Consider the following 264,389-nt stretch of genomic DNA (forward strand, 5'->3'; position numbering starts at 1 on the left):
TTTTAAATGCACACTTTAGAAATACATATAGCCAGGATAAATTTGTATACATAAATATTAAAGGCCCAAAATTCAGATTGTATGATTATAGATGTCTTTTCTTGGGTAGAGAAAGAAAGCGCATGAAGACATGTGTTGACCAGTCCTAGAAGACAGCCATGGACCTAGATCATGACTAACGGGAACTTAGGTCTTCCTCTAACAAGCACGAGTGAGATACACAGTCAGATGTCTGCCACGAGTGTCCTTTGAAGTCTGAGCGGGATGAGTTAGTGTGAGAGCAATGACAGGGACAGCAATCTTACATCAGATAGCCGGGCTGACATAGAGCCTGGACAGCTGCTTTAGAGATGGGTTTTTCCTTTACAGAAAGGGGGATGATGATTTCTGCACTCCTTTATTGGAAGGCAATGAGGAGAAGGTGAAAACACGCGCAGGCCTTACAATGGTACTTGGCTCACAGTGAGCACTCAGAATCAGACATTTTTGTTGCTGGGTACACACACTCGGATGTGGGATATCACCGATGTCCCCAATGGCCACTACCTGTTAACTTCCCTTCCCATACCCACAAATCCATCTTGTAAATTAATCGAAAATTAGTCATTAATTTGCAATTAATTAGCAATTACCAAGTTAGTTTGATGAATGCTAAGAATCATTGAAATGAAAGGCATGGTTTTGACAGTGATGGAGGGAAGAAGAAGGTGTCCTGCCTGAGTCAACGGCTCCTGCTATCCCCGCTATACCAGACTGTCCCACCGGGGCTCCTGCTGTCCCCGCTGCAGCTGACTGTCACTGACTGTCCCACAGGGGCTCCTGATGTCCCCGCTGCAGCTGACTGTCCCACCAAGTTTCTTCTCTCTTCACGGAGATTAAAAAGTGAAACACTTCTGCACAGCTTTTGCTGGTAGAACAAACCACCAGAGACCGAATAACTGATCAAGAAAAAAGATTTGCTTAGTAGACAATTGTGGAGGGCGTGGCACCGGCATCAGCTCAGCTCTGGTGACGACGGCTCCTGGTGAATGGCATCACAACAGGTGAAAGTGGGTGAGAGACAGAAGAGTTATAAGATGAGGCAAGAAGTCAAGGATGAGCACAATGTCAATCTTCCACTAGGCCCCACCTCTTAAAGATCCTACCTGCTAGTACCTTTTAACTTAGCCATCCAGGAAACCAAACTTCCAGACCATGCACCAATGTCACTATAGCAACCAAAAATCCATAATGACACCTACGATAGTGAACTTAAAAGTTATGCTAAAACCCTCATTTGCGAATGAAGAAACCAAGGCCTGAAGAGACAAAATGCTTGGCACTGCCCACATTGACTTAGTGGCTCTGCCACGGGCTGGATCCAGGGCTTGACTCCATGTTCTGTGTTTTTCACAGAACAGCCAAGCCCTTTTGGCCAGTCTCTCCGCTCCTCTCTTTCTCCTCCCTCTTTTTAAAAGAACCTGCAGCTGGAGGTGGCCCTCTTCATTTCCGGCTGCTTCTAGAACAGCGGGCTTCTCAGGAAGCAGAGAACCTGTGCTGGCCGCCTTTGCATCTTATGCTCTCAACTTCAACCGCCGCGCGGGTGCGGGCTTTGAAGATGCTCTTCTTTCATCTTTGCTCAAAATAGCACCTGCCGTCCCGTTAGCCAGGGAAACTTCAGAGGCTCCAACCGAATGGGCAAATTTATCACCCGGTGAACTGACCTACATTCTGTCTAATTGTTTCTGGCCTGACCGTGACCCCAGGCATCAGAGCCAAAAGGAAGAAAAAGTTGGCTAGATCTTAACACGGTGAGACTCTGAGGCCCGGGTTGGGCCACAAAATTAATAACTGTCAGGGAGAAATATACAGATGAGAGAGTCTTAGCATAGGATTAATTTTACAAAGGACACACTTCCACTGATCTTTCAAAAAAGGAATTCTCAGAGCAATGATGTGAAGTTTCTCGGAGCCAGAGCGGCTCACGCCATTCAGCTTTTTAATTTATGTTGGGCCCGGTTTTCTTTACTTACAAAAAGAGTCTACTTAGAAGTTATCTCAAGTGTGCACACATGCATAAGTATGTGTGTGTGTTTGCAAGTGACATAGGTTTGTCTCCAAATTCCAAAGGATGTCACCTTGTCACCTTGCCACTAGTAGCGTAAGAAGCAAAAGAGTTTGCTGTTGTTCTGAAAACCTGAACAGAAGCTGCTGTGCGAAGTGATTCAAGATGTTGCCAAACTCATTGTGAAATCCATAATACTGCTCTGGTTTTATTTTTTAATGCTTTGGTTGTGAAATCCCATTAGAAGACTTCAAAGCTGCTTATTCCATCCTGATCTTATAGCTCAGTCCTGATCTTATAGCTTTCTTAGTCTGCGGCTGTTGTGTTTCACCTCCCCGTACATCTCAATGTGGACACAGGCAGTGTGGCGTATTGAATATAATATTGTTGTTCTCGTGTTAGTCCTTGTAGCTTTATCTGCCTTGATATGCAAAAAGAAGCTGGGTCATTACCTGTATGTGATTTCTTTTTCTTTAAAGTTTTTTTTTAATTGCCCTGACTTTAGCATTTGCACATTTCAGCAAAAAGGATGAGACTTCTTCCGATGTCTTCAGCCTCTAGCAGTGAATACAAGCTAAGGAAAAGATCACCATGATGAAGGCGTCCAGTGCAGCGTCTATGACCAGAAGCCGTTTGCATGACCAGTCGTGCAGAGTTGAGAAATGGAGCTGCTGGTTTTTCTGCAGGGTTTTTTTTTTACAGACTTTTCTCCAGTTCCTTGGCTAGCTGCAGGGCCAGACATAAGCTCATCACTCTATCATCCTCCAGCCTTCTCCCTCGGGTTCCCACCTCAGTGCTCGGCACCACCATCCACCCAGCTGTGCGGTCCCATATCCAGCCACCAACCCATCGTTATCGCCTAAGAACTTCTTGAGTCCATCTGTGTCTCTTCAATGCTGCCTGTGTGGCCAGAGCCAGGTGTTGACTTCTGTAGTCCCCAGGCACTTTTGTCTCCCTGGATCTCTTCCACCATTAAAACAAAACACTTAACATTGGGCTTTATGGCTGTTGGTATAAAGATTAGCACTGGATATCTGACTATATATTCATTTGCAATTCTGATTTTAAGATAAACTAAAAATTAAATCGTTTTTATGGCCCTGAGAATGTGCTGCGGAGCCTGGTGCTGTGCCTGCTGGGCCTGGCAGTTCTGTTGAGTTTGTTCATGCTACTGGCCCACACCTGGATGCTCACATGACTAGTTGTTTGATCTCTGCATAGCCGCTGTAGGTAATCCAGCTGCAGACAGAGGGTTTAAGTATTCAAATTTGCCTATAACCCACCAAGACTATGATTTTAAACAAACATTTTTTTAATTAAAATGAAATTCCTATAACACAAAATGCACCATTTTAGCCCTTTAAAAGTGTGTGGTGGGATTTAGGATATTTAAAATCTTGTCTAAGCACCAGCACTGTGTGATTTTTGGAACAAGTCTTACCTTCAAAATCCTTCCTCCCCAAATCCCTGAAAGTGGTAGGAATACAGTTTCTTTCTCTGCCATGTCTTTACCTTTTCTTGAGGTTTTCTTTGAGCCCTGTAACTATAGCCTTTCATTCTGCCTTTTAGTGTGTCTCAGAAGTTTGCCCATGCCCGTACTTTTCCTTTAATAGCTAATTGGAACTCACTATAGGGCCAGAGCGATGACGCAGCGGTTAAGAGCCCATTCCTCCACAGACTACAAATTCAGTTCCCAGGACCCACTGCCAGTGGTTCACAACTACCTTTAACTCCCAGGCTAGGGGATCTGATGGCCTCTTCTTTCCTCTGTTGGTGCCTACACATGTGTGCACACTCACACTCACACACACATAGAGGCACACAATTAAGAAATAAAATCAATATTTTAAGAAAGAGTCATTGTTAGATATATCATAGTCTGCTTATGCAGTCATCCACTGAAGGACATTTGGGTCGTTACTCTATGATGTTTGCATATTCACATACGATTTTCCTGACAAACAATCCCAGGCCTCTCAGGTGTATACCTAGTAATGAGGTTGCTGGATCACAAGGGGGTTGTTTAAGTTCTGAGGAACTGTAGGCCTGACCACTGGCAGCTATGTGGCTGTGGCTTACCAGCTAAAGTTTTGGTGTCTGTTTCCGGTGGGGGCTACATGGCTTCTCCTTGACTCCACCCTTCTTTTTCCCAACCTTTAGCCTAGCATTCCCTACCTAAGTTCTGCCTTGCTATAGGTCCAAAACAGTTTCTTTATTAATCAATGGTACAGAGAGAAATCCCACACCAACAAAGAACCCTACATTTATTCTTTTTCAACATTGTTCTTATTGTTCTGAACCCATTGCCTTTCCACATGGATTTTCATATCAGCTTGTTGGTTTCTGAAAACAGCAGCAACAAGATAGCTGGAGTTTTGACAGGAAGTATAAAGGACAGGCAAATCATGCTTTGTTTCTCACTTAGGGTATCCTTCCTGTGATGACATTGCCTAGGTATCCTCACTGAGAGTCAGCATCAAGTAACTAGCTGGAGGCTTTCTGTGGATGCCTCCCATCAGTGAAGGGATGCCCTTCAGTTCTTGCTTTCTAAGTGTTTCTGTTACATTTTTGTTTTTATGAAGAGAGGGTTAGAATTTTTCAAATGCCTTTTCTGACTTGACTAGATTTTTCTTGGTTTACTGTATTGATTTGTTGTATTGTAGTCCATTGACTGATTCTCATCTGTCTTATCCTTTCAATATTCTGCCAAAGTCAATTTGCTAGTATTTTGATGAGGATTTTTTCTATCTGTATTCATAAGAGACATTTTGTATGCAGGACTCTTTTGTTGCCTTTGGCTTGGTGCTGTGCTCACACTAGCCTCATACTAAGTTAAGTAGTTTTTCTTACATATATTTTATTTTTGGAAACATTTAGAATGAGTAATGTTAATTCTTTTAAGTCTTTGGTAAAACTCAATGAGTGCATGATTTTCTTTTTATCTCCTCTTTTTGGTTTGAAGCTCTGTTTCTATTTCTTCTTTAATCAATTGACTAGTTGTGTCTTTTAAAAAAAAATGCACATGCTAAAATCCTGAATTGGCACAGCTCTGCGATCCTGTCTATGTTGCTGGGACCACAGTTACATCTTTACATCCCATCAGTATAAACTTGGGCAACTTGTTTCATACAATTATGGCATGCCAGGTTGGGAACAATCGCGATAACCAAATGACACGCTAACTTGCACTGCAGTTTCCTGTGTAGCTATTTGATAGTCTAGGTTCCTGCATGCAGACTTTACTAAGGAGCCGATAACTTTTTCCTTTAGACTAAGACGTCTTTTTAGCATTTCTCATAGGGTGGTCTGTAGTAACAAATTATGTCAAAAATGTTATGTGGGGATAGCTCCAATTATCCCATGTGGGTTTTTAAGATTTATTTTTGCCATTTTAAATTCTGTGTACATACATATTCTGTCTCTGTGTTGGTATATGCACATGAATTTATGTGTCCACAGAGGCCAGAGGAGTCAGACCCTTGTGGATCTTGAGTTATAGGGGCTATAATAGAGCAATACCTGCTCCTAACCCTGGCGCAGTCTCTCCAGCCCCTTCTCCCATGTTTCAAGAATTTTATTGAATATAAGTAATTGCTTCTTTCCTTCTTGCTTTGGGATTTCAAAAGACACAACTACTCCTAGTGCCCTCTCTTCTCCTCCTACTGATGCTTTAGGATGTGGGAGCTCAGTTGTTCCTGCTGCCATGTCTTTATTCCACCATCATAGACACTAGCCTCTGAAACTGTAAGCCTAATTAAACACTTTTTAAAATATAATCAGTTTGGTCATGGTGTTTTTCACAGCAGTAGAAAAGTAACTAAGACACAGACTCAAGACTTTACCCTGTATCTACTTTCTATTCTGCTATAGGAGTATTAACATTATAGGTCTTAGGGATTCAAACTTAGGTCCTTACGCTTGCATAGCAAGGACTTTATCCACTGAGCAATCTCCACAGCCTTACATAGATTTTTTTAGTTAGCAGTTTTTGTTATTTAGAACTTTGAATATGTGCCCCCCCAAAGAGAGCTTTCTGTTTTCATGTTTGTTGTTTTAAATAGAAAATCAGCTACAAATTCTATGGAAAACTGGTCTCATATTTTTTTTACCCCTAAAATTGTATGCTTTGGCTTAGGCTCATGTATGTGAGACAAAGCAAATATCTGTGACCATCTTCTGTGAAGACAGATATCATCCTCAGATCTGCCTCCTGCTCTAGGGCAGTTTGGTGCCCTAGAGCCCACTAACACTTCCCTGCCAGAGAGGACCAAGTACTGCACAGCTTATATATGCCCAGGTCAAAGGTCCTCATGGACTTTTGCCCTCTGAGTTGTCCCTCTTTCGTTCTATGGCACCTAGCTACTACCTCCCAACCCCTTAGTCTTGTTGAGACAGTTAAAATTTTATGATCACCTCTAATCAGCAGCTTACATTTCCTGAGTGTTCCATGTTGTTCCTTTATCTTCCCTACTGGCACGATGGGTATCCATGGGAGATTTTCCCCCTGTGGTTCCTGAGCATCATCCAGGAAGGAGTGTGAGAATCTCATAAGCGGGGAGTCTCTCTGGTGATCTTCCAATTCAATACTAATCAGCTAGTCCCTGGGGCTGTTTACTCATAAATTGTGTACATGTGGCCCAGCCCCCTGCAGCATTGTCCTTCAGTCACGTAAAAACTCTTGGGTAGGTGACTTAGAGAGCCAAGCTGTTATTGTTTCTTTTCATTCTCAGGCATTTCATCCTAGAATTGCCTATAACTTTATGACTGGTTTTTCTATTATTTCTTCACAATTTATCTTAGCAAACACCTTAGAATTATAAATTTCTCCAAATGGAAACCCAAGTGCTCTCTCTCAATCTCTCTCCCTCTCTCTCTCTCTCTCTACACACACACACACACACACACACACACACACACACACCCCTCTCTGTTGTTATGGGATATCTGAACACCGTGTGGAGGTGTATGGCTCTGAGAAAGCATGAGGTACAGGAAGGATTTCTGAGGAGAGAAAGGAAGTGGAACAGAATCCAAGTGTGCAGAAGAAAGCAGGAGACATGGAGAGGAAACAGGAGGTGGACAAGCGTGAGAGCAAATGTGGGAGTGAGCGTGGGTGTGTGTGTAAAGAGATACATAGCAGTGTGTAAAAAGATACAACTAAATGTAGACATTTCTAACTGAGCAGGAGAGAGGTGTATGTATGGAAAGAGATTGTCAAGATAGAGAGATTATTTAAGTTGAAGTAAAAGAGAAAGCTACCATCAGAAAAGCATGTTCCTTTTTCTTAGGTTACCAGCAGAAAGTGTGTGTTTCCTTATTTATTCCTCAGACAGAAAAGTCTAGCCCCCCCCCACCTTCGTGAATTTTCTTATTCACCCAGGTGCTGATCCCTCCAAAGTCAACTACTTCTGTCCACAGCTATAGTGCACCAGTTATATGGAATATTTTCACGAGATTAAACACACAAGCAGTGGGGACACACCCAAAGCCGAGCAGCTCTCAGCAAGAATGCAGCTCATGGACACTAAAGCTGATGGCTGAGCAAGGAGGCTTCTGAGCTCAGAGGAGGCTCAAACTGAAATGAGAAGAAATGGTGCCACGACGCATGGGAAAGTGTGGCGCAACACCGACGTGTGTTCTCCATGCAAGAGGAGATGAGAGTGTTCAAGGCTGACTGTTGTCGCCCGTGCAGCTGACATAAAACGTTGCTAATGCTAATGGAAACTGATGGAGGAAGGTCATTGGCTAATAAAGGCACTGCCCTGGCCCATTTTATTGGTTAGAGGATAGGTGGGAGGAGAAAACAGGACAGAACACTGGGAGGAAGAGGAAGTGAGGTCAGAGACTCCACAGCTCTCTCGGGAGCAGACGCCTGAGAGAGAGATGCCATGCCCCGCTCCCGGGATGAAGCTCCGACCCAGGATGGACTAGACTAGAATCTCCCCGGTAAGCGCACCTTGGGGTGCCATACACAGATGATTAGAAATGGGTTAAATTAATATGTGAGAATTAGCCTAGAAGATAAAGGGCCAAGCCGTGTTTAAAAGAATACAGTGTCCGTGTAATTATTTCGGGGCATAAGCTAGCTGAGCAGGCAGCCGGGGTGCTGGGGACGCAGCCCCGCCGCTCTTATTACTTCATATGGCGCCCACGTGGACAACTGCTTCCACATAAAGCCTGAGACAGCTTGGGAAGTAATTCTAGAACAAAATGAAAGCATTGTGCCTGGTTTCTTGGTAGCCGCAATTTCTCGGTTCTACTCTGCTTGCTAGAGGCAAGCAAGCGCCTCATCTAAGAGAGGCTTCCTGACTCAGCTTTAGCTGCAAAGCCTGTAGCTCATTAAGAGGTCCTGCCACGAAACACTTAAATGGTGTTGATGAAAAGCTGAACGCATGCTTTTCGGTTTTCAGCAGCAGCAGGAAAAAACCTGTGTTGTTTAAAAATGCCAGCTTTCTGGGCCATCCTGCCAGGGCAAACTCTGACTGTTTGAGGCAGGAGGGCCAGCTACCGAGAGAGGACTTGAGTGTTGTCTGTTGTAGCTCACTTGCTGGCAGGGACCTTGAAATGCCATAGAGTTGTCGCAGTAAACGTGGCTACAGCCAGTACCTCAGCCATGAGGCTGGAAAGCTAAGGAATGGACTGGATCTAGCTGGCAAAGCCACGCCTTTAATCCTACCCATATTGCTCAGTAATTTAAAGATTCATGTGGTCAGAAAAAGAGAGATATACAGTAAAGAGAGATTCAAAGACAAAGAAAATTTTTAAATGGTTTACAGTGTGTTAAAAATATATGCAGACTAAAAGTTGAAGTTCTTAAAGTAACAAAAAAAGGAAAAGAGTTGTTGTGTGTGGTACACACCTTTAATCCCAACACTTGGTAGGCAGAGGGAGATAGACCTCTGTGACTTCAAGGTGTGGTAGCACATGCCTTTAATCCCAGTGCCTAGAAGGCAGAGACAAACAGATCTCTGTGAGTTCAAGGTGTAGTAGTGTACACCTTTAATCCCAAATGCCTGGGAGGCAGAGACAGGCGGATCTCTGAGAGTTCAAAGACAGCCTGATCTACAGAGTTACTTCAGGTCAAAGATACAGAGAACCTGTCTCAAAAAGCAAAAAGTTAAAAGTAAAAATAAACGAAATAGAGGTTAAAACAAAGCTGCACAAAGATGGAAAATACACAGAGAATTTTGATACTGTATGCTATTATGCTCTCTTTAAATTATTTAAATGCTGAGGAAGGAGCAACAGATGCTAAAAGATATTTATTTATAAATGCTGCTAAACTAATCCAACATAGATATTATAAATTTGGATATAAGGATATGATACTTTGGAAAGGAGTTTCTTATTTTGTTTTCACAGAGGATGAGACGCTGTTCATTTCTTCTATTCCGATTTGGTATGATGGACCACGTCCTCCTGAATGGTTCCTGTGCACGCCTTCAAAAAATTGCTTCGCTCAACTGCCAACTGAGATGAAACTAGCACACAGGTTATACCATGAAAGACCTAATTAACGACGCCCCCATTCAGCAGGAAGCAGTTTGGAGAGAAATAACTGCGCCCATGTTCCCAAATATGGTTTATAAACGTTCTTTTACATTTAAAGGGGGATATGATATAGATATGAATAATTTGCATTAGTATAGATTTTGCTTTATTGTTAGAGATTTAAGGTCAGTTTTGTTATATGTATAAGTGTTTCTGATTTTGATTAAGGTATTGTGATTGTGTAGTTCATTTAAATATGTACTGTATAATTAAGAAATATAGGTTGTTAATGGATAATCATCGATAATAGTAAAGCTTGTAAATATGTTAGATTTTCTAGATATATAGAGATATATTTTAGATAGACATTCTTCATGTCTTTCAAAGATTACAGAATAGGACATTTAATGTTTTAATAACTTAGGACTTTTCATGACAATGAGACACTCTGCTCCTGGCAGCACCAATCTACTTCAAGAGGAAGATGGGCATCGAAGAGGATCCTTATGGAGTTTGATAGCCATTTGGGCAAGAAACTGCTCTTGCCTGGACTATTGCATAAACTGGACACAGAGAACCCACAGAAAGAGGACTACTGAACTTGTCTAAGGTGAGATGATCTTTCGGGGTTCCTGATTCATGAAAGAGTCCGCGAGACATTCTGCAGGACACAACAGATAGTGACTGAACTGACTTTGAATTTTCCTGCTTTATGGAAATGTCTGCTGGATACCATGGGCCTGAAGGCTGAAGATGGATGCCCCAACGGTACAGAGGAACTTTGGGTGACTGTCCAGGCAGCGAGATGTCTCTGTCATTTCTAGAGTTTTAAAAGTTGCTTTTTTCTTGTTTGCTTAGGTAGTAGTGTATCTTTCTGGAGTCTTTGATGGAGTTAAGAATAGTTAGTTATAGTTATAGTTTTCCTTAGTTATGATAAAGATTATTGTAACTTTTACTTGATAACTGTTTTGTAACTTTTACTTGATAACTGTTTTGTTATATGTAATTTTGCTATGTTAAAGCCTTTTTTTTGTTTAAACCGAAAAAGGGGAAATGATGGAGGAAGGTCATTGGCTAATAAAGGCACTGCCCTGGCCCATTTTATTGGTTAGAGGATAGGTGGGAGGAGAAAACAGGACAGAACACTGGGAGGAAGAGGAAGTGAGGTCAGAGACTCCACAGCTCTCTCGGGAGCAGACGCCTGAGAGAGAGATGCCATGCCCCGCTCCCGGGATGAAGCTCCGACCCAGGATGGACTAGACTAGAATCTCCCCGGTAAGCGCACCTTGGGGTGCCATACACAGATGATTAGAAATGGGTTAAATTAATATGTGAGAATTAGCCTAGAAGATAAAGGGCCAAGCCGTGTTTAAAAGAATACAGTGTCCGTGTAATTATTTCGGGGCATAAGCTAGCTGAGCAGGCAGCCGGGGTGCTGGGGACGCAGCCCCGCCGCTCTTATTACTTCAGGAAACGGACCGGACCAGCGCGATTTACCAAAGCCATTTGCAGCTGTTGAGCTGGCGTGAACTAGAAAGCAATTGCAGGAGGAACCCACAAGGCCTCATACTCCTGTGTGTGAGAAAATACATATTTTAAAACTTCTAGAGATGTACCATTTCCCTCTAATGTGGCAATTTTTACTTTTCTTTCAAGTTGTTTCAGATGTGAGGAAACTATGGGAAATCCTATCATTCCAGAAGCCAATCTGGAAGTCTGCTTTCTCCATTCTGAGGAGGTACTGGCTTTTATCTCTAACATGTACACCTCTTAGGAAACCACATCATTTCATCCTTCCTCCCAGTGCTGAAATAGGACATTTTATCTCTGTGGTCATAGGAGTCGTACAGTGTTCTGGAATGTCCAAGGCCTTGCTTTTAGGCCAGGAGTGGCAATGTCCCAGGCATCCATCCTATGCAAAGAGCACCCGAAGCTGGCCATGAAGGGTACAAGCCACAGCTTCTGCAGCCAGTGTTTAGAAAGCAAGCCGAAGAGTTGGTGGCACATGAGAATATCTCCCTGGCAGAAGCGTCTCCTACTGTGGAGATGATAATGAGCCACCTTCCACTTGGGGACTTCTCCCTGGAATATCACCTTCTACTGGTGACCAAGTGTTCAAATACATGAGCCTATGAAGGGACATTTGTCATACAGACCACCATAAATAGCCCAAGTATCACAGTAGTGATGGAGGAAGGTCATTGGCCAATAAAGAAACTGCTTGGCCCTGTGGGTGGAGTAAACAGAACAGGATACTGGGAGGAAGAGGAAGTGAGCTCAGAGACGCCACAGCTCTCCTCTCAGGAGCAGACGCCTGAGAGAGACGCCATGCCCCGCTCCCAGCATGAAGCTCCGACCCAGGATGGACATAGGCTAGAATCTCCCCGGTAAGCGCACCTTGGGGTGCTACACACAGATGATTAGAAATGGGCTAAATTAATATGTGAGAATTAGCCTAGAAGAGAATGGGCCAAGAGGTGTTTCAAAGAATACAGTGTCCGTGTAATTATTTCGGGACATAAGCTAGCCGGGCAGGCGGCTGGGGTGTTGGGGACGCAGCCCCGCCGCCGCTGCCCTTATTACTTCAAATGTTGCCCACGTGGACAACTGCTTCCACATAAAGCCTGAGACAGCTTGGGAAGTAATTCTAGAACAAAATGAAAGCATTGTGCCTGGTTTCTTGGTAGCAGCAATTTCTCGGTTCTACTCTGCTTGCTAGAGGCAAGCAAGCGCCTCATCTAAGAGAGGCTTCCTGACTCAGCTTTAGCTGCAAAGCCTGTAGCTCATTAAGAGGTCCTGCCACGAAACACTTAAACAGGTGTTGACAAAAAGCTAAACACATGCTTTTCGGTTTTCAGCCATAGCAGGAAAAAAGCTGCGCCGTTTAAAAGTGCCGGCTTTCTGGGCTGTCCTGCCAGGGCAAACTCTGACTCTTTTACGCAGGCGGTTTGTGCGGTTTGCTAGCACAGGCTGCTGAAGCTCGCTTGCTGGCTACAGCCAGTACCTCAGCCGTGAGGCTGGAAAGCTAAGGAATGGACTGGATCTAGCTGGCAAAGCCACGCCTTTAATCCTACTGACATTGCTTGGTAAATTAAAGACTCATGTGGTCAAAAAAAGAGAGATATACAGTAAAGAGAGATTCAAAGACAAAGAAAATTTTTAAATGGTTTACAGTGTGTTAAAAATATATGCAGACTAAAAGTTGAAGTTCTTAAAGTAAAAAACAAAAAAAGGAAGAGAGTTGTGTGTGGTAGCACACGCCTTTAATCCCAGTGCCTAGAAGGCAGAGACAAACAGATCTCTGTGAGTTCAAGGTGTAGTAGTGTACACCTTTAATCCCGAATGCCTGGGAGGCAGAGACAGGCGGATCTCTGAGAGTTCAAAGACAGCCTGGTCTACAGAGTTACTTCAGGTCAAAGATACAGAGAACCTGTCTCAAAAAGCAAAGAGTTAAAAGTAAAAATAAATAAAATAGAGGTTAAAACAAAGCTGTACAAAGATGGAAAATAGACAGAAAATTTTGACACTGTATGCTATTATGCTCTCTTTAAATTATTTGAATGCTGAGGAAGGAGCAACAGCTGCTAAAAGATATTTGTTTATAAATGCTGCTAAACTAATCCAACATTGATATTTTAAATTTGTATCTAAGGATATGATACTTTGGAAAAGAGATTCTTATTTTGTTTTCACAGAGGATGAGACGCTGTTCATTTCTTCTATTCCGATTTGGTATGATGGACCACGCCCTCCTGAAGGGTTGTTGTGAACATCTTCAGAAAATTGCTTCGCTCAACTGCCAACTGAGATGAAACTAGCACACGGGTTATACCATGAAAGACCTAATTAACGACGCCCCCATTCAGCAGAAAGCAGTTTGGAGAGAAAAAACTGCGCCCATGTTCCCAAATATGGTTTATAAACGTTCTTTTACATTTAAAGGGGGATATGATATAGATATAAATAATTTGCATTAGTATAGATTTTGCTTTATTGATAAAGATTTAAGGTCAATTTTGTTATATGTATAAGTGTTTCTGATATTGATTAAGGTATTGTGATTGTGTAGTTCATTATTAAAATGTAATGTATAATTAGGAAATATAAGTTGTTAATAGATAATCATAAATAATAGTCAAGTTTGTAGTCATGTTAGTTAATATTTTCTAGATGTGCGTAGATATATTTTAGATAGACATTCTTCATGTCTTTCAAAGATTACAGAATAGGACATTTAATGTTTTAATAAATGAGGACTTTTCATGACAATGAGACACTCTGCTCCTGGCAGCACCAATCTACTTCAAGAGGAAGATGGGCATCAAAGAGGATCCTTATGGAGTTTGATAGCCATTTGGGCAAGAAACTGCTCTTGCCTGGACTATTGCATAAACTGGACACAGAGAACCTGCAGAGAGAGGACTACTGAACTTGCCTAAGGTGAGATGATCTTTCGGGGTTCCTGATTCATTTTGAAAGAGTCTGCGAGACATTCTGCAGGACAAAACAGATAGTGACTGAACTGACTTTAAATTTTCCTGCTTCATGAAAATGTCAGCTGGATACTATGGGCCTAAAGGCTAAAGATGGATGCCCCAACGGTACAGAGGAACTTTGGGTGACTGTCCAGGCAGCGAGATGTCTCTGTCATTTCTCAAGTTTTAAAAGTTGCTTTTTTCTTGTTTGCTTAGGTAGTAGTGTATCTTTCTGGAGTCTTTGATGGAGTTAAGAATAGTTAGTTATAGTTATAGTTTTCCTTAGTTATGATAAAGATTATTGTAACTTTTACTTGATAACTGTTTTGTTATATGTAATTTTGCTATGTTAAAGTTAAAGTCTTTTTTTGTGTTTAAACCGAAAAAGGGGAAATGATGGAGGAAGGTCATTGGCCAATAAAGAAACTGCTTGGCCCTGTGGGTGGAGTAAACATAACAAGATACTGGGAGGAAGAGGAAGTGAGCTCAGAGACACCACAGCTCTCCTCTCAGGAGCAGACGCCTGAGAGAGACGCCATGCCCCGCTCCCAGCATGAAGCTCCGACCCAGGATGGACATAGGCTAGAATCTCCCCGGTAAGCGCACCTTGGGGTGCTACACACAGATGATTAGAAATGGGCTAAATTAATATGTGAGAATTAGCCTAGAAGAGAATGGGCCAAGCAGTGTTTCAAAGAAAACAATGTCCATGTAATTATTTCGGGGCATAAGCTAGCCGGGCAGGCGGCTGGGGTGTTGGGGACGCAGCCCCGCCGCCGCTGCCCTTATTACTTCACAGTAGTTTGTAGGGCAAATGTCCGGGCCAAATCTACAAAATGGTAAAGCTCATACTCAGCCTAAAACCCAAGAGGCAGCCAAGGACCCATAGAGAATCCAGGGATAGTCCTGGTGAGCCCAGAACTCACTGGTTCACCAGGGCGGATTTTATTACCACATTACTTTGGTTTGTTGTGGATTCCTCTCTCTCTCTCTCTCTCTCTCTCTCTCTCTCTCTCTCTCTGTGTGTGTGTGTGTGTGTGTGTGTGTGTGTGTGTGTGTGAAAATCTGGAGGTGGAAGTTGGGATATCAACATAATATCAACACACTATCAACACAGTCTATCTAATCTATAGGCAACTAAAACTACTTTCTATTCCTGGAAAAAATGAGACTCATTGTGATTAGAAGGGCAACATGCACACACACACACACACACACACACACACACACACAAACACACACCAGATACATTTCATTCTCTGAACTTACAACAACCATCAAGCTTACTTGACTCAAGATGGAATACACAATATCCACATAAGAAGTGAACTAAAGTTTGGAGCAGAAGTAGAATTTTCAGTCTTTTTCAACTCAAAGTCATGACCTTGAAAGTAAAGAAGCCCTTAAGGAGTGGACTAGGGGGTGGGAGAGGAGGGCTAAACAGATAATAACTCAGTGGTTAAGACAGCTTACAGCTCTTTCAAAGGACCAATGGCAGCTAACGTGTGTCTGTAATTCCACTTTCAGGGAATCTGATGCCCCTTTGTGTTCTCTGCAGGCAATGCACGTGCATTGTACAGATATACTCATTGTCTGAGCTAGGGTTTCTATTGCTGTGACGAAACACCATGACCAAGCAACTTGGGGAGGAAAGAATTTATTTTGCGAACACTCCCACATCACTCTTCATCACTTATGAAAGTCTAGACAAAAACTCAAATAGGGCAGGAACCTGGAGGCAGGAACCATGAGGAGTGCTGCTTACTGGCTTGCTCCCATGACTTTCTTAGCTTGCTTTCTTATAGAAACCGGAACCACCAGCCCAGGGGTGGCCCCACTTACAATGGGCTGGGCCCCGCCCCATCAATCACTGAGAAAATGCCCTACAGGCTTACGTATAGCCCAATCTTATAGAGACATCTTAATTGAAGTTCTCTCCTCTCAGATGACATTAGCTTGTGTCAAGTTGACAAAACTATAGAGCACACTCGTGCAGGATCCCACACATGAAAGAGGAGCAGATAGCACAAGCTAAGTGTCTGTAGGATACCCAAGGTTTTTCATCTGGGGAGGGAACTGTTTTCATGTGGGGAAGGAGAAGTCTTTGGGTAGACCAGAAGTGCAGACTTGCCCATCCACCTAATGCCAACGATCACCTCTGCCTCACATTACAACAGCAGAAAGATGCCCCAACACAGTTCCAATGGTCTTCCTGGGGAGTACTGCATGGTCCAGCAGCACTGAATGCCATTGCCTCCAGCCAGCTGAAGTCAGTCTTCTGAGCTAGATTGCAAGCAAGGCTAAAGCGAATAAGCCACGGGAAAAGATGGAGTTTGTCTTATAAATGCAAGATTGTCATGCTTGACAAGCCTTGACAATGGGTTCAGGACAAAACTGAGTGGTACATGCATGTAGAATAGAAGAAGAACATACAAGGTGATATTGCACAGTCTCCCTGTGCCTTCAAACATGTCCCCACAGTAGACAACCCCTGGATGATCAGAGTTGAGCCCCTTTGTTTCCCCTGCTTGCTCCCTGCAGCAGAATGATAACACCCCAATTTCAATCTTGCCTGCCCATGGTTTCCCTCTGGCTTGCTCTTCTACTTCCATCTACGGAGCAGCTCATTTCTCCCTCTGGCCATGTCTCCACCCCTGGGCACTGATGTTTGTCCCACTCCTTCATCATTGGCGCCCAGATTACGTTATTGCTCAGTTCAGCCTTTTTGCTCAATTCAACCGTCAGAGCAGCCATGCCTGGACAGTAGCCTTCCAAGGGGTCCTGATCCAATCCTGCTTCAGCCTCAGAGACAGAACTGAAACTGAGATGACCTACAAGAGCAGGTCCACACTTCCAATGTGGATGGCCCCTCAGTCTTACACTTGAATTCCCAGAGTGGGACTAATATGCCCAGCGAAGTTGATTTTGGAGTTCTAAGAACAGGCTGCAAAGCGATCCTCTGGGTTTAACTGAGAGACCTGGTGGCTACAATGTCTAAGATTTAGTTTTAAGCATGCGCAAATCTAATAAGTGCAAGTGGCCGTGGGAAACCATAAATGAGATTTGGTCATTCTTTCTTCTGTGTTATGCTCATTGCAGGAAATTTTCTAGCAAGGCCTAGTGGCTTAGGCCGTTAATTCCAGACACTCTAGAGACTGAGGCAAGAAAATAGCAAACTCAAGTCTGGTCTGGGCTACAGAGTGAGTTCAAAGCCAGGTTCTGTATCAAAATAAAGAGTAAAAGGAGAATTAGGGGAGTAGCATGATTACAGAGTAGTTCACCAGCTTGTGAGAGATTCTCAGCTCAATTCCCAATACTGCCACAATAATATAGTAATAATAACAATAATAATAATAAACATTTGGAATAATAATAATAAACATATGGAAAACTTACTTGCTGGGTAGTTTAATGTCCATGTGACTCAAGCTAAAGTCATCTGAGAGAAAACCTCATTAAGAAAATTCCTCCGGTCGGGCGGTGGTGGCGCATGCCTTTAATCCCAGCACTTGGGAGGCAGAGGCAGGTGGATCTCTGTGAGTTCGAAGCCAGCCTGGTCTACAATAGCTAGTTCCAGGACAGGAACCAAAAGCTGCGGAGAAACACTGTCTCGAAAAATCCGAAAAAAAAAAAAGAAAAGAAAGAAAGAAAATTCCTTCATAAGATCAGATTGTAGGCAAGTCTGTAAGACATTTTCTTAACTAGTGATTGATGGGAGAAGGCCCAGCCCATTGTGGGTGGTGCTATCCCTGGTCTGGTAGTGTCAGGTTCTATAAGAAAGCAGTTGAGTAAGCCTCTGGGGAGGCAGCCAGTAAGCAGCTCCCCTCCATGGCCTCTGCAACAGCTCCTGCCTCCAGGTCCCTGCCCTTCTTAAGTTCCTGTCCTGATTTCCTTCAGTGATGGACTGTGATGTGGAAGTGGAAGCTAAATAAACCCTTTCTTCCATCACTTTGGTCATGGTTTTCCATCAGAGCAATAGAAACCTAAGCCACTCACACTTAGGGATGTTGGCAGGATCAGTTGGTAGAACCTGAGACCCGCACTTGATTATGATTGACAGAGACCTTAAAAAGCACCCTTTGTCATCTTCTTCCAGCCTGGTAATCTAACGAGCTCTTTTGTTCTATTACTCAAAAACAGCAGAGTCCTGGGCTCTCCTGGCTTAATAAAACGTACCCCGTAGTCATTGCAAAAGGCAAAGGAAACTGTGAACCCTGGGCTCCCTTCTGACACCAGTGAAACCTGATTCCCCAGAGGGAGCCAGAGAGCTGCTGTCTAAAGGAGAGGGACACAGAGCTGAACAGCCAGGACCTGCCAAGCCTATGCTGCTGGCCTGCAGAGGGGTGGTGAAGTCTTGAATGAATGTGTGTTGTTGACATGGGCACAGCCATCCCAAAGCCCCGGTGCCTAAAACCCGTGAGAAATGGCGGAGCTCCCTAACTCCACTCCCCCCCACCTCCCCGCCCCACGGAGCAATGTTTAGAGAGACGGAAAAACCTTCCCCAGGGCTGAGAATGAATGTTGGCCCTGTGTGCAAGCAAGAGTCTTCCTGAGAGCCAGCGACTGCAGCTTCCTCCCCCTGGATGCAGACAGCCAGAGACTGCTGGCTCCAGGCTCCTCCTACTAAGGCTGGCTAACTCCTTCCCTGTGCTGAGGTTCTGGATTCTGGCTCTCCATCAGAGTGCCCGCAGCCCACCTGACCTCAGCCTTTCTGTACATGTGTCTGTGTGTCTGTCCTTCCCTCATTTCCTACCACGCCAGTCAGGTTTCCAAGATCTCCCCCACACTGGCCTCTTAAGCATTTGGCAACGGGAAACTATAGCATCTAAGGCTCATTTGTACAGTAGAATGGCTGTGGAATGACTTCCAACTGTGGCATAAGATTGAGAAGCCACGAAAGAAGATAAAACAGGAAAAGAAAGCTCTTGGTGCCAAGAATACCACAGACAAAGAAAGACAGTCAGAAAAACACACACACACACACACACACACACACACACACACACAACAAACAAAACACCATCATACAAACCGAATTTCTCTGATGCATTTCTTTTCCTGCAAATTAATTTTTTAAAGACCATCGATCCACTTCAAAAATTGGCAAAGGATATAAACAATTCATAGTAAAATAAATATAAATGTTTAAGATGAGAAAAAAAAAAATCACTCGTTTACAAAATACAGGTCAAACCTGCACTGATCCCTTTTTCCCTCTTCTCAGATTCGCAGCGACCCAGAAGTCCAGTGTGATACCCAGCGAAGTGCAGAGTAAAGGGGACTGTTTGTCACCCTGGGGGATAATCTGGGGGCCTTCAAAGGTCAGCATAGTCATATCTACTAAAACTAACAATGTGCCTACCCTCTGACCCAACAGTTTCATTTCCCAGTCTGGGTCCTACGGGCACCCCACACATTTGCAAAATGATGTCTGTGCAGACATCTTATTGCCATGTGTAAGAGTGAAAGATTGGAGACTGTCCACGTGGCCCTGCGAAGAAGGCACCGACAAGAAAATATTAGTCAGCTGTTAAAGAGGGTGAAAGAGCTCCACCATCTACTGATAGGAAAAAAAAAAGAAATAAAAAATCGAGATCTGTAAAAAAAGTCCAAAAAGGAGAAGAAGGAAAATGTTGCCTTGAAATCCTCCTTCTTCATGTCATCAGCGTTATGTCCCCTGGCCTCGGAACCTCAGCGTCCCCACACCCCTCTTCTGTGCTCAGAATGAACGCCAGACTGACTGGCTCACGTTCTGTTTGCACTTTGACACCAGCTTTCATTTTGACTTGATGACCCTGCTCCAAGAACTCTCTGAGATAAACGCAGATAGCTTAGGTTACTGCCTGACAAGCACAAGGCCTGTGACCCCGGCTGGTATAGCTTTTCAGGTAAGCTCGCACATAATACGACAAACCCACACACCGCCAGTGATCTTCCAGGGCCCCTGAGCCCAGCTGTGGGTGTCGAGAAATCAGCATGCTTGTTTCCACATGGGATGAAAAGGTAGCCGTGGCAGAAGCCGGGCTAACTGCATAGGTGAGAGCTGTTCACGGATCAGACAGAACCCTCTGAGAATACAAGCTTGTCACGAAGGGGGCCGTGATGGAAGAGGAAACTGCAGCTGTGGTCATTCGTTATTTTCTAGTTTGGATGGTGCAGCGGGGAAGTGGGGGTGGGGTGGGCAGAAGGGAGCTGGTAGAGCCACAGAAGGAGCAGAATGGCACCAGCAGGGCCAAATTCTTGTAGACGTGATGCCCGCGTCTTCCCCTGATGAGGACACCAAACAGGGGCATCGGGTTCCTGGCAGAGACCCAGCCAACTCAGTACTCCATAGACTCCGTGAAACAGAAGGCTGTTCTTAGGCAGACCCTATGAGCTGAATAACTGATGTCTTTCTAGAAACCTCCTAGCGAGGCCACGTGCAGACATCCAGGCTAATGACCCAGAGGATGCCAAACTAAACTTCGTTTTCTGTTTCAAAGATTTTTGTCCCCCCACTTGGGGGCCATGTGAAAGTCTTGGCACTTCACCCAGGAGTTCTTTCAAGCAGTAATAACAACTGTGTGCTTTGGGGTGTCAGAGTCCCATAGAATGTGCAAATGAGTCCCAAGGTAGACCAAGGAGCCAGGCATGGAACATATCTGCTGGCTTCCTTCTCCCAAACCACCAGGGCACTGTGATTCCTTCCCCCATCCCCCACCCAACATACACCATGCTTGCCAAGGAAGCACTGCCCTGGTCGTTGCCAGCAGGGGCCCACACATGGCTCCCTAAGCAACTAAGGATGACCTCGTACGCGCAAAGACCAGTTCCACGCATTGACAGGAATGGAGGTCAGACCTCTGTGGTTTGTGTGTGGTTAAATAAAAATTACAGCCTACTCTTGAAAGGCACAAATGAAATTGTAGGATTTGTTTTTTGGACTCTTAACTGTTTAATTGGCCCAATTACATCTATCCTGAACCTTGAGCCATTACCCGTCAAGTCACAGAGGGACCACAGGCTATGTGGTTCCTGCCTCTGCCAGAACATGACATCACTCACACCTCTCTAAGAAGATCCCGCAAGTCTGTCCCAGCTCCATTCCCTCACAAAGTCGCTTACCCAACAACAAACTCAAGATTCAGCTCACCAAAATGGCTGCGGACATGGAGAATCACTATAAAAACTGCATGCATACAGTGAACATTTGGCTTTACCCTAAAAGCAAATGTCAATTAATTTGTCACTTGTCCTGGGCCACCAAATCCTGACCACCACCCCGACCAAGCACTCACAGCTAAGAAGAAGAGAGAAATGGAATAGCACTTCCCTGTGACCGTCATCATCAGATCAGTTTTTGTCAAACCCTAACAAGAAACAATAGAAAGTGAAGCCAGGGGAGCAGGGTGGTGGCATGTGCCTGAAAGCTCAGCACTTGAGCGGCCGAGGTAGGAGGACTGTGAGTTTGAGGTCAGCCGGGTCTACATAATGAAATCCTGTCTCCAAAGTCTATAAATTGGGGCAGGGGAGATGGTTCAGGGGTTAAGATGCTCCCTGCTCTCCCAGAAGAGTTGAGTCCATGCTACAGGACCCATGTCAGATGGCTCACAACTGCCTGTAACTACAGCTCCAGGGGATCCAATGACCTCTTTTTGCCTCGGTGGGCACAGATATACGCATGACATACACAAATTTTAAAAATAAAAATAGCAAACCCCACTGATTTGTAAATAAACTAACAAATTAAAGCCGGGAGATTATGATGGACAGGAAGTCATGACTGCATGTCTGATGGCAAGGACCTTTCGCAAAGGAGTCCGGCAGACCCACAACTTCATGCGATAGCCATTGCCACATGGTGTAAAATTCCTCTTACAAGGGCATCCTCCAATAGCCATTTGTTTAATCTTGGACTGGTGTCACTCTTGCTATTGATCCTGTCTCCAAGAATTATTGATCTGAGCATCGTCTGTCATTCTCTTCATTTGCTTATAAAAGCTCTACCCTTGCATCCACCTCCACGGTCACATGGTTGCCAGGGCACATGCATCCCCACTACAAGGCTCTGCTACTTCCGGCTGAGTTAACGAAGAGTCTTTGGAGATTATTCCTCTATGTTATCTAGGTGGCATCCACCAATTCCCTGGCTAATTATAAGGACTTCCAGAGCCTAGCTGCAACCCAAGAGACTACTAGTTTATTCTACCTCTCGGATGAATTAAAAAATGAAGTCAGAACAAGCATCAAGAAAAACTGAGAGCGTGTATCTTAAGTGTCCCCAAAAGGGGATGCCAGTGAGAACTAAACTCGCCTGCTCTCTAAACCCTAATAAAGACTCCAAAATATGAAACCCCCAGTGTCACTGCATTGATGTGGAGACACTTGAGTACAAGATGGTTGAGCTGACATCATGGGAAGCAAGAAGCTCTCCCGGTCTGCTTGTCTAGCCAGGCAACTGTCCTCATGCGCCGTCACCAAGAGATGCAGGGATCTCACTGAAGTGAAATGTGAATCGGAGTAGCTCTGCAGGTATGTCAGAGAATGGAACACGGCACCCAGAGCAATGACTAAGAGTCCTCATGCTGGCCTTGAGACTTTGTCCCCACCCAGCTCTTGGCGGCTGTCCTCAGGCAGGAAATTGGACCATAACAGGGAAGAGATGTGAACCAATGCCCAACATTTGAGATGGGCCCAAGTGGAGAGCGCACTTAGTTGTGAACACACAAAGGTGGACAGAGGCGAAAAGAAGACTCCATATGTCCCCCACCTTCTGCGCTAGGGATTGAGCAGGACTCTGGAAAAGCACATTGCAGAATAGTGTCAGCATTTGAAAAGAGTCACCTTGGTGGCCAGAGAGGCTCCACAGGATTGAGGAGGCCTGCCTGGGGAGGTTTGGTTGAGCTTTCAGACGTGGGATGAATTCCAGGAGGCCAGCATACATGAGGAAGACAAGCAAGTGAAAGATGAGAAAGGATGCACAGGAAAAGCTAAAGCCAGAGCGTGCAGCTGAGCAGTCTCTCACTGACTTCTTCCACATCAGACTCCGGGCGCCTGAGTCACCCTGTGACTTTGCTGTTAATAGACCCAGAAAGACCTAAATGACTGACCACAGAGGCACAGCCCAAGTGGGGCAGAGAGTCGACTATGATATTTTCAACCCTTGGCCCATCTCTCACCAGGAAATGTCATTTTGCTTTGAATCAGATGGGGTTTCCAGGAACTACTCTGGTATGCAGGGGAGCTGTGGAATAGAGGTCAATTTCGCAATTAGAAAACAGCTAACTCTTTGGAAAGAACCAGAAGCCATCAGACATATCCTCAAAGAACAGCTCAAATCAAAATGATGCCTGCGCTCCTGTCACCGGGGACCACATGGGTGCTTGATATGTATATGGGAGGTGCTTTGGGGAGTTGAGCTCAACTGTGCAACAACCCTAGACAAGTAGGAGAGAAAAAGAGGGGTCTTCTACCAACCCATCAACACAGAAGGCTGGACATCAATGAACCAGAGCGTCTATGGTGGCCCTCAGTGGATCCTCTTGTGACATGGACAGTTCTTAGAATGTCTATAGTATGGACAGAACGGCACTAACCTCAAGAAAAGGAATTCCACTTCATTCGTTCTGCTTGCTGCTATGGCTTGAATAAAATTTGTCTCCTAAAGGTTCGTGGACTATTGGCATGGTGTCTGATGCAATGGTGCTAAGAGACAGTAAGAACCTGTAAAAGATAAGACCCATGGGGATAAGACCCATGGGGGTGAATCACTGGGGTACTCAAAAAGAAGTAAGGGTTTGAATCCCAAATATCACCCAATGGCTCAAATATCAGAGATGTGGTCACCAGCCTGTGATGCTATTTGAAGTCATGGAATATAAAGAGTAGGGACCTGGCAGAAGGAGGTCATTGCCAGGAGATGCCTAAGGGAAATATCCAGAGTCCCATCTCTTCCCATCTGTTTCCCACTACCAGGAGATGAGCGCATTGTTCAACCAGGATCTCATGCCTTGCTACACAGTCCAAAAGCAACACCCGCCCACAGACTGAAACCTCTGAAACTGTGAGCTACAATAACCCTTTCCTCTTTGAAAGTTATCTCAGGTATTTTTGTCCCCTGGGTGGAAAGCTAACAGGTACCATGAAAGTGAGTTTGACTTTCTGGGGTATTTCTTGCTTCCTCTCTCACAGTGTGGCCTCTCTCATGTGGGTTCCTGACATGTGGTGCAATCCACTATAAGTCCTCCCTGGAACTTGAGGCTGTGGCTGGGTTCTTGGACCTCAGGACTTTGAGCTAATGTAACCTCCTTTACAAAGAGCCCAGTCAGTCAAAGATACTTTGCTTCAGCAGCCTGAATGAACAAAGCATTCGGAAGGACTGTAGTCGTAATAGACTAGTGAGCAGATATGGATATTGTCCAGGATTTTAGAGACTATGAACCAGAAGAACAGCTGAACAGGTCCTTTTCTGTTCAGTGACTGGAAACAAATACTAGCTGGTGTCTTTAGACCATCCAAACAGCCCTGTGCTCAACTCATGCAATGGCCGGAAGGGGCACAGATTGAGAGGTTATCTGCCTGAGAGGCAAAGCGTAGGAAGGCCCATAAGCTCAGTCACAGTGACCAATGGTACCCTTCCAGAACATCCCAAACAGCAAAACACATAAACAAAACACAAAGAAGGGAACATTGTGTTGCCTACTGGAACCTGAAGCAAAAAAAAAAAAAAAAAAAAAAAAAAAAAGCAAACATTATCTTCATCATTATAATGCTGGTCGTTTTTTAATTTATAGTTTTAGTATTTTATCCATCATGAATTTTTGGCATTCATTTTTATTTTTTTAAAAATATGACAGTATAGCTGGTGAGATGGCTCCGTGGGCAAGAGCAGTTGAGTTGTGGCCAAACCTGATGACCTGAGTACATCCCAGGTCCCATATGACGGAAGAAGAAAGAGAGTCAATCCACAGCTGTCTTCTGACACATATCTCGCCTCACACACTCGTACACATAGAAACACACAGAGAAGTAAATTTAATTAAAAATACAGCATTAAAACGTCTTTCCCTCAAGTAGTGACTCTTTGGAATTTGGACAGATTCGCATATATTCACTGGAAACTTGAAGTGCCCCACCCCATCCTAATACACACATGCACTCACACGTACCCAAAAATGGCAGGGAAAAATTAAAAGCTACTCTGCTACCCTGGAGACTGAAGCACGCTTCTTGTCCATTTGCAGAGGTTATCGGGGGGCATCCGTGAAATAACTTCCCTCATTTATCTTCTCAAGGGTCACACCGTTCACCTTTAAACACACACCTGAGATGGGCATTTGTAACAGGGCTGTGCGCTCCAGTCGTACTTACATATAGACAGGAGAAAAATCAATTCCAATCCCTGGAGGACAGAATTACTGGTGCAGAAGGTCACTAAATGTGAGCGCGTGCTCAATGGCCTCGGAACAAGATTCTTGTCCGCATTGCTTCGCTGCATTTCCAGAGAACGGAGGGGGAGGTATAGAGACAAGCTCCCACTAGGGAAGAGAAAGATGTGGACAATCACACTAAACAGCACAGGGACCAAGGCAAACACGTGCGCGTGTACTGTGGAGCCACGGACTTGCGTTCGCACCTAGCACCCTGGAGAAATCGGCCAAGACTGGCTCCAACCAGCTGAAAATATTACTAGTGTAATTCTCTCAAGGTCATTTGTTAGAGCAGGTTAGGACTCCCCAAGGGCTTGCTGCATGGATCATTTTTACCAAAGAGACATAACTCAGGCAGTCTCATAGGAAGCCTCTGGGCCTGGCAGCCATTTTGCTCATGTCCTTCCTTGCCAAGGGCATTCAGTTCAGGCCGTCTGCCATCTACAGCGGGTACGTGCTGAGCCTGGGGCTCCCGCTTGTAGTTACTGCAGCCCCACCTCCCCTCTGGACCATAGGCGGACTCATGCCATTCCTCTTACCTTGGGGATTGTTGTCAATATTTGACTGGAAACCACATGAACGGGAACAAGAAATAAGGCATGGAGGACAGCCTGGTTTGTTCTACAGAAGACATGTGAGTTCCCTCCTCCTAAGAGGGTCTTGAAGGAAATGTCAGGATCCAGGAGTCACAGGGAGCTGCAGACCTGAGTCTGGATCCTGGCTCTGCATTTTGGCTATGGACCGCGTCACACTCTTTAACCTCTCTGCGGTCCAGTTACGCAAACTTTACAATGAGGAAAGGTTACCAGATACAGAGAACCTGGCACAAAGCCTGCCCTGCTCCGGTGTTGTTCACATCATGCCTCCCCAAGCAAAGACCTGCTCATAGTAGGGCCTTTTCTCTCATAGTCTCTTCGTGGAATCATTTTGGGCTGCTTTGGCTTCCGGTCATCACACCAGAGGCTTCTCCTGCTCTTCTCTGTAGTATGCTGCGGAAGGTGAAAGGTTTCCGTGCCCAATGTTAAGTCTCCACCAATGCAACAAACCAAACCAAATTAAGAATTAAAAGCTCAGGTTTAATGAGTAAAAAGCTCCCAGGTGGTCTTCCGGCCCCCTATAGAGGAGCCAGGTAGAAGGAACCTGGAAAACCCCAAGGCCTTTCCCTAGGGGGCGATTTAAATACCACGTAGGCTGTAGGCGTGATCTTGAGCATCTCCAGGGAGGAGCCACTTTTTCAGTAGGCTTTCTGAGGGATGGGGTTTGGAGAGAGAGGAGGGGGAGGACGGACTGAGGTGGAACTTCCATCTGAAAGTTGGCTTAGGGTACTAGAGACAACAGGATTCCCATAAGACTACAAAGAGGACCTTAAGAGAAACATACATGGATCTACACAGGAAGGAGAAAAAGACGAGATCTCCTGAGTAAATTGGGAGCATGGGTGTCGTGGGAGAGGGTAAAACGGGAAAGGGGGAGAAAGAGAGGGGAGTGGACAAAAATGTATGCTTAATAAAGAACAATTAAAAAGAAAGAATAAAAAAGCCGGATAATAGCATTGTATCCTACCAGCATGGCATTTAGCAGGGAGGCAATGAGAGGAAGCAGACCAATGAGATTCTCTCCTTCTCCTCCATCCTCCCGACCACAACTAGCCCCAGGGCTGGCCTTGAAGCCAGTCATACCTGATCAGTCAACTGCAACCCTAAACCACACAAAGGAAATGAGCGCCCAAAGTTGAAGGAAGCTAAGCCCAGCTGGTCCCATGACTTCTCAAGAAAGGTGGCAGGAGCCTGAGGGAGTGTACACATGGCTCCGCGCTGAGGTCATCTGGAGTGCTAGTGTGCCTGAGCAAAAACACGGTGGTATTTTGTATCTTGGTGGTGGTGGTGGTGGTCAGTTGACTGATATTTGGTTTTGGTTTGAGCAAAGCCCAGGACTCACTTGCTGGCACTAGGAAAGAAGCGTAGGGAATGTAAGAGACGGCTACCGATCTCGGCAGCATTTTGCCAACCTAAATAATAATCGGAGTAACATTCTTCAAAGAATAATGATATTAATTTGGAACAAGATAAACACTGCTGTGAGAAGATAGAAGCCAGAGTAAACCATAGATTTTTTTTTTTTTAATTGAGACGAAAGGAAAAGTTTAAGGACAGGAGAGACATTGAAATAAGTTGCTTGAATAGAAAGTTCAATGGCTGTGTGGACCACAAGCAGGAGCTGACGTCTGTTGGCACTGTCCTCCCTGGGCATGTGTTCTGCCAAAAGCATCTTGTCTGAATTATAGTCTTAATGAGCATTAAAGACAAGCTTTGCTGCCCAGCTCTGTGCGTATGTGTGTGCTGTGGGACCCACAGGACGTTTGTAGCACGAGGGGAATTTCCTAAGTACCTCAAGAGCATCCTGGACTTTCGTGGCCTCTAACAGGAAAGCAAGAGTCCCTCTCACGTCAGCATTTGCTGGCTCTTTGTATGGCTTTGTCTGACTGCACCTGACAAGAATAATAGCATCTTGCTCTTCCACCTTTCACACTTCCTAGGAGACGTCATTGAGAGACTGAATCTGGAATTGGTTCCTTCCTGGAATTAACAGTCTGGGAGCATAGGCTTCTGAGGTCCAGCTATTCAGCAGACTGAGGCAGGAGGTTTAAGCAGGCCCGTCTGGCCTACAAAATGAGTTAAAGGCCAGCCTGAGCCTTTACTGAGATCCCGTCTCAAAACAAAATGTATAAAGAGGGCCGCAGATGTAGCTCAGTGGTAGAGTGCTTACCTAGCATGTGTGAGGCCCTGAAAACAAACAAAAACCCTACTGAAGATTCTAGACCAGTGATTCTCAATCTTCTTTACGCCATGACCCATTAATAAAATGTCTCATGTTGTGGTGATCCCCCAACCATAAAATTATTTTGTTTCTAATTCATAAATGTAATTTTGCTACCATTATGAATCAATGTAAATAATCTTATATGCAGGATATCTGATAGGTACCCCTGTGAAAGGATCATTCCACCCCCAAAGGGGTCATGACCCACAAGTTGAGAAGGGCTAATCTAGAAGATGAGAAAGAAAAGTCCTTCTGCCTATGAAACCTGCACGAGCAGGGCAGCTTCCTGGAGCAACAAGAGCCTGGCTGGGCACCACCATGGATTATAGCTCATTGTTGAGGAACAAGGTATTTCTGAAAACAGGGCTGGGGTATCAGAAAGTGGTTCCATTCTCAGAATTCTCCAGAAATTAATTTATTACTGGGAATGTCCTTTGGCAAGACCCTCAGACTCAGGAGCGACCAGAGCAGTGATGATGATCTTTGGGTGGCCCATGCAGAGACTGGGGAGTAACACGAGGCAACTCTTCCAAAGCAGAGATGAAAAGGACATGCAGGGGCAGTCAGGAGTGGGAAAGACCCCACTAAGCATTAGGCAGATATTTGGCATCCAGCTTTAATTGAGGGTGAGAGACAGTGTTGTATAAAGGGTGTTTTTAACCAAGGTGGCTGCCCAAACTCTCTGGCCATGGAGAGCCTAGAGAGAGAAAGCCACTCTGGAGACTGGGTAGTATCTGGCCAGGGTCTGAAAAGTTGGCCAGGTTGTTCATAAAGATTGTTTGGATTTGGGTAAACCAGAGTTGATGGGTTTAACTAGGATTTGGTGACCATGTCTGAAGGTGAGATCATTGAGTTGTTCTTCCCCTGGTTCGGTTTAGGTCTAGGATGGACATATATATCTCAGAGGCAGAGAACTTACCTGGTGTGTGTGAAACCTCCCCATTCAGTTGCAGACACACAAACAAACAAAACTGACCCGTGCTGGTTAGGAACATGAGCTGCCTAGTCCAGTGCCTGGAGCAACGTCAGCTTCCTTCCTGTGTGCCAATTGGCTCACTGCCTGCCAAGGGCTCCTCTGGCAACGTGGGCTGCCGTTTGCTGCTCCGCACAGTGGATTCCTCTGTTTCTCTATAATGTGCCCACCCTTACACCACTTTAGAAAGGAAAGGTAGAGAAAGATTTTACTCCATTGCCCACTGCCGGCCAGACACTAGGGAGCTGGGACTCTCAGTCCCAGCAGCTCTGGGGACTCTGGGAGGAAAGGAAGGAAGTTCTTAGGAGTGGGGAGTCACTGAAACCACATGGAGAAGGAAACAGCTTCTCTGTAGTCTGTAGTGCAACAGCAGATCCATTCTGAAACCTCTTCCATTGGACCACCTCCAGGCATCCCTCTGTTGCCACTCGAGTCCTTGACCTATGGCCAGCATCTCCCAGGCTCCAAGTGAAGGGACCACATGCAGAAGAAAATGAGGTTGATAATTTAAATTGCTTTTTATACCAGACTTTTACTTAAAATTCAGGAGCTGGTCCTAACACCCATCTAACAAAGAAGTAAATCGAGACACCAAGAGGAATGGCTATCTGTTTAATATGATTGGACTGGTGAATGATGGAGCCCAGATTCTAGTTCACGTCTGTCTGACTCCAGCGCAATTTCTTTTTCAGACAGTAATGCATCCTGCCCATGGTGTATTGATTTATGTGTTACCCCTGCTGGGATTGCTTGTGCTTCTAAAAGCAGGAGTCTGAAGAAAGGATGATGGAAGATGAATACAACAGATGACTTCCTGTCCTGACTGTCTTCATCTTCACCCACGACAGAATAATGACATTCCCAGAGTTGGGGTCTTCCTTGCAACAGATTGCTTTTCCCCTTTGCTACCCTTGATCCAGCAGCAATGGCTTCTGGGTACATATTTTGAATTTTTTAAACAAAGTCAACTTTAGGGATGAAGAAATGGACTATATTGAAGGCATTTACACAACTGCAAGTCAACATACCAAAATAAGATTAACAAAACAAAACACACACACACAAAAAAAAAAAAAAACAAGGGCTGGAGAGATTTCTCAGTGAGTAAGAATACTTGCTGCTCTTTCAGAGAATGTTAGTTCTATTCCTAAAACCCATTTCTGATGGCTCACAATCTCCTGTAATTCCAGATCCAGGGAATCTAATACCTTCTGACATCTTCATAGACATCTAAGTACACAGACACACAGACATACAAGATGCGGGATTCCTCCCTATATACCGTGACTATGTTTTATTACCATTGGCTAATAGAGAAACTGCTTTGGCCTATGTCAGGACAGAATATAGAAAGGCAGAAACTCCAAGTGGAGATAGAGGAGGAAAGAAAGCAAGGTTAGGGAGTCGCCATGTAGCTACTGAAGGAGAAAGACGCCAGAACCTTAACGGTAAACCACAGCCTCATAGTGATACACAGGCTAATAGAAATGGGTTAATTTAAGATATAAGAGCTAGCTAGGAATATGCCTGAGCTGCTAGCCAAACAGTATTGTAATAAATATAGTTTTGTGTGATTATTCAGGTCTGGGTAGCCGTGAAATGAAAGCATAGTCTCCATTTACAAGTGCGCACACATAAATAAAATTAAATCTTAAAAAAGAAGGTTAAAACATCTGTGCAAGAACCAATACCTGCTATGCCAGAGGACCACTGTACTGTCTCAGACACCATTTTGCATTATTACACTCCAGCACATTCCACCCGCCTGTCCTCCTCATCAGCTGAAGCATCATGATTGAAACAACCATCCATTTAACAACACATTTTAGCCTGGTCCCCTTAGGAAAACTTTCCCTGGTTATCAGATAGTTTTCACATGCTTGATGTTTTAATCACCCTAGATCTGAAAGCCTCCTTATTTAAGCCTCTCCTTTCTGGAGTTGCCACAACAATGTACCACATGCTAGCCTGCTTTTAACAACCACAACAAAAGACCATCCGGGATCTAGAGCCAGAAGTCTGATACAAGGTGTGGCAGAGCCATGCTCCCTCTGGGGGCACCTGGGTAAGACCACCTCTAGGCTTTGCTCCTGCTTCTGGTGCTGCCAGCAATCCTTGGCATTCCTTGGCTTTGTGGATGAATCACTGCCAATGCTACCTCTGACTTCACCAGGCCTTCTTTTTTACCTGCGTGTCTATCTGAGCCTGTATCCAAATTCCCCTCTTCTTATATGGACAGCAACCTAAGCCCCAGCATCCCATGATAACTACATTTGTGAAGACTTTACTTCCAGAGTAGGTTGTATTCCTAGGCACCAGAGCTTAAGACTTCAATAGATCTTTTTGGAGAGCATAGTTAGATGCAACAACATATAAGACTGAATACCAGTGTTCCGTATGGCAGTTATGACCATATCTACAAGCAATCAAAGCAGCTGTTGTACAGCTGTTTCCTCTGAATTTGAACAGTATTTCCTGGTATTGGGGTGGAGGGTTTATAAGACACAGGAAACAAATTGACAGGAAGTTCATGGAAGTTACAAAATGCAAAAGCCCCTCCCCCAAATTATAACAACAGGAAACTATTTCTGAGAGAGAGGACTCTCCAGTGAAGCTGACTGCAAATCGTGAGTCATTACCCACAATGTAATGGGTTTCTCTGTAATGGAGGTGCCTGCCGGTCAGCCATGCTACTGTCAGTAACCAAAATAAATTCATTAGGGGGACAAGCCAGATTTGCGTGGGGTCGTGTCTTTAGTCTGTGGTGTGAGCCTATCAAGGGCGAACAGATAGCTTGTCTCTTCTTCCTAGGACATGCCACATGACAGTCACTGTGTTTGCTATCATGTCACTACTAAAAGCAGTTTGTAGTGACTGTCGCCTTGGTTGGTGGTGATGAGACTCTGGAAGACCATGACAGCATCCTTCAAGCCCTGGTGTGGGTGGCTCCCTTACTGATGTATAAGCTGACTCCTGTTGGGAAATCACCAGCCCATTCCCTTGACCCAGCAGGGGACTGTCCCCCTGACCACGATCTTGGGCTCACAGGGAAATGGTCCCACTACTTCTGAGTCCACAATCCACAGGCATGTAACATGGCCTGTTTCCAGCCTCGCTCCATGCCCACACTTCTCCTCCCATCACCCCCTGCCAGTTAGAAATAGGGATACACAGGCATCTTGCAGGGCTGCCGGGCGATTTAATTAATGTTTGTAAAGCACTCCGAGGTCCTCAGATAAAAACTGCTGCGTAAGTGCAAAATTATTATTAGTTCTCAGCCTCCTGTCCCTTGACTTCTGACATGAGCCTTTGTTGTTCCTGAATGGGAGACACTGACGGGCTGTCCAGCTGGCTTTGGGGGAGACTTGGGCAAGCACATACACATTTACAGATGGCTTTTCCCCCTTGGAAAGAAAGCATTCCAACTCTGTGGGGCGTCGCAAAGCTCTCGAGTGAGTGGAATTTCTCCCTCTTGCCTCTGGTAAGTACTATAATCTGCCAGTCGATTGTAAACAGGCTACTTTGGCAAAGCATTAGGGGGAAAATGGTCAATTGGAAGAAGTAGTCCCTCTTACAAAGAAGCAAAAACAATATCCCTTTCACATGCAGAATCTAAATGAGCCAGTGAGTGAGGTCCAGTTCCTCTGCCCAGAGGGATGCTGTAAGTGTATACATATTGAGAGGAGAAAAGAATGGAAGACTTGCTTTGGTACCTGACTTCCACCTTCTTCCCTCGCGCGAACTTCTCAGGAACCATGGAAGCAGATCTACCCAGCCTAGATGTTGTTTTCCTGGTAGTCCCACGTGACCTAGCTGTGTTCTGCCTGAAATCTCATGGGGAGAAAGACATAAAGGAGAGGCAAGGAGAAGAGAGGTGCACAAGCGAAATGTGTGGACAGTGATGGACAGAGGGGCTACGTGTGATGTATGACATTCTGAGCAGTGAGCGATGCTGGATGCCATGCGGCTGCACTGTATTTTCCTTTCCCCATCACACATTCGTACTCATTCCCCAGCACAACCCATCACACAGCCCAGAAGGTGTCACTGGGTTTATCATCATACTTAGTTAGTGTGTTCACTCTGATTGAGCTACTTTTAAAAAATAAAGAGGAATTGCACAACACGGAATCAGCTAAGCAGAAACGAAAAGGCAGAGAACCAAGAAGGAATCTGGTATTAGTTATATGATTGAAAACACACACACACACACACACACACACACACACACACACACATAAGCCAAAAGAACTCAGATGATACATGCTGTCTTCTAGAAGACAGCTGGTCAGGCATAATAAATAACATGTTATATAAGGAGAATGGACACCAGGCATATTTTTCTAGGACAGAAAAATTGAAGTGGGAGTAATGAGGGCTAAAGCCAGCTTGAAGCATATCATCAATGACAGGCTTAGTAGCGTGAAGAACTGCTGGGAAACATAGCATGTTCTGTGCCCTCAGATGATTCAGCAATGTACAGGTAAAAATGGAAAGACTGACCACTTTCCCAGTCTATTTTGTCTTAAAAGGGAAGGGAGACTTTAATTTAAAAACACACAGAGATAGACAGATACAACACACACACACACACACACACACACACACACACACAGTTGCAACACCTAGGTCTCATATCAACACTGAGAACCTAGGCCAGAGATGTGGCTCAGTGGATAAAGGCCTGTAGTATTAGGGGCGGCGGGGCCGCGTCCCCAGCACCCCAGCTCCCCAGCCGCCCGCTAGGCTAGCTTATGCCCGAAATAACAACACACAAACTGTATTCATTTAAACACGGCTTGGCCCATTCTCTTCTAGGCTAATTCTCACATATTAATTTAGCCCATTCCTAATCATCTGTGTGTAGCACCCCAAGGTGCGCTTACCGGGGAGATTCTCTAGCCTATGTCCATCCTGGGTCGGAGCTTCATCCCGGGAGCGGGGCCTGGCGTCTCTCTGAGGCGTCTGCTCCGGAGAGCAGAGCTGTGGAGTCTGAGCTCACTTCCTCTTCCTCCCAGCGTCCTGATCTGCCTACTCCTCCCACCTATCTTTCAACCAATAAAATGGGCCAGGGCCGTGCCTTTATTAGCCAATGACCTTCCTCCATCATTTCCCCTTTTTCGGTTTAAACAAAAAAAAAAAAGGCTTTAACATAGCAAAATTACATATAACAAAACAGTTATCAAATAAAAGTTACAATAATCTTTATCATAACTAAGGAAAACTATAACTATAACTAACTATTCTTAACTCCATCAAACACTCCAGAAAGATATATTACCTAAGTAAACAAGAACTAAGAAACTTCAAAGTCTAGAAATGACAAAAACATCTCGCTGCCTGGACAGTCACCCAAAGTTCTTTTGTACCGTTGGGGCATCCATCTTCAGCCTTCAGGCCCATAGTTTCCAGCAGACATTTCCACAAAGCAGGAAATTTCAAAGTCAATTCATTCACTATCTGTTGTGTCCTGCAGAATGTCTCGCAGACTCTTTCATGAATCAGGAACCCCGAAAGATCATCTCACCTTAGGCAAGTTCAGTAGTCCTCTCTCTGCGGGTTCTCTGTGTCCAGTTTATGCAATAGTCCAGGCAAGAGCAGTTTCTTGCCCAAATGGCTATCCAACTTCATAAGGTGCCTCTTCGATGCCCATCTTCCTCTTGAAGTACATTGGTGCTGCCAGGAGCAGAGTGTCTCATTGTCATGAAAATTCCTAAGTTATTAAAACATTAAATGTCCTATTCTGTAATCTTTGAAAGACATGAAGAATGTCTATCTAAAATATATCTCTATATATCTAGAAAATCTAACTAACATGACTACAAGCTTTACTATTATCGATGATTATCCATTAACAACCTATATTTCTTAATTATACAGTACATATTTAAATGAACTACACAATCACAATACCTTAATCAAAATCAGAAACACTTATACATATAACAAAATTGACCTTAAATCTCTATCAATAAAGCAAAATCTATACTAATGTAAATTATTCATATCTATATCATATCCCCCTTTAAATGTAAAAGAACATTTATAAACATATTTTGGGAATATGGGCGCAGTTATTTCTCTCCAAACTGCTTCCTGCTGAATGGGGGCGTCGTTAATTAGGTCTTTCATGGTATAACCTGTGTGTTAGCTTCATCTCAGTTGGCAGTTGAGCGAAGCAATTTTTTGAAGGCATTCACACCAACCCTTCAGGAGGGCGTGGTCCATCATACCAAATCGGAATAGAAGAAATGAACAGCGTCTCATCCTCTGTGAAAACAAAATAAGAAACTCCTTTCCAAAGTATCATGTCCTTATATCCAAATTCAAAATATCTATGTTGGATTAGTTCAGCAGCATTCATAAATAAATATCTTTTAGCAGCTGTTGCTCCTTCCTCAGCATTCAAACAATTTAAAGAGAGCATAATAGCATACAGTATCAAAATTCTCTGTTTATTTTCCATCTTTGTACAGCTTTGTTTTAACCTCTATTTCGTTTATTTTTACTTTTAACTTTTTGCTTTTTGAGACAGGTTCTCTGTATCTTTGACCTGAAGTAACTCTGTAGACCAGGCTGTCTTTGAACTCTTTGAGATCCGCCTGTGTCTGCCTCCCAGGCATTCGGGATTAAAGGTGTACACTACTACACCTTGAACTCACAGAGATCTATTTGTCTCTGCCTTCTAGGCACTGGGATTAAAGGCGTGTGTTACCACACACAACAACTCTCTTCCTTTTTTTGTTTTTTACTTTAAGAACTTCAACTTTTAGTCTGCATATATTTTTAACACACTTTAAACCATTTAAAAATTTTCTTTGTCTTTGAATCTCTCTTTACTGTATATCTCTCTTTTTCTGACCACACGAGTCTTTAATTTACCAAGCAGTATCAGTAGGATTAAAGGCGTGGCTTTGCCAGCTAGATCCAGTCCATTCCTTAGCTTTCCAGCCTCAGGGCAGATATACAGGCTGTAGCCCTGTTTACTGCAACAACTGTATGGCATTTCAAGGTCCCTGCCATCAAGCGAGCTTCAGAAGCCTGTGCTTGCATACCGCACAAACCGCCTGTGTAAAAGAGTCAGAGTTTGTCCTGGCAGGACAGCCCAGAAAGCCGGCATTTTTAAACGGCGCAGCTTTTTTCCTGCTACGGCTGAAAATTGAAAAGCATGCGTTCAGCTTTTCGTCAACACCATTTAAGTGTTTCGTGGCAGGACCTCTTAATGAGCTGCAGGCTTTGCAGCTAAAGCTGAGTCAGGAAGCCTCTCTTAGATGAGGCGCTTGCTTGCCTCTAGCAAGCAGAGTAGAACCGAGAAATTGCTGCTACCAAGAAACCAGGCACAATGCTTTCATTTTGTTCTAGAATTACTTTCCAAGCTGTCTCAGGCTTTATGTGGAAGCAGTTGTCCACGTGGGCGCCATATGTAGTATTAGGGGCGGCGGGGCCGCGTCCCCAGCACCCCAGCTCCCCAGCCGCCCGCTAGGCTAGCTTATGCCCGAAATAACAACACACAAACTGTATTCATTTAAACACGGCTTGGCCCATTCTCTTCTAGGCTAATTCTCACATATTAATTTAGCCCATTCCTAATCATCTGTGTGTAGCACCCCAAGGTGCGCTTACCGGGGAGATTCTCTAGCCTATGTCCATCCTGGGTCGGAGCTTCATCCCGGGAGCGGGGCCTGGCGTCTCTCTGAGGCGTCTGCTCCGGAGAGCAGAGCTGTGGAGTCTGAGCTCACTTCCTCTTCCTCCCAGCGTCCTGATCTGCCTACTCCTCCCACCTATCTTTCAACCAATAAAATGGGCCAGGGCCGTGCCTTTATTAGCCAATGACCTTCCTCCATCAAAGGCCCTTGTCACCAAGCCTTACAACATGAGTTCAAACCCCATTTGGTGGGAGGAAAGAACTACCTCCTGCAACTGACCTCTGACATCTGATTTCCACATGTACATGCAAGCATACATATACAATGAATGAATAATCTTTTTAAAAGGTCCCCATCTTTCCTGTCCTTTCTACTGGCGCTGTGCCGCTCTGAGCTTGCAGCCTGCCGGGTGGTTTTGATACCACACATCTCCTCCAGCTCCTTTGTTTACTCCTCACCTTGTTTTCCTGGCTATTATCCCCAAATGATCCGATAATGTGGCCCCACAAACTGATGTGGATCCATCAGTGCTGAGCCGTAGCTCTGACCACCCGAGATAATGTGCTTGCCACTCACCTCTGCTTTTAACTTGCTCCATCTGGGATTGCCTGCATAAGTCTCCACCTCCATACCGCTTCCTGCCCTCTCCTTTTGTCTTTACCTCTGTGTGTCTGTGTGTCTGTCTCTCTCTCTCTGTCTGTCTGTCTCTCTCTGTCTGTCCCTCTCTCTCTCTCTGTCTCTCTCTCTCTATCTATCTATCTCTGTCTCTCTCTCTCTCTTTCTCTCTCTCTCTCTCTCTCTCTCTCCCTCACACACACACACACACACACACACACACACACACAATTTTTAACACTAAACATTAGGCATGAAACACTGGAGCCAACCTGCTATCAAATTTTAATAATGTTTCTAGTTAGGTCTATCTAAAGCAACAAGGGCAACCCTCCTCTCTGGTCTCCACACAACAGCTCTCATGACTATGGAGAGTTTATTTCACTGTGTGTTAATTCTCAGAAGGCAGCATGCAACAGCCAGCAAGACAATTTACTCCTTTTAATAAAACGAGCTTGCCATAAATTTGTGGGCACTGGCCTTTCTTCTCCTCCCCTTTCCTCCTTTCTTGTTTTCCTATCATCTGAACATTGCTAGACACCGAGCCCCTCCATGGACACCTCGCTCAGTCCTCAGAACAATAACAGTTCTAAATCTCCTGATTGAGGTGGCATAGCTTTAGGTGGATGAGAGGCCTGAGTCTCTTGATGTGATACAAAGTTGCCTTGTGCTTTTGGAAAGCACTGGACAACAGACCTGAATCCATTCCAAGTGGTTCTACAACTTTGACAGATACTTAGTATGTATTCATCTGGACAAAGAGCCTCTCCCCATGATGCATTTACAGCCACCACCAGCACTTTGTATAACTCTTTCCTGACAGCTTAGGGCTAGGTGTCTATTTGAAAACCTCAGATAAAACCCAAAGAATCCCAAGATGAGGGCCCCCAGTTTCACACATCATTTAGAAGATCCTCCCTTCCGGTCCCTCCCTCCACCATGGCCACATAGGTGGGTAAGCTAACCTTGTATTAGCTGGTAGGGATGCAGCTCCAGGATGGATAGGTAGACTTTGGAAGAAGGAATGCCAGGTCACAGAGGTCTGCCAGCCATATGCCTCTGTCCCCCATTGCTGCCCCAGACTCAGGAAATCAGCCTGACCTTTTCCAGTACCATTTCCACATTCTTATTCCCCAATCAGCATTCAAGCACACATCCCAAAGTCTGCATCATTATAAAGACAGAAGAGAACACTCTTCTCACATGCACGCCTTTAATAGCATGAAAGTGGCGAGGAAGAGGCAAACACTGGGTCAGCTCAACACTGCTTTTCACTCTCATGTTAGTGTGGGTGATGCGCACATTACCAAAGGGACAACATTTCTTTGGGGAGGCAAGTGAGGAAGGGGACAAGTTCATTAAAGAAACGCGACAATGTCACATCAGTGCAACATCTGAGAACTCCCTCCTGCCATGGCCCAGTGGGTCCCGTAGGTCCATATCTTCAAGGACTTGTGATTGGTCCTTCAAGAACAAAACGCAGAGCCGGTCTCCACATTCTCAGGAAGAGTTCACACGGAAGACATGGTAACGTTCCATCCTCTTTATAGCTTCCTTTGGATTTGATGGGAAAGGTGAGACACGATCAGCGTTCTCTACCTCCCGAACTCTAGGATATCAACAAGAATAACAGCCCAGTGGGGTTGCCACTGCGTACAGTATCTTGAGCTTTCCTGATGCATTTCTGCACCCATTTTAGTCAACCCAGACAAAAACCATCTGGTTTACAAGCCAGAAAGTGAAAGCCACAAGTGATTCATCCAGGATCATACAGGCAGGCTTGGACAATTGTGACCAGACTTTGGGTAGCACAGTCCATGGTCCACACTTTGCAGCAGGACACTGTACGGTGCTTCTAACTTGTTGTCCCTACTCTGAGGGACACTCTGCATATTCACTCAGACTGCTTGCCAGCTAGCAATGCTGTCCAACTAGACAATCATTTTTTTTTAAAGAAAAGTAACTTCTTTGAAAAACATGAAAATTCTTCTCTTACAAGTACATGTAGATTAAAAAAAATAAATGTGGCTTCCCTCTGTATCGCCACTTTATGGATGTCTTTCCCAGATGAAAAGGCCCTGCTGAGGAACAGTTCACTGACCTCTCACTTTTATGTACACATAATTCTCCTTACTAATAGCAAGACCTTCGCACTGGGAAATTATTTGCTAAATCTTTCCCGCTGGCTCACAGTTTGGCCTGTCAACTTCTGCCAGATATGAGACATCTGGACTGGTGCAACCAAACAGGACAAATTCAAAGAGCTGTATCCCAGATGTGGACGAGGACAGCTGTCCTTGGGAGTCTGTCACAAGACTAGCTCAGAGTGTTCAAATTTCCCATGTCCTTGCTCCACCTGCGTCTCACCATAGCTTTTACATGACTGGAAAAGCATAGAAGAGGTTGACCAGATAGCTGCATGAAACACTAAGCTGACAGCCATAGAGAAGCAGTGATGGCCCCATGCTTCATGATCATGTGATGGTGCTCAAGACCCCGTGGCAGGAAGTAGTGTGGAACCCACTGTCAGGTTAAGGACTTCGGAGGAAGGTTGCCATCTGAGGGTGGGGCTCATTCTTCTCTTGTCCAGGCAGCATTCAGGCACACTGATCTGGTATGTGCTTGGCTTTGTAAAAACCAGCAAAGACCCTACTCATACTGTTTCTGTCTTGGGAAGGGTCACTGGCCCCGAATGCTTGCTTGGGGAGGTGACTGGAAGAAAAGCTTGTTCCGAACCAGGTTTAGAAATATCTGGAAAGATACTCTGTAGTCGTGCAAACTTCTGTAAAAAGCAAAATGAAAAGATTTTGAGAAATAGTTATTGGGAAAACTTGGCAGTTGTCACACCACCCCCCAAGAGCTATCTGGACACCTCATTTTGGAAGCACTTATTATACTCACCACCCCTCATTCTTTACAACCTATAAGTACCACTTCCCTGATGTTTCCAAATCTCACCAGGAGGCTCACGGATTTCCAAGTGCAGTGCTCTCTAGCTCCTGCTGCCCCAAATGTGGAAAGCCAGTTCCTGTGGAAGCAGATAGCTGCCAGCAAGAAACCAGAGGCAGCCATCTTGAATGTACTGTCTGACCATCCTGGTTATCTTCTTATGAACAGACAGCACTACTGACCAAACTGCAAGCTCTAGGAGGCCGGGGACGTATCCACCACGTCTATCCCATGCAGTGGTTGGCTGGATGCTTTGTACACAGTGGGTTCTCATGGAAGTCTTTTGCTTTATTGTATATGTTTGCTTTTTATTGGAAAAGTATTTAAAATAAAGCCTCTATTTTATTTAAATCACATTTATGAAAAGTTCTACATTTATTGATAGCACCACCAAAAATACATATACCTTAAGAACCCTCTTCAGATTAACTAATGTAATCATTCTTGGAGAAATTGATAACATCCAGGAAAAAAAATCTTAGTATATTCCTCAACAATTCATTTCAAAGTCATGATATTGCAAAAATACACTTTTTCACCTTTGACTGATTATGAAACACCAGTATTTCATTTTGTTCTGGTTTTTTAAATAAGCTTCTGACAGAAATCTTTATTCACTTATAATAATTTTATATAGTTATGGGATATGATGCGATGATTTTGATTGATTTTTAGAATAGAAATCAGAAACAGGAAAAGGGACAAGCAGCTGGATACAAGGACATGGTAGATGAGAGGACAATAACCATCCCTGCAATGGCTCCAAGATGAGTCTATCCTGCTCCCCGTGCAGCTAGTCCTGGTGGCCTTGAGACATATGGAGACGGTTGTTTCCCATTTGGGCAGAGTCCCAGATGGCCCTGTTCCATGAGTTCCATAGTCAGTCCATGTGAATAGCTAGGCAAAAATGGGCTTAAGGGACTTCCCGCTGGAGCCTATGACCAATAAATAGCTAAAGGGCATGCCAGGAATGCCCCAGTACTGCCAGGCACCCCCCACTCCAGAGGGGACCTTTTGGGTACCCCAGTGTTCTGACTTCTTAGGATCAAGTCCTAAAAAGGATGCAAAGTATTGAAAACGTAAGCAGACCCACTAAGAGAAAACAAACCCAGAGCAGTGTGATCAAAGCTGCAAGAGAAAGGCCTCTGCCCCAAGGTGGTGGATGAAGACATTGTGATCACAAATCCTTCAGGCCTCCATGGGATGCTTCAGACTTTCCTCCACAACCCCACCTAGGTTACACAGGCTTGACACAACGTTCCACGTGTCTCACTAAACCAAAAGCAAGCTGGAGGGATCCCAGAGCACTTCCCAGCGTGGAGGCCTCAAATGTCCAGCCTTTAGTGAGTGAGCGTTCAACGATTCACACGGCCTACAAGACCTACAGGAATCAGTCAGACCCCAGGGACCGCGTCACAGCCACAGGTGTTTTGAACAGGTACTTACACAAGTGAAAATGATGAGCGTCAGGTAGAAAATGACCAGAGAGAAGAGCAGCACAGCTTCAGCCCTGTACTTCCGGAAAAGAGATTCTGCAGCTTCCTTGGGGCATCCTTAAGAAAGAAAAGGAACCTATAAAGACACTGGAGAACTCATCTACCCTGCTCCACTCCTGCTTCCTCTAGTCCTAATGTGTCCATCCCTGCCCTCAGTTCAGGGAAGACCGGCTGTGGTGGCATTGACTGAAGTCTTGAGTGATTGCTCTCACATGGCTCTGGCTGTACGCCCACGGGATGAGTAGGATGTTTGCTGAGCTTCCAGGGTCATGAACTACCTTAACTTCCTGTGACTAGGTGAACTCTTGGGTGAATGACCACAATTTGAGGGCACTCAAACTAGAAAATGAAACTGGGAATCTGCCTGTTCTTGTACAAGAAATCCAGAGCTTTGTTTTATCTGTCTTCTTGAGACAGGGTATCATGTAGCCCAAGTTGGCCTTGAACTCACCATGCAACAGAGGTGACTCAGAGCTCCTTGATCTTTCTGCCTCTACCTTCTTAGTGCCCAGATTATAGGCATGTGCTCCCATCCCTGGGTTTTATTGGCACTTCAAACTGAACCTAGGGTTTCCTGCATGCACACTGAGCATTCTACTGCTCCCCAGTCCCTCAACTGAGGTTCTTAGAGCAGGCCAGCAGCATGTGGTGGAAGGACGAACTCTCTCAGGATGTTTGAGGCCATGGCTATGACACTAGAGGAGGGCAGAAGGGAGGCCCCAATCAGGAACAGTAGTAGAGAAGGGCCGTGTCTCATTCAGACAGTAGCTGATGCTTGGCTTGCGCTGCAGTGAGGTTGCCAATGGGCTTGGCTCACCGCCTGGGCAGGGACAGGCAGCGGGCAGACGATTCCAAGAAATTGTTCCCTTGAGTCTTATGGAGCTGAGATTAGATTCCAAAATGTAATGCATGGTCTAGGAAAAGATTCTCATGAGGGTCTATAACTCAATGGAAAAGGTTGAGAGACGTTATCTTAGGGAACCCTAACAACGACTGAGTATTCTATCTACCTCAGGCACCGTAATATTAAATTACATAATATTAAATTAAATAGTAAATTACCTAGTGTAATATCTCATTAAACTCAACAACAAACTCAACATACAGATGTTACAGGCCCCATTTGAGAGATAAGGCTTAGATTAAAACAGTAGCAAAAACAGCCACGCACTAGTGAGTGTCAGCGTTAACATCTGAGCTAGATCAGAGCAATTCATTCCATCTGGCCCTTAACTTGGAGGCAACACTGCGTTTGAAGAGAAGATGGAAGGCAATCTGCTATGCTCTTCACTTCCTCTCTGTCCCCCAGAACTCTCCCTCACCGGGCTATTCTCATTTCTTATCCATTTGAATATTTGTTGAGGGCCTACTGCGTACCGAGAAACACAGAACAGAGACTAGCTTGTCCCTGGGGAAGATGTATATTTAGCTACTCCATTCATTTCATGGCAAGTGGACAAAGACAAGCAAACCACAGCAGAGTGCTGGGTGTTAAAAAGGGTGTGAGGTCTTTGTGTCTGGCGGGGGCGGCAGTGAGCAGAGTACAAATGCTGGCTGGCTCTTTAAAGAGTGCTCATGGGCTTGGGATGTGAAGATTATTAACTTAGTTCTAAGATGTGGGACATGAGGAAAGTCTAACTGTAGTGCAAAACCAGGGCCTGAGTGACAATATGTTTGTCATTTCTGGCCTTAGTGCCTGCAAATGTCGGGCAAAAGTCAATGCATAGATTAAGCCACATAGAGAAAAAAAAAAAATCATGCTGTCCTTCAGAGGAATTGGTTTCCAACCAACATGTTTTCCTAAGCTGCAGGGTCAGATTCTGGAAGAGGAGAGACTTTGGGGCACACAGAAAGCACACCCCCAGTCTGTGGGAAGAAAAGCCAAGTGAGCTCACCTGTCACTTTCAAAGCCACAGTGCCACTGAAGTTGCGCTGCCCTCCCAGCTCCTGCAGGGCACACCTGTAGATACCAGAGCTGCAGACAGTAGTGTTCTGGATCGTCAGGGAGTAAGACCTTGTCCTGGGATCCTCGAAGGAGTCGTTTTGCCTGCTCTGGGGGAGCTCCAGCCTCTCGTTGCCACCCTCTGAGAGCTGTGAAGAAGCAACAGGGAGTCACACTTACTGACAGACTCACAGGAAGGTCTCACAACTTGTTTTCACGAATCCCCAAGAGTGCTTGCATCAAGGGGAGAGGAGAATCTGCAAAAACCTCTCTCAGGCTCGGGTCACTTTGAAACAAGATCAGAATGTGATCTGTGATTGGGGCATCAGTGATCCAACCTCTACCTTGCAGGGGTGGGCAAGTCACCTGGGGACCATGGCGCAGTATGCATCACCCTGGGTTGGATTTTATTCTTGTTGTTTCCTTTTAAATTTTCTTTTCTTTTTCTTTCTTTCTTTCTTTTTTTTTTTTTGCTTTGTTTTGTTTGTCTGTTTCAGATGCCAAATCATCCACTCACAGGTTCTTAATTTTGGATGCCAGTCTGTTTCTTGGACAACTTCCTAAATCTCTTTAAAAAACAAACAAAACAAAAACACTGCCAGGCTACTCAACCAAACCCCAGGTACAGATGAGCAAAGACCTCTGTTAGCCAGCACCTTCAGTGTTCAAGGTCACAAACAACGTATAACTGACCATGTTTGTCTCTCTTCTAAGGCAGGAAGATGCTAAGGAGAACGGCGTGAGGAGGTTTTAGGAGTCATATAAAACTATGGAGGGAAGGACAGTGACAGGACATCCTGATGGTCTAGATGCTAAGCCAGCCAAGTAATTTTTTTTAATTTATTGCTAAATTATATATTTTTAATTTCTCTTGGGCTATCTTGGAGATGCAGTTGTGGGTTGTTTTCAGTATCTTCTTCTTCTTAAAGATGTGACATACACCACATTCAATATCTACTCTCGTTCCCATACATCTTTTATAGTGTGTACGTGTTTGGGCATGCATGCATGTGCATGTTCATGTGTGCAGGTGTCTGTGTGTGTGCAAGTGCACACACACATACGCATTCATGTGTAGAAACTTGGGGACAATCTCAGGGGCATTCCTCAGGTGAGATCCACTTTGTTCTTTGAGACAGGGTCTCTCACGGGCCTGAAGCTTTGTGTGTAAGCTAGCCTGACTGGTTTGTGATCCCCAGATCTGACGATAGCCCTGAGACTACAAGAGTGCACCTCTCTATCTGGCTGTACTGTGGGTTCTTGCGGCTCGAACTCAGGCCTTCATGCTTGCAAGGCCTGAATGCGTTTCTAATGGGCTCTCACCAGTTGGTTCCTTCACCTAAACGGCTTTAGGTCCATCTAACCTTTTGACACCACAGCACACTGTTTACAAAGTCCACGCTCAGAGAAATGTGCAGTTAATTTAAAAAAAATGCCTCATAATATTTTAAATAAATTTACAATTTTGTGTTGGGCCACATTTATAGCTATTCTGAGCCACATGTGTCCTCCGGGCAATAGGTTGGCCACACCTTAATTAAAAGCTTCTAAAACAGCTTTTCAGTAACAGTAAAGCAGAATATTGCTTTCAGTGCTGGCAGGGAGTCAGCATCCCCAAACAACCTGGAACTGCCCTTTTCTGCTTGGCTGGAGACCAGTAGGAAGGCTTGGAACAAATGACAACCCCTACCTATCTCTACTGTCATAACAGCGCCCAAGAGTCACCTCAGAGGAGTGGACAAATTACCAGACTTCTCTATGCCAGCAGCTGAAATAGTGAACGGGGAGTGTGCTGCAGTTCCTCGGCATTCAAAGAGGACTCTGGCAAGGAAATAGATAGCCAAGGGGTTGGGGACTCACTCTACAATAAAGGTGTACACACTCACTTAAGTGTGTCTGTATGAACACACACGCACACACTCAGGGTCAGTGGAAGCCAAGCAAAGCACAGCAAGGTCACCCAGTTCGGTCCCAGCTTTGAGAGTGCTGACATTCCTGTGAGTGGGCGACAGAGACATCTGCTGGTAGATTTATGCGCACTCCCAGAACTCCGCTGGAAAGAATGGCTCTTCTCAGTCTGTCTTTGAACATAAATCCCATTTCTTGGCAGTCCTTCCCATTTTAAGAAGTTTCTTACTAAATAATCAAGACTCTCCAGGGGAAAGCTAAAATCTGGGGCCTTTGGAGGTTCAAGACTGGCACCGAGGCCTTGGTTTAGCAGCAAAGTGCTTGCTGTACAAGCATAAGTTCCTGAGTTCAATCCCCACCCCTGATATAAAACAACTTGGTGCGGTAGGCACATGTTGGGCCATGTAACATGTAATCCCCATGCTGGGCCAGTAACAGGGGGATCCATGGGGCTTGAGAGCCAGTCAGTCTAGTCAAACTGAGGAGCCCTGGGTTCAATGGAAGAACCTGTCTCAAAAAAAATAAGGCAGGAAGTGATTGAGTGACAGCCAACAATGACTTCCAGTCTCCACACTCATGCATATGCATGCACACATACATGGGAGCATGCGTAAACACAAAGCAACCAAAGGAGGTGGCTGAAGAGCCATCAGAGGAATAAAGAGCATCCAAATGACTCTAGGACAAGTAGAGGCAGTGCCTCGTGGCTTATGACTTTCCCCAGCCATGACTGTCCAGCAGCACCAACCTAGGTCAGCTACCACATGAGACCAGTCTGAGCCGATTAACCCACTTCAGTCTCTGTGCAGTCCTGACCAATGCTCCAGCCATCTCTTTTTTGCTAAATCAACCCTCAATGGCAAATATGCTGCAACAGGCACTTAGCGGCGACCCACCCCCGCTTTCCTCCCGGGAAGCACTTTTCCATCAAGAGGGCCCTCTCTCAGTTCAGAAAAGTCCATAAGAAAGTCAAGATCAAAACCAACAGTACTCCTGGAGCTGCCATATAACCGACCATGCCTGTTTCGATAAAGCTAGCTGCTGGGACTTGAGAAGCTGGCTGATGGCAGAGACCAGAGCTGCTTGGCAATAGCCTTCTATTCATCTGCAAAGGAATTCATTTTGTAACAAGGCAGCTCCAACGGCAAGGAGTACACTTTGTGGTCAGATTTCTATGGGCTTCCAGAACAATTCTAGCGATTCGATTCCAGTTGCTAGCAGCAACGCCAAAGCCAGGTGAGGCGATGAGGACAGAAGGAAGAAACGATGGGAGATGCGGAACAAGGTTATGGGCCCAATCGCCTGCCAGATTCTGCCTTGCTGAGTCATCCCACCTATCAGTGGAGTGACAGTCAAATACTTCCTCTGCTCTCACAGGTCTCCTCCAAAGACCCTTTCTCCCCGGTGCCACAGAGAACCAGTACCCGAGAGCTAGCATAACCAAGAACTCCTGCTCAATGACCAACAGCATTCTGCTTGATAAGTAACCACAGCGGTGTCACATCTTATCCATGGGAATCTATCCAAGACCTTTAGTGGGCTTCTGAAATCACAGGTAGAACTGAGGCTATCTTTGGAAAAGCACAGTGGTTTCTTTCCTATACATACTCACTCGGACAGGGTGGTTTTTAAACCAGGTGGAGGCTTTCTATGCACATTTTCTGCCCACAAAATTAATACCTTTTCTATCTCACTCAAGCTTTGACGACACACTATGATCATGACTTCACAGTGCAAGGCAGGACAACAGAACAAGGAAGCATTTCTCTTCCCTTCTGCAAAATATCAGGATAAAGGATTCAATCTTCCCATCGACCTCAGCAGGGAGCTTGCATTCTCTTTTCTCGGTAACTCCTCTGTTCCCTTAAAGGAAGCACTTTGTGGTTTTTCTTGGGCATATCCAAATCGCTAGCATCACTACTCTTGTGCATTGAACCCATTATTAAGCAAAATATGGGAGACATGAATGTAAGCAAGTATATCTGATACTAAGCGTATCTGACAGCCATGAAGACTGCTCGTGGCGGAAGGCAGCTATACTGTGTAGCTAAGCTGAACGGAAGGGAGATTCGCATCCCAGACAGGACAAGGTGTGAGGCTTTTATCACACTACTTGGAACAGCAAACAGCGTAAACCCTGCAAATTGTTTATTTCTGCAATGTTTCATTTAAAATGTTTAGACTACAGTTGGCCACAGGTCCTTGAGATGGAAAAAGGCAAAGTCATGGGTAAGAGGACACAACAGCCAGTGTCATACAGCGCACCTGGGAGTATTTCCTAGCCCCCTCCTCATTCATGTTTGAGGTATTGCAATGTCTGTTGCCCTTTGTTTTGTCGTTTTAAGATATAACTATCCAAAGGATGGGGGGGGGGGGGGGAGAAAGACCTTTTTTTTTCCTGTGACTCTACCTGAGAAATACAAGATCTCTCCACTACTGTAAAAGGAGCAACCAGTTTTGTTTTTGTTAGGTGCTCAAAACCAGAGTGTAGCACTGTGGTTGCCCTGGAAACCCCTTATGTAAAACTCCAAATGATTCTCAAAAGACCCGTGGCCAGGCTCATGTCATCTTGCCATGTCAAATGAACCAGCAGTGACCAAAACAGCCCTGGGCGGTGAGGCAGCAGGAACGCAGACTCACGAATGGACCGGTCCCCTCTTTGCCTTATTCTCTGAGTCCCTGTACTTATGAGCATTGGAACTGGCTCAAAATCAGTCACTGGCAAGAGCAGCTTTTTAAACATTCCAAGTCTAAAAGTGTTTCATTGCTTCTCTGCAAAAGCAGTTTAGGAAATAGTAATTTCTAACAAAAGGAACCCTCCGCTTCATTCAGAGCCCAGCATAATTGACGGGAACTGTTTAATGCGCGCTCTGCGATGCTGATATTGCTGTACAGCACGTGAAAGCACAACATAATTTGGGCAAATTAATTCCTCAAAACGCTCATTCCAACGCTCTTTTAAATATCCACACTCTGCGGATTAACTTTTATGCTGACAACTGAGCTTTTTTATTGAATTATGAAAAAACAATATGCGACATCCTGTTTTGAGAAAACCCAAGGACTTTGGTTTGTCTTACAGCCTCCAATTTGCATAAAGGCCTAAATATCATATTCTTTCTCTGAGACAGACATTTGACCTTAAAGAAACCACAAGACCTAAATTAAACCGAGTTTTCCCTTTAATTCGCCAAACATAACATCAAGCAAACACAAAGTATTGATTTTAAAGAGCATGTGAATTAAAAAGCTTTTTAAAAAATAAATGATAGATAAATTTGAATAAGCACAAACTAAATCAATAATACTGGGATGGAACCCGTATTTCAACTAAGAATTATTGCGGCAAATGTTTTTTTTAAAAAAAAAAAACAAATTTATGTAGTTTTATTCAAATACACGACAATTAATCAGATTTGGCAGGGAAGCCTGTGACCCCAGCTACTCAGAAGGCTGAGACAGGAGGATTGAAAGTTCAAGGCCATCTTAGCCAACTCAGAGAAACCTTGTCTCAAAATAAAAAGCATACGGAGGGTTTGGAAACTTGGGAAAGGGCACAGAGGGCAAAGTCCTTGCTGTGCAAGTGTGAAGCTATGAGTTCGAGTCCCCTACCCACCTAAAAGTCCAGGCGTGTCTGGAACCCCAATACTAAGAGTGCAGAGATGGGTGAGCGAGCCCAAGTGACTCAGTGGTCAGTCGGTCTAACTCAAAGAGTGAGATTCAACCAAGAAATCTTGTCACAAGAAAATAAAGGTGGGGAGTAATCAAGGCATCCTCACTTCAGGTTCTAGCCTCTGCAAGCACAGGCACAGGCACACAACACGTACACACACACCATACACACACAATACACATGCACACAACACATACACACACACCATACACACACAAACTAGAGGCCTGAGATCATCAGATATCAGATTTGATAAAATTTTGGTAAAGCATGGTAGGAAAAGAAAGGTTTCTTTTGGAAGAAAAAATAGCACAGAAGTTGAATATTTCATTTACCAATTTGATAAACCGCAGTGAAAGAGGGAGACGCCAAATGTTCAAAGGTGTCAACGCATTAATCTGATGTATCCCAAGCACGCTGGAGCAGCTTTGTGTTAACTGCATTTCCTGTGCACTAACATTCTTGTACTTTGGTTTTAACTCAATTAAAGTGCTAATATAATCCCCATTCATCATTAAAAAACAGCTCTTTATAATGTGCAAAATAGTTTGGCTCTGAGTTTGATGTCATAATGTGGATAAAATGTATGAGCATTAATGTCGGGTCTTTTTTTTCTGAGTGTAGTTTTATTAGGAAAATGATTTTCTACTTTGAAATGTACTGGGTCTAACAGACAGAGTTAGATTTATGGCTGTTAACAAGAGTAATGAGTACGGCAGAGGTGGCTTAATTAAGAGCGTTGGCTTTGGAGTGAGGTAGAGTGGGAACCATTCCCAGCCCTACCACCAATTCTTCTGTTCTCGTCCAACTGGCGGAGCAGCTCGTTTGTACCCACTGGGCCCAGGACTGAGTGACCACATCTTAGAAAAGTGGCGTGAAGATATTTATGGTGTTGCATGCCTACCCTAAGTCTGGTGGTAATCATAAGCAAAGCCCTAAAGATGTTAATTTTTGAAAATACATAGCCAAGGCTTAATTCAGCATGCTGAATAGTTCATTGCACACAGGAAGGATGCATTCTGAATAAATGAATGAATTTGAGAAATAATGAAAACGTGACGAGCACATCGGCTTCCAAATCAGATGGACTGAAGTCAAGTTCGAGCTTCTCCGTTAGCTAATCGGGTCATTTTCAGTCAGTCGCTTCATCCCTGCATTTCCTTCCCTTGTCTAGAAGGAATCTGTTACAAGATATTTTCTCAAACAAGAAACACTCCTGGGCACTGTGGAGTTGGGAGAGTGGGGGAGAAGTTGTCGCCATAACTGGTTGTTTTCCCCTCCATCTACAGACGCTCCTTCCTTCCAGCTCATCCTTCTTGGCTGATTTTTCGGTAAAACTGTCCTAGAAATCTCAGTCCATTGCTCTAGGGAGAAATCTAATGTTCAGGTGGCGCGTGTGTGAGCGTGTGTATGGTGTGTGTGTGTGTGTTGTGTGTGTGTGTGTATAATGTGTGTGTGTGGTGTGTATGACATATGTGTGGGAGGTATGAGGTGTATGGGGTATGTATGTGTGTGGTGTGTGTGCATGTGTGTATTGTGTGTGTGTGTATGATGTGTGTGTGGTGTGGGGTGTACGGGGTATGTGTGTGTGGTGTGTGTGTGCATGTGTGTGGTGTGTGAGTGTGTGTGTATTGTGTGTGTATGATGTGTGTGTGTGGTGTGGGGTGTACGGGGTATGTGTGTGTGGTGTGTGTGTGCATGTGTGTGGTGTGTGAGTGTGTGTGTATTGTGTGCGTGTGTATGATGTGTGTGGGAGGGAGGTGTAGGGTGTATGGGTTATGTATGTGTGGTGTGTCTGTGCATGTGTGTAGTGTGTGGGTGTGTGTTTGTGTGTATGCATGTGTGTGTGTGTTCATGTGGGCGCGTGTGCATGTGAGGACCAGAAGACAGCCTCAGTTGCCCCTTTAGGCACCAACTAATCTTGTTTCTGTTTGTCTTTCCAGATAGAATCTCTTACTGGCCAGGAGCTCTTTTGATTGGCTAGGCTAGCTAGCCAGTGAGCTCCAGGGATCTACACCACCACACCCTACTTTTTCTCGCTGGTCCTGGAGATCAGATGCACTCCCTTCCACAGCAAGGACTTCACCGTCTAAAGCATCCCTCCAGCCCATGCTGGCTGACCATTATGTCTCTAAAACACCACAGCATTCTGATTCTCTGAAGCATCTTTTTAATAAAGCAGAAAAGCCTTTTGAGGCTGGGATCATAGATAGCAATGCTGAACCTTTCATTATTCTCAGCAACCATCCTGAGATTGCCATCATGGGTTACCTATTGGACTCTGAGTTCATGTCCTTCACAGAACCACAAGAACCCCTTGAGTCTAGCGGAGGTCTATTTAACTCTGGCCTGACATCCCACGGCCTCAGGGACTAGTTGGGACGGGCACACAATGCAATCATAGCCACTTAAGAATAGTCGGAAACTTGTCCTATTAAAAGAAAAACCCAACCAGAAAGATATTGTTTGGGGGGTGGGGAATATGCAAGCGTGTGTGTCAGCTACTATTTCCCTGCCAGGAGGAAGCTAGCAATAACATCAATACAAAGGTTGGGAAAGAGGAGAGATGAAATATCAGCAAGCCTGAGGGATGTTCACATACCTCTAAGCCCAGCTTTTCTTACAGAAAAGGAACTATTTTGACGTATATATAATGGGAATGTTAAAAAATAAAATAAAATAAATAATACATCATGGAAAAACCAACATAGTTCCATTTCTTTAAGATAGAATTGCAATTCCTTGTAACAGGAAGTCTTAACTAATGGGGACACACATAGACCACTACATAAGGGTGGCGTTTAGGGAACTCTGCCCATGTGGCCCCAGCTTCTGAATCAGTCCTACTTATGTGCCATCTTTCATCAAAGAATGACACCCCAGAACTGACCCAGAAAGTCTGGTCCACGGTGACTGCAGATGCAGCAACTAACATCTTCCTTTTCCAGAAGTCCTTCTTCACCTGGACCTACGATCCTCTCCAGCCACCAGCTCTTCTGGGATCTATCCTCTTTAGAGAACTCAGATTAGTGCACCCAAGTGACTCCCTAGTGCTCCAAGAAACTGTCACGTGATGTTACCATAGCCTGGTCTTCCAGTCAGTACTAGTTCCACCTAGCGCACCCAGGAACTTGATCCAGTGCACCTCCATGAAAACACAAAACCACCACCAATAAGGCACACACAAATCAAGATTCCAAAAGATTCCATATACACTCAGGAGTATTACCAGGGCAAGATTTTCAGCCCTGCTCTGATTTGGACTCAGGAGTGTTGGTACAAAACTTAGGAAAGCGAGGGAGAGTTCAGTCAGTCCAAGCATGAGAATCAAGTTGCTTCCCCGGCACCCATGTTTTAAAAAAAAAAGAAAGAACTGGGTAAGGGAGTAGAGGTCTGTGGTCCCAGCCCTGGGGGAGGTGGTACAGGAGGATGTCTGAGCTTGCTGGCTCCAGGATCAGTAAGAGAGCCTGTCTAAAAACATGTGGTGGAGAATAATCGAAGAAGATGCGCAAGGTTACCATTCCCATACATACACACAGTCTTGTGCACACGCACACACACACACACACACACACACACACACACACATGCACATACATTTAGAATCATTGCTGAAGTCGCTAGAAAGATTATGGAAGCAGTTTTAGTCAGAGGACCATTTTCTAGGTAATGAATTTGATTTTTAAGCCTGCCTTACATAAATGCCTACGTCACCGAGGCCTCCTGGAAACTTCTCCTTTCTCCACACCGTGACACAACTAAGAATAACCCCAGGAAACCCGGGCCTCATGTGATCCAGGTTCCCCTTTGTATTTGTGGAAAGCACATGTTTTTCTTTGTTGGTGTTTCTCTTCAGCTCTCAGCCGCCCTCTTCCTATCCCCCAAAGAACATGAACAATGCCATGTTCGGTCATGTTCAGCCATGTCCCAAACCTCAATGAGCCACCATTCTCGTCTGGCGGAGGCTTCCTCCATTCTTTCTGAGGTAGACTCATCTTTCCTTGACCACGCAGACAGAAATGGTGATGAAGCAAATCCAAGGGAAAAAGATGTGCTCTGGCCTCCGCTGAGCTAAGCTGATGGGAATTTCAGTGGAGGAAAAGAATACAGGCTCCCAAACATTTGTCTTCTCAGACGAGCTCCATTCTCCCCGTCACCATGAGAAATGTGCTCTTCCTTAGATTTGTATGACATCATTCTCTGTGCTGAAACTCTTTCAATGGTTCACTACTGCTGAGATGGTATGCCTTGGACTCACTATTGACATTTGAGTCCTTCCCACTTTGCCTCCATCCTATCACCTCCAGCTTTACCTGCTGCACCATTTTCCTTTCTGGATCACCAGTGACCTCACTTACACCAAGATGCTTCATGGTTCACTTCTCTGCCCTTGCTTAAGATGCTACTCTAGAATGTTTGCTTTGTCTCTGAGTGTGGGTGTGTACACATGTCTGTTATGTGTGTAGACACCAGATGTCTTCCTCCATCACCCTCTATCTTGTCTATCAAGACAGGTTCTTTCAAAGAACTCCCAGATTTGACTAGGTTGACTGGCTAATGAACTTTAGAGATCCCCCCATCTCTGGCCATCTGCACTGGTGTCAAAGATCCTAGCCATTGAAGCTTCTTTTTTCACATGGTTGCTGGGGCTCCAAAGAAGCCATCTTCTCCATGGTGATTTTAGGATAGCTATCACCAGGCCCAGGAGGCAGCTACATTAGCTGTGTAAATATGAAAGACATCCAAAAACCAACTTCATGTCTTTTGTAGCTAGAGCTAAAAGTGATTTCTCCAAGGCAAGGAGGGCACATGCCTATGGGGACTGCAGTATTTTTCTCTGATTCTAATATACATACAGTTCTCACATTTCAAATTTTCAGTCCTTCTAAATTTAATATGGAAATGTTTCTTTTTCTCCCAAATAAACATGTTCTTAGATTGCCTCTGAGAATCAAGGAAACGCAACAAGTGATACCTATTAGCTCACAGGTAGTGCCCCGGGGATGACTTCAACCCCTCGGCTCTTTTCAGAGGCCTTGCCCTCAGAGCTCAGCATCACACACTGGTAGAGACAGGAAATATTCACTAAGAGTGACCAGAATCCAGGGCAGACTGCACCCTACTGAGTCAAGGCCAACACACTGGTGTGGTGCCTAGCCTCGAGCTGTCAGAGGGCCTGCTTTCCAGTACAGAAATGGAACACAGCACTGGACCAAACTGTCCATACTCTACCCTTGCCAAGGCTTTTCTAAGCCCTAAAGTCAAGTGTGGCCAATTCTCTGAAATCACGGTCTTACTTCCCCTTTCTCCCTTTCTTTGACAATCATCTAAAAAGAATATGTCTTGTGACGCATGGCTGTCCCCACCCCCGCAGTATCACCCAGAGGCCACACGGATATCCCCTTTCACTTTGCCTCACCGGAGGTTGTCAGGGCTCCTAGCATGATCCAGGATGGAGCTGGATCGGCAGAGTAAATGACTCCTCCTTGTTAGCAGAGAAGGACACCAACCATGCCCAGAGCTGTCTATCTGGAGCTGGGCTCTCTCTTCAAACCTACTGTAGCTTTTTGGAAGCAAGCACAGACACGATGATGTTCCGTGAAACACAGTCACAGCCCCTCGTGCAGAGCCTTATACTCAACTCTGTCCTCTGAAACCCAATGTAAACAAATATCATGGTCAACAGCCAAAGAATGACGGATCAAAGCATATTTGCCCGTGTTCTCAAACTACCTCCTCGTACCCAAGCTGCAACCTATTAGAACTTTAAAGACTAAACTGAGTTACAATCTCAATGGATACAACTTATTGATTCTCCTATTTCTCCTCCATCATCCACTCTACTTTAAAAGGTAGGAAGAGAAGGCGTCTTCAGGGGTTCCAGTTATGAGGGCACCGGGCCACAGAAGGAAACGCTGTCCTAGAGGACACTGGGTTGGTGCCATCTGTATTTGGCCTTTGATCTTCTGTGCTTGTCTCTACTGAATTCCTCTGGCCTCCCCATCACTACATCTTAGACACAAAGAATGGAGTCAGACATGGCCCGATCCATCAATGTTTATACAGACACTAACGGAATTCCATCTGCCTTGAGTTTTTGGTAAAAGGTATGAGTTGACTTGCAGAAGTCCTTTCTTAAGCACAGGCCATCAGTGCCAACTGGCTAATGGCAGAATGTTCTATGGGACCCAAGGACGAAATGGCAAACAGAATTTTAAGCCATGTGTCATTGTGACCACTGTTGTGACTGGCAGGAGACCTGCAAGAGTGTGATTCAGGGTGGCACAAGGTGAAACTTCACTTCAAGGGGCTCTCCTTGCACTATTCCCACACACAGGAAACAGGTTTTACATATCAGAACAGAGACGGGGAAGGGAGGTGAGAAGAACTGGACTCGTCTTCGGTTCTGAGTTTAAATCCCATACCTCACAGTTCCCCTAGAACATTTTCCAAGGAAACCATAAAGAAAACCCCCAGATGCTTCATCCATAAAACAAGGCCTTTCGGTATCTTGCCACAGCCTTATTTCTAGAATTCTCTGTCCATTTTTTTTTTCCCAAACAAACAACAACGCCAATCTATTCATTTGGGACCTGGAAAAATACCAAATATGATGGGACTCATCCAAAAGTCCAAGAAGAAAGAATTCATATCGATTTCAAGGTGCTTGGTTAGTGGGCTAGCATTGTAATGCTCCTCTAGCCACAAGCCCATGGAGAGGGGATGAGAACAGACATCGCCTTTTTCTTTAGCATCACAGCTTAATTCAAAGCAAGCACTCTACCACCACCCCCTGCCCTCCGCCTTGGTTTTTTTTTTTTAGAAAGAAGTTTTAAGGGACCTTCAGGCCAGACCTTGCAAGAACCATGTCCAATAAACAAGCACATACATTACAGTGTTACATCATCTGCCGACATCCAAGGAAAGGTCAAAGGCTAATTGCTAGGATTTACTGAACCATTCCAAACGACCCCGTGCGAGAAGATTTAACTTGACAACTGTTTGAACTTCACAGTCTGAAATTTCATCTGCTTGTTTCGTGAGTACTTTTTAATTACTCCCCTGGGGATATTAATGATGCTTTCTTTTTTTAATTACAGTCTGGGAAAGAACATGGTTTCATGTTTGCGCCCTCCTTGAGATGATGATGGCTAAGCCTACTGTCTGGCTGGCTCAGGGACACTTTGTTTTTCTTTACCCAAAGTAATTAAAGTAGAACATCGAGATATCAAGATAGTCTAACAGCCCAAGATCTGGAATCTGGCAGCTTGGGTCAAAGCCCGTGTATTTTGCTCCCCCCCCCCCCCCCCAGGGCTCTGTCTCTTCATCAGGAAGTAGGAGCAGGCATAGTTCTGGACTCCTAAGGCCACACTGTTCCAGAAGACAGAGGAAGATAATATATGTAAATATTTGTCCCCATAGTCTGGCATATGGTGAGTCCTCAAATACTGTTTTTGTAATATGTTTAAAGCGTTATTGTTTTGACTACTCAAAAGATTTGGACTCCTGTCCTCTGAGCTCACAGTGTAAAAAGGAGAAATGAGAAGAAATAGCGCCCCCCCCCATTCCCTCTACACCCTGTCCTATAATATTCTACCCAGCAGTGTCCTGTGGTCTCCATGGGGCCACCTCCCTCATGCTGTCAGCTTAGATTCAGTAAGAAGGTAGACCCTGGATGCTGGGCAGAACTCAGAAAGAACTGGTGCCATCGCTGTCTTTCGGGGACTGACAACCCATTTGGTTAACTACTTTGGGTTTTGGTTTGATGCTCGGGGTTTCAGCATGCTTTTGCCTGTTAAGTAAATACTGTACCACTAAGATACTAGCCTCCAGCCCAGACAAATCGGCTTAAGTGGTCAAATACCGCGTGCGCGCGCACCTACATATGCACGCGCTAGCGCGCTTACACACACACACACACACACACACACACACACACACACACACACATGCGTCGCCTTGCATGTTTAAACACCAATACAAACTACCCGCTCCCGCAGCATCTTTCACAGCGGTAAGAAGGAAGCCCTGCGTTTTTGTGGAAACTGAGATCAGACAGAGACTTCCTCAGAGGTAAACCAGCAAATCAGAAAGCCACCCCTGGGGATTGAATTCATTTGCCTTAAAATGGAGCTGGCCTGCCTCAGAAGCTCACTTAAAGAAGGGGTGCAAAGGCCGGCTCTATTAAATTATAGCTGCTTGGCTTTAGCATACAACAGGAATTAAAACTGTGAAGTCTTAAGATGTCGCTGAAAGGAAACCTTTCAAGTGTTGTGCCTTGTGAAATTTCCCACCACAGGGGCAGAGTCCTCACTCATGGCGGGACCCCTCAGGGGCTGCCTTGGCTGAAATGAAATGGACACTCCTAACTAACTCCTGTGGCCAATCTAAGTCATTTGAGACCCTTTTTGAGACCTTCCTCTCAAATGTTCCTCTCCCTTCTGTATTTTGAAGGTGTCATGGTCACAAGGCACCAGATATCAGGAGTATGGGGACATGCTTCCTGTCTCATGTCCAAAATCTAGGCCCACGTTGCTTTCTCTGTAGCCTCCTGGCTGTGCCCACAGGTGCCCTGCGGCACGGATCCATTCCTTTGCAAACCTCTGGTGGGATCACTCACATCAAGACGCCTTTGATCATGATTTGCCAGGAACTAAAACGTGAGAGTTCTGGATGAGGATGCAGATGAAGCCCAGTGGGAGAAGGTCGAGTATCAGAATAGCTAGAGTATCCAACCGGGGCCCCGGGAGACCCAGTCCCTAGTCTGTCTGTCTGCTTCCTCTGTCCCAGCAAAAAACCCACTCAGACCCGGGTCTCGCTTACCTTGGCCCAGGATACCTCGTAAGAGAGCTGCGGGTCCCAAGGCGCTGGGCACGGCAGGTCAGCCGTCTCGGAGCAAGCCACCGTCACCTCCCGCATCGCCATCGCTGGCGCCAGGCTGCAGGCTGCAAGAGAAAGGGTAGAGACAGAGAGGCGTAAGCCAGGCCACCGAGGCAGGTCGCAGGCAGCGTAGGGCGACAGGCTGGGGGCCGTACCGTAGCCGAGGAGCAGGAACTGGAGGCCTCGCGACATGGCTGGAGCGCTGCGACACCGTCCAGGCTACTCTCCTGGGCGCGCGCCGCGTTCTTGTACCCCTGCTCGGGACTTCCCCGTGATCCGGCCCCGGGGACTCCCCAGCCGGAGGAGGCGGGTGGCCTGGTCCCCGCCCCGCGCACGCGTCCCCAAATCCGCGTCGCTGCTGCGGCTGGCCAGCGGTGACAAGCAGCTCCGCGGAACGGCCCCGCTCCCTGTGGCTTTAGAAGCCGCGATGGCACGCGTGACACCGGCTCGATGACCCTCAAGCCCAACCTGGGAACCAGGCCATCGAGCCGTACTTGCAGGTTGAGGGAGGGAGGGTGGGCAGCTTCCTCCGAAGCCCAGGGCTGTGGCGACGTTGTTCCTCTCCAGATTTTGTGATAGGGGCAGATACACTAGACTTCCAGCAAAGTGGCATACGCCTGCAGTTCTTGGCTCCCTGCCTTCTCTCTGGGTTATCATCTGGCCTTGTTTACATTGTTTGAACAAAAGACATCTTTTTATACTAAAGCATTAATTACATGCATGCTCATAAGTATTTTAGAAAACAATGTCTAAAAGAAGATTCAGTCCATCTGCTTCGCACCCGCTCTCCAAGGCTCAGAGACCATGGGAAAGGGGAGGGGGGACAGAAAGATTTTAAGAGCCAGAGGTCTGGAAGGATCAGAATGACACAGTGTCTTTGGAACATGACGCCAGGTCTTCTTGAATTCTAGGCATCAATGATGATCTGCCTAAGACCAAGGTAATTAACCTTTCAACATAGAGGGGGTGGGGAGTCACAAGCTCCCACCCCTAACTGAGGCTTCTGGGGAAGGGAGACTCCCTTTTCTTTAAGGTAGCCACCTTCTCCCTGTAAGTCAACTACTCTTGGGGGGGGGGCAGGGACGGACTCACATCCAGAAGTGTGTGAACACCACAAGTTAGGTTATTAAAGAAAAAGCCACTTCTAATCTATACAGAAACAACCCCCTTAACCTTTGGTGTACTGACTTCCATGCCTATGTACATGTTTTAATGGCTTACCCTTCTTACTCTTCCTACTTTCTTTCCGTCCTGTGTTAGCTTAGGTTAGCAGTTTATGAGCAGGTTCACAATACTAAGAATAATTTCAGCAACTGCTTAGTGGCTGTGCCATATTCCATTGGGTCACAGTTTAGACCCCACTAGGTAGCATTGAGTGCTTGGTAGCGTTTCTATTTTACTATTATTTTTCCTTCATATATGAATGCATTTTGTTTTTGTAAAGTCCACCTCCTACTCCCCAATTCCAGCTCCTCCCAGGTCCCTCCCTCCATTCCCCTGCTGCCAATTTCATGTTCTCTCTAGATCTCTCCTCACTGTCTCCCACTCAGTTTCAATTCCACACTCATCTCACGCTCCACATATATGTGTATATATAAATAGGCACTATCCATATATTCATATATGAATACTTACACTCTCCATATATAGTGAGTATGTGTATACATACATAATACATACACACACATATATATGCACACGTATATGTGTGTGTATATATATTACCTACTGAGTCCAATTAGTGCTGCCCACATGCATATGGCTGTGAGTCTGTGCGCTGTAGCATGGCAACCTCCCAGGAGCCCCACTTCTACTATAGGGCTTGCCCACTTGTACACAGGTATAGGTAGTCAAAGGGGGATTCTCCCTAAAAGTTTGCTTCGAAGACACAGTTTGCCTACTGGACATGCAACCAAACCAGTGTAGGCAGGATCAGCTCCCTATGCTCCTACTGGACTTAAGTAGTGAACAAAATATAAGCTTGGACCTTAAAGGAAGATACACTTACTGCACAGCTCTGAGTTGGGCGTGTGTGCAGTTTGATGCGGGGTCCTAGGCTGCCATCAGGTTGTTGGGGGGAAGGGGTGTGCACAGTTGTGTGTGTAAGGATCTCAGACTTCCAGGTACATTATTAGGAGAGCAGTGGGTGTATAGCCCAAAGCAAGTAGAGCCAAGGCTGCGAACCTAGTCCCTCTGCTTGCCTGCCACATGGAACTGTGGATCTGAGCACACCCGTGAACAATTAATTCCGAGGATTAAAACATTCCTGATATGTATGAGATCCTCTGTGTACCATCCACTAGAACCCACGTCCAGCTATGAGTTCTGCCTTCTCATCCTTACTCATTGCACACAGGGCTGCAGAGAGCGGAGGATGTTACAGGCCTGTGGCTGAGCAGTGGCTGTGCTCTCAGATATTAGAGGTTGACGGACCCTTTCACAGGGGTTGCCTAAGTAGAAAACACATCAAAAAACACAGATATTTACACTACACTTTTATAGAGCCAAATGACAGTTATGAAGTAGCAATGAAAATAACTTTTTGGTCGGAGGTCCCCACAGCATGAGGAACCGTGTTAAAGGGTTGCAGCACTAGGAAGCCTGAGAACCTCTGCTCCATGTGGTTCTTAGCAAGGCCCCCTTTTGCTGACTTTTTCTACCTAGTGAGCGTGAGCTCCTGATTTCCCTCTGCTTGACTTTGCCACCTTGTTCCTGTGTATTGTGAAGCTGTTCCATGTCATCTTTCAGGAGTGCCTAGCCTTGGGGCTTTAGTTAAAGCTGTTTACTATAAATTCTGGGCTATCCTTTCCTGGTTAGATACACACCAAATTCCTTCTTCACGTTTAAGATCTATGTTTCTTCTTTATGACATCTTTTATGTAGGAAGAGGTTTTGAAAATGCTTTAATGTACCATCTTTATGGTTTGGTTTTGGTGTGGGGTTTAGCCACCCGTTTCTTACTCTGAGATCTAAGAGCATTCTCCTCCTTTTCTTCTGACACTTTTCAGGATATGTGCTTTTCTATTTAGCTCTTTAACCCGTTTTAACCCAATTTGATATGGATGGCTAGCTGATTTTTTCCCCCTCACTAACAGTGGGACAGTAGCTTCTTCCAATGCTGCTCCCCCTGCCCGACCCTGACCCTGTTCTATTTTTTGAGACCAGAGCTTACCAAGTAAACATGCTGGCCTTGAACTCACAACCCTTCCCAGAGCTGGCATTACAGAAGACCTACGCTGCCATTGCCCCACCCCTGCTCCAATGTTGTTCTAAAATCCCCTTTTCCTTCTCTGATTTGAAATGATGTCTCTGCTCCACACATGTTTTCATAAATGAGTGAACCTGCTTCTGGAGTCTTCTCTGTTTCTCCCTGGACTAATATCACACATGCTTCTGACTGGAGATTATTGAGCCCTTCACTTGGTGCAGAAGTTGAGCCCCAGACATTAAACTACTCCTCCGAAGCTGTCCCGGGGTTATTGGTTCCTTGAATTTAGGCAGATTAGAATCTGCCTAACATTACTAGGATGATCTAGCTTACATTTTAATAACATTTCAAACCATACACTGCACAATTAAGAGATTTAGAACTCAGATCCACAAATCCACCAGAACTATGAGGCTCTCTGTTAATTGAGGTCTCCAGGAAGGTTTTAAGTTTCACACAGAGACATTTCTCACATCTTCAGATAAATGTATTTCAAAGCACCTTCACATTTTTGGGTGGTTATTTTAATGTGTGTTTCCTAAGCCATATTTTTCCAAGAGTCCTTAACCAGTGAATAGAGCTTTACATACGTGTGTCTTCTCAGAATGGCATTTAAACAATTCCCACGATGGCATTTCTTGACTCATCGGTTGTTTAAAAAGTTTGCTATTTTCACTGTCACTACAGGTGTCTAACAGTGGGGGATGCTCCAGAACACTGCTGCTAGAATCTTTGCAGTACCTTGAGAATTGTTTTGTGGGCTGCGGTGTGATCTGCTGGCGAGAGCCAGCATACTCTGGGGAGCCCTGCCTCTGCCCTCCAGTGTTGCAATTACAGACATCACCACACCCACCTGGCATTTATGTGGGTTCTAGGGATCAGATCTCTGGTTCTGGCTGTGTAGGTGAGTACTTAACCACTGAGCCATCTCCTAAGCCCTGAAACATATTCTTTACAGAGGTCAGAGGTGTTTTATTTTTTTAAAGTCATGTTTGCTTGTTGTGATGATCAGGGCTTTTATGTCCTTTCTTTTTGTTACTAGCACTCTCAAATTACTGAAAGAGATGTGCTAAATTCTTGCTCTGTATTTGCCTCTGCCTCCTAAGTGCTGGGAGCATACAGACACACACACATATACATACATACATACACACACATGTACATACACACATGCATATACACATACATACATACACACACATATACATACATACACACATGTACATACACACATGCATATACACATACATACATATACACATACACACATACATATACACATGTGCACAAAGGCATTACATATCCCCAGGTTAGCCTTGAACTCACACTGCACCTGCGAATAAACCTTGAAAGACTGACCGCCCTGCCTCCACCTCCCCCAAGAACAGAGATGACAGGAGCACATTCCAGTGCAAGGTTATTATTGCTTTTAAATGATTGCCTTCATCACGTGTTCTAATAAGCAGGGCTGCTTTCATACATTCTAAAACCAACTGTTGCTGCCATTCCAACCTGTACTGCCCCTGAGTATCTGCACTCTGCCCCGTCTCACACACTGTGTGCCAGCAATGGCTGGCTGTTCTTCTGGATGCCCAAGACTCTTGTGTCTCTGCTGGTTATGGAAGCTGAGGCTCCCTGGTCCTCTCTCTCCCATCTCACTCCTGCAGCCCAAAGTCAGCTCAGACCAGAACCTAATCCTTCACTCATTGGCAGCCCTCACATGTCTCTTTCATCAGCAAGCACTGTGGTTATAGGGCCACTGCCAAGCACAAATGCTCCTTAACCGTGGGCAGAACCCCAAACTAGCCTGTCCCTTCACTGCCTAGGCTGAAACCTTGGGGTTCTCGTCTGTTTCCTTGTTTTGTTTTTCTCTCAGAAAGCAAGCACACCAAAGAGGCATGTTTAAAATCTTAAAATTTTTAAATGCTGCCGTTTCAGGATCTGGTCATTTTGGAGATCAGGAGAGAAAGTTCTAGAACAGAAGGAATGCCCATAGTGCTAAGGGGACAATGTTGTAGTTCACTGTTTAAGTCACTGTTAAAGGCTTGCACAGCATCACAGAGAGAGCCCCGGGGCACAGTAGAAGCTCTCCAGGGCGAACGTGGCTTGTTGCCAAAATTCATAGTTTCTCTCTTGGGGGCTGAAGAAGGGAGCTGGTGGGCAGCTCTACAAAGAAAGAAAATAAGTAAGCCGTGGTTTGGGGGAGTATGGGAAAGATCAGGAAAAAAAGGAAATGAAAGTAAGGTTTGCCCTTTAAGCAAAAGTCCAGTGGGAGGGGAAAGAGTGGGTGGTCCTAGGATGCTGAGCTCATCACAAATATGCCGCTGGGTTTGTGGCTGCCAACGAATAGCTTCTGGGGGCTGCTGGTCCACTGCTGGGGGTGGAGTGGGGGGAACCCCGAGGGTTAATCCCCTGAGCTCTTGGACCCTCATCTCCTTAGCCTCAAGGATGAAGAAGACTTACAAAAGGGCGGTTCCCTTTTGCCCCAAGTTTGCCGGCCACCTGAGGCTTCTCCTCTGAGATAGGAAGAACACTTAAATCAGCCAACAAAACTACCAGAGCAGCTTCTACAGGGCAAGGATCTCCACAAAGAACACTCTGCAGCTCACACTTCTCCATTGGCACTAGCACCCGATGTCCACAGGCCATGAGAGCAAGAGGCTGAAAGGGAAGCCAGAGTGTGGGCATGTAAGCCATGGTTTTTAGACAAATTTCCCCACTAGGTTTTCCCCCTCAGGGCTAATTATTAGTCACCCTGTACTTTCCAACAAAAGGCTCATTTATTAACTGATTGGGCCAAATAAATAAGTAGGACTAACTTTTAGTTCCAGAACTTTCTTTTTTCCTAAGAAAGGGATAACATTTAGAAACACTGTTGCCTGTTGTCTGAGGAGAAAAGTAGCACTGGGATGATTCCAGGGTCTGCTATGTGGTCGTCTTCCTCATCCCACCCGGCCAGTCACACACAAACTCAAGGCAGAGAAACTGGTCCCAGGCCTGACTCGAGACCTGAGGGATGGAAGGCTTCCCCCTATCCGGCTTCTACCAGCTCCCATAACCCTCTAAAGATCAGGGAAAGAAACCCTTCACTGGGTGAGTGTTTTTGAATGCTTAACCCTGTTCTAGGGCCCCTTGCTCACATGCTCATTGGGCTTGCTTGCCCCTATTTTTTTAGAATTTTCTGGGCCAGAATCACAGCCCCAGCTTCCTCTTTCACTTGTCTGTCCAAATGTCACCTTCCCAGAAGTGTCTTTAAAAAAGAAAAAAGATTTATTTTCGTGTGTGTGTGTGTGTGTATGTGTGTGTGTGTGTGTGTGTGTGTGTGTGTGTGTGTGTCGGGGAGCGGGGGGGTGATCTTCAGAGGTTTCAGAAGGAGGAGTCAGATTGACTCCCTGGAGCTAGAGTTTCAGGCAGTTGTGCACCCCGTGGTATGGGTCCCCTGGAAGCAGGAAGCACTCTTTACCACTGAGCCATCTCCCCAGCCTCAGAGGTGACTTCCATAAGTAGATGTGAAGAGTAGATTTCTGCTGTCCCCTTTTGGTGCATGTGACCTCTCGGTTCTCATCAGTCATACGTTAGTCTGCGTGTGTGTGAGTGCATGTATGTGTACATGTGTATGTGTGCATGTGTGTACATGTGTATGTGTGTACATGTGTGTGCGTGTGTGTACATGTGTATGTGTGTATGTGTGTACATGTGTGTGTTTGCATGTGTGTGCTTGTGTGTGTGTGCTTCGTCACCACTAGATCCCACAGCTGTGTCCTCATCACTTCATCCAGTCTCAGACCCTAGAACTGCACCAGGCACACAGAGGATGCTCAAACGATGGGTAGAAAGCGAGCAAAGGAGTCCTTGAGATGTTGCTGCAGCAATTGACAGTACCATATCCATCCTTCCGTGTTCCACACTGTTAATGTCACCTGAGAAGTTAGAGAGCAGCGGACAGAACATCGAGCCGCACTTGAGAAGGTCCTTCAAACCCAGCCCCGCACTTGCTCACTCGCTGAAAGGACCCCTAGAAGGCACCCAGAAAGCTGTTCTATTTATGACTCCAGTTTCTCAGGGTGAAGGCTACAGAGTAAACAGTGCTTGCAATGAAGGTTGCATGGTGCAGAGCCCAGGGGAGGAACACACGGACTTCACATGTCCTTTACCTGTGGAGCCATGGGTGGCACTGCGCCTCCTAGCCATGAGGTGTGACTATGTCTATAATACCATCAACCAAGGAAACACGCAAGCCTTGGAATTGCACATTTTGATGGGGCTGAAGCCATATCCTATCCATATGATTGACCTTAGATTCGAGTCCTTCAAAAATGTAACTGATATTGCCACCCCACCAAAATCTTTCATCCAAAACAATTTGTTACTCTGTCCAGTGGCTGGATCCTCAGAAAGACACTTCTACCAGGCCACAAGCGAGACTCAAGGATTCCCTAATCACCATCAGGTAGTCAAAGGCCAAGGCGAGCCCTTCTTCACTGTACACATGCCTTCTAATTTCTCAGTGTCCAACAGTTGTGGGCGGAAATGTCCTCCCAGTGTCTGACCTTGGGTTTGGCCATAGGACTTGTTGACCATAGAAGAGGGCAGAAATCAAAGTGTGCTGATTCTGTTTTTTCTCTAGGACTGCTGCCATGGTCATGAGAAGTCTATTCCTTGTCTCTCTTCCTAGTCCAGGAAGAACATGAGAAACCTGGAGAGAGGGGCTGGAGAGATGGCTCAGTGGTTAAGAGAAACCTGGAGAGACAGTCACTCAGCCCTACCCCAAGCTCAGCCCAGTCCATAGCTGACCTTCAGCTGTGAACTGAGTGCTTGAGTTAAACATCTGCCTTCCGTCGAGTGCTAATATCTGTGAATGGTTGCTAAGTTGCATTACTGTAGGGACAATTAACTAGTAAAGGTAGCGGCCTAACCTCTTACATAGCAGAAATCATCTTCTCTGCACTTGTACCTTCAGTCAGAATAGGTTGAAGAAATGAACACAAATTGACAAGGTTGGTTGGTCGGAAGTGGGTGCTACGGTTTAAGCATGGGCCGAGTGTGGTGTGTCCCAGAACGTTCACGTGTTCACAGCATGGTCCCCGGTATGGTGATGATATAGTGGGACCTGGTAGGAAGCGATTGACTGACTGAAGACAACTTACCCAAAGAGAAACCAATGTGCTGCTGCTGGGACCCTAAGCAATTCTCAGAAGAGTTGTAAAGAAACAGGCCTAGAGCAGGGCATGCTAGCTCATGCCTCTAAACCCCAGTACTTGGGAGACTGAGGCAAGAGTTCAAGGCCAAGCTGGGCTACAGAGCGAGTTATAGGCCTTACTGGGTTCTGAGTAAGATCTTGTTTCCAAACAAACAAACAGTAAAAAAGACAATAAAGAAGAAATTGCACAGGCCCCCGCATCACGCTCTTGTCTTGCTTCGTGATTTCTTGCTTTCACAAGTGCCTCTGCCAGGATGTCACCTGTCATGTGGCAACCAAGCCAGGGAAGCCCAGACTAGAGACCAAATCTAGGGGATTTCCCTAATCTTGGACTTTCTTGGTCTACAAAATGGTGAGTTTACTAAACCTTTCCCCCACTTACTGAACCTCAGATATTTCATTACAGCAATGGAAATGTGCCTACAAGACCAAGAAGATATTATGAGTAAATAGTGGAATTCAGCTGACAATGAAGGTGGTCTTCGTAAGAAGAGAGCAATAGAGAGGATAGGGGACTATGGGAAACTGAGAAGCCGGAGTCGCCTGGAAGGAGCTGAGCTCTAGTCAAGTGCAGATAGAATCTTCATTAGTGTCACCTGAATTAAAATGAAGACTAGATCGCTCCTAGGTATGGTTGAGGAGATGTGAGGGACAGTACAGCCAGAGACATCTAGGTGGGTCCAGACTGAAATGGGCCATGAGAGGAGAAAAAGCGGGGAGAGGGAGAGAGGAAGAGGGGATGAGCAGACCAAGGGAGTAAGCTGTGGACCAAGAGACCAAGAGCAAGCAAAGAGATCAAGAGGGCGCATAGCCAAAATGACTGAGGTATATAGGGATCCAAAGCTAGGGGAAGAGAAGCCAAGCCCTGGGCTGGAGAGGTTTAGGGTGAGGAGTTCTGGGGGGTGAGTGATGCTGAGGGAATTTCTGGGAGTGAGAGGTACCAAGTGATGCTGAGAGAGCTGGCCAGCATTTGCTTTGATATATTAGTAGGCACTTCTGCTAGCCATTTGTCCCAGGTTTCTTAGAAATCTACCATTTGCCAAATCTTCCAAAGGTTGTTAGGAACAGCTGAAAATATAGCTATTTCTATGCAGTACCTTAAACACCGCACTAGACAAACACCCAAACCTGTCAACGCGCGACCTTTTCCTTCATGCCACAGAGGCTTCTGTGGGATGTGAAGAGAAGCATCCTCAGGGGCTCAGGACAGCACAGGCTGACCCACGACCTCATGTGGGGCTTTGCAATGAGTTTCGTTTGAAAGTGAAAATTAGACTCTGAGGAAACGGACCATAATAAATGCAGGCCAAAGAGATGTCCGCAGCTCTTGGCACATGGCCATCTCTGTCATGGCTTCACTGAGACACTTAAGGATTAGGAAATGACTCACTACCATTTTCCTTCTTTGAAATGTAGCATTCATGAGAATCCGACACAACACAAAGCCCCTGTTGTCATCATTTGCAGAGATAACTCTCAGTGGGATGAGGATGCTCCTGGAATGCCACTGTCTCCCAAGAACCACATGGCAGGATGGTACTTAGCTAGGGCAAGGTGAGACGTGCTTCCACTGTCCCCAGATTTCTCCTCACTAGAACAGCACCTCAGAGGCTGACCCTCTTCAGGTTTTTATGGTAACAGAGCTGGGTCTTGGTTTGTGTGCACAGGTGTGTGTGTATGTACGTGTGTATGTGTGTATAGGGTTATGGTGTGCAGGGGTGTGTGTGTGTATTCAGGTGTGTATGCCTACATGTGTGTGTGAGTGTGCATGTGTGTGTGGAATCCAGAGGTCTATGTCAGGTATCTTCTTTAATATCTCTCCACATTATTATTATTATTATTATTATTATTGTCATCATCTCCACCACCACTATCATTATCATTAGTATTATTAATTATTTGAGACCAGACCCCTTACCAGTCTCACTGGTTCAGTCAGACTTCCTGGCTAGGGAGACATGGGAATCTTGCTGTCTCTACCTTCCCAGCACTACGTAACAGGTACACACTGCCACACCTAACTGCTTACCTGAATGCTGGGGGTCCAAATTCAGGTCCTCAAGGTGGGTGCTCTACTGATTGAGGCATCTCCCCAGCCCCCAGAACCTGGTCTTTTAAACAGCAGTGACACTAGCTTCTTGTCTGCAGGTCCCTAAGAGACTCGTTGCACATCAGCACCTTCTCCGGCTCCCCTGAGGAGGCACAGCAGAGCTGGCAGTGAGTCCAAGGACCACCTTTCGGGTGTGTGCTTTCAGTGTCTGGTCCTGAGGTTGACGCTCCTCTCCATGTGCCAGAGTCCTTATGAGAATGGGGTCTGTTCAATGCCAGATGTCGTTTCTGTTCCTTCCTTTTTTTTTTCTGCATATAGCCCTGAAGATGCCATGTGTGTGATTATGCAGAGAAAAGGCAAGAAAGGCCTCCTCCATCCTAGCATATCTGGGAGAACCAGTTGCCAGGAGGGACCATGAGCAGAGAGGCTTTGTCACTGATTCCATTAGCAGCGAGACTGCCTTGTGCACAAAAGTGCTTAAAGTTACTTAAGAGTTTCTTTTCAGGAATGTTTCAGCAGCGCCAAGGACAGCACATTCTTCCAGGGCCAGAAAGAGGAGAGAAATCAGCATCTCCTGAGGCTCAGCGGACATGCACATCACCCCATCTAATCCTTAGGATGCTTCCAGGGGGGTGTGCTAGGATGTCCACTTCCAAGTGCAAAGGCATTAATGCTCAGATGTGCCTGACCTGGGAGAACACATTAGATAAGGGTAACAAGTCTTGGTGAGTGAGTTCCCTCGTGGGACCTCACTTGATCGCTACACCAACAAGAAGATCCATGTCCCTCAACTGGTGGGAGCATAGCACGAAGGTCCTTGTGCCCACAAATCTCCAGAGAAACCAGGAATGTTAAGCACATAGGATTGTCTTTCCAATGGGAAAGATGAAAAACCTGTTTTTCCATCCAGAAAGCTGAGAACTGGAGACTGGCAACCTGTTAATCTGCATTATCTGTTGGTCCAGGCCAAATCAAGCTACTTCAACCAAAATTGGAGGTGGTTAGTCGTCTAAATGTCTATTATAGCCAGAGGCTCCCCCAAGATTCCACACCCAGGACCAGAGGTGGCTAATAGCCAAAATGACCTCAATGCCAAATGAACAAGACCAGGCCAGACCCTTAGGCCCTTAAGCTAGTATTGGTACCACATACTATCTTCTTGGAAGAAATGACGTGGACCCTGAGTTAAGTTTCAATGTAATTACACTTCTTTGTGTACCAGGGATTGTATTATACCCAGAGACTTTTTTCCAAATAATACTGGGCTTAAATACACTAGGAATAAACTGCCTAGCATTAGACTCCCTCAAGTGTGACCCAGTTTGATGAAGCCAATGTGTACCAGGTTTGCATTCTTACCTCTTCATTCAGTTCAACTCCCTGTGTGACAGACAGTTGCAGGGACCCCGACCCTCACCTTCCTTAATTCCTCACACTGTTTCCTCTGGTGTGCATGTACTCACACGTGTTCATGGGAGGAGTCCTCAAGGTGAATGCGTGTATGGGGGACAACTTCAGGTATCAGTTTCTCGGGTACTGTTCACCTTTTGTTTGACACAGGATCTCTCCTTGGCTTCGGTCTCTGCTAAGTAGGCTAGAATGGACCATCAATGAGCTTTTAGGGACCCATCTTTCTCTGCCCCCCACCTCACAGGCACTGGGATTACAAGGTCACACCACTACACCTGGTTTTGTACATACGCTCTCGGGTTCAAACTCAGGCCATCGTGCATGTAAGGCAAGTGCTTTACCGCCTGAGACATCTCATCAGTGCCTACAAAACTTCTGTAGGACATGCTACAGAGGCTCTTTAGGTAACACAAGTGAAAATCAACCAAAAGAAAAGAAAGCCTTCAGCTTTCTTTTTTGCCTATGGCCACTCACACAATAAACTAAGAAACCTTGTTGAGAAGATAAGCCCTGTCACTAAGTTCAAGTTTGCCTTTCTGCTGACCTGAGTTTGATGTAACAGACTGTCCCTGAAGATCCAAACCCCATAGTGCAGTCAAGTGTCTCAAGGTGGATTGTGCAGGGACCGAGTCTAGAAAGTTTATCTGTGGTAGCAGCCGGACAGCTAGGAAAAAGAGACAGTAATCTGGAAATGAAGCCAAGGTCACAGTAGAGCAAGCACTGTCACTTGGTCCAAGTCGGAATGGGTCAGCCAGGAAGTGGGTGAAAGGGGACTGGGACGCTAATGACTGGCCTCTGAGGTTGTGCCAGTTTCTAAGACTTGGGTAGAGCAGCCAGTGTATTAGACGGTTTCCCTTTACTGGAGTAAATACCCCCAAACAATCAACTTACAAAGAGAAAAGGTTCATTTGGACTCAGAGTCTTAGATGATTTAACTCATGACTTGTTGAGTTCAATTCTTGGAGTAATACATCATCACAGGAACACATGTCAGAAAAAAAAGCAGCGGTGTACTTCATGGACAGGAAGTAAGAGCAATGCAACAGGGTCCCATATTTTCCTTCAGTCTCCAACAAGGGCATGTACCCAATGGCCTGAAGACCTACTGCTTACTGGGACCCATCTCTTAAAGGTTCCACCATCACCCAAGCTACAGACCAAACCTCCAACACACAGGCTGTTGAAAGACTCTGGGTACAAACTGTAGAAGTCATGCTGTGAAAGGAAGCAAGGTCTTTCTCTGGGAGGAGCCCTCTGGGAAACCAGATCATGGTCCTGCAGGACTTGACTGGCCTAGCAGTGTCAGAGGCCTGCCCACTGGCATTCTCTGGGTCTCCCCTGTGTCCAGACTCGCCTCCTGAGACTCTTGAGGTGGTTGAGAGGTCTTATGTGTCACAGAGACCCCTCAGTGACCTATAATTTCTTAGCTAACTTTGGTGTGGGTTTAAAACACGTGCTTTCTGTGACATGCTCCTTCCCATTCGGAACCTCACGTTATCATGAAATCCCCCAGCCGCTGCCTGTGTCTGGATGGAGACAAACTACGTGGCCAGTGTTTTGCACCAGAGGACCAACCCAGATGGTAGTGAGTATGCATGGATGAGTAGCCTGTGATGAGTGTGTCTGTATCTGTATGTTGCTAGGAGACCTGGGTGTCTCTTGTGGATAGGGATTCAGAGCTGGTGAGCCCCAAGCATCATCTCACTTTCTTCATTAGAGGATGAATGCTTTCTATCTCGGCCTGTTTGTCCATCTTGGAAACCAGTCTTACAAGTAAAAGCTGGTAGCATCCTGCTCCTTCTCCACAGAATAGTCTCTTGGAACATTATCTGGAACCAAGGAGAGCTTCCCTGTTCCCCACTCTCAATGGTCAGAGTGAGGACGGTTGATGTACCCTAAAAGGATGGATGTTACCTTCTGAATTCTGGTGCTGCTGAGACTAACTAGCTTACCTGACCAAAGACTACAATCTTGAATTAATGACTAAAGTTCTTTTTGAGACAGGGTCTTACCATGTGGCTCAGGCTGGCTTTGAAGCCACCATCCTCCTGCTGCCCCTTCATACTTTTGGAGTTACAGACACGCATCACCGAGCCCAGTCGTAATCTCCATTTCTTAACAAAGACTTTATGTTCCATGAAGGACACCTGTCACTGCACACTGGGCCCAATCACAAATCCATTCACTATTCCCACTCCCAGGATGCTCCATTTCTTTGAGAACTGTCTTGTTTTCCCTTGGGGTGAGTTTTATTCCTTCCTGCCTACAGTGCCCCTGGGGAGGTTGGACTCAATTCAGAACCAAAGCCCTATTGGAATCACTGATTCAGCCAAGTCCCATTCATTTGGTGTCAGAGAGGCTTCAGCCTTTCACGGAGCAGTCCACACAGTGGACTGGACCACATGGAGTAAATCACATGATATAAAGAATCTGAAGCATATAGCAGAGACAGTGCCCCTATTGCTGTAACCCACCAAGGAACTTGAAAAGTGGCCTTATGACTTTCTTTGTCTGTTACTGTAAAAAAACTAATGAAACTGCTATCACCTTGGAAAACAAAATTTGGGGTAAATGGAATTCATGTTTCCCAGGCCAATGTCGCTCACATTCAGCTCTTGAATAAACTCCTTTTTCCTTCGAGGTATGAGCAATGCTTTCAACTGACAGAAGTTACTCACAGGATCAAGACCCAAGGAGTCTCAGACAAGAGTATAATCCTGACTCCCACACAGTGCCGTGAATGATGACAGCATTCCCAGGACTCAGACATGTGACACCTGGGAAAGGTTTCCAAGAGTCGGGGTCTTCCCATCAGAGCAGACCATTGTGCTGGACCCAGAACTAGGCTCTTCTGACTGCCCAGGGCTTTGTTAAACAGGTTAGATAGTGTTCACTGTTGGCACACATAGAGATCCAGACTCCTGTTTCAAAACGAAATTGGGGAACATCTGGCTGCCTCCCTTGACACCTCTGTCTGCTTTGTCCAGGTGTAGTCGGCTAATATGCCCAGCAGCACAGCTGGAACCTGGCCATGGGTCCCAGGGGCCAATGGCATCTCACATATACAATGTCCTAGTTGTGCACCCTGTGTCTTCCAAAGCAGGCAGCTTGAGGACAGTTAGCTGAGATGCTCTGTCATACCTGTCCCTACTACCGGTATTGTCAGGGTCAAAGCAAGGTAGGCTGGGCCACCTCTCCCCAATATACCAATTATAGTGATAGGATAGTGCAAAGCAGAGGCAGGAGATTTATTCAGTGTGGCTACAGTGGGACAAGGAAATAGAGGGTTGGTTGGTTTTTATTTATTTATTCTGGGGCAGCGGGTAGACTCTCACTACATAGCTCTGGCTGGTCTGGAACTCACTATGTAGACCAGGCTGCCTTTGAACTCACAGAGATTTGCCTGGCTCCAGCTGATTCCCAAGTGCTAGCACTAAAGGTGTGCACCAGCATGCCCACCTTGGGATGACTTTACTCATGCCAGGGTGGTTGTGACCCGCCCTTCCCATGCTGGCTTCAGCTCACTCAGGGCAGATGGCCCTCTGGAGCCTTTGGGTCTATAGACACATCCTTAAAGAGAAATCCTACATGAACGCATGGATTAGAAAGAGGAAATGCATGCCAGGACCAGAAAAGCATTCCACCGATGGAGGGTGGCCCTCTCCAGAAGCATAAAGCCTGTGAGCCAAGGGAGCTAAAGGAGGGTTGCTCGAACAAGGGGTAAAACGAGACAATTGCAGAGACAAAAATCCCACCTGCTGGGCATTGTGGGAGAACTGCTGACCCTGGTGGCTTCAGTCCAAGTTCAGGGTCAACTGAGCTTCCTGGTGCTGCGCAGACTGGCTATTTCAGGACAGGAAAAGAGGCAGACCTTTACAACAGCTGGTGACGTCCTGGTGAATTTCCATGTAGAACCCACAAGAGGCCAGGTTTTGTCTTAAAATACTATGGGGAAGTTCCCTCGAACAGAGGAAATACAAGTTCTCAGTAAATCTAGCAAAAAAAAAAAAAAAAAAAAAAAGGCTATCAAGCATAAGCAAATCACACACACATGCACGCACGTACGCACACGGGCACACAAACACACCTGGGTCATTCCATGTTACTCGTTACTCGGCCAATGTGCAGGTCGTATAAAGCATAACACCTCTGCACCATAACTTACAGTCATCCTCCTTACGTTCACTGTTTGCCCGTGACTGGGAAGTCAGTGGCTTGCCTGAGTTGATGTGAGCAGTGGATATGCCCCAAGAACAGAGATTGACTTTAGATCTATTCATTATTCCTTTATTGAAGATAGACAGCTTACAAATCATTATGCTGAACACCATGGGATTCAAGCAGTGACTAACACTTCCTTCTCCCTGGAGCAAGCATCTGGCCAGATGGGGCTGGGGTAGTTCTGTGGTGAGGCCTGGGGAGTGGTGACAGAGGTAGGAATACCTGTCCACCTTGAGCAGGGAGTTAGACATTCCTAACATGAAATGTTTTTGTAAGGATTGTGTAAGAAGACTTCCTCGGATGGGAGCATTCAAGGAATTTGTGTCTTTTAAATCAGGTCCCAGTCTGTTCCTGGCAGCACTGTCTGAGGCTAGCAGTGTCTATAGAATAGGAAACTGAGTTTTAAAAAGAAAGCAGAGCTTAGGGCACAACCTAGTCAGTACAGTGCTTACTATGTAAGGGTAAGGGACTGAATTTGGTCCCCAGAGCCCGTATGTTAAGACAAAACATATGAAAAGGCTAGTGGACTATACCTGTAATTCCAGAAAGCCCGGATCCCAGTGAGAGGCGCTGTCTCAAAACACAAGGTAAATGGCTCCTAGGAAAATAACACCATGGTTGAGCGCAGTCTCCACATACCTGTGTACTATGCACATGGACCTGCACACACGTGCACCCACACACAACACGCACACACAAGTAACTATACCAGAACTTTATGATGTGGGGGCATTTGTTTTCTTCAAACTGTCACTCATTAAATGATGCCTGCTGGCTATTGTGGTAGTTATGGTTTGGTAGGTGGGTAGTTTTTTGTTTTGTTCTTTTTGAGTTGTTATTTTATTATTACAAAGCAGAACATAGAAGGAAAAAATAAATTTGAAGAAGAATACCATTTACTTTGGCCAAACAGTAAATTCTACTGAGTGTTAGTGGAATGAAAATACAATCTGATGCTTGTGGTTGCATTCTATTCCATTCATTCATTCATTTGTTCATTCATTTATTCTTTGTGTCTTTCACGTCATGCTTCTCAATCCCACCCATCTCCTGTCCCATCCCAAAATAAAACAAAATAAAATTTAAGAGGAAGGGAGGGGTAAGAAGGAGAAAATCTCATCATAGAAGCTGCACATATACTTCCCTACCCCGCCCTGTGCTCCAGCAGATCAGCAGATCACACGGGGTGGATGTTGGGGTGAGCCAACACATGACCCTGCTTCTGGGACTGGGTAGTTGCAGGGTTGGTCAGCCCACCAGCTCTCAACTGTCTTTCCCACCAGTGTTGGTGGGTTCTCCAGCATTGCCCTGGCTGGTTCACCCCTTGCAGCAGTGAGCAAGGGGTGGGGCCAGTTCTTGGGCTTTCACATCCTCAGGATTGATTCTCTCACACCTACATCTTCAGGGCCAGCTCTACTGCATTTCCCAGGTGAGGTGCAGGGCCTGCTCTCCCGACTGCCACAGCTAATGAAGGGCAGCGCCCCTTCTCCGACTATTATGACTTCAGGGCCTCCCACCTGCCTCAGACATTGATAGGGGAGGGGCATCTCTCCCCAGCCCAAGGCATCACAAGACAGCTCTTCCATGCTCGCATCAGGGCTGGCTCACCCATACCTGCATTAACAGGATCAGTTCTACTGTGCTGCCCAGGTGTGGTGCAGGGCCTGCTCTCCTGAGTGTTGTAACTGGTGGGACACAGGGCCAGCCCTCCCACCTGCCTCAGGTGTTGATGGGGACAGGGAGTGTTGATCTCTCTCCCTCCCATGCCCCACAAGACAGATGAGTAGTGGGAGCAGCTTTCTATGTTCACAGCCTCAGCAGTGGTAGTGGGTAGTTTTTCGAGACAAGGGCTATGTAGCCAAGGTTACTTCTAACACATGATTTTCCTGCCTCAGCCTTCCAAGTGCTAGGATTACAGAGTTGTGCTACCCTACCTGGATTATGTGTTTGTGTGTGTGTGTTTTTTCTCAGTATATTTGTATAGTAAATTATCTGGTATCTTTCTCACTGTATGTGGAAGAGGCTGGGTTTAGTTGATGCACCTAGGTAACTTCTGACAGTGCTGTGATCTGTTTGGTCTTGTTTGTTTATTTTGGAGTCAGGGTTTCACAATGTATGAAGTGCTGGCTGTCCTGGAACTCACTGTGTAGAAAAGGCTGGCCTCAAAAACTTGGAGCTCTGCCTACCACTGTGTGATGATGAAGGGCCTGTACCACCAGACATGAGGTATCTGCTGTTTCCTGACATAGCACGATGCAGCCCAGACATGCCGCCAGGTATTGTGGACCAAGCTTCCATGGCTGGTCTTAGTGATGACAACCCCAACTCAGGCTGAGTTCCAGCCTCCCTTCACTCATCAGTCACCTGCCAGAGGGACCAGAAGAACTTTCCGAGGCCGTCACAGATCATCGCACGCAGCACTGTGATGCTTAGCCACTGAGGAGGTTTTGGGGAAGGAAGTAGCCCTGACATCATAGAAACATAGAAGTGAGAAAGACATCGACTTGGGGTGTTCCTCTTGACCAGGCACCTCAGAGGGGTTGGAGCCTGTTCTGTCCTTCTTGGTCTCACTCACTGCCGATCCAGAGACGGATGCACCCACCTACCACTTACCTAGTTGTTGGCCAAGGCTCTGCCTTCCGAATAAAACCTTTTTCCAGTGTATGATCTCATCAGTCTATCAGCATCGCCTTCAGACAGGCCAGCTAGTGCTAGTCCTCTCAGACTTTCTAACTCTTGGAGAACATCACATGACTTTTAATCATTTAGCTTCAGCTCAACAACAAAAATGCCCAGCTAGCCACATCTGCATTCTCCCACTTTGGTTCACATACTAGAAGTGTTTCTAATATATACTGCTTGCATCATCATTACCATAATTATTATTATATGCAGGTTCCTTATAGCTTCCATTGGTCTGCAATTCACTACAGTAGATGAATATAACCTAACCCTCTTCTCTTCCCCAATGCTAGGAATGCAGGTGTATACTGCCACATCCGGTTTATTTGACACTGGGGAGCAAACTCAATGTTTTGTGTATGCTAGGCAAGGGCTCTATCAACTAAACTACATCCACAGCCCTTTCCTGCCACCCTCATTACCAATCACATAACTGTGGTCACCTGCATCATTTCCTATTCTTTACCCCCCTTTTTGCTTCAGAATGACCCATCCACAGCTCTCATCACGGGACGTTGCAAAAGCTCTCAACGAGTCCATGTTTCCCTTCAGACCACTGATGTTTGGCTTGCCCAGAGAACTCACTCTGAAAGACAGATGTGAAAGTAATATAACTGAAGTTTTAAATGCACTTCCATGGCAAGACTTAGCCTCTTGTGTTTCTGCCATCACCGCAAGTAGATGTGCCCCAGGTGGTGCTAATTCCTGGAGGAAATCTATGAAGCAAGCCCAAAGTAGACTTGTAGCTGGGAGCCATGCCCAGAGGAGCTGAGCCAAGAGCAGCTGAATCCCAGCCAATCCTCAGATATATGAATAAGAAAAGTAAATGTTTGTGATGTAAGCCACTGGGATTGAAGAAGTTTGTGTTGTACAACATTATTGGAGTAATAGATGACTAGTAAAATTGCCAAAATACAGCCCGATCCAGGCAGTAGTCAGATTAATAGTGGGTCTTATACTTCTTCGGGTCCTCGCATGAAAACGTCCTTCCTTTGTCTCTCAGAACAGGGACCATACAAGTTCAGGATGAGCAAGAATTACAAATATTCTTTCACTCTCTTGTCAGAATGCAACTTCCAACCCTCAGGTGGATACAGTGTCCCCACATCCTACACAAGGTGGATACAGTGTCCCCACATCCTACACAAGGTGGATACAGTGTCACCACATCCTACACAAGGTGGATACAGTGTCACCACATCCTACACAAGGTGGATACAGTGTCACCACATCCTACACAAGGTGGATACAGTGTCACCACATCCTACACAAGGTGGATACAGTGTCACCACATCCTACACAAGGTGGAAAGAGTGTCACTGCATCCTACACAAGGTGGACAGAGTTTCACCGCATCCTACATAAGCACAGGCTCACAGTAGGCGTAAGATGTCGTTGGGCGGAATGTTTGTCTAATATCCACTAGAAAGGCAAATTTTGGGGAGCTGGAGAGATGACTCCGTGGGTAAAGCATTTGCCTCATAAACCTGATGGCCTGGGATTGGGTCCCCAGAAGTTGGGTAAAACCTAAACACATCTGCCATCTCAGCATCCTTCTGCAGGGAGATAGGTAGAGACTAGAGAAACCACAGGAGTCTGTGAGACAGTGAGCATCCCCATCCGAGCTTGTCCTCACCCCACCGCATGTAGCGATGACATGTGCGGCCTACACTCCCGCACACACACCAAAGGCAAATTTTACTGATTTTTGCCCATCATGTAATAGTGGCTATATTTAATTTCATACACTCTATGTCTTTTTTTATTAAGATAATGTTGAATTATCAATTCCATTAGCTAGTAAACATGAAAATTTTCTTTTTCTATACTAACTCTATCAATACAATAGGTAAGTGGTAGACAGCGCATTATTGGAAAGGTCTGTGAGAAAATGCCTTGTGTACACAAATTTGCACTCCCAATTTGATAGTTTTGTGCCCTTTCTTTTTTTATTAATAAAACACACCATTGTGTCTGACAGCCAATCGTCTTCGAGTTTCCTGGGCTCTAGTTACACCTGAGGGAAATTCTTCAGAATCGCATTTCTTTTTCCTCCCAGTCTAGTTTCCAACGCAGCACAGTTCCTCTTTTTATTTTTGTAAGCTGAAAAGTTGTTTTATATTAAAGGACTCAATGAACTGTGTTTTTTTTTCCCCAGACACACTTACTTTTCATATACGGGAACTTTCCAGGTGGCTGGTCAAATCACTGCATCCACATGGTACACCGACCTGTAGTTTAAAAGGAAAAAAAAAAACACATTAGAAAAGGCCAGGCTTGCCTCTATTTACAGACAAAACACCGAACCACCCACTTAATTTTCTGAGTGGCTGGCATCTCTGCACCCGAAAACATCTATTATCCAACAAGACACTTATCCGTTCACTCCAAGGAACTGCTGGCACAGCACAGAAGCTGGTTTCTGTGCATTTGTTTTGGTTTTGTTTCTCAAGACAAGATCTTTCTATGCAGGCTAGAGAGATGTATCCGTGGTTAAGAGTGTTTACTGCTCTTGCAGAGGTTAGGATTCCAGCACCTACATGGGGTCTCTCACAGCAGCCTGTGACTCCAGCTCCAGGCTATCTGCTGCCCCCCTCTGGCCTCCACAGGCACATACATCCATGTCCACATACCCATTCACAGCTACACATGCATACACATGGCTAAGACCCATACAAGTAAATCATTTCTAAAAATAACTTTCTCTGTAGCCATAGTTGGCCTGGTATTTGCTACGTGTGTGTGTGTGTGTGTGTGTGTGTGTGTGTGTGTGTGTGTGTGTGTGTGTACACACGTGAGCTCGCATACATGTGCATGGCTTTCATTATGCATCATGAGACTTGATTTTCCAATGCTCAACAGTAAGGTAGGAGCTCCAGAACTGGAAGAAGCATAGTCTAGAGCAGGATGAATAGAGAAGAAATGAAGATGTTTACACTTTGCAGTTCTTTGCCAAACAACGAGGATTATGCTATGTTTGGTCATGTCCTCACAACACACACAGACTGAAGTTCTCAATGCTCCAAATCTGAGCATCAGAGAAATCTTGGATAGCCAGGTTGGTTCTAGAATGTGCCCTAGAGGCCGATAGGCTAATCAGGGATTGGCTGTCAGCTCATGGTCCTGATGGGAGATGGTGAAACTATTAAGGAGTTTATGGGTGTCAGGGGTAACTCAGTGGCAGAGCGCCTACCTTATATCCACAGTGCCCTCTCCTCTCCAGCATGTCAATCAAAAGAACACAGGAAGAGGCGGAGCTAGTGGAAGGAAGTTAGGTCACCCAGGCCACGCATGTTGCGTGTGCCTTCCTTCTGCCTCCTGCTGTACTTGCCAGACACTCGGGGCTGAACAGGGTGCTACACATCCTGGAAGCATGCACTTTGCTCTTCGGTCCCAGAGAAATGGGGGGACAAGTGACTAGGAAGTCTATGGAACTGATCTGAGGCAAAGATTTTCTCCTTCTGAGCTGATTATTTCAAGCGTTTTGTCACAGCTATGGAGAGCTGACCTTGTGGCTCTAGTTCCAAGAGGAGGGGATGGTTGCCCTTCCTCTGAGTCTTTCCTCCTGCTGAGGAAGGAAAGCAGTAACATTTCTCCTGAAGAAGAGAACAATGGTATCTCTTAAGATCAGTGGCCCAACTAAACAAATACTTATTGAGCCTCAAAACTTCTAAAACTGCGTTTTGTTCTATAGACAAAGAAATAAGAGCTGGAAATCCCCAATCACTTCCTTGCTTCAACAACCAAAGCCACCTCTCCACTATCTACCAGGAAATCCCGAGTTAGAAATCCAGGGTGTTTTGGTTCCACCCAACTTTTCTTCATGCTGTCCTTAAGATGCCAAGAGGTCCCTATCACAAACTGAAAGCTCGTGCGTGCCTCTACCTCTACCCTGGATTATTATACTGATGCTTATTAGTGAGGAGAGCCTTGGGTGGAGCCCTCAGGTGTGGGATTAGTATCCAGTATGAGAGGGGCCCAGAGAGCTCTCCTGCCGCCTACTCTCTGTGAGGACACACTAAGAGAGCAAACTTGGAAGCAGGAAGTAGTCCTCGCTGAAGAGAAAATCCAGGACAGTGTGAATTAAATGTTTATAAGATGCATAGTCTGTGGAGCTTTTGTTATATAGCAGGCCAAAGGACTGAGAGAGCACCCTCTGACTGAGAGAACACCCTCTGACTAAGAGAGCGCCCTTTGACTGAGAGAGCACCCTCTGACTGAGAGAGCACCCTTTGACTGAGAGAGAACCCTCTGACTGAGAGAGAGCACCCTCTGACTGAGAGAGCACCCTCTGACTGAGAGAGAGAACCCTCTGACTGAGAGAGAGCACCCTCTGACTGAGAGAGAGCACCCTCTGACTGAGAGAGAGCACCCTCTGACTGAGAGAGCACCCTCTGACTGAGAGAACACCCTCTGACTGAGAGAGCACCCTCTGACTGAGAGAGCACCCTCTGACTGAGAGAGCACCCTCTGACTGAGAGAGAGCACCCTCTGACTGAGAGAGAGCACCCTCTGACTGAGAGAGAACATCCTCTGACTGAGAGAGCACCCTCTGACTGAGAGAGCACCCTCTGATGGAGAGAGCACCCTCTGACTAAGAAAGAGCACCCTCTGACTGAGAGAGAACCCTCTGACTGAGAAGAGAGGACAAGTTATAGGGACTTTGGTGCGGCTGTGGCAGGACAAGATAAAATGCAGTACAGCCAGCAACACAAAGAGCCAGGGAGGAAATAGAAAGTTCTAGAGATGTTTGGAAGCCTTAAATCCTCTGGAGAGGGTGATGTTAAGGAAACAAGGTTTCTCCCACTTTCCAACTCTTGGCTCTAGTTCTCTGTAGAAAGCCACACTGCCTCCGGGTGGCAGAGCTTAACTCCTCTGAGCTTTGCAGTTGGTGGTGAACGCCCACCACAGTGCCCCTCCTTCTATTCAAGATGCAATGGGATGTGCATTGGCTATTGATCCGGGCATACACTCTGAATTGTTCTCATGTAGCTCCTTGTTACAGAACAGATGTTTTCTCCCTGTGTCATTTGAGATGGGCTGAGAATGCCTGGGAGGGTTTGCCTGGTAGAGGCGGCTCTCACCGAGCAGGCTGCTTGGTTATAAATCGCTCCATGATTTCTCCTAACCCTGTAATGACGAAAGTCAAACTCAGCAACTGAGCAGTTAGCCCGTTTTATTTGATTTGATTTTGACTTCCACGAAGCTCTCATGATTTATTTAAAGGTTCTGAAATAGCAAATTGAAATGTGACGTGTTAGGCAGAAAGGGGGATTAAGAACCAAAATATGAGGAGAATAAAATCCATTTTGCAAATCTCCAGACTTGTCCAATAAATTGCTCAGGGAACCTAGAGAGAATTAGCCCTGGAGTGGCTATGAGTATCAGCGTTGACATCTGTGTTTCATAAAACACAAGCTTCAAGGGACCACTTGCTTCTTCCTTAGGTTTGTATTTCAAGTATTCCATGTGAGAGCGGCAAGCGGGAATCATAACAACAGCAAGGGCCTTAGTTTCCCCTTTACTCCAGAGGCAAAGTGTCTACTCAGTTACTCAGAAACAGATTCCTCCAAAATTCACTGTGGTACAAACCTAATTCTGTCAAATCCCCCATTCTAAGCCTGGTATTTGATGGGGAACATAAATTACCTGTATCATTCATGAAGAAAGAACAAATACAATGTGTGCATTCATGCCGTTTTTTCTACCTGAGGGTGTACTCTTCCCAGCAAAATGGAGAATTTGGATCGCTTAATCTTTAAGTTACATGTCAGCATCTCGGTCTCCTTATTCCTCAGCATCTCTAACATACTCTCTACCAGCTCAGAGAGAATTAAGAGGATGCACAGTTTAGGATAGAAAAGATGTCTAAAACCAAGACAGCTAGCAAGTTTCCCTTGAAATCCATGGTCTTATGCAGCTCTGGGGCCTACACACTGTGGCACCAGTCTGCCAGGCAAGATAATGGCACAGCTGTTTTGGGAACAGTCTACTCGCCGACTGGATCTGGGGCCTGCTCCACAGGTGGGAATTTCATGACTGGTACTATCATCCTGGCCAAAAAACCAAAACCACGACTGGGGAAGCCACAGACCCTGGGTAAAAACCTGCTATTCTTATTTTTCTAAGTGGTCATGGTTTTAAATATTTGTGCTTAAACCCACAGACCCAGACTGCTGTCTACCTTGATCAGAGTAGCTCCTTTTGGCAATGGCAGCCACCAATGCAGTGATGCATAACTGGTCAGTGTGTTGCAAATAAGAGACTGGGGGCTCAGCCCACAATAGGACATTTGAACAAGCCTCCCACCCCAACCAAGGCTTGGAGAACATCACAGAAAAGGTGGTGAAACTCACAGGAGAGCCAAGTGATGGAAGGAGGAGCTGCGAAAGGCTGTCTCCTGGACCCACGGTGGCCATCACACTCAGGAAGCCACAGCAGCTATGGTTATCTACGCAAGATCCTGCCAGCCAAATTCTGGCACAGAAAGGAGTCCACCCTGAAACCTAAAAAAACTGATATTCAGAGATACAATGGCATGGTCAAAGACACAAAACAGCCTAAGTGTGCTTGACCAGTATGGTGTTTCAGAGCCTGAGCCATGTTTCCTATCTTTGACACCATCAGTGGCTGATCAGAGTAGGCTACATCACTTCGTGGAACGCTTATGGAAACTGGAATTTAGAACCAAATGGCTGGGGAGGCTGGCTGCTTTAGCGTCCATGGAATTTTCAATGGACAGTAATAAAAATGTCTATTATGTTCATATCAATGCTGTCAACTTAAATTCAGTGTCACAGATTTCCCACAGGTTATTCTGTTTCATATTTACATCTTTTTTTTTAAGCAGGCAAACTTCCTTCCTAGTAACTGGCGTAATTATCTATCTGTACATATATAGATGTGTATATTTCAGATAGATCACATCAACATTATCGACAATAAACATGGCTCACAAATACTAATAAATACAACTTTGAATTTGCTTATAGCTGCCTGACCCCTTGAGTTGCAGCCTCTAGGGATAAGTAATTGAATCACTGCTCTGAAGGCCATGAAAAAGTCCTTCCGCATGGCTGGCCTGTCTACACAACTCCTAACAAGCGGACCTATTTTACTTTGCCTTTTATTTCTTTTCAGCTCCCAAGGAACAAGATAAAACTTTTCTATATTCAAAGATTTATCTCTGCTTTGATTTGCTTTCATGTTGTAATCCTATAAAGAATTTCCCCAGGTCCAAAGCAATGCAACAAAATGAAAACTCGCAAAATCTGGCTTCTGTCGTCAGCTCTCCCACCTGTCCCCCAACCCAAAGAAACCATTTTTACTGTTGCTTTTTCCCCACCATATGCAAACTAGGCAAACAGGATTTTGCTTGTTCCAACTTCCTTATATTAGTGTGCTACCATGAAACCTTCCTTTCTACTTACTATGATCCTCTACAGAAAACTGAAAGGAAAGGTGCTGCCTTTGATAACAGCCCTCATCATCAAACATGAAAATGTCATCCCATCACAGCATCTCCAAGGTCAGCAGGAAGATGGGTTGCCCCATCAATGTCAGAGGTTTCTCATAAACAAAGAAACCTCCAGATCCAATGACATCAGGCATCTTCCTAAAGTTGTCTGGGCTTTCCAATGTGTTATGTGGGTGACTTTCTGAACTCAAAGAATGTTGGCGGTGATCGCAGCTCCTTGTTTGGCCCTGGAGTGCAGGATTGACACAACAGGATCTGTGGGAAGGTGCTGCCGGGAGAGGTGGGGCTGTCCTCTGGCCTAGCATCATGACTTCTGAGCAGGGTGACCTTCAAGAAGGGGTGAGTCAATTCCCTCCACAAAGGGCTCAGGTGAGAAGAAAATGAAACAAAGTTTGCTTAGTGCCAGGATGGAGTCTGCAGACAGCTGGCACCTCCACTGTGACAGTTACCATTGTCACTGATGAACACACACATCACAGACAGCAGCAACAGCACCAACAACAGCAGCATCTTTTGGTAGAAGTGTCATAGCTTACGTCATTTAGTTTTAGGTTTGAACTATGACCCAGAAAAGCGTATGCTTTCACACTACACTCAGGTAATGGAAATTGAGGTGCCTCTTGTGGGGTGATCATGCCTTTAATCTCAGTGTTTGGGAGGCAGAGAGAGCAGGATTCATGAAGCAGGGCCAGCCTGGTCTAATAATGAGTTCCAGGCCACATAGGACTGCATGGAGGCCCTGTCTCAAAAAAAAAAAAAAGAAAAAGAAAACAAACAAAGAAACAAACATAATTCTTGTTGTATAATCCACATGCCCAGTGAGTTGTGTCTCTGTTCAAAACTTGACTACAGTTTTGTGATACAAAATAAGGAGACATTAGCCAGAGACTAGCTGCTATTCTGACAGCCAGCGATTTGTACCTCCGATTAATTTATGTCCCATTCGGTCCTTAATCTAGAGTCAACCAACAATCCGAGGAGGATCCCATAGGAATGTCCAGTGCCATTGGTGGCAATCCGTCATGCGATTTAAATTGCAGCCCAGGAACTGTGGGGGAAGTGGAGCCCAGAGCTCATTTATAAACTAGACCTGGACTTTTCCCTCCAGTCATTCTTCTTCACCGGATCAGCCCAGGACTTTGAAGACATTCTCTTTTGAGATATTCTCCCCATAACGTTTTACCCTTTTACAAAATAAGAGATAAATCATCAAATGGTATTTTTTATTGAACAAGCCCATATCAAGAAATTAAATCCAGTGTGCACATATGTTTATGGATGTGTATATGTGTGTGTGTGCACTTACACACTTGCATTCCTTTTCCCAATGTATTCCTTCAGCCTGGAGGGTCTCAAACTCATCTGCACATGAGACACCTAGAGGAAAGAGCATTTAAAGACTGATGTCCATGCTCTGTTTCTGACCAATGAAATGAGACACCTGGGGGAGGGGGGGCAATCTGGACATGAACTTTTTTTTGGCTCCATCTTGATAAATTCAACTGTTTAAGTAGACTTAAGAATTTACTGAAAAAAGGAAGACAGACAGGGAAAGTACCACAGAGAAGTGACTATGAGCCAGGACTGTATGGTTAGACGTTGCCCCAGCACCCCCAGCACCTCTCCCATAGCAAATAAACCCTGGAGAACAGCATCAAGAACACTCAGTGACTGGGTGGTGGTGGTGCATGCCTTTAATCCCAGCTTTCAGGAGGCAGAGGCAGGCAGATCTCTGGGAGTTCCCAGACAGCCTGGTCTACATAGTGAATTAATTATAGACCAGTCAGAACTACATAACAAGACAAAAACAAAACAGACAGACCAAACAAACAATCAAAAAAGCAAACAACAAAACAAAACAAAACAAAAACAAAACACCTCTCTAGACTATCTGATCTTTCTTGGAGTTCTCAGTTGCAGACTTGGTTGTCAAGAATTGGGAATACAAGACTGTCTAAGATTTAAAGCCCTGGTTCTCTCTGTGTGAAATAATGTAAAATTCTATTATTTGGCCTTAAGCCATATGAGAACAAGGGCACAGGGAACTATATATAGCCTAACTTAATATGTAAATCTGCGACCTAACTTGAGAGGGTACCTTGTGTGAGTACTAGGGTCTCAGCCCGACACAGGCTGAAGGCTGCCAAACCATGTCTACACACAGCACATGGCCAGACTGGTTGGGGTTCCCCAGGTTCATGAGCTATTTTTCTTTTTTTTCTGTTTGACTAACCTCTGTTAATATTATCTTGTCTACGGTTTTTCCCTTAACGGATGTCTGGCCCCGTGGTTCTTCCTTGACCTCTATTTTCAATGTCATACAAGACAGTTTGGGAGTTTGCAAAGAGAAGCCAAGGAGACACCTCCCAGTTGGAATCAGTCATTGTTGGTGCACCCATATCCCAGGGAAGACCCCAATGATCTGCATTAGCCCATCTTATACCAGTTACGTCCTCACAATAGAAGAGATCTCAAAGATGCCCCCACCCCACCTGCCCCCGCCTCCCTCTGAAGCAAGGAAGAAGTAGTTTTCTTAGGATTACAGGTATGAATCACTATGCCCAATGGTATTTGTTTTTTAAATTTATGTTTATATATATATATTATATAATATTTATATACATACATTTATTTATTTTGTGCATGCTAGTGTGCGTGAATGTGCTCCTGCCATAGTATGTCTAGGGAGGTCAGAGTACAACTTGCAGGAGTCTATCCTTCTGGTCTATCATGTGGGTTCCATGTATCCAACTCAGGTCCACAGGCCTTTAAAGACTTTATAGGCTAAACCATCTCATCAGCCCTGAGCTGTGCATTTTGCTGTTGTTACAGCACACAGTTTAGAAGTAAGAACCAAATCCTGCCTTTCGGGTACTCGCACCCACAATGGCCCAGACCCACGGATAACACACTATTCTGTTGAGTGAATGAATGATGAGAAGGGTCTCCACCATTGCCATAGCCTTTAACCCTGCTGGGAGCTATTTCGAGTGACCAGGCCTCTCGGTAGCCTGCAAGGATGATGAGCATCTTCATTGCAGAACTGAAGACGGAAAAGAGCGAGGTGGTAAATAGCTTTTCTTGGGTCACCTACTTGGGAATTGACTTACATACTTTTGGGCTAGCTGTGGGATTAATGGGAGGGTCATAATTCTTGCTCAATGAGAGCAGAAGTGAGGCTGAACACAGTCCACTTCTAGCCAGAGAGAAAGAGTCCAGCAGGGCATATCCTTTTGGCTGGTGCAGGGTCAATTGAAAAGAATACTTTTCTCTGTTTCCTGTGTGTGTGCTCACTCTCAATAGAACCCATGCTTGGCAAATGGACCCTTGAAAAGAATTCAGTTTGAAGATTTAGTTTGGTACATTCAGAGTTTTCCTATTAACTCCAAAACATCTACATCACACCCAAAAGAAACACATAGCCAATCACAGTAATGTTCCACTCCCCTTCCCCCAGCAACCAGTTCTATTTACAGAGATAGAAAGGTATTGAATGGGGTAGACAAGCCTTACTCTCTGCCTTTTCTAAACGCTTCATAGGTCTCCTGCTTCTTCTCAGGCCACTTTGCCATAGTGAATCAAACACGGTGACAACGTACTAACCTGAAATATTTTCATAGGATGTACTCATGGAAATGGCTCCTCTGCTTGACACGGTCTTTCCCAGCCCAAGGCTTTAGCATCTGAGCTCAGGTCGAAGGTTGAAACTCAGCCAAGAAAAGCAAAAGCTCTGAATCACAGATGGCGGAATCCCCAGGTAGGGCTCTGGGGACAGAGCTGGGAAAGCCTGCCTTAGATGGAGGGCAGGCTGGAAGCTATCCTGGAGACAGGAAAATGACCTCCATTCAGGCTGGGTGCCTACTAGGTTTTATCCATCATTCCCTTCCCACTGATCTCTGAGTCAGAAGTCTTAATGCTCTAAATCCAAAGTCAAGCTCTAAGGCACAGATGGGAGAAATCAGAACCATTCACTGAAATGTACGAGAAGAGATGCCCCCATGACAAGCAAGTGTCCACCCCAGCATCAGCTCAGATTTACCTCCAGGCCTCCCACCAAAATCAATCATGGAGGAATGTGGACTAAAAAAAAAAAAAAAAAAAAAAAAAAGATGTTAAATTTTCACCTATAGGCGTGTGTGTGTGTGTGTGTGTGTGTGTGTTGTTGGAGACAGAGTGCAGGAGAGTGAGCTCTGGCGATTCAACCCAGGGTGTATTTTATCCCAGAATTACAATCCTGGTCTGGAGACAACCTGAATTATTTACACGGGGGTCTTCATATACCCAGGCAACCTTCAGATGTGTACCACTGCACCCAACCTCAATGCCTTTTTAATGTGTGTGCTAGGACTGTGTCTAGAACCTGTGGGTGACTAGCACTCCACTATTGGGCTTTATCCCCAGGCCTTTTAATTCTTTCTTCTTCCACCTCCCCCCACCGCCTGCTCACTTGCTTGCTTGTTTGAATTTAGACAGTGTCTCACAAAGTTGCTCAGACTTGCCATCTTCCTGCCCCAGTGCCCTGGTAACTGGGATTCCACATGCGCCACATACACATTGAGATGCCTTTTTTAGAAATAAACCTATTTGAGGATAATTTCAGATTTACGGGAGAGCCGTAAAGATAACGTAGATGCCTCTGGCAAAGCCCTCACCTCTGGCTTCCCCCAAGGTTTTTTCCATGACGCTTTCTCAAAACAAAGAAATTCCCATTGAAGCAGTGCTACCCTCAGCGGAACTCACAGTATCCAGATGTCACCAGCTTTTCCATGAATGTTTGCTATGGTTTGACTCATCTATTTGACAGTGAGTACAGCGGGTGACACTATTTTGAGAGGTTGTGAAATCTTTGGGACTAGAGCCTAGCTGACTGGAGGAGGACACTAGAGGCTGGAGTTACCTCTGACCAGCATCAGGTGAGAATCCACCCGTGAACATTCCTGAGGCCATAGGCACAATGTCTTCTCCACCATGATGGACTTCTCCACCACCACACATACACAGGAATACGCAAACACACACATACACACACATACACACATACAAACACACACCCACATGCATGCACACACAGAGATACACATACATACACACATGCACACACCTAAGCATGCACATACACACACATACAAACACACATACACATGCATGCACACAGATACACATACATACACACATGCACACACATAGAAGCACACACACATGCACACATATAAACACACACATATTTACACATACACACACAAACACACACATAAACATATATACACACATACATGGACACACACACAATCAAGACCCCACGTTAGCCCTTTCTCCCTTCAATAGCTCCCTTAAGTAGGTATTTCGCCATAGCAACAAAACATTCCTATGGTAGCCCTAGTGAAGTAGGAACACAAGAAACACATGCTTAGGTAAGTTAGGGGAGATATGGACAGAAATCACCCCTCCCCAAGTAAAAATACAAATATAAAACAGAGTCGAGGAAATGTGCTGCATCATCCATCTTTAGATGTGAATTATAATAAAACATCGTGCACCTTCTAAGTCACCAGAGTCTTCTTACTGCAAGTCCGCAGGAGGTGAAGTTACAAGCGTTCACCCCATGAGGTCCTGTAGTAAGTAAAACACATGGAGAGTGTCCTTCCCCGTCAGTGCTGACACTGTCAGTTTCTAAAGCACTCTGGTAATATGTGCTCATTTAAATAAAGCATTTAGAGCCCGCACTTCAGGCATGGAATTCTAAAAAGCTCATCCTTGATTCGAATATGAAGGAAATACTTCAAGTTAGCAAGAAAGTACATGAAATAATATCTTGAAAGAACATAAAGGAGAGTAAAGGCACAATGTATTCATAATTGCATGGCAATATTTATGCGTGTATGGAAACTGAGAACGAGTTTGCCAAGCTGAAATGCTTGCGGTTTAACTTTCCTCTGAGCTAGTCTTCATTTATTCCGTCCATGTTTATTTTGGCATCTATTATCTTAAAAAATAAATATTCTAATAAAATGCAGAGGTCTGTCCGTCAAGCCACAGACCCTCTTGCTGCAGGAATTCAATGGCTTGTATTAATATACAGGCATGAGCCTCAGTGAGCAAATGTCCAATTTTTTAATTCAATGAGGCTGTGTGCTTTAGAAACAGCATTGTTTTTGCTTTCCTGTGTAACCAAGATGTAAAAGGAATGTCTAAATCATATTGGGAATTCTTCTCCCAAATAATCATTGGGGTAACTGGCTTCCTAAAATCCCAAATGAGGGCTGGAGAGATGTTGCAGTGGTTAAGAGCACTGGCTACTCTTCCAAAGTCTCAGGTTCAAGTATCAACACCGCATGGTGGCTCGCAAGAAGGAACTGTAACTCCAGTTCCTGGGGATCTGACTCCCTCTTCTGGCCACCTTACATAAGTACAGTATACAGACTTGCATGTGGGCAAAACACCCCTATACATCTATACAAAAATTACATTAAAAATAATTTAAAATTTTAAAGTATTTTGACAGGCCACGCCTTCCAGAAAACAGATAAGCTGCCCACAGATTTCTCCTCTCTCACTCTCTGTTCCTCCAGACCCAATCTCCCAGTCCCATCCTTAGTGCTGCAATAGAACACCAGCTATAGCCTTCCCTCTTCCTGCCCACATCTCCTGTGGATCCCACAAAGTATCCCTTCCCAACCTCCCTCCCCCAGCTTGTTGCTTTGTCCCAGACTTGAACTCCAGCAGGCACCCCCTGCTAACCAAAGGGCAGCTCTCCCAGAGCAGCAGGCAGACTGAAGGGAGACCCACACCTCTTCTACTGTTCCTGAGACCCAGTGCCTCCAGTCTCATCCCCAGCTCTGTAGCTGGAAACCTGCTGATGTCTGCCTTTCTTCTCTGACCCCCACCCAGTGGACCACAAAGGCCTTCTCCTCCAGCCTTCTTTCCCCAACTCATCCCAGTATCCCAGCCTCCAACACCAGCAGCACTCCTGTGAACACACATCTGAGCAGGCCAGGAAAATAGTGTCCTTCCTCATCTCTTTTGATTAATTTTGGTTTGCAGTCTATTTTGTTAGATATTAAAATGGCTACACCAGCTTGCTTCTTAAGTCCAATTGATTGGAATATCTTTTTCTAATGCTTTATTCTGAGGTAATGTCTATCCTTAATGCTGAGGTGTGTTTCTTGAATGTTGCAGAATGATGGATCCTTTTTTTTTTTTTTGTATCTATTCTGTTGGTCTGTGTCTTTTTAGTGGGGACTTGAATCCATTGATATTAAGAGATATCAATCACCAATGATTGTTGATTTCTGTTATTTTGTTGTTGTTGGTGGTGGTGTTAGTGGTAGTGGGGTGTGTGCATGTTTCCCTTTTTTTGATTTTGCTGGTATGAGATTATTTATTTCTTGTTTTCATGCTTGTAATTAACCTCTTTAGGTTGGAAGTTTTCTTCTAGTACTTTCTGTAGGGCTAGATATGGATATAGATACTGTTTAAATTCAACTTTATCATAGAATATCTTAATTCTTCCACTTATGGATTGAAGTTTTGCTAAGTATAGCGGTCTGGGCTGGCATCTGTGGTCTCTTAGAGTCTGCAGCACATCTGTCCAGGTCCTCTGGCTTTTAGACTCTCCATTGAGAAGCCAGGTGTAATTCTAATAGGTCTGTCTTTATAAGTTACTTGCTTTTTTTCCAATGCAGCTTTTAATTTTCTTTGTTCTGTAAGTGTAATGTTTTGATGATAATGTGAGTATTAGTATGACTGTTATATGGGAATTTCTTTTCTGGGTCAGTTTATTTGTTGTTCTATATGCTTCTTGTACCTCGAGAGACATCAGATACTATTGGTCAAAAATATCAATAAAATAATGATTTTCTGCTATATTCATACTTATACTTATCCAGACATCACCAAAGAGGCTTCCTCCAGCAGCAGATGGAAACAGTTGTAGAGGCCCAACAGACATTAGGAGGAGAGCGAGCCTACCTTGGATGTCTCCATCAAATCCCTCCCCTCAGAGCTCAGGGAATTGCGAGGAAGAGGAGGCAGGAAGAATGAAGAGCTAGAGGGCAGGAGGACACCAGGAAGACAAGGCCCTCTGAATCAACTAAACAAGGCCCACATGAGCTCATAGAGACTGAAGCAGCAAGCACAGGGCCTGTACGGGTCTGCACCAGGTCCTCTGTGTATAGATTACAGCCGTTTGCTTAGTGTATTTATGGGACTCCCGAGTGTGTAAAGGAGTGGGTGTCTGACTCTGGTGCCTTGGGACTCCTCCTCCTCTTGGGTTGCTGTGTCCACTTCAGTGTGATAGCTTTTGTTTCACCTTATACTATCTTATTTTGTCATCTTGGTTATCTCCTAGAAACCTATTTTTTTGTATGAGAGAAAGAAAGGATGTGGATCCAGGGATGGCAGTGGGGGGATATAGTCAGGACATATGAGAAAAGAATCTATTTTCAATAAAAGAAAAAAATTAAAGTATTTAAAAGAACTTCTAAATGAGGGTCTGTAGAGATGGCTCAGCAGTTAGGAGCACTTGTTCTTTCAGAGGACGAGAGATCAGGTGCCAGCACCTACATGGTGGCTCATAACTGACTCTAACATTAGTCCCAGGGAATCCAGTGTCCTCTTCTGGCTTTCATGGGTACTCCGTGTACATGGTGTATCCAAAACATACTTGCCGCAAGCATGACACACAGAAACTAAAAGAAACAGGTGTTCACCCCCCCCCCCCCCCATCATCATCTGCTAACTACCGTAAGTCTTGCCTTACAGCCCCACTTCGTTACAACTAGATCTGACTTTAGAAGGTGGAAGAAAGGGGGCAGTTTCCTGAGCTGGCTTGCAGCAGAAGGAGGCTGCCTTCCTCCTCCTGTTGGCTCTCACCTCAGTGTCTAACAACATGGCAGCCTGTTATGTAAAAGCTCCTGGACATCAGTCCCCAGGGGACACCAGATCTACGTGTATGAGTGATCTTCCATGAGCCCAAATTCTTACATGTTGAAGACATGCCAAGAACACTATTAACTAAGAGGCAGGGAAGCATCTAAACACAGTAACCTGGGACATTTTATTTTTATGATTAGAATGTGTAATTAAAGCATCTCCTGGATGCTGTGATTGCACACAGGCTCAGAGGAGCAGCATGAAAATATTCCCTCCAAAATTGCTGACTTGACTGGGTTTCCTTAACAAGGTGAAGGGATATTTTTGAGCTCTCATCCCTTAGCTTAGACACTGGAAATGTTCAAGAATTTGCATTCCTCATTTACTAAGGTATTTCTAATAAGATTTAACAACCTTCCAACTACCTCCTCCTCCCTTTTAGCTTTTACTCTGCTTGTGAAAGAATCCATTTGGCTTTGAACAGGAGAAATCCATTGCTTCCTACTATACACAGATCACTGGGCTTAGGGTTAGCAGGAACCAAAGAAAGTAAAGCCGAGCTCCATGTGGGATGGCTCAGCAGCTTCTGGCCAAGGAGCTGGCTTGCCTGTGTAATGCTTGTCCTCACCCTTTCACCCAAGGTCACAGGGTGAGAACGGGATGTGCAGCTCAATCAGGTGCACAGCTAACCCAGGTCACCCACTCCAAACTCAAGAGGAGGCTGGAAAGCACCAATATGAGTCTATGAGTGGCTTTAGGACTCCTGCTTATACAACCAGGGTTGTTTCTCTGAGTATTTTCTAAGGGATCATTCAACTCACTTGCCTAAAAGATTTAGTTCAGGGACTATAAACGAGTGAATTTTCTGAGAGTCCCTGAGACAGAGATTCTTTAAATCGAGGTCCCCAGACAGGACATCCAGAACCTAGAACACATTTTCATTGGCTGAGATTCACGTCACCACCCTCCCACCATGCCAGGAAGGTGGCTCTCCCCAGGAAGGTGGCTCTCCACAAGAAAGGAATCTGTTGGCACTTGACCTTAGACTTCAGCCTCAGGAACTGTGAGAACTCATTACTACACACTCACCACCAACTCTGTGGGGTTTGTTTTTCAGTCAGAACTAAATACACATACAACATGTGTGGGAGTTTGAAAGTCATTGGCCCCCATAAGCTCTTTGGGTGGCACAATTAGGAGTGTGGCCTTGTTGGAGGAAGTCTGTCACTGTGGGGGTGGACTTTGAGGTTTCCTATGCTGGAGATACAGCTCAGTGTCTGAGACCATTTCCTCTTGCCTTCTGATTAAGATGTAGCCAGCACTGTTTCTGCCTGCACACTGCCAGACTCCCTACCGTGATGATAACAGACTGAACCTCTGAACTGTAAGCTACCACCTCAATTAAATGTTTTCCTTTATAAGAGTTGCTGTGGTCACAGTGTCTCTTCACAGCAATAGAAACCCTAAGACAATATATGGTATATTTTAAAGAATTTGCTAACTTTATTTGCATGTAATTACTTTCCCTTATAATGCTATATCCTTTTTTTATTAATTATTTCATATCAAAAGAATGGGAGAAAGGCTCCTTCTTCCCTCTGTCCTGGTTTCATTTCTACTTCATGAGATTAGTTCCCTTCCATCTCCCTGAGTGAGGAACAGTTAGTTCTCAGGGAGGCTACAGTTGGTCTGTATGCATGGGTGACTCATCCCTGACACGGATCTCTCCCTCTGGTCTCAGCCGCCATGACAGGCATGTGCTGTTTGGAGAAGAGAGTATGCATGAACGAGAGCAGAGCTGGCACTGTTCCTGGGAACTTAGCGCCAAGTCCTCCAGATCTAACAATGGGGTGATTGATGGCTTAAGGCCAGAGGGAAAGATCCACTTCAGGTTTGAAACTCATCTGGTTTACAGAGTGATTTCTAAGCCAGTCAGGGGCATGTGTGTGTGTATGTGTGTGTGTGTGTGTGTGTGTGTGTGTGTGTGTGTGTACATGCATTTATGTGTAAACATATATACATGTATGTATTGTGACTATGCATATAATGTATATATCAAATAGATATTTTTAAATGTCCCAGGTCTAATCAGCAGCGACCTTTGTAAGAACTATCACAATGATCTTGCCTTTCCAGGATCCTCCTCCCAGCTGACAGCTGAAAAAAGTGAGGGTCAATACTGACGGTCACCAAACCCCTGGGCCAATTTGTGAGGGAAAGTCTGTTTGGCTAATTGAAGTGGGAAAACCCGCTGTAAGTACAGGCTGTCCCATTACATGAGCCAGGGTCTCAGACAGAGTTTGGACAAAGTGAGCTGAGGACCGGCCTTCGTCCCTCTCCGGTTCCGCACGGCACAGGCGGCATGAGCAGCTGCCTCATTCTCCGGTTGCCATGTCTTCCCTGCCGTGGTGGACCTTGAGCCAAAATAAACCCCTCCTCTCCTTCAAGCTGCTCTTCTCAGGGAGAGAAGAAATGAGCCCTTATCCCAACCTTGCCAACAGAACTCACTGTTGATTTGAACCCGAACATCTGTCACCGCCTTGATCTTCAGTTCCCGCAACTGTCACGGGATTAAGCCTGATTATAAAGGCTCCTTTCCAGAGCATTTCCACCCTCCTTCCCCTTCTCACTGTGAGAGCTGCCAGACTGGAACTTTTCCATTGTAATAACACCGGATGACAACCCGCTTTCACAATGGGGACCTGGGTATCTAGAAGAAAGAAATACAAATTTGGAATACGTCCTTTAATTCTGACCTAAACTGCTCAGACTAACGCAGCTTGCCTCGGGACAGGTTGGGCATAGTGTTTGCTTAGGTAGTTGACTTGATCGGCCATCTGTGTCCCCACACACTACCTCTAGGTGGCAGGAACGTACCACACAGCTCCGGGATCTACAGTTTAACCAGCTGCTACTAAGTCTTGAAGCTGACAGACTTTAAGAACAGTTCTTTTGTGGTTACTAGATACTGAGACGGGGGTGGGGCTTGGCATTTTATCGGTGATCAAATAACTGTTGTATAAAGGGAGAAAAGGCCATACATGGGGAGTGGGTACATTGCAGAAAGGCTACAGCGGAATGAACTATAGGTTGGAGAACCTGTGTAAGCTTCTTTATATATTGTCTCTCTCTCTCTCTCTCTCTCTCTCTCTCTCTCACACACACACACACACACACACATTCACAGACACTTCCCAGAATATATGTACCATGGACAAAAATGAATAAGTAAAAATTAATAAGAACATCAAAAGTAATTCAAAGGTGAGGAAAGGGAAGAACAATGGGCAAGTATGGGAAATTCTTAGCTGGTTTCCGGAGCAATCAACTGATAGCAACAGCAAACTGATTTTCTTTAAAGTATGGCTCAGCCATTTCTCTTTCACCAGAATGAGAGGCCGCGTAGAACGTGTTGTATGTTGTATGACATGTTGTGTAATGGCACAGCCAAACACAGTCACAGTGGCCTGTCTTTCAGGAAAGTTGTGTCGTGAGTGGAGATGGCACACGATGCAAGACAACAGATTCATTTCTCATGGAAACCCTGCTCCATATCCCCATTTTGCTCCCGTGACTGTGTGTTGATTTTATACCTCTGACCCTGGAGACAACCAACTGTATGGAAATTCAAATTTAAATATCAAAAGAAAATGGCAGAATCTTCTAATAAGAAAAAAAATCTACAGTTTGCAAAGCACCTGGCTATAAGTTTCCCTTAGTCACAGTGACTATATTAATGGGTGTTTGGGGACTGCAGGATGAGGATCCTGTGTCTGTGTCTTTTCTTTAGTAGTTCATCAGAGAGCAAAGAGGTTTGCAGAAGCATTGCTTTCAGGAAGATTAGCCAGTTGCTATGATGCATGTAGATGCTTAGAATCAAGTGCGTGTGCAGTTGCCCAGCAGTTTCATCAGTTCCCTCTTTTCTTTCCCATTTATTATTGTTGTTAATAACCCCAGTTCTGGCAGATCTGATGCCCTCTCTTGGCCTCCATGGGCATCTGTACTCATTTGGCACACACATGCACACATACACACACATACTCTCACACATAATGAATGCATACATACATAAAAATAAACATTTTTAAAGAGAAAATTCCAGGGGAGAGTGGGGATGCTATTATCCCATGATTGCCAAGCACTTTGTTGGCCAAGACGTGTTTATTTTTTGCTCTTTAGATAATATAGGGGCAAATTGCCTTCTGTGTGTTTTGCATTCCTTACTGGTTCTAACTGCTATTAAATGCTTGTTAATTCAATCTGCTGCAAGTCTAGAGAATCTTTGAGATGGGACAATGTTATGCTGGAGAGAGCACCAGACAAAGTTTAAAGATCTAAGCCTCTTCCAAGACCTGCAGCCTTGCAATATTACTCTATGGACTACTTCATCTCCACCAGGTGTTGGGGCACATGCCTGCATTCCCAAGCACTGGGAGGCAGAGGTGAGTCTGAGGACTGCCTAGGCTACACAGTGACATCCTCTGTCAAAAGAATAAATGAGTCCCTTTAGCTCTCTAAATCTCAAATATCCTGATGGTGAAAAAATAATGCTGAAATATATGTCTTCCCTGATTTCATGAAGAAGGCATAAACGCATTTACATAATAAAGCTACAGCATTTTATCTTGGTACAACGGCTTACAATGCACAGCCTTGCATAGTGTATGTGACCAACACAACGTATCCTGAGGACCACCCTATAAGGCAAAGGCATGGCATATCCATAGTGCAGTGTGGCTAGCTTAGCATTTGCTAAATCTTCAAATTCTGACTTCTTTTTTAACAAGTCCTTCTTTGACTTGGCTTTATGCTCTTACATTCATTATGTGTGGTACAATGGACAGTTTTTTGTTTTGTTTGTGTTTGTTGCTATTGTTGACACAAGTTAGAGGTACCTGGGAAGAAGAACCTCAGTTGAGAAAATGCCTCCATCAGATTGACTTGTGGGCAATCCTGTGGACCATTTTCTTGTTTGATCATGGATGTGGAAGAGACCAGCCCACCATGGGCAGGGCCAAGTCTGAGATGTATAAGAGAGCAGGGTGAAAAGATATGAAGAACAAACCCAAAGGCAGCACTCACTCCTCCACTGTCATTGCTTCAGTTCCTGCCTCCAAGTTCCTGCCTTGAGTTCTTCCCTGACTCCCTTCGATGATAGACCATGCTGTGGAACTCTAGGCTGAAATAAACCCTTTCCTGCCCAAGCTGCTTTTGGTCCTGGTATTTTATCAAAGCAATAGAAAGTAAGACATGAGCTAAAATGAAACCAGACCAAACCTTCAACCCTTTGCTTAGAAATGTCCCCAGCTAAATTCCCAAGCTTACAGCTCAGAAGTTTTGTCTTTCACAAGCTCCTAGAACACAATTCAGCCTAGTTCTTGATCACCTTACAATAAAAATTATCATGCCTCTGCTGGCTAATACCATGTCTCTCATTTCCATCCAAGGCTTCGCCTGAGGTATGTGCAATGGCCATGTTTCTATCTACAAGATCTCTTTAAGGTCACCTATGGTTTCTACCATATTTCCCAAAACCCATTTAACTTTTACCAGTTCGGTAGATCTAATGCCACTTTTCTTGAGGGTTTTTTTTTTTTAATTAAACGACCCTATTTCCAGAACCCAAATCTCTAGTATCTGATGGAGCCACTATATTCATTACCATTCTCATCGCTGTAAACACCTGTCAAGAAGCAACTGAAGGGGGCTGGAGAGATGGCTCAGCGGTTAAGAGCGTTGCCTTAACCAAAGGTCCTGAGTTCAATTCCCAGCAACCACATGGTGGCTCACAACCATCTGTAATGAGGTCTGGTGCCCTCTTCTGGCCTTCAGGCATACACGCAGAAAGAATATTGTATACATAATAAATAAATAAATAAGTTTAAAAAAAAAAGAAGCAACTGAAGGGCAAAAAGATTCCTCTGGGCTCAGTTAAAAGGGTTTGCCCATGAACCCAGAGGGCATGGCGGAGTCAGTGACAGCAAGAGCCTGGAGCTGCAACTCTTCCACATCTGAGAAGACCATAAAACAGAGAACAAGGCCTGCAGACACAACAGAGAACAAGGCCTTGCGGACACATATCCATTTTTACCCATCCTAGGATCCCAGCCAAGCAGGTGGCGCTGCTCATGTTCTGGGTGTGTCTTTCCTCTCCGGTTAAATCTTTCTGGAAACATCCTCACAGATACTCCCAGAGGTGTGTCTCCCAGGTGATTCCAAACCCATTCAAGTAGACAGGAGAAATGAGCCAACACAGCTGCCATGACAAAGTCTGCACACGGGGTGGCTAGGACAACAGAAACACATCTGCCTTCAGTCTGGAGCTTAATATGCAAGATTAGGACATTGATGGGGTTACTTCATTCTGAGGCCTCTCTCTATGGCCTGTGCATGGATGGCATCCTCTCCTCCTGCCCTTGCGTGGGCTCTCTTCCATGCACTCACACGCCCTTCTCCAGGTTTTCCAGGTTTTCTCTTATCATAAGGATGCTAGTCACGTGGAATTTGGGTCAACTCTGTCTTACTTCATCTTAGTTTTTTCCTTACTCCTGTTTGTCTCATGACAACATTAGTATGCATAAAACAAAGTCCTATGGCTTAGTCTACTCAAGACCCCAATACCCCGAATTTCTTTGTTTATTCCACTAAAGTACCAAAAATGTGCCGGAAGCATATGCCAAGCGTAGATCCATAGTCAGGAAACAAGACAAAAGATAATCTCAGGCAAGATAAATGCCAACAGTTTGTCGGGAAAATTCAGTTTGACAGACCAGAACCATGAAGCATGCCTGTCTTAGCCCACCTGTGCTGCTCTAACAATAGTGATCAGGAAATTAACACGCAGACTGGGCTTCTTACAGCTCTGGAGGCTTGGGAGTCCAAGTTCAAGGTGCTTGGCATCTGTTGGGGGCTTTCTCACTGCATTCTCAAAGGGCAGGAATGAAAATACAAACAGGATGAGATGGAAAGGAGAAGGGGAAATAGCTCCAGGCCATTTCTTAAGCCCTTTCTTTCTGTCTTTCTTCTTGAGACAGGGTCTTGCTATCCAAGCTACCATTCTACCTCAGTCTCCCATTCTGGAACTTCAGGCATAGGCCGCCATTCCCAGACTTCAAGCACTTTTCAAGCAAGCACTAATCTATTGTTGTGGGGAGTCCTCAGAACAACTGCCTCCTAAAGGCCTCACCCCTTAATACCATCACATTGGTGACTAAGTTTTAATGTAAGAATTTTGGAGCCTATACTTGGACCAGAGCAATGCCCAAAAGCTCTTGTAAATTATTTGAAAGATCAAATTTATGTCAGTATCACCAACTTCAGGCTTAAATAATTTTGTTGCATTATAAAGTCACATAATAAAAATGATACTTTGAGAAATCATTTTAGGAGTCAAACACTGCACCATTGGTGGCAAAATTGTAAAAGTAAAGGAAAATCAGTCATATTTATATCTTGACTTTTAAATGGTAGAAATATCTTCAAACAAAATTTGAAACTATGCCGCCCTAACCCTGAAAATAACAAGCACTGTGGTTTACAATAAGGGGGTCAGTTCGGAAATCATCAAGTCAACGGAATGAACAGAATTCGCAGTAAGGATTCTGTTTGGTCATGCATTGTCTGAATGCTGACCTAGAAAACACTTAGCTCTGCTGAGAGCTTCCCTGCCAAGGTCACTGACTTTGTCTTCGACTACAAGCAAATAACCCCCCAGTCAGGACTCTAGTTTGCTGCTTTGTAAACTGTGGTTAACCGTCTCAAGAGCTTAGACTCACAGCTGAAACATGCTTTAGGCCTAGGGCTATAGCTCTGTGGTAGTGCACTTGCCTAGCCCAAGTGAGGCCTTGGGTTCTCTTCCTGGTACTCCAAGAAAAAAATGCACTTTAAAATAAATGTGCATGTATCGAAGGTAAAGGAAAGATCGCAAGTGCTGTTCTTCCAATGGAAGTCTGCCCTCGGGTTCTAAAATCGCGCATCTTACATATATAATACTGTGTGGATGTTTATGCTTGGAAAGTACCACACAGAAGAGTGAGACGGCATCATTGGCCAAATACTAACAGGACATTCGCTTTTCTTTTAGTTGATATGCCCTTAAGATCTGTGGGTGAATCAAAGAGGAGGGGAATATGCAGTGAACACAATACCAGCTCCTATATCCACTGGGACTTTTTCTTTGTTTCTTTTTTTTTTCAGTTTTTCAAAACAGGGTTTCTCTGTGTAGCACTGGCTGTCTTGGAACTCACTTTGTAGACCAGGCTGGCCTCAAACTCACAGAGATCCACCTGCTTCTGCCTCCTGAGTACTGGGATTAAAGGCACATGTCACCACCACCCTGCCATCTGCTGGGACCTTTTAACTGATGAGGATAATTTTGGTGGTATTACAGACTAGTTATTCACCTGATGAGTCTAGATACAGAGGGAGTGTATTAATTCCTCACCCAAGTCCCACTGGGCCCAAACTTCTAGAGTTAAGGCACAGATTCCTTAGTTAAGTGGGGCCAGGGTTTAAATGTGCCTCCCACCCAAATGATGTGTTAGAAATCCAATTCACAGGGCAGCAATGTTGAGTGAGGGCTAATGTGAGATATTTCGATCACAAGGCTCCCTGTTTCATGAATACTTAAGTGTCTGTTATAAAAAGACTTCAGAGTTGAGATGACGGCTCAGTTGGCGATGTGCTTGCTATATACGCATGAGGACCTGAGTTCAGATCTCCAGAACACCATAAGGAAGCTGAGCCCGCTTGTGGAGATGGAGCCAGAAGTTTCCCTGGAGCTTTCTGGCCAGCCAGTCTAACCAACCAGTGACTCTAAGCTGTATGATAGAGCTGGGAAGAGACACCATGATCACGGCAACTCTTGTAAAGGAAAGCATTTCACTGGAGCTGACTTACAGTTCAGAGGTTTAGCACACTGCTGCCATGGCAGGGAATGTGGCAGCAAGCAGGCAGACATGCTACTGGAGAAGTAGTTGAGAGTTCTACATCCGGATCCACAGATAGTAGGGAGAGAGGGACACTAGGATTGGCTTGGGCTTTTGAAACAACCAAAGCCCACCCCCAGTGGCACACTTCCTCCAATAAGGCAATTACTCCAACAAGGCCACACCTCCCAATTCCTCCCCATCAGGTTCCCTAATGATCAAGCATTCAAATATATGAGCCCTTGCCCGGGGGGTACTCATTCAAAACACAAAAAAAAAAAAAAAAAACCTGATGTCAACCTCCGGTATATGTACATGCGTGAGCACACACATGTACACATGCACACATACACACACACTAGCATGAGCACAAACACACAATAAAAGGGCTTGAGGATGAACTTTAATCTCACTCCATCTTCCTATCCTTCTCCTGGCTGATATTTCTCTATAAACTTGTCTTTGGTTGTATGAGAGTTAATTTAAAACATCACTTTAACACTGGTGCCAAATAAGGGGGAAATTAGATTTAAAATGCAAGCATCTGGCTATTCAGCCCTCCCAGCACATCATGATCAGAAGTGAAGTGCCCTTTGGCAAACATCATCAGTGCCAGACATGCCTTGGCAGGTCTCCAAAGGCAACCAGCATGGAATCCCGGTGCAGTCAGATGGCATTCCTGTGCCTGGGCTGAGCTCTGTCAGGATGCTGTTCTCGTGGGCTGACTGACCTTGTGAGAGGTCTCTGCAGCCTGGTTATCCATAGAGAAAAAAAATGCCCTACGGACCCTCAGCCAGCCTCCTTGCATCCTCCCCCATCACTCTCTCCCTCCCCACTACTCTTCCCTTCCCCATCACTCTCCCCCTCCCCATCACTCTCCCCCTTCCCATCACTCTCTCCCTCCCCATAATTCTCCCCCTCCCCATAACTCTCCCCTTTCCCATCACTCTCTCCCTCCCCATCACTCCCCCTCCCCATCACTCTCTCCCTCTCCATCACTCCCCCTCCCCATCACTTCTCTTTCTTGTTTGAAACAATCTCAAAGTTAATGAAAAGTTGTTTTTAAAAAGCACAACAGCCATTTTTACTGAACTATTTGGTGGGAAGCTGCCAATATAATGGTGCAGAGGGCTGTGGGACTGTCCAGCAGTGCCAGCTAGTGTTTAACAAGCCTACGCACTTCGGAAGCCCCACTGAGGCAAGTCATGTGATTATTGACTGGATGGCCAATTGTTTCTGTAACTTTTTTGGGTGCCACTGCAATGCCTCCCTAGTACAAACAGCTGTGGGGTCTTTCCATGGACCTTTGGTGGTGCATTTTATACTTGTTGGGTACACATATCTGTGGATGGTTAGAAAGATGATTTCTGCCTATATTTTACATTACTCAGACTGACATAGGATTCTCAGTCACAAAGACAGCCTTTTACACAGACAGCTAACTGAGGACTTTGGAGCAGACTCAAAACAGGCTGGTTGCCCTAGGGACAAATATCTGGTTGCCTCTAGAGACAAATATACAACATCATTTTCCCAGATGCTGTTTTAGTGATTCAAGGCCAGAGCTTGAAGCAACTTCCGACATAACTCCCTGTTGTAACAGGCCTGTCTGCAATACTCCCCAACCTCAAGGTTCAGCCAATTGTTTACTGTCTGGAAACCCTCACAAACTTAGCTTGGGTCAATGTGACATTTCTAGCCTAGGGAAAAAAAACACATGATTTATCTTGGGTTCTGAGTATGAGTTGGGCCTGAAAATGGACCTTATATTTGTCCAGTTTGGTTGTGGCATAGTGAGAGAGCAGAGGGCAGCAATGTAGGGAAGCAGAGAGCAAAGGGCAGAGGCAGCAGGATAGCAGCGGAGGTGGAGCACAAAGGAGCAGCAATGCAAGGGCGGCTGCAGCAACAGCAGCAGGGCAGAGAGGGGAGAGAGCAAGAGAGATTTTTTTCAGAGAGGATATTTTCAAGATGAAGTAAAGAGATTGTTGCCATCAGAATGCATTAGTCTTCTTTTTTCCCCCCTCAGATAGAAAAAAAAAATCTAACCTTTGGATAGACAAGAATTTTTCCTAAGTTATCACCGCATTTGTGGGTTTTCTTATTTACACTGGTGCTCACTGGAGGCTGCCCCCGCCAAGTCAGCAACATAATGGCCCCATCATTCCTAAATATTTAAGACTGAAAGATGTACAAACAATAGCATCCTTCTATACAAGCAATATGTACCCATCAGGATGGGAAAATTAATAATTAACACTGACATTATTGCCATCTAATCTTTGGAACCCATTCAAGGTTCACCGGCTGTCATACTGATGCCTTCTGTAGCCAGGACTGTTTACCTTGTTACTGGTCCTGTCTCTTCGGTCTCCTTCAACACAACACAGCTTCTGGGGCTCCTGATGACTCTCTTGACCTTGACTGTTAAAAAATATTGTCAGATGGGGATGGAGAAATGACTCAGTACTTAAGAGCATTGGCTGCTCTTTTAGAGGCCCTGAGTTCAGTTCCCAGCACCTACATGGGGGCTCACAATCCAGGAGATTTTATGTTCTCTTCGGGCCTCCATGAGTTCTTCATCAGGTGATACATAGACATACATGCATGCAAAACACCCATACGCATAAAATTTAAGAAAGAAAATGATACAGCCAACTAATATTGTAGAATGTCCAGCCATTAACGTGGTCCGATGTTTCATCATGATCAAATGCAGCTTGTATAACGTATACAACTGTCACAGAAGCCATGTGGTATTCAGGACCACCCAAGTCACAGGCAAGAACTGATGCAAAAGAAAGTGCACATTTTCATGTAGATACTGTGCTTTAAAAATGACTGAAAATTTCAGGAATGTGGCAACAGAGTGAGAGACCAACCATGGGGCATCCAAACCTGGGACCCCTCGGGGTATGTAACTTTTGCTGGTCTGTGGAACTGGTCATCTGCCATCTCTGCATCTCAGCAGATGGAAAGTGATTCCACTTGGGACATGACTGGTCATGTCAAGAGTGAGCACTCCGTTAATGCAGATGTATTAGTTACATTTAAGTTACCGTGACAGATACCTGACAAGAAAGGGCTCATGGGAGGCAGGGTTTATTACAGCTTACGCTTCACGGGCATGCATGGCAGGGAAGGCATGGCAGTGGGAACATGAGGCAGCTGGTGGCAATGCATCCAGTCAGCAAGCAGAAAAAGGACAGGAAGTGAGGCTGAACTATAAAACCTCAAAGCCTGTTCCCGGTGACCCACTTTTTCTAACAAGGCTCTGCTTCTAGAAGATTCCACGACATCCCATAACAATGCCACCAGCTGAGGACCAAGTATTCAGACAGCATGAGTCTGTGGGGGGCATTTAACACTTCAGCCACAGCGGGGGTCTTCCCGGCTTTTCTGCTCATCTCCTGGTGTATACTTGTATCAACAGGAACTTACAGTTCTGGTGTCTAGCCATGGTCTGTGCCTTGTTTTTGTTGTTGTAGTTTTTGTGTGTGTGCCCACTTGGCCTTCTGGGTGTGCATTTCTGTGAGCTTAGCATGTGTATAAACAAGTGTATTGGCCCTAAGGAGGAAGACACAGGGCACCGCCGGCTCACTCAGAATTTTTGGTGGTGTCCTTTTGTGAGCAACTCCTCCTCCTTCTCAGCACCAAACAGCCAATGAAATCCATCCCTCTGGTTCTGTCCCCTCCCAGGCATCATACTTGTACAGCTGTGGCTCCTGTGGCTGGTTGCTTGAGACCTGCCTATATTTCTCAGCGTAATGGCTTTGTGAGCCATTCATGCTGTTTCCTGAATAGCTTTCCATTGCACGACTGGAGACAATTTATTTCTCCAGTCACCCATTTGTCATATTCAATTTTCTTTATTCAAACTAATGAGCCTTTCCATCTTCAAGCTAGACTTTGACTGCTAGTGAACATGAGGCCTATGAATTCTCATTTCTGACAAGCTCCCTGCCAGCTCTAATGCGACTGGTCTGTGGACCATGCTCGGAGGCACAGGGTTGCAGACGGATCCGTGGGAGAATGGTGACTGGAAGTTGCAGGCTGAGGCAGGGTCTCGTGTGCACAGGAGACCACTGTCACAATGCAGGTGAGAAATAGTGAGAGTCTAAGCCAAGCCAAGAGTGAGACACCGGACACAGTATAGGTAATTGAATAGAGCCAACCAATGGCAGTTGAATCTACAGCTCAATCATCAAAATAAAAGTGATATATCCTGAGAAAAAAAAAATCTTTAAGTTTTCACAGCAATGGACAATGGCTGTAGTCAAAAAGGGCTCTGGTGGCTCACAGTGGAGTGGCTTAAGCCAGACATCGTGAAGCCTTCTAAATGAGTAGGGTTTGAAAGAAAATGGCCCTTTGCTCTCAGAATGGCCTCTTCCACTCCTACCAGTCATACTTCCGGAATCTGCACTCTTTCCACTGCCAAAGTCTCACGTCGCTACACATCTAGTGACAACACGCGTGCTGGTGCACAAAAATGCCCCCAAGATGCTCGTGCGGTGCGTTGGAGCGTTCGGACCCTGCTGGTGCCCTCCAGACGCTCAGGTGTTGAAGCGCTAGGACCCTGGTGGTGGCGCTGTGTCAGAGGGCGGAACCTTTAGAAGGTGGAGCCAGTCTCATTGCAGGAAATCAATCACTATAAAGAACCTTGAGCTTCTATCATCTGACCCTACTTCCTGTCCACTCTCTGCTTCCTGGGTGTGGATACAAGGTGACCTGCAGCCTCCGGCCCCTGCTGCCCTGCCTTCCTCACCATGGTGGGCAGTATCCCCTTGAATGATGAGCCACGTGAGCCCTGGCTCCCTTGAGTCGCGACTTGTCAAGGATTGGATCCCAGCCTGGAGAAAGTAACTCGTACTTGTGTTGGTGTTAGCATTTTTGCCAACAGAAGCAGCTGAGCTAACTGGGGAATGCTGAGAAAGAAGCAGAAAGGTGTGTTCTCTGTTTGGTGGTATAGTTTCAGGGTGGGAAAACGGATTTCACGCAAGGTGCCGTACTAGCTCACTAACCAGTTCCATGGTCATACCAAGTGTGATACTTAGTTTCGAATGCCAGTATGATTAGATAAAGAAATGCCTGGGGCATTACTGAAGCACACCTTCTTCGGGGGTGTCCACGAGAGTATTTTCATAGAATACTAACTGCCGGGGAAAGCCTTGAATGTGGGCAGCACCATCCCTTTGGCTGGCATTCCAGACTGAACGCATAGGGAAACAGGAAGAGGCCAACTGAGAACCAGCAGACCTCTTCCTCTGCTGCCTGAGGCACTGGGTTGTGAAGAAGTGTTCCCTGGTCCCACGGCTTCTACCCTGTGATGTTTGTGCTCCCTGCACTGTGAGCCAAAACAAACCTTTTCTCCCAGTCAAGCTGCTTCTTGGTCACAGCAATGAGAAAAACCATGAAGCCACCAAGGGAGGACAGCCGACCCACTATAGAAGGCAAGGTACACACAGCAGAACCTGGTTTATTCACAGTTCTCTGAGTCGAGAGTGGGGCCAGTACAGAATATGTGTTTAATGCAAGCTAAATACCTTGCATGATAATACAGTTTTTACCTTTCATAGATGCTGTGAGGACTGAATCTTTTGAATGTACACATTGTTTTGCAAACTCAAGGTTTATTTTTAAATTATCATCTTATTAATTATACCCATTCAAGCATATATTGTTTGGAAATCATCTTCTCATTCCTCTTTCAATTTTCTGTTTCTAACTAGGAGCATCTCTGCAGACATGACCCATCTACACTCCCAATACAGCAGGAGCAGGCCCTGACCATATGCCCTGCGTTGTTTCAGAAGATCTGACTCACTTGGCTGAGCTGCAGGCCCCCTGGTCTATGCATCTCCATATCCTCGCCTAAAAACACAGTGGCTGGTGACTGGGACAGGATGTATCCTCAGAGAATACAAAAGGACATATGATCATTTAATTCATCTCCAACTACGTGTGCCAGACCAGCAGGACCAGGTCAGCTGAGCCACCACCATCCTTGAAGTTCAGAAGCAAACAGAGAATGTGGCTGTGTTTCTGGTGGATCAGTGAACCCACTCTGTGGTGCAACATTGGGCAGGAAAAACAGAAAGGAAGAATGAAAGAATGAAAGAGAGAGGGAGGGAGGGAGGGAGGGAGAGAGAGAGAGAGAGAGAGAGAGAGAGAAAGAGGGAGGCAGCAGGCAGCCATGTGGGATAATCTAGGAAAATAACAGCTGTTTTCAATGGTTTCTTCAAGTATTTTAAAGCAACTCAGGAGGAGGATGCTACCTGTTCTATCTTAAGACAAAATCAAAGATTGACTTCTAATCCTAGCTTTTGGGAAGCTGAAACAGAAATGTTACTACATGTCCCAGGCCAGTCTGGGATACATAGCAAAACCTGACTCAAAACAAAGAAGGAAGGGAGGGAAGAAGGAAGGGAGGGAAGGAAGGAAGGAAGGAAGGTCTATTATCTAGGTCCAAATACGTCATCTATGCCATTGTCAATACTGTAGCCTTCAGTGGTTCAAATCCTGCACTGCTTGTCCACTTTTGCTTCCCACTGTGCTGAGGTCTGTGTTGAGTGGATGAAAGAATATCACAACATAAAAAACTCATTTTGAGTCCAGTGAAATAAGGTCCCTGTCACCAGCCGCGTGCCTGTTAACAAACACGCTCCTCGGCTCTTCCTGCTTCTCCAGGCAGGAAGGCTGCAGGAGTGTTCCAAGTGGCCCGGCCAGGAGGCCATGTGCTGTTTCCTCCAGGCAGAGTGCCACCCTCTGCTTCTCCCCATTCCTGTGCTGGCAGTTTCCCATGCTCTCTCCCACTGAAGTATCCTCTCTGTGTTGAAGACATTCTTGGCAGAGACTCCAAACAGAGGAAAGGTGGCCTTTGTGAAATATCTATATTAACTTTCCAGAGCAACAGAGATGTCTGCCCGATGGGGAGACCACAGAGACCGAGCAGCAATTAACCTTAGCAGAACTCCTTGGCGAGCCGCATGAGCTGGCATTCTGCTCGCATGTTGACATGACTCTCTGGTTGCTCCACACGTTGGATAAAAGGCAGATGACCCTAAGGTGAGAGCAATTAGCACACTCTACGGCTTGGATCTGCAGGATCCCGAGCACAAGGCTGCAAAGGCCCCAGGTTCCCCGGAGCAGGTGCTGAACAGCAGGAAGGAGAGAACCTGAGCAGGCCTAGGAATGTCTCTTTAATCCAGTGGCAGAGCCATCCCCCGGCTGACTGTGTAGGGAAAGAGCTGTGCTTGGCTTCAGCGTAATAAAGTCCCTTCACTTCTGTCCTGTGTAGTCTTTTTTTTTTTAAGATTTATTTATTTATTATGTATACAGCATTCTGTCCGCATGCCAGAAGAGGGCACCAGATCTCATTACAGATGGTTGTGAGCCACCATGTGGTTGCTGGGAATTGAACTCAGGACCTTTGGAAGAGCAGCCAGTGCTCTTAACCTCTGAGCCATCTTTCCAGCCCCTGTCCTGTGTAGTCTTGTGCGGGGAAGGCAGCCCATGACCAGAGTTCACGTCCACTTCCTTAACTCCATTCCCCCTTCCAAAGTCCGGAAACAGCACTGACAGGAGGCAGGGCATCTAATTGTTACAGATGATCATCCTCTCCTAGGCGGACATGCAAGCGAAATACTTCACAGTAGAAGAGTCCAGTGGTGATCCCTCAGAGAATGGGAGGGAGATTGTGATCCAGAACCCGTGTGCAGGTAGACTGAGTTCCTGAGCCATTGCTCTCCCTTCCTAACTTCTAGGCCCTGCCTCCTAAGAGCCCCGCCATCTCCGGCAGTACCAAAGGCTGGTGAGCAAGCCCTGGGCACACAGGCCTTTGGGGAACATTCAGGATTCAAACTACAGGGTCAGGATTACAGACAAAGGTAAACACGGTCAGAACGGATAAGTATGAAGAAGAATGAGGCAGGCTATGGGGAGGTAAGGAATAAAGAGAACTCATCTTGCTTGATGTGTAGGTGCATGGCTGTAATCTCAGCACTCAAGAATCAGAGGCAGGAGGACCGTCTTTTGTCCAAGGTAATCTTGGTCAATATAGTGTATCCCAGGCTATCCAGGACTCTATAAGTGAGACGCTGGTTTTGTTTTGGTTTTTGCTGTGGTTGTTATTGTTGTTGTCTAAGCCTATGACTTTATTCAGATGGCTCAGCAGATAAAAGCATTTGCCACCAAGTCTGCTGATTTTAGTTCTATCCCCAGAACTCACAAAGTGGAAGAAGAGGAGAACTAACTCACAAATGTGTTCTCTGACCTCCATACCTGCACTGGGGCATGAGCAAACCAAACACATACACATATACACTAAATAAATAAAACAAAAGGAAGGCTGATAAATCCAACATTCCTTCAAAACAGAGCTGCATGCAATAATATTTTCTAGTATGAAGTCTATATAAGCTACTAGACTCAGGAAAGGATCATGTATTCACGATTATTTAGGAATTGGGTCATTGTTTTGTTCTTCATGTGTGTGTTTTTGTTTTTGTGTTTTTGGTTTTTTTTTGTTTTTTGTTTTTTTGTTTTGTGTTTTTGTTTTTGTGTTTTTGTTTTTGTGTGTGTGTGTGTGTGTTTTGTTCTTCATTTGTTCTTCAAGTGTGGTTGGGGAAGTGCAGTCTGTGTTCTGACCACCAGGGGGCAGCTGAGAGAAGACAGCATTCTGAGATGCCCGAATAACAGCCAAGCCACAGGGGAAACAGCCCTGGTATTGTCAGGTGAATGGGTCACTCTGGTCTCCAACCAAACACTTCTGAGTAACTTTTTATTACCGAGCTGACATTGTGCCATGAGACCCCTGTAAGAATACTATGTGAGGATAGAATCAGTGCTGAGACTTAGTACTTAGTTGAGCTTAATAGAAGACAAAGATCAGTATTGAAACAGGACTAAAAACAAAAAAATTATCAGGACTTATCTGTGAGGTCAAATAAAACCATTTCCCTACAGAAATCAGAATCCAGTTGCTTCTCACAGCCTGCAGAGAGTCCATTTTGAGTGTTTGCCTGGCTGGCCCATCTTGCTAAACCAACTTGACTTGATACATGAAGTTGCCAATTGTTCTACATGTGATATGGGTTCATCCATAGAGCAGTTGAAAACGCAGATTTTTTCAAGGGAGGAGGGGAGTTTGGTTATTTGTGTTTTGGTTTTTGGTTTTTTGCCACCTCCAATCTCCGTGCAGCACTGATCCTAAGTTAGTCATTTTTACATTGCTATCATACATGCCCCATAAAAAGCAGCTTAAAAAGAGGGAAGGTATGTTTTGGAACAGGGGTTCAGAGTGCAATCTATGATGAAGGTCAATCCTGTTGACCTTTGGGCTAGCAGTGAGATGGGGTACAGAGGAAAACACATGCTAGGGAGCAAGAAAGAGGGGCAGAGAGTGAGAACCCCAGTGTCTGCTTCCATGTGCAAAACTAAAACCTCCTGTCTCTTTAGGGTTCCACCAGATCTCCTCAGCAAGGCTTCTACTAAACAGGCCAAAATGCTCACAGCTGGGTCTGAACTATGGCAAACCCTAAGACTAGAAAACTGTGAAACTTAGAGCAGACACCTTGTGGCATCTGCTTGGATAGACATTGACAATGGCACTGGTCACACTGGGAGGACAAAAGAGAGAGCAGCACCGCCCGCAAGTGTGTCTGCCCTGCTCACATGGTAAAATCTTAGAACCTATTTTCTTTCTGCCAGGAAGGTGAGGTGAACATCTGCAGGGCATCTTAACTGGCCTGCCCTTTTCCTGAGGCAGACTGGATGAATTCCTCGGTGGCTGTCACCACCAACTGACTCCCAGAGTTTCTACCAGGGCTTAAGCAGACTTTGGAGGTTGAATAAAAATAAAAGAAACAACAGCAGTGAAAGCCGCAAGCCCCGCAAGCCCCGCAAGCCCCGCATATCCTACATCCACACCAACAATAATTTCAAGTATTTGAGTCCTCTTTATTGTCCCAGAACAAAGCTGCAACACTGGAATTTAAGCATCTTAATTAGGCTCTGGGTTTAATTTCAGAATCAAAAAATAGGATGGGTGGTACAATAGCCCGGGAAGAGGTTGGCTTCATAGACAGGAACAAAGAACAAGAAAAAAAAGCCGATCGTTTCAAAGTCTCTCTCCTTTGTAAGGTGGGGACAGAACAACACAGCCAAGCTACTGGCTAATAGGGTTACTCCAGGCCACTTCTTTGTGTATGGATTAAAATTAAAACCAAGGAAACTTCATCAGCATTCAGGTTGAAACTGACCTGTTTGGGGCATTTGGCTCTTATCTCTCATTTTTCCAGGTTTCTTGAGAGATTAGCTAAACAGCTTTGTTTCAGCTTGATGCTGAGGGCCTCGGGCATGAGTAACTCCATTTTAATTTATGATCTGCCTTGTGGGGGCCTAGGGAAGGGGTTCAGCTCAAAACAGTGGCCTCCTGTGATTTCTAATCAGTTCCTTGTGCTATGTTCTAGTATCTGCACGTTACATTGTTTAATCTCCCGCCTCCACACCCTAATTTACAACATGGATATTCATACCCATTTTAATATGATAGAGACCCAGAGAGTGAAAGCAAGATAAAAACTTGGGCCGGGAAAAAGAGCTCAAACAGCAAAACCCTTGCCATGAAGGATTGATGACCTGTGTTAGTCCTTCAGAATTGACATTAAAAAGCTGGATGTGACGATATACGCTTGTCATCCCAACTTTAGGAGGCAGAGACAGGAAGATCCCTGGGACTTGCTGGCCAGCCTAGCCTACGTGGTGAGCTTCAGACTAGCGGAGACTCTGCCTCTAAAAACAAGATGACTGGTTCCTGAGAAACTTCTGGTCTCCATACATGCCACACACATACACACACACACACCATACACACACATACACCACACACACACACACCATACACACACATACACCACACACACACACACACACCATACACACACATACACCACACACACACACACACCATACACACACACACCACACACACACCATACACACACATACACCACACACACACACACACCATACACACATATACACCACACACACACACACCATACACACACATACACCACACACACACACACACCATACACACACATACACCACACACACACACACCATACACACACATACACCACACACACACACACCATACACACACACCACACACACACCATACACACACATACACCACACACACACACACACACCATACACACACATACACCACACACACACACACCATACACACACATACACCACACACACACACACCATACACACACACCACACACACACCATACACACACATACACCACACACACACACACACACACCATACACACACATACACCACACACACACACATACACCATACACACATATACACTACACACACACAGCATTCATGCACATACACCACACACACACACACACACACACACACACACACACACACAGAGCAGGGTAGGGGGAACCTGAGCAGGCCCTCAGCTTCACTGACTTTCATTACCAGTTCCAGAAAAGATATGAACAAGACGTCCCCACTCCCTTTGCTACAGACATCTCTGACTTATTGACTCCAAAGGCAACGGTTGACTAAATTGTTTTTCAGGAGCATGGGAGTAACTCAAACTAGTTGAAATGAACAACCAGTGACTTGGGCCTGTGCCAGAATCAAATGGGTGACAAAACTCTAATATCAGAGAAGAATAGTCACTGAGTTTATAGACATGGGTCCTATGGAGGGCCATGAGGTATACTTACACATGCATGGGCTAGCCTCAAACTCACAACGTGGCCCAGCCTGGCTTCAAGCTTGTGCCTCCCCTCCTGCCTCTACCTCTCTGAGCATTGGCACTGCAGATATGAGCCATGCTACTTGACTCATTTTTTGTTGTTTTTCTTAGAAGCATCTGTTTGTTCACACTGCACACCTGTTACTAAACCAACCATCACAAAAGACCCTGGCGCTCTGAATACCAGCAGGGCGTTTCTTTATTCTCTTTCTGTCTGAACATCAACCATCTGTTTATGATCCGTGTTTGACTTGCTATTTCTCCATCTGGTCAGGCTACTATCAAAGGCCGCTATGATACGCGGGCATGTTGTCAGTCGGGAGCATCTATTTATGAGACAGAAAACTGGCCCGGCTTCCACAGTGCTCCACTGTAGCCTTTGACCCATGCACACTTTAGAGGTATATGGTAGATAGGAGCCTCTTCTGTCCCCAAAGAATTCTCCAGTTCTAAAAGTAGGGTCCCTTAGGAGGATGCCAGGAAGATCTCCATGGCACCCCCTCTGGGTGGTAAGAGTCACCCTCGCTGGCTAGCCAGTCCTCATTTCCTAAAAAGGATTCATTGATTAAATGGTGCAGAATCTATTTCTCAGGGTACCCAAAACCCCTTCCCACTTCCCTAGCCAATAAACACTTTAATGTGCTGTGCTCAAAGCCTTGCTAAAGGAAAGCAGCCATTCCTCTTACGGCAGTAGCATCGACCCTACATGGACTTGGGACTTTAACATTTTCACACCCATTTTTGTCTTCATTTGTGGCAAATGGAAGAACAGTCCAACAAGAGCAGAAACAAGTCTACTCTCAGAGAGGGATGTGAAGGAGCCATCCTTTCTCTTCATGAAGACGATGATGCACTCTTTGGTCACACCCCTGTCGTTAACGTCATCTCTGCTACCAGCCTCTTGGGATCTTTGTGTTTCCCTAAAGAAAAAAACGAACCTCACAGAAAACCAACCTGGGGCGTTGAGCCTGGCTCAGTGTCGCAGGCACTGGTGTGACTCAGACCCTGGTGGATGCGCACATTTCCCTGCATCCTACCTGCTCCTGGCTCAAAAGTCAGGAGGAGACTCTTTCCGTGCCTCAGTGCCCCAACTCAAATGGAAACCCCATCAGAATTAATAAACTAATTTATTTATTAATTTTATAATAATTTTATAAATTAATTTTAAGCGCCAAAGCTACTTATATATCCTATTGTCTGTAGGGGAATCAACAGTTCTTTTTAAAGCATGTATAGAGGCTAGTGATAGAGCATTGGTACAGTGCAGGAGCAGAGCATTCGACTGTAGGGACCAAGCACAAACACGTGCTTTCTCATGAGCCTTAATGGACCCTTCTGGAAAACGATTGAACTCTTCAGTCACAAATGTCCTGTTAATAATAATCACTTCATTAGTTAGGAGAAGAATCAACTCTGGCAGAAATCAACATTGAAAGGCAAAAAGTAGTCTGGAAGGAGATAGAACCAGAACGAACCTGAAGGTACAGTCAGGAACCAGCCAAAGTTATCACTCCAAGTTCATCACCGGAGACTACACAGGATATCCCATTAAATCCAAAAGCAGAAAGGATGGAAAGATGTCGAGATGGCTCAGTGGGTAAAGGGACTTGCTGCCAAGCCTGAGGAGCTGAGTTCAATCCCAGGGACCACATGGTAGACCAAGAGAACAGACGCCCACCAGTTGTCTTCTGAAGTCACGCATGCACCCGGGCACGCACACACCACCACCCTTCTATACACATGCACACACAAAAACTAAAATCAAAAATAGCTCTGTAAAGGAAGGATGGAACTCAGAAAATGAGTTGCGGCAAGCTGTCGTGAGTGTAGGGTTAGAGGCAAGCATGAATTTTTAAATGTAGTAAGGTGTGAGATTAGTGATGGACTGACTGAATTGGAACAGGGCCCTCCCGGAAGTTCATGGGGAGAGTGCCTGGTGGATAGCATCTGGGTAGCTAAAATATGGAAAAGGGACATTCTGATGGAGATTAAGCCTCGGGGAGTGTGTGACCTTTTTCTTTGCAGTCCTGTCCCCATTAGCTTTTAATCCTCCTGGCCCCATTAGCTTTTAATCCTACAAAGAACTTTTTAAGATATGACGACAGCTTTGTAGACGTTCCCTGGAAGGTGTGTGTTTGCTGCTGTTCAATAATTACACTGAGCTGGGATTGTTTTTACCAGACACAATGGAAACTTTATATAAGACAGGAAATAAACAACTCACCAGCCGCTGAGACGGAGTTTATCATGCCCGAGGTGTGCTGTTGGATTTGTAGAGCCCATCCTTTCGATTGTCAAGAGTGGGTATCTCCCCCAAACACCTGCCTTCACTAGATAATTCTACCACTCTTCTCTATTCTGCCTGCGTGCAAATAATTCTTTCCCTCGCCATAGAAAAGAGACCTGCCCATTCTAAGAGTCAACTCCAGGGAGGTCTATCACAGCCACTGGGTCTTCCGGAATGGGATTCTCAGCCACTCCTGGCAGTTGGCCTGAGGTCTCCAGCTCCTTATCTTACTACCTCAGGAGGTAGCTAAACTCACCAGCTTTGGTGAAGAATTGTTAATCAGAAAGGCCCCTGTGCGTCTCTTCAGATTCAGAGTCCTAACTGCTTCTGTGGGCAGAGCCCTCGCTGATTTTAACACAGGGGAGATGATAGAATCAGGGCTCCCCCGTTGACCACGCCTGCCTGTGAGCCCAGCCATGCTCTAGTAATTGGCTTCTACCTCCTTTTTAAAGGGGGACACATGATAAACCTCTCAAAGTTCAGTGGAAACAGACAAATCCGCTTAAACACTCAGCAAAGAGAAACCCTCAGCATGAGAGAACATGCGAGATTAATGGTTGCGCACCACAAGCAAAGGTCAAGAGCTGAAGACAGAGTTGTTGGTGATGAACAGAGTGGAACTGATGATGCTTGGGCTCACATACCAAGCACCAGAGGGACATCTTTTGAAGAGAACGAGTCCCCCAGACGACACACGTCCAGCTGTAGAATGAACTTTTCTTTAAAAATCTATTGCCTTCCTATTTCAACCTGACTCTGCACCCTTAAAGGAGGTCACAGAAATGGGGCATCAAGGTGAAAATTTATGGATACTATTTTAAAAGAGATAATGGAGGAAATATATCTGCAAGATGTATTTTCATAAGGAATCAGCCCAAGAATTCAACTCTCTAACTAATATGTAATATGTTTCAGATGTGAGTGTATGGATCTTTATTTGTTCTATTTTTTCAGATTCACAACTATGTCAAGTGTCCATTATTCCCACGTAATGCGCGGTATGCAGGGTGCATGACACCTGAGGCTGGAGGGCACGCTACTCAGGTTTCTCCAGCTGCGTCGAATGGCACGTGACCCAGCTCTCCACATCTGTGCTGAAAGTATGATTACATATAAGATACAATCAGATGCACCCGCCTTTTCGAATCCTTTCACTAGAACTGAGTGTAGAATCTACGTTCATCAATAGCCTGAGAACAAAGGGCTTGGGTCCAGGGCTAGAGTATGTCCTCCAGGGTTCATGAGTTCAAATTTAATCCCAATTTTGAGGAGTTAAGAAGGTGTGGACTTAATGCAATGTACAGAGATGAGTTTGAGAGTGATTGGAATTAAACTCATCATGGGGAGGCCCCATGATTGCATTCTGGTTACTTTCATAGAGGGAGAGAGACTAGAAAACACATGTGATATCTATGTGACCTTGAGAGTTTGCCATCAAGAAGGCCATGATATGGGTCCTTGGACATTCCCAACTGTGAGTGTGTATGTGACATGCTGGTAGAGGGAACACTTCTGTAAACATGTCTCATTGCCCTTTCCTCCTCCTGTTTCTGTCCCTATCTGCCCAGCCACCATCCCCCTCTTTGTGTCCCTCAGCCTCACCTCTGCTTCTCTCAGCTGCTGAAGCGTAGGCCATAAACTGTCAGGGGGTGTTTGGATATCCAAGGGACATTTTTAAGGGCCCTGTTCTCCGTGACGCGTTTTTCTCTCTGTGGCTGTGGTGCGTCATCCTAGACCTTGGTTCTCCTCTCTTCATTCTCCTCCTCAGCGGAATAGAAGCCTTCAGAGAGGACACCGCGAGCCTCCTACCCCGCAGCTCTTGTTTCCACACAGTGTTTTGACTTTCTCCGGAGTTCATTCTTAGCTCAAAGACATCCTGAGGTTTGAGTGTCTACCGCCTACACAGTGGCCTTTGATCTGGAGAGGGAAAGTACCAGCTGTCCCCTTGGAGATGGCAATGAATGCTGAGATCTAACAAAAGGTGCTCTCGCTCCTCAAAGACAAGCGCTGAGACGGGACTGGGGGAGCTTGAAGACACATCCCATGGAGCATCATTTTTATCCTCTAACTCAATAAAAACAACCCTGTTTGGAAGCATGAAGAATTCTGTCTTCATTTGACCTTCCTTTCTCTTTCTTTCTGCTTATTTTCTTCTCTCTCTCTCTCTCTCTCTCTCTCTCTCTCATCATTCCTCCTTTCCTCTCTTCTATTTTATTTTTCTTTTGACACAACATCTCGCTGTGTAACCCACACTAGCCTCAAATGTATGGCAATATTCCTGTCTCAGTCTCACAAGCACACGGGTCGCCATACCCAGGTCTACCTTATTTCTCTTTGCTATGATTTAGGAAATAGGACTTTTCCCCCAAAGTGTGTGTTTATCAGCAAATGCTTCAAGATTTATCCATAAAATGTGTACATGTACGTACATATACATATACTCCCTCAGACATCTGTAGTCTCTTTTGAAATACTGCGACAAGAAGCTGACATGCTTCGTCATAGATTGTTGTGTTTGCTATGCTGTCTGTCTTCTCGGGACAATGCCAGGCTCTAGACAGTGAGCACCAGTGTAGACAGTTGCATGATCCTAGAGGAAATCTTTGCTTTACTGCTGACCAAGTGTCTTAGTTGAGATAGCAAGCCCTACATAAATAACCCTCAGCTTCTCAGGCCTGACACGCTTTAAGTTTACTACTTGCTCAAACTGCAGACAAAGCTGATTAGTGGCTCTCTTCCAAGAGATGACTCAGTACTCTATCTAAACAGCTTCCATCTTGGATTGCCACCCTCTTTCACATGTGGCCTTCAGTGTTACCACAGGAGGAAAGAGAGAGCAAAACCCGTTGAGTGCAGGAACTCATGCCAGGTCCAGAAGTCACGTGACATCTTTTCTAGCTGTGTAACATTGACCAAACCCAGTCACGTGGCCACAGCCTCATTTCAGTGGTATTTGGAAATATGCTTTCCCATGCTGCCAGGAAGAAATAATAGGATGGCTATTTAGTGGTCTGTCATGGGTGGTATTTTCTTTGGTCTGTTAGATCGTTAAACTTTGAGTGCTGTAAACAGGCAAAGAGAACAAAGAAGAAAGAAAAAAAAAACTAAGCAAGACCTATGTTGGTCCAATACAATTAGACATTTGTTGGGTTCAATGTCCTCAAATAGCAGGTCAGATACGGGCAAAATCAAGGTGGAAACATCTCAATTTTTCTTTCTGTTCCAAAAGGCATAGAAGCAACAGCTTATAGGAGCTCTTTTACCCATGGAACATGACAATTATGAAGTCACCCTGAAATACTGCCATGTTCAGTCTCTGGGGTGGGTGCATCCACTGGACTGTCTTTAAAAGAAGGGACAGCCAGTCTTGGGAACTATCTCATGGATGTGCTGTTCCCTTGAGAATCCAGGGCCAGGGAGGAGGTTGTGCCTATCCAGGGATAGGGGAAGTCCAGACCCTTCTGTGACAGAGTGGAGGGCTATGCCCCTCTTGGGCTCCCCAAGCCAAGCAACCCATAGTTCAAGACTGACTCCTCTCTTTTCTACCTCTTGCCTCCACAGAGGCCTGGCTGACTCATCTCCTGTCTCTTGTCATGGCCTCTGTCCAAGCTCATCGTTCCTCCCTGGACTTCAGCCATAGCCTCCTACCTGATCTCCCCGCTGTGAGCTTGCCTGGACCTGTTACATTTTTCCCTGAGAGGCAATCAGAGCCCTTGTTCCAAAACATTGAGCTGACGCCGTTAATTGCCCACCTTAAATCTTGTCACCATTCCCATTGCCTTAAGAATAAACCTCAGACTCTGGCAGAACCAATAGATTCAGACGGTTCTTGCCTTGGTCCTTTAATCTCTCCTCTTGCTACCACTTTCCACCCCTAGTGTCCCATCTGTATGCTACACTCTGCTCAAATGCAACCAATTGTTCCCAGAGGGACATTCATTCCCTTACGCAGTCAAGAGGGACTCAAACTCCTCCCTTTACTTCAAACACTTCCCTCTTCTCATTCTCCTTCCCATGTGACTTCCCTCATAAGTGGGATAAAGCAATTCTCCTCTGATGTAAATCAGAAAGGAATTGCCCATCTTGAAACAGGAATCTGACCAAATTTCATATCTTGACCCCCTATGATTTGAACCCAAATGTCTTCCAAAGGTTCATGCATTAAAGGACTGATGCCTAGCTGATAGGCTTCTGGGAGATAATTGGACCAAGCAAGCTCTAACTTTGCCAATGTATTACCTCATTGACTGATGAACTCACAAACAAACGGACTAGTGGGAGGTAAGGCTTGGTTGGAGGGAGGAGTTCTCCAGAGGCATTCATGCCTCTGAAGGTTATATCTTGATCCCAAGCGTCCCTTTCCTTCAAAGTCAACCTATGGCAAGCACCTCTGATTTACTACCTCCGTCATGATGGTCTGACCCTTACACAGTCAACAAGCTCACAGCAACGAGGCCAAGCTATCACAGATTAAAACCTCTGAAACTGTGAGCCAAGACATGTCATTCCTCCTTCAAGCTAAATTTTCAAGATTCTTTTGTCAATGAAAGGAAAGGTGAACCCAGGACATTAAGGACAGGAGTCAAAATACTGTTAGTAGGAGGAATAAGCCTTACCTCATATGGACCTGATGGCAGTGGGGGAGGGTACTGTTGCTGCTAGAGTGGAGCTCCTCAGGGTGCTTCCGGCATCTTCACTGAAGGAGCACACTGGTACCCCATCTACCAGCATCATTGGCAGTAAGAGACTTCAGTTATTCCTCTTGCCGTAGATCTGATCCTTTTTACGCCCTCTCTCGCAAGGTGTCATGGCAACCAGAGTGGATGAAGATAATATTGATGCTGACTCGGCAGATTTTACAAGAAAGCCCTATGCCTGGAGCTCCATTGTCCCCTCAAGGACCACAGGGGTACCAGGGAGCAAGCAGAAGGGGTAGGTGAGGGATGGAGAGCTTGAGCACTCCTGAGGCAGGCTCATTGGGTAAGTCCTCTTCAAACAGCACAGCACGCTCCATGGAAAGAGCCTTCCCATCTGGAGAGAGCCCCAAAGCAAGTGTGTGACTCATGCCTGGCACTGCCCGCAGGGGATGCACACAGAGTAAAAATAGTTAGAGCTAAAAGTCCAAGTGGGAATTTCTTAGAGTCTGGAGGGTTGTGTGTTCCCTCTTCCATCAGGAGAAAAAGAGGACATGCCTAAAATTAGGCAAGAGGAGCTTCCAGGAGCTTCTTCAAGAATGAGGTCACTCCTGGGATTCTGGAAGACCGACTCAGAGACAGGTGCCTGACCTGGCCTATAGCTTTCTGAGCACAAAGGTCGCAAGGCTTTGATAATAGCTTAGTCTAGACTCCATAAACCTAAATGAGACTGCTTATGAAGACCTCAAACGGACTAGGAAACCCATGGCACTGGACAGGGGTGGAAAGAATGGGAGAGAAATGCAGCGATGGGGGGCAGCTGTTTCTGGCCTTCCCGGCACCACCCCAGCTCATACCACACACAAGTTACCTCAGCTACACTGGGGCAACTTTCCCACACGTACGTAATGTGAATCTTTCTGTGGATAAGGGTGTCATTGTGAAGCCATGTGGGTCTCAAGGAAATCATAAAAAAAATATTAAAAGTTAAAAAATGGCCAGAAAGCAAATACCAAACCATTCCCTAAACCACATTTTGCCATTGTTAAGGTTTGCAGTCCTGAGCAAAAGGGACAGACTGACTGGACTCTCCTAACATCACTAAATCTGAATCAATACAGACATGCTGGGTGCCTATGAGGAACTGATTGATTTCAGGACCCCAAGGATACAGAAATTCTAAGTCCTTACACAAAAGCCATAGGATTCACCGGGGGGGGGGGGGGGGGGGTTCTATATACACCCTCCTGGAGACTTTTTTTTTTTTTTTTTTTTTTTGCTTTTTCGAGACAGGGTTTCTCTGTGGCTTTGGAGCCTGTCCTGGAATTAGCTCTGTAGACCAGGCTGGTCTTGAACTCACAGAGATCCACCTGGCTCTGCCTCCCGAGTGTTAGGATTAAAGGCGTGCGCCACCATCGCCCGGCTTTCCTGGAGACATTTTATTTGTTGTTATTGTTGACAATCTGTTTGGTTTTAGGGAGTGTTTTCTCCCATTTGTTTTTGAGACAGGATCTTTCTATACAGTTCAGGCTGATCACTAACTCACAGCAACCCCCCCCCCCACTACTCGGCCACTCAACCGTTGGGATTACAGGCATTCTCACCACACCCAGCCTCTCACGTACTTTAATTCACCTCTAGATGACTATCATGTCTACTACAACATAAATGCTACATGAACGGTTGTGAGACTGTCTGGTTCAACAAGGAGAAGGCCTATAGAAGACATTCAGCTCCGATGAATCGTTTGGAACTCTTTTTGATCTGCAGCTGGTGGAGTCTGAGGGTGCAGAAGCTGTGGGGTGACAGGATGCCTGTATTTGCCATTCTACCCTGGGACCACTCTTTCGCCACCACTGGGGTCTTGAGATGCCAGCACCAGCTTCAGGTGCAGGAAGGGGAAGCCACGGCCAGGCAGCCAGAGAAATTCTGCTCTGAGGTCTTAGAGATCTGCTCCCTCTTCCTGGTGAGGGTTGTTGATTCTGGGCACAGACTCAAGAACTGGAAAATGTCAAGCTTTGCTCTGCGAGTCCCTCTGTGATGGGAAGAGGCATGCGGTGGGAATACAAATGGAGGAAGGCTCCAAGCAGCTGAATCAAGCCACCAGCCACTCTCTAACCCCGTAGAGAGACAGAGAGAGAGCTGCGGGGACACATTAGTTCCAGTGCTTTCTCTCTCAAGGAGGGGACAAGTGGCTTCTCAGTGCACAGGAGCAGTCCCGTGTTTCCCTTTCCTATGGGTTCTTCCTGTGCTGCCATTTTTATTAACAGGTTCCTTTGTGTGTGTGTGTCTGTCTGTGTATCTATACATACAGTGTCTGTGTGTCTAGTGTATATTTGTGTGTGGTATGTATGTCTGTGTGTCTGTCTGTTTGTATGTGTGTCTGTATTTGGGAGCTCTAGGGAGCAGAAATCTTTCTCATTGTTTGGTGCGGGAGAATTGTCTATATTCTGTCAATTATGTTTTAAATAAACGCTAATTAGCCAGTAGCCAGGCAGGAAGTATAGGCGAGACAACCAGACAGGAAGTAGAGGTGGGTCAAGGAGAACAGGAGAATTCTGGGAAGGAGGAAGCCCATTCCTACCCAGTCCTGTCCAGACACCAAAGAAACAGGATATGACCTTCCCCGCTGAAAAAGGGACTGAGCCATGTGGCTAACATAGATAAGAATAATGGGTTAATATAAGTTATAAGAGTTAATAAGAAGCCTGAGCTAATGGGCCAATCAGTTTATCATTAATATAGACCTCTGTGTAATTTCTTTGGGGCTTACAGGCTGTGGGAACTGGTCAGGACAGAAACCCCAACAAGCAAGCCCTCATGTTACAACTGTTGTAAGCAGGGCCATACTACCCAAAGGCTCTGGAGCATGCTCTTTTGTTGCCCTTCCTGCACTGGTGGCTCTGGCCATCCTTGGCTGCATCACTCTAGTCTCTGCTTCTCTGTCCACACAGCCTTCTCCTCTGTGTGTCTATGCCTTATCTTCAGACTCTTATAAGAACACTTACCATTGGACTTAGGGAATTATGTAACCACGAGATTATTAACTTATATCTGAAAGAATTCTTCATCTAAGGGAAATATATTCGCAGATTCATTGCGGGTAGAGCTTTGTGGAGAGGGTACCATTTGATTCACCCAGAGAGCAAAGTGATGGTGGCGTGATGAACTGTCCAGAGTCTGGAGAAGCACCCCAAGCTTCATAGGGAAGTTGTCTCTTAAAGGTCCAAATCCAGCACCTCCTGCTCCATACAAGATGGCCTGGCTGCAGCACACTCCACTCCTCCCTGTGTTTTTGGCAAAGGTCATCTGCAGACTGCAGATGAAGAGGACAGAGCTGGTGCCCTAGCAAGGCTTTGTAGCAACTCTGTGCCCCAGTTTGACAGCGGGCAACAGAAGCATCAATGTTTGCAAAGAGACAGCCAGCCCTTTCTCCTTAAAATAGGAAAATCAATTGTCAGGAACTCGAGACCTGTGTCTCCTGGAGTTCCTTGAGTGAGCACAGTTCTCTAGAGAGCAATCGAAAGTACTGTAGACATTTGGAAAGGCTATAAAAATGCTAAGCCTTCTTATCATCAATGCTGCCTCTGAGAATCAGGAAACTCTTACGGTGCTTGAATTCCCTTGTACAAATGGTGTCTTAGCTAGGGTTTCTATTGCTGTGAAGTGACACCTTGATAATGGCAACTCTTATAAAGGAAAACATTGACTTGGGGTGGCTTCACAGTGTCAGAGGTTGAGTCTGTTATCATCATGGAAGGATATGGCAGTGTGCAGACAGTCATGGTGCTGGAAAAGGAGCTGAGAGTTCTATATCTTGCAGACAACAAGAAGTGAACTGCCTCATTGGGTGTGGCTTGAGCATATATGAGACCTCAAAGCCTGCTTCCACAGTGACACACTTCCTCCAACAAGACCACATCTACTCCAATAAGGCCACACCTCCTAATATGCTACTCCCTTTGAGGCCATTTTCTTTTAAAACACCACAGATGTTCATGGCTGCCACAGTATCAAGGGTCTCTGCTGCATACCAAAGGTGAGCTACCTCCCAAACTTAGAGATGCATCTATGCTAAGTGTTTTCATTCCCACAACTTCTGGGGAGTGTGTATGCCACAGCATGCATGTGGAGGTCAGAGGGCAACCTGAGGGAGTTGCTTTTCAACCTCCTCCATGTGGGTACCCAGGATCTTGGATTCTCAGCCCTGGGGAGGTGGGAACAGGCAGATCCCTGGGGTTCACTTGTCCTCCATGCTAAAAAGTTCACAGTTAATAAGGGACCCTGCATACCTCACAAAAAGTAGAATTGCACACACCCAAGAAAGAGTGAGTTGTCCTGAGGACAACCTCTAGCCTCCACACACATGTACATGCATGTACCTGCACATATATGTACACACATGTACATGCATGCACCTGCACATATATGTACACACATGAGTATCATACGGGCAATAATGTGATCAGGAGACACTTAAAAAGCTGAGGAAGTGCTGCATGAATTCACTGGACATACAAGTACCTCCTTCTACTTGGCTACCGTCCAGTGATCCTGTGATCACCAGTATACTGAAGTCAGTGGCCCAAGCTTTCCCTGAATTCCCAAGACACCCCCCCCCTCTGCCCACTGCTGTCGTCATTGTGAAACCACCTTATCTGTCATCCGGCTCTTTATCACAGTGTGACCCATTCATTAATTTTCAGTCTATATTTAATGTGTAAGGAAGCTCCAGTGAAGACCTGGAAGAAGCGGGGAGCTAGGCTGCTCTGGGCGTGAGTAGGATTTCTACACGTTGCTCATGGCTACACTTCTCCTTAGGCCTGCCCTGGGTCACACAGATGGAGAGAGCACAGCTGCCCAAAGAACCATGTCTCTCCAACCTCGAGCCCAGGCAGGTTTGTTCCGAGGCTTCCACAAAAAGAAAAACCAACAGACAGAAAACCTCGCTAAGAGATAATCATCTGAGATTTACAAATCTGCCCTTGGTGAGAACATTGAAAACATTTTAATTATGTAAAATATTTAGATCCTTGAAGTCATAAACCCTTCCATTCCAGAAGGTGGTCTGGGATTTATGAGTCTCATAACCAAAATCCTATTAGAGAGTTATTCTGCAATGAGTGGAGACGCCTCCCCCATCCCCAGAGAAGCAGACACACTACAGAGGCACTTGTTAAGAAAAATGATCCCTTCCTGTGCTCGTGGGCCTTGAGTGAAGAAGAAGTGGGAGAAAGAAAAGAGAATAAAGAGGTGGAGGAGGTTCCAAGGTCTAGTAGAGTACCCTAATATATAGCAGATGGGGAGAAAGAAAAATAGAGAGGGGAGGGAAGAGGAGAAGAGAATGGAAGAAGCAGGGGAGGGCAGAGGGGAGGAGAAGAAAAAGGGGAGGGCAGAGGAAAAGGGAGTGGGGGAAGCAAGGGAGGGCAGAGGGGAAGGGAGAGGGGGAAGCAGGGGAAGGCAGAGGGGAAGGGAGAGGGGGAAGCAGGGGAGGGCAGAGGAGGAGGGAGTGGAGGAAGAAGTCTAGCCAGATCATGACATTGAGAACACTGATCCCTGTCCTTGCTCAGACAGTCAACTCCTCAGGGACCCAGATCCCTCAGCAGCTTAGAATATGATAGAAACATTTCACCCCAGAGAAGTCCATCCTCTAAGGCCTCTGAGGCGCTTTCAACATGTTCAAAACCAGGCCTCACCTAAAGCATTTTCAATCTTCCAAGGGGTGTAGCATTTACTTCGTCTGCTGACTGTCTGTTTGGGTTAAAGACCCAAAACAAAGCCCTGCTCAACACAAGTAATAACAAGGAACTAAGAAAAAAAAAAAAAAACACGATGTTATCTCTTTAAAATGAGGTCCCTTAAATAGCTGTTACTAATTAGGAAGGCTCCTAGTAATGTCAGAAGCTGCACTCTTAAAGTCTCACCAACATGATGGCTTAAACAAGTGCTGAAGACAACACCAACAGACCTGCCAGAGTGGACAGGGGAAACACAGGGGACCTCAGCCCTTCACAGGGAACTGTAAACAACTAATGAACGCTGAGGGAAGAAGCCATAGACTTCCCTAGGCAAGAGCACACCAACTGCTATCAAAATGGTCAGTGCCAAAAATATACATCTGAGAAACATCATACATATTGAGCAGGTTGGATTTAAGAATATATGTGTGTGTATATATACATGCATACATGTAATAACAATGCAAAAAGAAGCCATTTGAAAGAGCGTGAGAAGAGGTATATGGAAGGGTTTGGAGGAGGGAGGAAAGGGAGGAGATATGATATAAATATATTATAATCTCAAAAATAAAAGAAAACATATACATTAAATTAAATATAGGAAAGAAAAATTTTCAGTGTGCTAAAGTACTGTAAGAAATATTTGAGGCATTGCAAAAATTATGTGAAACTATAATTAAAATGAGACTCTTGTGTTTTGCTGTAACACATAAGAAACAATCAATTCCTACTGGGAAAGAACCACTAAAATGTATGAAAATATTAAAACAAAACAAAATAAACAAATTAGGAATGCAATTTGTACCGAGACTTTAAAAAAAAAAAATCAAACTCCTCCAAGGTCCGTGTCTCCTTCCATTATATCACCAATGTTTTCAGCTTAATCGAGGTTCACTTGCTCGTAGGTGCTTTCTCTGTAGCATCATTGCTCTGAGGTTACACAGAGCAGTAGCAGGCCTGGTAGGAGATGGGGGAGGGTTACACAGAGCAACGTGGTAGGAGATGGGGGAGGGGAGAGAAGGTAGAGAAGAGGAGGGAGGAGGAAGGAAGAGAAGGGGTAGATGAGAAGGGAATGGGAGGGGAGAGGGAGGGGAGGAGAAAAGGGCGAGCCCCTTGGTTTAGTAGGATGCTTTATAGCTTCCACTTTTTAGCTCTACCAATTAACTCTGGCACATGGTTGTTCTTGGCAGCTCTCTATTTCCCTTCACAGATGGTATGGAAAAGTCTGGCTGCTGACTTTTTGGCTACTCTTTCCCATTTCCTCTCCTCACAGCTAATTTAAGAAAGTCTACATGATACCAGGACAACTCTCGGTCCTGCCTCACTTCCCTTGCCTTTGCTTCTCCAGCCACCCACAAGCCCATCTCCTCTGAGTACCCTCCAGACTCCAAGCCTGGCCTGGTCTAGTCAGGATCCTTAGCCAAAGTAACCAGTGTGGTGTGGAAGTAAGCCATACCTCCCAGGCATGGATCCTGGACCTGTGCACACTTCTTAGCTCCTGCAAACTTCAATAGCTCTGGGTGTTCTCTGTGCTGCCAGCCATAGCTGGGGGTGGTAATTCAGTGGAGAACTGTGTGTTTTTGTTTGTTTGTCTTAAGCACATAAAATTGGGAGGAAAAGATGTGGGGAAGAAACTGGACAGAAGAAAATGAAGATAGAGTTGATCAAAGCACATTTTATGCATATATGAAATTCTCTATTTAAAATTAAATATTTATTATCCTGAAAACATTAATACTTGTTATTGATATAGGGCTAGGAAGTGCTCAAGGCAATGGAGACTCTATTAAGTACAGAACCTACCCAAGACTATTACACAGTGTCTCATGATTTCCCAATGTCTGCAAAGTATTCTGGCCCATAAGTCACCTTACCATCTAGGATCAATAATGTTTGACAGCTTGCTTGCTATCCCATAATAGCCCTACACAGTTCTTCTGACCATCCCTTGGACATGCCCACCTGCACACACTCCCATGTAAACTGAAACTGTACTTTTGTTTCCCAGCCACCCAGACCCAAATAATCACACAGAACCTTTATTAATTACAACAGTGCTTGGCCAATGGCTCAGGTGTATTTCTAACTAGCTCTTACAACTTAAATTAACCCATAATTCTTGTCTATGTTTAGCCATGTAACTTGGTACTTTTTCTCAGTCAGCATCCTCATCTTACTTCCTCTTTGTCTGGCTGGTGACAGTGTCTCTTTGCCTTTCCTCTTCCCAGAATTCTTTTAGTCTGGTTGCCCCGGCCACCTAGTCCCAAATAATCACACAAAAACTATATTAATTACAACACTGACCAATGGCTCAAGCATATTCCTAGATAGCTCTTACATCTTAAATTAACCCATTTCTATTATTTATTTTATATTTTACCACAAGGCTTGTGGTTTGTTACCTCTTGTTTCTTGAGCAGTCACATGGCATCTGCCTGACTCTGCGTTCAGTTTAGTTTTCTCACCTACCTCTATTCTGCCCTGAAATAGGTTAAAGCAGCTTCGTATTAACCAATGGTAATAAAACATTTTCATTGCATACAGAGGGGGAACCCACATCACTCCCAGAATCCTGTTCTTGAGTTTCTCATATTTCACTCTAGTTACATGTTTACCTGTTTGAACCTTGGCTTTTTGATATGCTCAAGTGTATTCAGTCTCTTATTCATTCTGTCTATCACAGATTCTATCACAGTGCTCAGAATATTGTAGACTCTTGTGGTTGAACAAACATTGGCCCACAAAGTTGAGACACACATAAAAATAAGTGTATTTGCCTTGGTCAGGGATGGACAGGAAGACAAGGGTTAAGAAACTCGTAGCTACTCCAGAATCATGTCTGACACCAGTCACTGCTGGTTTCACTGAGACAAGAGTGTCTGCATTGCTTCTTAAAGAAAGATGTTATTTTAGTTGTCAAAGAGGATACAGTGCAGGGGAGAAAACACCTCGAGTAAGACCAGAGAATGGGAGTCAGAGAGATTGCTCAGTGGGTAGGCACTTGCTGCCAAGCCTGATGACCTGAGTTCAATCCCCAAGACCCACATGGTGGAAGGAGAGAACTGATTCTTACAAGTCATCCACTGATATCCACACTTGCACAGTGGTTTATACACACATGTGCATGCACACACACACGTACGAGCAAACACACACATACACACAAATGACAGAATGAATAGTAAGCCTCAAAGAGTGTTCTGGAAAGAACGATAGATTTTCTTAGCTATAAGCTACATGAAGGCAGGCTGGGGTGAGGTCAGGGTCCGAAAGAGCACCAGAGGCTACATGGCTGCTGGTGGCAGTGCCAAGCTAAGCACCACAGGCAAAGCAGCGGTAAATAGTGGGTGGCTGTCCACAATAGGCAAGTTACAAATGACGTGGCAATTTAGGCTGGTCTGTCATTTCTGCCTTTGCCATAAAAGTTATTAGAGTAAGCTTGCTAGTGTGCCAGTCATGAGGGGTGAGCTCACTGACATGACATGAATCAAGAGCCCTGAGTGGGTGAGGGAAGGCACTTCTGCATCATTCTTCGGCAAATCACAGTTGGGGCCAAAGATCCAGCAGCTTGAGTAGCACTTACAGCTGTCACTTAGAAAACAGCCAAAGGGACAAAGGGAAAATGTCTACAGCATTGAAAGTCCTAAACAATGGCTATGCTCTAGTCCTGGCTTCCAGGGAAGGTGGGGGAATTCCATCCAATCAGTCCCCAGTGTGGAGGGACTTCAGGGTCATGCTCCAGTCCATACTGAGCAGAGTTCCCAGAGCTAGGCTTCTCTGGAGGCTCAGGACGGCATGTGATTCTTTCAGCAGCTTTGGCCTCTGCACCACCCCTGAGTCATCTTCAGTAGCCAGTGCAAGACAAAGTAGGGCTTTCCAGAAACCAACTGCAAAAAGAAGCCACACCAAGTGGCCACAGGCTACTTTGGAGTTCTCATGCCTCTCCCAATGCCCACAGTCTTCTTTTCCTGGGTGAGTCTCAAATATCAGTGTGGCTCTAGAGCTCCACAGCCTACCATTTACAAGGGTCTAGCCTTGGCTTTTAGTGTCCAGGCTAGACAAGGATCCCCACCAAGATACTCAATAGTTCCCTGTGCGCCCTAAAGCTTCACTCTGATACCTTCTGTGTGGCATCCTGTTGGAAGCCTCTCCCTCCTACTTCTGCAGAATGAGACTTCCTGGAACTTGGGGCTGGGTTTGCTGGTTTCTGGATTGCCAATTGCTGTCAGTGTGACCCTCCCCAGCCCCTCCAGGTCCTCCAGGCCCTTCAGCAATGACACTCTAGTATTGTTTGCCAGAGAGAGATAAGAAAGCCCATTGGTTCTTAGCATAAAAATTCTGTCCATAAAACACCCAACACCAGTGTTTGGGGATATAGAACAAAGTCTGCACTGTGTGCCTCCCCAAACCATGAAATGGCAGATGGGCATTGGCCCTCATCCATCCTGTTCCTTGCTGGTTTGTAAAGGCCCGGCTGCAGCAGGTTTGATATGATTGAAAGAGAGCTTTGGGAGGAGAGAAAAGGGCAGAGGACCAAGTACCCTGGAAATTTTATTCCATTGAAATCTGTACAGAAGGCAAAAAAAAAAAAGGGGACAAAATTATTCTTCAATTATAAAAGAAGACAAAGGACAAAAAACCTAGCTGATAAAAAGAAAGAACAAAGCCTTATTAAGCAGACACATATTCTGCCTCCTCCCTCCAGACTTCATCTCATAATTAGTACCTTCCTTCCTTCAGCAAAAGAAAAAGAAAAGGAAAGGGAAGAGAAGAAGCCTGGTCAAATGAGAGTATAAATTGCCTGCCTGATGTATTACAAAGCTTTGCTGAAGCTAAACCTTCCAGGAAAAGATCACATAGAATTTCTGGATGTGCAGCTTCCTTAGGTAAAACTGCAGGTAACAGGTAATGGCAGAGGCTGGGTTGATCTGCCAGCTCTCCACACACACACATACACACACACACACACACACACACACACACACACACACACCAAGAAAAATAATTTTTAAGGAAGTTGAGTCTGCTCGCATACATAATCCCAGCATTTGTGAGGGAGAGGCAGGAAGGTTAGGAGACCCATCTCAGGTATTCTGCTACAGACACAGAAAATTGACAGGTGGGAAATGTCAGGATCAAAATCTACATGGAAGAACGGCTAATTGCTTTTTAAAATCAACTGCCAAGCCCAGGGCATAGTTCTATAGGCCTGGCTTTCCTATGTCTGGTACCCTCTACACAAAGACTGACAAATCTTGGTGACGCCTTTACTGAGAGACCTCGAAACCGATGTACCTTCAGAGCTAAGGCGCACAAGTCCTCGCACTCAGCATTTGCTGTTGGTGTCTGTTGCAGGAATTCCTGTTTGTACGATTAAACCTCAGGGAGAATACTGCCGAGGTCATCTCCTGTGTCACTCAAACTCTGAGCAGTTACCAAGACTTTCAGAGGCTCAGGGGAAAACTTCACAGAGGCTCAGTCTTCAAGCAGGTGTCTTCGGAGTTGGGATGTGGTACCTGGAAGGCTTCATTCAGCAGAGAAAGGAAGATAAAGAGTGCCTTCTCATTACTGCGAGCAGTGGGGTGTCAGCATGGCTCAGCAGCTGGCAGTTCTTCAACCAAAGAGTGAAGAAGAAGAAGAAAAAACCATCTTTCCTCTGTGTGCCATTAATCCCTAACAAGAAAAACATCTACTCAAAGATGTTGAAGATCTCATTAGAAAATCCTTTCAATTGCACAAGTCAAAATACCTACTTATTAAAAATATATTTATTTAGTGTTTTGCTGCATATATATCTTGCACAATGTACATTCCTGGTGCCCACAGAGGCCAGAATATGACATTGGATTCCAGAGCACCATTGTGAGCCACCAGAATAATATCAGGATATAGTTCATCCACTTCCCTGCTATAAATTCAAAACTTAAAAGAGTATCACAGGAGGAAGAAGCTTGGAGCAACTGGAAGTGGCAGCCAGACATGATTTAGAGGAGACAAACACTCTAATATTGGTCTCCTCCCAAGACTGCCAAAACCTCACTATAAATTCACGTTTGAATTGCTTGTGAAAACCTCTGCTCAAATAAGAATGCTGAGCAGGGGCTTCATTCCACAGTAGATAGGATGCTTAAGGAACAAGTGATGATCCCACAGACAAAAATGAACCACAGTGTTTCACTTTCTGGAACTCACCCAGTCCCCACCATGAGAATGAGTTATGTATTGTGTTTCACTTTGATACTCACTTTTGGTAGACATCTACTTTCCTTTTGGGAAATAACTCTGTGACTTCCTCGAGCTGTAGGTCTTTTTGTCTGTGCATTACAAGGAACAAGGATTGGCCTTCATTGTCTTAGGGAAGCAGCAGCAGAGCTGCCCAATGGCCCTGACTCCTGATGCAGCTCCTGCCTACAGTGTGCAGGGCAGTGGGTCCAAGCCACTGGGGCAATATGGAAGAAAGAACGGCATATCACTTTAAAACAAGAATCGTTAATTAAGACTGAAGTTTCTATTTTGGGTTCCCCTGATTCCTTTCTTTCCTCTTCCCTTCTCTCTTTGCTTTTGAATGTGTCGTTCTAGGGAACCTCAGTAACTTAGAAAGAGGTCACATGACAAGTTGTCCAACAGGCAGGCAAGAACTTAAATCAGTCACCACATTAGCACTGAAATAGATCCTCCACTCGGAAACGTGGCGGCCCTGATTGGCAACTTGCCTACAGGCTTAGGAGGAGTCCGGAGCCAGAACCACATGATGCTTCCTGCTCCTGACCCACAGAAACTTTAGGTCAGCAGTTGTCACCCTGTGGACCATATCTCCTTTTGGGGTCAAATGATCCTTCCATAGGAATCACCTAAGACCATTTGCATATCAGATATTTATATTATGGTTCATAATATGTAGCAAAATTACAGTAATGAAGTACCAGTGAAATCATTTTCTCGTCACCACAACATGAGGAATTGTATTAAAGGGTCGCAGCATTAGGAAGATTGGGAACCACTGCTTTAAATAAATGCTTTAAGTTGCCAGGTTTGGGGATAATTTTCTATATAACAGTAGATGACCTACATTGACTAATAAGGTGATACAAAGCTTTTAGCACATGAACACTATGATTGGTCCAGAGTGGGGAGGACAATCCAAGCAGAGCCAATCAGACTCTTTGTCCAGAACCAATAAGGAGACTAAATGACAGAGAGACAACCAGGCCATTTTTGCCTGGATCCCAACTGTGAGTACAAAGTCAGCCTAAACCGTGGCCTCAGCCAGGCGCCATGTGGAAACATGGGAGGTGTATCCAGTAATCTCAATATACAGCAGAGCTTTTGGCACATGGATATCTGATTCCTGGAAGTCAGGGGCGCTAAGTCCCACAATACATGGGACGGTGCCACACAAGCGAATTATCCACCCCAAATTGTTAGGAGTATCCTCACTGAGAAACCCTGGCCTAGAAACCTTCTCTAACTCTAGTACCTCATGTAATGTCCAGAGAATGAAGCAGCAGAACCACGACACATGAGAAGAGAAAGATTGAGCCTTGGTGCTAAGGTTTGCACTCTAGATCAGCCACGCCTGAGGGGAACACTAGACCCTAGAACTTCCTGGTGACATGCACCAATCCATCTTAGCTTCAAACAAGTTAAACTGTTTTCACAAAAGACTAAATGCTTATGCCCCACCATACTTCATATGTTTCAACCCTAACCCCCAGGAACGTGATGTCAGAGGTTAGAGCCTTTGGGAGGCAGTGAGGTCATAGGGGTGGAACCTCATGAATGGGATTTTTACCAGAGCTCCCCCTCTTCAGGTTCCCCGTGCCTTTCGATCATACAAGAATATGCTGAGGACTGTCTGTTGATGAACCAGGAAATGGATCTATGGATTCTTGGGCTATATAATTCAACATGGAACATTCCAGAATAACAAAGAGTTAGCAGTTAAGGAACCGAAAGAGCTAAACATCAGTACAGACAAGGGTGCTGTGGGGACGCATCAAGATGAATCTCGGCCTGATAAAAAGGGGAAAGGGAGTACTTACAAAATGCTGTTGAGCAAAATCAGCACAGAGGGATGAGGAGCCTTGTTTGGTAAACAACAGCAGCTCATGGCCTGGCCAAAGCTTTCAAGATGTCTGAGTTCTAGCTATTGAGCCTGAGAAGGCTGTGACTGAAGAATCGCTTACAGGCCATTTGGGGAAACCCGGAGTAACAAGACAAAGAGGCATTGATCCGATAAACCATCCTTTACAAAGCAATCAGGTCATTTTCCTCCTCCGCTCTTTTATGATTTCTAGTATTTCATCCCGAGAAATGACTCTGATATGAAAGTGACTCTTTCAAAGGGATCAAGGGAAGAAGATATCCTTTACCCACCCACAGGTCAGAGCGGGCAACATCATTTCCATCTCTCCCCAGTGTTTTCACATCTTCCTCACCCAGGACCGGGAATTACAGGAGAGAGTTCCGTGCTACAATGGGTAAAATTGTCAAGAGACAGGTTGGGGACCAGGAGTACACTCTGTTAAAGGGACTCTTGATCTAGTGAGAGCTCACTCACATTTGGGTCTTGGGGGAGCATGAAGCAGCCACCTGATTGTTTTTCCAGAGGCTTCTTAATGTTCCTCCAGCTATCTCCCTCACCTAAGATTTCCAGGCCATCCATCCACCACAGCTCATCATCAGTTGAAAGAGTGTATGGAGACAAGATATTATTCAGGGGTCGCTGGAGGAACCCTTGTCTTGGAAGAGTGAATCAGAAAGACAACCAAGAAGCCACAAACATTTGATGTCCTATTGCTGACTGAGCCGTGCATGGTTGTATGCCGAGGCCCTGCACAGGGTCTATGGAATCAATCAAGCGTTTGATCAAGAAGGAAGGAAAATCTTCTACTGAGCCACTATGAGCTAAGCCCAAGGAGACAGATCACAGCATGTGTGCTGGGAGACAGTATAAGAGATACTCAGGGAAGGGGCTTGGTCCTGCCTCAAGTTGGTATGCCAGACCATGTTGACTTCCCAAGGAAGGCCTTACCCCCTTTGAGGATGGAGGATGGGAAGGGGGGAGATTAGGGTAGGAGAAGGGGAGAGAGGAGAAACTGGGGTTAGTATATAAAATGAAAAGTGAATATTTTTAATAAAAAAGGAAAAAAAACCACCACCATTAAAATATAAAGAATAATTTTAGCAAATAAAGAAAGAGAGAGAGAGAGACTTGGTAGCCAGAAGACGGAAGGACAAGGAAGGGCCAGTGTCCTGCTAGTTGAGTACAGAATCAGCTGCAGAACTTCCTCACTCGCACGGTGACAGGGGAGCTTCAGGCCTTCTCCTTTGTAGCATATGAAGCCTGCCAGCAGAGAGCTGTGCCCGTGTGTGGGAGGAAAGGACCGCTCTTCCTGGCTCTGCTTGGCCGCTGTCCTCTCTCACCTTGAGCTCAGTGGCTCCCGATGGCTTCCCCCATCTGTGCGACAGGAAGATCCAGTCCTTTAGCTCCTGCCCAGCCCCGACTTGAGGTCACCCTTGTTGCTTTAAGTGTAGCTCACTTTTGCACTGCCCTGTTGGAGAGTAGGCCCCTGAAGCCCCCATCTCCTTTTGCCTCCTCTCCTACCAGACTTGGCCAAGAGTCTCCTCCTTGCCTAGCAACCACTGAGTGTCTTAGTCAACACAGGCTGCTTTGATGAAATACCTGAGCATATTTCTCTATCCTGGAGACTGGTGAGTAAAAGCTTAAACATCAAACATTAAATATCATCTTTCTACTTCCTCCAGAGGGGACAGATGCATCTTTATGTAGGGAAACTACAGGAGTGAACTTTCTCCCTCAAAGTCTTTTAAACAGATGCTGCTCCTGTACACAAGAGTGGTAACCTCAGGGTATGTCCCCTTTTAAAGCCCCCTGTGGTTGTTTCAACATGAGCATTTAAGAAGATGCAAATGTTCAAATAACAGCAACAAATAATCCAGAGGACTTCTCCACCACCCAGTGATCTTCACCCATACCTCCAACAAGGCCGGAACCAGACTTAGAGTGGGCCCCTCTTCTGAACTCTCCTGAGTCCTCCCATAAGCCTTTGGGCAGTCTTCAACTTTTCTTGACATCTTTATCCTTTGCCTCTTGTAACAGATAATAAATATTTACATTTACTTACCTACATTCAGATTACTGTCCCTGGACAGGACACTGACGGACACAGCAACGCAGAGGAATCATGATGTGGTACAGGGCTGGGGGAGGCAGGAGGGTTAGGATGTGTGTGCTGCAGACTGCAGAGAAGCCACTGAACTAAAAGAGAGCTTGGGTTGGAACTGTTCCATTCCTGTTCTGTCTAATAATCTAGAGAAAAATGAAGGGTGGTAGAAGGATTAAAAAGGGAAAAGATCAAACAAAGTAGAAAGGGCGAGGAGGATGGAGAGGGAGGAGAAGGAGGGGGAGGAGGAAGGGGAGAAGACAGCAAGAACTACAGACTTACAGATCTATTTCATCTACCTTGCCTTCCTGACTTCCCACCCCTCCCATCAGGGCTCCAGGTAGGTGTCTCTGGCCCTGCAGATCTCCAGCCTCAGAAGACCAAAACACATGGTGCCAATATGTTTCAGAAAAAGCCTGGGAAGCCTTTGAGCAAATATACTACGTGGCTACAGTGGCTCGAACATCCCTCCCCACAGACATTATATTGCAAAAAAGTTCTTAGCACAAGTATTTGTAGATGGAGCCTAATGAGAGATATTTAGGGCACAAGGGTAAAGACTTCATGGATGGATTAATGCCAAAAGGAAAGAGTGGGAACAGCTTGCTCACAGTCACATCCCTGTCTTGGGAGGACACATTCTTTTCCTCTTACCTCACCTTCTACCATGTGAGGACAGGTCAGGAAGGCTTTTGCCAGATGTTGACATAGTCATCTCAAGCACATCAGTCTCCAGAACTGAGCAAACAGATTTCTACTCTTTACAAATGCCCCAGTCAGTGATGTTTTTGTTAAGGAAACAAAAATGGACTAACACAGAGGTAAAGGGGGTAGAGGGAAACATTCAAAAACTGAGTTGACTGATGTGGGATCTTATCATTTAGTCACTCTCATCCTGTGGGTCATGACCCCTTTGGGGTTCGACACCCCCAAACACAGAGGTTGCCTAAGACTATTGAAAAACAGGGGTATTTGCATTACCATTCATAACAGTAGCAAAATTGCAGTTATGAAGGATCAAGGAAAATAATTTATGGTTGGGGGTCACTACAACATGAGGAACTGTGTATCAGAGGGCCTCAGGGTTAGGAAGGCTGAGAACCTCTGCTATAGCCCAAAGGAAATTTGGATTCTAATTATTGTCTGTCTAGACATAAGCAATGAAAGAATCTGAACACAAGCACAGACAGGAGTTACTCCCAGGGAGATCTCCTTTAGAGGGCTATGTAAAGAGTTCAGGGCCAGTCTGGGCCACCTGAGACTTTATCTCAAAAATAGAGGACAGGAGAGAGGAGACGGGAGAGGATGGGACAAAGGAGAGGGGAGGAGAGGAGAGGAGAGGAGAGGAGAGGAGAGGAGAGGAGAGGAGAGGAGAAAGGAAAAAGGAAGGAAAGGATGGGTCTCCCACAGATCCCTGTTTGGTGGAGGCCATGACTTCCAACACCTCAGTAGGCTGTATCTAGTACAATGTCTAGAATTCAGAAATGTTCCTTGTGAAGGCACACTAGCCCACTTGAGCATGTGGCTCTGGCTTTGCTCTTCTCCCACATTCCCTCTGCTGCCTTGCAAAAAAAAAAAAAAAAAAAAAAAAAAAAAAAAAAACTTTTAGATTACATTTCTAAAGCTAGCCACCAAGGCCAAAGTATTGAAATCCAGCAATCAAGAGCCTCCTTGGCTCACCTAATTAACATGCCCAATTAAAATGAAACACCTTATCCTAACATGGGGTTGGTTTCCCCTTGTACTTTTTGTTTTATAAACTGCCATTTTCCTTTGTGCCTCATCTGACTCCTCTCTATCCAGGGGCAGTCCTTTGTCATCACACACACACACACACACACACACACACACATGCACGCACATACATACACCCTGCTGCTGCCCTTTCCTCCCCTCTCCTTTGCTCCCTTCCCCTTCTGACTCTTCCTCTCTATCTCCTGCCTTTGTCCCTTATCCCTGCCCCTCTGTCCCTCTGGGGCAAACAAGTCTCTTTTGTGCTGAGAACTTGGTCTTGGGGTGTCTTTGAAGTTCGAGGTTCCCTACACCGTGTTGTGGCAAAGGAAAAGCAGTGACTGAGAGTCCCAGTAGGTGAGCTTGGTCCTGGGGTGAGAAGCTAGGGAGTGGGAGGGGTTCTGCAAAAACAAGGCTATTTGCATGCTGGGAAATGGACCCCACAGGAGAGCCCAGGTTCCCTGGATAAAGAAGAGCCCAAAGGGGTTGGGGGAGGGATGGACAGTCCTATGTCTTTGCTGGTGAGCTTTAAATTTTTAAGATATAGTTTTTTATTAAATCTTTGAGAATTTCATGCAATATCTTTTGATCATATTCACCTCAACTCATCCTCCTAGCTCCCCTCAGACCCATCTTCATGCCTCTAACCCTCCAATTTTGTGGCTTTAAAAAATATATTTGATTTGCTATTTTATGCATGAATTTTGCCTACATATATGCCTATACACCACATGAGAGCCTGGTGCCAATGGAGGTCAGAAAAAGGTGTCGAGTCCCCTAAGACTGGAGTTACGGATGGTTGGGAGGTGTCATGGGGTGCTGGGAATTGAACCTGGGTCCTCTCAAGAGCAATAATCACTGAGCCAATTCTGTAGGCCCACAACCTTTTTTTTTTTAAAGTAACCCATCGAGTCCTATTTGCAATACCCATATACTCCAAAGTGTAGGGCCATTCACTGCAGCTTGGGTAGCTCACTCTTGTCACAGAGTTATTGATGATCCACAGTTGCTTCAATAGGATAGGTGCATACCAGGCTACTCAACATGCACTGACAAATTTCTTCTAAAAAATCTATTATACCATGTCTGTGGGTCAGAGGTCACTCTTGCCCTGTGGTCACATGCAAAAGTCAGGAGAAAAAAACACAGTTCCTTTTGCCAGGGATCTCCCCACCTCTAACTTCTTTTTAAACCTATGATCTTAGACAAATCCCCTGAAGGCTAATTAAAAGCTTTACTTCCCAACCTCTGGTGACTTGTGCTAAATATATTGTTGGTCTGGATGTCAACAGCAACTAGTATTTGTGAACAGCTTATGCAACATCAAAGAGCTGAGGAAAAGGAAGGAGAAGAACTCGCATATTCTACACCATAGACGAGAACTTCTGCCACTCTCAATGCCCGTTAAAGGATCTAATTCTAGAGAGGGCTTCATTAAGAGGCTAACAGTAAATAAATGTATCCAAGCGATGCAAAGTTTTAATTGAAAGCATACCAGTATTGATGTGCATTAACCAACATTTCTCAGAATATAACCACACACACGGTGGGTCAAGACTAGTTGATAAATGTGATAAAATATTTATATCATAAAGGTTTTGATGGTTCTCTCTCTCCCCCTCCTTTCTCCCTCCCTCCCTCCTTTGCTCTCTCTCCCTCTCATGCATTACCAACAGAGAGGAGACTGAACAGGCTCATTGGTTACAACCTGTTACGCACAGCGAAACGGAAGAATGAGCTAGTGGTGTAACTCGGTGATAAAGTGTTCGCCTAGCGTGCAAGATGCCTTGCCTTTGATCCCCAGCAATGTACCACACACACACACACACACACACACACACACACACACACGCACCACACACATTCACCAGTCACCATTCAACCTCTTCAGCCAAATCTGGCCTTTATTCAGCTCCAATGAAAATGACAAGGACGGGGAGGACAATGATGGCAGAACTTATGCACCAAGAGAGGAATTTTTGTAAAGATGCATTTTAAAATGTTTTCCCTTTTGAGAGATAGCCAATTCAAATTTATTCTGAAACTAACACCCAATTCTTCAGAAAGAGGTTTATGCTAATTAAAGTTAATTCCCTTGGTTTATCAATAATGAGTTACCATTAAAAACAAATTTCATTAAGTCCTACTTCAAAGTTCAGAGCTCTCCGCTTGTATTAATCACTTAACGATTGTGCTGTGTATTCGGGACCAGCTTGGAAAGGCCAGAGGACTGTGAGGTCTTTAGCACTTGATTACTTGGCTTCTGTCGCTGAGCAGACACAAAGGGGAACAGAATTCCGCCTCAGTAGTTACTACTACAGTGGGGTACCTTGAGTACCCCACAAAGGCCTGTGTATTTTAGCTTCGGCCAAGTCGACAGCATAAGCTACTGGGAGGTGGTAGTGCCTTCAAGAAGGAGGTTTCCCACCATTTACGTGCTGATTTAGAGGAGACTGATCACGTGGTTTTTGTTTAGCTTTATTTTCCAGGCACCACAAGGCAAGCGTTTCCTCCTACCCTGTGCTCCCACTGTATGCCCAAACAGCAAAGGGCAACTCATCCCTTTTCCATGGACCCATAGACTGGCAACTCTAAACACTGTGGGTCCAGACAGACCTTGCCTCTTTTTAAGTCATTTATCTCAGGAGTTTGTCACCACAATGAAAAGCAGATTAACACAGTGACGCTGTTCAGCAAAGGGAGCTAGAGTCAGGTGACTCTTTTAGTGGCAAATGCTACCAACCCTGACTAAACTCGGCATTCTATTCTGTTCCATTCTGCCTGTCACCAGCGTTTCCTAAAGCCAGCTCATTCTTGTTTCTCAATCTGGCTTTGCTTCCCATACTCCATGTTGGCCCATGTCTAAGTCAATATTCCCAAATGCATACTTGTTTGCGAGCTGCATAGTAGCTAATTATATATGTCACCTTGACTGTGCTAAGATACCCAGATACCAAGCCGGGCAGTGGTGGTACATGCCTTTAAACCCAGCATTTGGAAGGCAGAGGCAGATGGATCTCTGTGAGTTCGAGGCCAACCTGGTCTACAAGAACTAGATCCAGGACAGACTTCAAAGCTACAGAGAAACCCTGTCTTGAAAAAACAAACAAACCAAAAGATACCCAGATCCCGGTTGAACATCATCTCTGGTAGATGACTAGAAGATCGGTTCCTCCAGGGGTTGGCTAGTTCTTTGAGGCTCTGGATAGAATAAAAAGGGGGTGTGGAAAATTCACCCTCTTTTTGTAGGAGCCAGCCATGATAAGCTAAATAGAAACAAAGGAAGTTCTTTATTTTCAACCACTATCACCTGCCAGTGTAGACTTAGCCACCTATAAGGCCTGAGTCTCAGTAGTTTACCCTGAGACAATGCCTGGTGGCAGGAAGGATCATAAACTGAGATTACCCAAGAACAGACCGTCCAAAGGAAATGCCTAATGTTCCAACCGCTGTAGATAGGATCACCTGCTAGCACACACTCACCAGGACACCCCTAGACAAATGCCAGCCAATTAGCTGTCCTGAACCTTAGAAATCCCTTACCCCCCCCCCCCCCCCCGCCTTTACTGCTATAAAAACCCAACTCTAAATGAGCTCCGGGCTCTCCGATTATTCCAATACGTAGGACACACAGAGAGACCAAGTTTGCAAACTTGTATAAAATAAAGGCTCTTTGTGTTTACATACCAGACTCCGTCTCCTTGTTGGCTTTGAGGGGACTTCGCAGACCTGGGCATAACATTTTTATGCTGGGATTTCTATCTTCAGTTCTCAGATCTGAGACTCCCAGACTCCCTGTGGAAAGCACACCACCAGGTTCTTCACCCTGCTGTCTCTCCGCTCTTGGAATGCAACCAGGACTGACTTACATCCTTGCCCCCCTTAATCCTCGGACCTGTGGACCAGGATCGAATTATACCACCAACTCTGCTGGTTCTCTGTCTTGCTGATGTCATATCATGGAACTTCTCATCCTCTGTATCCAAGTGAGTCAGTTCTTTTAGTAAATTTCTCTTGAGGGAAACAGCTCAGTCAGTAAAGTGCCCTGAAAGCACAGATATGATGCACAGAACTCAGGCATCACGGGGTGTGCTTCTGTTCCCAGACCCCAGGAAGTAGAGACAGACAGAGCCCTAGATTTCCTGGCCAGCACTTGGCTAGGGCCAAGCCAGTGGGAGATTCTGTCTCAAAACCGCAAAGCAACAACAAAAATGGTGGGCTCTGGCTAACAAACATTGTCCAAGGTCATCCTCCATTGACCCCTGCCCCAGTTTACTTCCAGTTGCTGTGATAGCAAAAGCAATCTGGGGAGAAAAGGGTTTATTTTACCTTACAGCTGATAATCCACCAGGAAGGGAAGTCAGGGTAGGAACTCAAGGCAGGAACTGCTGCAGAGGCGGCAGGGGAATAGTGTTTACTGGCTTGCTCTCCAAGGCTTCTTTCCACAAGCTGCTTTCTTAAAGAACCCAGGGCCGTCTACCCAGGGATGGTACTGGTCACAGGGAGCTGGGCTCTCCCACATCAAGCATTAATCAAGAAAACCCACTTCAGATTTGCCTACAGGTAATGGAGGTGTTTTCTCAGCTGAGGTTCCTCTTCTCAGATGGCTCTGGCTTGTGTCAAATTGACAACAAAGTAACCAGCACTCCTCCAACCCAAAGGCAGGATGTATGGACATGCATGGGTGTGAGTACACATATGAACAAGACACAAGTGAACAGAAAATGGACTTCAGATATCCTGCTGCAAAATAAAGGCGAAAGGAACCTTAAAAGAATCTATCGCAGAGATGGAGAAAGTCACAAATGATCAAAACTGAGTCCCCCTCCCTCAAGATTTACAATGTAAGTACCTCACTATCAAACAGAACCTTAAAGGTTATTGGATTACACAAGGTAACCTCTAGCTGGTAAAACAAATAACCCCTAAAAATCTCAGTGACCTAAAATAAAAATTTTAGGCTTTAAAAGATTTTGGGACAGGTAAATGTGCTAATATCTAAAAAGAAAAAAAAATACTGTAGCTATTAAGTTAAAACCTTCAACATAGACCAAGCATCTGTGTAGAAGGGGATTTTTATGATTTATCTGCAGAAAGGGAAACAGAGTCAGAAGAGGACAATGGCTTCCCCTGGACATAGGAGTAGCAAAGAGCAGAGACAGAGAAGCCTTTGGCCTCTGGTTCCTCTTCTACCCTCTCCCTACACAGGGAGAACCACCTTAACTCACCTCTGAAGTCCCCTGTGATAGGACAGCCAGGCAAGACTCAGCTATCTCAGTGAGGTCTGGGACGTAAATGATGGCGCTCGTCTGGGAGATGGTCCCACCGGGAGATGTTTGGATTTCTAACGTGTCCAAACACGTAAAAGATCATAGAGTTACAACTGGATCTCAGAGGGACTGGAGGAAGTTGACAACTTTTCAAAAGGGAAATGTAAGAGCCAGCCTACTTAGCATCTCTTGTTGAACAGTAGGAAGCAGAGGCTCCATTTGCTGTTTTCAAAGACAAGATGAAGGCTGCCACCCTGAAGAGGCCCCCTGCTGACTTTCCCTACACCACCTCAGTGTGAGCCAGCAATCAGCAAAAGGTAGGTAGTCACACCAGAGTGCTGGCCTAAATGGAAACTCTCCTTGGGGAAATTCAAATGAGCGTATAAGCTTGACTCTACCCACGGCAACTCATTCCCTCCTAGTCAAGGGATCTGCGAAGTCTCAAGAGCCTGAGGTCTCAAGAAAGGAAGCTGCAGAGAGAGAAGAAAGAGGAAACAAGAGTGGGGAGGGGAAGGAGAGAGAGGCCTAAACTATAAAGTCTCCCCGCTGCCCAGAAACACCATCCCAATGCCCCTGCCACACCTGTTTTGTCTTCCAGATAGACTATAGGTACAGATGCTGGGACAGTGACAAAGTCAGAACGTCTGCTTGCATTAACAGATAACAAGGCTGAGGCTGCAGCTCAGTGTGTAGAGTGCTGGACTGGCGTGCAGGAAGTCCTCGGTTCAACCACAGTACCACGTAAACCGGGTGTGGTAGTCCATGCCTACAGGCTCGGCGCCCTGGAGACGGAGGCACAGGGATCACAAGGGCTGCACAGAGAATTTAATGTCAGACCCTGTCTGTACATACATACATGTTATAATTATAATTCAGCTGGCTTGCCCTGTCACCTGGTTACCTATCCCTTTAAGAGACAAGCTCTGCCCGCTTCCAATCCCACTTCCCACTGAGGCAAGCTGATCTCAGTCTCCTCTCTTTCTCTTTCTCTGTTCTTCTTCTGAAGAGGTAGCCTCTGCCTCTTCTTCCTGTCCTTTTATTCTTTCCTCTCTTTCTCTCTCCCCTCCATAACCCCCTTACCCTTATACCTTATACTCACTAAATAAACTATATCCAAGCTCTCACCACATGGCATATCTGTCTGTCTCCCACCTGTTGTGGCCTTGAGTCGCTTGCTTCATAAATCATAACAATACATGCATATGTTCACATATCCATACATACTAGAAAAAATGAATTTTGACAGACCTGTTACTGTGTGAGTTTTATACCTGGTTTCAAGTAAACATCCTCACTGTAAAAAAACACACATAAGGCAGACCTGGCTGTGAAACGATCGTAGTTGAGTTGACAGTAGACAGAGCCAATGGGCCGAGCAAACGGTGGTGGGCTCCGGGGTGGGGCTAGGAGGAGGGTCAGACAGAGGAGGTTCCTCTTCTTTTTCTTTTCTTTTCTTTTCTTTCTTTTTTGGGTTTTTTTTGGGGGGGGGGTGAGACAGGGTTTCTCTGTGGCTTTGGAGCCTGTCTTGGTACTAGCTCTTGTAGACCAGGCTGACCTCAAACTCACAGAGATCCGCCTGCCTCTGCCTCCCGAGTGCTGGGATTAAAGGTGTGAGCCTGGCAAGGTCCCTCTTCTTAAACTCAAACAAAAGCAGGGCAGACTTTCATCACAGTCATAGATTTTTTGGTCAGGCTGAAGACAGAAAAGAATAATTTCTCACATGAGAAAGAAAATGTCAGTGAATAAATCCTCAAGTAAACACAGAGCTTCAGGGAGATAGAGAGTTCCAGTTCTAAGGGGCAGTTTACCACCACTGATCTGGGCCATCACTCACGCACAGTGGAGGGGACGTGGGAACAGAGCAAATCCAGTGACGGTCTGTGTTCAAGGAGCCTTGAAAGGGCACAGATGAGTATGCTCTGGAGTGATGCAGGAGAAGAGACGGACATCCGCTCAAGTGCTTTCCTCCCTGCTGCGGGAGGGAGTGGTCAGGCTCTCACCTGAGCAAGGCAAATGGCTGTGTGTCCATCTTCACACAAGGGAACTGGGGAGTCATTCTTTCCTTAGGGCCTGGAGAATACACCGCTAAAAGCTCTGAGTTCTGTTATAGCCATTCTCTTTGTTTTTACATTTGTTTGTTTGTTTGGGGAAAGAGAGAGAGAGAGAGAGAGAGAGAGAGAGTGTGTGTGTGTGTGTGTGTGTGTGTGTGTGTCAGGGGTGTGATGCACATATAACACATGTGTGGAGGTATGTACTATGCATGTGTGGGGTGACTCACATGATACATCACATGTGTGGAGGTATGTACTATGTATGTATGAGGGGGTGACTCACATGATACATCACATGTGTGGAGGTATGTACTGTGTATGTATGAGGGGGTGACTCACATGATACATCACATGTGTGGAGGTATGTACTGTGTATGTATTGTGGCCACTCACATGATACATCACATGTGTGGAGGTATGTACTGTGTATGTGTGGGGTGACTCACATGATACATCACATGTGTGGAGGTATGTACTGTGTATGTATTGTGGCGACTCACATGATACATCACATGTGTGGAGGTATGTACTGTGTATGTGTGGGGGTGACTCACATGATACATCACATGTGGAGGCGTCTGCTCTCCAGGTCATGGGGCTCATGTCACCAGCCTTGCTTGTACTCATTCCTGCTAACACTCTGGGTCCTCTACTTAGGCCATAAAGCAAACCTTTGGACAAGAGGGACTTGCGTTTTATGTGTGTCCAGATAAAATGACCACAGCTTAGCCACTGGGGACAAGAGTAGGTTTTGCTAAGAAAACTTATAGCAGTGAAGAATGGCGAATCTCTCTTCATTTTTTCATTTACATTTTATAATACATCTACATTGTTATATAAAAATGTGAGTAAATTATAAATTAAATTCTTTTTGGGTTTTAGTTATTATTTGGTTTGAGTTAGGTTTGTTTGATTGTTTGTTTTGATTTATTTTGTTTTGTTTTCTTTAGGGCTTCATGCACGTGTGTAACAATGAGGTATACCCAAGACTTATTTTTACATAATCTAACCTTCATAAACTTTATTATATTATAACATAAAAACAATCAATTAGTTATAGTTTGTGAACTATAACTAATAATAACAGATATTAAGATTTTACTGGAAAAACTAAATTTTAATTTCTTGAAAATTCAATAAAATCTTATGAAATGTCTTTATGAGGGGCCAAGTATGGTTCCAAATACCTTTAACCCAAGCACTCAGCAGGCAGAAGATGGGGGATTTCTGTGCATCCCAGGCCATTCTGGTCTACACATTGGGTTCCCAGTAAGCCAAAGTTACACAGTGAGACAGTGTCTCAAATCACAAAACAAACAAAACCACTTCTCACTCGCAATGTCCAACTACTTTAAACGTTATCATGCAATGAAGATTTATTTAAAATTTGCATTTATGTGTGTGTGCCTTCAAAAGTGTGTGTACCACATTTATATGCGGGAGTCCATGCAGGTTAGAAGAGGGTATCCAATCCCCTGGAGCTGGAGTTAGAGAGGTATGAGCCTCCATGCTGATGCTGGAAACCAAACCTGGGTCCTCTTCCAGCGCAATAATCTCCACAGCTGAGCCACCTCCAGCCCCTCGACTTTTACATCAGTGGAGAAGTGCCTATGTGTCTCTAGAGAAGCAAGACAGGGGACACTGGGAAAAGTTGTCTCATTAGACCCAAATCTAAGGTGGATGGTGTCGTTCTTAAAGCTGTCAGTGGCTCACCATCATTCTGTCTGTTGCCATGACAATGGGGGGGGGGGTTGAAGAGATGCCTTCACTTTTGCTTTCATGTTGACATAGGACATAGAAAAAGGTTTTCTGACCCCGACTTCAGCACCACACAGATCTGTGTAAGTGGGGTAGGCGTGATGTCACTGGACCAGGCTGGCTACCATCTCTCATCTCCTCTGCCCGGATTCCTCCAGCACGTCGTGTCCAGCAGTTCGTTTCATACACTTCTCTCATCAAGGTAATTTGGATCAAGGCAGCCCATATGATTGGCCAACATCACCAGCTTTCTGGCCATCTTCATCTAAATTTAGGCTTCTGAGCATAACTTGGTTATGACCTACATAACAGCGTTGTGGTATGAGTTAGAAGAGCAATTAGAGGAGACAATGCGGGAAATGGCTCTTCTGCATCATTTCTCATACAAAACTCCACAGCCCGGCTCTTCCTTCCGCAGCTACTCAGCTGATATTGAGTAGCATCTTCAACTGTGGGCCAACTGAGGCTATGAGATACGAGATCTGCAGATGCTGAGAACAGGGGCTCAACGCTGTGCCTTCCTACAAATGCCTCGGGGACAAAAGAAATGCAGGCGACTTGAGACAAAGAAAAAATAATCAAAATCACCTTCAATTATTCAGTAATAACCAGCCGCTATGACCAGTGGCTCTAGGTCACCCCAGTCTTTTCTCTGTGAGTTTTTTTCTCCTATTGTAGAATAGTGCCAAGTATATCAATTCATTTCCTTATTGTTTTCCTTGTAATATTATTTTTAAAATATCCCCATGATTACCAGAGAAACCCTACAGAGAAGATCTGTTCCTAATTAGTTGTTTTGTCTTAGTTGCCCTGAGATAGAGGCTTTTGTTTCTAAGCTTCCTTGCACTCTGATGAGGTAGGGATGGCAGAGCAAGGTTCTAATTTGCTGAGCTTTGCCTGGGTTTGTTTTAAATCTCGAGGGCCCGTCCAGGGGCACAGTGATGGTTCAGAGGGCAAAAATCTAGGATGGATAGGAAGGCATTCACCCTTCAGAGCCGGAGTGGGGGCAGTGCTGCCAGCTGGCAAATGCAGTGAGAGAGAGAGAAAGAAAGAAAGAAAGAAAGAAAGAAAGAAAGAAAGCAGAGAGAGAGAGAGAGAGAGCAGAGAGAGAAAGAGAGAGAGAGAGCAGGGAGAGAGAGAGATTATTGAGACAATCAAATCAACTGCTGATCTATAGGCCAGATTATGCTTCTATTATATACAAATCACGGCAAAGAATCTCTTTCTAGAGGTAAGCAAAGGCTAGAGACAGTCAGTCCTCTGTGGTCCTTAAGAAGCATGTGGGTAGGAGGGGCAGAGAGATGGCCGATGGTTAAGAATGCTTGCAGGAACCTAAGTTCGGCTCCCAGCACCCACATCAGGTGGCTTACAATCACCTGTAAGTCCAGTTCCAGGAGATCCATGTCCTCCTTCTGTCTTCTGAAGGCAACCGCACACACTTTTGCACAGTAACACACACACACACATGCATGCACACACGTAAACATAAATGAAAAGAAATCCTAAAACACAAAATAAAATTGACTTGAAACTATCCAAAAGGGAGTGTTAAAGAATTTGCTCAGCAGTTAAGAGTACTGACCGCTCTTGCAAGCAACCCTTGTTTGGTTCCCAGCACCCACATGGTGGCTCACAACCATCAAGCCATTTGTAACACTAGAGAGGAGCCAGTGACCTCGACCGGCCTCTGTGGGCTCTTGTGTGCATGGGGTATACATACAGAGACTCTCACACATACACATAACAAGAAGATAAATAAACAAATCTTGAAAATGAAAGAAAGAGATGGAAGGAAGTAGGGGGACTTCTGGAAGGGACTCACAGTCATTCAAAATGTATGCTTGCTTTTTCTAAGCCCAGAGAATGTGAGGTACCAGCGTCACTTGAACCGTCAATTGAAAAGGCGAATAAACAGTGTGGATAGGTGTTAACTTCAATTAAACTTTTTTATCTCCTTGATCGACTAAATGACAGCATTGGAAAGCACCGTGGGTTGACTTGTGCCCCCTAAAAAATCGAATGTTGAAGCTCTGACTCTCAGAAACTTCGAGCTTTTAACCTTACTATGAAAAGTGTTGCTCCAGGGGAAATTGGTTGGGATGAGGCAGTGCTGGGTGGTATGAGCACTAATTCAACAGCCCTCTCTTATAAAAAGAAAGATTTGGACACAGAGTCTGAGGCAGTAGAATTTGGCTGTGTGAAGAGGGATACATCCAGCAAAATGCTTCCAGAAGCCAGAAGAGGGGCCTGGTCAAGATGCTTCTAGAGCCTTCAGAGGGGGTTAGGCCCTTCCCGCATCTCAAGTCTCTGCACACAGGAGAAAACAAATGTGCCTCTTTATGATAGCAATCACGGAAAACCAACTCAGAAAGGACTCAAGAAGCTCTTTCCTCCAACTTCCCATGCCACATCCATCTCCTCCACAATGAACAAGAGGGTCACTCTGACTAGGTTCCTAATTGTTCTCTGTTGTTATGGCCAAATACCCAACACTGGGTATTTCTAAAGAAAAGAGGTCTTAACTTAGCCTGTGGGTCTGAAGACAGGGAAGTTCACAGTGAAGCAGCCGCATGAGTGGAAGACCTCAGATTGCACTGCTGCAGCGTGTGGGTGAGCATCACACAGTGGCAGAGCCTGCAAGAGTGGCCTGCAGGTGCACAGAGAAGATGGAGGACAAGGAAGCTCACCGGCTTCATAGCAGCTTGCTCTTAAGAGAACCAATTCGTCTCTGACAAAACCAGCCCGGTCTCATACAAAATGCATTACCCCTCCCAAAGTCCCCATCCCCTTACGTGCTACACTGACAATTGAATTTTAATGTATGCTTTGGTGAGTACATCAGAACCATAGCCGCCAACCTCCACGGGGCAGTTCTAGTGATAGGGACTCAGGGTTCTTATTTCAATTATTTTGTCATGCTTTGGTGATATAAGTGTTAACAAGACAGGCTCATATTACAGGTCATCATTTCCGCGTAACGTCCTATTTCACATTCGAGAAGAAAACGCTGTATCTGAAAGTCAGCGTTCCTCTGTAGTTTCGCCACTAACCAACATCTCATCATTTATTTACCCAGAGGCAAAAGAAAGTGCCAGCACTCCCGTGGAGAAAAATGGCCTGCGAATTCTTGCTCTGCCACTGCAATCTCAGAAGCAAGCCCGTGCTGCACCCCCTCCTGGATAGAACAGAGATTTCCGTCCAGCCCAGGGCCCACCGTGAACAGAGTGGTGTTAACAGGCTGGCCCCTGAGTCATAGGACGCTCAGTGCCTGAGCCAGAAGCCCAGCTGCTTCCTTTCCTGCGACAAAAAGGCAGGAAAGGAGATGGAGCCGTGAGTCACATAGTAATGCTGGAAATGGCAAAAATCCCATCGGAGTCAGCGGGGGATCCAGAGACATCTTTGTTATGTTCTATTAGGTTCTCTTTCTCCCTCCAAGCAGCCATAGCTCAGAAAAGAATAAGCTAGAAGACTGCTCTTTCCCCCCACACACCCAGACTGACTCAGTGAGCAACTGTGTAGGCACTGACCTTTGCCCCCGGGGAGAGCTGACTAGTGCGTGATGGAGCTGGCTAATCTGAAAGAGCCTGCTGCCAGGAGGTGCTTTGGTGCTAACTGACTCATGCTCAGAGATCAGTGCTTTCCAGAGAAACGCCAAACAGACCTCATTTCCAAATGCCTGACTCTGGGGGCGAGTGAAAGATTCTGTCCCTACCCTGTAGCATGGCCGACATCCAATCTCAGGGCTGACAACGGGCTCGGCTTCTGCTTCTTTCCCCCACTAGCACTATTAAGGGATGTGTCCAGTCCTTCTTCCTGATATACCTTGATGTTTTCTTAATTCAAATTAAATTAAAGAAACTCACACTACTGTTAAGACTTCATAGGGAGCAGGGGCCATTGGAAACAGACAAAATGATGCTAGCAGCTGATAAATCCAGTGAACTTCATGCTCCAAAGGGATCAGTTCTCATTGGCACCGTTCGCCGATGGTCCTACGCATCATCTACTGCCACCCAATGTTGGAACTGTACCTCTCTGTCCTATCTGAACCCAGAAGTGGTCCGATGGCTTGCTTTGGCCACTGGAGGATTACGATCAGAAGAAATACTGCCACCCAATGTTGGAACTGTACCTCTCTGTCCTATCTGAACCCAGAAGTGGTCCGATGGCTTGCTTTGGCCACTGGAGGATTACGATCAGAAGAAATATGCCTCACCTGTAAGCAGACCACATGACTCCTTCCACACAGGCATGACAACATACATGTCTCTCATGCAAGCATTATCCAGCTCAACTCTGCCTAGCTTCCAGGATCAGACAAAATGGGGTTCATCTGGGACAGTGTGGCTGTAATTGATGCCTCTGTCTCAAAGCCTCCATTTACCTGGGGCTCTTGGAAAAGAGAAATCCCTAAAATCTCATGGTGGTTGTACAAAGCAAACCAGACAAGCTTGGGGTTAAGTCTCTGAGATTCGGGGTAGAGTGCTTCACTGATATAAGCTATGACCTCCTATTAAAAGAATAAGTCTCCACATAAGCCACGGGACTAAAGACCTCCATGTGGGAACTTGAGAACCACATACAGCAATTGATTCAGTCTTTCAGCCATGAAGGTCTTAGGAATCAAACTCAGGTCATCAAGCTTAGTAGCAAATGCCTTACTCACTGACCCATATTTCCAGCTCCTGAAGGATCTAGCAAATGTCATTACAGCCTCCGAGTTCAGTAGGATTTCTTTTTAAAAGTTTTAAGACTGTAAAACATAAAGGAAAAGATAAATGTACTTGACTGTACCAGAATAAAAATGTTTCCCAATAAACACCACAAACTGAAGCAACTAGCCACAAACCAGAAGGTTCTGCACGTGTCTAACTGACAAGACCCGAGTCCAGAGTTCACATAGCATACTCTGAAAAACAAGCAGAGAGAGCACAAACTCAAGGGTGTTACAGCACGCACATACAGAGGCTGTTACAGCACACACACATACAGAGGGTATTACAGCACACACACATAGAGAGGGTGTTACAGCACGCACATACAGAGGGTGTTACAGCACGCACATATAAAACATGTTACAGCACGCACATATAAAACATGTTACAGCACACACGGAAGAACTGCTGAAGTCCTGTCTCAGCTATGGACACACAGACTGGACAAGCGTATATCTATTGCTGCTTCCATTGTTTGTGACTATAAAGTTCCAGCTTCGAGGCTTTGAACAGGGCTCAACCCCAGAGACTCTCCAGGGATGTCAGCACTGCACTGGGACTGGTCAGCTACCATGTTCACTGACTCTCCAGCATACAAACAGCCTATGCCCTTGTATACAGATATATTTTATACACATACACTGGATTATCCTATCAGGGTTTGTTCCTCTAGAGAACCCTGACTAATAAAACTGTGTGTTAGGGTCATTGGTTCCCCTGGTTCCCAACCCTGAATATTCTGATTAACTTGGTTATGCATGTGGCTTGATCGAGCCCAGGGTTTAAAAACCCAATGAACAATCAGAGTAAAAACCACTGACTTAGGAGAATTGGGGGAACGAATTTGGGTTTTAGACTCTGCCAGCTGTGGGGAAGAATCTCAAGTCTGCACTGTTTTGTCGCTGTGAGCAATTACTCTAACCATTTTCTCTTCAGAAGCATTGAATAACAACACCTGTTTCATTGCATGACCAACAGAATTACAAAAGTCTGACGGGTAGGCATTACCCACTATGATATCTGACTTGTAGAGGTAAATAATTTTTCTCCTAAGGACCAATGAAGAAAACTGTGTTTTCTAGACATCAAAATCAATTACTTACCTTATGATAGTATCAGACACGGACAGTCCAAGCACTAAAGACGATCTGGCAGAACCTGATATTTCCTGCACTGGAATGAGCCATCTTATTCCATTGTAGACGGAAGCTTCTGTCCTGCCTGGTCACATATTCACAGCATACAGACGGGAACCCCACATCATTCCACCCCCTCCCCCTCCCTCCATGCCCTCCTTCTCTTCCCTTTCTATGTCTCTGGCTATGCCCTCCGGTCCTCTTAGCTCATCCAGGTGACATGGCTGCTTGCAATCCTGAGAAGCTCCAATGCCACGTTCACACCCAAACCACGACGCTGCTGCCAACGACTTGGTCTGTTGGATTCTGACCATTTCTGTTTAACTGGTATCATCTCAGTATGTCAAATATTGTCATTGAAATGATGAGTAGGAAGTATTTTATAGTCTTTACCGTAGAAGGAAAGATAATATATTACAAGGCCATGTTCTCCTAAACTAGCTTGTTGATGGGTTAGAATCCTCTTTCTTCCCATGTTTAAAGCCTCCTGTAACTTGTGTCGTGTATGATCCATGTCTACTAATTCTACTAATCTTTGCATGGTAGAGGTGAAGACCGGGATGAGAAGTCTAGACACCCAAGCCTGGAACGTACTGGAATAATGAGTTCCCTGGGTGACATGTGCACTGAGAGCATAAATGATTAGTGTGAGCCCACAAACACGCTGGACGCGAGAGAGAAGCAATGGGCGTAGCCTCTTTTCCCAAGACCCGAAGAAATAGCACAGGCTTGAAAACATTATGCCAATACAGGAGAGCGGAGGACCTAAGGCTAGTGAGCTGCACGTAGAGACAGCATGCTCAGAAATTCTGAGCGGAGCAAGACCTTGGCAATGGGTACAGCAAGGAGGCAGTCAGGGCAGGGGCTTTACCTTAGCGTTGAAAGACCAAGACTGGTGTGGCCAGGATTCATCCTCACCTCATTCCTCCATCCCTTGATTGCGCCTGTTTGGAAAGGGAAGTACCCACTTCAGAAAATAAACAGTGTCCGCAGCAATCCTGCTGGCTTCCCAGCTGTGGATCTGGAGACCAAATTCCAGAAAATACTTCCTTGCCTCTGTCACCACTCCTTTTATTGGCATAGATTCCTGGGCTAAAATCCACTTCCTAGTGAACATAATGGAAGACTCTAGCAGAAAGCAGAGCCCGGCCACCCCCAAGGATGCCGCAGAGCCGGTCTGTCGACCGCGTGATTGCCCACACCTGTTCTGTTATGTGAAAGACCCATGAACATACTAGTTAGATGACTTAGCATGTCTAGTCTGCCACTGATGCAGTGAGCCCTTCATCCCAAGGAGGATTGCATGAGATTTTCACATGCTTGGGGGGTGGGCGAGGAACAGAAATCGAAGTGGGATGGAGTAGTGGGCTAGCAGATGGGAATACACATGGAGATTTGGTGAATGAAAGCAGGGGAGCCAAGCTTGGCTGTCTGCTATTTACGTGACTATCAATGTATATTTATGTGGCTATCAATGTATATTTATGTGACTATCGATGTATATTTATGTGACTATCGATTCCACTCCTCTGCGTCATACTTCACATCTGTAAAGTAAGATGCTCAAATCTACCCTGTGGCGCTGCAGTCACATCCCTAAGTGGGGGAGGGGCTCAGTAAATAACTGCATTCTCTGTTAACGTGGGAAAGTGGAGCGATCAGGTGAAGCCTCTGATTTGGGGCCTAAAGAGCTCAAATCCAATCTTATTGCTAAGAGGAAGTCCTTGGAGGTTTGTGTTTCGGAGCTCTTAATACCATGTGTTTTAAAAATCGTTACTGTGGAGATGAAGGCTCAGCAGGTAAAGGGGATTGCCACCAAGCCTGAGGACCTGAATTTGATACCCTGAAGGTTCATGGGGGAAGAAGAGACTGGCTCCTGCTGTTGCCCTTTGACCTCCACACATGTGCTGTGCACGTGACGTATGCAGGCTGCCCACGCACAAAAATAAATAAATGTTAACAATCTTTTAGTTATTAATGCATTAGCCAAATTATATCCCCACCCCAAAGTCCTGTATGTCTAAGACCTTCTTATGAAGCACACCTGTCCATATTTCAACAGCATTACCAACGTTCACCAGCGGAGACTCAGATCACCTGGATAAGCGGGAAATTTCTAGAGAAATCGAGTCAGTAATGAATAGCCTTCCAACAAAAGAAAGCACCAGGATCAGATGTTTTCCTTGCTAATTCAATGAACATTCCTTTAATATAGTATTTTTTAAAAATCTTGCAAATAAATAAAAGCATCACTTACCCAATTAGCCAGTCCCGAAGTCCATACAACTCGATGAACTTCTATACAGTGACAATAACCATTCAGAACAGAAGCTGTGAAACTTTGCATTTTACACTTTTCGCATCCAATATATTTTATGCATTCCACTTTTAAAAATAGTTATTGGCCTTTTGTATTTCTTTTTTGGAAAATTGTCTATTCAACACATTTGCCCGTGTGTTGACTGTCAGTATTATTGTTTTAGTCATTTAAAGCCTGCAGTTCTTTGTAAATTCTGGAGATTAGCCCGTTGCCTGAAGTATAGCTGGTAACGTTCCCCTCCCGTGCTGTGGGCTGTCTGTTAACTCTACTGATTGTTTCCTTTACTGAACAGAAACTTGACTTTCACAGACTCCCATCTGTTGACACTTGGGGTTACTTCCTGTGCTGCTGGTGTCCTATTTAAAGTGTTCTTGCCAACCCCAGTATCTCAAAGGGTCACCCCTGTACTTTGTTCTGAAACTTTGCATGTTTCGGGTTTTAAGTTAAGGTATTTGACCCATTTTGAATTAATTTTGTATGAGGTGATAATATAAATCTAATTTCATCTTCTGCAGGAGAAATGCAGTTTGGACAGCACCATTTGTTCAATAGGCTCTCTTTTCTAAAGTGTGTTTTTGCCTCCTTTATCAAAAATTAAGTGAGTATAGCATTGCCGTTTAATTTCCGGGTCTTCTCTTCCGCTGGTCTACCCGTCTATCTTTACACCAGTACCAGCTGTCTTTCTCACATATAGGCCTATAGTATAATTTGAGTTCAGGTGTTATAATACCCCCAGCAGGGTTTTTGTTCCGTAAGATTGATTGCTTTGGCTATTAGTGCTCTTTTGTGGTTCCACATAAATTGTATTGTTTTTTCTAAATGTGTAAGACATGACTTAAAAATTACGGTGGGTGTTTCATTCGTTCTGTGTATAAATTTTGGTGGTATAGGCATTTTCACAATATTAATTCTGCCTATCCAGCAACATGAGATATTTTGCCATTGTCTAGAATCTTCTGTAATTTCCTTCTGCGGTATCTTGAAATTTTCATTGTAGAGACTATGGTAGCTTAACTATGAACATCTCCCCGCATGGGCTTACATAGTCTCATGCTTAGACCCCAGCTGATGCATATTTGGGAAGGATTAGGAGGTGTGGCCTTGTTGGAGGAGGTGAGTTCTTACTGGAAGAAGCGTGTCATTGGGGGGTGGGGTTTGAGGTTTCAAAAGCCTGTGCCAGGCCCAGGGTCTGCCCATCCCCCCCCCACACACACACATACACATGTCTGTGAATCAGGTTATACCTCTCAGCTACCTCTTCAGCACCGTGTCTACCTGTGTCCCACCATGCTCCCCACCATGACGGTAACACACTACATCTCGGAATGGGTAAGCAATCCTCCAATTAAATGCTGTATTTTATAGAAGTCTCCTTGGTCATGGTGTCTCTTCACGGTGATAAAACAGTGACTAAGGGAAAGTTTTTCTCTTCTTTCATCATACATTCCTAAATCCTTATTTGGAGAGGTATTTGGAATAGAATATATTTCCTATCAATCAAACATTTAAAGAAAAAACTCACACCAACATTTTCCATCTCTTCCCAAGAGGCCGTTTCCTAAATAATGCTCGAGGCAGGCATTGCCCTACTCACAAGCCAGAAACACTGCAGGAAAGAAAACCGCACATGACTGCAGCTCATGAGCAAGAAGTGAAGAGCCACAGAAGTGTATACAACCTAGCAATGCAAGAGACATTCCACATCCTATCACATGGGACTTATTCTAGCCACAGCAGCTCATCCACAGAGCAGCCCAGCCATGTGGAAGGCATTATACACCCTATCACGTGGGTCTCATTCTAGGTATAGAAGAGAGATCGGCATTTGAAAGTCAATCAATGCAATTCACCACACTGACGGACTGAGTAGGAAAATTTGTATGAACATACACACACAATAATAATAATTAATAAAATTTTAATTGATGCTAGACTTTTAGATTTTCTGGCCTAAAAAAACTGTTAAAGGAAAACATGCCTCAAAATAAAGGAAAAAATATGTATAGCAATTAAGATGTATCAAAAGAAAATGTAAGCCAACTAAACAAATTTTCAGTGGCCAAAGATAAAATAATCTTTGAGTAACAAGTTAAGTGCTATTGGTTGATATTCGAAGTATAAGATATAGTTCATATTTCCATGAGTCCACACTGAAATAAATATTGAATCTGTAGATAAGTAAAGGAAAAAGATGAATCTTCTACACAAAAATATTCTAAACAAATAGTGTAGATATTCTACTCTCAAGAAAATGAAATGAAAGTCCTCATTTTTCACAGTGACTTTCTTCCGACCAGCCAAGATGGCAAAGGGGAAAGTGAGTCCCTTTAGACAAGAGAGGCTCGGCAATCACTCCAACAGCCAAGAGATCAAGGCCAAGACCAGTCAGGAGATGATGCGCCGTGCCGTGATGTCATAGAAATGGCCCTCCAATCACAAGAAAACCGTCAAACAAATCACAGCTGGGAAATGTTTCCTAAGACACCTGAACCAGCAAATGTGAGAAGTGGGAAGAGATGGGTGCCAAATACCTCCTCATTCAGAGAAAGAAGTACATGATTCTGTGTAAAGTAGACAGGTACACACTTACGCACGTACACATATGAACACACATAAACACATGAGCACACTTTTGCACGCATACTCTCTCACACACAAGTATGTATACACATAGTTAAAGGGGGGGAGTACGTAGAACTGGCATGGAAAAAGAAATCATTTCTTTCTCATCTGGTAGCAACCTTAATTTAACTACCAGAAAAGGAAACAAGGATTGCCATAGCAACTGACAGAGGCAATGAATTTAAGGCAGTTAATGCAGACTCTGGAATGTAGTAAGTGCTCAATAAATTGTAGGATTATTTCGGGGCCTCCAGAGACAGCTGTGACAGGAAGGGGAGCAGGGCCTCGCATTCCCCAGAGCCTTACCATTCCTAAGCACAGTGTAACTCGGAAACATAGGAAGCAACCATTGCTCAGCAGAGCCCATCACTTCGGGCTCAATGTACACAGTGTGTCGGTATTCGGCAACCCGATGCTGTGCTAATTATCCCATGTACAAGGGCCAGACACTTATACAGGCAGCGGTCTCACATCTACCTGCGTAATTAAAAACAAGTGGTGCTAGACAGATGTTTATTTCTGAATTTCCTATTAAAACAATGCTAGCATCTTGCAAAATAGATTTTGATGAATAACTTCGCCACAAGAAATCTTTTAAAAGAAAATTATTGGCTTTGATGATCTGAGGTTTTCAGATTATGATTTCATTAATCATTTTAAGTATTAAGTCTCACGTGGGCTAAAGAGTTACCTTATATCCTAGAGGCCATGGCACTTTATTACACTTGAAGTAAAGATTTTACTTTAGATACCTTCTAAGTCAGAAACCATCCCTCTATTAAATGTATAATATCTTAAAAGGAATTTAAAACAGAAAATAACTGGGCTCTCCCAAACATTTCACTCCCTAGAATAAGTGAGATGATATTAACAGTCATTGCCAAAGGTCATTCCACTTTAGTGAACTTGCTACTGAAGATGGGTTTCTTCCGATCCTGAACTCCAGTCGAACACATCCATGCTTCAGGGATGTGTCCTTCAGAGTGTCCCTGTATATATTAAAGCGCCTCACTCCTACTGTGCTGTGCACACACATCAACTACCTTCTCTGCAAGATTCTAGCATTGCTGGAACCCACAGAAGCTCAGCGGGCATCCCTCCAGCTGAGATATACGATGAGCGTATGCCTTATCCAAAGCTGCTCCCAGGCCAGTGGTGGGAATGGCATGAAGGAGGGTGTTTTAGTCATTGTCCTAGTGCTGAGAAGAGACACCATGACTCTTACAAAAGAAAGCCTTTCGGGGGCTTGCTAACAGCCCATTATCATCATGGTGGGGAGCATGACGGGTACACATGGCCCTAGGGCAATAGCTGAGAACACATCCTGATTAGCAGGCAGAGAGAGGCACTGGGCCTGGCATAGGCTTTTAAAACATCACAGTACACCCGCAGTGGCACACTTCCTCCAACCAGGCCATACCTACTGATGCTTCTAATCCTTTTAAAGATCATTCTTATTCAAACCAACTCAGAGGGGAAGGGCTGCAAAAACTAGCAATATATTTCACACAGAATCTTGGAAAGCTGGACAGTCAGATGTGAATCTGGGGTGGACAATGTCACAAAGGTCACGGCCTCTAAGATACCCTTTCTACTGCAGGCAGCCAAATAACTGCTCCTCTCCAGCCCTTCCTTGCTAGAACTGGGAGATCTGTCCTCAGAGATGCTATGTGTACCTGATGGGGGAGACAGAGCACTGCTGTAAACAGGTATTAAATAGTAATCTGAATGGCGGAAAGAACGTCAGACACCCCCCTTCTCCTCCCGCGGGACTGCAAGACATTAGCATCTAAGAAGAAACTCACCAATGTAAAAGATGTTTAGAATGAGAATTGAGCCTCTGCCACTAAAACCAGAATCCCACACTGCACCAGCAGGGGCTCAGTGGAGACAAACCCACAGGCATACAGTGCTTCCATTGTGTTTGTTTACCTCCCACTAAACTGAAAAGACTGTCAAAAACTAGAAGCTGGGGAGACAGATCTCTATGAAACAGACCAATGAACTCAGGAGGCAGACAAAGCAGGGAGTGAATGAATGCAGGAAAGATCTGAAATCGGTGTTCTCACCAAGACCCAAAATGGTAAGCATTTGTGAAAAGAAGAAGAGAAAATAGAGGAGGAGGAGAGAAGAAAAGGGGAGGGGAGAAGAGTGGAAGGGAGAGGAGGAAAGGGGAGGGAGGAATTCAAAGGACAATAAAACACTTTAAGGTTAAAAATAACAAAAACCATAACTCAGGCCTGGTGAAGAAGAAAGGTATTTTCAAATTGTAAAGACTTACAATCTGTACTTTTGAAAATATCCATCAAGCGTTGGAGAAGGTGCTTTGTCAAAAGGAAGAAGAAGAAGAAGAAGAAGAAGAAGAAGAAGAAGAAGAAGAAGAAGAAGAAGGGAGGTGGAAGGGGAGGAGGGGGGGAGGGGAGGAGGAGGGGGGAGGAGGGGGAGGGGGAAGAAGAAGGGGGAGGAGGAGGAAAGAAAGGAAGAAGTGAGGAAGGAAGAAAGAAAGAGAGGGAGGGAGGGAGGTAAAGAAATAGAGGTTCGAAAAGATGGCTCAGCACTTAAGAGCACTGGCTCCTCCTCTCAAGGACCAGGGTTCAACTCCCAGCATTGTCTCACGGCAGCTTACAACCATCTAATTCTGGTTCCAGGGAATCTTATACCTTTTTCTGGTCACCTCAGGCACTGTACACATGTCTATCATGTGGATATACATGCAGACAAAACACCCAAGCACATAGAATAAAATCTCAAAAACAATGTTAAATGAACTAATGGAACCTGTTGGAGATGGCTCAGCAAAATGCCCGTTGTGCAAGCCAGGGGACTTGAGTTCAGATCCTCAACGAGCACATGCGAAAGACAGGCATGGCACCACACGTCTGTAACCCCAGCACTAGAGGGCTGAGACAAGCTGATCTTGAGAGTTCACCAGCCAGCCAGTTTCACTAAAGCAGTGAGCTCCTAGGGTCAGTGAGACGCTGTCTTAAAAAATAAAGTGGAGAAGTGATGGAGGAAGACAGCATGACGTCAACCTCTGGCATTTATGTGTGTCTTCATGGGAGAGCAAACCTGTATACAAACACGCACTCACATGTACCCAACACACACACACACACACACATGATGAAGAAAAGGATGGCAAGGACTCAAGAAAAGGGGTCAGACTAACATGGTTTAGGTGAATACTGTGAGAGTTGAGGAAGCTTGACCTCAGGGGACAAACTGGCACATTATTATATTAGTGTCACATTTGCCTGGAAAGGGTGAAATTTTAATAGAACCAAACAAATGTAAGGCCATTTTAGAATGGGACAGCTAATTACAGATAAAGCAAACAGTAATATAATAGCAAAGACCACAGCCAGGAACAGTGCACAGTCTCGAGAAGCTACACGCCAAATGGTTTTACCAATGTTGATATAGTGGGGCTTTGTAACAACTGGAAGTGTGTGTGTAAGACAATAGAAAAATTAAATCCTTATCTCCCACAACAGAATATCAATAATGACTAAAACTGTAAAACTGTAGAGGTGTTTGAGAAAATGTCACGGAAGTTCAATTTTTAAAACTAAGGAAAGGAGGGGGTAATCAAAATTTAAAGTTGAGTTTTCAGAGCTCAAATGCTTTGCCTTGACTTCTCTAGAACAAGCTATTCAGATAATTATTCCAAGTAATTATATATTCATAATGCTAGACACACACTTTGTATGGAGTTAACTAACATCTATCCAGCTTGATATTTTGTTAATCATGATGCAATCGTCCATTACCAATAGTGGATGAATATTGGCTCAGAAGTAAGGGAGCATAAAGCATGCAGACTCAAAGAAGGACTTGGACCGTGGTGTCCCCCATTACATAGAATCTGTTTCTACCTCTTGTCCTGTGACTTCTTTGACCATGTCCATGGGTGGGTTTCTTCTCATTTGCTAAATGAAATGGTTACACTTAAACTGTCAAGTATTTCTGGCACTAACATTATGATCAAAATTTTACATCTGACACATGTTTCCCAGAAGCTGAAAGTCCACAGGGGAAGTTTCACAGGCAAAGAAAATAACTAGCATGTAATCACTCTACTTGCGACTTCCTCCTGCATATAGTTAGGAATTTTTGCTGTGTAGAGAGACCCAGAAGACTGATGCTGGTACAAATGTTAGGGACCAAGCTGTAATATCTGGACAGGGTCTGCCAATGAAGTTGGAAGCAAGTGGAAATCTCTGTCACCCACCACGACACATGCTCTCAGCCACCTGTTGCCTCCCTCCTTTGCCCGTCACATGTTGTCATTCCACCTGGACCCAGCGCATGGCCACCACCTTAATTTTGACTGTCCGTTAAATTCATGTTCTGGGTGGGTTACTTAGTTCACAGAGTCTATATTGTAGCTGGGTTTTTCGTTTTGTTTACCCATTGTCTAAGGCGGACTTCACAGAATGCTTCCATCAAATTAACCCCACTAAGTAGCAGCAGATGTCTTGGGAAAGGGTTCTGAGATAGCCAAGTTTGAAAAACACTGAACAGTTTCGTCCAAGGGACTGTCTTTCAGACACTGCACAGTCCAGATGCTCAGTGAGTCTCTGAGAAGATGACACTGGCCTTTAATCTCCTTCCACTCACACAGCCAGGACATCTTCCCTTCATGGCCCAGCCACTTGGACACATTCCACAACACGAATTTGGAGCAACTGCCATAATAAAATCCTGCATTTAAAAGCCATAAACCATAATTGTCTTTATATTTTCCCAATGAGCCATGAAAGGCATGGGTATCACGTCATAAAGTCAGAGGAAATGTGAATATTATGCACAGTAATAGCTAGAATAGGACTCGGAGTCATGGATCTTTAAGTTCTGCATCAAAGAATCTGGTCGGGTTCTCATTTGGAATATGAAGCTGTGGGTAGGGAACAGAAGAGGTAATTAGTGGCTTTTTCCTCCTCATTCCAAAGCCAGAGTTTAGCATTCTTTGGTCTCCAGAGACCAACTCTTCATGCCACCCTCCTCTGGCAGCAGAAAGGCCCACAAAATTAGGTAGTCATTTGTCCCATTTTAACTGGTGTTTTTTCAGTCTGTTGAATCACAGGTGAGTGAAAATAGTTGTATAACTCAAAGACCTATCCCGCCCCCCCCCCAAAAAAAAAGACCAAAAATTATAATCGTACAGTTAGTTCTAGCTGGACTATTGAGGAAAAGTGTACCAAACAGAAGCAATGTTAACTAATCAGTCCATTGTTTGGCTAAGACAATGTCCATCATTCAATGATAAAGAACATAGAAAAATGGTAGGAATTGTCTCTGAGGCAAGCATTAGAGTCCGTTACTCTATGAGCAGCAAGAAAGGTAGTTAATGGTTAAAAAAAAATGATTTTTTAATATTACTTACCTGGATAATTCAAAGCTTTCAGGGAGACCAACATGCTTCTCTTTCACAGCTGTTTCATAAAATGCCTAAGAATGTATGTGTATACGCATGCATGTGTGGGTCATGTGTGTAGATGCACATGCGTGTTGTGTGTGTGCATGTATGTGCAGGAGGATGGGAATGGATGCATGAGTTGCTTCCATAAATGAAATTTTTAAAAACTCAGAAAATAGGGATGGGTTAAAAGGACGAGTGTAGGAAGTTTTGGGTTTAACACATATCAAAAATAGATGCTCGTTTATTGACTAATAGTGTTCCTTAGCATTCAAAACAACATTGCAGGCCAAAGTGTTGCTAAAATAGTTAAAATTCATTAAAAATGCTGTGAGAAGACAAGCTTTTTTAATCGGGAGACAGACAACAAAATTTTAACGCATTCCAAACTATCCAGAAGGAATTAACTGAAGCCAGATCTCTGGACCTTACCTTGGTCCACAATATGTCTAATGACCAAAAGATCATCCTTGATTGGCTCAACCACAGTGAGATTGTGTTGAAAAGAATTAGGGAAAGTGGCAAATTGAGAATTAGACATCATACGTTTACCTAACAAAGAAAATAAACATAGCCAGTCTAGATGCTAATGCTGAGTGTGAAAAGAACCAGTAACAACTGCTCTGCTCATATGACCTAACAATTCTAATTCCACCTTCCTCCTCTGGGGTCTAGTGACCACATGTTCTCTGGCTTCTATCCCTCCCCCTCAATGTTCCAGAATCTTCCCTCTGACCCCTACCCCTCAGGATTCAGAGTCTAGCCTTGGAGAGCTCAGCTTTGGTGCTCTTCTTGCTGGGCTTCAGCATCTCTCCAGTGCTCAGCCCCAGCTGCTTCACAAAATCAGGTCTCCAGGCCAGATCTCTTCCCCGAGGGGTGTAGATAGAAATGTACAACACAACTTTCTTTACACACTGTGGGAAAAACAAGGTCACAGGAAACCTGCTTTCCAGGACACTCTTTGTCCTGACACTCCAAACTTCCCAATATAAACGGTATAGTCAATAAACATCTGATTAGTTAAAATGCTGGCCAAGTAATTGTTTTTGCTTAATTAAATATTTTAATTAAATCAAGGCCAAACCACTATGAAGAGCAAATTATCACATATCCCAACTTAGTATTACAGTATTGAGTTTAATTTCTGATGGTAAATATCTACACTGAGCTTACTTAGGTTTGGATTAGACCATGGGTTTAGATAATATAAGAAACTGGGCTCACTCCTTACTGTGTCTGAGACTCATTAGGATTTACTCACATTCCCATTGTAGTTATCCACATTTAAAATCAGCACCGTTTAGTTGCTGCAGAAACAGCTCAGTGGTTAAGAACACTTGTTGGTCTTGCAACAACAACCATGTCCAACTCCAGTCCCAGGGGATCCAGCACCCTCCTCAGGCCTCAGGCACCAGGCATGTGCATAGTACCAGAAGCACATGCAGGTAAAACACCCAGACACATAAAATCACAAATACAATTTTTAAAAAGGAAACATGGTTTAGATTAAAGCAAACTTACAAGGAAAAACCCAATATTAAGTCTACATGAGTAAATATTCATAATGAGTATTGAAGTAAAAAAAAAATAAAGATGCAAGAAGAGGGCAAAGATGTGAAAAACATATATAATGCAAGCTGCAAGAACAAATGGCTAACCTCGGGGATTTTACCTGAAACTAAGACTGTCACTGCTGGTTTTGAGGAAAGTTCTAGAATAATCTGTAGTCTGGCTGAAACAGTCCAACAAACCCAGGCAAGTTTTGAGACTATATCAGCAAAGAGGGTATAAAGAAAGAACAAACCCGCCCCATTGCCCTCTCCCAGGCTACCTTGCTGCCCCCTCCTCTGAGCTCCCCTCTTGGCTCCATCTGCTTGTCTAGCAACATCAGGATTCCTCTGGCTTCTCATCCGTCAGGCTGACACACTGAGAAACTTCAGCATGGTTTCCACAATGCTCAAAACCCCGCAGGCGTGCATTGCTCCCTGGTCCTCAGCAGCCAAGCCTGAGTTCACAGCAGTCACAAAACCCCGGGGAACCATCTTCCTCAACCTGCTTCTTTGCTCACTTGTGCAAAGTGAATTAAACCATTGCTGTTGGTTGACATGTGCTGTCACTGACTGTTAGGAACACGGAACTGCTGCACACTCTCTAGTGACTCAACAACGGTCATGATTAGTAGACCCAGTATTTTTTCTGCTTTGATCAGGCTGTGCAAGGTAAGAATTCCTTTATTTCACTGGATTCTATTTTGTCGAGCAGTTCGGAAAAAGTTAACCAAATCAGACAAAATAAAACATTTCACTTATGGAGATAATATTCTTATTTCATCTTCCCCCATGTTTCTTCTCCATTTGAAACAAAATACGAGGGCCTTTGTAGAAGTGTGGTAAATGACGTTAGCTTTGTGAGGCGATTCTAAAATCTTCGTGTGGATGATAGAGGCACTGGCTTAATGAAAGTTCACTTTTGTGGTTATCTGAAGTGATAATGGCATCTCAACCATAAATCAGAGAAACCAAACATCTCGTTTAGAAATCATAAAATTTAATGGACAAGAAAACATTAGCAGAGGGAATACAACAGTTAAGGGTTGTCCCTTCCATTCCACAGCATGGAGAGTTGTGTAGTTTTGCGTTGCTATTGTCATACATTTAAAACTCTTTAAAACAAACCAACACACTGGCATTAAGAAAAATATTGCCACAGCACACACAGACACAATTTCAGCACTGCAGACATCACACAAAGTAGCAAAACACAGAGCTGGTCCAGGGCCTTCTGGAAATCTCTTCCTGCGGCTACTCACCACCTCACTCAACATTACAGTTCACACCAAATGAGCATCTTTACAAAAGAAACCTTATAAATATAGAAATCCAAACCACAAAACCTCTTAAATATTGTATTTACTCAAAGTACAAATGGAATTCTGGAAACCGCATCCACAATACTACCTAAAACTAGGGTTTCTGGAATCATAAGTGTATTTAGCTCTAACTTGGGGTTTAAATTTCATTGGACCACATCCCACAAACATTCTCATTCTGTGTACCCTGGGCACACATGTTCTCAGAGTCAACAGCGGTGTAACTAAAACGAAACTCCTATTCTAGATAAGTATCCATTTCCTTCTATACAGTTTGGAACTGGCCCCCTGTAACTATTTCACACGACAAATATTTCACCACAAACAAGCTAACAGAGTCTTGGTAAAGCCCTTTGCTAAGCATTATGGGTATTTTATTGTTAGTATCAGTAATGAGTCTCAGACACTAAAAAGCTCTCTTTCCTCTTTTTGTATAGTTTCTGTGAACATCCTATGCCCCCATCTAAAACCTACTACACAACTTATTCCCATAAATATATACATTCAATGTCCCCCGTCTGTTTCATGAAAAGGGGTCCATACTCAAGTCATGTAGCTTATGCTTTTACAGAAAATAAATTCAAGGACTTGACTCTATCCCCAAACTGACTGAACAGCAGGTAGCCACAAGTGAGCTGCACCCACTTCACTCCTCGACCCATCTCTCCAAGGAGGGCATCGGCTTGGCATGGCTTCACCCTTTCCTTTGCCTGGACTTCCACAGGACATAAGCCTGAGCCACTGCAGTCTGGTACTCAACAGAACACGGGGGTTCTCGGTGCCGAGAACTAGAGCAGTTGGTGGCTTGTTATTGGGCTTCCACCATCACAGCTTCCCTCAGAGTGTTGCAGGAGTCTGCGAAGTCAGCCCTAAGCAAATTTCTTAAAACAAGGGGAAGAAAACGAAACCTTCATAATCTGAAATGACTAATTTAAATGGAACTTCGTTCAGGATATGACTAGGGGCAGATTGAAGAATGTGGTTAGAAACCAAACAAAACTGAAATGCTATAAGAAATTACTCCAGGGAATCCTTCCACATGCAAAAACTGCTCAGATCTTCTCCAGGAAGCCTGGGAGAGATGCACACAGAAATGGTCATGCCCAAGCATGAGGTTTACTTCCATGCAAACTTCTCGGAATCATCCATCTTCTGTAACAACATGCCAGAACAGGAACTCTGCAGGAACCACCAAAGGGGGCGAGATTGTGGGACCCTGGGGCAGGGAGCACCACACAGAAGACAAAGGAATCTGAGCGGGGGTAGCAGACCTCAGAGAAGCATTACCTCAAGAAAGAAAGCACCTGAGGGTGATGAGGGGCTCCGCTGCTCAGAGAATGGGGAAGCACACTGATCTGTTTTGGATCAACCTGCCTCTGACATCTACCCATCAGCATGGGATACCCCTAATATGAAGGAGGCCTCCATTCATCCCGACCTTTTCACCAGGACCCTGCCACCTTGCCTGGTACCTGTCTGAAAGCACTCACTGTGCCCACACCTTTGCTCCCGGACGCCTCACAACTGTCGGCGCGCCCTAAAAAGCTAGGCACACACAATTTGCTTCCTGGCTAACCCCTATGTAGAAATGAACGTCTCTTAAACATTTTTCAGAATCCAGGAAAACCCATCAAGCCAACATCTGGACAGAAAATGGACCACAGACGTATGGCCAAGGGTTTTGTTGAGGCTGTAGACGCTAGTCGTAGAGAATACAAAAGAAAGCAAATCGCACGTACATTATTTGAACATAGCCGCATGTGCCAAATTTCCTATTTTGCCTATTGATTAAGAAGGAAGTGCCATACAGTCCAGAAATTCATGACAAACGCATTGGCAAAAACCATACACCATAAGGATGACAAGGCTAGAGGGGACGAGGCTAACAAAGACCACCCCAAGGGTGACTTTCTTAGACACCAGTAAATAGATCCCTAAGGGCAAGGAGCTGAAGTACAGCAAACCTAACAGCCACACTAACACCCGGATGGATGTTTGAAAGAGCAGGGAGGTGCAGTTCCACACCGTCCAGTTGTGGGACACTGTGGTGACAGAGTCGAAACTTGCCGGCCTGTAGAATTCTACCACGGGTGTCGAGCTAAGGGATGGGGAACTCTCCCTCTGCACCTCCATGATGGTGATAACCAAGCAGTTGGAGGACGTGTGGGAAGGGCTGACGAGGGAAGCCAGCCTCTTAGGGGTGAGCAGCAGCTCGGTGGGATTCTCAGGCAGGCATTTCTTCCCTTTGCTTCCACAAGTCAAGTTTACTAGGATGTTATTGTCATCAGGCAAGCTGCTCACTTCATCATCTGGCAGGCACGTCTCGAACCTGCAGAAAGGACAGACGATGACACCTTGGGGAGAGTCTCCAAAGTCTATTATCTTATAGAGGCACTTGGCACAGACCCTGTGACAACACTCCAGAACCTTGGGCTTCCTCTGTTTCAGGTTGTACCGATTGTAACAAATCTTGCACTCCAGCTCATCCGAGACCTGAGACTCCACAGGCTCTTCCGGCGGCTGGCTTGCCATCTTGAATTAGGGATACAATCTTCTGTGGATAGGCCTGACTGAGGGGTGACTTGGATTAAGGAATCCCTCTGAACATCACATTATCCGAGGAGGGAATCAGGGCTGGAGGGGCTGGGAAAGTAGAGAGAGAGCTCAGAAGTCTTCCGAACATTTTCCGCTCCTGCTTGGCTCTCTCTGGCTCTGGTGCTTATTTTAAAAGGCCACCCAAAGGATCTGCAAAGATAAAACAGAGAGGGTGATAGAGCAAACAGTTCACTACAAAGGCGTTCTGAGAACTGTTTGTGGCATTTTCTGAACTCCAAGGATCAGGAGCAATAGACCTAACAGATTTAATCCCTTCCTATTTCACCTTTCCAGTCCTGGAACAGCAAGGTGCCGTGTTTATGCTTCCGTCCACAAACATCATAAGAAGGAATTAAATCCTAATGCGTGTGAAGTGCACTGATGTACAGCTCAGCGCCATAGGCTCTTCAACCGTGTATGCTGCAGCTAGGACAGATTATCTCTCGGAAATAAGTACCAAATTTTGGCCTCTTTGAATCATGGGGCTTATTCACAGCACCATTCTAGAAAACAGCTAAGTACCTTCCGCAGTGTTCACAAACATTCCTAAGAGTTTTCTTATTGTTTGTTTTGTTTATTTGATTGATTGATTGATGATTGATTGATTGAAACAGTCTTACTATATAGCCCAGGCTGGCCCCAGGCTTAACCACCTAGCCCAAGCTGACATTGAACTCAGTAACCCCACGTTGCAGGCTCACAAATCTTGGGACTGGGCACCATGCCCCATCATGCCCAGCTCCCCAAGCAGAGTCTTCAGGAGAAGCACTAGGACATGTTTCCAGGAAGCGTTTTGCTAGAGATAAGAGCGTTTATAAGTGAAGCAGATGGTTCTCATTTCTTTATCTGTTTTGTAGATGCCCTTAGTGTTTGACTATTTGAGTCCAGTTTTTGTTTCAATGCCCAACTTGTGCATACACAAAGTAAAATAAAACACAAAGCCTGTGACATAATCCCTATAAACACCTGTAATTCCTAAGCAAGAGACACAAACATGGGAGACATGCAATTACACACAGACCCCATAAACACAGGAAAAGTCATTCCGAGGTGACTCTCAGGAAATGCTACTTGCCCTCCCCCGTGTGTCATGTAAATTCTGTCTGTGGTAGGCAGAAGGCACCGTGCAGCGTGCAGGCCTGATACTAGCAACAGCAACGGTACTGGCACTAGCGTTGGACAAAGGGCAGGGTTTATTCGTATGTACAATGTGTCATCTGTAGCGAGCGTCAGCGGAAGAGAGCAGCAGCGTGGGAAATCTCTAGATGGTCTCATTAGCGCTAATATGTGTGATAGATCCGTCTGGAAATATGCTGTGCTCGGAATGTATGGAAATGGCTTTACATTTCTGAGCGCATCCCTCCGAGCTATAATAGCAGGAGGCTGTCACGGCATTTCTAAGGAGACAGCGAACGTGCAGCAATTCAAAATTTGCTACAGCTCACACAGCCCTCAAGGAAAGGGGCAGTGAAGAGCTAAATTAAGCTTGGGCAGTTTTGAAGTCGAGAGTACAGAATGTCTTCCTTCTTATTTCTATGAATTTTGCAAATTTCCAAATGACTTCCTATTCTGTGCATAACGGGCTTCAGTGGCCAGAAGTGTGCTGTGGCGACACCCGTCAATGTCCACCCTGGTCAGGAGCCTAAACTTATAGACAGGCTTTTAATCTGTATTCAAAACTGCTCTCTAGGTTTTGTTTCTGTCCTGTGTGGAGCCTGGGGAGCAAACGTGTGTTTATTCTGAAGATGAACCAGGAGCTTCGAGGCTTTGGAACTAGTGTGAACATTAGTAAAATGTGTTCTTTAATTGCTAACACGAAACTCAGCTACAGGTCCAGAGCCTACCATTGCTGTCTTCACATCTGCTCTCTGATCCATCTCCCTCCTGTCTTATGGTTACTACCCAATGCAAATTTTCTAGCTCTCGGGTCACACTTATATCTGACAAAGAAAAGTCTACTTCGTCTGGGTTTTCGGATCCTTGGTCAAAGAGTTGAATGAAGTTTCTCCTTTGTCTTCTCTAGATTGTCACTGTGCCTCCAAATATGCCCATTTTCTCACTCCCACCTGTTAGGTTTCTAATCACACTCAGATTCTTATGCCAGCTTCACTGTGCCGATCAAAGAACTAGCGATATAGCGCCTTTGCCTTGTTGGGTTTGTTTCCTTCATTCTGGCCTTTTCCTTGATTGTTTCCTCTGATTTACCTTAGGGTGTTTGTCATTCTTTTTCCTCATTTCATGTTGGGACCATTTGGAGTCCTGGCCTCCAGCTGCTCTTCCCTGCTAGAGACCTTTACTTTCCTTCTGATTTGAGTTACTGAAAGCTGTGTCAAAGTTGTTTACCAGCTCTGCTTCACGAGCACGTGTTGCCTTGGCCTTGAGGATCAGAGGATAAGGTTTTCACCTGTTGGCCCACCTGACTGTGTTGGGTATACAAGCCTCCTTGGTGCTATTGAATAAGGGGCTTCTTACCAGTGACTAGAGGTCTGTGTCTCTGTCTGTCTCTGTGAGTCTTTGTGTATTTCAATCTCCAGCCCCTTGCCCTAAGCTCGTGAACTCTATGGTAGCACATGGAGCGCAGACAGGCATTGTGCGCTACAGTTTCATAATAAAAAAACATGTGTGTCAAGGTAGTGACCTCCCCCTGCCCACAGTTTCACTCTCTAGAAGTTTCTGTGGACTTTTAAACAGTTTGACATTTGACCTTCTTATTGCTGGTTTTTGTGGGTACGGTCTCACTATGTAGCCCTTGGCTATCCTGGAACTCACTATGTAAACCAGGCTAACCTCTAGTTCACAGAGTGCTCCTGCCACTGCCTCCCCAGTGCTGGGATTAAAGGTGTGCACCACCCATGCCCCTCTCATTTGTCTTTATTTACCCTTTGATACAAAGGTTATTTCAATCTTTTATAAGTTTATAAATGATTTATAAAAACATTGTTCTTTAAATTTCTTTTTCTTTTATTTTCTTTTTTTTAAAAAAAAGAAACTATCTTTTTTCATTTTACATATCAATCCCAGTTCTCACTTCCTCCCCTCCTCCCATTCTTTCCACCTCACCCCCCACTCCCATCCACTCCTCAGAGACAGTAAGGCACATTGCTTTGGGGAATGTTCAAGGCCCTCCCTACTATATCTAGCCTGAGCAAGGTATCCATCCTAAGAGAATAGGTTCCCAAAAAGTCAGTACATGCAGTAGGGATAAATCCTGGTGCCACTGCTAGCAGTCCCGCAGTCTGCCCCAGCCATACTGTCACCCACATTCAGAGGGTCTAGTTTGATCCTATGCTGGTTCCTTCCCTGTCCGGCTGGAGTTGGTGAGCTCCCAATAGCTCAAGTAAACTGTCTCAGTGGGTGTCCCCATCATGGTCTTGACCTCTTTGTTCATATTCTTACTCCTCCCACTCTTCAGCTGGACTGTGGGAACTCAATCCAGTGTTCTGATGCAGGTCTCTGCCTCTGTTTTCATCAGTTGCTGGATGAAGGTTCTATGGGGACATTTAAGATATTATCAATCTTACTACAGGGCAAGACCAGTTCAGGCACCCTCTCCTCTATTGCTTAGGGTCTTAGGTGGAATCCTCCTTCTAGATTCCTGGGAATTTCCCTAGTGCCAGGTTTCTTTTCAGCCCCATAATGGCTCCCTCAATCAAAATATCTCTGTCCTTCCTCCATCTTGACTATCCCATTGCCTCAAGTCCTCCTCCCCACTCCCCTTCCATCCTTCCTTCCTCTCCACAGAAGCTAATATTCTGTATTAAAGAGACATCAGATCCAGCATAGCTATTAAACATAACTTTCTATCTATTGCTTATTATCCTCAAGGAGGACATGAGATTATGGAGGAAACAGGTGACCGGGATTTATTAAAGTGCCCGGCAGGATTGTATTTGTATCTCAATCAGCTTTGCTTTACAGATTTCATGGTACATTACTTTATGTGAAAGTTGTGCTCACTGTCTTCATAGACTCCTCTCTAGTCTTAAGACTGCCATTCCTTCACCCTCCGATGACTTTACCTCAGGCACCACCGTTTCTACGCCTGACGTTGCTCATTTCACTGACTGCAGCTACCTGGGATCACTATCGATTACGACATTTTCAACTTTGATCACTTTATTTCAAGAGCTTTGTAAGAACAGTACACATAGTGTGTGTCTGTGTGTGTGTGTGTGTGTGTGTGTGAGAGAGAGAGAGCCTATGTGTTGTGTTTCTGTGTGTGTGTGCCTGTGTGTGTGTCTATGAGTGTGAATGTGTGTATGTACATGAATGAGTCTGAGTATATGAGAGGGTGTATTCCTATTTGTGTGTTGCAAGTGTATGCCTGTGTGTGTATCTGTGTGTGTGAATGTGTGTATACATATGAGCCTTGTGAGTGTGTGTGTGTGTGTGTGTGTGTGTGTGTGTGTGTGTGTGTTGCACCTAAGGCCAGTACAGGCTGGACAAATGCACCACTATTAAACCTGGCCCCATTTTTAAAAATGTTTTATTTTGATACAGGATTTCACTAAGTTACTTAAGCTGGCTTTCAGCTTTCCCTGTAGCCAGGCAAGTATTACATCCATGGTCCTCCTGCCCTCAGTGAAGCAGCTGTTATTACATGCCAGCACCACCAGGCCCATCTTGGGATTTGCTTTTTAACTCAGGTAAACAGTCACAAAATAAAAATAAATAAATAAAATTGTATATATACAGACAATAATCATTTTTAAAATATAGGATCATGAGTTTGGGAGATGGGGGACATGAAAGGAGAGAGAGGGAATGAAGTATGTAGATGAATGTTCGTGTATAAAGTTTCAAAAGCTAAATTTAAAAAAAAAAGCCTAGATATGGCCCCACGGTTAATGGTTAGCACTCTGGACTCTAAATCCAGCAATCTGAGTTCAAGCATCAGTGGGATCTGAATTTCCTCCCATGATCTCCCCATACCGTGAGGGCTGTGGTTCTGGTGAGCATGAGTTCCCCTCACCGTGGAGGCTGTGGATCTGGCGAGCATCATCTCCCTCACCACAAGAGCTGTCCTAGCAAGCAGACCATATCTTTGTACTTTCCTCCTGAGTATCTTTTATCATAAAACAAGTAATGAGAGCCTTAAATTCTTACGTAACAAATTTTAATCACCGAGGGAATGGCTGGCTGCCTGTGTGCGGTACACTCGCCTGCTGCTGTTTCTCTCTACTGCTATTCCCCCAGCTCGTCCCTGGTGCCGAGGTGAGACACCTCAGCTAGCCAACACCTTCTCACAGGAGGTCATCTGCTCCCTGGCAGGAAGCTGCTCTTTGGGGCCTCACGAGCTCCGACGTACACAGAGGAGCCTCGAGTCACATCTGAGAGTGTTTCCTGTAGTCCTCTGGTCACTTCCCGTGGCCCTCCTGTTACACACATGTCCTAGTTCCTAGGCTGGCATCTCTCATGAATCCCACCCCTTTATGTTTCAGTTCTGTGCTTCAAATCCCTCCACTTGACCAACTCGCTCTCGATCCTCTCAAGAACATCATGCCCCACAACACACTGACTGAACTGTCTGATGGGAAAGTCCCTGTCTCATCTGATCGTCTTTCCGTGCTGCGTTTGAATCTCCTGTGTGCTCACTTGGCTGTCTCCAGCAGCCACTCTGTGTTGGGAGCAGGATTCCAGTTGTTCGTGTAAATTGCCTCCCCTTTGGCTGTAGGGACGACATTCCCACTTGTTACATGATCTGCTATAGAAGGGCCCACATACCTGCAGCCCTGTGAATGATGGGAAATGATGTCCACCCTGGGGCCATGGGGATATTGGTGCAAACCTTGGAGTGCAGCCAAGTAATAGGAGATCATTTTTCTTCTCCAAAGGAGACAGTGAGAATGCAGTCATTTGGCCTTTTGCAGAGTGTACACACACATGCGCACACACGCATGCACACACACACACACACACACACACACACACACACACACACTGAAGAAGGGTGATCTTCAATCCTAGAAGCCCTCCATCCTCCATTCTCACATTCATTGTATTCGTATTCCCCTGTGGTACCATCAGGCTCCATCTTTAATGCCAGCCTGGCTTGGAAAGAAAGTCATTATCTATGCCAAATTCTTCTTCAAATCTCAGGACTTGAGGCTGCACCTGAATTTAGAGCTCCAAGTCCAAGCAGGCTTGGGTGAGGAGAGGCCAACATGGGTTAGAGCAGGCTGGACAGCTGCTTCTGATTGCTGGCTCACAGATTCCAACTATAATTTCTCAGAAGATTTTTTTTTTTACGAGTATTGGTCCACATGGGGAGTTGTGACAAAGCTGAATTCGTAGGGAACCTTGGTGAGACCAACCATGCTTCCCATGACAGAAAAGTGTGTAATAAATTGATTTTCATCTCTCATTTATAATTCATCTTCAAAATTCACATTTTCTAAATGTTCTGTACTTTCTTTTATTTTTCCTCTTTGATGATGGTGAACTATCTGATGTCCAATAATAAGAATCTTTTTACTTTTCACTTGGCTATCTTTCTTAAACACTTTTTCAAGTTTTATATTGTAATTCAAATGATTGTAGTATCATATGCCAGTTAGATTGAAAAGCCATTAGATAAGAGTTCTCTATGCTTTTCTTTTCTGAGATGATTATATAGTGTTCAGAACTTGGACTGTTTGTGGACTGGAAGACAGCACACAGCGTGAGCCTGAGGTCAGGTCCTCAGCACCTAAAGAGTCAAGTGCAGCAACCGTGCCTATGCTCTCAGCTCTCGAGGAGTAGAGACAGGAGGTCCCCCTGGCTTGCCAGCAAGCTCATCCAAGCTGAACCAGTGAACTCCAGGTCCAGACTCAGGGAGACCCTGACTCAAATAGCCAGGTGGAAAGACACCTGTATTAACCTCTCTCTGTTCACACACACACACACACACACACACACACACACACACGTGACTTTAGACTGCTCAGAATCTTTCCTACTTGGAGCTTCTTTCCTAGATTTCCATTATGTAACTCTTCTATGCCATATTGTGACAGAATTCTTAGTAGATAAGTCATTTTGCCAAATTATTATTTGCCCTGACCTTTAGCCTGAACACTCCACACAGCAATTCTCCACAATGCTGCACCAACACCCTCTACATTATTGTTTTCTTTTTAAACCACCAAGAGGCGGAGGAACCTGTTTCTTCACCCTTTAATCAACACGTGTGGGGTTTCCTCTGACCATCAGTCTGAAAGTGAAGCAACCCTGTGGGAGTTCAGGAGCCTGACTTCAAGGTGCCTCCCACTTCTGCTTTTGCAGCCTTGAAGCCACCGAGAAGAGACTCTGGTAAGACTCCTGAAGAACAGAGGTCACGGAAGCCCAGACAAAATTCAGCAATTAGATCAGTCAAGAGAACAAGACCATCACAGACCATCTAGTACCGACTTACCCGGCTGAGTCAACCACCTCATTTAAATAAATGCCCCGGGAAAGACCTGCAGTGACCTCAGCATTCTGACTCACAGACTTCATGAGCAAAGAACATTCGGGTTGCTCTGAACCATTCCACTTTTAAAGTTGTGTGTTTTCTGACAACAGATAAACACAACGAGCAAAACTACTTCCAATCTAATCCAAAGTCAGCTCTGTCCAATCAAGGTATTTCCCATCATTTGAGAATGATACCATTCCTGCCTCTAGGCTCCGAAGTGCCCTGAGTTCTAGCCATTGTGACAGTTGTTAGAAATGATTGGTCAAAATACAGCTTCTATGTGTTCTTCTGGATATAAATAAGCCTTTTTCGTTCTTATAACAATGCCCATTAATTAAGAGAATCTCTTTAAGGAACTCAAACATTTTAAAGGCCTCCAGTGAGCTCCATGATACTAAGGGCAAGGGTAATTCCCAAAGTACTGATATGAATGCCCATGGAAGGTAAGACTCTTCCCCAGATGGCAGGAGTTCAAACACAAGAGAACACACGAGATAGAGACCAATATGGTCACCTACTTACTATCCCAGGGCTTGATTCTGTGCTGTTTGTACTATCCACTGTCCACGTGAATTTATCCTTAGGGAGTGGGATGAGTTCTGTTGCTTCAAAACATCTCAATACAGGTTTCATGTAGCCCTAGTCCTGCTCACAAAAGCCATCGCCCATTTGAATTTGGCATCAATGGGATAGATTATGTTTCCCTGTGTGAAACAACTACCAAGTTTCACCCTCTTCTCCTGGATACTCCCCCTGTCCCCGAGAGTAAATCAGCATTGCTGGCAGATGATGAGACAATATATTTCAAATGGATGTAAGTGTTGTGTTCATTGTCTGTGGCTGCTGCCGTTGGTGACGGCGCCAAAGGCATGCTCCTCTCTGATTTCTTTTCAAGCCAAATGTAGCATTACTCTTCAAACATTTTTATTCCTTGATCATCAGTCTTCATGACATCCTAAGTTCTTTGACTAATGACTCTATCCCTTTGCATGTAGCGTGGCAGAGTATTGGTTTTTAATCTAAGCTATTACTACATCATACAGAAGTGACTTTTCATTGCTGCCATCTCTCAGTCCTATGCTCCTAATCTTATTATGTATAGCACTGGAGCCTCAAATGAAGTTTAAACCACAGACTTGTGACCTACCCCCGAGAAACTGCAGTCAGAGGTTGACTTCTGGGTAGAGCTTGAAGGAGCCGTCTGACTGTGGCTTATCAATACCTGCTCATCAGCCTCTGATAACAGTCCTAACTAATCAGAGTTCTCCCTCAAAGAACTTCAGTAGCAACTAACTCTCATCATCACCACAGAGTTAAGATGCTTGCTATATATTTCCATTTCGAGAACAATCCTTCTCAATGGCAACAGAATCCGACTTGGAACACTTTAAATGAATAGACTCAACAGACGCTAAGCACTTGTTCCTGAGGGATCAACAGCTGTTGCCTCTAAAAGAACTTAACCTGCCACACCATAACACCCCACTGGTTGCTTAGCAACACAAGGAGCATTCCAGAAAGCCCCTCTCAAAGATTAAAACTTTAACTTCAACACTCACTCAAGACCAAGATAATTTAATATGATGGAGAGACATCATCTACTCATCAGGAAGTGCCAAGTAATCAAAAACATGTGAAGCTTGGTTGAGAGACTCCGCAGGGCAAGCTGGCCAATGAGTCAAATCAGCAAGTGTAGTGGCATTTCACTTGTATTTTAACAACTAAAGCTTGCCTAAAGATCAGAGAGTAAAACAGGCCCACTGGTCAGCCTTATACCAGGCAGTGGTCACACACACCTTTAATCCCAGTGCCTTTAATCCCAGTGGCAACACTGGTTTCCATAAAAAAAACCAGGCAGTGCAAGCCCTTAATCCCAGCCCTACAGAGGAATATAAGGCGGGAGGAGACAGCTCTCAGGCACAGCCTCATTCTGAGATTCCTGAAGGCATGATCACTATTTTGGACTGAGATTAAGGTAAGAGCCAGTGACTTGTTTGAAAGGCAAGCAAAATATAATTTAAGAAGGTTGGCCTGGAGCATAGCTCAATATACTTCCCTTATATGCACGAGGCTCTGGATTGGATGGCCACACACACACACACGTTAGTAGGAACATAGCCTGAAAAAGCTACACTATTAAAATTGATTGATTCCTGTCTCATTATTAATATCTTTCTTATTAAGTCCTTCCTCTAATATCTCCCTGGTCAGGATTTTAAAAATTCTGCAACCTTATCAAGAAAAAAGGAAGGAGGGGGCTGGAGAGATGGCTCAGCGGTTAAGAGCATTGCCTGCTCTTCCAAAGGTCTTGAGTTCAATTCCCAGCAACCACATGGTGGCTCACAACCATCTGAAATGAGGTCTGGTGCCCTCTTCTGGCCTTCAGGCATACACGCAGAAAGAATATTGTATACATAATAAATAAATAAATATTAAAAAAAGAAAAGAAAAAAAGAAAAAAGGAAGGAAGGAAGGAAGGAAGGAAGGAGAGGGAGGGAGGGAGGGAGGGAGAGAGGGAAGGGAGGAAATAGCTGCTACTATGTACTACTGAGTGCCTCCCCCAAGGGGGCGCCCTCCTGCTACTCACTCCATCTTCTTGGCAGCACTATTAGAAGGCAGTGGAGCCTTCAGGAGGTGGAACCCAGTAACAGGCCCCTAGGACACTAGGGGCATGGCCTCGAGGAAGACTGTGACCCTAACCTGCTCCTTTCTCTCTTTGCTTCCCAGCTTGTGATCTGAGTGAGGCAACACCACCGCAAGTTCCTACCATGATGTTTGCCCCACCGAGGACCCAAATGCTAAGACCAGCCATCTATGGCTGGAACTTTAAGCACTGCGAGTCAAACTGAGCCCCCTCTCTTTATGCCAGTGACCTGGCGAGTTTCACTACAGCCATAGGGAGCTGAGGAGCAGCAACGGTTCTCTGCAGTGTTCTGACACAGACGGGTTAATTATTGAGATGCCTAGCCACTAAAAGAAAGCAATGTAGCACCCAGTTTAGCTCCTCCTCTATGCAAGCAGAATCGGCCTTCTTTTGGAACCCAGAGGTCACTGGCTTATTAGTCAAATGAAGCACACAACTCAACTCCTGAAGCTATGGCTAAAAATCCACAGACTGACCCCCAAAGTGCTTTAGTGAGTGACAAGAACGGCATCTCCAGCTGTGATAGACATTATCTAAAAGAGCAATGTGGACAGGAGAAAGCTCACGTGGCCCTGACTGACCCCTAGAAGAAGGTCTACTAGGCAATTAATGGCTGCTAAGAGAGGAAGAACCAGGCTTCTCCAGGGACAAGACCCCTGGTAGACTAGATAATCCCCAATTGCGATACCTAGACAAACACACACACACACACACCTATGTGTGTATGTAGACATACATATGCATATATACATAGGCAACACTAAATGGAGTCAGCAGATTGTATTGATATGTGCGCATGTGTATATACATACATGTTTATAAGTGTGCATCTGTATATACATACATGCATGCAACAATGATAATTAAGAGATCATGAAGATGGAGGGGATGGAGGAGCCCAGGAGGAGCTGGAGAGGGGCGAGTATGAGGTGGAAATGATGGAAATACAGAACTTGATACGTTGTTTTTCTCAGTTCCCGTCATTTTAGAGAACATTTGCTCTCCTTCCAGCACTAATAAAAACAGGTCCAGTACCCCATGAAACGGAGCAGATTTACACTACTGAGTCCAACTATACCCTGACTCAGCCAACTGTGTCAATCTAATTCCTGCAGAGCTTCAATTAACACTGGGCAAAAACATTCTGAAAAGGAAAAAAAAGACATTCTAAATCCCAGCACATCGAATCTACGCCTACCCTGAGATGACAGGGAGAGAACGAAATACAACACTAAGTCGTATTGGATTCATTTGCCCCGAATGGCGTTCCTCAGCGGGCCTCTCGGAGTCCGCCCCAGTGAATGTGCCACTTTGCAGTCAAGCCACATAACGGGGCAGCATTGACTGACACACATTCATTCAACTGTGAAGATGAGGATAGAGTAAATACTGTCATTTTTTTAATGGAACAAAATTGACACTTGTATATAAAAGACCAGAGAAAAGATGCTTTATTAAGGTTAAGTAATTTTGCTGTGTGACTGGCATATTGAATTATCTCTTCCCAAAAGACAAGACCAAGAAAAAAAAAAACTGCTTTTCTCTCTCATCAACCCTGGAAATAAACAACCTTTGGAGCTAAGCTTTTAAGTTAAAAAAAATTCTTCCTATTTTTATAGTTGAGAGTAAACAGCTCTGCTGTTGGCATCCTCCGGCAACCAGGATTAGGCAGGAACTATATTCACTGAAACAAGGGAAAATTTCACAACTTTGTGGTGAACCGAGGCAGCTGGAGCGATGGCTCAGGCCTAAAGCCCAGGCTCACAACCAAGACCAAGACGACCTGAGGTCCAGCAGGTGAAGAGCGAAGGCCCGGGGAGCACGGCCACCAACCCGCTAATGACAGGTGCCTTCTGCAGTCTGGGTCTTCGCCCAGCTCTGTCACTGTGTGAACAGCCTAGGGTACACTTTCACTAAGTCAGATGGTCCAGTCAGTCACTCATGTAGCCTCTTCAAGCCATCAAGGGACACTGTCCACATGAGATAGTAAAATTTTATACTGGCAGGAACACACTCTAAAATGATTAAGAGTTTAGTATAAGGGGAAAATGTATTGCTCAATAAAAACAATTTTTTTTATAAAAAGAGCTTAGTATGATAAGTTTATGAGCCAGTAGTGACGTCATTTATTACTAGCCAGGATGATGTGCTGTTGCTATACATTAAAGTACTTGCTCTGTTTTGTCATTTTGAGACAGGGTCTTACCACATAGTCAAGGCTGGCCTCACTCTCTCAACCCTCCTGCCACCAACTCCTGTATGTCACCACCCTAGGCTGTGATGTACTATTACATACCTGCCACCATAGTGAGTTTGAGAACACCAGCATCATCACAAACATGAGTGATGTGTTATTAGGGCATCAAGAGGACTAGGATGTCACCATGAAATAGGAACTTCCCAGCTCCGTTAGCATCTTACAGGATATGATCACTGTTGACCAAGACATCATGTTACTTATTTTATGGGGGCGGGGAGGTGTGCACACAACACAGAGCAAGTGTGGAAGCCAGAGGACAATTTGCAGGAGTCATTCTTATGCTACCGTGTGGGTTCTAGGACCAAACTCGGTTCATCAGGATTGGCAGCAAATACCCTTACCTACTGAGCCATACCACCAGCCTCAAGATGCCATTTTCCACAGTGTATGACTATAGTCTAATGAAAAACATGGCCAGCAATTATTAGGACAAATTAGAGACGGCACAGAAGATTTTTTAATGGAGGAGAGACATCATTTTTGAAATCTTTAAACCCATATTCAAAATTTTTGTTATTGATCAAACTAGCAACCAGGACTACAAGAGTGGCATGGATATTCTTACAGAGAAATTTGAAACATGTTCTCTTCTCTCAACTTTTATTCCCAGATGGGTAAAATCATACACGTTTTGTACTTTGTAAGAAACAGAAATGAAAACATCAGAGCTGGAATTCATCAGCAGTTGGGGAATAGCTGAAAGCAGGGATGTGGGGCTGGTGGGAGCTGGGGAAGTTTGAAGTGAGCGGAGCTGTGTTGAGGACACAGGACAGGGAGGTGCAGGGTGGGCTAGGAAAAGAGAAAAGTGAAAACAAGCTAAATGGGGAAAGAAAGTCACATCTCAATCCCAGGAAAGACAGGGAACCCGGGAGGCTTGAGACTGGCAGGCACTCACTAGCATCAGGGGCCACAGGGAGACACAGACGTCTGAGAAGACAATCAGTAGAAGGCTTAGAGCTGTGGCCAGGTCAGAGACAAAGTGTCAGTGATACATCTGAGTAGACACAATAACCAAGGGCACTAGAGCAGCCTGGTGAGGGACGCGAACTGTGGGGGATAAATCAGGAGAGAGCATTTTCAGATGAATGGCCATGTTAGACTTGGGCTCTTGGAAACAGCAATCTTCTCCACCTGGCACCAATGTAAAAACGAAAGGTCATTAAGACAAACGGCAGACAGCAAGCCATAAACAACACAGCATCGTGAAATTTTAGATGTCAGTGTTATGTAATAGTGACGTGTACGTTAACTGCATTTTAAAACTGGAGAAAGCTGCAATTTCCTTCATTCGTAAAACACATGTTTAATACCTAATGAAACCAAACTGTAGCACCATTGATTTTAGGGCCACAGACAGAGGCCGCTGATTTATTGTATAAAAACAGTACAAGTGCAGTGTGGAAATCATCCTGGCAGGGAGCACACAGCGCCATGGAGGACCGAAGCATCAGCTATTTATCAGCCGTAGTGTCGGAATGAAACGGAACCAGCCCATCACCCTTCAGAGATCGCCTCTCAGAGCACAGCTCATTCTGAGAATGGAGAAGCAAAGTAAAAAGACTCAAGAATTTATTCTCTTCTTCCTTGCGCAGTTTGCTTTCCATGTATCCTCAGGGTAACCTGATTACTAACGATTCTTCCTTGTGAGGACCAACTTGAATCAATAAACAAACAAAGAGGGTGAGGTGGTGGCTCCCCTGGCAACACACTTGGCACAGGAGCACGAGGGCCTGAGTTAAAGCACTAGAACCCACAGGGGAAAAAAGCAGGCGTGGCAGCACATGCCTGTCAGCCCAGTCCTGGGATGACAGACACAGGAGTATTGTGGGGGCTGACTGGCCAACCAACCTAGCCAAATCAGTGAAGAGACCCTGTCTCTAAATATAAGGTAGGGAACAATAGAAGACACCGGATAGTTCCACAACTCTGACTTCTGCACAGGCATGTGTACCCGCTCACATACAATCATGTCACACATAAATTCTGAGCTCCAAACAGTTATGTGCACACATACGCAAATGTGTGTACACACACACACACACATAGAAAAATTAAGCAAAAGGGGCAGGATTATAGTATCATGCAAACTTTCCTAAAACACTTGGTTAGGTGGGCTGGTATGTCAGCGCCAGGGCCTGCATCTGAACTCCTGTTTGTACACCCATCCAGCTCTCCCTTCCACCCGGTAGCTGAGGCTGTTCCATCTTCCAGCGACAGACACTATATGAATCTCAAAACAAACACTTTGACTCTTTGACGCTCTCTGGAAGGTTCCTAGTACCTGACCTCGTAACAATCATCTGGTTGCTAAGACCCTAGGCACAAAGTGGGTGGAGAAGTGGGCCATATACAAATCTGGCTGACGACACGTGTGCAAAATGGCGAGTCCCCCAGGACAAAGAAAGAAAGAAGGTATCACCTGTCTCCTGGCACAGGAGATGGAAGTATCTAACGCCACCTCTGAAGTCTCCTGGCCAAGGCACTGAAAATCTATCAAACCCCATTCCTAATTGCCAGGGGAAGAGGGAGATGGGGGTAGGAGAACAAATTAAATTACGCCATGGGAGTACAGAGGGTTAAAGTTCAGAATGGAGTGAAGTCTACAGGACAGAGGACCTGGTTTTCTCAATTCAAACAGAGGAAAGAAAGAAATGGAGAACAGAGGGATTGAGAGACCCCTGAGAGATAACCCACTAACTATGGAGCCCTTGTTTGGATTCTGACTCTAACCCACCAAGTGGGGGAAGAGTTTACAAGACAACAAAGGAAATGTGAATGGGGTCATACATTTGGGGAGATGAGGATTCTGTCGTTTTCTGCAGGGGTGGTAGTGTTGTGTTTTTAAATTGTGTCTTCTCTTTTAAAAAAAAAACATACTACAGATGAAATAATATGACATCTGGTCTTTGTTCCAAATATTCCAGAGGGGGAGGGGCAGATAAATGAAGCGAGATTAGCCACATGTTGATCACTGTTGAGGTTCCGTGGTTAGGATAAAGGGATTCATTACACCGTTTTCTCTACTTTTGAATATGTTTAAAATTATCCATCGTAAAAAGATAAAAATAAAAGCCATGAGCAAGGCTTTCTGCCTACTCTCCAACACTTGTGTTCAAGGATGCTGTCTTCATCCCCGCTCCTTTCTCTGCCCATTTGCCATGTATAAGAGCACAATGTTTATAGAATACTTTCTATAGCATAAGCCCCAGGCTAGGTGCTAACAATGGCCTTAACCTTCAAGAAATGAGAATGGGAGAAGAAGAAGAGCATGGGAGAAAAGGGAGGTAGGAGAAGGAAGAGGGAGATGGGGAGGGAAACAGGTGTGGCTCATTACAGCTCTTGAAGGCAATGCTGCAGGACCTGGAGCCAGAGGACCTAAAGGAGATGGAGTGGACACCTCCGGTGTTCCTTCATCACACCTCCTAAGAGTTGGTGACAGCGTGGTTAATCTCTCCTGATGTCCTTTGTCTCCTCGGAGAGATCTCCCTTCCTCCCTTCCTGATTGACCCATTTTAAGACTGGAGGTTTCCTGTTGCCTGTGCCCTGACAGTAAAGCACAGACTCGGCCTCTCTTGGTTCCCCACTGGGCCCATGGCTACTGTGGCGCTCCAGCCTCACACAAACACACATGTGTTTGAGCGCACATGTGTACATGTCTGTAAGCTTCCTCTGCTGCCCATATAACTGGGAGCTGTCTCCGTGTGACTGCAGGGAACAAGAGCCACACGTTCCCTCCACACTGAAGGATGCACCAGGGGAAAGGGACACCAACCAGGCAGAGGAAGCCATCAAAATGACACCCAGACCTAGCTGTGAAGGGGAAGAAAAGGGCGACAGTTTTCTCTCTACCATGGAGAACAGCATCAATCAATAGGGTTTATGTCAGTAACTGCAGGGCTAGACTTCTTTGCGGTCCCTAGCATGTGAATGGCCGCTCTTAGGCAGAACTCTTGAAAAGGCTCACTTGTTTGGGGCTAAGAAGATGGTTCAGTCAAGTGTTTACTGTGCAAAGATTTGAGAACTTGAGCTCAGTCCTCAGAACCCACATGAAAAATCGGGCGTTCAAACCTATAATCCCAGTTCTGGGGAAGTAGAGACAGGAGGGACTTGATGACCACCTGGCCTAGTCTAACAGGTGAGCTCTAGGCTTAGCGAAAGACCCTGACTCAAAAAACATGGTGGAGAGTGACTGAGGAAGACAAATGACACCAACCTTTGACCTCCACATCCATATACCTTCATACACATGTATACACACATGAATATACATACACATACATGTGTGTCATATGTTTTTTTTCTATTTTGGCTCTTTCTTAGTGGCTGTCATGCTTTTGTCTAACCTAGTATGAGGGGGACACCCATGTTCTGTGAACTTCGACAGCCTTGAGAAAGGAAGCTCCGTGGAACACCTGTCCAGGCCGTTGGGAGCACCGCTGAGTTATCTCTGGCCACCAAAGGTGATTCCCATCACAACAGGATTCTTGGGAAGAGCACTCAGTCAACACTGTGGCTGTTTAGCCCAGATAAATACGCTGCTCAATGCTCTGGTGTGTGTGCTGGGCGGGGAGGCTGGGGGGCGGGGGGTGGCCCAAAGTGGGCCACGGTAATTCTGTCTAAACAGAGCTCAGCTCTCTCTAATGAACAGGCTTTGGGTTCTTGAGTAAATCACTTGGGTAAATCACTTTACCTTTCTGGGTCACAGCTTTTCATCTCAGAAATTGAGACTCTGTACTTGATAGCTACAGGCTTCCACGCTTCCGAAGGCAGGGTTCTGTGAGCTCGGCCGTGGCTCAAGGAGGAGTGACTGCAGGCGCAGCCTAAGGAAGGAAAGCATCAGTACCTCCTCCACCATCCCACCACCCAGTGCTTACTAAGCCCCCGTAAGTTTCCTCCTTCGAATCTGGCACAGACAGTAAACAGCTTATCAGTGTTAACTCTCATCAATAGAAATTACGTCTAAGGAAAACAATTCGCTATGTAACAGCATTAGAATTCATGCTGAAGACCAGAAAATGGTGATTTGAAATTTAGAAGATCTGAGTTTGGATTTCACTCCTGCCAGGCACTCACTGCGTGACTCTGAATGTGCTACCTAAAACATTTGAGCCCATGTCCCTTACTGGGAAGGTTTGTGGGAAGAAAGAAATCAAAACAAGAGATACCATGTGACTGGCTCTAGACATTAAACTCTTCGCAGTATGCCTGATGGCCACTCCATTTCCGTTACTACCCTGGACTTGTCATTCACAAAATAACCATTATTGCCCTGTGTTATTAATGAACATTCTGTCCTTGATCAAACTCTCAAGGAGTCCCCTCGCAACTGTCTCCTCACTAGACCTCAACGAACGGCAATTTCAATATCAGCCCTTTTACCCACATACACTTAGACGTATACAAACACCAGCATTGTTTCTATTAGTTCAAGGCAATGTCTTCATCCCCCTTAAAATGCCTGCCTGAGAGAGCCAATGCTATCCAAACAATTCACTGCTGTACAGCTCACACCTGTTGGTAGGTCCCTAACCTTGCCTTTCTTTAACACTGGGTTTTGTTTTTAATTATAAAATCTTCCCTTACCCCTTTTTAGACTGGAGATGCAACTCAATAGTAGAGTGCTTGCCTGTCATTTGTGAAGCACTGAGTTCTGGCACACACACACACACCAAAAACAAAAACAAAACAAACAAACAAAAAAATGGCTGAACTACCATTTTCCGCAACCCATCAACACCTCTTAGCTCCTCCAAGCAGCTCCCACACCTCAGGCAAAGTCTCTCCAGTCTCCCAGCTCTCTCCTCAGTGAGTAAGGGCCCAGCTTTAGTGGGCAGTTTACTCTAATTAGAAAATTTCCTTTACCCAAAGGTGGGAGAAGTTTGCTTCCCCTTCAGATGAGTACCAGTTAATAGCCCAGATTGCCTGACCACACAGGCCTCCCTTGGCATCCTGCAGGACCTCTCCTTTGCTCACCCCAGCATTAAAAAAGGCTCTTTGCTTAGGTGGAGAAGCAGGACTGATCTGGTCCATGGTGTTTCCTTCTGAGAGCCCTAAAAGGCAACAGAAAACAGGCTGGAGACCCAGAAATGCAACATGCAGGAAGTTAAAGCATTAAGTAGCACCTCCTGAAGACCTACAGAGATGAGCAGAGACATGGTGGGGTTCAGCAAGGAGAAAGCCCCTAAAGCGCCTCAGACTTTGAGTTGGAATCTCAGAAAGGCTATCACCCATGAATAAAGCAAAGTCAAAATAAAATATTCCTTAAAAAGAATGAAATATAGAATTAAATCTTTTTAATCCATATTTGAAAATAACATTTGGAAGAAAATCCAACATTCTCTGAAAACAGGCAACATTCACAGCCCTGCAGTGTTCTCAGGTGCCGCCCGGTGTTCTCTCGAAAACTCACAAACAGCCAGCCTGGTCTGCATAGTAAGTTCCAGGAGAGCCAAAGCTACATAATAGAGAAACTCTGTCTCCAAACAAACAAAAGTCCCAAATCGTCCAGGCATGGCTATGCAAGCCTGTAATCCCAGCAACTGGGAAGCTAAGACAGAAGAGTCACAGGTCTGGTGTCAGCCAGGGTCGCATGGGGTCCCACACAAGATGCTGTCTCCAAAGGAAGAAAGAAGAGGGGGGAGGGGATAGAAAAAGGAAAGAAGGGAAGCGGGAGAAGAACAAAACCAAATGACCAAACTCAGAGGGAAGCAGACAACCAAGAGAACATGGTCCAGACGCTGACACTCTTAGACATGGACCCTGCAAGAACTTTGGCATCATCAAGAGAAGGGATGGCAAGTGAAGAATCTCAGCAGAGAACTGGAGTCTGTTTTTAAAGGAAAGAGAGAGAGAATTGAATAAAAACTGTAGCACTCAAATACATAATAACTTAAACAGGCTGGCCTTGGCACAACAGACTAAGGCAGTTGTACACCCTCTCATTGTGTACAGCTATTATAAACCTAGACAGGCCTGTCAAGGACAGCTGGTTGGAGATGTGGCTCACTGGAGGCAATGTTCTTACAGCATGTGTGAGGTCCTGGGCTCACTCCTCAGTAGCATAAGGGAGGGAACACTTATCTCAGCACTCTGGAAAGTTCACATGTAACAGACCAAGCAAGCAACACTCACGTAAACTTACTGAGTTTCAGGTAAGATTAGCACAAGGCAACAGTGGTTCTGCCTGGGGCCACAGCCATGAAGTCATGCTCTCTCCCGTCTTCACCATGGCATCCTACCCCAGTGTAACATCATCAGAACCAGCGCCTCAATGCACTGACAAAGAAATTCTTTTGATATGAAGGGTTGGAGAGATGATGGATGGAAAGGGACGGCAGCTCCTCTACCCTACCAATGCTCTTGTTTGAGCAAGTCGCAGACTAATCAGACACCAGACAAGGTGTTCTAGATGTCAGATCTGTCAGAGGAGGCTTGACACCTCCTTACGTAGCCACGGTTCACCAGACAGAGGGCAGAGACCAGAGTGGGTCCAAGCCACATACATGCAAGGCAAAGGCAGCCTGAGCGTATGCACAGAGAACACACACACGTGCTCACTGGAAGACACTCCCCAGCTCACATTCTGAGACATCCACAGAGAGATGGAGACTCAGTGACTTGAGATATTTGAATCGATCCTCTAAGCAGTCAGGGAAGACCTGTAGGCAGCCTGGCTTTAATATTTTTTTAAAATGAGAAAAATAACTGAGCAGAGATATCAACAGTGGGTTATTATAAATGCTGATTATTGCAGATTTCAAAATTTAGAACAGAGCTAGGGAGATGGCTCAGTAAATGAAAGTGCTTGCTGCCAAGCCTAAAGACCCAAGTTCAATCCCTGGGACCCACACGGTAGAAGGAGAGAACCAGCTCCTGCAACTTGTCTTTCAACTTCCTAACACTTATTATGGTGTGTGTGTGCCCACTCCCACCCTAACAAACCATTAATAAATTTAAATACAATAAAAATGTCTCATAGAGAACTAAATCACAATATGGAGCTATTAAAATATAGATGCTCCATTTACGGCTGAGCACTTCAGAGTCTCCTAGTCTCTGCACCTTGACCAACTGTGGGTCTCTGTGTCTCCATCAACATTTGTTGCAAAAACAAGCTTCTCTCAATGAGGGCTACAAAATGCACTAATATATGGATATAATGATAAGTCATTAGGAACTGGTTTAATACCATGTCCATTTATCTGAATAATAGCAGTAATATCTCCCATGGGGCCCATGATTTGTCATGCCACAGTTCTTAGCCCCCAGAATGGTACTGGATATGTGCTTTATTTATCTAGTGTAATAGGCCTTAACTCAGTCAGAAAGGAGCTGGCTACTCCCATGCTATTCATGCCACTACTACAACAACGGCTGTGTCTTCCCAGTCTAGTAGTGATTTTCATTCTCAGGGTTATTACATATTGTGACCCCTATAGCAACCACTAAGAAAATAACAAATAAACAAAATAGACTATTAAATTGTCTCTAGAATTACGTAGAAAACATAAAAGAAGGAAAAAAGTAGAAAATAGACAGGAAGTATATATAAATCTATAACAAATATATAATATATAAAATATGATAGGAATAGAAATACTAGAATGGCAGGAATAAAATTTTATCAATGATTATATTAAATATGAATGAACTAAACAATCCACTCAAAAGATAGACATTGCCCTACTGGAAAAAGGAGTACACCAAACTAAACCCAACCTCCCAGAGGTTCATCTTCATTCTCACAGGAAAATGACACACCAGGAAAACAACAAGAATAAGGAGCTAAAATATCTACACTAATGTCAGAATAAAATATGCTAGAAATAAATATTACTAAAGACAAAAGGAACTTCTTGTAAAATTAAACCAATAAATACATAAGGAAGATACAGTAATCATAAATGCATAAGCAATTAATAACAGAAACCTAAAACTCAGAAAGTAACATCTGACAAATGTAATAAAAAGAGGCCCACAACAACCATGGCAGAGACTTCAGTGCCCTGTTCTCAATAGCTGACAGGATGCTTGAGCCAAACAATCAACAGATGCTCCAACTGCCAACCGAGCTGACCTGATGTTAGAGAACCCTACTCGATGACTGTAGGTACATGAAACAGATGCTCAAACTGCCAACCGAGCTGACCTGTGTTAGAGAACCCTACTCAATGACTGTAGGCACATGAAACAGATGCTCCAACTGCCAACCGAGCTGACCTGATGTTAGAGAACCCTACTCGATGACTGTAGGTACATGAAACTCTGATAGAGATAAACATATACTGGACCACAAAAGTCTCAAGAAACTGTAAGTTTAAACTAACAAAATAGCCAGGCCTGGTGGTGCACACCTTTAATCTCAACACTTGGAAGGCCAAGGTAGGTGGATCTCTGTGAGTTCTAGGCCAGCCTGGCCCACATAGAGAGTTCCAGGGCTACATGAGAGACCCTGTCTCAAAAAAAAATGAAACAAAAATGATCCAAAATATATTTTTCTTATCATAATAGAATTAGGTTAGAGACCCATACCAAAAGACATCTGGACAGATGCCACATGCTTGGAAAGTAAGCAACGCTCATTTTTTAAGCCCCAAGAATCAAAGGATAAATCAAATTGAGATTCTTAACACATTTTAACTGAACGCGAATACCATAAATTTAAGATATAAGGATATGACACCCAGATAACATTTAACTACTGCATGCCTAATTAGAAAAAGGGCACCCCGAGTCAGCAACCCATTTTCAGCTTTTAGGAGACAAGGAACAAATGTCACCCACAGAAAGCCCCAGGAAGGGGCTAGTAAGGAAGTACCATGGGAGGGTGCCAAGGGGCAGAAAACAAACAATAGAGAAAACCATAAAACTGGAAGTTATAAAGAAAAATCAGCAAACTCTTATTTAAATTTGCCAAGAGAATAAAAGAACAGCGAATAAACAGATTATCAAACACATATAAAATTGGACCATCACTACTATTTATTAAATTAGATGGATAAAATGAACAGTTTCCTAAAAACCCACAAATTGAAAAGAAAAAAAAAAGCCCTATATCTGAATAGACCTACCGAAAGAAAAAGGATGAGCCAATAAATAAAAATCTTCTTCAGAACAATCCCCATGCTCACATGGTTTTTTTTTTTGCGGGGGGGGGGGGGCGGGCGGGATCTACCAGATCAGGGAGGGAATGAGACCAGCTCTTACAAAGTGCTCTCAGAGTGTAAAGAAGAGAGCCCTTCCAAAGCCACATGGAGATATCAAAGGAGAAGTACAGAACATGCTTCCCAAACATGGACACAAAAGTCCTTTTAGAAGAGATTAAAAGCAAATTTAGCACCACAGGAAAAGTAGCACATCCTTTCCAGATGGGACAAGTGAGATTTCGTTCTGGAAAGCAATATTGGCTTCAAACTGAAAACTGTTAGCAGGAAAAAGGTATGTAGCATTCAATACATGCACAGGCAACAAAATCAACACCCACCAAAACTTTAAACTAAATATACTCCCAACCTGAGAGTGAGCAGCCCCCAATACAATCTGTACACAACGGCCCCAGACTCAGTGCTTTCCCTTCAAGGTCAAGAGCAAAGCACGGATGTCTGCGTTTCCAGTGAACAAGGGTACGGATGCCCACGTGTCACTTCTAACTCAACACTGCAGGGGAAGCAAGGCAAGCCTGACAAAAAGAGAGGGAGGGGAAAGAAAGGAAAGGAGGGAACAGCAAACAGGAGCAAGTGAAGACGGACGGATTTTCAGATTTGAAAAAAAAAAGTGGAACTTCCTTGATCCTCAGATTATGTGGGTTTCTTTAGATTGTGACAAGGAGTTCACAAGTCCCAGAAACAGTAAGTGAATTCAGCAGGGTTACAAGGCAGGAGGAACAAATACAAGAGTCAAGTTCATGTCTGCATATTACCAATAAACTCTGCAGTTATTCAATATGCCATATACCAGCAAAAAAATAACCTAGAAAAATTAACAGTGTTGTCAGGAAGTGGTGACACACGCCTTTAATCCCAGCACTCAGGAGGTAGAGGCAGGTGGTTCTCTGTGAGTTTGAGGCCAGCCTGGTCTACAGCAGAGAGTTCCAGGACAGGAGCTCCAAAGCTACAGAGAAATCCTGCCACCCCCCCCCAAAAGAAATCATTCATACCAGCATGAAATAATAAAATCCCAGTGAGGAGACCCAGTGGAAAAAATGCCAGACTCACATATTAGACATGACCTAAATCATGAAAAGACATTCCTTACTCAAGAACTGGAAAACTCAAAGTACACTGTGGAAAACTCTGTTCCCCACAATCTCTTCATGGGGCCAACACCACCACTATCAAATTCTCAGTAGGGAATTTTCTGGTATAAATTAGTAAATTTATCTTAATATTTATACGGGAGTGGGTAGGATTTGGGATAATCAGAGAAATTTTTGGGAAAAAAACATATTTGTACAATTTATACTAACCAATTTTAGATTTTAATATAAAGTAATGGCATGATACAAGATAAAGAAAGTTATGAGAATGGATGAACAGATGATAGATTATATAGATAAATATTAACAGATGATGGTGATAATGTGAAGATAGGTAGAAAGACGGATGGATAGACAGACAGACAGACAGACAGACAGACAGATGATAGATGCAAATTGAGAGCCCAGAAATGATTACATATAAGTACCTCCATACTTAACTTTCAATTCATTTTTGATAAAAGCACTAAGACAATTTAAAGTCAAAATTATACTCCTTTTGAGGAATTCTAGAGGAAAATTACTAGCTCTTATACAAATAAAAATTAACTCACAAATTGAAATCTATATACCAAGAACTCAAAGACGGCTTAGAGAGTAAGAGTACTTGCTGAGAAAGCATGAATGTCTGAGTTCAAATCCCCAGGACCCACATAAAAAGGTGTGTGGTCTCACACACCTGTAACCCCAGAGCTGTGGGTCATTGGAGATATAGGAGAGACCCTGGGGCTTGCTGGCTGCCAGCCTAGCTCCAGATTCGAGAGAGACCCTGTCTCAAGCACTTAAGTCAGAAAATGGATAGGGTAGGTAGCTCATCTGGCCTCTGCATGCCCACACAGGCAACCTGTCCTGCAAACACACATTAACCTATACTATACCCACATATAAAAATGAGTAAATACATTTACAAAGAAATATACAAACCTACTAGGATGGCTGTGGTCAGCAGTTGTTGAAAAGGCTGTAAAGAAACTAGAATCTTCATCCTCTGCTGATGGGAATATAAACTTGGAGCAAAATTTGATGATTTCTTAAATAGTTACATATACTTCCAGCATATGACATAGCAGTTTTATTTGTAGGGATTTTTACTCCCCCCCCAAAAAAAAATTTAAAGTGAATATCTACACAATGACTTATATGGATGCTAGTGGAAATAGACTTCAAGGTGTGCACTAACTAGAAAGAATTTTCAATAACTGATGAATATATGAACAGACTATGGTATATTCATATAGCCAGATGCTGTTTAACAGCAAATAGGAGAAATAAAATATGATGTGCACAAGTCTCAAAATCATTAACCTAAGTGAAAGAAGCTACAGGCAAAAGATCACATATTGCATCACATATGACATGTCATAGCAACAGAAAAGGCAGTTGTAAATCAATCGTAGTACACTTGCCCTGCATTCATGAAGACCTAGATTCAAGCACTAGAATGGGAGAAACTAAACAATAAAAGTCTGAGGTGAGGGCTGGGAACAGAGGTTATGCAATAATGCAAAAGCATTTTGGGAGCCTGGAAGTGGTGGCGCACGCCTTTAATCCCAGCACTCGGGAGGCAGAGGCAGGCGGATCTCTGTGAGTTCGAGGCCAGCCTGGTCTACAAGAGCTAGTTCCAGGACAGGAACCAAAAGCTATGGAGAAACCCTGTCTTGAAAAATCCAAAAAAAAAAAAAAAAAAAAAAAAAAGCATTCTGGGAGTCTATAGAAATGTCCTCACACTAGATGATGATAAGGGTGTAGAACTCTATAAATTGAACTAATGTTACTGAATTCACTGCATCCTTACAAAGAATATGCCCTATGTTATGGAAGCCACACCCCATAAACTGTAATGAATAAGAAACTGAAGAGAAGATAAAAGCGCTCACTCTGAGCCAGATCATTGGAAAGTCTCCATACCAAAAGCAAAAGGGAAAAATGACAATGGAAAACACAGAAGAGAGTTTGTGCCAAAGAAGACGAAGTAGAAAGGTCTGGCAGATGGGCATTCATACGTCCAGAAGGAGAGGAGGGAGAGGGAACTAGACAGAGTACTGCTTGCTGAGATAATTGCCAAGAATAGTCCACAACTAACTCAAGAAGTCTTCCATGATTCTCCAAGCAGGAGATAGGAGGGGAATGTGCCTCGGAACATTCCAACAAAACACCACAAGCCAAAAACCAAGAAAAACATGTACAAGAGGAAAAATGCATCCACCTTCAGAGGACCAACAATAAACTGACCATTGACTTCTCTACCGAAAAGAAGGAGGAAGGGGAGGAGGAGAGGAAAGGATGACCGACGACAAACGAAGACAGGAAGCTACATCTTTAAAACAGTAAAAGAAATTGGCAGCCCAGAGTTCTCCATGCGGTAAAACATGATTCAAAAATGAAGACAATATAAAGAAACTTTCAAAAATTAAAATTAGAAATATCATCCAAATAAGTTCTTCCCCTAGGGAGAAGATAAGCTGAGACGGAAGCACATACTCACATGCAGGAATGAAGAGATGTTTCAAGTGGAAATAAATTCTAGCTGGCACAATGACACACCCTATGATTTCAGCCACCTGTGGTGGTGATACAGTGACAGAAGAAGGAAGGTGGGAGGTCTGTAGGAGCACCGAACATCGGGGGTGGGGCTAAATACTAACCCAGAGGGACGCAAAGAGAGTAACGAATGCCGCAGTCAGTCCCTTGCACAACAGGTGATGGGTAATAAGTAAACATAGAAACAACCTTAACGAGACTTGATTAATTAAAAAGTACAAGGAGAAAAGGGGACAAAGTTGCGTGGGATGATTAAAGATCAAATAGACGGAAGCTAAAACCCGAACATGCTATTGGTTGCTGTCAACATAAATGGGCCACCGGGTGCTCTGAGGACTGTCAGAAGAGGTGGACGGACAAACAAATAATATGATGCTTATAAAAGAAGCAATGGTCAAAGACTTGACAGTACAGAAAACAGTCACACCGCGCAAGCACTGGACAAAGGAAGGCAGGAGGACACTGATCAGACGTTGAGGCTTTTGAGTCAAGAACCACTAGAATTGAAGACAGGCATTGCATAACAGGAGGCCAACACATGAGAAGCTAGTGCAGATATGTGTATATCTATAATAGACTCCTGGCTATATATGAAAAATGATGGCATGAAAGGGAGAAATAGACACAGATTTCAAGAGAGAGATTTAGCTTAACATTCTCTAAACTGACAGAATAATCAGACAAAAGGATGTTTCGTTACATCAGAACTCAACAAATATATCCTTAGACACCTTCAAAACACTGAAAATTAAGCAGTAAATGAGAAAACCGCTTCTAGGCCAAAAAGAATAGCGGAGTGGCCATTGTAAAACATACTGAGCAGAAAAAATAAAGACAACACGAAGAGGCAAAAGATGCTTCCTGATCCAGGCCCCAGAGGAAAGCACAGAGATACATGGATGGGAAAAGAAAAGAGGGTGACAAACAGGAGAAAATAGTGAGCAAGACACAGCAATTAACAAATCAAGGGGAGAAAGCACACAGTAGCAGGGGGGGCAATAAATAAATAAATAAATACATAAATAAATGCATAAATAAATGATCAAAATTGGCTACCAAGAAAATAATAAATTTGATAGACTCCCAAGTTAGACTGAACAAGGGCAAAGAAGGTGCAAACTGTCGATGCCAGGGCTGAAAGGGGCACCACGTGTATTCTCTGCTAAGCTTGATATGGTTTTATTATCAACTTGCATGCATAAATTTGGAGATTTAGATCAAATGGCAAAATCCCTTAAGAAGGGAAATAAAACCCCACAATTAAGAACACAAGATATTCATCTAGACACACTATGTCTCTGATTTAAATTTCCTACCAAAAAAAAACCCTCTAACCTCTAAAACAAGTGGCTTCAATACGGATTGATTTCACACAGTTCAGGGAGAACTAAGACAAATCTCTCCCAGAGGACCGGACCAAAAGAACAAACATGTCCTAGGTAATTGTATAAAAGCCATACATCCTTAATATCTAAACAAGCCATGGGGAGGGGTCTTAGAGGGCCAATCCCTCCCCCAACACAGACACAGAAATCACAAAGAAAATGCTGGCAGACTGAAGCAAACAAGACACACAAATGGCAGCACACCGTTGAACTGACGGCGAGGTGGAAACTGCTTCGTCCAGCTCTTGCTTCCACTATGGCTGCCACGTGGACAAACCGAAGGCAAAGCAATGTGTGGTCTTTGCAATACACGAGGAAAAGCATTTGCTAAAACTCAAATTAGCTCACCACTAGAGTATTGACCAAACTAGAAACAACAATATTTTAATCAAATAAAAATAACGCTTACACACCCTTAACTATTCAATTTTCCCCTGAAATTGAGTATGAGATAAACACATGCTGTGATCATTTCCACTTAAAATTGTAACTGAGGCTCTAACTGGTACAGGAGGCAACAAAAAACAAAAGGAATAAGGATTGGATAAGAAAAAAATAAAACTCCAGATTCACTGTGCAAGATAACACACACACCAGAAATGCAAATTATTCTGGGACTATCAAGATTGAGCAGCAAGTTAACAAAATCCCCAGAGTCAAGGAAAATTGACAGAAGTCTATTATGTTTACAGACACAAGCTGAACAATTAGAAAGCAAAACTTTTACAGGTGTGACTCCAAAAAAAAAGAATCAATGTAATAAAAAATGTGCAAGAATGCTGCAAGGGAAATCTAATTAGATGGAGAGTTATACTGGCTCCATTGGGAGAGGACTCGTAATGCAAAGTCATCCACTCTGCTAGAGTACATGTTCAGAACAATCCCAATCCAAACTTCAGTGGTGTGTGTGTGTGTGTGTGTGTGTGTGTAAACTAACACAGTGATTCTAAAATTTATATGCAAATGCTAGACATTAGGAATAGGTTAAAAGAAAACTAGGAAGAAAAAAATGAGTGAGCAGTTTTATTAAGAAAATAGCCCAAACAGACCAAATATAGAGGTCAGAAACAAACTCACAAACGTCCAGTGGATCAATGAAAAGAAAGCTTTTGCAATTCGGTGGGGGAAAGGATGATGTTTTCAATAAGTAATCCTAAATCAACATATATATATATAGATATATATATTATCATCACCCTAGCTCATAACTTCACACTATACACCCCAAAAAAATCAATTCTAAGTGGTTATAGATGTGTGAAAAAGTCAAATCCTAAAACTTTTTGATAATCCAGGAGAATACCTTTAAAACTTTGAGACAGTCAAAAAAAAAAAACACTGGCCCTAATTGAAACTCATAAAATTAAATACTTATGTGCTATTCCAATTAATCATTTTTTTATTTTTTGCTGTTGGATAATGCTCTTGGACACTTTAAAGATTTGTCACTCATATTGGTTTAATAAAACAGACTGGCCAGTAGCCAGGCAGGAAGTATAGGCAAGGCAACCAGACTAGAATTCTGGGAAGAGAAAAGGCAGAGACACAGTCATCATCCAGAAACAGTGGAAGCAAGATGAGAATGCCTTGCTGAGAAAAGGTACTAAGCCACATGGCTAAACATAGTTAAGAATTATGGGTTTAAGTTGTAAAAGCTAGTTAGTAATAAGCCTGAGATAATAGGCCAAATAGTTTATAATTAATCTAAGCCTCTGTGTGTTTCTTTGGGACTGAGTGACTGCGGGACTGGGTGGGCCAGACACTTCTGTCCATACCAGTGCATATCAAAATAAGTATAAAATTAAGAAGCCAGTGTATACAAGAAAACATTTGTAACACATGGATCTTCAAAGAATTTCCAACCAGAAAATATTAAGAATTTCATAAAACTTATTCAAAACAGAAATTCTTAAGGTAAAAACAAACTTTTTTCATGAATAACCAAAATCTTAACTAGTATTCCATAGAAGAAGTTATCCAAATGATCAATCAAACACATGAAAAATATTCAACATCACTTATTGGGAAACCTCAATGAGATACTGACCCTATTTTTACTGTCCTCTGTGCACAGCAATCCAAAGTGTGAATGAGAAGAGTTCCCATACACAATGCTGGGCCTGCAGGTGGCACAACTACTTTGGTCCAACTGTTCAGCTTCAAGGCTAAATACTGCCTAACCTATGACCCTTCCAGTACTAGCAGATTCTCATCCTATAACACTCATGTCTAAGTATAGGAAGGTTCACAGGCCACATGTGATGTTGCTTGACTTTAAGCCCAGAACTTGATTTATATGCTGAGACAAAAGGATCATGAGTCCAAGGCCTTCATGGGCTCCATAATGGGACCCTGTCGTGTGTGTGTGTGTGTGTGTGTGTGTGTGTGTGTGTGTGTGTGTATGAAATATATATTCATAATAGCACTATTTATAATGAAAAACTAGAACTACCAGATGTGCCCCATAGATTCTGAAATGGCAATATGCAAATATGAAAGTCTATAGAGAGATGATTCTATTTGTATAAAGTTCTAAAATGAGTAAGACTATTCTATAGTTCTGGGGTCAATGCTATTGGCGATCTTTTTTGAGATTTTTATTTTTATTTTATGTGTATGAGCTTTTTGCCTGCACGCACTACATATGTGCTCAATGTCCAAGGAGGCCAGAAGAGGATATCCAATGCCACGGAACTGGAATTACAGATGGCTGTGAGGTACCCTGTGGGAGCAGGAAACCAAACTCAGATCATCTACAAAAGCATCACGTGCTCTGAACTGATGAGCCACTTCTCCAGCCCTGGCTATGGTAATGTTTTAGGAGAGATTATTATTGGAAAAGGCAAAGGAAGTATAAGGGGTATAGTTATTCCGGTATTTGGGGTGTGGAGAATGGTAACATGGAAATTCATTGTGTGGAAATACACTTCTCTGCATGTACATTAATCTTTAATGGTGAAATTTAGCTTAAAAACAAAAGCCTTGCTACCTCTGTACAAGAGAATTGATACACAAAAAGCTTAAAATGCCATGACTTTGAAGAGATTTTTCTAAACTCAACTCTGAGCTTTTATCTCCTGTTTCAAGTATCTTGAGCTCTTCCCAGCCTGGCCTTTACATCAGTTACCACTGCCTTATCCCCCACCTAGCTCTACCCCCCCCCCCAGCCACACACTCTGGACTGACTCAAGGCAGTTCCCTCCCAGCCTCTTTGCCCCCTTTCTCGCTCTAACCACCCCAAACCTCCTCTCCCCTGGCTTATCCTTCACTCAACATAGATACCAACTATTCTCAAATCTTTAAAATGCCTCTCTTCCTGACTCCCACAACCATCATATACCCCATAAAGCCACATCCTAGTGTGAGGTGGAGGCACTTGTAACTCCTATTACCCCTTTAGCTCGGGATGGTGGGGTTGTATATGATTTGTCCATTGTTGGTCACCAGTGCTGGTCACAACCGCACATGTGGATAAACTGGAAAATATAGTCAGAAGAATCCCTAACCATACCTACTCAAGAGTCCTCCTTGGCTCTACAGTGTGAGATTTTCACATGAGCTGAGTACATTTTCTCTTTTCTTAAGTCACTTTATCTGGCAGAGAAATTGGCCATGACCCAGAGTTAATAATCAAACCAGTGAAATTTACTACAGACCAAAGAATAATGGAATGTCAGCCAAATTCTGAGCTTTAAAACATTTAAAATATCTTCTAATTATGGCCCACTGTGGAAATTTCAAAAAGAAAAGTCATTGAAGGTTTCATGCTTTTCCATCACCAAAGACAAAGAAAATATTGAATTTGTCATGTTACCAGTTCCTTACCGAAATGATATCAATTGACAGTGGGGTCCATTCCTAATCTCCCATTATATAAGTAAGGCTTATCTCAAGTGATTCAAAGAAACATATCTTCTTTTTTTAATTAAACATGTTAAGTCATCTTTTATTCGTATTCGGTAGAATATGCTGAGTAACTCCCCCCCCCCCCATGCATTATCACGAGTGAGAGATCACGGCACTGTCAAGTTTCAGTGACTTCACGTAGCTCTAATTAATACGTTATCCTTCTTGATGATCCAGTGCACTGGTAGATTCCCCGAAAGTGTCTTCCTCCTACTAATATGTGTCTTGCGCTGGCTCTGCTGTCAGAATCAAGTGGGAAAATAGTCATCTGAATATCTGCATAAAGGCCTTGGTAATTTGACTTCGAGAAATGCTTTGCCAGACGGAGAGAAGGCTCAGCCAGTAAAGAGCTTACCACACAAGCATGAAGACCTGAGTTCGGGTCCTTAGCCCCCCTGAAGGAGCCAGGCCCCATGGGGGTGTGTTTGTAATCCCAGTGCTGGGGAAGTGGAAAAAGGATTCTGGCACTCGCTAGTCAGCCAGCTTTTCCAAACTGGTGTACTCCAAGCTCAGTGAGAATTCCAGTCTCAAAAACTACAGTGGGAAGGGATTGAAGAGGACACTTGATGTCAATCTCTAGAAACCACAAGTGTGCACAAGCATACACATGTAGATACAGACAAAAATAGTTAACTAAAATAAAGAGAAATATTTCCTGGCTGAGACATAGCTCACCTACTATGTGTAAGGTCCCCATACACTTCCCAGTACCACAGAGACAAGCAGTGCTTCCTCTTAGCACTTTTCCCTGGCCAGGTTACATGCATCCATCTTCTATTTGTGATGTTAGGGTCAACTCTGAATGGATAGCTAAATGCACAAAGACTGCATCTTGTTCACAATTGTTTCTCAATACTCAGTGAGTCACCCGAGTGCCAGTAACTAAGAGCATTTCGGTGCCAGGTAACCCAGGCTATGGTACATACCAAGAATCATAAGCAAAAACAGACATTGTTTCTGCCTTCATGGAGTTCATAGTCCAGTGAAGATACTATCAATTTTTTAAGATGACATAAACACAAAACTATACTGCTCACAAATGCAGTACCTCTCATTGGACCACTGCAATTGGCTGAGCAAGTCTCCCGGCTACCACTCCAGCCTATTCACTATCCGTTCACTACACATGACCCCTGTCTCCATCTGTGCTTTCGATGGGTCTTGAAGTCCTTTGAGAAAGGAAGCGATCTACCAAATTTCAAATTCAAAGAACTTGTACTGAAAAGCAGACTGTGGGTATCACAGGAAGAACTGGAAGACCAATAAGAAGAGTCCTGGAAGAAAATAAAAGGGAAATGGCAGTCGAGGGTAGCAGAGCGGCAGTGGTGGTTGAGATGAAAATGACCATGCCTGATGGCAAAGTCAGCAAAGCCAGGCCCCGTTTATTTGCATTCACTGTGAATCCTCTGGGTAACCTGCCCACACATTATCATAGGAGGCCATAACGATGTGCAGCGAGCTGGGACTTCCAGTGGTTCTAGTTAACATGTTACCATTTCGATCATCAACTGTCCCTGAAAATGCCTCTGATTTATTAACATGTGACTTACAGTGTCTCCACTGTCTGAGAAGGAATAAAGGGGGAAAGGAAGTTCTGGGTCAGCTGCAAAGTTACAGTCTAAAAACCTGAACAAATGAAGCAACCACTCACCTAAACGGAAGGAAAGGGGGTTGCGTGTGTATCACTTCAGAGAATTGGCACTCAGTTTCCTATGCGGTGCACTGGAAATGGCAAGAGCAGCCACAAGCAGAGCTTTCAGTTAGAGACGCAAATTAGGGATCTGCCAGTATATTAAAGCCCTGAGGCAAAGAGGGAGTCTCTAAAAACTTGAGGTAGGATCAGAAAGGAAAGGATCCAAAGACTAGAGTTGAGGTAACTTCAGTGCTTTCAAGACCCGAAGAAATTCCCAAAGCAGGCTGCACAGGAGCTACTGCTTAGCACTGCTGTGGTACCAACCCCCATTAAGCCCAGTCATTTGCACTCAATCTTCGGCTCACTGGTGTCGGCCAATTGTATTTCAGCCAAGGAAGGGGAGCTTTGTTGGTGGCTTTGCTCCAGGCTGTGACTCATCTGGCACTGACTCTGAGCTATGGATTGTGGTAGATCTGCTCCTTAGGTGTTGGCTCTAGGACTCAGGCTGAGGGGACTGCAGGCAGGGACTCAGAGAAATCGACCCATTGTCAGATGGTATTGGCAGGTGGGATAAAATGAAGATTAGGAACTGATCCTGGGAGTGTCGAGAAGAGAGCATTCGGTAGCACTTCAAGCAGGGTGGGGATGTGAATGCCTCACTGGAATAGGTTCAAGAGTAGAGGGGGGAAAGAGGAGGGAGCCGTGGCTGTACCTCTTCATCGAGTTTTGTTATTCATGAGAGCAGAGAAGTGGTACAGAGGCTGAAGAAAAAAAATGTAACGTGGGGCTGGAGAGATGGCTCAGCGGTTAAGAGCATTGCCTGCTCTTCCAAAGGTCCTGAGTTCAATTCCCAGCAACCACATGGTGGCTTACAACCATCTGTAATAGGGTCTGGTGCCCTCTTCTGACCTGTAGGCACATACACAGACAGAATATTGTATACATAATAAATAAATAAATATTTTAAAAAAAGTAACGTATGGGTCAGAAAAGACTTAAGATAGCAGTGTCACGGATCACGGTGTTGGAATTTGAAACTGATGAGCATGATCCTGAGTCAGAGATTGGGTGGTTTGTATGGACAGTGCCAGGTTGAGAGGCCACGAAGGGGCATATGGGCAAGATCATCTACAGAGATGAGAAATGAGGAGAGGACCCAGGGAAGAAGAGAATAAAGGGAGACACAAGATGTTTGTTTATCTAGGACAGCCCGCTATGAGCAGACAGGGAAATAAGGCAGGATGGCCCGCTGTATTGGACCTCACACAAAGACTGTATTTAGTCTCCTAAATTCCATCAATCTGCCCACGATGAGATGTGGACAACATAAGCTTACTGTACTGTACCTCCTCTGGACCTGATACAGATGTCAGAAATGAGCCAAAAAGACTGGAGCCATCTCTTAGGAAAATGGGCAAAATCATGGGATATTTGGGTCTAAGCAGCTGAACACATGTCACGGAAACTGCTGTAGAACTGTTAACTAGAGAAGAACAGACTCAGCTGAGTGAGATATATCTGGAATAGCGGGGCCATAACCTGAATCCGGAGTAGAATTGTGAAGTTAAATGTGAACACTACATCCGGGGATATATCATCCAACACAGCCAACCCTAACTGGGCCACGGAGCTCCTGGCAGGAGGTATGTACAACTAAGAAACCAAATTTGGTTTGTTTTTTTTTTGTTGTTCTATTCAATCAATTTACATTTAGGGACTGGAGCCGTGTAAAGTGTCTGCTCTACAAATACAACTTTACCGTGTGAGGAGTACATTTAATTTTAACTCCTGAAATACATATCCAGATGTTCTAGAAATGTAAACTACACACCAGATTTTAAAGCTGAAAAAGAACAGCTTTCATTATTTCATTAATCACGTCTATATTGACTCCACTGAAATTATGATGAATGTTTGGATACACTGCCTTTAAAACCTATTATGAAAATGACCTTTTAAAATATGGCTATTTGAAACTTGAAATCACATTTTTGGACAGTGCCATTCTAAGTATTTTTTTAAAAATCAATATGATCTGATAAAACAGCTTCCTGTTACCTGTTGCTATGGTGGATATAAAGGACAGGCCATCCATCAATGCCACAGGTGGAGTTATCTGTGGCGGATGCAACCCAGGTGCAACACCGAACATTCAACCTTTAAATCTGTGGTCAACGAGCAGGTCTGCTTTAGGGGAGAGAGGGCACGCAGCAGCTTCAGCGTGGAGTGGTGTAATAACTAAAGCTTACCTGGTAAAGGCACCTTCGGTTCACTTCTAAGTGAGCAAGCAACTTTACAATCTAGAGAGAGTTTAGAATTGGACAGACACTGAAAGCAACAGATCCCAGGGCTAGTGAGATGACTCAGTGATTCAGAGTATGTGTTGTTCTTGCAGAGGGCCTGGGTTCAATTCTGGGTACCCACCTGGAAGCTCACGACCATCTATAACTTCAGTTCCAAGATGTCCAATTCCTCTTCTGCCATATTCAGACACCAGCCATACATGTGGTGCACAGATGTGCACAGACAGACATGCAGGCAAAACACTCATACATATGAAATAAAAACAAATAAATCTTTCATTTAAAAAAGAAACAGGATTCTGTTAATACTTTTGGTACAGTCTATGAATGACTGTCATACTTTAAATACTTAAAAGTATCTGACAAAGTGACAGCTTAATCTTGTGATTCTAATTTAAAACGTGTGATAGATTTTAGACATGAGACTTATTTAGATGGAAATGTTTAAGAGTACTTGATTAAGTCTAGACAATATTAATTTTGTAAGTGATAGAACACTCAAAGAAACTTGAGCTACTGTTTGGGAAGACTTTACTTACTGGAGTCAGAAATTTGCCCAACAATTATCTGATTTCTTAAAATAAAAATTCAGGTATATTAAATTTACATATAAAAGTAAAATAGTTAAGGTTTAAAATGAAGCTGATAACTTGAAAAACTTGTTCAATTTGAAGGGAGAGACGTCAAAGAAAGTAAATGTGGTTTGTTTACATTTACCAGATGTATGAACAGAGTAAGATACATAAGCTGACCTTACAGGTCTAAAGAACACTGCTTCTATTCTATTACCTGTCATGGATCACGGAGTAAATTTCTGTACATAAAACTCACTTCTAATAAGTATTAACTAGGTACGTTCCAAATATGAATTCAATTAATCCTTACAACTAAACACCACGCCGTAGTGGTGCCCCCTCCCCCATTTTGCAAGTTAGTTATCTGAGTACATTCAGATTGCTATAACAAATTTCCATAAAACTGCCTGGCTTATACACAAGCAAGAGAAATCTTCCTGTCACAGTCCTGGAAGTTGGAAGCCCAGGATCATGACATCAAAAAAAAAAAAAAACTAATGCTGGCCCATGTCATGATACACAATAAAGAAATGAATCTTGTCCTGCGACTTCAGTTTGGATTCTCCTTATGAAAGAGATGGGAATAAGAAAGATGGGAAAAATAAGAAAAATGTCCAAGCCTAATAATTAATGATGTTATTTCTACACTTAGTATATACTGCTGGATAGAAAATAAAGCTTGGTACATTGCTTAACATAAAGCTCAAAATCTGGCATCTTTAAGTTAACATAACAGAGGAAACCCATCAGGGTCATCATCCATAGAATAAGGGCAATGCCCAGTACGTGCCTCCTAAGGTTCACGTGTAGAAGATAATGAGTTTGTATTTGTAATGTGCTCAACATAATGCCAAGCACACTGGTTGATATCTATTGATTGGCTGATTGATGATTGATTGATTGACTGACCAACTGACTTTAAAAGAAAAATAGACGGAAATTCAAATGACTGCATTCGGACAGGCACTTAGGAGATCAATGTATAGCCAGAGAAAATGCCAGATAAGATCACAAAACCCTTTCCCATCGATTTATAATTCAAGAGCTTGAGTAAATATCTATTCTTCGAAGGAACTATACCTGACACGCCACATCGTGATCAAACTGCACAAAGAGCCGTGTACAGACGGCTTGAATGGCTATAGTTAGCAAGGAGGGAAGACAGCTGACAAGTGATCAATACTCAGAACAAAGCCCATCCAAATACACCCAGCGCTTGAGACAGGCACGTAATTATAGATCCAGAGTGATCTTGAGTACCTAACTCACATACCTGGCCAACCGGACTCCATGGCTTGTATGGGGAAAAGTGTCTTCTCAGCCCTTCATGTGTGGTTTGCAATGCTCAAAAGTGCACATAAGCCAAAATTCCAGAGACACCCATTTTATTCAGAGGAGGAAAATGGGTCTCAGCCACCAGCACTAGCAGACTGGTGTGAGAGTGTCTAGTCTCAGAAACCCTAGGTAGGTGACCTTAATTGCCAGAGAACACAAACCACGAGGTATTTTAAAGCTGTTTAGAGGCACCAGCCTTTCCTCCCCATTCTTGAACACTGTGCCCCGAGGGCCCTTGCTGTGAACGGACCTCCTTTTCATTCCCTGGACCCTCAGCTCCCAGTCTGGGGTTTCACTTTTGACTGACTTTAAGGGAAGAAGCAGGACTCTAGCGTGTGATCGAAGTCCTCCAGCAGAAGCCCAGATGTTCCCACCCACTGCTGCACCTCTGCAAACAGCCGAACTGAAGAATGAGGCACGCCATGCAGGGTTTTTGTGAATGTGTATCACCACACACTGAGTTCCCAGTATTTTTCTGGTTGAACTACAAATTAACAAGACCACATTTTAAGAAGTAGCTCTGAGGATATAAACATTTGTTTTTGATCAGTAAAGAATTAAGAGGTAACTTTTCCCCTGAAAGAAATGAAGGCAGCAAAGAAAACAACAGTAGTAGATTGGGGTGGCGTATATAGTGAGTTAAAAACAAAAAAAAAAAAAAAATCAAAGAAATAAGAGCATGTATAAAGCAAATACTTCTTCAACCAAAGAGTTGTAATAGCTTCATCGATAAGAAGGAAGCGCTTGGTCCACATTTGTTAACTATGTCTGAATCTATGCCTTGCTACTGTGGCATGTAACTAGAAGGTACGAGAACTCAGCTATTTTCTTTGAACTTTCATCTCGTAAACATAAACATACTCATTTTCCACTCAGCACTTAGAGTTTGCAAAATAGCTTTAAACCATCATATCCTTACTTAACTCAAAGCACAAAACTGGAATATACCCACAATAGTCTCTCCATCTCCATCAATCATTACTAACAATCCATGTTACTAAACACCCCTTCCTGCCACTATGGCCGGTATCCCCCTCCATCCTCAGCACAGTGGTTATGATCAATACTCATGGTGCAGAGTGGGTCAGAAGATGATATCTTATATTTAGAGCACTTTGCCTGGAAGTCTCGGGGTCGCCTCCTCTCCAGTCACATATCTAAGCCTAAGTGTTTGGGTAATGAAGTCATTAAAAACCATTCCTCCTTCCGCAATGTGATTTTATAAGTGCTACAACACATTGCACTAGCTGCTGAACTACCAAGCCGTAATCATGCTATCACAGTACAACCAGAAATTGCGAGAGAGTGATGACCCAGAAACAGCAGGCAGAGGCTCGGTGGCTTTAGGCTGCCAGGCAGGCTTTATGGTTACAGACAACTGACTTTCAACTGCACAAAGGTAACATCAGTTTGAAGCTAGAGAAGATTCCTTAGCTTGCTTTGGTATCTATCTCTGGATACATTTGATAAATTTAAAGAACAAGATTCATCAGGTGGAGCAACCATACCACCATCTGCCAGACTGGTTTTTACAACTTGGACCAAATATTAAGGCCAGTTTTACTTTGGAAAAATTCCGACTGTTAAACCAGGATGGATGTGCAGGGGAAAGACAACACCCCTGGGAACTGCGGAGAGCCGCGCTGCGCGACCAGCCCTTCACACCTAAGGGAGTGCTTGCTTCCCCCAGGTGGCTGATCTGAATCAAGGCCCTGGGGTACAGCTTGCATTTCCTACTGCAGTAGGATGGCTGTCCCAGCGTGACTTTCTTCTAGCACCTGGTGATATGAACACTCCAGAATGCCAGTGATATATGTAAACACAGATCAGGATTTCTGGAAGTAAACCAATACTGGTAAGCGGTGCGTTCAATCCATGGCTGTTTATTTCTGGCTTCTAGTTAGTGTTTTTATTTTAGAAAGCAGCAAAAATAAAAAATGCTGTTTCGAAGATGTCAAACTATTGAATCTTATGCCTATGTGAGCCAGCATGGAAGGACAAACAGGAGCCCTTATCTTGCTGGATTAACACCAAGCAGTTCTACGCTTCGACACTCTAATTGTGAGCCACAACTGCCCAGGCTAGAATTCCCAGTGTGGGTTTCATATAGCTACATGCACAGAGTCCTTGTACTCGAATGTTAGGATGCTGACAAGGAGCTAAATAAAGCCACGCTCCTGGTACCTTAGAAAGAACTCGAATTGTATTTTTAGTACAAACCGCGCGACTACACTCTGTGACTATATAATGTGCCTTCGTTTCGGGTAGCCTGATTGCCTTTCAGGCTGAATTGAGAAAATGTTGGGTTTCTGCCCTGCTTATCTCCTCAAAACCCGCTCTACCTCATTTTAATCAGGCTAGTATTTCATTACCCCATCAAAGAGTGTTTAGTAGGGCATCTACGAGCCCCTCTGCAGGTAAAACTCAGTTTAAAAACAAGCCCGATTGTGGGATAATCGGAAAATTACTGCAGCCTAAGTCCTTTAGTTTCCTGTACAGTCTTAGAATGAAGTGGCATTAACTTAAAATTGCTGGCACACGAGAACAGGCTTAGGAACCCAGTAATCAGCGAGCTAACAGGTGTTGGAATCCCAAAGAAGGAGGAGGAATATTAAACAATCACTCCGGGCTAACACCTCCTGTAGCTATAATATCCAGAATTCTAATCAACTTAACCACAACTCAAAATGATCGATGTTACCGGTTCATTAACTATAATATCAGCTAACAACAACAACAAATACAGTTCTTCTCATCCCATAAAATGTTCCCTAACTAACCTACATACATATGATTTTTCTAAGTTGGGCTATACAGTTTAACCGGGTGATTTTCCAGTTATCAACATAGCATCTGTCCCCAGTTAATACAGATATCATCAGCACACGTATAATTTCCCTGATAACTGTAATCCTGAGAAACGGATATTTTCTTTCACAATGGCACATATCATTTCCAGTGTAAGACTTCATTATCCCATTTTAAATTTTATTCTTTGTGTCTGCAATGAACTATCGTGAAATAGTCTGCTGGTTTGGGGCCACTGAAAAGGAGTGGTAACCACAACTTGAGCAGTTCCCCATCCGGTACTCCAATGCCCTTGGCAACTGCATCCCAGTCCTTGCCATCACACTGGTAAACACTGATGCAAACACTGCCTAGATACCTGCCTCCAAGGGTGTTTTGGATGTCTCCCTTGGGAAAAAAAAAAAAAGGAAAGAAAGAAAGAAAGAAAAAGAAAACCACACAAGGCATTTTCCACTTGCCTAAAGCGTGAACACAATGTCTTCCAAAACCAATAGCAACGATGTTGGTGCCAAGTATCTCCTCAATGAGGTATTGGTCCAGCTAACATCCTGGAAAGGCTAGATAAATCAGGAGCCTGGGTACTCTTTCCTACCATGCAGTTCCAGGTTCAGATTCAAAACCCAGAGGAACTTCAGAAACCACTTCTAAATACGTGGACCACAAGCGTCAGAATGCGCTAACTCTTCGGAGATTTGTTTTAAATTAATAATAATAATAATCTCTCATTTGTTCCTCTTACATCTATACTGGTCTTTAAGGAATTAAACATAAAACACGAAAGTCCTGGGGCAATTTTGTTTCCTTCTTTTCCTTCTAAAATCATCAAAGGCGATGGAGAGAGGTGGGAGAAATGAGAAGAGAGATACCCCGGCAGGTGGTTATGGCTCGGCCCGCCCCTCAACTTGGCCGGGACAGAATAGGCGGTATTGAGGGCTCTGCCCCGCGGCCCCGGCGCGGCGCGCGGCCCGAAGTTTGCTGCAGGTGCTGGGCGCGTGGGGTTCCCGGAGGCCGTGGCGGTGGGCGACATTAGGGTGGCCCGGCAGGGCGTCCAGTGCATCCCCGCGCCGGGTGGACACCGAGCTCGGAAGCTCCTGGGACCCTCCCCGGGCCACAGACTGGTGTGCGACTTACTTACCTGACCAGCCGGCGGGGGGCAGCTGGAGGACGGACGAGAGAGAGGTTCGCTGGGAGGACCGTGAGCCGCTCCGGCGGCGGCGCCGGGATTGAGGGAGGCGCGGCGGAGGAGGAGCTCGGGAGCTACGGGCGGGCGGGCCGCTTTGTCTCTACGGCGCGCAGCCGACCCTACGTCACCATGGCAACCGCCAGGGCCAGGGCCGACCCGGAGCCCGAACCCTCTGAGGCACCAGGGTCCGGGACCCCTTCGGACCGTGCGGCCCACGCCCTTCTCAGCAGTTGGGCTGTGCGGACCAGACAAGGACCCCACCCCCCACCCGGAGCCACCGCTACCGCCACCGTAGTCACTCTAGAGACTCAAGAGTCCCTTGCCAAAGACGGGGAGGATCCAGAGAGCCCTAAGCCCAGAGCCAGATCTTATTGCCGTGCCGGCACTGCTTTGCTTTCTCACACTGGACATTCCAAAGCCCTAAGGTCCCCATCGCCACCACATCTTTCTTCTACTAAGCTATGCCCTCAAAGCCAAAATTCACTTAAGGGAGAAGAAAGGGCGATACAAAGTGATAAACTATTGAGCAACTGGTACCCCGTGCATCTGCTGCAGCAGGTACAAAGCAGCCAACAGAGGACAACGCCCCTCCTCCTCCTCTGCCATCACCACCAGCAGCAAGCTTTGATTCTGCTGCACTTCTGTTCTCCCGCCAACCAAGCCAGGCACCTGCCATGCCAGAGGCTCCCATAGGAAGGGAAAAGGTGCCTTTACCTCTGATTATGAACACAGATGCTAAACCACAACTTTCACACAGGCTACAGTGTGAATTCGAGACGCTGCCACGCTGCTTAGGGACAGATTACGACTGCTGAGCATCTACCATAAACACCAAGTGACTGAGCTACAGACGGGCCCTGTGCTGCAGACCATGAACCTTAAGGAAGGAGCTAGGATCCCGTGGCACAGTCTAGGCATCCTCGCCTGAGGAAATTTCTGGAGAAGGAGGGAAAAGTACTAGCTGGTCTTGGGGTCATGCTTGCTTTAAAGGGCAGAGAGGGAGGGCAGCCCCCTGGTGAGTCATACACACACACTGTTTTCTTGGAAGTTCAGTGATTAAATCTAAATTGTGCAGCGTCTTTCTTTGGACCTCAGGGAGCAGGGCACTCTCTTCCTGGCGTTTGTGAACCTCCAAAGAAGCATCAATAATATGCTAACCCCCTGGAGAGCTGTTGTTTTCTGGGCTTGCTAGCTATCTGACAAGGACAACACCAAAACAACCATATTACGAATCAAGGCCACATGTATGAACTGATGAAAATGGAAGGCCCATTTTATGTAAGAAAACGAAAATATTTCATTTCTAAGAAAGGTTGTCTACTCTTCTTTGATGAGAAGATTGGTGCTTCCAGATGAAGTTAAGAGAAAGAAATCTTTCAAACAAATCATTAAGTCATTTGAAGACGTGTATCAAAACTCAAAATGCATGTATGTTTCTCCCAGTTATCCGAATCTGTGAAATGTTACACAGAAACCTATGAATACGTAATGAGAACCATGCCAGATTGCACATCCAGCACTTTCCTACCAAAACAATTTAAAATAAATTGTAGACCAACAAACAGTAATCTGGTTCGATAAATTTGGTTCCGTTGCACGGTATGATACTATGCATCCATTAAAAATAATAAAGCACACAATAAATACATACTCGGTTTCCTTTTGAAAGGAGAATGCTATGGAAACCCACACCCCAGCACCATAAGTGTGAGATTATATTTCAGTTGCCGGTTTTTCCATCATTAAAGGAAAATGTTTGTATAGGGTAAACCCAGTCTGTGCAAAAAGTTTGATAACTGTCTAGAATCCACAAAGACCACATAGAAGAAACGTGATCTACAGTAATAGCATTGAGAGGTTTCAGGACCTTGAAGAGATGAGGCCTACCTGAGAGAGGGTGGGTTGTGACTGTCCTTCACAGAGGGACAGAAACTCCTGGAGAAAGACCCTGCAGGAGTGGATTCATCTGTACAGAAGGAGGAGGCCGGCCCCTTCCTCTCTCACTGTAGCACGGTATCTCTTGCAGGGGCTGGTGCTAGCACCATGCTTGGCAAAACTTTGGGCCCAAATACACATCTTTCCTTTAGAAAGTCCCCAGCCTAAAATGTTTTGTTACAGTGACACCAAATGAGCGAAGAAAGACAAGGGAAAGAGATGAGAAGAGAAAGGAGGGGAGACGGGGAGGGAAGGGGGGTACAAGAGCTGGGAAAGGCAGCAGGAATAGGGTACCTAACACCTAGGGTAAGAATTGAAAGGACTACCATATGCAATTAACCACTGTTTTGATTCTCGGTGGTCATTTTCCTAAAGGAACATTTATCAGTTGGTCAAAGAATTAGAAACAGAGATTCTTAATATATTCATAAATATCAAAAATATTCAGGAACTTAGAACAGTAAGACTTTTAAGTACTATATCATTAAGAATGTTAATATGGGTTACAAATTGAAACACTATTTAAATATATTGGATTAAACAAAATATATTGTTAAAATTATAATGCCTATTTCTTTTAGCTTTCACACACGATTATAGACATTGTCAAAATTTATCTATGTGGACATAGATAAATATTGGAGACCACTTAAAAATTAATATTTATGGTAAAATATAACTGAGAGATCCAAAATCAGCTTGTCTTCTTAATCCTTACATAAAAAGGTTGCCTTGGGAGGCTGAGCAGGAAGATGGCCACAAATTGAGGGCAGTCTGGGGCACAAAGTGAGCACCAAACCAGTCTGGGCCACACACAGAGATGTGCTACCAGAAAACTTAAAGATTCAAGTCAATAAAACAAAATTGCCTCGTTAATACTCTTCTAGGTATAAAGCGTAATTTTTAGCAAACGGTTTCTCTTTAATAGAAAGATATCGTAAGATTTTGCTCAAGCACGTAGACTTTAGCGACATTCCAGCCATGACACTGATGTCAGATTGCTCAGCCTGAGTTTGTCACCTGTGAAGTAGGACTCAAAATGAGATGAGAGCCCATGGGTTGCTAAATCCGGGCCCTGAGCATAATCGCAGAGGTTGAATGGTTTCTGTTTCTGTGATTTTATTGTTACTGTTTGTTACAACTCTGGTTAATTTCATCAACCTTCAGTTCAGGTTAGCATCCGTGTGGCAATGCTTTTCTCGAACTCAGAGCTCAACCTTCCTAACAACGCAAACCTCTAACACAGTTCCTCGTGTTGGGGTGACTCCCCCCCCCCCCGCAACCAAAAAGTTATCTCATTGCTACTTCATAACTGCAGTTTTGCTTCTGTTATCTATCATAATGTCAATATTTTGGAGCTAGCTGGTTGGCAAAGGGGTCACGACCCACAGGTTGGTAAGCACCACCGCTCTAGATGCTCTGAAGAGAGCTAAACCCACCCATCAAATTTAAACATTTTTCGCCCGAACCAGACACAAAGCTGTCGGAAATAAAACGAGTATTTTGATTCATTCTGAGAGGACAAAATAAACCAAATTTTCAATTACCAGAAAAGCATTCACTGTAATTTCATCTTGATAAATATTAACCTTCCCAGATTTAACAAAACAAAACAAACACTGCTCAAGTGGTTCGCAAGCAATGTATTCAAACAAAAATTCCGACATGCAAAGTAGATGACACCTCCTGACTGACGGATTTTTACAAGAATTCTCCTGTTCTATAGTTTAGAGTGTGTCCTCCAAATAGCAGCTCGTACTTATTGTACAGCATTCCAAGGTCACCACGTCCGCACAGCGGACTCGCTCAACTCTAAACCACTTCATGCTAACTACAGATTTGACTGAAGGGAAAAGAACATGTGCTCATTTTTATGTTCCTGACATAACCAGAAGCTAAAAGAAAGGTTTTGCAAAACGGCTCCGTTGGTAAGGCCTGATGGCCTGAGTCAGATCCCTGGAACCCGCACAGCAGAGGAACACTCTGGCAATCTGTGCTCTAACCTTCACGTGGATGCTGCACACACGGAGAGGCACACACACACACGCACACACACACGCTGTGAGACCTGCACACACGGAGACACACACACACACACGCACACACACACGCTGTGAGACCTGCACACACGGAGAGACACACACACACACGCTGTGAGACCTGCACACATAGAGAGACACATACACACATGCACACACACACGCTGTGAGACCTGCACACACGGAGAGACACACACACACACACACATGCTGTAAGACCTGCACACACGGAGAGACACACACACACACGCTGTGAGACCTGCACACACGGAGAGACACACACACACACACACGCTGTGAGACCTGCACACACGGAGAGACACACACACACACGCTGTGAGACCTGCACACACGGAGAGACACACACACACACGCTGTGAGACCTGCACACACGGAGACACACACACACACACGCTGTGAGACCTGCACACACGGAGACACACACACACACGCACACACACACGCTGTGAGACCTGCACACACGGAGACACACACACACACACACACACACACAGACCCCGTACACGTGCACATCTCTGTACGCAAATTTATGTCTTTGAAATTTATTTAAATGTATTTGAATTTTTTTTTCACTCTTTTTTTAATTTATTTAATTATTAAAGATTTCTGTCTCTTCCCCACCACCGCCTCCCATTTCCCTCCCCCTCCCCCAATTAAGTCCCCCCCCCAGACCGAAAAGCAATCAGGGTTCCCTGTCCTGTGGGAAGTCCAAGGAACCCCCACCTCCATCCAGGTCTAGTAAGTTGAGCATCCAAACTGCCTAGGCTCCCACAAAGCCAGTGCGTGCAGTAGGATCAAAACTCCATTGCCATTGTTCTTGAGTTCTCAGTAGTCCTCATTGTCCGCTATGTTCAGAGAGTCCGGTTTTATCCCAGGCTTTTCCAGACCCAGGCCAGCTGGTCTTGGTGAGTTCCCAGTAGAACATCCCCATTGTCTCAGTGTGTGGGTGCACCCCTCACGGTCCTGAGTTCTTTGCTCGTGCTCTCTCTCCTTCTGCTCCTGATTTGGACCTTGAGATTTCAGTCCTGTGCTCCAATGTGGGTCTCTGTCTCTGTCTCCTTTCATCGCTTGCTGAAGGTTAATATTCAGGAGAATGCCTATATGTTTTTCTTTGGGTTCTCCTTATTTAGCTTCTCTAGGATCACTAATTATAGGCTCAGTGTCCTTGGTTTATGGCTAGAAACCAAATATGAGTGAGTACATCCCATGTTCATCTTTTTGGGTCTGGCTTACCTCACTCAGGATAGTGTTTTCTATTTCCATCCATTTGTATGCAAAATTCAAGAAGTCCTTGTTTCTTACTGCTGAGTAGTACTCTAATATGTATATATTCCATACTTTCTTCATCCATTCTTCCATTGAAGGGCATCTAGGTTGTTTCCAGGTTCTGGCTTTCACAAACAATGCTGCTATGAACATCGTAGAGCATATACTTTTGTTGTATGATAAGGCCTCTCTTGGGTATATTCCCAAGAGTGGTATTGCTGGGTCCAGGGGTAAGTTAATCCCGAATTTCCTGAGAAACCGCCATACTGCTCTCCAAAGTGGTTGCACAAGTTTGCATTCCCACCAACAATGAATGAGTGTACCCCTTTCTCCACAACCTCTCCAACAAAGGCTATCATTGGTGTTTTTTATTTTAGCCATTCTGACAGGTGTAAGATGGTATCTTAAAGTTGTCTTGATTTGCATTTCCCTGATCGCTAAGGAAGTTGAGCATGACCTTAAGTGTCTTTTGGCCATTTGAAGTTCTTCTGTTGAGAATTCTCTGTTCAGCTCAATGCCCCATTTTATAATTGGGTTGGTTAGCCTTTTACGGTCTAGTTTCTTGAGATCTTTATATATTTTGGAGATCAGACCTTTGTCAGTTGCGGGGTTGGTGAAGATCTTCTCCCAGTTAGTGGGTTGCCTTTGTGTCTTAGCGACAGTGTCCTTTGCTTTACAGAAGCTTCTCAGTCTCAGGAGGTCCCATTTATTCAATGAGGTCCTTAATGTCTGTGCTGCTGGGGTTGTACGTAAGAAGTGGTCTCCTGTGCCCATGTGTTGTAGAGTACTTTTTAAATGTATTTGAATTTTATTTAAATGTATTTGAATTTTATTTAAATGTATTTGAATTTTTAAAAAAAAACTAAAAGAAAACAATTGTCCTTGAAAAAAACGCCTTTAAATTATTTGAAAGTTTGAGTCCAAATGTCGTTTATAAAGCTCTAACTTTTTGACGAGGCAGAGAAAAACACAGGAGCTACAACGCTCCCTCATTTTAACCTCAGCTAAGCCACGGCTCTTTGGACCCCTGCTGTCCAGCCATGTTCTGACACTGTTGAATGAGGGATGTGAACACATTCAAAACACACTTAAAAACACTTGTTTTTATCTCAAAATTTAGTTTAAAATACTCAATTATGGCTTTAAGATTGCTTTCTTTTCGAATTTTTAAAAATTCATCTGAGAGGTGGGAGAGAAGGGAGGACAGCATTTAGAACAGTTAAAAGGCTGGAAACTCAGAACCCAGAAATTCCTCTCTGGCTGCCCTAAGGTACTGAGGAAGTATGCTCTGAGAAGCAAATATTAACTCTCATATCCTGGCCAAGCAGAGGGAAAACCACACCTTCAGACACTATTCCCAAGTGGTATGGACATCCTCATGCGTAGAGACCTGCTGGTCTCTTGGCCTCAACAACTCGAAACCCCAGAGAGCAATTCAAATCAAATTTGTTTCAGATGACGCAAAGAGGTACCCTATTAATATTCTCAGCATCTGCATCTCTCTGATCTCCTAAGAAAAAATAAAGAAAACCTTGAGTTTGAGAACAAGAATTTTACCTGTCTTGACATGAGTTCTATGTGTGGTACATTGGCTTCCAAAAGACTCCGGTGGCTTTAACAGTAAAGAATTTAGAGAGGCTAGGCAGATGACTCAGTAGGCGAAGTGTTTGCTGAGCAAGCCTGGGGACCCAAGTCTAGAACTCCAGTACCCACCCGTGTAAAATCTGGAGATGGCAGCACATGCCAGGGCTGGGTAGGGAGAGCAGTCAGAGACAGGTGGATCCAGGGGACACACTGGCCCACCAACCTGGCCAAAGTGGAAAACTCCAGGTTCAGTGAAAGAACCTGTCTCAAAAAATCAGGTGGTGAGTGATAGAGAAAACACCCAAAGTTGACCCTCTGGCCTCTACATGCACAGGCAAGTGCCCTAGACAGAGGAGGGAGAGAGAGAGAGAAAGAGAGAGAGAGAGAGAGAGAGAGAGAGAGAGAGAGAGAGAGAAGAGGAGAAGAGAGAGACTTATTCATCCTTTATTAGTCTCTTATATTTATTATGTACTCCATTTAAAAATATAGACATATTACTTGTCAATAGAGAGAACCACATGGAAACAGAAAGTTAAAAAACAAACACTTTGTAATTCCCTGCCAAGAGCTTTTTCCATGGCAAGATTCAGCATGGTTCCTCAGCCAAAATATTAATTTGATACTGATCAGATCACATTAAGGTAAATTTTTGGTGTACTTTATTCTGGCTCAAGTAAATTTTGTTGGGAACAAGCCAACTTTAGGTGATATGGCTGGGAAATGCTGTTTAAGGAATACTTTGTTTCCTCCTTTTGGATGCTCAGTGAAGGCCACATGGAGACCTCTCTGAGCCTCTCAGAGTTTGAAGAGCAAACGTCCCTCCAGAGGCTGTGTCATCAGTGCTTAGTCCTCGGAGGGTGGCACTATTTAGGGAGCTAGTGAAGGAAGAGCCTGACCAACGGAAGTAGGTCACTCATGGGGAGGACTTTGAAGGTTACACCACCCCGTTCTGCTCCCTGATCTCTGCTTCCTGTCCATAAGGAAGGGAAGAAGTTTCTCTACCCGATATCTTGGCTGCCATGAGCTCAGGGGACAGAGTCACCATGGGCTAAAATCTCTGAAACCGTGAACAAAATAAGCCTTTCTTTCGGTTATCTCAACTGTCTCTGTGGCTCCCAGTCACAGCAACAGAAAAGTAACAAACACAGCGTCCAACATTGCCACCTTCACAGCTTACGTCATCCTCTGGCAAGAACACATGAGAATGTGAACTACTTCCAATAGTATCTATTGAAGTCATTTACTTATTGATCCTCACACGGTCACAAATTAGCCGTTAGCGGGATTGAAATGGCTTATTCCCTCATCTATTAAATGAGGGTGTCGAAGCCAGTAACACTTTCATAAAACATATTGATCAGAGAGACCCCGTGAGGTTCTAATGTCATAACACCACCGGGTAAGAGGCTAGCGCAGGTATCAAAGAGGAACCGTGAGTTATACGCATCATTATAATAGTAAAAGCATTTCAAAGGCCTTCTTGGTGACTAGATCTTCTGAACGGCATACACCATCTGAACATTCTAGACCATCAAAAGCAAGCCGAGGGTGTTGTGACCAGACAGGTTCTTCATGCATCATGTATGCAATGTGTCAGAGGAAGACTATAAATGGCAGGGTTTCCCACCGATGTCTCGCCATCCAGGGGATAGTGTGCCTTGCTTTGCTAGATTATCACAGGTAACAAGAAGTGCCCAGACATGTACCTGTTAACCGCAGCCCAACATGTCAGTTCGGGAACAAACTCTGTCCCCTGGAGCGAGACCGTCTCCAGCCAGGGCTAGTACCGCCAGACAAAGCACTGCCCTGGCCAGCCTGGCTAGGTCACTTTTCTTGTAACTGTGACAAAACCCTGTGTGGAGAAAGGGTTCGTTTTGACTGACAGTTTGCAGGTGCTGTCTGTCTCGGTAGGGAGGGCGAAGCAGCAGGAGTGGGAAGCAGCCATCACATGGAATTATGTTACAGAGCCAGGGAACAGAGAGAGGGGAGAAGGAGCTCGATTTGCTTTCTCTGTTTTGTCCAGTCCCTTATCCTTACCGGTGGAACAGTGCCACCCACATCCAGAGTGGTCTCCTCTCTTTGGTTGATATTCTTTATTAACACCCTCACAGGTACAGTCAAAGGTTTGTCACCCATGTGGTTCCAAATCCAGCCAAGTTTGCCATCCAGATTAACCTTCACAAAGAGTTAAATTGACGGCGAGTTAGGGTGTTCTCGTGAACCCAAACAATCTTCTCAGTAAAATCTTACTTTATATTTCCAAACCAGAAGTGTAAACATATCTCTGCCTTATCTTAGTTTCTTTTGTTCTACTATAACAGGATATCTAAGGCTAGGTGGTTTGTCAAGAACAAACAGATTGATTTCTTGTGCTTCTGGAGTCCAAGGTTAAGGGGCCCATATCTTGGGAGGTTTTGCTTTTCTTTTTTTATTCATCTTCCCATGACAAAAGACAAAACAAAACAGGGCCAAACTCACCTTTCTACTGGGAGCCCACTTCCCGCAACAGTGACCTTTGTCCAGTCCTGAGAGTGGAGTGGATGTGGCCTAATCACTCCCAGTAAGCTCCACATCTCCACACAACAGAGAACACCAGGGACACAGTCACACCAGAACAGAGGTCATCCCTCAACCCATAAGCTTTGAAAGACCTGTTTACACAGAGTGAGTCCATAGTGGCTGGTTAAAATAGGAAAACCCATGAAACCAACTCCTCAGACCAAGTGAGGGATGGTGGTGGGTTGGGGAGGAAGGTGGAGAAGACGAGAGACTAAAGAAGCACTCTGCCCAGAGCAGAAGGCTCTTGGTGAGCGGCTTCTTCCAGGGCAGGGGGGGTGGGAGTACCAAGAACCCATCCAGGCTCTGGTCTGTCATGTGGATACTGTGTTAAGTGAGAAGAGAGCTAATCAGCCCATCATTCCTGGGAGAGGAGGCGTAACTCAGATCGTGGGGGTGGATAGAGCAGCAGCGGCCTGGCCCACAGCTGACTGCCTGCTATGTTGATCCTTAAGCAGGGAAGATAAGCGGCTATGAAAACTAACTCAAGATCTCTCCAGCCTGTGTGAGCCCTACGGGGACCTTGTAAGCTTAGCCCATCAAACGCACTCCGTTCTGTCTCCCACTGTCTGTTCCTAACCTAGGATGATTTTTATCTGGCGTGGTTCACAAGACTGGCTTCCCCGTACCTCTCAGTTCTTCCCTCAAATGTTATTTTCTCAAAGAGAGTACTAGCACTCCATTTCCGTGATCACATGACCCTCTGTGTTGTTTCCAAAATACTCAGCATCTTTCAGTTATCACATGCTCACCTATACAGGGTCCTTGTCCCCAACCGCTCTAAATATCAGCCCTTGGACCACAGGTACTCGCCCAGCCTTCCTTATGACCCCTTCAACTCTGAAACAGTACCTGGTGGGCCCTCGCTAGCCACCTGAAGAGGAAATGAGCAAAGAGCTTTCCCAGTTCTAGCTCACAGACAGCAGTTTGGTTTGATTTGGTTTGGTTTCATTCATTTCTTTCCTTGGCTCCCGGAAAAATAATACCCTGAAAACTTTTTCTGCCTTTCCACCTCCTTTGAGTTGTTTCTTTTCCTTAATAATGAAATGGGAGAAGCCAGAATATATACGGGAACCTAAGTCAGAAGATTAGGTCAAAGGACGGGCCACTGTCTCTGCCTCTACTAAGAGTCATGGGTTTGTCAGCATGGGAACAGACCCTGAAAAGCAAGCGCCACCCTCAGCTCGCCTGCCGCCTTGTGAACACCAGTTTACCAAAATCTGTTACTCCTTCACAAAATAAATGCCATTTCCCCTCCATATGCAACCTTGGGCAAGACCCAGAAATTCCGACATGAGTGAAGTCTAGCCCGAGTCCTGGGGGACGGTGGTCTGAGGAAGAGCGGGTTCCTAAGGCAGCAGCCTGTGACACCCTAGATGCACAGTACTCCGTGGTTGTCACCAGATCATGCTTGGGCCCCGGAGACGCATCCAGGAGGGAATATTCACTTTGGTCCTGAGGGAATAGTGGCACGGGAGTCACTCCAGATAGAGGACAGACAGCTGCGAAGCGCGGAGAGGCAGACTGCAGATTAAGTTCTGCAGGGCCAGCATCCAGGGTGTTTACGGTGACAGGAAACTACTCCGAGACCCTAGCCAGGTTGTCCAGACCTCTGTGAGAAAAAAAAAATACACTTTGTTTAGCAAGATTAAGAGTCAGGAGAGCAAAATTTGTCCCTGAAAAAGTAGTTTTCTCTTGGTCAAGACCTCTGAGATTCCATCTCTGCTTCCTTCTGGTTCAAACTTTCCCCGAAGTTCTCAACACTATGTCAAACCATGCCAGGCCTCTGAGGCCCCTCGTCCTTGCAGGGGAGGATCAGGGATTTGACCCCTGCGGTGGCCATGCCCACTCACACACCCTTTGTGCAGGCTCTTTGACAGTCTTTATGAGGCCATGCTGGACAGCGCCTAGCAATATCAAAGCTGCACGTTATTAATAATGAAGCCTCTTGGAAGTTAAACGGCTGTTGGTTCTCGTCCAGGTTCCCATGGATGGTATCCAGCATTGCCAAGACCCACGCCATTGTCTGCCTCCTTGAGGACAGCTTGCAGAGAACAGCACTGGGCCAGGAATTCTCCAAAGCTGCCTGTTCTGTCACAGGGGACTCCAAGTAACTCACTTAACATGGGAGGCAGTCACCGCAACAGTGCCTTTAGTTCTTTCAGATGAGAGACTGAAGAGACTTTTGTTTCTCTCCACATTCCTGCCACTTGCTACTTTCTGCCAACTCTTCTCTTTTTCCATGCTAAAGTTTGGCCCCCAGCTTGGTTTAATTTCAAGGTATGGGGGCCTTTAAGAGGCAGGGTTTAGTAACAAGTCTTCTGATGATTGACAGCTTGCCCTTGAAGAGGATAGTGAAATCCCCGCCTCCCCTCTTCATTGTTTTTCCCACACCCTAGCCACAAAGCGAGTGGTTTTGCTCACAAACTGACTTAAGAATATGTCTCAGCAGTAGGAAGCTGACTAACACACTTCGTCAGGATTCTGTTTCATGAGAGATGTCGCAATACCTTCTCAACTAGTCACACCATTGTTCATTCGCACTGTGTAGCAGGCTTAGTCTTCTTAAAGCCCAGTTTCAAACACTTGGTGCCCTGTGCCTGATCCCTCCGTGCCTCCCAGTGCTGGCAAACGGCAATCTCATCAGGCTCTTGCTCTTTAAGACTGGTACTGGCATGTTTCCTCATTGCCCCACTGCATTGTCTCCATATCTAGACTAAAGCAAAGCACAGGATCCTCCTACGGTGGCATGACCTTTGAAGGGTCCTTATTCCCCAGCTTTCCCAAGTTCAAATACTACCCTCCCCGTCAAAGCTTACCTCAAGACCCAGACTCATCCTTTAGAGGAGACAGAAACTCTCTCATCTGGTGTCTCTCATAACACTTAACTGTGGGTCTCTCTTGCAAAGTTCACAATTTTACAATCTATGCTAGAGTGATACATGCGCGTGTCAATAATGAATACCTCTGGTACATGAAGTTAGCTGTCTTCCCAGAATCCCACCCAGCCCCAAGCATGGAGGCTCACCCCAGGTACAAATTCCTTTAGGGTTCTTCTTCAGCCTTCTACCTAGTTGTCGGACAAAAGTGCACACCTTCATAGGGTCATTTTGTCTTTCTGTACTGAACAGGAGATGTAGTTGGTTGTGTGGGGTGAAGACAAATCAAAGGGGTGGCCTGGAAATTTCCTGGCCCAGTTGCTCTAAAGGCAGCCCTTCCTGGCTCAGAAACCAGGCTTCACAGTGGGGTTTGAGCTTGCTTTCCCAGTCCCTAATTACCCATGAGCACTTCCTTTGTTTGAAAGGCTTTTTCTTCTTCTTCTTTCTTGGACATTAGCCTTGCTTCATGGCCCTGAACTCCCCAGCACTGGAGACGCATTTGCTTTGTCGACTGAGTAAATGCAGATTGGAATGGCAAGGAGCAGAAAGCCAGCCCAGCCTCAGGGGACCTGGGAACACACTCAAAGCCCACACCCCAGATAGATGTATTGGCTGTTTTCACATCTGAGGAAGTAAATGTTATTAAAGTACCCACAGGAGGCAGTTTGGTGGTGACCCCAAGGAAGGCAGGAACAGATCAAAGGCAGCCCCAGTGATGTTCATTTTACAAAACAAAAGGCCCACAGTCAGGAGCTCCAGCTGCTCAGAGCACCCCAAAGGCTAAGACCTTGACTCTATGTTCTCAGTGCCATAGCTGTAGCCCCCTTCTAAAGGCATTGAGTCAAAAACAGCCAATCCCCATGTCTTCCCATGCCTGAGTGCAAACAGCAGAGTGAGGTGTGATGAAATGTGCTTTTCTAGAAGGAATGAGGCTCCACGAGTAAGGAGTGGAAAGGACCCTGGGTAGGAAGCCTCTTGGACTTGCTGAGTGTTATATACCATCCATCTGGCTCACTCTGATTCTTGAAGGCCGCGCAATGAAAGCCTGAAGAAAGGATTTTCTGTATAAACTAACCCAAATCTGATCTCAGAATAATAGCCTGCTCTAAGCGCCGACCTCATTATTATGGAAAGGGTTAGTGTTGACAGGCTGGATCTGAAGGACAGACATTCAGACATTCTCCACCTGATTTACCGTTGTCCTGGACATTTCAATACAGCACCACTGATAGCATTGATCCCATGCCCAATTTAAGCTGGAAGGGTACCAGTATCGATTCTTTTCATAGCAGTTGCTAAAGCAAATAGCAGTTTATGTGCAATTAAGGAATCTGAATGCTCGCCCTCACCTAGAGGAGAATTCCGCTCCATCATCAGTCACTGTGAGCTAGCATTCAGATTGGGTCTCCACCTTCCACTTCCTGTAGCCTAAATTTTACCTGCCATTCACGTCTGACCATCGCTTCACACAGTGTCCCCTTGCCTCCTGCCTGGCTGCTATTGTTCTTTCTTGTGTCAGGCTCTGTACTTACTGTTCCGTGGATTTATTTGTCCCCCGTGTTTTGCATTCACACATGGCCTGCCATGATCTTTTGGACATATTGCCATCTTCACATGAGCCACACAGGTATAAATTCCCCAAAGGGAAGACTTCGAGTTTACAGTCACATGTAAGACTGCAAATAGGAGCTGGAGAGATGGCTCAGAGGTTAAGAGCACTGGCTGCTCTTCCAGAGGTCATGAGTTCAATTCCCAGCAACCACATGGTGGCTCACAACCATCTATAATGAGATCTGGTGCCCTCCTCTGGCATGTGGGCATACATGGAGGCAGAATGTTGTATGCATAATAAATAAATAAATCTTTAAAAAAAAAAGACTGCAAATAGACTTCCAGCTCACATTAGTTAGGCAAAAGCAGAAGCGGAAGGAGGAATACCTAAGACAGGTTAAAGCATCCCTGACCCAAAAACCCAGCATCCAACAAGTTCCCAAATTTGAAACTTTGAAGTTCCCCAAGTAAAAAATTCTTTATGAAGAAACTGTGTTTGCAGCACGAAGCTCATACAAATGTTATCTTAAATGACCTTCGGGTTCTGTGTGTGAGGTATAATAAAGCACACACCTAGGTCTGTGTTCAGACCTGGGTTCCCTTCCTACGATTTCTCCCGAGTCTGTGCAAATATTCAAAAATCTGAAACTATGCACATATTCTAAACACTTCTCGTCCCAAGCATCCCAGATTTAAAAAATACCCAGTCTGCAGTTTCTTCCCCCTCCTATGTGTGTGTGATGTGTATGTGTTTGTGAGTGAGTGCATGTGTTTGCACATGTATGTTCATATATGTGGAAGTCAGGAATAACAAGGATCTTCTTCAGTTGATTCCCCAGCTTTTTTGTGTTTTGTTTTATTTTGTTTGTTCTTTTGTTTGTTCTGAGATGGGAAGACGGGGTTCTTTCACTGGACCTAGAGCTCACTGATTGGCTAGACTGACTGGCCAGCAAGCCCCAGAGATCCTCCCATTTCCGCCTCCCCTGTGCTGGAATTACAGGTAAGCACCATAGCACCCAAATTTTTACATAGGTGCTGAAGATGTGAGCTTAGTTCCTCGGGCTTGTAAGGAAGCCCTGAGCCATATCTGTAGCCTCTGTAGTGACTCCGAACAAAAGAACCAGTCTGCCTTGAGAGAAAATCTTCCTGCCCAGTTAGTTCCCTTGACATCTTCCGTTAATACACAGAGAAGAATGAAACAGGCAATAATTCATGAATATGCTTACATATCATTTCATGCCTCCTCTATAAATTCCCAAATCCCCAACCAATTTTGTAGTCTGCTACTTGATTTTCCTGTTTCAAATACATACTCATTCACCGCCAAGTATGCATTTTGACCTAACTCATCCCCCCAGATTCAAAAATAATAATAATAAATTAAAAGAAAATAAAAGAACTCCTCTCTCTCTCTCTCTCTCTCTCTCTCTCCCTCTCTCTCTCTCTCTCTCTGTGTGTGTGTGTGTGTGTGTGTGTGTGTGTGTGTGTGTGTGTCTGTGTCTGTGTCTGTGTGTGTGTGGCTCTGAGTGTTCCCAGGTAACCCTTCAACATCCAGGCAGTGTGGAATGATGGAGAGAGGTCTACACCAGGGTAGCCGTCTTGACTCCTAGTCAGTTTCACCCTAAGTGTGCCTTATTCTCCCAGACACAAAACCAGGGATGGATTAGCTAGGTGACCGCACATAACCAGCTCCTCTCTTCCAGGCAGCCTGAGGTTAACAAGCAGCCCAGATTCTGGAACCTTCCTAGTTCTACTCAAGAGATTCTAATGAAGCCTTCCCCAAGTTCAGTAACCTTGAACAAAATCACTCATCGCTCCCCCATCGCCTGTGTGATTTGACTCCCCCACCTATAAAACAGAAGATTAAAATGCTTACCTGGCGAGAGTGTTACGAAGATGGAGAGAGTTAGCAGATGCTCTGGCATATGTGTTAGGGCGGTACCTGGCAAAGCGGAATCTACATAACACAAGTAGCCACAACAGACTACAGATTCTCTCTGAAACAATGAGACTTTCAAGCTGCAATTTACACACTGTCGGATCCATCCATTCTCAATGTATAATTCAATGGTTTTATGGTATTCATTGTCGTAATGCATTTGAGAACTTGACTTTTACCACATCAAGAAACTCCATATCCTTAAGCTAATGTCCTCCTGCCTCTCCCTCCCACCCTAGCTCGGGGCAACCATAAACAATAAACTTTCTTTCTTTCTCTACAGATATGCCCACTCTAGATATCTTATATAAGTACTGTCATACTATCGTAAATAGATTTTCCCCCTTAAGTGTTTCCAAAGATCATCTATTCTGTAACATGAGCCGGTGCTTCCTACTTTTTATTGATGGGTAATATTCCTTTTCAATTTTTAATTTTTCTTTGACAGGTAGCCTGTTCTATCATACTCTACCCTGTTCTCTTGAGACAGGGTCTCTCACTGAAGTCAGCAAGCCCCAAAGATTCTCCGGCATCCACTCCACACAATGCTGGGGTTAGAGGTGCATTCCAAGCCACACCCAGCTTTTTACATGAGCTCTGGGGATTTGAACTAAGGTCTTCCTACTTGCAAAATAAGTGCTCTTACTCACTGAGCCATGTCTGCAGACTCTATTGCTTGACTGATGGCCGTTCATATTGTTTTCCCATTTGGGCTGTTACGGACAATGCTCCCATAACCATCCATGTGCAGATTTGAGTGTGGTCATGTATCTTCATTTCCCTTGGGTGTCAACCTAGGAGTGGAATTTCAGAATCCTGTAATAACTCTGGGCCACCAGACTGTTTTCCAAAGTGGCAATGCCAGTTTTCATGCCCCCTAGCAGTATATGAGGGTGCCAGAAGTTCTACCTTGCCAACGTTTGCTCTTACCTGACAACCAACGTCAGTCCTCGCAATAGGTGTGATTTCTCCAATACCAGCAGTTTTAAGCTACACTGTGTGTGTGCCACTACAGTCAAGCTGCAGGTTCTTATAAAACATCTACTGCTGATCTTTCAGGAGACCTGAGACCACCATTAAAAAAAAAAAAAAAAAAAAGAGCAGAGTTCAGCACCGAGGCTTCCACCAGCGTCTGAGGACTCAGTCCACTACCGCATTGTCCATGTCATGCCAATCAAGGCAGCCTTCAAGAGCAAGACATCTTCAATCCAAACAGGCCTCTGCTTCCATTCCCTGCCTCTCTAGGCGGCTCCCATTTCTGTGAAAGACCAGAAACACACTTAGTCCAGTGTCTTCCAGAGCTACTATCTCAATCAGTTTTCCATCCCTTTGGCAAACACCAGAACAAACAGTTTAAGGAACGGAGCTGTTTATCCTGGCTTAGCATTTCGGAAGGTTCAGTCCATCCTGGTAGGGAGGCTATGGCAAAGCAAAGCCATTCCCCCTGTGGGGAACAAGAAACAGGACACCTGTATTGACCAATTTTCTTCTCCCTCATATTCACCTGGGATTCCCAGGATATGGGGTGGTACTTCCCAGGCTCAGGACAGGACTTAGAGAATCCTCTCTCCAAAGACACACACACACACACACACACACACACACACACACACAGAGAGAGAGAGAGAGAGAGAGAGAGAGAGAGAGAGAGAGAGAAAGCGTTGTCTTCAATCAATCAGTTTGACTCTCAAGATGAACCGTCACAGATCTCAATTATCTTAATGTGGGTTTTTGCCAATTCTGTTGCCTACATGATAGCCTTTTTGCGTATTTAGCCTCCTACTATAAGTTCTCTATGGACATGGACTCTTTACATATTTTGCAATATACATAATGCAGTAAGCCTGGTTGAAGTCTTACTGTATCCATCCCGATAAGACAGAAGAGAGATGTTTGTGCTATCAATCGGATCAATGAATCCTTAAGAACTAAAATCTCAGGCTGGAGAGATGGCTCTCCTAAAAGACATGGGTTCAATTCCCAGCACCCACACAACAGTTCACAACCATCTGTAGGCTCCATTCCCAAGGGATCCAATACTCTCTTCTGACCTCTGTGGGCACCAGACACACACATAGTGCACGGACACCGGGATGGGTCAGTGATGGGCAGGATTACATTTTGGCCAGGGCTGCTGAGTTACGCAGCTTCTTGCCTTCTCTCTAACCCTAAACCTCACATCAGTGCCCCCAAATCATCTTGAAAGGCCATTGAATCCCTTTGTTTGTTTAGCTCCTCACTGATTCAGTGACTAAATCCTTTTTCTCTGCCTTTCACTATTCCTTGTTTCTTTAACTGGAATAACGGGGACACGCGGCTGAGCCCAGATTCCTGGGGCTGCCAGATGCCAGGTTTTGACCCTAAAAGCTCTAATAACCTTATTACACCGAGAGAGAGAGAGAGAGAGAGAGAGAGAGAGAGAGAGAGAGAGATTCCAAAGTAATTTGACCTGCGTGGTGAGACTGGCCAGAAGGCTGGTGACTCATCTGAGTGGTCATTTGCTGCCATCTATGGGTAGCACGCTAAAAGTGACCTAAGGAGAAATTTGATTTCACAAGGCTTCAATGGCTTGATCCTGTAATGAAATTATTTAAAAGTACCAAACAGACTTGGGTTTGTTCACTGTTATCTCAACATGCAGAAAAAAAGGATTATTTAGGATATCTAACAATGCTATAATAAATAGCATCAACTCTCTCATGAGCAGTAATTCAGACTGTGGCATTTGATTTAAAAAGGTAGATTTGAAGTTGTCTAGCACAACATTCTTTAACTGAGAGCAGTTTTTAAAAGGAGATCAAATTAGGTTAAAAGACATTTTAATAACAAAAGTTGTCATTGTCGTGACTAAAATGAGGCTCACCCAAACCTATTATGTATGGCAGGAAAGAGTCCGTCTGTCACATTTGCCATGGAATTTGGAGCTTCACAATGATTTAATGATGCTCTTTCTTCTCAGCTAGAAACTTCCATGCACAGAGGCAAGAGAATAGATGTTAATGAGGAAAGCTCAATTGTATCCTGAAATATTTATGCCTGCTCTGCAAACAAGTATAAAACATTTACCAGACCTGCCTCCAAACAGTCTTGAAAAGGATTCTAATTCACTCCCTGATTCATCAATGTGTGTGTGTGTGTGTGTGTGTGTGTGCACGTGCGTGCATGCAAGTGAGTGTGTACTTATCCCCAATTTTGTGAATTTAAAAGTCCAACCGGATACATGCCTGTAATCTCAACACTTGGAAGACTGAGGTCAAAAGAACACTGCAAGTTCAAGGACAACCAGAGTCATGTAGTTGACTCAGTGGATGGATGGATGGATGGATGGATGGATGGATGGATGGATGGACCAATGGATGGATGGATGGATCGATGGATGGATGGATGGATGGATTATGGATGGATGGATGGATCGATGTATCGATGGATGGATGGATCGATCGATGGATGGATGGATGGATGGATGGATGGACCAATGGATGGATGGATGGATGGATGGATGGACCAATGGATGGATGGATGGATGGATGGATGGATCGATGGATGGATGGATGGATTATGGATGGATGGATGGATGGATCGATCGATCGATGGATGGATGGATCAATGGATGGAAGGATGGATGGATGGATGGATCGATGGATGGATGGGTGGATGGATCGATGGATGGATCGATGGATGGATGGGTGGATGGATCGATGGATGGATGGATGACAGATGGATGAAAATTAAAAGTAAAAGTCCATGATGAGTATGATGATGCTTGCCTTTAATGCCCAGCCCTCAAGAGGCAGAAGCAGGTAGATCTCTGAGTTCCAGGCCAGCCTGGTTTACATAGTGAGTTATATGCCATTCAGGCTTATATAGTGAGACCCTGCCTAAAAAAAAAAAAAAATCAAATAAGAAGAGCCCAGAATAGGTTGAATATAAAAAAAATTGAAGAGTGGTAACTCTTCATTCAGAGATATGGGGATACATGTTATACACATAATTCTTAAAGTATCTGCCTGTCACTTAACTAGATATAAAATCGGAGATATTAGAAATACTATTTCTTTTTAATTTTAATTGTATCTACTCTTTGAAATTTTCATACATATACACAATGTATCTTGAGCATACCCACCTCTTATTAATCCCCTCTAATTTTCCCTAGAGTCCCCCATACATATATACTGCACTCAGTAGATTTTCTATATATATATAACAAATGGTAGTTAGTGCTGCCTTTTGCACCTGGGCATGGAGTCACCCCCTAGGGCAAAAAAAAAGCAACTCTTCCTCCCCCAGCAGCCATCAACCACCTATAACTCCTTAGCTACTGGTGAGGCTTGGGGGCCCCTCCCCACTCCATTCTGGACTTTTTAACTGGTGTGGTCTTGTGCAGGTCCTATGTAGTCACCATTGCTGCTGTGGGTTCATCTGTGCCACAGACACATCATGCCTGAGGGACAGCATCTCATGGTACACTTCCCCATCCTCTAGTTCTTGCACCACTCTCAGGGTCTTCTGCAAGATGGCCCTTGGGCTTCGGGGTGGGTGTTGATATAGATGCTCCCTCTATAGCTGAGCACTTTGAGCAGAAATGTGTCTCTACATTAGTCACTATTCACTGTAATAAGAGCATCTCTGAGCAAGCGCAAACCTAAGGATATAAACATATCCATTTAGAAGGCAATTTGACAATATGATCATTTATAAAAATAACATCAAGAGGGTCTCCCCTAGGACCTGTGATTTCCCTAACCATATGTTTGTTTGTTGCTTGTTGATTTTATTTTTAACCACGTTTACAGCATCCCTCAAGAATTCCCTTCTGTGGAGCAGGCTTCAAACCCCATCAAGAAAGCCGGTGGTTACCCCCCTATAAACAGCCTTGCCACCATTGTAGGAGTGGGCTTATCTAGCCTCCTGGGTCATTACTAGAGATTGCAGTGGCCAACACTGGATAAGACTATTGATGTGCCCACTTCTGCAGTTTGCACAACTCTTTTCACCAGTTAGCCAACAGGGATTGATGGGTCAGTCCAGTAGGTGAGTTTTCTGTGCCTGCGACTAAAGACTGAAGTTTAATAACAAGTATTTATTGCAACTTCACCAACATTATTTAGTTTATACCTACTACATGATCATTTCTATTCTGGATGCTTGGTCCTCAAAGTCTAAACAGGTTGGAAGGAGAGAGGGAGGGAGGGAAGGAGGAAGTGGAGGACGGAGGACAGAGAACAAGAGGGGTGGTGGATTTCAATGTGTATTGAAATTGATACTAACAAGAGTCAGGAGGCAATAGAAATAACACCCCTTTGAGTGGATAAAATCTGATGAGGACCTTTGATTTGGTTAATACATTCATTCTGGTGTCAGCCCCCATTACCAGGAAGATGGTGCATCGAGGTATGAGCTTTGATGAGGTGTGACTCGGTTCAGGTAGATCGGCTGATTACTTTCAGCTGAAAAACAAAACAGTCACTTTTGATAAATAAAAGGAGAGTTTTATCTATTTTATTTGTACCCAGGCCCCTAACCCTTAAATTCTTGACACACAGCACTCAACAAATAGCTATAGAATGACTACGGCACCCTGTACTTGAGCACTGTCTGGCACATTTGTAAAACTTAGACTTCTAGAGGTGGCATGACCTTCTCCAGCCTCACTGCCAAGGTGATTTAAGAAGAAATCATGTGAAGTACCAAGATCCCCAAGACAACACTGCATTGCTGATATCCCAGATCCAGTGTATCGACTAGCAAACATACACAAACAGAGTGCAAGCCGTGAGAAGCCACAGCCTTGTCACCTGCCTTTCCCACAGAGCCTTCCTCTGCCCACCTTCTGTCTGATGCCATCTGAAGGGCTCCGCGATAATCGCTGAGTTACATAACCGCCCGAGTGAGATTGTCTTTCCATCTGTTAAGGCCCAACAGAGCCCCCGTGCAATGAATTTCAGTTTAAGGAGCTTTGTGCCCCATCTGGAGTAAGAGGATTCGTTCCTATAAAAGGGGAAAACATCCCCGCAACTTTAACCTGGTTCTAATGGAAGAGACTTGTTTCTAATTTCAATTTTTAGAGCCATTTAAGGATTGTACACTTCAGCACTCTGCAACAGCAATTATAACCCGAGTAACATTTCACAGCAGTAAATGCTTATTAAACATAAGCCACATACACAAGAACTCGCGTGGCAGCCTTGTTTGCGACAGGAGAAAAGCTTGGAAGTAGCCCAAATGCCCATCAAAAGAGAAGAGATAATGCCATTGTATTATGTTCATCCCACAGCGCTAGGAGATTGAATAAAGCAGTTCTATGTGCACCAGAGGGACAAAGTGACACAGACAAATCAGTCAATGTAGGAAAGAGAGGTGCACAAGGTTATGCATGCTTTTAATCCTTCCATAACCGCAGTATTTTATCAGCATCCACATGCAATAAACATCAGCCCATCCACACTGAAAATTCTGGAAGTCAATAGAGCAAACTATAAGCAGTAATTATTCTGGGAAAAGAAATTTTGCTTCTAAGCTTATGCATGTCTGTATTATACAGTGTTTACAATGATCACGGGCTACTTCTGCAGTTTAAAAGATTGGTTTTATTTCTTTTTATTGCTTTTATTTGGTGTGGGTGATAGTGAGTGTGTTGTGTGTATACAGTGCATGCACACGAGTATATAAGGATGCACGCCTGTACACATGCACGCAGAGCCCAGAGCAGGACATGCAGCATCCTCCTCTATCACTCCTAGCCTCATTGTCTCAAGGCACGCTCTCTCATTGAATCAGAAGCTCAGCATTTGTGGTAATGAGGAGAAAGCCCAGAACCTTGCTTATAAAAACAATATATATTGGTTGCAGGAAAACTGAGGAAATAAAACTGTACAGCAGTCATCTACCATTCCGTTAGACAGTCAAGACCACTGTTAACCCTGCTGTGTCTTTCTTTTAAGATTGTCTGTAGTGTTGTATTGCATGGGGTTTGTGTATGTCACACAGTGTGTGCTTGTGCATGTGTATGGTGTGTGTTTGCACATGCATTACATGGAATTGGGATTATACTGTAAACTACTAGTCATCTTCTCATTATTATTATGCAGTGAACATACTCCCTCATGATTAACTATATAAGGCATGACTTTTAATAATGGTAAAATATTTCACCCACCTGGCTCTGAACCCCTCTCGCTCTTTCTGCTTCTCGGGTCTAGTAAGATGTGAGCAGGCAACTGCCATTCTCTTCTGCTGCCACCCAGCAGCATGTCCTGCTGCCATAACGGGCTGTATCCCTTCAACCATGATGCAAAATAAATCCCCCTCCCTTTGTCAGGTACCTGGGCACAATGACAAGGGAAGTAACAACCACAGGCCCATATGAAAAGTTCACCACTCCTAGCCTAGAAGAGGCAAACATTGTCTTCTCAATGTTTGGTCCCAGGTTCAAGATCAAGTTCAGTGCCAGAAACAAACTCAACATGCATTAACTGACAAATGTTTGAGTTCATAAACCCAACATAGGCTTAATTAAGCGTGTGTGTGTGTGCATGTGTGTGTGTGTTCATGTGTGTGTGTGTGCATGTGTGTGTGTGCGTGTATGTGTGTGTGTGCATCTGTGTGTGTGTGTGCATGTATGTGTGTGTGTGTTTCAGAACACTTCTGTTTCCAGGCTGTGCTTCAGAGTACTTGAGCCCTGGCAATTCCTGGGTTTCATGTTTTTACTTCAATAAATATACTTTGGCTAAAGTCATATTTGGCACAGTCTATCAACCCAAACTTGGATGCATAATTTAAACTACTGCAAGGCTCCTCAAATTCCTGGTACAATGCACGCAGGGCCAGCTATGACTAGCCAATGCCTCGTGACGGAACAGCTGGTGGCCTCTATAAGTGAAAAAAAAAATCACCTACAGGGAAAGCAGGATAAGATGCCAGAACAGCATGAGTACTGGAATGTCCATGTCATGGCTACCCAAACGACCCTTGATCCGGAGTCCACCTAGAAACACGGTAAGAATTTTAACTCATTTTCAAATCTATGGATTGCTATATTCTTCATGTCCTATTTGGGAAGCCATAATTAAGCTACTGCCTAAATGCACTGAGCTACTCTACAATCTACAATCAAGTACCAGTCAAGCATAACCCTCCTTGTCTTGAAAGAGCTGCCAGGTAAATGAGATTTTAAACATACGCCTAACACCCAATATCCCCGTGGGCCATGTGGTAAGCAGAGGGACTCCGGTTGGTGGGTAAAAAAGTCAACAACAACAACAACAAAATAGGCGCCTGCTGGAAAGGAAGCCCTGGAGTTAAAAGAGGTTCCAGATATTTTCAGCAATGTAAAGACTCCAAAAATGAACTCAAAGAAAGAGAAAAGAGGTGTATAAAATGGGTCATTGTGGCCGAATGTCACCTGATAATCTTTTCTGTGAGGTTTCTCAACTACAAAGGATTATAAAAATATCACCCTTCTGACTGGAATGTCATCCCATCTTTTCTTCATGAGGCATTCGCTTCCCCAGAGAGTCGCTTCTTCAGTCACACTTAGTTCTAAATCCCCTAAGAAAGACTGGAATCTTTGCTATGTGGAGATGCAATAAATCACCTGTGTTTCTTGTCCTTTGAGGGTCACAGAGAAGCTCTTTCAAAACAAATCATAAGGATGAAAGGAAGGAGGTTTATTTGCAAATGAAAGAAAATGAGGAAGGTGGAGACGGAGAAAGAGAGGGCTCTTTCCCTCTGTAACCATAGCAGAGACCTGAGCTCACCCTCAGGGAGTGCGGAGCCAGCATGGCTGTCCCCAAGGAGGTGAGAGTATAGTGAACAGGGTTCAGTCCTGTGGTGGTTTGGATCCGAATGGCCTCCATAGCATCACGTATTTGAATACTGGTGAAACTATTTGGGAAGCACTGGGAGCGTGGCCTTATTGTAGGAGGTGTGGCTCTGGGGCAGGCTTTGAGCTTTCAGAAGACTCATGCTACTCCTAGTTAGCTTTCTTTGCCTCAAGGCTGTAGAGTGGATCACTATGTGAGCTCGCAACTGTTCCTTTGCTCTACCATCATGAACGCTAACCCTCTGAAACTGCAAGACAAATTAAACTCTTTCTTTTATAAGTTGCCTTGCTCATGGCATTTTATCACAGCAACAGAAAAGTAACCAAGACAGAGCTAACCTAAGTACCTCAGAATGTGACTGTATTGAAAATGGGACCTTTAAATAGGTAATTAGGTTTAAAATGGGGCTATTTAAATGGGGCCGGTATAACCTGAATTCTGATAGGAAGAGGCGAAGTGCTGTGGTTTTAATGCCAAATGTCCCCACAGCCTCATGTGCTGGAACACTTGGTTCCCAGCTGGTGGCACAATTTGGGGAGGTTGTAGAGCCTTTGGGACAAGTAGCCTTGTTAGCAATTGCAGGTCACTAGGGCACTGTTTGCAAGGAGGGGCTGCTTATTCATTCCTAGCCACCAGGCTATCTTAGACCTGAAATAATCACACAGAAACACTGTTTGGCCTACTAGCTCTATCTTCTTATTGGTTAACTCTTACGTCTGAATTTAAGCTCTCTCTATTAATCTGTGCATCACCACGAGGTCGTGGCCTACCAGCAAAGTTTCAGCATGTCTATCTCCAGTGACTCCATGGTGTCTCTCTGACTCCGCCCTTCTTCCTCCCAGCATTCAGCCTAGTTTTCCCTGCCTACCTAAGTTCTGTCTTGCTATAGGTCCAAAGCAGTCTCTTTATCCATTAATGGTAATTACATCACACAGAGGGGACTCCCACATCTTAAACGTTGGATTTGATTCTGGTCAGCCCAGGTTTTCTTCTTCCTGACCAGGCAAAACATGAGAGTGACAGCTACAAGGTCCCACCCCCATGGGTGGAAACACTACTCCGTGCCTTCATGCAGGTGCTGAAAATCTAACCCATATCTTCTGAACGAGCAGCCAGAATACTTAACTGCTGAGCCAATTCTCCAGCCCTGACCTCAAACTTCTAACCACACAACTGTGAGAGGGTAGATACATTTCTACTGTCTAAGCCACCCAGTGGGTGGCATTTTGCTATGGAAACCCCAGCAAACAAATACCATGCAGAGACAGCCTTTGTCAGTCAAAGCAGGTCCATTACTCCTGTCTGAAATGCCATCGTTGTTAGTCCCTCCATACCGGCAACAAGCCACAGAGAAAGAGAGAATGCATTACTCACAATGCCAGAACAAATGGCACGGAGGTGAGCACACCCTCTTGAAAGATACAGACGCACAAGTAACTACAACAGCAGCGGAGTAAAGATGAGGAGATGTCAGAAAGGGCTTCTGAGTGAGGAGACGATCAGGATGGACAAGGAGATGGAGGATCTGGGAGTAAAAGAACTCAGGTCAGGACGCAAAAACAAATGGCACAAAAAGTCAAAGACTAGAATGTTGGGGGAGAGGGAACCATGACCAGAGAACAGACTGGACCCTCAAGGGCTTCAGGTGTCCCGCCAAGAGCGCTGGGAAGCCTGGAGTCTAAAGCACAGGGAAGGAACAGCATCTGTGTCCCAGAACGTCGGCTGGCTGCAGAACTGCCTTGGTGGCAGATGGATTGCAGATGGGGACTGTGGGGAAGCAGTGTGACTGTCTCTGTAAGCCATCTGAGGGAGGACAGTGGCCTCTCAGAAGGACACAGGTGACCTAGCGATGTGAGGTAGTAATCAACTGGCTGACCCAAGATGACACTGCGGACAGAAGGCTCATTTGAGTACCCGGAGGTGCCATTCTCAGAGAAAGGGGTGACTCCCAGAGCAGCCACCAGGCCCTTAGTTATCATCACTTATGAAGCTTGCCTGTCATCTGTACTCTGTGGAGTCTCCTTGAGGATGGGGTAATGCTTCAGTTTTCTGGGCACAACACTTCGAATTCTTGATGTTAGTCTGTAGAAGAAACTGGGGCTCTGTAGTTCAACTTCAGAACAAGGCTCAAAGGCTCCAGGAACCACGAACTCAGTGACTTTGGGGCAAAAAAATATTGATCTGATCCTCAGTTTCTTCTTGTATAAAATGGGTAGAGTAACATCCATCCTACTAGGTTGCTATGGAGATGAAGTTAAAAATCAAGAGTCAAGCATGGTGGCAGTACATGCCTGTAATCTCAATACTTGGGAAATAGAGAAAAGATAATCAGGCATCTAAAGCTAGCCTCTGCTGCATTCCAAGTTCAAGACCAATCTGGGCTATAAGGGACTTTAAGTCAAAGGAACAAAAACAAGCTCACGAGTGTGACGCACCTGCTATATTTCGTTCAACTCTGAGCACCCGCTGTCTCTCAGGCATTCTCCAAGGCTTAAGCATTCGGGGAGTGCGTTCCAAACACGGACAAGCAACCATTGATGATAAGTGTACAACAGGAATCGTTTCAGACAGATTAGAATCATGAAGGCACAATGAGACCCCACTCCTTAAAGATTCTACTTGAACAGGAAGGGATCCTAGCCTTGTACTTTCTTGGTAAGACCTTCATCTGACTAAAGTTTGACAACTATGGTGTTACAGGTGGGACTATATGTCTCAATTTTAAAAAAACAATAGCAGCACTATATCCCTCCCTTATAAATCAACCTTCCTGGATTCTGAGATTTGACTTTTTGTCTCCTTCACAGCAAAATCAGCTGTACTCAGAGAAGGACTGGCTAGCTTATGAAGTAAATTAACTTAGCTCTGAGCTGGGGGAAGAAACGTGGCCATGATTTTTGGCACCTGTTAATTGGAAAGAAATGCTACCATGTTGGAGAAAACCCAAAGAGCAATTAAGAGGAAGAAAGCACTAGAAACTCCTAGAACTAGTTAAAGATCATTTCCAAAAGCCAAGCATGCTCAAACTCCAGTAAGGATGGGGTGTCCCAAGAGGTTTGTGAAGACCAGAGAGATTTCCAGAGATGGGGAGCTTCTGGATTTCAGGAGGAAAAAACTGAAGGTAGAGCAGAGGAAAACGCTTGTGCAGGCTTTATATAATGGATAAAAGAGCATGATTTGTTACATCAAGGAGACTGTGCACATGCTACTCAAGGGAACGTGGTGTTTTCTTCGTTTCTGGCTCCTATTTGATTCTCTTGATTTTTGTTGCTGTTGTTGTTTTTGCTTTGTTTCTTAGTTTTACTGAGAAATGGTTTCACACTGCAGCTTCACACTACGGCCCAGGCAATCACCCTTCCTCAACTTCCAGAGTACTAGGATTACAGGCATGAGCTGACACATCTGACTATTTTTGTTCTTGACCCTATCACAGACAGCACAATTTGTTACTTGTTGGTCTGTAGGTTTTTCAGATTTTTGTTTTGTCTTTGATGCTTTGTGATGTCACACCTGTCTGTTGAAGATTTCCTTTTATTTAGTGCCAGAAATTCAATGTTCCAATAAATCAGCTTTTGTTTTTTTTTTTTTTTGTTTTTTTTGTTTGTTTGTTTTGCTATGGGATAATGTTCTTGTACCTTGTAAAGATTTGTTACTCGAGACATGGCTGAGAGGCTCGGCGCAGATGCGGCTGAGAGGCTCAGCAATCAGGAATAGGCTTTGAAGGACCGGCGTGGCGGCAGATGCAAGCAGAGGGGACCGGCACAGCTGCAGACGCAAGCGGCGGGACGGGCGCGCAATAACGAGAGCAGATCACCCCACTACAATTAAATCAAAGAGGTAGGCCTTTTGTTGGCGAGTTCACTGGCAAACGGGGAACCTGGTCCTGTTCCTGAAGACCCTTCGGAGGGTTGAGAGGGTTCTTGCCTGCAGCAGGAACCAGGAAACAGAGCGAGGGCATTTTGTAAGTGGAGCCATTGGCCAGCAGGGAAACCTGATCTGGTTTTAAAAGACCCATTAGATAGGATCAATAGGAGGAGATGGGCAGGCGCCAAGGCAAGAATTCACCCAATAATCTGAAAAACAACATGAAAACACCAGAACCCAATAATCTTACAACAGAAGTATTTGAACACCCTAACACAGAAGAAGTGGAAAAAATTGACTTTATGAAAGCAATAGAGTCCCTTAAACAACATGTAAAAAACGCCCTTATAGAAATGGATGAGAAGTATAACAAAAAGTTTGAAGAAATGAGTAAATACGTGCATGATACCCTGGGAAACCAAGAAAAAAAACGATCAAACAGGTAATGGAAACAGTTCAAGAATTAAAAACTGAAATGAAGGCAAGGAAGAAAACACAAACTGAGGACCAGCTGTTTATGGAAAATCTAGGTCAACGAGCAGAGTCTACAGAAACAAGCATAATCAATAGAATACAAGAGATAGAAGAAAGAATCTCAGATTCTGAGGACACCGTAGAGAAAATAAACGCACAGATCAAAGAAAACAGCAAAGCCAACAAATTCTCATCACAAAACATGCAGGAAATATGGGACACAATAAAAAGACCAAACCTAAGAATAATAGAAATAGAAGAAGGAGAAGAGTCACAGCTCAAAGGCCCAGAAAATATTTTCAACAAAATTATGGAAGAAAACTTTCCCAACATAAAGAAAGATATTCATTTAAATATTCAAGAAGCATACAGAACACCAAACAGACTGGATCAAAGAAAAGCATCTCCTCACCATATAATAATCAAAGCACAAAATATACAGGTTAAAGAAAGAATATTAAGAGCTGCAAAGGAAAAGGGGCAAGTAACTTACAAAGGTAAAACGATCAGACTTACTCCTGACTTCTCTATGGAAACCATGAAAGCCAGAAGGTCCTGGATAGATGTACTGCAGAAGCTAAGAGACCATGGATGCAAACCCAAACTACTATACCCAGCCAAGCTATCGTTCACTATCAATGGAGAAAATAAGACATTCCAGGATAAGAACAAATTTAAACAATACGTAGCCACAAATCCAACACTACAGAAAGTAATAGAAGGAAAATCGCAACCCAAGGAATCCAACATTGCCAACACTGCCTACAATAACTCAGGCATCTAGCGACCCTTCACCAGCACATCTCAAAGAAGGGAGACACACAAACTCTACTACCAAAAACAGTAAGAATAACCGGAGTAAACAACCACTGGTCATTAATATCACTTAATATTAATGGGCTCAATTCACCTATAAAAAGGCACAGGCTAAGAAATTGGATACGAAAACAGGATCCAACAGTCTGCTGTTTGCAAGAAACACATCTCAACCACAAAGACAGACATCTACTCAGAGTAAAGGGTTGGGAAAAGGTGTTTCAAGCAAACGGTCCTAAGAAAAAAGCAGGTGTGACCATACTAATTTCTAACAAAACTGATTTCAAACTAAAATCAATCAGAAGAGATCAAGATGGACACTTTATACTCATAACAGGAACAATTCATCAGGATGACGTCTCAATCCTGAATCTCTAGACCCCTAATATAAAAGCACCCACTTATGTAAAAGAAATATTACTAGAACTCAAGGCAGACATCAAACCACACACACTAGTAGTAGGAGACTTCAATACACCTCTGTCAGCAATGGACAGGTCAATCAGACAGAAACCTAATAGAGAATTAAGAGAATTATTGGAGGTAATGAAGCAAATGGACTTAACAGACATCTATAGAACATTCCACCCAAATAGGAACGAATATACCTTCTTCTATGCAGCTCATGGAACCTTCTCGAAAATTGACCACATACTCGGAAACAAAGGAAACCTCCACAGATACAAAAAAATATCAGTGTCCACCTGTGTCTTTTCTGATCACCACGGATTAAAGTTAGAAGGCAACAACAATACTACCCACAGAAAGCCAACAAACTCATGGAAACTGAACAGTCAACTACTGAACCACACCTGGGTCAAGGAAGAAATTAAGAAAGAAATTAAAGTCTTCCTGGAATTCAATGAAAATAAAGAAACAACATACTCAAACCTATGGGAAACGATGAAAGCAGTTCTAAGAGGAAAGTTCATAGCACTAAGTGCCCACTTAAAGAAAACAGAGAATGCATACATTGGGGACTTAACAACACACCTGAAAGCTCTAGAAAAAAAAGAAGCAGACGCGCCCAGGAGAAGTAGAAGACTGGAAATAATAAAACTGAGGGCAGAAATCAACAAAATAGAAACACAGAAAACAGTCCAAAGAATCAATGAAACAAAAAGTTGGTTCTTGGAGAAAATCAACAAGATCGACAAACCCCTATCCAAACTAATTAAACGACAGAGAGAGAACACGCAAATAAATAAGATCAGAAATGAAAAGGGGGACATAACCACAGACACAGAGGAAATTCAGAGAATCATTAGATCTTACTACAAAAGCCTGTATGCCACAAAACTGGAAAATACAAAAGAAATGGACATTTTTTTAAATAAGTACCATATACCAAAGCTAAACCAAGACCAGGTGAATGATCTAAATAGACCTGTTAGTCGCGAAGAATTAGAAACGGTTATCAAAAATCTCCCTTCGAAAAAAAGCCCAGGACCAGATGGTTTCAATGCAAAATTCTACCAGAACTTCCAAGAAGAACTAATACCTATACTCCTTAATGTATTTCACAATATAGAAACAGAAGAGTCATTGCCAAATTCCTTTTATGAAGCTACAGTTACCCTGATACCAAAACCACACAAAGACCCAACCAAGAAAGAGAATTACAGACCTATCTCACTCATGAATATCAACCCAAAAATTCTCAATAAAATACTGGCAAACCAAATCCAAGAACACATTAGAAAAATTATCCATTATGATCAAGTAGGCTTCATCCCAGAGATGCAGGGCTGGTTCAACATATGCAAATCTATCAATGTAATCCACCATATAAATAAACTGAAAGAAAAAAAACCATATGATCATTTCATTAGATGCTGAAAAAGCATTCGACAAAATTCAACACCCTTTTATGATAAAAGTCTTGGAGAGATTAGGGATACAAAGGTCATACCTAAATATAATAAAAGCTATTTACAGCAAGCCGACAGCTAACATTAAATTAAACGGAGAAAAACTCAAAGCCATCCCACTAAAATCAGGAACATGACAAGGCTGTCCACTCTCTCCATACCTCTTCAATATAGTGCTTGAAGTTCTAGCAATAGCAATAAGACAACATAAGGGGATCAAGGGGATTCGTATTGGAAAGGAAGAAGTGAAACTTTCGTCATTTGCAGATGATATGATAGTGTACATAAGCGACCCAAAAAACTCTACCAAAGAACTCCTACAGCTGATAAACACCTTTAGTAATGTGGCAGGATACAAGATCAACTCCAAAAAATCAGTTGCCTTCCTGTACACTAAGGATAAGGAAGCAGAGAGGGAAATCAGAGAAGCATCACCTTTCACGATAGCCACAAATAGCATAAAATTTCTTGGGGTAACTCTGACCAAGGAAGTGAAAGATCTATTTGACAAGAACTTTAAGCCTTTGAAGAAAGAAATTGAAGAGGACACCAGAAAATGGAAGGATCTCCCTTGCTCTTGGATTTTGAGGATCAACATAGTAAAAATGGCAATTCTACCAAAAGCAATCTATAGATTCAATGCAATCCCCATCAAAATCCCATCAAAATTCTTCACAGATCTGGAGAAGACAATAATCAACTTTATATGGAAAAACAAAAAACCCAGGATAGCCAAAAGAATCTTATACAATAAAGGATTGTCTGGAGGCATTACCATCCCTGACTTCAAACTCTATTACAGAGCTACAGTATTGAAAACAACTTGGTATTGGCATAAAAACAGAGAAGTCGACCAATGAAATCGAATAGAAGACCCTGACTTTAACCCACAAACCTATGAACACCTGATTTTCGATAAAGGAGCTAAAAGTATACAATGAAAAAAAGAGAGCATCTTCAACAAATTGTGCTGGCAAAACTGGATGTCAATCTGTAGAAGAATGAAAATAGATCCATATCTATCACCATGCACAAAACTCAAGTCCAAATGGATTAAAGACCTCAATATCAGTCCAAACACACTGAACCTGATAGAAGAGAAAGTGGGAAGTACTCTACAACACATGGGCACAAGAGACCACTTCCTACGTATAACCCCAGCAGCACAGACATTAAGGGCCTCATTGAATAAATGGGACCTCCTAAGACTGAGAAGCTTCTGTAAAGCAAAGGACACTGTCACTAAGACAAAAAGGCAACCCACTGACTGGGAGAAGATCTTCACCAACCCCGCAACTGACAAAGGTCTGATCTCCAAAATATATAAAGAACTCAAGAAACTAGACCGCAAAAGGCTAATCAACCCAATTATAAAATGGGGCACTGAGCTGAACAGAGAATTCTCAACAGAAGAACTTCAAATGGCCAAAAGACACTTAAGGTCATGCTCAACTTCCTTAGCGATCAGGGAAATGCAAATCAAGACAACTTTAAGATACCATCTTACACCTGTCAGAATGGCTAAAATAAAAAACACCAATGATAGACTTTGCTGGAGAGGTTGTGGAGAAAGGGGTACACTCATCCATTGCTGGTGGGAATGCAAACTTGTGCAACCACTCTGGAAAGCAGTGTGGCGGTTTCTCAGGAAATTCGGGATCAACCTACCCCTGGACCCAGCAATACCACTCTTGGGAATATACCCAAGAGAGGCCCTATCATACAACAAAAGTATATGCTCAACTATGTTCATAGCAGCATTGTTTGTAATAGCCAGAACCTGGAAACAACCTAGATGCCCTTCAATGGAAGAATGGATGAAGAAAGTATGGAATATATACATATTAGAGTATTACTCAGCAGTAAGAAACAAGGACTTCTTGAATTTTGCATACAAATGGATGGAAATAGAAAACACTATCCTGAGTGAGGTAAGCCAGACCCAAAAAGAGGAACATGGGATGTACTCACTCATATTTGGTTTCTAGCCATAAATAAAGGACATTGAGCTTATAATTCGTGATCCTAGAGAAGCTAAATAAGAAGGTGAATCCAAAGACAAACATATAGGCATCCTCCTGAATATTAACCTTCGTCAGGCGATGAAAGGAGACAGAGACAGAGACCCACATTGGAGCACCGGACAGAAATCTCAAGGTCCAAATCAGGAGCAGAAGGAGAGGGAGCACGAGCAAGGAACTCAGGACCGCGAGGGATACACCCACACACTGAGACAATGGGGATGTTCTATTGGGAATTCACCAAGGCCAGCTGGCCTGGGTCTGAAAAAGCATGGGATAAAACCGGACTTGCTGAACATAGCAGACAATGAGGACTACTGAGAACTCAAGAACAATGGCAATGGGTTTTTGATCCTACTGCATGTACTGGCTTTGGGGGAGCCTAGGCAGTTTGGATGCTCACCTTACTAAACCTGGATGGAGGTGGGCGGTCCTTGGACTTCCTACAGGTCAGGGAACCCTTATTGCTCTTCGAGCTGATGAGGGAGAGGGACTTGATAGGGGGAGGGGGAGGGGGAGGGAAATGGGAGGTGGTGGCGAGGAGGAGGCAGAAATCCTTAATAAATAAATAAATTTAAAAAAAAAGATTTGTTACTCATATTGGTTTAATAAAATACTGATTGGCCAGCAGCCAGGCAGGAAGTATAGATGGGGTGTCCAGACTAGGAGAATCTGGGAAGAGAAAAAGCTCCGTCTTCAGTCACCAACCAGATGCAGAGAAAGCAAGATGAGAATGCCTCACTGGTAAAAGGTACCAAGCCACATGGCTAAACATAGACAAGAATTATGGGTTAGTTGAAGTTGTAAGAGCTAGTTAATAATAAGCTTGAGCTAACAGACCAAACAGTTTATAATTGTTATAAGCTTCTGTGTGTTTCTTTGTAATTGAACAGCTGCAGGACTGGAAGGGACAGAAACTTCTGTTTACAATTTTTGTTCATACTCTTTATTGTTTCTTCACTTTTTTGTTTCATTACTTTTCTGCTTGTCCTAACTACTGTTCTATTCCTGTGAAGAGACACCGTGGCCAAGGCAAAATTTATAAAAGAATGCATATAACTGGGGGTCTGCTTATGGTTTCAGAGGGTTAGTCCATTATCATCATGGCAAGAAGCAGATAGACATGGAGAGCTTTACATCCTGGTCCACAAGTTGCAGAGAGATAGAGACACTGGATTTGGCATGAACTTTTGAAATCTCAAATCCCATCCCCAGTGTCATACCTCCTCCAACAAGGCCACACCTTCTAATCCTTTCCTAAACAATCCATCTACTAGGGACTAAACATTCAAATATACAAGCATATGGTGACAATTCTCATTCAAACCACCTGCCTCTCTTTATTTCCTACCTCAAATTTTAATTTTCCTTTTTAAGACTAAAAATTCTTACAAGTATTCTTTGGCTGTTTTTTTTTAAATCTTGGTGGATCATATTATTATATTTATAGTGGTTTTAAATTTCTATTCTTCTACACACACACACACACACACACACACACACACACACACACCTTGGAAGCAGTATCTCTCTATGTAGCTCTGATTGTTCCTGGAACTTGCTCTGTAGACCAGGCTGGCCCTGAAGTGACAGAGATTTTCCAGCCTCTGCCTCAAGAGTGCTGGGATTAAAGGCATGTGCCCCATACCCTGCAGGCTTTCTGACTTAAAGCTACCAGGTATTTAGAAATGTGCTCTCTGCTATGTAAATAGGAAAGTTCTGCCCTTTTCCTGTTGACATGTGCTTTCATTGCTCTATAGCTAGAATGTGGTCTCTGAAGTTTGTTGAGATGGGCTTTAGAGCCCTTCAATCAACCTCATAGTGAGTTGCCTGGTCTGAATGCCAGGGCCTGAACTCAGTCCTCTGAAAGAGCAGCAATTTTGATCACTGAATCATCTTTCCAGCCCTGGATACAGGATTTTATAATGCATTGAATTGATACATTGCAAGTGTATGTGGCAATGTCGAAATCTTCCATGGCCTTTGATTTATAATACATCATCAATGCTCAAGAAAAATGCATTCAAAGTACTTCCCTATGACAGTGGATTTGTCTATTTTTCTTAATTCCCCTCTCAGTTCTCTTGGAAACATATCAAGGCTCTTTTGGTGTTTGCATACATTGTTTCTTTCCTGTTACATTACATTAATATTGTGTCATTATGAAGTGACCCTCTGTATGTCTGATAATGTCTTACCCTGGAGTTTTTAATACTATCCTCTGGCACAGCGGTCCCCAGCTTAGAGTCCAGGTACTCACAGGCACAGCCGTGGTTAGCACCGTTTTGTGTGTCAAGGGAGTACGTGATGGTTGTCTGGAGATGGTCCCTCAGCGAACTCTTATTCAAGGCTCAGGCTTATCAGCTCAATGGGAGGCAATTTTCTCTTCTTGGCAACTGATGATGACTTTGTCTTGTGGAACCGTGCCCACACTCACTTTTTGGCAGAGTGGAGCAGAAGAAAATTGAAAAGCTAGTAATTAAGTGTTGTAATCTCTTTGGGTCATTTCAATCCGGTTGAGTGCACTGTGGTTTCACCTGGATGAGAAAGTGTGTCCTGAGGGAGTTTCATTGGCTACAGTTACTGTCCAGCGTACTTCTGTCAGCAAGCAACATTGTACACCCTGAGCTCCTCTACCCACCTCACCTGCTCTTAGATTTCTTCCCTTTAGGCCTCGGTTCTGGCGGCCTCTAGTGGCCGCCTTCTGCTCTGCACTGTGACAGCAGGATTGGCATTGCGTGCCCAGTGGCCATGGTTCTGGAATTCTCAACACCCTGGTTTAGGCAACAGGGGCATTCTCCTGCCTGCCTGCAGGGCTGGTGTCCCAAGTGCCTGGCAGAGATCCTAACTCTTGGAAACAGAGAGAAACGCTCTCCCTTGCCTTCTAACCACCGTGTGCCTTTCAGAAACCCCTTGACATCCCTGCCCATCACGCTTCGCGGTGCCCAGGCAGTCTACCTATACCAGGTTCTCCCCAGCCTGAGATATCATGAAGGTTCATGATTTCTGTGTGAGTGTGACCATTAATTCCTTGCATAAGATTGGAGAGACAGGTAAACACTCCCCTATGCATAGGAAGAAATATCAGGATTTGAGGTTATAGCTCAGTTATCGAGAATTCTTAGCTTGCATTCAGGAAGCCTTAGGTTCAGGTTCGTGTCCCAGCACTGCATAGATCAGTCGTGGTGGCCTGTGACCAGGGTGGGGATAGAGGCAAGAGGATCAGAATTCAAGGTCATCAGTCTGGGGAGACAGCTCCCTCAGTAAACTGCGACACAAGCAGGAGGACTCACATTTGATATGAAGAACGCACATAAAAAGTCCAGCCTGCTGATTGATAGGACGTTATAATCCCAGTGCTGGGGAAGCAGAGCCAGATGGATCCCTGGGCCTCTCTTGTCCTAGCTCAATGTGGGAAAACTCAAGACCCAGTGAAAAACCTTATTTCATAAAAGATGAGGGTTGAAGACCGGCTCAGTTGGAAGAGTGCTTGCCCAGCATGGTGAAGCCCTGGGTTGGTGGCATGGGTTTGCAATCCCAATTCTTGGAAAAGAGATCAGAAAGAGGATGGAGGTTTGGGGGCTGGAGAGAGATGGCTCAATGGCTAAGAGAACCGGCTGCTTTTCCAGAGGACAAAGGCTCAATTCCTGCATCGACATGGAAGCTCACAGCCAGCTGGAACTCCAGTCCCAGGTGATCCAACTCCCTTTTCCGGCCTCTGAGGCCACTACACACATGTACAAGATTCATAGACATACATTCAGGCAAACATCCATACATATGAAAATGATTTTTTTTTTAAGTTCAAGGTTATCCTCAGCTACATAGTCAGTTTGAGGCCAGCCTGATCTTCGTGAGACACTGTCTGGAAAAAAAAAAACAAAAAGAAGAAGAAAAGAAGAAGGTTGGTGGCTTCTGAGGAACACTTGAGGTTGACAGTTGACCTGTGACCTACATAGGCACACAAATAAAAAAGTTCAAGGTCATGTTCAGCTAAGACCAAATTCAAGACCAACTTGGCTACGGGAAAGACTGCATAAATAAGTAAACACAGAGCTGAAGCTCCTCGAATCATCCTCACAGAAGCAAAAGGAATAAAGAATGCGGGAGCCAGCGGTGCCGGAGATGACTGAGCTCCAAGACCCATCACCAGGCTGGACCACTCTCTTCCACCGCCTTAAACTTCCACGATGAGCATTAATGACAACGGTCACTGATTTGTTCAAAGGAAGGATAGCACAAAAGTGTGCCTTGCACCCACTTTGACTGTACTTCCCCAAATGCCACGCCCGGCATTCCCAGCACTTCTCCTGTGTGCACACCACTTCTCCAGACGCCACACCCGGCATTCCCAGCATTCCTCCTGCACGCACACTACTTTCTACTTCTCACAGGAACTCTGAAACAAACAAAACGACCGTGTGCAGCCTCTCTTCACACGTCACACAGCTCCATAGCTGAGGAGCTTTTGTTTCCCCGTTATCCTGCCCGCGTCTATTAAAGTACAATAAATGGTTGTGATGAGCCATTTTCTGTGATCCCAATTAACTTCTGTGTGGCAAAGCATTTTCTAGCTCAATATATCTTGTGCCCCATTTCCATAATCACTGCCAAGAGCTACTGGCTCCCTTTACCCAGAAACTGCAGCAATGGATCCCGTGTAATTAGAGCCCTCCAGTCTTTGTACCAATTAACAGAGAAAAAGCACGCCAAAGCTGGCTAGCTAAACCAGGCAAATGGGAGAGCTTCGGTTTTAGATGAGAGACTCTATCTCAACATTAAGGTGGAAGAGAGAACAGGAAGGCAAGCAACATCGACTCTGGCCTCCACATATACACACTTACACATATGTACACTCATATTCACACGTAAAAAATAAGCAAATAAATTGATAAAAAGAGAAGAGGTGCTCCAAACCCATCAGGATGACTAGAGTTTGAAAAATGATAGTAATGACTAATAAGTAAGTGTTGAAAAGGTATGGGACACAGGGGTCCTTGGGCACTATGGTGAGTGCAGCCACTGGAAAATAGTCTGACGGTTCCTCCAAGTACTAAAACTGAAATTATTAAGGATGGAGAGATGGCTCAGAGGCTAAGAGCACTGGCTGTTCTTCCAGAGGAGCCAGGTTTGATTTTGAGCACCCATGTGGTGTGGCTCCAGGTCGGGGAGTGAGGATTGGGGGTTCTGACACCCTCTTCTGGCCTCTGTGGACGCTGCACTAGCAGGGTGCACAGATATGAATTCAGGCAAAACACCCATACACATAAAATAAAAATTAATATAGCTTTTCTAAAGGTGAAATTATTATGTGACCTAGCAATTCCATTTCTGCGTATATACCTCCCGAAACTGAAAGCAGTTGTTTGTCCATCCTTGTTCATGATGTTCTGTTCGCCATAGCCAAAAGGTGAGAGTAGTCAAGTGTTCATCAAGTGATGGATAAACAAGGCATGCAAAGAGTTTGCTGGGACAGGACATTCTAAGTGTTACATACAGAGAGAGACAGACAGACAGACAGAACAGCTGTCTGTCTAAAATGATAAAATGAGTGGTACTGATTTACTTGACTGTAGTTATCAATTCACCAGGTACAATTGACCCCTGTGTCAGTGGGTTCTGCAGCCTCAGGCCTCCACATCTGTCATTCAACCAACCGCAGATTGAAACTATTTTTCTAGGGCAGATGAAACTGCTCAGCGGGTAAAGGGGCTTACTGCCAAGCCTGAACACGTGAGTTTAATCCCTACAGTCGACAAGGTGGGAGGAGAGAAGTGACTCCTACGGATTGTCCTCTAACCTCCACACTGAAGTGTATGCATCCTCGCACCTTCCCTTTCTCTCTCTAGGTCTCTCCCCCTACCCCCAATTATCTCGCTTGCTCGCTCGCTCTCTCGCTCACTCTCATGCTCTCACTCTCTCCCTATCTTTCTTGTACCCACACCACCTGTAATCTGACTCAGGAAGATGAGACCAGACCGGAGGATCTAGATTTGAACAGCCTAAGCTACGTAATGAGACCCTGCCTCAAACATCAAAACAACACCACAAAAATAATGCAAATCTTAAAATAATGCAATGTCATAACTACTTGTATAACATTTACACTATATTGGGGACTATAAGTAATCTAGACATGATTTAAAGTTTACAGGAGAATTTATATGGCTTTATGTAAATACAAGGCCGCTTTGTACAAGAAACTTGAATCGTTTCTTGGATAAGTTCCTGGAGCCAGTTCCCCAAGGACACAGAATGATATAAATACAGATACATAGTTATGTCAAGACAAATATACCAAGATATCATATCATATACCTTAAATATAAATATATAATTATAAATGTATAAACTACTTAGTTCAAATCCCTTAAACATTTCAATTCTTTTCTATTCAACTAAAAGGGCCCTGTTTGTACTGCTGGCCAGAACAAGTTTTTTCCACAGCCATGAAGAGATGATATTCCGAGAGCCTATGTCAATTGTGTGTAAGCAAGCACAGTGTTGAAATGCAGAAACCTTACCTTTTAGAGTCTAATAACAGCCAACAAACTTCCTCATGTCGCACACCCTAAAGCAGTGGTTCTCAATCTGTGGGTGGAAACCCCTTTGGGGATCGAACTACCCTTTCAAAGGGCTGACATATCAGATATCCTGAATATTTACATTGTGATTCTTAACAGTAACAAAATTACAATTCTAAAGTAGCAACAAAATAATTTTATGGTTGGGGAAGTCACCACAACATGGGGAACTGCATTAAAGTGTCCCAGCTTTAACAAGGTTGAGAACCACTGCCCTAGAATGTGTTGGATGTTGTTTATAGATGCTACTGGTCTTGTCTCAGTACTAAATCAGTTTCCTGTTTTCATCATTTAGACACTGCTTTCTTAGTTTCTGTAATCAAACTCACGTAGCTGAGCTCTTTAGACAGTCTGTTACCCCTATACAAATGGGGAAGTAGGTTAAGTTTTAACATTTTTAGACCAATATGGCTGCTAATTTCTGTGATGCCAACTCAACAACTCAATATAGTAAACTGGAACACTCTTTTCAAAAGAGGACAGGCTTCAAAAATTCAAGTGTGTGTGTGTGTGTGTGTGTGTGTGTGTGTGTCCATAGCAGCAACATTTTTTTCCAAGTTCTACAGTCATTTGAGCAAAATTGTAGAGACATCCAAGATGCTGTGTTGGAAAATTAATAATAATAATAATAAAAGAAAAGTCTTCGAAAAGAGCACAGTTCTGGTTTAGCTGAAATACCAGATACCATTTTTTAAAATTAGTTTCTTAATCACCATCTGGAGAGAAAGAATTCTGAGGAGCATCATTAAAACCGGCTCTGGAAAGCACAGTCAGTACTGAGCATCCTAAAGCAGGGTCGGTACTGAGCATCCTAAAGCAGGTGCACACTACAGTCCACTCTATGTCTACAATACTAGTGCACACATTGTTTGAGACTCGATTCTGCTTTTCCAGCAGAGGGCCCAGAGGATGACATGGCACAGCGCTGTGAAGAACTGCATCCTCTCAGCCAGTATTTCCTTTCCATAGTGGGAAGGTTCTAAGAATTCTGTCTCTTTGTGAACATCAGTTTAAACATGCTATTAAAAAAAAAAAAAGACACCCTTGCCTCCAGAAAAACTTGACAACCAAGTTTGTAATGTCATGAGTTACTGAATTCATACAGATATACTGAGTAGTGGCAAGCAAGAGTCAAGCTTCCTAGTGTTTTCCAAAATCTAAGAGAGGCACTTTAAGCAGCTCCACAGGGCAGATGTCATGAAAGGAGACAAGTAGACTATGTTTTGAAAGCACATTTAGAAACCTGTTTATTTATTTATTTAGAAATTCTGTTTATAGATGAGAAAGCTTAGACTTGGAGACTGAAGCAATGTGACTTGAGGAACCCCCAAGTAGTAGTAGCAAACCTGAACTGACCCCGTTTCTAACTCCAGACCTAGCTCTTTACATTCTTCCACGTAATGGACAATTTTGAAAGGATTTATTTATTATGTATGTAGTGTTCTGCCTTTAGGCCAGAAGAGGGCACCAGATTTCATTTTCCATGGCTGTGAGCCACATGTGGTTGCTAGAAATTGAACTCGGGACCTCTGGAAGAGCAGCCAGTGCTCTTAATTTCTGAGCCATCTCTCCAGCCCCATTATAGACAATTTCTGAGGGCTTGGAAATGAGTAAGTGGTGAGGGTGCTTGCTACCAACCTGATTACCTGAATTCAGAACTGGAACTCAGACGGCATGTTGTCTTCTGTTCTCTCTCTCTCTCTCTCTCTCTCTCTCTCTCTCTCTCACACACCACACACACACACACACAAACACACACACACTGTAAACTTTTAACAGTATGTTAAGGTATTTCTAACCAACTAAAGTGACACCTTCATAAAATGACAATTTTAATGATAGTAATCAACGGAGCCTTTGTTGAGTGATCTGTGCTTTACCTTTGCAATGTCATTGTTTTTCTTTTGTGTTTTTGTTTTGTTTTGTTGCAGCTATGCAGTAGGCACTGTGATCAATCCCATGCTGTAGGTGGGAAAGGCACAAAGGGATTGGGTACCCTACCTGCTCGCAGGTTTGTGATAGAATCATGCCTTAGACTGGATAGTCAATCTAACTCAAGTACTTAGAATTACAGCCTTCGAGTTCAGGAGAACATTCACTCGTTTATGCTTTGCAAATGGAGGCTGCTCATCCATTTCCCTGCCAACCTTACCCAATACTGCAACTGTTGAGGAGCCATAGAACACTGAGGCCTTATTCTGCTCTTCAGTGCTAATTTCCTGGCAAATAAAAATATCTCCCCTCCTTATATAAGATGCTAATCAAAAACCAGTATTTAAAAAAAAACAGTATTTGTACTCTAAAACCTAAAAATAAAATCTATTGAGAGTGTTAACATACAGACATACAGAGACCTGGCCCCGCAGCTTGAGGACCTGACAGATGCCCTGGGTCACACCTGTGTGCAGGCCAGGCTGTATCTTGTCTCTTCAAAAAGTGAAACTCCGCCTATTTTCCTCTCTTCTTCCTCTTCCCCTCTCTGAATCTTTCTGTCTCTCTTTCTCTCTGTTTCTCCCTTTCTCTTTTTCTCTTCCTTTTATCTCAATAAAACTCTTTATTTAAGCTTTGCCTGCATGACCTGTTTGTCCCTCTTCTTCCTTTTCCACTCTCTGAACCTTTCTGTGAGGCCTATGGCTCTCACCTGCCAAGGTCTCTTATGGGCAGAATCACTGTGGGCTCTCACCTCCACCTGCAGCCAAGGTCCCTCTCTCAAGCAGAAATCATTACAGGGAGAAAACACAACTTATTTAGTCAAAAGAATTCTTTAAGAAAAATGTTTATCATCACAGTGGTAGATGTGAAAATAGATATAACACTTTTATTTTAATACTTGACAATTTTTTATGTTCAAATCACTGTTGGATACAGCAATAACCATCCCATATTTTAGCAGCAACAGATTTCAGTTCTAGGAGGGTCACAAATGCAAAGAAAACACACCAGCAAACAAAGTACATGGATGCTGGGGGTTAAATTTGGGTCCTCATGTTTGTATGGCAGACTCTTTACCAATCCAGCCATCTCTCCAGTGCTCCCTCCCTTTGAGTTTGGGCTTTTGTTTTTGTTTTTGTTTTGTTTTGTTTTCCTTTAGACAAGATCTCAGGATGTAACTTCAGCTGGCCTGGAACTTGCTAGGTAGACCATGCATGCTGGCCTTGAACTCACAGAGAGTTGCCAGCCTCTGACACCTGAATGATGGGATTGAAGGCACACTCCACCACACCCAACTTCTGGCTCCTTTTCAAACAGTTCTTCAGGGGATTGATTGTAAGATAGTTCTGTCCCATTCAAGACCAGTTCCCCCTGCACTAACCATCCTGGCCCATGAAGATAATAGGAAAGACCTAGGTCTTTAGAACAAGCTGAATGCCTTCAAACCAGCCAGTCCCAAGCCTGCCAGGTCTACCTTACTACTCCTTCCCTGGCTTTCTTCCATGCCCTCTGGCTCTCCCAGCCCTATATAGCTATCCCTTCTTCCAGGGTCTGGGAGGATTTAACAAGCAGCCTTTCTTTGCTTTTTTCCTTCCTTTTTTTCTTTTATTTATGTCTGCCTGTGTGTGTGCACATGTGCATGTGTGTGTGTGTGTGTGTGTGTCTACATGAATTTATGTTCACCATGTGCATGCAGTACCCACAAAGGCCAGAAGAGGCTGTTGGATCTTCTGGAATTGGAGTTACAGACAGTTTGAGCTACCTGATGTGGGTGCTGGCAACCCAACCAGAGTCTTCTGCAAGGGCAGTGTTCCAATTGCTTTTAGTTACTGTAATAAACCCAATGACCAAAAATGACTTGAGAAAAAGGGATTTGTTTCAGCTCACCATTAAAGTCCACTATCTAGGGAAATCAAGGCAGGAACTGAAGCAGAGACCACGGAAGAGTTCTGCTTACTGGCTTGCTTCTCCTGGCTGTCTCAGGCTGCTTTCTTATATAACCCATGTCCACTCACCTAGGAATGGTTCTCACATCCACTAGCAATTAAGAAAATACCTCACAGACATGGTTACATGTCAACCCGATCTAGGAGAGTCCTTAGTTGAGGTCCACTCAGTGTCTCTAGGTTCCTCCAGGTTGATGAAAACCAGGCAGCACAAACAGAAAATGGTCTGAATCTCTGCGCCTTCTCTCCAGCCCCAGACTCACCCCGTTAACGGTAAGTGCCTCCTCCCACCTCACCCGAGCAATGACAGAAACTGTTTTAAAACTAAAGCCTGTCTTGAAACTCAAAAGCTAAGGTTGACTCCTCATTTCTGTCTACTGCTGTATCAAAACTCCTTCCCGACTACTGTGTGCGTAAGGCCCTTCTTCCTGAGCTGTGAGCCAAGTTTAACAGGTGGGTGGGGGAGTGTCAGTACTGACCCCATGATGGGCATAAGGATGACTCGCTTTCTCCTTCTCCTTCTATGTTTTAAGACAAAGCCTCCTGTATCCAGGCCTTGAACTCCTAGCTCTCTGACCTCTGCGCCCAGGACTGTGATGACAGGAATACATGACCATACCCAGCATGGATGACCATTGTTTTCTCAGAATCACAGATTCATTCACTCAAAATGTTGCTCATGGTCTCCTAGTGCCTCTATGTTCCTCCTGCAAACCAGTTCCAAAGGCCTAAGAGCCCCAAGTGGGGATTTACCACAGCAACTCAATACTGCCGGTATCGAATATAGGAGCTGCTTCTCTTGCTGCTGCCACCGAGAACCCAATGAACACAACTTAAGCAGAGAAGGATTCTCCACCAATACCACCCACAAGAACAATTCTGCTGTAGGCCTAGCAACTCCAGTAGACTTTTCTTCCCTGGTGGATAAAAGGATATCCACCCTTATTTTACACGCATGCACTGATAGTTTGACTTTCGATCTCCACTTGACCAGATTTGGAATCACCTAGGAGATACATCCTTGGGAATGTCTGTGGGAATGTCAGTTAAATGTTCAAAAATGATTAACTGAAATCGGAGGTTCCACCTTGAAGTGGGTGGAGCCATCCTCTTGGGCGGGGGTTGTCTCCTGCATGAAAGGGGAAGACAAGAAAAGGCCTAGCTGAGTACCAGCATCCGCATCCATCTGTCTCTGCTTCCGTCCTCTGCGGACGGCTCCGCCGGGTTCACAGAAGAGAATACATACATTGCACTTGGCTGGTTGTACACTTACTGGAGTTGCATCCTGCTGTTGACTCCAAAAAAGTACAAACAATAATGCTTAGATTCCAATTAGCCACACAGATATGATCATACAAAATCATTGGCTCAGTAATTTCTTTGTAACTCCAAAATAAACCCACTAGAAGTGTTTACTTAGAGTTAAGATCTGCATACAAGAACAAAATCCGAAGGAACCGTTAAGTCAACTTGTGTAGATAAATATGGAGGTGTCACTGGAGAAATTCTGAGATGCTTGCCTGTCGTCTAGAAGTAGGAAAACAGCGAACATCTTTGTAGTATAAGAGACTCAGAATTCGTGTATTGGTGTTTTCACACTGCTCTGGTGACATGCCACAGGGTGAAGGACTTCAGAAAGTCATTCCCTCAAAACATGGTTTACAGCATTCTAGGGCCTCCCCGTTCTACCTGGAAACCCATTCCAAAGGCCAAGAGCCACGCTGTTCAGCTTATCAGAACCACTTGCAATATCAATTGTTTGCATGTGTCACTTCTCTTGTGGCTGTGACAAGATTTCATGAGACTCAGGGTTTGAGGGATGTCACCAATCGGAATAGAGGAGGCAAGATAAGATAGTTGGCTGCTGGTTTCGTTCCAGAAACTTTGAGGAAGCAGAGAGTTTGCACCCCAAGAAAAGCCTACCTATAACCCTCAGACCTCATCCCAAACAACCCAAGTCAGCCATCTAGGCCACATATCCAAAAGGCTCCCCAAGTTCACAAAACAGCAACAACATCTGGGGCCCAAGTGTTTGGCCACACAAGTCTGTTGTGTACATTTCACATTCATCTGTGGGCATGAACTGTATTGCTGTGTGAATAGCTTAGGCAGACAGAGCCACTCCCAGCCAGTGATGAAAACCTTCCTGAAATCTGTTCTAAGCAGCAGATCTTTCCAAAGGCAGCAATTCAGTCTTGCTATCAGCTCTGTCCTATACTGTGGGATTCAACAAGCTGGATACAGGGTCAGCCAGTCGGTGGTGTTGCGGATGGCATTCTCCTCAAAGTCATGTCTATCTCCCTACACAGTCATCTTTAGCCCCAAGATGCCCTGTGCTCACCTCGAAAGAGCAGCAGTGGCCCAGGAGAAGGTAGCTCAGTGGTAGAGTGCTCACCTAGCAAACTCAAGGCCCTACCTTTCTTTCCCAGAAATGCGCACACGTGTGCGTGGGAGCACACACACACTCACACAAGCCAGCAGTAAACCAGGAGAGAACAGAGTCCTCATTCTGAACCCGGTGTGAGAGGAGTTAATGAGTCATGACAAGATGGGAAGTGGGTGTGAGAGTCCAGGATGTTCTGCCATGCCAGCTGTGCGGGGTCACTCTGGGCTAATCATGAAGAATATGACATTGCTTAGGTCTTAAGCAGGTCAGAATGAAGCACGTTAAATATAATTTTCAATGTGCTGTGACTGGTCATTTTGATTAAGTACAGTCATTAAAACAATATGTTAAGTGGTACCAATGGCCCCTGAGGTTGGAGAGATGGTTCAGTACCTAAGAGTACTAGCTACACTTCCAGAGGACCCAGGTTCAATTCCAGCACCTACATATGGCTCACAACCATCCCATAATGCCAGTTTCAGTGATGCTTTATCTGTAATCTAACAAATAAAGCTTGCCTGAAGATCAGAGTGCATAGCTAAGCCACTAGTTAGCTATAGAGGCCAGGGAGTAGTGATATACACCTATACACTCTTAATCCCAGTACTCAGGAGACAGAGGCAGATGGATCTCTGTGAGTTTGAAGTCACCCTGGGCTACACAAGATTGGATCTGTCTAAAAGAGCAACAGAGCTCTCACAAAGGTGATCCCAGCACTTGGAATCACGCACCTTTAGTCCCAGCACTAAGGAGGTGGAGAAAGGAGCGATATGGCTGGGCGGAGAGAAGAATATAAGATGGGAGGAGACAGAAGCTCAGATGCAGTCTGAGGGTTCAGTCTGAGCATGCAGTCTGAGGATTCATAGACAGGATCACCCCTTTGGTCTGAGCACTGGGAGAGGTAAGAACTCTCTAGTGGCTGGCTGCTCTGCTTCTCCAATCTTTCAGTTTTCACTCCTGATAGGTAACTCCAAATTTGTTATTAAGACCAATTAGAATTTGTGCTCCAGTTCCAGGGGATCTGACACCTCTTCTGGCCTCCAAAGGCTCTGAACATTCATATGGTAAGTAGACATGCATGAAGGTCAAACAGCCATATGCATAAAATAAAATAAATAAAAAATTTAAAAGAAGTGGTTCCTGAAATCTAAATCTTAGGTCAACATGATGTGGGATGAAATCTAAAAAAAATGTGGTTTTTACCAGAATTTCAGGGTGACATGGTTCAAATGTTGGGAGCTTGGAAAATTCCCAGAAGTGCTTCCCACAACTAGAAGGAGCAGGTTCTCATGAGGCAGAATATCAAACTGAGTCTCACACAGGCCCTGCCATCACTAACAAGTGGAGAAACTGGGTTTATGAACGGTGTTTATTCCACTGCATATGAGCCTCCTAGGCTAAACACATAGACTATGAACCTGCCAATCAATAGCCCTATGATGCGTGGTGGGTGCGCATTTTCTCCAACTCTCAAAAGTGACAGCGCTTGGAAGGTTGGGGTCCTGGCTGGCTGTGTCCAGCATGCAGCAATGGGCCTGACAGGAAGTGGAGCAGCATTTGTGAGCAGCAGTGGCATTCCTCAATTGGTCTCAGATCATTGGAACTGTGTACACAAGTACACGTGTATGTTCCTTTCTCCAACATACAGAAAGATCTCACATGCATGCAAACATGCATGCAAAAAAGACACACAGACACTCCTAAGAAGAGTAGAATTTTCTTTCCAGTCAGTACCCCTCACGACTGCACAGAAGGCAAAGCATTTGTAAAGCAATAGTAAGACAGGGAGGAGGGGTGCTCACCTGCAATCCCAGAATTTGGGAGGTGGGGGCAAGAGGATTAAGAGCACAAAATCAGCCTCAGCTACACGAGACCCTGTCTCAAAACTGACAACAACCAACTGAATGAAAAGTTTGGGAAGCCAAAATGTCAGTGTGTGTCTCTTGTCGAGATAAAACACCGTGACCCAAAGCAACTTGGGGAAGAAGAAGCTTCTTTTATTTTACATTTCCACATTACATTCCACCATTGAAAGGGTTCAGGGCAGGAACCAAGAAGCAGGAACCCAGGCAGAAGCCATAGAGGACTACTGCTTTCTGGCTTGCTCCTCATTGTTTACTCAGCCTGTTTTCTTATAGCACCCAGGCCCACCAGCCCAGGAGTGGTACCTCCTACAGTGAACTAGAACCCCCGCCCCCAACATCAATCATCAATCAAGAAAATTCCTCACAGGTTTGCCCACAGGCTAATATCACAGGTCTGTCCACAGGCCAATAAGGTGGGATTTTTCTCAGTTGAGGTTCCCTCTTCCCACATAAACTCTACCTTGTGTCAAATTGACCAAAGAACAGCCAGCACAGTATACAACCAATGAGATCATTAATTTAGCATGAGAACTTGCTAATTTTATTTTTCAAAATTTATTTTTCAAAATTTCATTCTTATTTTTCAAAAGTGAGATCATAAAGTAAACCTGAATAAATTTCAGAAGGTAACAGAATGATTGGCACCAGATCCAAGCATTAATTCAAAAGTTTGCTTCCCAGGAAACTCAGTTCGCCATGGGTTCTAGGGTCCCATCCATCACCCACAGCAACCCTGAGAACCATGCCTAACCAGCTGTAAGGCAACGGGGCGGGAGTTTACATAGGCCCTGGAAAAAGCGAGACGTAGAAATTCTTAGTAACCCTGGAAGAGCTGGAATGAAAATAATTTCCCAGAATGAGGCTGAGCTCTGTGTTCTCATTCACTTAACAAGAAGGGCATTGTTTCTGGCCAAGCCAGGAAGGAATCATCATTCTTTAGCATGAATAATTCACGTATATAACATATGGAAATTAATCAGAAATGACTAAGCAAGGACAGATTCGTTGCGTTACAGCAATCATTTATTTATGAAATGATAATAAGTATAAAATGTCAGCAGGTGTTAAGATTCATCAGCTTGTTACTCTTTGTGCTGTTACTTCAAGGTGCAATGAATTCTGACATAAGACACTCAGATATTGAATTATTCTTCTGTGTTGAAAAACAAAGCATCTCAAAATTAAAAACTATGTCAAATCTGCTGACGGTGTCCTATCTCAAATCAAGGTTATGAAATCAAAGGTCACTTCTATGGAAGGTGAAATATTGAAAGCTGGGTGTGCTGGCGATCACAGCACTCCAGAGGCCGAGGAAATATTATTTCTCAGTTATCTCTAGTTGTGTAACTCCTGCCAAGCAGGCTAGCGGCTTAAAGCAGTTTACATTTATTCTTCTTGGGTGTGAGTCGGGATCAGGGAGCATTTGGCCTGGCCATTCTGCACGGGGTCTCCCACTGACAGCTGAAGGGCCCGCTAAGACAGGGTCATCTTCATCCAGTATGGTGCCCTCCCAGGGCTGGCAGCAGGGAGCCGACAGTCCTCTCTGCGAGGGTCTATCTTCGGAATGTGGGCGGAGTTTCTCTGTGTCTCAGCAGTTGCTCCCAAATAACCACAAAGGAGCTTAATATTAATCACATATGCTCAACCGATACCTTAGGCTTATTACCAACCAGCTCTTAACAACTTAAATTAGCCCATATTTCTTATCTAAATTCTGCCACGTGGCTCATGGCTTACTACCTCATTTTCTACACGTCCTGTTTCCTCTGCATCTAGCTTGAGATTCCTCAGACTCCACCCAGCATTCTCTCTGCTCCAAAAATCCTGCCTAGCTATCAGCCAACAGTGGGGTGTAAGGCAGAGGCAGCTGGATCCCTGGAGCTCACCGACTGAGGAGTTTAGCCCACTTGGTGAAGCTGCAGGTCAATGAGAGACCCTGTCCCAAACAAGACACGTATAGCTTCTCTCTCTCTCTCTCTCTCTCTCTCTCTCTCTCTCTCTCTCACACACACACACACACACACACACACACACATGCATGTTACCAACACATATGTACACCTCCACAGAAACACACATATGCACAAAGACATTTCTGAAGGCTATCTTACCCTGTAGAGGTCTAGTTTCGTCCTCGGGCTCTGTGAATTCCTAGGCAGTATAAATAATCAAGCAGGCCTTATTCACGGAGCACATGCTACGGGAGCAATGGTTCATGGCCTCATTGTCACTGTCTGAGATATAGCTGGCATCACTCTGGCAGAGTTTAAGAGGGGAAGGAAGGGTGCGGGAAGGACACAGTGGGGGCGGTGCAGGCGCTGTGCACTCAACCGTGGTGCGCTCTGCAAATAACCCCAGCCTTTTCATCTTAACTTTCAGAAGGTCCTCAGCTCCTACAACGTAAAGCTTTCCCGTTACCCGAGAACTGTGAACGCCACAGGGCTCGGCTTGATAATGAGGCTTCCTGCACCTGCCCAGAAACAAAACCGGCAAAACCGGATGAAATGGTGTTCTGTATGTTGGACAAGTTTATTTTTCCCTCTTGCGGAAACCTGAGCAGGCGTGCTCCTCAGGAAACAGCAAGATATTTGTCTTTTAAGTTCAAAATAGCTTAAGCAGGGAAACACGGGAAAATGTTTAAGCAAAATGAATTCAGGAGAAATTTTGGGATTATCTGCTGGCGCTGTGGAAGGAACTTAAAGAAAGGGAGCTCAAAGAAAACAGGGGTCTAGGCCTCATGGAAAGTGGGGAAAGCTCCCCCTAGTGGACAGTTGCAGGATTGTAGGGAGAGTGAGGGATGGATCGGACCTTCTTTTGTTTATGCTATAATTATCCCCCAAACTTTAAAAGAGTCTGGTGCCCGAAATACCCTGTATAAGTGATGTTTTGGAGAAAGAAGAAAATATGAGGAACATCTTAGAAATCCACTTGAGTGGCCAGCGGCAGAAAAGAGCACAGGTCTCCAGAGGAAAACCGCAGTTTCCAGTGGCTTGTGGATTAACTCTTGCTTTTCCAAAACGTTGTCAGCTTTACGACTCTGTCTGCGGGTTCCACACAGAGGAAACCAAGCAACCTCACTTGGAAAATTTTTTTTAAATATTTATTTATTTATTTATTATGTATACAATATTCTTTCTGCGTGTATGTCTGCAGGCCAGAAGAGGGCACCAGACCTCATTACAGATGGTTGTGAGCCACCATGTGGTTGCTGGGAATTGAACTCAGGACCTTTGGAAGAGCAGGCAATGCTCTTAACCACTGAGCCATCTCTCCAGCCCCTTGGAAAATTATTAAGGGTAAAAATTGCATGTGTGCGGTATGGTTTAATTTCCATTGTCAACCAGACTGGATTTAGAACAACCTCAACCTTCCTAAAGCTGTGATCTTTTAATACAGTTCCTCATGTTGTTGTGACCCTAAACCACAAAATTATTTTTGTTGCTAGCCAGGTGGTGGTGGCATGCACCTTTGATCCTAGCACTCAGGGAGGCAGAGGCAGTAGGAGCTCTGTGAGTTTGAGGCCAGCCTGGTCTACAGAGTCAGTTCCTGGACAGCCAGAGCTACACAGAGAAATCCTGTCTGGAAAAACCAAAAGAGAACAAATATTTTTTCATTGCTACTTCATAATTGTAACGTTGCTACTGTTATGAATCGTAGTATAAATATCTGATATGCAGAATATCACAGACCCCCTGTGAAATGCTCATTCAATCCCCCCTCCCCACATATTTAGAATCACTGACTTAAGATTCTAAATGTCTATAAGGACATTTCTAGGATAGAGTAACTGTGTTGGAGAGATGGCTCAGAGGTTAAGAGTTATGGCAGAAGAACCAAGTTCAGGTCCTAGGACACACAGTGGCTCACAAACATCCGTAACTCCAGTTCCAGAGGCTCTGACACCTTCTTCAGGCCTTCACAGACACCAGACATTTGTACGATACACAGACATACATGAAGGCAAAACACCCATGCATACTAAATAATAATAAAATACTAAAAATAATAGAGATAAAATTAATAATGGTGATAATAAAAATAATATATAATAAAATTTTATAAACAAATGTTCCTGGTACAATATCTGCTCCCAAGATATCTGTGATAAAAGAAAGGAAGGCACCAAGCAAAGAAAGGCCAGTCAATAGACCAGTAGACAGAGCAACAGATGCTTGCCTAATGAAGTATTGATTCCTGGAAGGCCAGCCATCCATTTTCTCACTTTTTATGTCCAATTTGTTGGTCTGGAAGATACAAAATGTTAGAGTTTTATTTACAGGTGTGACACAGTGTGGAAAACTTTTTGCTGTCTTCTAAGTTCCCAGCCTAAGAACTGATTATTCTGACTTATTAACCTTCTGGTATTACTAGCAATCCCTCTTTCTGACTAATTGCTAAAGACATCTGTTTCCTTGCAATTAGTGACTTTTGCTGCAATCTCCTCTGGAATATTTTTCATGATAGCTGTCTAGTAACCCATTGACGTAAGAACCCACTCGCTCTTTCCCATTGCCCTGTATCTACCCTGTTTATTCCCCTAATAAATGAGACTTGATCAGAATCCTGTCTTGTCTCCATCTTTTCTGTCTCTTGTTCCTTTCAATTCTCACTCTCCCACCTAGGGTCTCCCTTAACTAACCCGCGAGTCGGGGCAACACATGACATGTCCGCCACATCTCACAGTGTTTAGTGAGACATGGCACAGGTAAATCATGAACCCAATTCTTTATCTTATATAGGACTAGATAGACAGTGGGCACGGAATGCTGAAACTACAGATAGCATTTCAATATCAAAACATTCACTAAGGCTGCATGCAATTTTTTAAATGTTAAACAGAAATATCAACTTGGAATCATTTTGATCATTGCAATAGTTTGATCTTTTAATAAAAATTTTCAGAGTTTTAATAGAAATATGTATAAATTACTAAAACGACTTAAATTTAAAGTTTTTACATTTACTCAATGCTTTTGATGTAGATATTTCAAATTTTGTTCATTTTTCCCCCCAAGACAGGATTTCTTTGTGTAACAGCCCTGGCTATCCTGGAACTCACTCATAGACCAGGCTGGCTTCAACTCACAGAGATCTGCCTGCCTCCACCTCTGCCCCTGCCTTTGCCTCTGCCTCCTGTGTGCTGGGATTAAAGGTGCGTGATACCATCACCCAGCATTTTGTTCAATTTTTATGCCATAATCTTTTAAGTATTCTCTAGGCTAAAATAACAAATTAATGTGAAATTCTTCATAATATAAGTAGTGATTTTGCTGA

General features: G+C 44.5%; 2 protein-coding genes across 7 annotated transcripts; both read right to left on the bottom strand.

Moving 5' to 3' along the window:
• Positions 1-37,723: 37,723 nt before the first annotated feature.
• Cd83 (CD83 molecule) lies at positions 37,724-210,810 on the bottom strand. 5 transcript variants are annotated; one of them, XM_041632796.1, is made up of 6 exons: positions 210,714-210,810; positions 79,260-79,322; positions 58,264-58,385; positions 43,813-44,008; positions 41,868-41,974; positions 37,724-40,254 (listed from the first exon to the last, which is right to left on the bottom strand). In XM_041632796.1, exons 2-6 carry the CDS (start codon positions 79,264-79,266, stop codon positions 40,126-40,128), a joined length of 561 nt encoding a protein of 186 aa, XP_041488730.1. In that variant the 5' UTR covers positions 79,267-79,322; positions 210,714-210,810; the 3' UTR covers positions 37,724-40,125. The 5 variants fall into 5 exon arrangements, with proteins under 5 accessions (XP_041488730.1, XP_041488728.1, XP_041488729.1 ...); XM_041632794.1 differs by lacking the exon at positions 210,714-210,810 and adding an exon at positions 121,071-121,316; XM_041632795.1 differs by lacking the exon at positions 210,714-210,810 and adding an exon at positions 83,448-83,490.
• Positions 166,568-210,846, bottom strand: Rnf182 (ring finger protein 182). Of its 2 annotated transcripts, XM_041632791.1 has the most exons (3): positions 187,741-187,793; positions 186,529-186,658; positions 166,568-169,649 (listed from the first exon to the last, which is right to left on the bottom strand). In XM_041632791.1, exon 3 carries the CDS (start codon positions 169,434-169,436, stop codon positions 168,693-168,695), a length of 744 nt encoding a protein of 247 aa, XP_041488725.1. In that variant the 5' UTR covers positions 169,437-169,649; positions 186,529-186,658; positions 187,741-187,793; the 3' UTR covers positions 166,568-168,692. The 2 variants fall into 2 exon arrangements, with proteins under 2 accessions (XP_041488725.1, XP_041488724.1); XM_041632790.1 differs by lacking the exons at positions 186,529-186,658; positions 187,741-187,793 and adding an exon at positions 210,714-210,846.
• Positions 210,847-264,389: the final 53,543 nt, after the last annotated feature.

This window comes from Microtus oregoni, unplaced genomic scaffold, assembly GCF_018167655.1.
Source record: "Microtus oregoni isolate MIOR12 unplaced genomic scaffold, Mior012 000042F_ref0000377, whole genome shotgun sequence".
Lineage (NCBI taxonomy): Eukaryota > Metazoa > Chordata > Mammalia > Rodentia > Cricetidae > Microtus > Microtus oregoni.

Excerpts from the sequence above, each read along its gene's own strand:
- Rnf182 (XM_041632790.1), bottom strand. The coding sequence starts at position 169,436 with ATGGCAAGCCAGCCGCCGGAAGAGCCTGTGGAGTCTCAGGTCTCGGAT.
- Cd83 (XM_041632793.1), bottom strand. The coding sequence starts at position 58,512 with ATGTCGCGAGGCCTCCAGTTCCTGCTCCTCGGCTACG. Across the intron at positions 44,009-58,263 it reads ACGAGGTATCCTGGGCCAAG|CTCTCAGAGGGTGGCAACGA; the intron begins GTAAGCGAGACC and ends GCTTCTTCACAG. Across the intron at positions 41,975-43,812 it reads TGTGGCTTTGAAAGTGACAG|GATGCCCCAAGGAAGCTGCA; the intron begins GTGAGCTCACTT and ends TTCTTTCTTAAG.